The following is a 269,377-nucleotide window of genomic DNA, read 5'->3' on the forward strand; positions in this document are numbered from 1 at the left end:
CTTCATCACATTTTGAAAAAAGCAACCGAGCAACGTTGCTAAGTAATTAATTGATTAGCAAGCTAATTTTTTTAAACTTATAGCACAAGTTTGATTTGCAATTCACCATTCATCTACATTTAAAGTTAATAAGTAAGATCGTCTCCAAGACAATAATTTTAAATTACTTTGAATATAAAAATAATAATGTATCTAGAAGCAAAATAATGCCATCATTTCTTGTAGATGCTTAACCAAAATGACGTTATGTATTTTTAAACAACTTCATATTACTAGTAAATATGATTTGCAACATTACATTTTCATATATAAATTTATCAATTTTATTTTTTAATGTGTCTTTGTATTGTTCATATTTTGCGCAAATTTGTTTTACTATTCATAATTTTGTATTTTTAGTTTGACATTGATAGTTTTTTTTATTATTGATTCATGAGTCTATATTATTTTTAAATGCGCCACTAAGTTGTTAATTTTTCTAATTTATTGTGAATTAATGCCTTATATAACTGAATTTTTTTAGATTAAGTGGTAAAATATAAAAGGTAAGCTTATTGTAGTGAAAGGCCAAAAAATTATGTGAAAGCAAGAAAAGTGACATTTATTAAGTGTAAACACATGAAGAGGTGTGTGAGATATATTTTACTTGTTACTAATATAATTTTTAAATCTCAACAAGGTCAGCAAAAAATGAATCATCACTGCCAAATAATAAGAATAATTCAAAATATGGTTATTTGGCTATGCAACAATAATTGAATTTGATGAACTTGAGATTTAGAGAGGTTATGAATGAGGTGACTGGATTAAGAATCGAAGTAGCTAGTCTTCGATATGGGCCAGCTCATAAAGGTCCTAAGTGTAGAAGGTCTGCAAGATGAGCTATTTCACCTCAAGAGAAGTCTATAGCCAGAACACAAATAAGGCGGCCAAGGATTTTGACCATGAACATGGTGTTTGGCTCTAGAAGCCTAGAACCCACAAACATAAGAGGGTTTAGTTAAATGAATATTTAAGCCATATGAAAGTAGATATGGATAATGGTTTGGATAAAAATTTAGTGAGCGATGAGATGAAGATTCTTGTTTTTCAAGGTAGAAGTAATCCTGAAAAGCATATTTGAAATGAGAGAAGAAAATACAGTTGATTTTTATTGTCACCGTTACTATAACGAAAAGAATATAAAATTTATTGTTATTGAGTTTATTGACTATACTATTATTTAGTTGAATCAAATTATTTCAAGTAGGACAAGGAATGAAGAGAGACCCGTAGAGACTTGGGATAAGATGAAAGTAATTATAGAAAAGAATTTTGTTCCTGAACATTATTATAGATAATTATTTCAAAGGTTGCAAAGTTTGACTCAGGGGTTTAAAAACACGGAGGATTATCATAAGAAGATGGAGATTGTTGTTATTATAGCTAATATTGTGTATGATAAAGAGGTTACAATTACAAGATTTTTTTTTTAAAAAATAGCTTCAATAGAGAGATAACTAATGTGATTGAATTATAGTATTATGCTAAGCTAAAAGATATGGTTCATATGACTACCAAGGTAAAAAGATTGTTAAAAAGAAAAAGCAATACACACCAAAAAGATAATCCAGATTTTTTTTCAGTTTAAAGGTTGAATTATATGAGAAATAAGATTGTTTCATCAAAACTAAGCATAGTGGGGAACAAAGAAGATTCAACTACTATTGTCCAAGATAAAACTAAAACTAAAACTAATAATAATCACGATATTAAATGTTTAGGTGTTTGGATAATGGATATATAGTTTCACAATGTCCAAACAAAAAAGTCATGATTATAAAAGAACATAAAGAAATTAAATCTAAAAATGACAAATCCAAAAATGATGAGATGTCATAACTTAAAATTTGTAGCGATGTTGAGTATTTAGTTGATGGCGAAGCTTTAATTAATGGTTAGAAAATCTTTTAATATTAATGATTATGACGTGGAGTAACAAAGAGATAACATATTCCATACTAAATGTCATATAAATAACAAAACATGCAATATAATTACTGATAATGAGAATTGTGCTAATATTGTTAATGCTATACTTGTTAGAAAATTGAGTGAAAAATACTAATAAGCATGAAAGACCTTACGGACTTTAATCGCTAAATGAATATGGTGGAGTAAGAGTTACTAAATAGGTTTCGATTTCTTTTTTATTGGAAAGAATAAGGATAATATTTTTTGTGATGTGGTTCTTATGCATGCTACATATTTATTGTTGGGGTATCCTTGACAATTTGATAGGAAGACAAGGCATAATGGGATTAAGAATATATATTTCCTTGAAAAGGAAGGGAAGACTTTTGTGCTTGTATTATTCTTATCTAGACATGTTTATAAAGATTAATTGAAGTTGAAAAAAAATATAAAACTGAAAGTTCATAATAACCATAATGAATAAAATTATAAAGACAAAATGTATTTTTTTCAAAGACTTTTTTTATCCATGTAATTTTTTTGTTAAAAAGTATAAGGATAATGTTTTTTTTATTTTTTGTGATGTAGTTTTTATCCATGCTACATGTTCATTGTTGGGGTATTCTTGACAATTTGACGATAAGACAAGGCATGATGGATTCAAGAACATGTATTTCTTTTAAAAGGAAGGGAAGACTTTTGTGCTTGTAGTTATACTATTGTTACCTATATATGTTTATAAAAATTAATTGAAATTGAAAAAAAGATAAAACTGAAAGTTCAGAACAATCATAATGAATAAAATCATGAAGAAAAAATATATTTGCTAAAAGACTTTTTTTATTCATGTAATTTTTTGTTCATTTTTTTTTAATAAAAAGCATAGTTCATTGAATAAAAGGTAACGATAATTAAAAAAAAAAGAAGAAGAAGGTATTGGAGATAACTAAAAATGAATTGAACTTCAATTTCTTAGAATATTAATGACTACAAACATTAAAAAAAAAATTCATAGCAGGTTCACATGTAATAATCAAATAAAATGTTGCCAACATTCATGTCATTATAATTAGTTTTGATTAAACTTTCAAAAAGTAAAAAAAAAATCATGAAGAATTGTAAAAATAAGACTTGCTAATATTATAAAAAAAAATAGTATAATATTATTCAAAAAAAATTAAACAGTATTTAATGGAATAACACCCTAAATATAAATTTTAATTATTTTATTTTAAAGGATTTAAGTTTAAATTTAAGAAAAAAATAAAAACAAAACGGGACCTGAAAACCCATCATGGGTTGATATTGGGCCTCGAAAGCAGACTTGAAAATTGGATTGGGTCCAAACTTGGATTTATAAGATATAAGATCAGGAACTCGCCATGCAGGAATCCGACTGGAAAGCAAAGAATGAGATTTATCTATAAAAAATTTACTTCACGGGAAAGGAATGAGTCCCTCTTATGCCCACTTGCCCACCCTCCGAGCAAGAAGACGCGTCCTTCCTCTCCCTTATTTATTTATTTACTTTAAGTGGTTAAGAATATTTGTAATTTAAAATTTTAAAAAATATATATATATTAAAATAATATATTTTTTATTTTTAAAAAATTATTTTTAATACTAACATATTTAATATGAAATTAAAAGAGCTATTAATTTAAAATTAAAAAAATATTTTAAAAAAAAAACATTTTCAAAAAATATAAACAAACCAGCCTTTCATGTAATAATAATAAAACCCATGGTTGAATCTTTGACCTCGAAGGGTTGTACTTGTAGAGGGTGTTTAGAAGTGTAGTAACAGTTGTTTTTCAAATAGCTTTTCGTGCCGAAAAGCATGTCAAAAATATTTTTTTATTTTTTAAAAAATAGTTTTTGATATCAGCACATTAAAATGATCCAAAAAATACAAACTACACTTAATTTTAATAAAAAAAAAATTTGAAAATTTTTAAAAAATAGATTTGACCGCAATACCAAACAGACACGTAAACTTGTACCTAGCTGAGGTAAACTACATCAGCCACAATCAATAAAGTGAAGGCAGTTGGCTGATTTCTGCTCTAACCGTCACTTCAATAGACATAATCAACAGGCAAATCATTCGCATTTTCAAGGACAAAATTAATACGCAACCTTCAGGCTAATGACTTCATGATTCATTTGATGCATGACGTTCAAGACATAAAAAAAAAAGAAGTTTATTTAATTAATTAAGAATTTAGTTGATTTGATATTAGAATTAGAACGAGTTGAATAAAAAATAAAGAAAAAAAACTTAATATTATTCAGGTTGATTTGATAAAAAATCTGTTATAATTAATTAATTAAATAATTTTTTTTATTAAAATAATATTATTTTAATTTTAAAAAATAATTAATTCAAACAACTCAATAACTTGATCAAAATCCAAAATCATCTTCGACCGAGTCAGCCATCCAGGTCCGAAAACTATGGTTTTAGGTGACGAATTTGATTCCCTGGTTTCATCCAAGAACAAGCCGCAATCATTGTGACTTTAGCATTCATTGGATAATCACAGGCTATAGTTTTAGGCATTATGGAATTGTTTATATTGACTGGTTAAGGCATAAATTCAATTCTTGTTTTTTACAATATGTAAGAGAAGGGAAGCGAATCGTTCGTTGGCACGTAGAATATATCCGTGCTTGGCATTAGATAGAGTAAAAAGTTTTTGCAAGCCAAAAATAATATATATACACTAAAGGATTTTCTCAATGTGTTATTTGATATGAAAAAATCAGCTATAAATTAAAATTTCGATGTATGTATTTAATTGAGTGAAATAAAAATTATTTGTGTTAATAAATAATATAAAAAGTTGTTAACTACAACTAAAAATTAAAATTAAAAAATAATAAGATAGATGTAATTAAAAAAAAAATTGATCACGTAACATGGGTCATGTACCTGATTATATTTAATAATTTTATTTTTAAAAACTAATATTTTATTTAATAAAGGATAAAAAAAATACATGCTTAAGAAAGCGATTGAATCAAACTAAAGAAAAAAAAAATTAAGTAGGCTATACAAAAAGAATATTGTCTAATACATAAAAAAAAAAAAACATTGAAATCTTATTCTTAAACTAAATAAAAAATAAATTGTATTACATAAAAAAAAAACATCTTAAAAATTTGTTACAAATATGTTGAAATTGTTAAAAAAAAAAGCAAAAAAAATCAATAAAAAAAAGAAAAAATTGATAGAAAAAAAAATAAAATGACAAAAAAACACCAAAAAAGGCTTTGCCCTGGGTGACCCAACGTGATTAGGCGTACTCACTTTTAAAAAAAAAAAATCAAAGGGGCAACTGACCTTGCACCCATTCTTTTTTTTTTTTAGGTGACAAGTCAGTTGTTTTTAACCAGATTTTGACTTTATTATAGCTGAAAAATCAAGGGGGAAGAATTGTTTTATCTAGAAACTCATTTTCAATTTTTTTTTACCATAAATACTTATAAAGCACTTTATAAAACCTTGATAAACCAGTAAATGACCTTAAATAACCCAAGAACAAATCCACAAACCCAAAATCAACATGAAATTAAAAAATCTTCTAGAACTCAAATCTACCATTTTAAATGATGGGAAAGCCAAATAACACCTAGGCAAAACTTCCTTTATTGAAATCAAAATTGATATTTTTCGTGGCCTAAATCACTAATTTTTATGTCTACCATTAGAATCCAATGACACTCTTTCTTATCTCTCAAACCAGGGGCTCAAAACTAAGGAAAATAAAGTTATGAACCACAATTGATAATTCTAAAGATAAAAGGATTGAAAGGAAATAAATTGAAAATTATTAATACCAAAATGAACTTTTAATGCAAACTTTGAAGGAGCCACCATGTTTTCCTGCCTCTTACACCTTGGTCTTGCATTTTTTAATTTTTCTTTGATTCAACAAACCAGACCCAGTTTGCCATCAATTTGACAACACAAGAACTAAATCAAGGAGAAAAAACTTGGATGGCCAAAATGAAAAATAATTATCGTAGGAGTCCATAGTGAATTGTGAGAGAAGCTATAGGGCGTGGGGAACAATATTCAGCCTGTGTTTGATAGTGTTTTCTGCTATCTATTAATTTGACATGTTCTCTACGACGGGTTGAATACTTTTTTTCAATGTAAAAGAGTGAATATGTAAGCGTTTACAACGTGTTTTTGAACACAAATAAAAAATCATATACATATATTTAATTAAAAAAAATGAGAATTATTTTGCAATAATAAATGTAAAAAAAAGTTGTAAATAATAAATAACTACTGAATTGAAAAGTTGAGAGATAGAAAAATGTCAAGATATATTATACATGAACTATAAACTGGGTTGTGTTCACTAATTTTTTTTACTGAAATATTTTTTTTATTGAATCTGATAATTATAAAAAAATGAAAGAAAACGGGCAACATCAATCTTTTTTTTAGTGTAAAAAACAAATCCAATTAAGCATCATTAAATTATTGAGTCAATAATATATTATATTGACATGGCGTTTCTTATTTTATCTAAATTAATGAGAAATTAAATAAAGTAATTTATTCTCGCGCATTATATCGTTTAATGTATTCTGTTAGTCGTTGCCGTTATCATGTTATGACGACGGCTACCATCTGTCCATTATTTTATAATTTATTATTGTATAACCATCATTATTGCTATCTCAATTTATGTTGTTGCCATGGTGCTATCACTTCATTATCGATCGTGGATTAAATTATGTAATTATTATTATTCTTTATATTTCTATAACCAATTAACAGTATATTAATATATTTTTTAAAATTAAGTTTGTATACTTGTTTTCACACTCTTATGTTAAAAAATAAATAATTTTTCAAAAAATAATAAACTAGCAGGATAAAACAGTTTTTTCATTTTCTAAGAACAAAAAATAAAAAAACATGAAATGGCACTAGATGGGTCCTTAACTATGCTATATGTTTTTTTATATATATTATTATTATTAGAATGGTTAGAATTTTTTTTCAACCAACCAACTTACTTCTCAGTCAAAATAGTTATGTTGTAGAATTAAAATCTTAAATATACGCAATGGCTCTTAAATTATTTTCAGTTTTTCACCATATAATATTGCGGGGCTGTAAGAAAAAAGCTAGCCGATCCACTGAGCAGACTTTGCATTAACAACTTGTATATATATAAAAAATGCAAACAAATATATAGTCAAATTATTGGGCCATAGTTTCCAATTTGGAACACCGTACACTGCTAGGTTCTTTCCGACGAGAGGGTCTGCTTCTACAAAACTGCGTTGTGTTGATTACAATATTGTTTTTGAATTTGAATGAACTGATACGGCATCGTGTCATGTTTAGTTATCAATCACGCATGCAAAAGGATGCTTTGAATATCCAGATCTTGGGGTTAATTAGGAGCAAAAAATATTCAAAAAAAAGAGAGAAAGAAAAGAAAAGTAATCAACGGCCAAGTTACTTAAAAAAGGAGTGGCAACGAAAGCAACCCTTTCCCAGGTCAAACCTTATCCAGACATCTTGCTAATGGAAAGGGATGTCTAAGTATACATGCCACCGGCTTTTATTTCCCGTCTACTTTATTTTTTTCAAAGACCAAGTTTATAACACGTCAGCAGCGCTGCCCTTTTCTTTGAAGTGTTTTAGTCTTTCTTATATGATTAAGAAGGCGTTGAGATTCAGAATAGTCTAAAAAGGACAGTCCTAAATAATTACACACACTGTGTTTTGATCTTCTACCTAGACATTCTAGTGGCTGATCTTGTTTGTTTTTCCAATACTCGTACGTATTCTTCGATCTCTTTCAAGTTCTTTCACTGCTGATCAGAGGTTATTTGTGGAGATGAAGTGCACCTTACTAGTTCCACTTTCGTATCTCCGCCGTGGATCGATATCGGTGGCCATAGTTTGGTGTATATTGGGTGTATTCCACGATGATATACGGTGCCGAAACCCCAACATGTGCAGAAGCAGGACAGCATGGAGAGGAAAAGTGCTGCCGCCGAGCTTGGAGACATGCAATTGAAGATATAGCGGCTAGCGGCTAGCTAGCCATGCAGTAATCGTAAAACGTGTTCGATCCTGCAACGCCATCCAAACTTCCAAGTTGTAAAGAAAATAGTTTAGTTAAATTTGCTATTATATTTTAAGTTCAATTCTTAATATAATATTATTATAAACTTAATTACTTTCTAAGTATAAAATAATTTTTAATCATTAGATATTTGTATGCATGTAGATGAAAATGCACTCCATTTAACAACCACTTACGTGACTTTTTTTTTATTACTCATTTTTAATTAATCAATTTGAAGTTTTATAAGAATATACTTTCTTCAATTTAAATATAAATATTAACTAAAATGATGGATTAAATTGCCTGTTTGGAGTGTACTTTCTTTTCGTATTGAAATGTATTAAATGATATTTTTTTATTTTTTAAAAATTATTTTTAAAATTAATGCATCAAAACGATCAAAAATATACCAAAAAAATTAATTTTAATAAAAAAAATTAATTTTTTTTAAAAAACACAAATACAACCACGTTTCTTTAAAAATATCATCTAAACTATAAAATCAAGTTAAGTGTAATCAGGCTGGTAAAATAAATTAAAAATTGTTTCTAAAATACAATGATAAACTGAATTATTTTCGGGTTTCAGAATGAAAGCCAGCAAAGTAGAGTGGATGATAACTAGGATAGTACTAGCTAGTGCGCACCAAGAATGGATACTTGCCATCATGCAGGGCACAATAATATACGGAGGGTCCTGAGTTTGGACCTTATCTAAGACATAATAAAACTTAAGGCCCACACCAAGCCCATCATCAAAAAGCCTGTTTCAATTCAAAATCAAGGCACGCATGGAAAGGAAAAGCTTACTCCGACGCTTTTCAGAAGCGCGTGCTTTTCCTTACAAACCGACAAGCAGCCGTGTGATTCAAACCCGAGATGATTCCTCACCTGGATCGTGCCCGCATGAGAGGAGGACACCTAGATTAACTGATTTACTTGACGCACGCGCCACTGCGATTGAGCGTGTTTTCTCCACAATTCAGAAATACATGCTGGCATTGAAGAATTCTTCCATTTCCCATTGACAAGTCACCCAATTATTAATTGCAAAAGTAAGAGCGCGCCGAGACGGTAACAAAATTTTGAAGGCAACTGGCACTACTTCTTACATGTGAGTGGATAATTTTGATTTCAAACAAGGCAGCAAATCTTCAGTTGTAATAATAATTTAAACGCTACCCTGCCCAAGTAAGGAGTGGAGAACAGACTGCGCACCTCGGATTTATAGTAAAAGAATTCCCAAAATCCAATCCCTCAAAGTAATTGTGTCATTTATAGCAGCAAATTACAGCCTCATGCATGTATTTTGTACCTTACCTTGCTGATTTGGAAACTACGACACCGTTTGTCCATAGCCCTTTACAAAAAACAGATCTTGGTTTGCATTATAGCCAGGTTGTCTTCCATATTCGAACTTTAACACAAAATAAGATACCCCTCCCTCTCTCTCACACAGTATTATTGTATGGATTCTTGATTTTTCTCTCTCCAAATTTAATTTAGATAACAAGAACTTGCTCAAACCCACAAATGCTTCCACTCTTTTCCTCCCACATTATATAATCTCTTGGACACCAACTATGATACCTCATCTTTCTCTCTCTAAGCCTCACAACAAGACAAACCTTTCGCTTTGGTTTCCTCATCAGATCTCTTTATCTTACAGTACAGACACCACCCTACATGTATAAAAAAAACCCTCCGCAGATAAAATGCCACCGCTGACCACCACCGCCACCACCACCGCCACGTGAACATTCTTCACCCACAAACAAAACAACCCATAGCACGTGTACTCTCTTGTTGTTAGTTTTACTAAATGAGGTGCAAAAAACACCCGGGCGACCTCAGCAGCGGCGTGGGCGTATGCGCCTCTTGCCTCCGAGAACGCTTATTTGCATTAATCGCCGCCCAGGCTCAAATACAGCAGCAGCAGCAAATAACACAATTCGCAAAGTCACGTAACCATCACCATTCACGCGCCGCTGCGGTAGTAGATGAAAGCCGTAAATCAGATTCTAACTCTCAATATCTACAACAACCACCTCCACCTCTGATATTTCCTCGCTCTGTCTCTCCTTACGTTGCTCGCCGTAAATCCGACTCCTCCTCCTCCTGGTCCAACCACAACCACCACCATAACCTCCGTTTCTACAGCACTCCTCAGGTGGGCCCTACCTACACCACCCCTTCCTCAACCACAACAACCGCGGCGTACAAGAAGCAAAGCCAAAAATTCTCGCTTTTTTCTAATTTATTCAGCTCCAGATCCGACAAATTCAAAACAGACTCGACTGGCTGCCGTGATTCTATCGAGCCACCATCTTCTTCTTCGCCTTCCTGGTTCTCGATGGTCTTCTTCGGTCGTCGGAGAAAGCAATCAAGGCAAGTGCCCATGGAATATTCCGGCACGGTTAGCGGAGAGCCTCGCCAGAGGTTGGATCGAGGAATGTCGCCAGCGAGAGGTGCGGATTCCGACAAGGATTGCGAGAATTGCGACCGGTCACCGTCAGGGAGCGGCTGCTCGTCAGAGTCGTCGCCGGGGTGGAAAAGGACAGCAGTAGCGTCGGGTGTGATGCGGCGGGGGAAGGCGGGACACGCTAGGAACGTGTCTGGATTGGCGTTTTGTTTGAGTCCTCTTGTCAGGGCGAGCCCTAAACGGAATTGGAACCAGAAAGGAGGATTGCCGCCTGAATTGGGATATTCTGGTGAGGTTAGGGCTCCTGTGAGGCCGCATCTGTCCACCGCGGCGTCGTTTTGCGCGAACCGATCGAGGAAGCTTGCAGATTTTGGTAGAGTCAATCATAACCGTTGAGAGCGATGACTCGTTCGCCCGCTTGATTTGACCAGAGTGGTGATTTATTTCGAGTTACGGTTTTGCCCCCTCCAAATTTGCAGTTTATATATATGATTCTGCGTTTGCTCTATGTTGTATGATTGACAAGTTAAATTATAGTGTAAGGGGAAGGGAAAAACACAAAAGAAAAAAGAAAAAAATATCAAGAATATATCTGGTTCTTCGCATATATTACTGATGTTTATTATTATCATAAACAAGAAATATTTTTTGTTGTAGAGTTTGTGAATTTATTTTAATGTATAGTGAAATTAGACACATTCTTCTTCATTGGCTTTCTCACTTGATGATCTTTTTTTTGTGGATTAAGATTATACTTAGTGGATTATGAATTTCTCCTCTCGCTCATTTTCTGTGGACATGGTTGTTCTGTTTGGATGTGTTCACTTTTGTGCACTGGGATTTTGATGAAGTTGGGGATGATAGTTATGTCTCTTGTAAGCGTTGCTAATACACATCTAGTTTGTTTTGAAGCATAATTACAGTTGTTATTTTAAAATAATATATATTTTTTTATTTTTAAAAAAATATTTTTAATATCAATATATTAAAAATAATCTAAAAATATTAAAAAAAAATAATTTAGAGTAAAGAAAAAAATAAAAATAAAAATTAATTTTTTTTTAAAAGCATTTGTGAAATATAAAATTAAACAGGGTTATCAATGACATAATTTCCTTATTTTCCCTTTTTTACATAGCTGGGTAGAATTTTCTTTGTGGAGTTCTTTGGGTTAATAAGCAATTATATTTTAAAAAAAACTAATATGGTCTTTTTTATTATTTATTAGAAAAAAAATAGATATAATCCTAAACAAAAAAAATTTTGTTAATTAGATTTTAGAGGTGTTTTAAAAAAAAATGTTATTGTGATTGTAAGAAAAAATATTAAAATAATATATTTTTTATTTTTTTAATATTAACATAAAATATTAAACAAATATTAATTTAAAATAAAAAAATTTAAAATCTTTCAAAAATATTTTTAAAATACAAAATAAATAAACAGAGCATTCATCAAAGCTGGCGAACAATTTTTTTTACCATTTATGAGACATGATGCTTAGTACTTCAAAAATAAGCGCACCGTTTTATTCCTGCCATTTGATTTGACATTTCTTTTAATGGTCAGTTGAAGCATTTAATAAATATTGGCATGTAATAAATATGCTGTGGTAAGTTTTAATTCACATGCAAGTCAATTTCACGATGAAATATCTTAAATATTCAGATCGCTATCATTTTTAACTATCTTTTGATCACAAGATTTATCAAAGTAATCAACATTTAACCCCTACCTGTATTGTTTAATACCACTACACCAGCAGCAGCAACACTAGGTCTAAAAACATTTCAGGCCAAATGGGAAAGGCATCCATTTTTTCTTGACAGGCATATAAATTAGTGAGTGAGTGATGTTTCTGTTCCCCACTAGAAATACACGAAACATGCAGATCGGTGGGTAGTCTGAGTGGTTGAAAAGGTTGATGAAGAAGAAGAAATGGATTAAGAATGAGGTGTCAATGCATCCAATTTCATCCATCTTTGGTGGGTGGTAGAACCCACACGTTGCATGTATTACAGTCTACTAAAAGGATTCAATATTTCTGTTACTGTTTACATAAATACAAAGTATCGTGGATCTAAGCAGTTTAATGACAATTCAACCCTTGACACAAAGGGTTGTAATAGCAGCAAGGAGGGGATGGGGTTGTCTTTTTTTTTTTTTTTCTTTGCTAGGATGCATTTGATATTAAAAAAATGGTTGGAGAGAAAATTGTTAGCATAAATATTGGCGAGGCTGCAAGCCATGGGAAGAGGGCACCTAGCAAAAGGCCCGATTGGCTATGGCAACCCCGGTGTCACATGACGCTTGGGAAAACTTGAGCACCACCTGGTGCTTCAGCGGCTCTAATGCAAGGGGCAGACCCAAGCGCCACTTAGCGTGTAAGTATTGGCAAAAGGCCCAATTAGCTATGGCAGCCAACCGCCATGTGGCGCAAAAGCAAACCAAGCGTAGCATGGTGCTTTCCATTGTTATTGTAATATTATTACTTGTAATAAAAGTAGTATTATTTCTACCATAACTGATAATATTTTTAGTAGTCATACTATTAATTATAAATAAAATAATAATATTTATAGCACAAATACAACTACTTTTTATATGAATATTTTAAACTTTAATAACAATAATAATATTTTTTAACGCAAACACTACTCATTATACAAATAAAAATAGTTTTGATATTAATACTTTTAATTATAATAAAAATTAAAATATTTAAAATCCTTCATCAAGACCCCATAGAATTGGGTCAAATCAGACCTATTGAGCTGGGTATATGACGTCGGACCAAAAGACAATCAAGTCCTGCCTAGACTTGAGATAATCGGGCACTTTGCCATGATCCATGGGCCACGTGGTGCTAGGGCACAGCCGAGCGCTACCTGGTGCTTTGAGCGGCTTCAATGTGAGGAGTAGACCCAAGCGCCACCTGACACTTGGGTCTTGGCAAAAGGCCCGATTACCTATATCAACCCCAAGTTAGGTCATTGAAATTATTATTTGAAGTGTTCATATAAAAAATATTATTATTTATGTTATAAATATTATTATTTTTATTATAACTTGAAGTATTGATATAAAAAATATTATTACGTATTGCAATCATCCTTGAAATTCTTAATATAATTATTGATGTTATAAATATTATTATTTTTGTTATAGATGATATTATTAATAAAATAATTAATAAATTTGAAAAAAAATTATTATTAGTATTTAAAAAAATATTATTTGTGTTATAATTATTTTTATTTTATTATGATTAAAAGTATTAATATTAAAAATAATATTATTTGTGTTATAATTATTTTATTTTTATTACAATTAAAAGTCTGGGCGCGTCCACACCCAACCCGAGAGTGGGTCTGGACGCGTCCACGCACAACTCCAAGTTGGGTGTGGATGCATCCTTACCCAACTTTAAGGTGGCGTGGACATGGGCCACCCAGCTCGCCCAAACCCAAGTTTGGCGTGGAGTTGTTCATGCCCAACCCCAAGGTGGGGGAGGAGGCGTCCACGCCCAACGCCAAGTTGGGTTGGGACGTGTACACCACCAACCGGGGGATGGGTCGGGATGCATCCACGCCCACCCCCGAGTTTGGGTGGACGCGTCCGCGCCCACCCACATGTGTTATTATATGTGCCCACCCACATGTATTAATATAATATTTTGTGTTATTTTTTTTTTATATAATTAAAAGTGTTCATATCAAAAATAGTATTATTTGTGTTATAAATATTATTATTTTTATTATAACTCAAAGTATTGATTAAAAAATATTATTATGTGTTGTAATCATCTTAAAATTCTTAATATAATTATTTATGTTATAAATATTATTATTTTTATTATAATTAATATTATTAATAAATTTTAAAAATAATTAATATTAATATTAAAAAATATTATTTTTTATATTATAAATTTTTACAATAATTTTTATGAAAATAAAAAATAAAACAGTCGTGTGGTGCAGGCATCCAACTAGTAGATACTACTTTGGATATATAGCTCATTTAAGGCGAGCAAGAAATCCATTTATGCCTTCGATGGTGGTAACCGGTGGGTTGCTATACGTACGGGATAGCACCCAAGAGGCCAGAGGGAGCTGAACTCTAACTTATTAGTCTGTGGTTTATTAAGATAAGACTCGTTAACTAGTCCTTGACACAGGGACTTAGTTATAATTAAGCCCTCAACAGAGGGAGTCGCTCCCAATAGGGAGGGCGGCGGCGGCGGCGGTATTGTCTGCAGTTCATCACTGGTGGGACCGAAGGAGTTAAATGTCCTGACCAAATCTTGTTTATTAACGGTCAGAAAAGGTGGGGTCATATGATCTAGGAAAAGACCCTTCTTCTACACTCTCATGATGTGCGGTTCCCTAGAGAACAGAACACGATTAGAAACCATCAGCGCCTCTCTCTCTGTTTTTTTTTTCGTTTGCAACCGTTGGATCATAATTACAACCACCATCCTCTTTTTGCCGCCAGTTTTTGTTCATTTTAAAGCTTCCAAATTGAATTAAATCCTCAAATCCATCCCTAATTTAATTTCTTTGATGTGTTTCTTCAAGTCTAAAGCGTTTTAAACACAATAAATTTTAAACACATAAGAAGCAAAGCTTCTTTCTTTTAAAAGCTTTTTTTTTTTGATATTGTGAAAAACAATTTGAAAACAATATATATATATGAAAGAAAGAAAGAAAAGAATATATAAATAGTGGTTGGATGTCATTTTAACAGATGCTGTTAACGGTTTCAGTTTTTAACACCTCTTGTCTAAGGAGTTGGAGAGAAATGGAGAATTGAAGGCGGAGTTTGGACACTTTGAACTTTGAAGCTCCGAAATTTATTTGTCTTATTTATATTCTCTGACCTTTCCATGTGCCATTCATTGTTCACTCTTCGATCCAAGTTAATGGGAAATAGTAAGAACGGTTGACTTTTCTCTTCTCTTCTTTTCAATACAACTTTGTCCATTTTTCTGTGTTATGTGGCCCAAAATATCTTCTCTTACCAGTAACACTGAGGTGTTCTTCGGAAATGCATTTGAGTGTTTTTTTTTAAATAATTTTTTTATTTAAAATTGTTTTGATGTAATAATATTAAAAATAAAAAAAATATTATTTTAATATAATTCCAAAAAAAATATATTTAAAAAAAAATCCCTATGACACTATCAATTACTCTTATAATCCAATAAGATTTGCAAAATTCTTTTAATCCAAAATTAGAGTTTAAGTGAATTTGCAAGCAGGTAAATGTATATAGTCCCTTGATTTGAATTAATCTTTACAGTAAAACAAATTAAAATTTTGTAGTCTCTCATGCAGGATAGGTTGTGTTGCTAGTTAAAAATTAAATTGAAAACAGCCTGGTGCCTATTTGTAGTGTTTGAAAGAGAATAGAGGTTGTAACAGCCTGGTCTGATGGGCGGTTGATTCTGGTGTACTGGCTGTTGAAAGAGGTGTGGGAGTGAAGGGTAGCTGCCGATGTTGACGGTGGAGATGGTGTTGGTTATCCGGTTTTCCAGATAAAACTAAACTGAATTAATCATCCCTATTTGAAATTTGCAATATTTGAAAATTTAATTTATAAGGAGCAATATTTTTTAAACAAAATAAATAAAAAGATAATTTGTTTATAAAACTTAGTCATTAAATCATTTCTCTAAATATATTAATAATAAAAAAAATAATTAAACTAATCATATATAAAATAAAATATTTTTCACCAATAAAATTTTAAAGTCTAACATAGTTGGAAATACAAGATATAATTTTATCACGTATGCACATTATATGGTTATCATTCAATCCCCATTTTTTCATCATTAAATCCAATTTTTTTGAGAATATGATCAATTCTAATTTTTCTATATTAAGTATGTTTTAATTATTTTATTAATTTTTTAGATAACGATATTCTTTTTTTATAATGTTATAAAACTAACTCATTTTGGTAAAAAAAAAAAATCCTTCTTATACTTTTTAATAAAAATCACTCTTTGGTTAATCAATTTTATTAAATTCATAAGAAAATAATTTACTCTAATTCACTCGTTTTTTTAATTGTTACAGATAATTAATCATGTGAAATAATTTATTATTTAGTTTGAGGAATTTAATTTTCCATATTAATTTGATAAAATGAAAAAAATATCAATTTAGGTGTCTATGAGTGTTAAGAGCTTCAATGATAGCTATCTTTTTCGATAATTTGACCACCTATTCAAACATTTCCTCTCTTCTCTCTTTCTCTCTCCTGTCTATGTTTTTCCTATTTTGTATTTTCTAGTTTTCAAATTTAATATTAGGAATTAATTTAATTAAAATCAAGAGATATTAGATATTTCTGATAAAAAAAAACACTTAGTTTCGTCTGTCTCTTTTATCTCTTCTCTGTAGAGGACAAAATATTAACTAAAAAATCGTGTATGAGATTTTTGTCCTAATCTCCACACCACCATATACGTTTCTATCTTACTTATCTTCATTTCTTCTATTTAGAACTGTAGTCAAACACCACGTCAGAGTTAGTGAAACAACATGCAACATGATAGGTATTTAAAATTAGATTTATATATATAATTATTATTTCAAAATTATAAAATTAATTCAGTTATATGTAAACTAATTCAAATATATATATATATATATATATATAAACACAAATAACGCAAGACATACAATTTAAAAGGGAAAAGCTAATAAGCTCCAATACGGAATTTTTCAATTGTTGTGTGGCTTTCACGCTACACACCTTAGAATTTTAAATATATAAAAAATATTTCATAATTTCTTTATCACACATGTAATATAAAATAAGTTTTTCTTTTTTTTTTTACTATTTCAAAAGCGGAAGTAGTTTTGGCCGCAAATTTATCACCCATAAATACACATGTAATATAAAATAAGTGTTTTTTAATTATTTCAGTGCAAAAATTTTTACAGTGAACACACGTGTTTTTTTAAAAAATAACTCTTAATTCAACTTATAATAAAACACAGGTTAATTATCCAAGACACACCAAATCAATATAGGATTTTTCTCTATACTACAAGAAATAAATTTCTCATTGTATTATAATTAAAAAAAAAAAAAAGTTATAAGAAAAAATATTATAGTAGTTCACAATAAAAAGTTTATTTTTTTTTATCAAAATAAATTTGGATTATTTAGAGTTTTTTTTTTATTATTCTTTGTTAAAATTAGTTTTTTAAAAGATATTTTATTTTTTTAATTAAATATAAATATAAATACCCACTTCATTATATTTTATTTAGTTTGATTAAATATAAATAAGGAAATGGATCAAAGAAATTTCGGTATTTTATATATTGTTTTTCTTTCCTGGGGGAAATGGTAGGGCACTCAAGGGGGCATGAAATGTGTGGTAGTTCCATCTCTCTACCGTCTCCTTCCTTACCTAACTCACATACGTTCCATCAAAGAGGTCAATTTCAACGTTATATATCCAGACGTTTATGCTAGGGAATGTTTAGAAACATGCAATTTTTTTTTTTATATATAAATTTTGATATCCGGAAGTCCACTGTATATTGATTAATTTGGTTAAGCTGAGTTGGTTTATTAAAAAATAAAATTCTTTCGTTAATAATGTATTCTATACACAAAACTCACACTCAAAATCTTATTTTAAAAAAATAAACACCGAAGCATTTGGACCAACTACCTCTTGAAGTTTAGAAACACTCGAAATCTTATGTTATGTATGACAGCTATCTCCTTAGTTTCATGCATTTACAATAGTTCAAGGCTAAGTTTGTTATATGTTTTGCAAATTGTTCAAAGTTATTTTTTAACTTCTGACTCGAAAATATTTTATAAAATTGAGCCAAAGTTTGATTTAAGCAAGAATTAACTACATTTTTAACCCCAAAGCCTGAATTAATGGGTTATAAATTAATTTTACAAGCAAACACATTATTTTTATCAGATTTTTCCGAGGTGAGATATTTATCAATTACTTGTACACTTAAATCATATCAAGAGAATTCTAAGCTGAAATCGAGATCGAAATCTAGTAAAATTTAGAAATTATTAAATGTAATATTCAGCTAGATGGGCGGACCGAGTCGGGTGCAATTCACTCTATAAGATATCTCTTCCTCTCAATTTAATCTCGAATTCAAATCCGAACCGATAACCTAGGTAACATGCAAATTATAACACAAGAGTCAATGCGAGTACAAATATTTGCATGCCAGCAAGAAATATGCAAGCGCTAGGAAACAAATCATTCACTGAATGTGGATGATGAAATCCGTCGTCACGGGAGGAGGAGGAGGAGGACGGTAAAGCCATTAGCTTGCAGGAAAATAAAAAACTGTTTAAATGTAGGAGAACTCCATCGAGACGACCTGGCTGTCAAGAAAGTAATAAACTAATAACCATTAATAAAAGATTTGTATGAAAAATTGATGTTCAAGTTGTAATCAGTTAATATTTGAAATTTGTTTAATTACCGTGACTTAAATAAATTAATTATAAATTATAAAAAAATTTAAAAATTAATCTAAAAAAATCTTAATTTTTCTAGATATAATTCTTAATTTATGATCGTTAATTAAATGATAATAATAGTGAAAATTAATTATTATTAATTTTTTTACCATTTTAACTTTTAAAGTTTAGTGAAGGGAGAGTTTCAAATTTGATTTTTTTTTTAAAGATGTTTTCATGCTCTTTATCAAATATCTCAAAGTTAATTAACAAGTTTGACATAAAAAATTTAGGTGTTGCATATGTCATACCATGAATATAAATTTATAGAACATCCGATTAATTATTATTTTTTCAGTCTCATTAAATTGAGAAACTTCTCGTTAAATTTTCTAAATATGATAATAGTATTGTCAAGACACTTATTAATATAAGTCTGTTTAGAAATAGAGATAAGGGAACAAACTAATTGAAATATTCTCAAATAATTAAAAGCCTAATGTATATTATGAATTGTACAAGACCTAATATTGCTTACTCGACTAGTATATTGGGTAAATTTATAAGTGATCCAAGTATGGATAATTGAAATGAAATAAGAGGAATCAAATATTTAAGATACACCATGAACTATGGGCTACAATATACTGGTTACGTAGTGATACTAGAAGGTTATAGTGATAGTAATTGGATATACAATACTAAGGATTCAAAATCCATAATAAGATATGTCTTCAAACTTGGTAAGGGCAATTATGTCATTAAAATTTTTCAAATAAACATGTATCACTAAATTCATAATAGAATCAAAGTTTAATGTTCTTGATAAAGTAGAAAAGGAAGCCAAATAAATTTAGGAATTCTTATAGGATATTTCATATTGGTCAAAACCAATGTAAACTATTTGTGTCAATTGCAATGGTCAATCAGCAACTAAAAAGGCATAAAATAATATGTATTATGGTAAATATAGACACATAAGTCATAGACATAATAGCATTAAACACTATTTCTCGAATAAAATTATTTTCATTGACATGTAGAATCAAAGGAAAATATTATGGATCCACTAACTAAAGATTTATCAAGAGAGCTTTTGTATAATTCATCAATGATAATGAGCTTAGCCTCTAAAAGATAAAAGAGTGTAACGATGGTTACTATACCTAGTTGATTGAAGATTACAAAATCTGGGTTTAGGTAGAAAACTAAGTCATATAACATTATTAGTAACACTAGAAAAATATTTTTTCATGCTTATTCCTTTGATGAAATAAGTGTTGACTATAATGTTATAAAAGGTGAGTTGAGTTGTTAATGACTTTCATATATTGGTATACCAAGTGAAGTATAATAAAATATTTTTAATGAAAGATCACCTATTTTAATGAAAAAAATGGTAGTTTCTTTTAGAATTTTAATAAAACTTGCATTATCCAAAGCACTGATGAATTCAAAAATTGTTCAGGGTCAAAATAAATATAATAGTGAGAACTAAAAGAAATCTCTTGCTAGAAAACTATGTGAGTAATCTTGTCTTAGTTTATACAAAATGATGAATAATTAAAGACAATCTAATAGTATTTTACTAAGCAAGTTTCAAAGTTAAAAGCTATTTAACCTAATCTAGGCATTTATCAAATTAGTTTTTCTCAACAAATCTTATAGTTGTTTTCAAACTAGTCAAGCAATTTTCATTCATATAGGGGGTTGTTGAAAATTTTATTTAATTAATATGATTTGAATAAATTATAGGTGAATGAGAAATTAATTTCAAAGAACCTTTGATTTTTCTATTCAAAAAACTCTTGGTTTTTCAATATTTAATTATTGATTTACGGTGGTTAATCAAAGGTGGTAGTGTTGAGATCTTGGAAGGAATATTGCAAAAATTATATTTGCACAAGTAATGAGCAATAAAGCCTTAAGAAGAAGAAAATTATCTTTGACAACAACAGAAGTTTCATTCCTATGAAGTATCTCAACACATAAATACCTTTTTTATTTTCATTTAAGAATTGTTATTTTTATTATTAGTATGCATGTCAGGACTTTGATCTTATATATATTACAAGTTTAAATACATGTTTAATATGCACGTTTGTATTATTTTTATTATATTTGTGTTGAAAACATGTTTGTCTTGAAATTTATTTTAAATGTTTATAGATTTAAAATTATATGCACTCTAAGCTTCCCTCAAACAATTTATTATATTTTGTATGTTTTTATTATGATAAACTAAACATCCTTGTTCACTAGTCTAATATAATAAAACATATTTTGACAACAATATTTGAAACCAAAAAAAAAAAAAAAGATACATGTTCAAGTAAAGATTCTACAAGTCTTATTATGTTGTGATTGTAGAGTAAACATAGGTGAAACCATAGTCATTAAACATGACTTGATGTAGCAGGTTGACCCAAGAAATCCATGTTAAACTTAATTGCGTTGCCTTTCAATTTGAATAAAGAAATTTTTTAACCCCATCAAGCTTAATTGACTCAATAGGTTGACATATTATTATTTGACTTGATCAAACCCTACTAGATCAACAACTAGATTTTTTATTAAATAAATTAGAAAGTAAAGTCTTTTCAATAAAAATAATTATTCAACAACTTAATGATTTGAATCTATTTCTAAGTTAGATCTCGAGCTGGTTCTCACAACTGCGAGTAAAACCTATATAATTAATTACCAATTGAACAAGCATGAGTAAATTATTCTCTTGTTTGTGGTTTAATTATAATTTACTCCTTCATATTTAAAAACTAATAATTTAATTCCTAAACTTTTGCTATTCGCTGTCATTTTGAAAGTCAATTTGTTCTCCAAACTCTCACTAGGTTTTATTAAAAAAATGTAAATAATCAATTATACGTCCGAGATTAAGATAAAATTGAAAAGTGTTTAAAAAGACAATGATCAACTATGCTATTTTTAACATACTGTGCTATTTTTTTTATAAAAAAAAAACATTTTATCTCAAGCAAGCAAATATGGTCCATCAACGAACAGCAGCAGACTATCCTCCGACGAGGAAGAAAATGTCGATTGCTACCAAGAGCAACCATTGCCAGCGTTTGAGTTTGAACAACGGCCATTGTAGTGCTATGGTATTTTCAAAATTATCCAAGATTGGCTCTTCATCATCTGTAACAGGGAAGAAGTAGAGAAAATTTAAAGCAAAAGGATTTTTTAAAAAAAAAAAATTCATAAAAGATGCTACTTCCATACCAGAAGCGAGGACGTTTTGCAAAGAAATGATACTGAGCTAAACAAACACACACCCACACACAGTGCCCATGAATCATCATGGATTCAATTTTATTATACGCTGTTTGGTAACTAAGAAAAACAAAAGAAAACCCAGTAAAATCAATGAAATGTCAAATTTATGATTGAAACTAATTGGTATAGTCAAAGAACACTATTTAGAAGCCTAATCTCAGTTGTTTTCAATGCAGATGAAGGGAGAAACCCACACCCATTATCTTAATCTCATTCCCATTCAATCAATCACCAATTTTTATTTTTTATATATGAAAAACACAAGAATTTCGAGACATAACCATCACCATATAACATACGGACTGAAAAATAATCATATAAAAGTGTCCTGCCAACAGTTGAACAGTTACAGGAAAAAAAATGAGTTACATGACATGCTGATATTTATATATTTTTTTTAATGTTGTGATTGTTGTTGTTTTTTAAATATTTTTATTTTATAATTATATTAAAATATTATTTTTTATTTTAAAAAAATTTATTTTTGATATTCACAACTCAAAATAATCTAAAAATATTAATTTAAAATAAAAAAATAAAACAAATATAATTTTTGTAAAAATTACTTAAAAAAAAACATGGCAAAGCCGCAGGTTCGAAAGCTTTCTTTCTTTCTGCTGTTTAAGGAGACAACACTCTGACAACAGAGTCTTGATCGTCGATTCAATCGGTTGTTGTTGTTTTTTTGGTTCTCTCAATTTGTTGTCTTTTTTCGAAAAAGTTATTCATTGCTTTGAGGGTTCTACACTTCTACGGCTTCAGTACTTCAGTTATCCGATGGTGCCACGTGGATTATGTTGTACGGCTTGTGAGCAAGAGCGGCGGTGCTAATTAGTGGATGTGATAGTTATTATTATTTTTTTATTAAAATAATTTAAAAATATAAAAAAATCAAAATTTTAGAAAATATACCGTACCCTTGCTTGGGGCCTAAACCCCAAGGATAATAATAATAATAAAACAAAAAAAGCCAGAGTGGCGAAGACTGAATATATACCAATAAATGCTTATACAAGAATGACAGGAGCACCATAATCTACTTCATTCAGCGTTTCTAAAATATTTTTAAAAAAAATTTAAAATTTTTTTTATTAACTTTAAATTAATATATTTTTAATTTTTTTAAATTATTTTAATGTAATGATATAAAAAATAATTTTTTAAAAATAAAAAAATATTATTAACATAAATTTTAATATAAAAACTTATTTAAAAAACAATCACAGCCACTTTTAAATTTTTGAATAACAAGGGAATCAATTTCGAGGACTGCTCTCGTTCCAAATTCCCATGCCCATCTCCGAGCCTTATTTAAGAGCCCATTCTTCTGCTGTTAATGCATTGCCCCGCCCAACACTTGAATGCAGCAAAGCCTTCCAAATCCAAAAAGCGTTCCCTGGAATCTCTAAGCAAGCCTTCAGCTCCCGATAGCCCAGGATTCCCATCTTGACTCTTCGAGGTAAATATGAGCAGTGTATAAAATCCATCTTCTTCCGTACTACCACTTCTACCCTTGCCTTTTCTGACGTGGAATTTTCTAACTGGACTTGTGGCACAAACGCCGTCTACAGGAAGTGTTTTTTCCTCTTCGGAAAGGAGCATCGAGGGTTGATTTTGAATCCAGAATTAAGAAATCAATTTAAGCCTACAGCTCATCGACATGCAAAGCTGGGACAATACATTTTCAGATCATATATCCCTTGCACCCCACAAAGCAGACAGGGGTTCCCTTTAAAACAAGGGAGATGCCAATACATTTATGTCACAAGTTACAACTGTGTATGTAAGAATTATCAGATCAATTCATTCGAGAGTCTATTTTCAACAGTAAAGCAGAATCAAATATGAATTTTGATAAGAATATTTTTTTCGCACAATCTCTCTAGGTCCATAACAACCATACGTACATGACTTGTTAGGGCTAGCCTAACGACAACAAGTATCTCCTCTTTCAAGTATTGTCTTATAACAATGCACCAAAACCGAAACCAATACAGATGCTACAAAATAAGGGGAGGATAAAAACTCTACACGGACAGTGTGGGCTCATGGAAGCGTGCTCAGATCTCAATTTTTGTATACTAGCAGGCATATCGTCTCAATTTTAGTATATTAGCAGGCGCATCCGCCTGATTGTTGTTGGGACTGTGATGCGTTTGCATTGGAAGACTTCAGATTGACATCAACCATATCTTCTTGCTTACTTGAAGAGAGTGTTTCCATTCCCGGTAAGGCTGCTGCAATCTTCCGGAACAGTGCCTGATAATGGGGAAAAAGTATACTCAAATGTTCCCTTCGCACGCACATTAACCGTAAGTTCTTTACCATGCATAAGCAAATATGGCTCACCTTTATATTGAAGCCAGCCTTTGCACTAGTTTCAATAAACATGACGTTGAGGTCACGAGCTTTAGCTTCTCCTTCCTCTATTGATACCTGCCTGTCAAACCAGCCACAAGATCCCAAGGATGATATAAATAAACAAAAGATTACTTGTTTTGAAATAAATGAACAAAAGATTCAGCAGGTCCTTTCCTATTTTGTTGATAAAAAAAAATCTCTTGAAGAGCACCAACATTTAATTGAAGGCGTATAGTTCACCATTTCATAGTCTCGAATTTTAAAGATATACAAATTTGAATCAAGTTTAGACAGGAAATTGATGAGTTGTGAATGTAAACACTTAAAATATATATTTCATGACTTAAAATGTTGAATTTCCACTGTCTAGTTCCGAAAATAAGTTTTGCCGCATAATAGCCCCCCTTTTCATTTTCAGACAGTATAGAAATAGAACAAAGTGATTAATTGTCAAAAGATTTACACAGGTGCATAATTAGCAAATTGAAAACTAAATAGAGCATGCTAATCAACTTGTTTCGCATTGAACTCCAACCAAAAGCAAATTATCACCTTTTGTCCACAAGATCTGTTTTATTCCCAACAAGTACAATGATAACATCACTCCCCCGTTCAGAGCGAACTTCTTCAATCCACTTTGAAGTATTCAAGAAAGATTGCCTGCCTAAACCACAAGTACATGCTAGATGGTTAGTGAATTTCATAAGCATGTAGCATAATGTCAACTATTCATTTTAAAAAAACTAAATCCAAGCAAGGAGATTTTATGAAAAAGAAACAAGGATACAAAAGAGATGTTCAAGTTAGACTAAGAAGTTCAATATATGAAAAGCTGTACTAGTTCAAGTGGCTACCAGTAACCTATTTGTTTGACTTCGAAACCCATCAAATGAAATGTAAAGTAGGTGGCAGAAAAAGGAAACCAGAACTTCCCAAAGAAGAAGAAAATCACATACTTGCAACATCAAAAACAATGACTGCCACAGAGGAATCCCTAATATAACTTGGGATGAGACTCCTGAACCTTTCCTGTCCTGCAGTGTCCCTGCAATTGACTCCATGAGTTAGAACATGTAAACGCTGAACTATGTAGAGAGACCCAAGAACAATAATCCCATCAACAAGATTATGCTTATGAACGAAGGCAAATAAGAGCTGCTTGATATATTCATCTGCATCAGAAAAAGAACAGGGCCTAGAGTGTACAAACTTGAAATTTTGACAGCAAAACATTAACTAACAATTTTAAGTGCACAAATCAAATTGCTTCAATCATAAAGAGCTCTTCTAATCTAGCCAGAAGCAATAAACCCACGTTTAATATCCAAGCAAGAAATACATGAAAAGTTTTCCAATTACCATGTTTCAAATGAATTTGTATGACTTGCAAACCAGTTATACCCTGACTAAGCAAAGAAACAGAATGGCATCAATGAAAAGGGGAGGAATCAGAGGTTCAAATCCTATAGTTGTAAGTGACAGATAAAAGGAGACTGCCAACTCATGTAAGGCACACTTTGTAGTTGTACTGATTTTGCATATCCATTGTCCACTTATAAAAGTAAACATGAACAACATTATGCATTCACATTTCGAAAGCAGACAGTTATGAAGAAAAAATAGAAAAGGACAATACAGAACATACAGCTAATTAACTACATAATTAGGACGGAAACTTACCAGAGTTGCAGCCTAACAGTTCGATCTTCAAGGTACATCGTCTTTGATAAAAAATCAATACCAATGGTAGCCTGATTATTATCAATCGAAAAGAAACATAATCACTTAGCAGATCATCAACTTGACCATCAGAATATAAGCCAGACTAATGGTTAGTTAGGAAATCATTTCCATTTTCCAGCACCAAGAATCAAACATTTGATAAAAATAAATAACTATCCAGTATTACTACGTTTTTTATATATATTGAGACCCAGATCAGCTGAAAACACGAAAACAAGTCCATAAATCTCATCTCATAATCAGTAAAAATGGATCACGGTCGAAACTAGGCGAATCAAATGCGTAAAAAAGAGAAGAAAAACTTAGCTTGGCTTGTTAATGGAATGGGGCAAGGAAAGGAAATGCAAGCAGTACTCCTACCTGATAGGTATTGTCGAATTTGTCGTACATGAAGCGAGTGATAATACTGGTTTTTCCCACAGACTGATCCCCCAAGAACACCAACTTGTACTTGGCCAACGCCGATACCGGTGCCATTATTATATGTTGTTGTATTGATCAATCGGTTCTACCTCCCCACGAATATAAGAGGATCCAAGAATCAAGATCTCGCCTGAACGGATAGATGCGGATCAAGATCGAGATCTAGATCAAGGTCCTACTTCTTTTGTAAATTGTAATTGGAAGAGAGGGGGATCGATGGCAATGGGCTGGCACCTTTGTTTGGAGCGTCAACTCTTTTCAAAGAAACTTCCACGTCACCACTATATTTTTATATCTGATTTAACAAAGAAAGGCGGGCATTGTTTGTCATTCGTGCTTCCACTAGATTAGACCGCTTGAGTAAAAAACACAAACGACGTGTCACCATCTTTCTATTAATTACAATTAACAGAAACTGAAGATCCGTTTTTGCGATACAGCCAGTTTTTTAAAAGTGTTTATTTAAAAAAATATTAAATTAATTCTTTTGGTTATTTTTTTATGGTTTTAATGTTAAAAATTAAATACACACATATATATATATAATTTTTTAATATATTTTTAATTGAAGAATATTTTTATAAAAACACCAAAAATATCTTCAGCCATATTATTAACATGGATTTTGTATATTGTTCATGGCACTGCCCACTTTCGAATTTCCTTTTTTAATTCTTTAAATTTTATTTTTGTGACAGTTTTATCATTCATTTTTTTTTTTTTTATTTAATCCTCGTAGTTTTTATTTTAATTGTTATCCAAAAAAATTTTCTTTCTCTTTGGATTACATGTGTTAAAAGAGGACGAGGATTCACTGCACAACCCCTATTCATAGCATTGTTCACTGTGCGAATTTCCTTTTCCATCCCTTCAAGATTTATTTTTGTGATGGTTTACTCGTCCAACTTTGATTTCTTTAAATTCGGTCCGCCCAGTTTCTTTTTTTGTCGTCTTTGATTTTTCTTTATTCCTTTTGGATTGCAAGTTATTGCATACTTGGGGTGTTAAAATTTATTTCGGGATTGAATGGCATGTCCATTGTACATAGAATATTCTTTTAGAGATTGCAAAAAACAAAATTGAAAGAATAAGAATAAAAAATGATATTGATGAAAAGTGACATTCTTTTCTCCTTGTTTCCTATTCAAGATTCGAGTAAATCTACACTTCAATCTCTCAATTTAACATTTTTGTACATTTAGTCCCCTATGTTTTTTAATTTTTTATCAAGGTCTCAAACGTTTTTTATTTTACATTTCAATCTCACAAGAGGGGAAAGAAAATCACCGAAAAAATTAATGAATAGATAAAGCTTTCTGACGGCCAGAATTTGACCACTAAAAACTTTAATTTTATTTTTTATTAATTCATTTTTGATATCAATTCAAATAGTTTTCATTTTTAATGATGCTGAAAAAGGTAAATTGAAGTTTATAAAGTTTTTTTTTTTTATTTGATTTGATTTGAAGTTTTTAGATTGATTAAGATTTTTTATTTTTTTTTTGTTAGAATAAGAGTTCCAAAGATTGATGAGAATATATTTTTTCATGTGATTTAAATAAAAAAATAGTTCTATGATAAAAAAGAATGCAAACACAGACTCGTTGTCTATCTAAGCATGCAACATGTAGCTCACATGACCATGTAGCTCACTTGAGAATGGGGTAGACAAAGTGATGTTTGCCTTGTAAGAAGAAAAAAAAAATTAGATGCACCAGGGGTTTCATGCAGGTTAAGGGTGAATACTCAGCTCATTTGGACCAGGCTCTTCAATTTTTTTTTATCTCATTATTTTTTTGTCATTTTATAATTAGATTGTTTTTTAATAAATTTATTTAAATGATTTTTAGATAATTATCTAATTATGCCATTATTTCAAATAATACAAGCATTTTTCATGGCAATATTAACAATTATTTTTCAAATAATTATATACGGACATAACATGTATATTTTCTAAATGCTATGAAATATATATTATTGTTTTTTATTTTTTATTTTTTATTTTTTTATATATTTTTAATATGTTTGCATTAAAATTATCAAATTATTTTTTTTTATTAAAACTTACTTTTAAGATTATAATAAGTTTTTGTTTAAAAAGTAAGGTAAAAAATTGTTGAGAGAAAAGATTGACGAGGGAAAGATATTTTGATTAAAAATATATTGTTTTATTCTTATTCCAAATCATTAACGTTTTTTTGAATATTGATTTTAATTGCTTATAGTACACATGTATCATAGCTAAAGAAATATATATTGTTTACTAAAAATATATATTAATAATAAAAGGAGAATTTATACTAAAAATTATATTTTTCTACGTAATTTAAATTATTGCATTTCTTTTGATGAAATTGCATATATATATTTGAGCTTTTTATTTTAGTTTTAGCTAGTGATTAACCATTCTTTTTATGATTTATATGTTCATATAGTTTTTATTTATTTTATTAAATACATATATTAAATTTTTAATTCTCATTGAATTTTTTTATGATGTTAAAAAATATGTTTATATCCACGTATTCTTTTTTTATTATTAAAAAAAAACTTGAAATCTTGTCCCAAGCATTACACTGGTAAATGACTAGTTTTTTTTTTTTTTAATTATCAATGCAGATATACAAACCAGCTTCCATATACTTCAAAAAATAACCAGTTTTTTTAAAAGATATTTTCTTGAAAACAAACGTGAGAAATTTTAAAAATATTTGATCGTAAAATAGTTTACACTTTACACTGAACAAACGATCCAAGCACTATATTCTCATCAGTTGAGTCCAAAAACCCAAGTGAAATTGAAAGAGAGACTGAGGGGAAAATGGCATTGAGAGCAGCCGTGCTACACCACATTCGGGTGCCGGTGCAAACCCTAAGACTCAAGACAAATCCATGTGCTCCGTCCGGTTCAGTCCGGTTAATGTCGTCGCATGATGACCATCTGACTAAGGAAGAGGTCGTCGACAGAGTTGTCTCTGTTGTCAAGAGCTTCCCTAAAGTCGATCCTTCCAGGGTCAGACCGAACTCCCTTTCATTCCATTCCATTCCATTTCAATTTTATTTGCCTTTCAATTTCAATGTGCTTTAGATTCATTTGATTTCATCTTTTACCTTTTTGTTTTTCTAATTAATTTAATCATCTTTCAGAATCCTGGTTAGGTTTTGAATGTTATTTGGAAAAAAATATAGAATAAATCTGTGAAGAGACATTAACTGAGTTATTAGAAAATGTTTAGTATGAAGTTGATGATTATTCAATTTTCTGACCTTGATAAATAATATAAAATATGCAATCTAGGATTCTGAGGTCTTTTCTAACTGTCTCTTGCTTTCTTCTTGTTTATCTTTTTCCTTATTTCCTTGTGCTCTGTCTCTCTGTGAATGCTTAGAATTTAGTGGCTTTTGTTTTGTTTTTGTACTGGCTATATACAACATTAAGATCACATTGTTTGGGTGGCGCGGATATCCAATTTTTGATGCCTCAACCTAGAAGAAACCGATCGGTTTTTAAACTTCTAGATAGGCATATACTGCATCTCTGCAGGCCTTAATTCCATTTGGGTAGCATATCTTGTTCATTGCTATAGCTCACTCACAGGACATAACTCTTCATGGCTTTTATATCATTCTCATGTGAATGTTACCTGCGGCTAATCTCCTAGCTCACACACAAGGGGTAATTCTTGTTTCCATTATTGTTATTTTTTCCGAATAATTTAAATTTTTTTAATCAAAGGAGAAAGCAGGAGCCACTACCTTCTATGGAGCTTTAAATAAGCAAACAAATGGGAGCTAAACTCCCGATTGTAGAAAATAGAAAAGTAAGTAGGATTTATAATAGCAGCTTTTCAATTACAGAATTATGCAGTCTATTCTGTAGAGAGAAGAGAATCGGAAGGCAAAATAGAATAAGTTGTGGGCTACCCTGGCAGAGTAAATCTGGAGCTTCTTTTTATTCGTGAGATACAAACAAGCACACCAAGAGACATTTCTTCCATTATTGAGCCTCATGCTTGCTGCCTGGCCTCTCAATTACTATGTTAGCATATATTTTCATTTTCTATATCGAGCATAAAATCACCTATGCAACCACATCCATATGTCATGCCAAATTTTGCCTCTGTAGTTCCACTTATCTTTATTGTTTAAATCAAGCATCTTCATTTTCCAGACAGGGAAAAAATTAATGATGTTGGATTCCAAATGATTATCTGCAGGTGACTCCTGAAGTCCATTTCCAGAAAGATCTGGGCTTGGATAGCTTGGACAATGTGGAGATTGTAATGGCTCTAGAAGAGGAGTTCAAGCTTGAAATTCCAGACAAGGAAGCAGATAAGATTGACTCTTGTAACCTTGCTATTGAGTACATTCATAACCATCCGCTGGCTAGTTGATTTGAGCATATGGTTTCCCTCCCTGAATTTCGTGGAAGACAATGACGTTCTGTTTTGTTGTTTTCCTTGTTCAGTGTTTGTATGGATTTGATCCTCATGCTGGGATTGGAAATAATCTTAGTCTGTTTGATAAGAGTAGCATTGGCAGAACTGCCATTTGACTTCATTATGCTTCTAGTACCAAATGATCGCTAGTTTCCATTTGCGAGGAAGTACTCAATGGCAAAAAATTTCTTTTCACATTTAGGAAGCTCCAGTTTCCTGCCGCTGCTTTTGTTCATGGGTTTCATTGTGTGGTGCATTGTTACTTTGGTGGCTATTTGTCACTTGCAAGGGACTTCTCTGATGCATGCATCTTGTTTTCGAGATCAGCATGCTTTACTTTATGCTTCCTTGTGTGTGTAGGTTCAAGTGTTGGTCTTGGCGTACATTGTTCTCATGTTGCTGCTTTGATTGCCTGCCATTGCTATTCGAGTTTATGAACCCTAAGTTCTTTCCACTTCCTTGTATGATTGGGTTACAAGGATTGGTCTCGTGGTGCATTGTTCTTGAGGAGAAATGGTTTGAAAACATGGGTGCTATTGCTGTGCTGCTGCACACACTGTTGCAAGTTTCATATAGTAAAATTCTGGGCATTTTACTCTCATGTTGAAGTGGATAGAAAGAATGTATCGTCCCTTACTATGCAATGCCATTTTTATGGAATGCTGACTATACAGATCTTCATTTATGAGTAAAGGTGCTGCATCCTTGAGACTATAAGGCCATGTTTGTCAATTTTGCCCCCTCGAGTCAGGAGGAAGAGTCAGTTTGCCTAATAGATCACAAACAAAATTCAGTGCACTATATTTAAGTCGTGATTTTCTTTTGAATTTGACCTGTTACATTATATTGGAGAAATTCCATCATGACTTGGACTTGATCGTTGGTTTTTAACTTTTTATCCCATAGACCGTTGTGGTGACCGTCACTTTCCTTTTGAAGAAGGTTTTTTGTCGCAACATGACAAGCATTTCATGGATGAATTTTTTTACTACATCTACAATATCATATTTGGTGGAATGTGGTCTATCAAAATTTCCTCGTTTTTGTTCTTGAAGATGAATATAGCCATGGGCCCCGTGTAGAATGAAAGCCTCGTTCCAATCATCCGTAGCCTGGGAGGGAGCAGCTGTCACTGCCTACAAATGGTTTTCTCCCATGTTTCTTTACATTATGATTATTTTCCGGAAAATAATTTTTTTAAATTTTTTATATTTGTTTACCATTAAAAAAATTAATCAACAAAAAATATTTTTCAGTTAAAAAAAAATTTAGCTTAATTTTCAGGAAAGTGTTTTCTTATAAAATTTAGACGAAAAATACTTTCTGAAAGTTGTGACAAATTTAAAAATATCATATTATTTACTGATTATATTAAATTTTTCCTCAAATTTTTGATTGCTATACATATTTTGTTTTGAATATTTATTTTTTAATTTCATCTTTTAAAATTTAATTTTTATATTAACTTTGATCCTCATTTTTATAATTGTTCTTTGCTTTTCTTTATTATTTTTTATTGAAATTTTTTATCTATCAAATTTTATCCTCATTTTTTTTATTGTTACTTATTGTATTTGAAATAATTTATAAAATGTTAATTATTTTTATTTTTATTTTTTTATTTAGATTTGATCTCTATTGCTTTGAAGACTATAATATTTAAGTCAATTTTTAACTTTAATTGTTCAGAAAAACAAACAAGTAAAAATATCAAGAAGATAAAATAAGTGTTTTGTCATGTGTAATATAGAAATGAGTGTTTTTAGAAGCGGAGATGTCTCTAAAGTAGAGAGTTACTGCGAGTATAGTGAAGAGATGAGTGTTCTCTGTGTGTGTTCTGTCTCCTCTTTTATTTTGTTGGCGAGTGAAACCATTTTAAAAGATGAGGATTAGAGACGTCAGGGTAGCTGGTAGTGTCGTGTAGCTTACCCTTTCGGTGGTAGGGTGGCATTTTGTCTCTTGATTGTGAGATGAGATAGCGATGAAAAAATGCCTCATTGCGTTATTATCTGTGTAAAAAAATATTTTTTATTATAAAAATATTAAAAAATCACATAAAAAATAAATTTAAATAATATTAAAAAATATAACTCAATTATCAGGCTCTAAGTTTGTTCTCAAAAGATTATCAATTTGAGCCCCATAAATTTTAAAATCATTAAAAATTTATATAATTATTAATTTTAGAGTTTATAGAATTAATTAATTATAAAATTATGAGGAAACTCACCTGATACTAATATTAATAATAAAAAATAATCTCAAGCCAGGGCAGCCCTTACGGTGCGCTCCCCGCAGCCACAAGGAATAGCTGAGGGTGGCATAACACTATTCATAGACATTAGATATATTTTTTTATGTTGTGTATTCTTTTTATATATATTTTTTAAATTGGTACGAGCTGCAGAAAAGCGAGTATCAATCACTCTCATAAGTACCAAACAAAACTAATATCTCAGCCCATGTATCATATATTATCAAAATTAATATGATGGATGTACATGAACTTACAGGTTGATTAGATATTTGGATCAAATCCAAAGAAGATAAGCTACATGGCAGGCTTCGGGTCAAATCATCCGATCCCACCGCATCATGGAGGCGCCTCCCTTACATCAAATCAACAAGGACCCAAAAACAGTGAGATATCAAGAAAGTTTTCAACAATAACAGTATACGTTATAAAGGGATCTTTGAAATAAGATGGGAGGTTTTTTAATTTTTTTTAGAAATATATTAAAATATTTAAAAATAACAAAAAAAATACGTAAAAACAAACTAGTATTTAATTAGTTTTTCATGACAAATTTCCCATTCTCACCTCGAAACAAAATAAATGTATTAATCTGGACTTCTCCAATCCATGGATCGATGAATTTCAAAACCAAGAGGACTAGGTTGCAAAATCATCAAGACAGCCGGAACTAAATCATAATTTGCTATACGTAGATGCATGGTACTTTTTTAGCTCTAGTTTTCTTACTTTCTTTTCCCCTTAAAACGCATAACATAGCTGGACCCGAGCATCGGTCCCAAAACAAAACAAATCCTCAACTGATGAAGTGAATGGTTGTCCGGAGCTACTCAGTCGCGCTCGTTTCATCCTGGCAAATCCTAATGCATCAATGACTCAAGTGAACTATCCTATCAACTCTACCGGAAAGCTTGTGTTCTTGAGATTGCAATCGGCACTATAGCAGTTATGGACACAAGCTGATCCAAACCATGAAACATAAAACAAGGTTGGGTGGACAGATATAGCTCAAATCTTAACATCAGAAAACAGAAAAAGATTGCGGGTAGCCAGGAACAGCACCTCAAAACATTCTAAAACACATCAAAGGTTCATTTAGCAGTTATGGACACAAGCTGATCCAAACCAAGAAATTACTCGAGCTTAAACTATGAGTCCTGAATATGGAGGCAATCACTAACATCTCTACCTATCAATTTCCATGAATCATCTATCGTTATCAGTTTTGTACGAAAGGATATCAAAGTAACGGAAAAAAAGGGACTAGATTCTAAGTTCAAATCTGCCTTCCGAGTCTATCTGACCAAAAAGGCAGGACACAGCTTGCACCTGGACTTTACCACGGGTTCTCCTGAGTGCTTCAACATCATTACATGCCCTGTAAAACAAACATCACAGCCATCATTCGTGAGCTATTATTAGTCATGTAGCAATTTGAATGCTCTTCTCCCCACTCCAATAAGAAGAAGAAAATGAAGCAAACAAACAGAAGCATTTATAGAGTTATACGAGGACATAATAGAGACAGTTTCATGGGCTATGTGAATGTTTATGTGCTTGTGAAATATGATGCAGGCATGCATCTACTGAGTTTAATGCATAAGTTAAAGCAAGTAATCATCAGGAAAACTATGTTATGGTTGATGGAAACCTTTAATCATAGATGCGATGGAACATTTTGCACATACAAGTAGATGGCAACGATCTTTCCCATGACAAGTATCCATAGCACATTCATTACTCTGCTTTTGCAATAAAGTGATGAATTGTGTATGCTTTTGCAATAAAGGGATGAATTGTGAATGAAATAATGAAAATGATTACATCTGATTTAGGTTCTGTGAGAATGCTCCTTGATGCGACCGAAACCCCTTTGTTTCTGTCCCTCCTGTTTGCATCTATTTTCCGCATGATCCTGAAAGTCAACAACCAATTCAGCGATTGGCAACTCTAAAGTCAGTAATAGCAATTAAAATGAACAAAACTAGTTAAAGACGCAGCAAGCTGAGAGCAAGGAAAAAATGGCACCATCAATAAGTTGTTGCAGCCAAAAATTAAATGCATCAAACACAAACAACCACATTTTTATCAAGTTCGCGGCCAGGTGATAGTTTTTCTTTCTTGTCGAAAAAAAAGAAAAGGGTAAATCCAGTAAACTTGGATTCAAAGAATCATTTTCCTATTCCTCAATTTAAGTATCTAGCTTGGGCTTCCTCCATCTAAAACAAAGAACATTCATGAACACCTTAATAGGAGAGAAAAATCAAACTATAAGACAAGCAACAAATATTCATGATTAGTAGCATTTGCTAATTATACCTACCAAAATCAACATCCATCAATTAATAGCAATGAAAGTTCAACTAACAAGAAGAAGCATGTAGCTCTCTAACCTCAATGATCACATGTTGCAAGTCATAACAAATAGACATAAAGAGAATATGCAAGTGGATTGATGCTGTCAGTCACAGAATAATCTCAAAATGAAACATATAAAGCAAATATTTACGAATACAAACACAAATGCAAACAACCAACTTAACACAAACATGTCAACATATTATAGTGAAATTTATACTAAGAGAAGACATATACTGTTAGAGATAGTTTAAGAAACCTTTCAATACTCCTGGTCTCGAGTTCATCGTAGCGGTCAATCAACCTGCAATAAATAAAGCTTTTAATTAATCACCACTATAATCTATTAAATACCAACAATTAATACTTGATCGACTTAAGAACATGCTCAAAAAAAATTAGTTAAAAAAAGGAGAGAAGTTTAACAAACCAGTCAAAGGCCATTTTAGTGCCGCATACTACACCAGCAACTCCTCCTACAGTTCCAGCGGCAACACCCGCTGGCAAACAAACAAGAAGACCACCCGCAAATGTTAACAAAAGATAAAAAATTTAAAAGCAAGCGAAACTGGGGATTGGAAACATACCACCATAGGCAATCTTCTCTGATGTGCGATCCATTGACTGCATATGCTCCCTGTTTTTATTTTCATCATCATCATCATCAATATCAATCAAAATCATCATCATTTGTGAGAACCGGGAAAGCTAAATAAGAAAGAAAAATTCGAAAGCCCAACAATGTTTAAGATCATGAAGTTACCAGAGTTGTTTAAACCCCTCCATTCTGACTTGCCTAAACCCCAGTAATTCTCTGCAAAAACCCAACCCCCCCAATAAAAGGAAACGGTGTTTTGTTTCTTTCTGGAATCAGTTTTGTTTTATTTTGAAGACGATTATTTTCCCAAGAAAGCCCAAGTTCGAGAGCCCAGAGTGAATCTAACCCTTGGAAGTTGGAACTGTCGAACTATTTGAAGAAACTGAGGGTAATGGACCTTGAAAACTTGATCTCTCTCGATGGCCGTGATCCAGGACAAGGAGTCCGCGTGAAAACGGTAGGTAGGTCCCTCTTTAAAGGAGGTGCCTCAGTATCTGCGGTCAATTTTTCTTTAAGGATTAAAGGGTATTGGTAATTATGGTATTGATTATTTAAAAAAAAATTATTTTAAAATATATTAAAATAATATTTTATTTATTTTTTAAAATATATTTTTAATATTAACATAATAATACTAAAATAAATAAATAAAATATTTTTTTTATATGAAACTCTAGTCGAACAGCAGTCCGAAACGGAGCTGTCAGAAAGGAAAAGAGAACATGAAAAACAAAAATAATCCCAAAGCACAACAACGGCTACTCCTAGTCCTTAGGGACCACCATTCTCATTATTTGTCCTTAATATCTGCAAAACTTTTATCCCCATTATAAATAAACATACAATTTTCTTTCCCGGAAAATACAGACAATTTTCTTTTCCTTTAGAATGTTGGGAAAGAAGTGAGACCCCTTTTGTATTTCTTTCCTTTCCATTCTCTCTAGCAATGATGATGGTGATGAAGAAGAAGAAGCATTATTTTCGTTGCTGTGAATGGAAGTGGATTGTGCTTTGCCAGCTACTCCTAGCTAATGCTGTTTGCGCCAGCCAACAAGGTAATAATCTTTTGCTTTGCTTTATTTTTCACGTTCTCTCTGAGAATGCGATGCTACTGCAACCCCATGATTTTTCCCCTAATATGCCCATCAATTAGTTTTTATACAGTTTAATATATGGGTTATTGACTGATAATTTGCAATGGAAGGTCTTGCACTCTCTTTTTATTGATTTTGAGGTTTTTCATTCTCTGTTTGGTTGCAGGAAGTTTTCATAGTTTAATTATCTAATGCTGGGAAACTTTAGATCTTTGTGAGAATGGAAGTGTTGAAACAGAAAGGACAAGAATCTGAACTTAAAACTTAAAGATTATAAGTAATTGGCTTTCCTAAAAATGAAGTTTTAGGTAGCACTAGTTACTCAATAGACCCTCAATTGCTGGCATCTTCTTGCATTTTGTTACCAAGAAAGCTTAAAGTTCTATTTTTTAGTATATAGATTTTGTTTTGATTCTATTATCCCATTAAAAGAAAACCTGACTAATTGTATTGTTCTATCTCACAAGTAATCATACAATGCTGAGACTTTGTCAATGCTTAAGTGCAGAAAGTTGACATGAATGGCTCACCTCTATGCATTTTTTTTTAATTAATGTGGAGTCAGGTTGTGTATATCAATTAATTTTATAAATTTAAAGTTAATAATTATATAAATTTTTAATAATCCTAAAATTTATGGGCGTGACTGTTGTGGTGATTCCATATGTTTATCCATAGTTGACATAGCATGTACTTTGTTTTTTCCCAAAATCTCGAAGCGAGCCCCTACTGTTTGCACCACCTCCTTGTGTTGAAATATTTATAGCCCTCTTCTAATTGGTCTTTTCATATGGTTAAAGGCAGCTTATTCATCCCAAAAAATCCAAAAACGCGACCTGGATCCTAGAGCTAGATGTAATTATGCTTGTAAAGGGAAAAAAATGCATACAATACCTACTCAAATCAATTTTTAAATATATATCTGGAGGCATTAAGTATAGCTTCTGTCTGGACCTCCCGTGTTAGCTGCTATGATGAATGAAGAGAAGCATGTATCAACGAGCCGAGTCTTCTATCTGTCTTAATCCTGAAATTATGTTCTTGGCTGCATCCTTTAAAAGCTTTACCGTTTTATTTTTATGTTTTAAAAATATTTTTTAAAATATATATTTTTTATTTATTTTAAATTAATATTTTTTTTAGTGTTTTTAAATCATTTTAATGTGCTGATATCAAAATTAATTTTTAAAAAATAAAAAAATATATTATTTTGATACATTTCTAAGTAAAAAACACTTTAAAAAACAACCACAACCACACTCCCAAACGATAATCCGGACAAGGCAAGGCAAACTTTAGTTAGTCACTCAACATGGTTTTCATCCTAGTAGGAAACAATTAAACTTCCATATCTACCCTATTATATCATTTGACCATTTACACTAGGAATACTTGAAGAATTGTGAGACTACTTTTGTTTCCAGAGGACAAACTTAGCACCAGAATACAATTTTTCTCCATATAATGCAAACCCACCCGTGTACAGAGACATGCATATCATAAGAAGATTTAGGATACAGGATTCTTGAGCACTTGGGTTGAACTTGTCTTGCGCCTGCACAGATTTATGGTGAATTGTTACTTGCACATGTTGTTGCTCGATGAAAACGTTAAAGGATTTTTAAGCACTTGAAAAGTTGGAACGTATGCTTTAGATGTGGATAATTGAGAGATTTTGATAATAATAAATGCTGGTTGCTGTATTTGCCCATCAACATACTCCTTTTTTTATTTTACGGTGCATTTTTACATGCTGTTGATATCAGGGAACCCTGCAAATGATCTTGTTGATATCATCAATAAGAACCGAACAGCTCAGAAACTCCCAGAGCTGAATGACAGCCCCGGCCTTGGCTGCATGGCTCTGCAGTATGTTGAATTATGCAAGGATAACTGCACCAGCAATGGTGTTGTGAATTGCAAACCACCTGAAGATGACTTTACTGAGGTTTTTGGTCCGAACTGTGGTGTGGAGCTGCCCACTTTTGGCACCATAACTGGCCATGTCGTAGGTTGTCAGGCTAAGTACCTTGAGCCATCACTAGCCTTTTCCCATGTTCTTGTCAAGGACAGTAAAGCTTTATCCCTGATTAGAAATAAATCACACACAGAAGTGGGAGTAGGCTTGGTTGGGGCTCGTAAAGGTTCCTTCTTTTGGTGTATTTTATTCAGTGATGGCCAGACAAATTCCACTTTTGTTCTTGAAGATAACGGCGAAGGGATCAAGCAAAAGAATGGGTGCTTTAGTGGGAGCACTTTTCCATGCAGTAGCGGACAGAGGATCCCTGTGTTTCTCAACAATTTTATGACCTTGGTTCTTCTAAATATTTTTCTGCTACAACACTTGTATCAAACTTGGTTTGTAATGATGTGAATGATTTGCTGAGGCAGTCATGGAGATTTTGTTATATAGGTGGGAGGACATTATTTTTGGTTGTTGAAGATGAGTTGTAGTTTTTTTTTTCCTTCCACTTTTATCGATTTCTTTTACCATATTGATGTTCATGCGATCGTGACTCATTTGCAGACTAATGCTCTAAGTAGACTAGAAGGAACACTGATCTTGGTCTGAAAGTTATTTACCATGGGTATCATCAACAAATTACAGTTCCTATTAATTAATAATACAAGCTGAGTCCGTGGTGCTTTTTCCTGCAAAGGAGATGGAGGAGTGGAATGTGAATCTTGTATTTGCTAAAGGGTAAAAACCACAACAGTTAGATCCATATCTATCTCCCAGGAATGAGAGAAATTCGCAAAATTTTGCGTTCACTAAATTGGTAGCCAGCTTCATGCTTCATGCTTCAAGCTGGATTAAATTTGGCGATAGTAACGTTTTTAAAGCAAGAAAAAGTTTAGACTCGGTCCTGTACTTTACTTGATTTAATAATTTCAGTTAGTTTAATAATATAATATTAAAAAAATCAATGATATAAGATAAACTAAACAAAAAAATAGCAATCATTAAATACAAAAAATAAATGTCTGTTTATATCATGAATGATATAGTAATTTTAAAATGTTTAAATGATCTTATTTAATAACAAAACAAACATAGCAAAAAATAAATAAAAACAAAATACCCTCATATAAAATACACACACGTATATAAATCTCAGTTTCTGCAAATCAAATATTGAATGATAAATATATATAAAAAAATATTTTTAAAATAAATAGACTCAGTAGATCCAAGTTAGCCTGTCACATTTGCGATCTAGTCAGTAACGCCGTAGAAAGTAAATTGAATCGAATATAAAACTCAATCATTAAACCAATCCAATGTTAAAGAATGAGGATAAAATTTGATATAAAAATAAAATTAAATCAAATATTAAGTGATGAAATTTAAAAATAATTTTAATTAAGAAAAGATTCAAAATAAAACAAATAGCAATTTTTAAAAAGGTCAAGATTTCAAGGGCTTGAAAGGAAAAAAAAATAGTGTGGACAGTGACCAAAACAGCGGAATGAGAGAGATGGAATAATAAAAATTCCAAATCTTTTAGTCTCTTTTACTAGCTAATTATTTACACTACATTGTAGAAAATTAAGGACGGCAAAATAAAACTTCTAAATGTCAAATTAAAAGAAACAAAAACTTGATGACCAAAATGAATTAAAAGTAAAATGTGCGGGACCAAGAACGAAAAATTGCATAAAGAATAATGCTCATGGATAGTGATTCGTGAGATGATAAATAGAAACACTACAGGAAAACACTATCGTGTTTTAGTTTCTTTGTTGATTAATAATGTTGATATTAATAATTATTATAATTATAATTTATAATAAGGTGGCGTGTTTGTAAGAAAAAACCTATAACAGGGTTGAAATTTTCCAAGTTAAGTTCCATCAATGTTGGACATGTAGTGATAGAATCTCTCGGACAAGGTCCTTAAAAATTGGAGAAGTATCATTCTACATGCAAATAATCTCAAGCAGAAACAGATTCTTATGACAAGAAGGCACACAAGATCAACACTCACTTGGGATGGATGTCTCCGTGTTTTACTCTCCCAGCCACTGATAACAGAATCTAATTTTCCATTCAATACCAATAGCAAACAAACAATCAACGTGTACGCGAGCTGGGCACAGCTCTGTTCCCATCTGCTGTGTATGCCTCTCCTCCGCAGCCAGTCGTCTGCTTTATTACATTTAACTGTAGATAGCATATAAACCATAAAATTCAAAAGCTCTCCTATCTAACAATTCTAACTGGACCCATGGCAACTGAAGTTTTGCATGCAGAGAGCTTATGCCTGAAAAGCCACCACCACATACACAACCTCGTAACAAAAATCATAACCAAACTCATAAGACAGTTAATAGGCTCACAGTACAAAAGTATCGTAAAAATTCAAACCTTTGAGATGCAGGAAAAGAAAACATGTTGGCAGGAAATGAAGTTCTAAACTAAAGTTTATAATCAACAAGACAGCAATAATTACCACTCATCCTCCTCACAGCAATCACAGAAGCAGTCCAATATGCATGCAGTTAGATCCAACTGTGAGCAAAACAGTGCATATCAAAAGATGACAAACACATAGATTGCCTCTCTCAAACCATGGGTTCCAAAATTTTATGGCTGCAGGACTAGAATCTCTTCTTCCAGTTTTGTAAGTGAACGAGGAAGTTATTTATAGCCTCAATTGATAGCATATGAACGGCATAGTGCTCACAGAAGCCAAACAATAATTATGGAAATAAAGGTGCATGCAATATTGTGTGTATTCGCTCAAATCAGATTCCAGTACAAATGGCAACAAATTTATTGTTTTACAGAAGATCACAATTGGAAGATTGTAATCAAGCAAACTAAGAGCGAATGAAAATAAAAACTAAAACAATTTCCTATAATAATCCCAATCCATTGAACCACACATTTATGTGGTGAGAAAAGTGGACATAACTTGAGGACATTCATTCTCAAACACAAGATTGATATCGAAAATCATGGCTTCCAATATAATCATGTTTTCAGTAAGTTTTTTCATCATCAATAACCTTGTCCAAGGCTAATTGGCAAAGCATACTGACAACAATCTGCAAATATCAAGTGTGATGATAAAAATTCAACAAATGACAAGATAGGGGTATTCAGATCCTAGGCCACTTCTATTACTTGGATTCAACCACACTGACTGGATTAAATTTTAAAAATTGAATTGCACAGTCAAACTTCCTCCATACTAAACTATTGATGCGATCACATCCTTCTATCTCGCAATCTTAAGAAAAACAACCATCCATGCATAGCTCATATAACTTTCAGACAACAAAAAAGGGCAGAAAAGAGCTGCTTAGCTAAACAAAAAATGACATTTTCATCATTGATCAAAATCCTGTGCATTTGACATTTTTCAAACTGAAACAAATTGAAATTCCAAGTGCACAATTAATTGCGTCAGCACTAGCTAACCAAATCAGGTTTCCATAGGCACGTGTTGCATTCAGATATTTCACCTGCTTCAAGTGAAAAACAATAGCCATGAACCAGCAAGTGATAAAAGGAAGCAACTTAACATTTTCCTCGTATAGTTATCTAATATGTATAAATATTAATATAAATACATGCATGTATATGAATATTTCTGATTTTGTGTCTGTCATTATTTACCTGCTCCAAGGCCATTTTTTAATATTTAACATGAAGCTGCATTTATCAAATTCACTGCAACATATGCAAGGTTCAAAGTAGCTCAAAAGCTTTTTCAGACACTGGTCAGATCCTTGGTGCACTATATGAGCATAGTTTGGCACCGCAAGCAAATGAATGCCAAATATTTAGATCATATTTACAAGAATCACAGCAACATCCTAGAATCACAATCAGGGTTGTCATCCCAGATTTTGCATCCAAGTTTTGCAACAGCATGCAATCCAAGGTTGACAATCCACTGTGCAGCTAAGGTACTATATATATAATGATATAAGTGGTGAGACTTGGACATGGTAACAAAGGGAAACAGTAAGAAAAGATTTTATTAAAAGATTCAACATGGTATATTTCTCTTACTGGTATAAATCAAGTTTCTAAAAACTGATCAATTTGTTCACTAAAATTTAGAAAGTATCTTCAAAGAGTAAATAAAACAGCACAAGATAGTTTGGGTATTTACCTGTTTTCCAAGTAGTATCACTTGAAAAACTTTAAATAAACAACTGATATGCATTTTAAATCGTACTACCATAATATGAAATAGAGAACCAACTAAGTCTATCCCCCATGTACTAGATGCTAAACTAACTGGAGTACACTTTCCCAGCATCCGTACATGAACTGAAACATTCTGCATTAGGGAACTATGATCTTGATAGTATAGAAATATTTATGACAGCGATGAGCTAGTTAGCATGGACCATGGTAATTGCAACTCCATGATGACATAATATTTTTTGTACAATCCTACAATCTGGTCAAAACTGTAATATCTTAACCAATGAACTAAAGAATTCATCTCATAATTCTAGCAAATCCATCTTCTGCTCTTAGAAGACACATTTCCTGTTAAAGGCAACATCCTGAATCGATCATGCATGCTTCAAATGATGACACTAATGTGCATGGCTCATGCAACGTACAAATAACAACAACGAAGTGCATGGCTCACTCTTCAAAAGAGGAAAGGCAAGCATGAGAAAACTGCTCGATTCCTCAAAGTATCAGACTTTCCTTAAATCGATTAAAAGCTGTTAAAGTAACGGATTTTTGCACTAATAACAGGAATATTTGAAAAGGAAAGCAATGCAGAGACATGACGTGCAAGTCAATCACAACACCATACACCAACCAACTATTAGGCTTTAGGTTCCAAGAGATAATTCAAGTTTTGGGATGATAAGTTCTCAAAAACCAGCATGAAAAACAAAAGTTGGGGAAAGCATCTTGATTTCAAACTAACTGAAAATATTAACACCAATGTTATTCATATCTCTACTCACTAGACTAACTGTTCTTATGTACATCTGCAGCTACCCATGACAAAAACTATAACATTAACCCTTCCAACATTCCCAAAAGCTCCTCGGTGAACAGAAAAAGGCACAAAAACAAGATACATTTGTTACCCTTTCATCTTCACGGGATCATGTATATGCTAAATTGATTTCAGCTGATGTCAAAAGAGTTCGACAGTCATCACCTCCAACCTCCCAGTCAATTCTTTAACCCTGCAGAGCAGGAGAACTACATTCTCAACTGTATAGATCAAAGCATAAACGAATTAGCCCATTTTAAAAAAAAAAAATCAAATTCAATAATCACATGTTCTTTATATAAAAAATATTAATTAAAATATAACAAAACATCTCTTCTACATCATTTTCCACTTGCTATGACTCAAACTAAACCATATATTGACTACATGATTTTCCCCCCATTATCTTACTTAAAACAACAATAGCAAGCCACCAGTTCCTCTTCCTGTTTCATTGGTTCACAGAGCCAGCAACTAGGAAGTGAAAAGGGTAAAAAAGAACACTAAAACATTCAGAAGTATCAATACAAATCAGACCTTTGAAGGAGCTTCATGAACCTTGTAACATTCCGGGGTGATCGAAGCCAGCCACATACCAGGAAACAAGCACTGCAGAAACAGAACCAACAAAAGCACATATCAATTAGTCATCAAATCCATCAATTAACCAGAAAATAATAATAGATCAGAAAAAAAGAAATGATGATTCCATACATCAAGTTGTTTTTGCACATGCTTAGCTCTCTTCTTTGACCTTCTCGCGGGCTTTGACCCAGTCAAAGAATAAATATCTTCTTCAATTTCCTCTCTAGTAAGAGGAATCGAAAAGCTCAACTTCTTCTCCTTTTCCTTTTCCTTCTCTTTCTCTTTCTCCTTGTTGTTGTTGTAGTTGTTGTTGTCATAGTTATTAGCATCATTACCATTCCGGTTCGACCGAGTCCATTCACTCCGATTACTACTTGTCACCTGAGATTTGATCTCTTGCACCGCGCCTCCACCAAGCTTCACAGCACCTCCGCTCCCATTCAAACCCTTATTAACGGCTCTCCTCGGCCTCAGATTCCACGTCTTCGGTATCGACTCCTCCACATCCTCCACTACAGCAGCAGAGTCCAGATCCCCTGCATCCGCAGCCACATCATCAACCATGCACTTGCTGCTACTGCTACCGCTGCTATTTTTGTTGGTCCTCAGACGAATAAAGATCTTCGATTTCTTCTCCAAAGTCTCAGCATCATCAGATTTTTGCTTCGATAACTTCTCAGCCTTTACCCCGCCGTCTCCGTCCGAGTCAGCAGCAGCAGCATCCCGGTGAGGAGATTTGTTGGAGCGACAGCGGTGGTGGTTGGTGGCGTTGTTGGAAGGGTTCATTGACCATTTAAGGTCTTGTAGTGGAAAGTTATGGAGTGGCTGGTGTGGTTTGACAGTAGTAGAAGAAGCCATAACAATATTGGTTGTGTTTGGGTGGGTTGCAGATATGGAGCGAAACACCATTGAAGAGAAACAATCCGATTTTTTTTTCTCAGTGTTCAAATCGGCAGCTTAATTGAGTTTTTCTGGTAGGGAAGGAATCAGAGAGTGAATTTGCTTTGGTTGGATAAAAGAGGAGAATGGAAAGAAATTGATTACCTGGAAAGTCAAATCAGGTCAATCTAAATCTCAAGGAATTATATGGAGGCAGAGAGAATATTTTCTTCTGAGAAAAGATGGACAGGAAGCAGTGAATAGACACATACCCTTTGTTGAGGATGCTCTGAGGAAAGTGGAATGGATAAAGGAAGTTCTTATTAATTATTTTATTACCAATATTGTTCTCGATAATTTTGTGTATTTGCACTTTGCCCTTCGTAGATTTGTTTTTGTTTTTTTGTACTTCAATCTTACTGTGTAGGCGTTTTAGAAACTTGGCTGATAAGGCAGCTTTATTTTTATCTAGAATGGGTTTTTGGAATTTATTAGTTTATTGGCTCGTAATCTGTTATGGTTGGGTAAATTTTAAAAAATATAAAAAGTATAAAGAATTTTTTTTATTATGTTATTAAACTTGATTTAATGGATGAATCTTTAAATCTCATAATTTTTTTTATATATTTTAAAATTATTTTTTATATGATGATATTAAAAATAAAATTTTTTTAAAAATAATAAATATATTTTTAAGTAAAAAATATTTTAAAAAGCAATATATATCACGATAACAAAAAAATTATTTTGTAGCTAGTAATTTATTTGGCAGTATGGTTGTAGTTGCATTTTAAATAATTTTTTGTGTCAAAATACATGTTAATAATATTTTTTTAATTTTTTAAAAAATATTTTTGACATCAACTCATGAATTTGAAAACAATAAAAATATATTAATTTGAAGTTAATAAAAAAAATTAAATTTTTTCAAAAATATTTTTAAAATATAAAACAAACATAAATTATATGGAATTGAACTTCACTTGCAGATCAGTTGATGAAGGAAAGATATTCTTCATGTGTAATTTTAAGCACGATGTGATAATGTTTAAGAATGTGGTGTAAATTATATTTTTAAATAATTTAATTTTTTTTTTTAAATAATTTTTTTTATGTATTTTGAATTATTTTGATACGTTAATTTTAAAAATAATTTTTAAAAAATAAAAAAATATATTATTTTAATATATTTCAGCATAAAAAATATTTAAAAAATAAACAAATCCTATTTTGAAAAACATTCACCTCTTCTTGTATTACGTTTTTCTGTGGATCAATCGATAATTGATTAGGCCAATAAATATGATATTAAAAAAAATGGTTATAATTAGTATCGAGAATCCAAGATTGAGACGTGTATTAGACATCTGGGTTTTATATCCTCGATCGTTTCTTGCCAGATTTTAATCACTATTTCAAGAACGTTGATCTCTCAACTGCATCCAGAAAGTGGCTCCAACATTGGACCACGAGGATTCCTTCTTTTGGTGGGAAAAAGGTGTTGACCGGTGTTGCCAGTTAAATGCTAAGAAGGAAAAACTATTATCTTTTTATTTATTTATTCGTGTGACTTATTGGTTAAGGCTACGTTACGTGTTTTTTTTTTTAAAAATTTTAAAAGTTATTTTAGTTTTAAATTAGTTTTTTTAAAATTATTTTAATTTATTAATATAAAATAATTATTTTAATATATTTTCAATTACCATCGTGTTTCATAAATTGTCTTGTAACTTTCTTTCCTGATTCTTGCGGTCCCATTCGGGACACGTACACACCATGCCGATGGTGTCCAAGTGTGAGAGTCGTTATACATAATTGTGGTTTTTGTTTTACTCGTTGGCCAGACCTCAGCCATACAGTTTAACTCCCGATTCCCATCTGTCGATACCAGCCCCCTTCCATTTAAGTTATGGAACAGAACAAGGCAACATTTGCTAGTTTATTTATTTTTTTCCTTCATTTTTAGAATATTCCTAAACTGTTTCTTCGAACTAAAATTAAAAGCTATCAGAATTAATTAAATTATTTCTCAGTTCAATCAGAGTTTTGATAGTTACCTTATTTAAATTAATGCATTAAAAAAAATTCTTCAAAACTTCATCCTTTCTTAGATTCCAAAAATAACATGTGCATCTAACCCCATCTAAAGAAGTTTTTTTTTTTTAATTATTAAAAGAAGCTATGAAGCTCTGGGAAACACTCAAGAAGTGGACTTAAAAATATTATTAATTGGAATAATATAGTGGTGATTTTATCTTTTTATCTAAAAAACTTAACACTACTTATTAAAAGTATAAAAGTTTTCTCACTTGATTCATTTATCATTATTAAATTAAATAAAAATAAATAAGTCTTTTTTTCATTCTAATTACACAATAAAATGATTAAAATATTCTTTAAAATAAAAAAATAAAAATTAGCATCAATGAGTATTTTTATATTTACACAATGATTCTTTTATTATTATAATATCAGTGAGGTAATTTGGTATCTTCATAAATATAAAACAAATAAAAAATAAAAATGCATGGTGAAACAGCTAGAGTGCCTTAGCAAAAACTATGGAGTTAGGGGGCTTTTTTGGTATTTTCCACAATGAGTTTTACATTATTATTAAATTGGAACCGGGCATTAATTGCAAAGGAACAAAATAAACACGAAATAATTAGCTATAAATAAACCAAACAAGGCCTCACTATAGACACGCGGGCTCGAGTTGCGGATGGGCTCTAAATAAGGCCGAGAAAAGGGTACCAAAATGAACTGGAGAATCAACTTTTTCCAGGCTCATGTAGAATCTCTATGTTGACCTCGCTCAATTCCAAGCAGATGGGCAGGTTTCAGCAACAAATTACTTGCCTACATATCTTAACATCCATCCTATAAATTAAAGTCATAATCATCATCATCATCATGAAATCGAAAGAAAATTGTATTAAAAAATTATTTTTATATATATAAAAAATTAATATAAAATGATAAGACAATTAAAAAAAATAAACAAAAATAAAGATGTCAAATGATATTAATTTTCCAAACATGTGATTCCTGTTTATTAGGTCAGAAATACTAAAAATAAAAAAAAAATACGAAGATCAATTCGCAACAAATCAAATATTGAATGATGAAATCGAAAAAAATAAATTATATAAAATAATCTAAAAATATATAATTAAAATAATAAAGGTGAAAATCAAAATAAAAAATAAATTAGAGGGAAAATAGAAAACTTCAATTGGAGGGTTAAAGTAAATTGAAAAATAACTTTAACAAAAGAAAAAATAGATCAAAAGAATGAGGATCAAACTGGAAAAAAAAAACAAAATAACTTAAACTGAAAGCCAACAGAAATTTAACAAAGGGTCAAGGAAAAAAATAAAAAATTAAAATAATAAGGACCCAAATAAAAAAAATAGCATATGAGATAACTCAAAAAAAAATGAAAACTGAAATATCAAGAACAAAGAGGAAAATTGTGTATTTTTTATGGCAAAAAAAGAGAGAGAGAGAGATGACCAATGATAACAATCCAACAATCATACATCGTCACACGCCACATTAGGGAAAAAAAAAAAAAAAACATGGTGATGCTTTCAAAGAGATGGTGTAAGGCCAGGTTAGGCCTTTGGATTGTATCGCACGTGTCGCCTAAAAAGTACGAACACCACCCACTTGGTGGCGTGTAATGAGAATGCGCCAATAGCTTTCCTAAATAAAAAAAATAAAAAAAATTATGCATAAAAATATCAAAACACCCTTGATAACCCTTGAAATAATAATTTTATAAAAAAAAAACCTTACGTGGAAGGACAAAAGCATCCCCAAACGCATACCTTGTTTTTTTGTATTTTCTAAGGTCAAATATGTATTTCTATTGTATTATATCAAGAAGGAAAAAAAAACAAAAAAACCAAAAAACCTTAGCCAATGGCTCTACATTTTTTATTTATTTCAAGGGTAAATAAATATTTTTTACTATTTTAAAACTTGAGAAGAAGATAAAAAAAATAATCCTTGGTCAATAATTCTAAATTTTATTGACATGGAATAAAAATGTATTTTTACTTTACAAATTTTTTATAAAAGACTAACATACAGCTGAATAATATTTTAATAACCAATAAATCTTTGCAGAAAACTAAATTACCCTTCTATTTTTTTTTTCAAGGAAAAAAAAAATAATTTTACTACAGCAATTCATAATAAAATTATGTTTAGTGCTACATTATAAAACCCACACTCTATATTGCATGTTAATTTATTACATGTTAAAATAAGAATAACTAACTTTGTTTTTGTGATTTAATATTTTTTTGTATATCTATTATATTTTTTTCTAGTATGAAAATCTTAAAATTCATAAAAAAATAAAACTGATTTACAGATACCATGCTCCTTGTATCAAGCTACCTATCACATAACAAAAATATTTGATCAAATCTATTATCCAACCACTTCATTTGTAAGTATCTTAGATTCTATAACACCATCACGTGCTTGGCATGGAATTTATTGTAATCATGCGAACACCATAAAAATAGCTGCAAGCGCAGCTGCGCCCCAACAACAAGAAGAAACTGCCATGATTGGCCCATCAAGTCCCAATGATAATTTTATTTTTTAATCTGTGTATTCTGAAATTGTTTGGCATGAGGGTTGTTTGGTGATATTGACTCGCTAAAAGTGTAAATGATTGGATCAGATTGGGTGTCTGGTCAGCAAGGAACAAGACGACACGCGTGGCGCATTCAGATGTGGGCTCGCGTCCACGTGTCTAGAAGAAGTAAGACGTAAGCAAGAAGCATATGCTTGAACACGCGACCTCTGGACCTCCTTCCTCGTCTATCCTCGTCTACTCACGTGACTTCACTTGCATCCATGATCACCTTATAAATTCTAAAATAGAAACAATGGAGCTATGGCTACTAAATTATTAATGTTCGTGCTAAAGTAAACAATTTGTTTTATTACAATAATCAGACTAATCTCGTGTTATTGTGAATATTAAGTTCGAGTTTTATATATATATATATATATATATATATATATATATAAAGCATTAATAGCTAATAAAAATTAATAGCAAAATTATGACCATCATGAATATTTAAATTTATTCCAATCTATTAGAGAAAAATTATTTTCCCACTTCAAACTCAATTGATGTGAGAGGGGGGCATAGGAAGTGGTGAACATTTATTAATGGGAATCTTTAAATTCGTTCCAAACTGTGAATATTTGTACTTGTTAAAAAATCTCTAAAATTAAATGTTGTCGCATTCACACTAACACTTGTTTTGAAGTCATGACTTTAAGCATAAGTTGCATTGCATTCAGAGGTGTGGGTTCAAACATTATATATGGAAGAGTTTACTGGAAAAAAAATAAAAATAAAAATAAAAAATCGAAATTTTCCATACTTTCAGTGCTAAAATTTATTAAACAATAGAGTAATTAAAATGCAATGACTTTTGAAGTTAAAAAAAGCACCCAGACAGGCAATTATATAACAAACTTTTTATATAAAATTTTTATACAAACATACATGTTAATTATTTTTTTTAATATAAGATATTAATTAATCATTTATTATTCATGAAAATTGATATTTTACTGATTATCATTTTACACACACACACATATATAAAGATTTAATAGAGAACTTTGTTTATAAACTATTTTCTACTAATTAATTAACAAGCATGAAATATTAATAGAATGTTCGTTGAAAAGTTGGACATGGTCGAGTCTCGGATGCTAAATAATCCTGTTTTGATAAATCTTTTTTATCACAAAAATTAAACCTAAATGATATTGTTTATTGGCACAAGAACAACTTGGACAAGGAGCATTTGATTCATGAATATGCGTGGCTGGTTTGCAAAAAATGAAAAGAAGGCTAAAAAACTAAAAGCAGCAGCAGCAGCCAGAGAGCTAGAGACGAAGAGAGTGTATTGAAGAGAGAACCATGAATTTTCTATTTATATATACTTTGGTATAAGTAAAATTTTCAAACTTTAAAGTTATTACATAATTTGGGTCGGGTCTAACAGGATAATATCTATATTGTATCCAAACTTTATTTTTTTTTTAACTTTGAGTATTATTCAAACTCAAATAAATAAAAATATCCTTATTCATTCAAATAAATTTAAATTGAGATCTATTAAATTTAGATAAAATTATTATTATTATCTCGAACACGGTAAAAATTTCTATATGGGTCACAATACTAGTTTGTTTGAGTGAGCTATAATATAGTTTTGAAATCTGGCTCGATTGGTCAACCTGAGATCCGGTTGACCTGGAGTTGAAATTTGGTTGGGTTAGAGACAAAATAGAAAAAGTCATAACCCGGCATAACCCGACCAGTTGACTCAGAAAATCCAGTAACAAACCTGGCTATAACCAGTTGATTGTTTTTTTTACTAAAATAATGTCGTTTTGATTTATAAAAAATAAAATTAATTTAAATGACCTGGTTAAAACCTAATTACTTAAAAAAAACCTATAACTTAAGTTTTGATTCAGATTAATTACTGGCCGAATTTTAAAATTATGAGCTATATTAAACAAAGATTTAACCAGGGATTTTTTTTTATCTAAAAGTGGTACTAGGTGCGAGGAGCGTGCTCTGTAAGCGCCTTAATGGGAGCGTTTGCGGACCAAAGGAAGTTTAAAGCATGAATTAGGAGAGGAGAGAGAGCATCCAATGATTGTAGGGAAAGTTCGTGTCTGGACGTGAAGAGACAGAATGACACGCACGAGTTCAACATCGAACCACGTGTTGCACTTGACACACATCACATGCTTTTGCACGTGAATCATGCAGGGTCCCCACGTGACTCCACTCCACCTGTCCCTCCATTTGTTTCCCACACTATTTCTCGCCCACTCGGCTCAAGCCAGAGCTTATATACAATTTAAAACTGTTATTTTATTTTACCATATTACCATAGAACACGTGGTCGAAGAAACTATGCTTTATTGACTAACGAAAAACAAAACAAAACAAAAGTTTGCGTTCGGTGTGCCACCATTCACCTCAACCTTATGGCATGTATAGAGAGAGAGAGATAAGAAAACTGCATTCCCGATAATGATTATAGAAAAATTGCATTTGCTCTTCTTAAAATTCTATGTAATTTATACATATTATTAAAATTTTATATTAAATTATTTTTTAAAATTATTTTTGAGATCAGCACATTAAAACGATCCAAAACATATAAAAAAATTAATTTTTAACATAAAAAATTAATTTTTAAAAAAATATAAAATGATCGCGTTTTCAAACAGGTTTCTAAAAGCAATCCTTGATTATATTGAAATGGATTTGGAACAAGTAAAACTAGCTGTGGCATAAGATTCTTAAGATCATGACTGATATACCATCACAGAAAAAGATCAACACTACAAGAATATACAAGTGAATAAGTATATGAAGACCCATATTAAATATTGATCCAGGTGTGCATACATGCCTTGTAGTCGGTAATTTGCAGTCTTCGTTGCCAGCGAACATGACACACGTCTGATACAAATATATAGATTCTAAATATTGTTGATAAATATTATAACTTGAAAACTATAAAGATTCATATGTTAGGTATTAATTAAAGTAATATATATTCTTATTCACATATACAAAGACTCCAACTTCGCCCATAAATCAATGATAGTTTCCTCGACAAGAACCTCACGTGAAATTTCATCAAACAAACAAAGTTGTATAGTTTTCAAAGCCTTAATTTTCTTTTATTTCAGCCGTTTGATCCTCCATCAAAGTTGCGAGCATCTTATCCTTTTCCAACAATGCCTTTTCCACCCTTGGTTGCGTTAGAAAGGTTTGCATATTTAGTACTTGACATGGCCTAAAACTGTGGATAGATCAAACATCTTCAATGACATCATGAAAACTCCCATAAGAATAATCCAGATGCTCCACTACTAGTTTATTATAAGCATAATCCTATCGAATTTTATTAATGATTACAAAATTCCTTTAAATATATGAAGTTCTGTCTGAAAAATATTGAAGGAAAATATACAAGAAAGAATTATTAGTTTAATACTAGCTCTTATAAATCTAAAAATATAAAGAAAAAATTTTAAAAGATGTAACTCAACTGATCAAGTACTGAATTTATTTTTAGAAGTTATTAGTTTGAATTTCACAAATTTTAGGGTCATTGAAAGAATTATATAATTATTAATTTTAGAGTCATGAAATTAGTCGAGATACGCTCAAGTTAATGATCATGACAGTAATATTAATAATAAAAAAAAAAAAACACAAAGGAAGCCGACTTTGGTGCGAGTCAATGTTTTTGTTTCCTAAATATATAGTGGAACTCAAATTAACTAACAAAGAAAGGCACTTGTGTGTGAAGAAAGTGTAACATACTTTCATGTAACCTAATGCCAATTTCATCCACGTCATAATTACATACAATCAAAATTCTCTCGTTAACAAAAATAAAACATAATTAATTATAAAACCAGATATAAATAACACGATATCTATATATAATGTTTTTTTTTAATACTTGCTATAGTTTTGCATTTCAATTGAGTATGCATTACTGTTATTTTCAATAATAATGTTTTTTTCCTTACAATAGGAACTACTCTCCAAGCGAAACAGTGACCAAATTAAAAAAAAAAATCAACAAGAAATTAAGTGGTAAAAAATTACGGACAATGCGTGTATTATTCGTGGAATTAATAGTAAAAAGAGAACGTTCATTACAGTAATTTTCATCACAAGAAAAATATAGATAGATAATAAGTGAGCATTCTCAATTTACAAAGATATTAATAATAATAATTAAAAGTTGTGTTAAATTCTAGTAAACACGTGTCCTTACTTCACCCATTTAGTTATCTCGATGAGCACGTCTATTGTTAACAAGTAAAAATAATATTAAATGATCTCACTTTAATACTACTTCACCTTTGATATAAAAGACAACGTAATAAATATAATTTTTTTTTGGCATAATATCTAATAAAATTTATTAAATTCAAACAGAATTTGTTTGAATATAATTCTCTGCTGCCTTTTTTTTTTTTTCTTTTCAAATGAATTATTTAGGGTGGCGAGTGAAATCCCTGTAAAGATGTGTCAGACCACTTTTCTATCTTTTTATTTTTTTTTGAAACTATCATATCAAAATCATATAAAAATATAAAAAATATTTAAAAATGTTTTTTTTAAAAAATAATAAAAAATATGGTTATTGTTCATGGAAAGAGTTAAACCGACCCAGGTGTTTTAGTTTAATTTGTTTATTATAACAAGTCCCATCCTTTTACTGTCCTGAAAAAAGCAAGAAGCTGTGACACCTCTGGCTCCAAAAACCCAACCATTTTCTACCCTTCTTTTCCCATTATGCTTTCTCACAATCCTGAATAAAAACCCAGTTATCCCAGTTGAAAGGCAAAAGGGAGTGTTTATTTTGATCGGAAAGATTGAAACTTTAGTTTTGTTGTTTGAGAGGGAGAGAGAGAAGATGGATGATAAAAATGATGGCCTGGGCTTGAGTTTGAGCTTGGGATATGCTACACAACGGAATCATCATCAGCAGCCTCCTTTGAAGCTAAATCTCATGTCTTTGGCTTCACAAAACAAACATAAAAAAACTTCCTGGACTGACCTCTTTCAATCACCAGGTACCTGATTTGTTTCTTCTTGTTTTTGGGCTCTAAAAAAACAAGCTTTCAGTACTGTCTTTGATTCAGATCTGTGTTTTCGGTTAATTACAGGATTCCCATTATTGTTTTTGTTATTGCAGATAGAACATGTGATACGAGGTTGTTTCAACGAGGGATTGACATGAACAGGGTACCGGCTGCTGTGGCAGTTTGTGATGACGAAACTGGGGTTTCTTCACCAAACAGTGCACTATCCAGCTTGATCAGTGGTAAAAGAAGCGAAAGAGAACAGATTGGAGAAGAAACAGAAGCAGAGAGAGCCTCTTGCTCTCGCGGAAGTGATGATGAAGATGGTGGTGATGCTTCTAGGAAGAAGCTGAGACTGTCAAAGAAACAGTCTTCAGTGCTTGAAGAGAATTTCAAGGAACATACTACTCTCAATCCCGTGAGTAGTAGCCTTTGGCTTAATCTTTTTTATTTTTTATTTTTATGCAAGGATGGTTTTTGATTCTGGCTTTGGTGTCATTTGGTGAAGTACGTGGTGGTTTTGTGGTTGCAGAAGGAAAAGCTGGCTTTGGCAAAACAGTTGAATCTCAGGCCAAGGCAAGTGGAGGTGTGGTTTCAGAACAGAAGAGCAAGGTGAGATATTTCCCCACTTTGTCAGGGCTATATTTGGCATTGCAGGAGCGAATATCAAATGAATTGACAAGGATATAATTTTCTTCTTATTTTGGAGAAAATCTGCTGATGTGGTGAATGAATTTTGTTTTTTTTTTTAAAAAATTATTTTAATGTTTTTTAAATGAAATACTTTTTAAAAATAATTGTTACAATATTATGGAAAAAATTGTTTCCTCCAATTTTGAATGATCTAGAATTTAATGCCACTTAGGATGGACTATTAATTAATTAATTATAATTGCATCCAGGGTTTTCAACAACTGTTGTTCTTTGTAATAATGCATTACCATATTCATGCGTCGTCTACACTTTGAGCAGGCAAAAGAAATGGTAAATTCATCAGGACTGCTAAAGTTTAGTATCCATACTTAATGTTGAGTCAGTCTTCAATATGTACAAGCAGGGTGTTTGGTTGCCTGGTAAATGGATGACCGCTTTTACATTTTGGTGTTTTCAGAATTAGCGTGATTTTAATGGATTTTGAACTGTTTTTATGCTGAGGAAAATGGAGTGAATTAAAACTGAAAAGTGAACATTTCCTTGTCGAATTGATTCAGGACTAAGTTGAAGCAAACTGAAGTAGATTGCGAGTACCTAAAGAGGTGCTGTGAAAATCTAACAGAGGAGAACAGGAGGTTACTGAAGGAGGTGCAAGAGCTCAGAGCACTGAAACTCTCCCCACAGCTCTACATGCACGTGAACCCTCCCACCACCCTCACCATGTGTCCTTCATGCAAACGTGTTGTCTCATCGGCACCATCATCTTCTGCTGCTGTCGTGTCCTCTGCTGTTGCTCCAATTGCCACGACCCCCCAACCACAACGACCGGTGCCCATTAACCCTTGGGCAGCAATGCCTATCCACCATCGAACTTTTGATGCTCCCGCTTCTAGTTCATGATAGTTTGTTTGAAGTAGGGCTATTATTGTAAGAAGATAAAATGGATGGAAGTAATTAGGATAAAATATCCAGAGAAACGTGAGAGAATGTGGAACAGAGAGGAGTGCGAAAGAAGACACAATCAGTGGTGATGGTTAGGATGCGATTTTGGCGAGGTCCAGTTAGCTAAGAGTGGACTAGCTAGTTGCACAATTTAGTGCTTGCAAGTGGTAGGATGTTGGAAGGGACGACATCGGAATCCGAATTCTTTATCTTCATGCTTATTATTGTAGGATTGGTGGTGGACAAAGTGGCTCTACCATGTAAAGAGGATAGTATTTTAGTGATTCTAGTGAAGGAATGATTGGTCATCCTATATGTTAACTAGAAATGCTTCTCTTCATCCTTAGATTATTGGTGGCTTTTGTAATTGAATTGGTTGTCAGCTAGCGTTGTGAAGGATATCCAGGTTCTTCTTGTGATTCCTACGCATGTCTCCATGCCTTACTATACAAAAGAATACAAGGATGGCTAATAGTAGAAGAATTTCATGTCACATGGCTCATGATCTCTTTTATCCACTGTAGTATTACAATTAATTAATAGATATTAAACATGTCTGGCTCCGCTGCTCCCAAGCTTCCATGTCCATCCTTCTTTATTTGACCTGCAATATTCATCTTTTTAAGTGTCAAGTGTGTCAGCACATTCCTTGTCCACAATACTATAGCGTATGGCAGGTGAATCTTTTTAAAATGGTACGTTTCTTTTCTGCCTATGAAATCATTGTTGAATTTTACATATCTGGTACCAAAATTTTTTGTTTTTCGTTTTTTTTTTAAGAGGAACTCAAGTTCACATCCTTCAGGTGAGGATTAGATAATCCAGACAGACGTGTAGCCAACTCGATGTGATTGTCAGTGAAAACAGGACCCATGAGACTAGCTGATAATTCATAAAGATGGACGAAGGGGTTTTTTGCACATTATTGGGGGTGGAGTTTGAAACATGATCTCACAAGTTCTTATCATATCCGTCAAACATGATCTCATGAACCACCGTTATGGGTTGAGGCCCTCATATGAAGAGAAAGAGAGTTTAGCCGCCCTTTCAGCTGTTCAGGCCTTGAGCAAAACATAACGCATTAATTGAAAAGGATTCCTTCCAAGAACTTAACGTTCTCCCATCACAAAAATATATAAAAAAGAAAGAAATCTGAATTTGATGGGTGATATTGTGTCTTGGTCCCTGGACGCTATGCATTTATTGATACGTCTAAAAATGCAGGAAACATAAATACATGCAAATCCACAGGGCAAAAAAAATTAATGGCTGACCCTTTTATCTTACATGCAAACTAATTTCAGATCTCCTTTTACATTGGTTCACTGAAGAAGGTTCAGGAATCTATGTCTAATAGGTTGGCAGGTAGCTGGGCAGAAATTTAAGATCTGAGAAACAAATTAAACAACAACCTGCTTGAATAAAATATGAAACAATAAGATTCATGTCTTTATCACGAGCTTCAAGGCGAGGCAAAGGTTTTTGGAACAAAACCCTGATAGTTTCTACACATTATCATCCCTCGAAATTATATATACTACTACCGTAGAAGTTTTCGCATTGATCTGCTCCTGATGCAGTCAAACGGTAACAGTGTCTTCTTCAGAACGTAATATTGAACCATAGCCAGCTTTGTCTGTGGCCCGATCTCTAATAGCATAGCCAGCTTTCTCTGTGGCTCGATCTCTAATAAAGAATTTCATAACAGTGGTTGCGAATGCTTTTCCAAAGTAATCTTCAACGTGAAAAACCATCAGATCTATGCCTTGGGAATTAATGGGAGTTCGCGCAGTACACAAAAAACAGAAATCCATGTTCAAAGGAACATCAGACCCCGGGCATGATTTACATTTTCATATGATTATAAAGATAGCCTAACCCTTGTATTATTGGATTTTATTTATTAAATTTAATATAGTTACTAGTTGAATTTTTTATTTAATAGGCTATAAACACAATGTAGTTAAGGTTTTAATATTTATATTCTATTTTTAAATATTAAACAGTTATTGATGAATTGAATAAAAAGTACAAAATTTCAGACTTTTTCAACCTTTTCTGCTATTTTTTTTTGGCTTCCTCTTCTTGGTTCTTCGCTTTTCTTGTAAGTTTTTTTTATCCCGCATCAATTACATTACCATGACATGTGATCCAATTTCAGTTGCTCTTACACAATGATTCAGAGACGAAGTTAAAACAATCTTGTCTGATAGGTAGGTACGTAGCTGGCAGCTAATTTAAGACTCATCAATAGAATGACCTGCTCGAATAAAAATGAAACAAGAAACCAGGTACCAAATCACAAGCTTTAAGGCAAGGCAAAGCTTTTGGAACATAAAACCCTGACGGTTCCTGCACATTATCATCGTTCAAAATTATATATTACAGATGAATAAATTTGAACATCTGGTGTACACGATCCAGTCAAACGGTATTCACAGTGTCTGCAAGGGAACGCAATATGCAACCCATGCCAGCTTTCTCCGTCAATTTTTCATGTATCCGCAGGCATTGGTCGCATGTGGGCCGATCTCCAGTAGACAATCCCCTATACAAGTACCTGTGGAATATATGACATCACTGATTAATGTTCTATTGCAGATCGTTTCACAAAAACAATGAGAACGACAAATGAATAGACCACATGAAATGCTAGATGGAGATTCGATTCACCCATTCCTTTTCGGGCATTTGGGTGACGGGGTGCTGCTCTTAGTGTTCAACACAAACCGGTAAGGATTTGATAATCCCACAGCCAACTATGTCCACATTACTGCGCATGTGATTATTAGTATTAAAGCTCAGCCAAGAACAAGATTGAAGCACGTCAGCTTCATTTGTACCTTTGAAGTTCATGGTCAGCTTTTTTTTCCACATACAAGTAGAGATCCAAAATGTGCCAGGATGAAACAAATCCTTCTAGAGTAAACACAAGTTTAAAGCTAGTAAACAGAGAAGCTTTATGTTGAGGAGCTGTTTACTAACGATCAGCAACATGCAGGCGAAAAATATTCTCTACAACCAATAAAGACTAGCCAAGGGCTTCGTTAAGATAAAAACCCATTGGCAATAATAATTAGTTTTCATGAATGATCACACCAACAGAAATATCTTAACTCTCTGCTGGCTTCGTTCTTGTAGCAGAAAAATGGGTAGCTGCTACAAATTCCAAGTGATTTCAAGTTTAGAGCCGTGAATGCCAAGCTAGAAGTTTGAAATTGATCGAACATCAGTTCATGAATAAAAGATTACACCACAAGTAAGTTAAAAGTCGTGAAATGATGAAAATTCAATATATTTGGAGAGGAAGTGGTAAAATATCTAAACAGGCTGAAGGAACAATAAAGTTTAACCTTGAGATGAAGGCAGATTAAGCTAAGGAACGTTTGAGCAATGACTCAAAGCTTCCACTTAACAAAAAGCCTCAATAATAAATAATATATATATTTATCAATTATACTTTATAAAATAAAGATTGTCCTCGCTTAACAAAAGTTCTCAAATACGAATACGAAATGAAGATTGCTCAAGGTCTTACTTGTCAAACATACATACAAAAATAATAAAAAATATTTTTTAAATATTTTAAAAGACCCAATTTATAATTTTGCCAAGAATTCTTCTATGGATGAGAAAAGCCACAAAATTAAAAAAACTACCGTTGCTTGACATATCATTCACAATCATAGACCCTAGACATAAGGTGGCTTCACTAAATCCCGAAAAAGGGTCGACACCATCTCGAATTCTTAAGAGGCTGCAACTCTCTATTTGTTTTTCTTGAAAAAAAAAAAACACAACGTTAAAGGACAAGGTTCTCTGATTCGTCACTGAAACAAAATTGAAAAGAAAAATGTCATTAACAATGAGTGAGTCCTCATACGACAGTAATATCACGCACGCACAACTTAAAAATTATGATCAGTATTGAGGATACCCAAGAGATCGAATCGAGCCGAACTAAACTACAACTCTCTAACTGTAAATGTAAATTCAGGTGATGGGAAAGTTAAATAAAATAAAACTAGAAATGAAAATAAGGAAGAGAAAGAGAAGGACTGACTTCATCAGAATATCATAGTACTCGGGATCCAAAGCAGAGAACAATGCATCCACATCTTTTATTGCCATTATCGCTCTATGCACCACGATCCAATTCGCTGACTACGCATATAAAAAATATATATAAAAATCAAAACTTCCCTTTATTTTTCCAAAAAAAAAGAAAGAAAGACAAAACCTTGCATCGCTCGTCTCGAGTCTTGGGAGGCGAGCCTTCTAGTGCCGTTTTGAGAGCCTCGACAGGTCTACCCCTAAAAGAAACAAAGAATCACAAACAGAAACACCAAAATTGAGTTGCAAAATGATTGATAATTACTGACTGTTTGAGTAGGCTTTCGATCTTGCGAGATTTGTGTTCGATTCTTGTGATTATAGCCTCTGCCTCTGCATTCTCTGCTTTCACTGTTTCCCCTCTTCCTGCCATTCGCTCTCCTTGCAGTGAAACGATGGGGAAGTTAAGCGTTTAGCTACGGGGGGTGGCGGTTGAGCCTTGGGCGCCGTCTCCTGTTTTCGATACAGCTTCGTGATGCTTTGTGAATAAGGATCGTTCTTTATTGGGCTAAGGCCAGGGCCTGGTTCAAATCAATGCAGGCTAAGTTTCGCCTTTTCTTTTCATGGGCCTAGGTTTCGTCACCTTTTTTTTTATATATATAAATGAACAAAAAAAATTATTTTCTTTGTTTTTATTTATTTAATTTTAAAAACAACTTTTAGAAAAATAGCTTTTTTTGGTTTATTAGGAGGCTTGTTGGAATTTAAAATATATAATGGATTAGTTATCTCTCGTTGTATAATATCCAAATAAACTATAATTATCTGGGCTTAAACTTTTTTCAAAAAATGAAAATATCCAATGATTAAATTATATCTATTTATGCTGGAAAATATAATCTTTAAAACAATAATAGAATAACTAATCTTTTTTTAAAAAAATTAATTCAAACAAAATTTAGAAAAAAGAATCTTAATAGAAAATTGAATAATATAAAATCAAGTAAAGATGATAAAAGACCTAGTGTCATCATAATAAGAGTTTTGAGAATAATGTTTGAAGACAAAAAACAATAAACAAAAAAGACGTTGAGCGAAAAAACAATTAGAATTTAAAATATAGAATTATCAAATGAGATAAAATAAGATAATATCAATGACGTCCGAGTTTCCGTGTTTGACATGTTATATTTAGACGCCTTTACTTTTTTAATATTTTTATTTGATATATTAATATTAAAAATAATTTTTAAAAAAATTAAAAAAATATTATTGACACTATCAAACATGCTAATGGTCACAATAAATGATTTCTCCTATTCTGGCTCCTGTTTTTTCCTTCCTTCCCTTCGAAGTTCGAAGTCCTCCTACCTCCACCATCTCATTTCCTCATTCTCACACCCACCAAACAGCAGAACCTTAAAAAACCCCTTGTTTCTCCATCAATGGAAGATCCTGTCTCACATACCAAGCCCCCTTCGCCACTCAAGGAACTTGACAACTCAAAACCCATCACCAGAACCAATAAGTCATCATCTTTCACTAGTCACATACTCTGTAAGTCTCTCTTTTTTGTGCTCTTTCTTTTTCTTATTCCACTATTTCCTTCACAAGCTCCTGACTTTATCAGCCAGTCTACTATTCTCACCAAATTTTGGGACCTTGCACGCTTTCCTTTCATAGGCCTTGCTGTTTGTTTTGTCTTGTTTACTCTTAGAAATGTTGAAGATTTTGACTCCGAACCACCTCCCCAGTACTCTGATGATTCACAATCATCTTATGTGTCTAGGATTTTTCACGTTTCTCCAATTTCTTATGATGGGTCTGAAAATTTGTCTGGGTTTGATGACAAACATGTGTACCAAAATTGGAATTCACAGTATTATAGTGGTGAGTCTATGGTTAATGGCACTAATGGCCATGAACTGAACAAAACTGAATCGCAGTACTATAGGGATGATGAGTCTATGGTTGATGATACTAACGGTAATGAACAAAACAAGGGTGGATCTTTACATGCTGAAAATGGCTTTGAAAATTCATTTGAGAATAGTGATAGCGATGTGATTCAAGCTCGGAATTCTCAGTATTTTCAGAGTGAATCGATGGTTGAAGGGCCTCAACCGAACTATTCACTTGATGAATATGGTAATCTAGGACAAGTAAATGGTTACATGCCACTAGGGTTGCCAATTAGGAGTTTAAATTCGAGGATTAGGGTTCTGGATAGCTCTCTATTTAGTAATGAAAACGAGTCCGGTACAAGCTTCCCGGCCTCAGGCTCCACTGATGGTTCTGGAAGGAGTGCAAACGAGAATGATTTTGGTGATATGCCTCCTACGAACTTGGAGGAGAGTTTTAATGAAACTGTAGCCTTACCTTCCGAAATCCCATGGCATCCGAGATCTGAGAGGAAGGAAATTAGAGAGAAAGTAGGTTCTTTTGCTGGAGATTCTTCACATCTCAGGCCTCTCTCAGTCGATGAAACACAGTTCGAATCTCTCAAATCGCAGTCTTTCAGGTCCACAACATCTTTGTCATTTCAAAGGGGTCCAGGTCCACAACATCTTGGTCCTTCACATTTTAGACCTCTCTCAGTTGATGAAACTCAAATCGAGTCACAATCTTTCAGGTCCACGACATCTTTTTCATTCCAAGGGAGCTCAGCCTCGTATTCACCAACCACTCTCTCACCCTCACCTTCTATTTCTTCTGAATTGCCAAATTCTGAAACCGAAGAATTAGGGAAAAACAAGAGTTATCGTGCATCTTATCCTCCTTCTTCTCAATCACTAGCAACCAGGAAGGCGGATGCTCCACTGAATGCATTTCATTTGAGGAGATACAGTGGTGGGTCGTTGTTCCAAAAGGATTCACGGAGAAGCTTAAAGGATGAGTTGAAAGATTTGAGAGGGAAAAGGAATGAGCATACAGTGGGTAGTGGAGAGACCGGGCAGGGTTCTTTGAGATCAGATCAGAAACCTGCAGTACCTGTTAAAACTTCATCACTAAAGGGAAAATTTATTAGGACTAGTAAAGCTAGTGGATATGCTGCAGAGACAATAAAAGCTAAGGAGGCAGGTAGAAAACACATTGATGAGAAGGTTGGAAAAATTTGCGATGAAGCTCAAACAGTAAACGTGGGAAAGAATGAAATGAAAAGAGGACCTGATAGTATGTTACTTGGCTCTGATAAAAAGAACTCGGATACTCATCATCATATGCCAAAGCCAACCCTTTCAAAGTATATGAAGAAGGAAGAGGAAGTATTTTCAGAGAGTCTTACCGTGGAGTCCACAAAAGACTCAGAAAGTGGGACTGATAATTCTCGAGTGAGTTCAGATGAACATTCTGCGCCTGCCACTAACATTGATTCAGGAGATTACTCTAGCGAGGTTGATAAGAAAGCTGGTGAGTTCATAGCCAAGTTCAGGGAGCAGATTAGGCTTCAGAAAGCTGCATCTATTCAGAGATCAAAGGGAAAGCGCTTGAATGGTACTCATGTTAGGTGAAAGATAAGCCTATACTGCTCCTAGATAGCTAGGAACATGGAGACGAAGTTGATTATTATTCACTTTTTTTACTTGTTCACTCTTCAATTATCTATTTTAGATTGTATCTAAATCTACTATTGTAGATACTACATCCAGTTCTCGTGGAATTGTAAGTATGAGTATCCACCAACTTCGTCGCATAATTAAAGATTTTTTGTTATGATTTTTGATCTTTCATAGAATTGTTAAACCTTCAAACTATTCTGCATTACTCTGACATCATAAACTAAATATTATTGCCTTAATAAAATTAGTAAAAGCACGCCATCATCAATCTGCCTTTCTATTTGGTTTTGCGCATTGAAAAATAGGGAGAATGATCTTTCAGTGAGATCCTCAACAGATGGTGTTGTATCTGTTGCAGTTGCTGCATGTACATGTCGCGGTTATCTTGCCGAAAGGATGACTCAAGAAGGTTTATAATCATCTAGTGTTGTTCAATCATGGAATGGATGAATGAGACCCCTTGGAGGTGTTCTGTGAAGTTAAAAAAACCAGAACCTTATAGGCATTTCTTGTCTGACTGGGGACTGTTTCACCTCACGACTTGAGGCTTATCCTGGGAGAATCTCAAGGAAGAAATGTGACTGTTAATAATTTGCTGGATTCATCCTAAACTGAGTAAAGCTATGGAGGCTGCTGTTGACAAAGCCTTCTGTTTTTTAAATATTTAAGAAACGTGATTCCTTATCTGTTAAAACACGCGTTGGATGCTAATATATAGTTTTCTGCATCTGTGTGATATTAAACTTCCGTAATGTCCCTCCTCAAGATGCTCATGAATAAAAATCTGCTGCCATGTTTTCCAGTTAAAGGCTTGCTTGAGCAATGTTTGGTGTCGGAGTGGTTTGTCTAAAAACAATTTCTGCTGTCAATTAATAAGTTAACCATGTCAGTGCTGAAGATTTGAACCTTGTTCTGGACACTTACTCATCACTTTTGTTGCCGCCATTGCACGTAAAGCCCATTCAACGTCTCAACTAAAATAAGCAAAATGATGCGAGGATATTCTTTATCACCGAACCAAAATTTGAAAAAAAAAAAAAAAAAAAAAAAAAAAACTAACACGAGTAAATTTGTTCCCATCCTCGAGACTTTTCAAAATCTTGGTAGTTGGAGCGCGGTGAATCCTATGGCCCCGTGAGAAGCATATTCGTGCAGAGGATTCCTTGTCCCCTAACTACGTCCACGAGTCAGATTGTGATATGGATGGTGTGTGGTATCGTGGTTAAAATGTAATTTGCTTAAAATTTGAAAAAAACATTGTTTAAAATTAATTTTTTAGTTTATTTTAATATAAAAATAAAAAAATAATATTTTAATAACTGCTCAATACAAGACATGAAATAAAATAGGCAAAAAAGACCACGCCGTTTTAATGACTGCTCAAGACAGGAAACGCTGTCGTCATTACATTACCGTTTCCACTGTGGAACAGGCAAGTTCCAAATCCTTGCAGAAAACGGAGAGATGTAGCTCTGGTCTATCCTTAAAATGTTATTTAAAAAAAAAATTAATATTTTTTAATTATTTTAATATACTAATATTAAAATTTAAAAAATATTATTTTTAATACGAAAAAGGCAAAAAAACACGACCACATTTTCAAACTTTCGGAAACACCAGGCAGTCAACGGCGCTGTTACTATCCCTTTCCAGTGTTTGTTGAGAAAAAAAGAAACCCACAAAAAAAAAAAAAAAAAAAATACTCCTCTTCCTAATTTGTTCCATCCCTCTCCTCCTTAAACCTCCAATCGACCATGAAATAATCCATTCAATTCCCAGCTTCTTCTTCTTCTTGTAGTTGTAATCCATAGGAGGTTATTTCTACTTGTTTCTTTTCCTTTTCTTTGAGGGTTATGTGAAGAAGATGTATATTGAGGAAATAAAGGAAGGAGATCAGGATGAGAATTCATGTAGAAACGTTGTCGTTTTGGATGCAAAGAAAGTTTTGGTAGGAGCTGGAGCTCGTGCTCTGTTTTACCCTACTCTGCTGTACAATGTTTTGAGAAATAAAATAGAATCCGAGTTTCATTGGTGGGACAGAGTCGATCAGGTGCTTACTAATTATCTTCTTAGCTACTGATTTGTTTTATGGAAGTTCATTAGTAATGTTTGTTGAAAGTATGCATTAATATTATTATTTTTTTTATAAAATTTTTTAAGTGGTTGTTGATGAATATAGACTTGCTACCTACTTACTGACTGTCTAAATTGTTTTTCAGTTTATATTGCTGGGAGCTGTTCCGTTTCCGACGGATGTTCGACGATTGAAGAAACTTGGGGTGTCTGGTGTGGTTACACTGAATGAACCATACGAGACTTTGGTTCCCACATCACTATATCATGTGAGTTTGGTTTCCATGTCGTGTTTTTCCAGATATGATAAGTCTTGTTAATGTACAGGTGATTATCTTTAATTTAAAATCCATGCCCCATTAAGGCTTTGCAATTATCTCTTTTTGACAAATTGGTTAGATAATCTAGGAGAAATTATTTGCTTAAATGGCCAATACTGCCTTTAAAAGCCCACGTAAGTCACTGGTTGTTGTTGCTTGAATGTGAAAAAGGGGAAAGAATCTGGCTGTTTTTTCCACGTGATTATGCCTGAGTGCTGATACACATTTATGTTCATTGTTGATTTTTTTTGTAGGCTCATGATATAGATCATTTGGTCATTCCGACGAGAGACTATCTGTTTGCCCCTTCATTTACTGATATATGCCAAGCTGTAGACTTCATACATAGTAAGCATGTTGTAAACGTTCATTCCCTGGTATTGCAGTTGTATTTTTAATAGATTTTTGCTTCCCCCTCCTGAGGGAGTCATTTATAATTGTATTTTTTTGATATAGACTCTTTTTTTTGTGTTGAACTTTATGAAGAAAATGCCTCTCTTGGGAAGACAACATATGTTCACTGCAAGGCTGGTAGGGGGCGCAGTACAACCATTGTTCTCTGTTACCTAGTATGTATAAATTCAAATGTAACCTGTCGAGAAATTCAACTTACGTACCGACTCTCTACATTTTGTTGAGCATTCTTTTAACCTGTATGAGATTTTCTGTTTCTTGACAGGTGGAACACAGGCATATGTTGCCCAAGGCTGCATACGAGCATGTAAGATCTATCAGGCCCAGGGTACTTTTGGTCTCTTCGCAATGGCAGGTAAGGTTGATATAGCTTTCATGTACATCCTTCATTTTAATTCAATGTAACCTTTCTATAGATTGCATCACACACACACGTGTTACATTTATTCTCTGCCAAGGAATCTGGACAAAGAAGAGCTAGAAATTTCAAGCTTCACTCTAGATCAAATGACTTGGATTGAGAGCGGACTCACGCTTTACCGACTTGGATTTTGACCTTGTACCTTTTGTTCATGGAACTAGCTGTGATCTTTCAATCTGCCATTTTATTTTCATTGCTTTGAAGTACAGTTGTCGTTTTATTGGTTTGATGGTTCCTTTTATTGCCAATCTGTCATTCAATAACGCTTGGGTTTCTCCTAAAATCATTCCACGTTAATCGCTGTATACAGGCTGTTCAAGACTACTATCTTCTCAAGGTGAAAAAAACTAGTGTCCCTGGCTGTACGGTAACTCAAAAGGCTTTAGATCTTCCGACCAGAGGGGACGAGAAACAGGACACGGCATCCTTTGATGATGGATCTGCTGTGTTGGTAACAGAATCTGAACTTGATGGATATGATGCTAGCTGTGACTCGGGTTTAGTGGGTAATGATATGTTGGCAGAGCATGGCCTGGCTTGTAAGGTTCAGTTTGCTAGCCGGGCAGCTATTTCCAGACTTTCATGCTTGTGGCTTGGGGGCCACCCTGACCAGAAATCTTCAATGAAGAAGCCAGGAAGCTCCATCGGGGGTAATCAGTTGAGTAGCATCGCTGCAGACATCCAGGTTTATTGAGATGTCGAAATCTACCGGGAGTGTTAATTTAAGAGTTTCAGCGGGAGTGTAATTTGGGAGTTCCGTTTTTCTTTTCATAAAACACAACACAAGTGATAGTATCCTTCTCTGTTTCCCCAAGTGTTGTGATTTTTCCTAGTTTGAGGTCATGTGCAGAGTGGAGGACATGAAGAAGCATAGCATCCCTTTGTTCTTCTGCGAGGAAGGTGTGTTGTTTTTCAATTTTTTCAGAGTAGCAAAGAAATGGCGGGTACTGATGGTCACGGACTCACGGGTACTGTTTCTCTTATTAAAGTCTGTGACTCAAGTTCTGTCCTTTTGAAGGAAAGCTTTTCCAGATTGTAAACTTACATGATCAGATTTGCTTTTCGTTGGAACCTTTGAACGAATAGGATTCTCTTCCCCTCTTTTCGATCCGTGTCATAGCTTTTGTGCACGTGCGCAAATTTGTAAGACACTATTTGCTATGTAATTTTGGGGGTGATTTTTAAAATGCTTTGTCTCAAAAAGCATTATATCAATGTATTTTTAATTGATTTCTATGTTCCAGATCATTTCAAAAACATCCAAAATATATTTTTAAAGGAAATCACTTTTAATCTAAATATATTATTAAACATTAAAAAGACCTAATATAAAATATATTATCCTCGTTGATTTGTTTTTTGCAAGGTGTTGAATAAACTTAAATATTTATTTTTTTTTATTGAAAAAAGGTTTTTTTTTATTTCTCTTACCTGTAGCGAAGCACAAGTCACTCGCTAGTATATTAAATTTAATGTTTCTAAGCTTTGTAAACTCCTTTTAGGTTGTATTTATTAATGTTTCGGAATAGAAATGAAAGATATTTATTATAAAAAAGATATAATCATATTTAGCTAAAAAGGCTGAAAAGATAAATATTAAAAAAAAACTATTTTTATATCTATTTTAGAATGAATTTATATATTTTTAAAATATAAATATAAATATAAAAATATATATTTATGCTGCCGATGAGTTCCATTGGTAAAAATAGTTGGTGAAATAAGGAATGGTAAATACTTGGACAGTCCAATTCCTATGTTATATCATATTCAGACTTTAACATATAGAAGAGAAAAGTAATTATAGTGAGAAGAAATTCGTGGATGAATCAAACTCAATAGTTTAGCATCTGCGAACCTTTATTGTAATTCTCAGATCTGATTTGGAGTTTAACTGGATAAGAGACTTGGATCAATCCAATTTTTTTAATGAAAAACTAAAACAATGGTGTTTTGATTTTTTTTTTTTTTTAATTTCATCAAGAAAGTTAACAGAAGCAATCATGTAGGTATGGATGTTCTGTAGCGGTGAAAGTGAATACTTGCTAACATGGAGTGATCTATACCTTTCTGTTTGGACATGATTTGCTGAGAGAACTGATAAATTTGTGCCCTAGACAACGAGCATGTGTGGAAGCTAAGAAAGGTTACATTTTGCGGTAATTTGAGGCTACAATTTAAGAAGTTAGTTATATTATATTTTTTTTTTTTGCCCGGGGTGTCCGGGCCAGCTTACGCGTACCACGACAATTCCCGGGCCCACTGAACATCCTGCAAGCCCAGCAGGCAGGTAAGGCACCGCAGGGGTGACAGACTGATATTCTTGAGGATCGAACGCGGGACAGTCGTAAAGCAAGCCTTGCAGTTGACCACAAAGCTAGACTCTCGAGTGTAATTTCCTCCTTTTTATTGATTGTATGCAACTGGGTCATGTGGAAATATTTCCTGAGGGGTTTTAGGATAAAATAGAGAAAAAAGAAAGTAAGAAAAGAGAACCAATATGCTAGTTATTGCTTCGCAGTTCCAGGTATATATAGTGACACTTGTGATGCTTCTATTCTTTTTTCCTGCCTTTGAGGCTGAGGCCAAGACTCCCATAAAATGCCATCCATATCCCTTTTTACTCTTTCCATGGTTGCTTCATCTTCATGTGAACTGCCTGTGCAGTATGGTCAATAACAGTTGCGGGGAAGGCTCTACAAACTATTATTTTCCTGGATTTAAAACATTTCTCGGTAGACCAATAAAAAATTCAATCAAGTACCGTTCTTATCTTTCCTTCCCCAAAAAGGAAAGAATGGTCAATAAGTTTGAACTTATTGCCAACTGTCCAGATCATGGGTGCTTCACTGGTAAAAATCATTTTTGTCGAGTTCCAAATGTTCATGCTCTGATTCTTTATTTAATAGAATTTTCTACATTTTTCAGCTCAAAACAATTCGAAGTTTTTGATGTGGAACTCCTCAAATTTACGGACTGTCAAAGGAAGACTACAGGATTTTACTCTGATGTTGTGTGCGACTGACAGGCTTTTGTTAAGCCTTTACAAGGCAATTTTGTCGGAACATTATCACGCTAAGTTTGAATGTTGCTTGAGATCCGATCATGAGGTTCTAGTTTCAACGGGACAAAATTTGGCCCGATGATTTAGTGACTTACAAAATGTTTTCTTCAATAGTTTTTCTCCATCCTCAGTAGTCTTTCTACGTCAACTGCTGTCAGGAGTCGGTTTTGCCTGCTTTTATTAGGGTTGGCTGCTTATAAAACCAGCACTCTTTTCTTCAATAGAATTTGAAATCAGCAGGGGTTGGCCAGTGGAGGAAGATGCCACAGGCAGGGAGGAGGAGGACTTCAGCACCGGGCCACACTCTGTTCTAATGATGAGCGTGAGAGAAAACACCCAGGGGCTGATAAACTTGCGTAATATGAGGCAGCTTCTTGCACATGTGAGGGCATTCGATCTACTCTGCGACATGGTTTTGGAGAATGTTAGGGAGATGTGGACTGTGGAACGGAAAACTGGTAAAGGCAAGGAGAGCTCGAGCACTTAACAGAGAGATGCTCATCGGCAAGATGCTCCTCCTGGGGATTCTGTTATTTTCATCCTTCAATCCCGAGACTCGCGTGATATTTTTATGCATGGGATTTCTCTACATAAAGAAAATAAGGCTGATTGGGAAAAGGGGGAAAGAGGCAAAGAAAGCAAGAAGGAATAATATGTTCTGAAAATACAAGGGAGCCATGCCTGAAGGTCAGTACTCTCACTGAATCGATGAAATAAATCAATAAGATGCAGGTGAAAAATGTCAAGAAGTGTGATACTGCACTTTTATATTGCCATGTTCTGAAAAAATCTCAAGGGTTTTGATAAATAAAAGTGTCATTTGTATAAATAGCCATAGCTTAGTTACATTGGTAAATACAAGAGAATAGATGCTACAACAGACAACAAGGCATATTAAGATGGAACTATCTAGTTGCTTCTGTAGGAGCTCTCTGATAAATAATTGACTCATCCGAACCTGGTTTGGCATGATACTGCCCGTAGAATGCATATATTGCAACCATGATAATGCTCAGGACAACAAATCTCACCCAGGCTTCATGGTGCAACTGCATAAAGGAAAGTTGGCCATCATTAACTAGCTTTTCTATAAGAATATATTAATTTCAGAGGTTGGCAATTTGTAAGGAGACATTGCTTGTAAAAATGATTCTCTAAAAGTGCACCTGAGCAAACAGGAACATGTTGAAGAAGACGCAAACAGCTGGCACAATGGGAACCCCAGGACACGAAAACCCTGGAGGGTTGGTGTAAGTCTGTGAGAAAAATAAACGGAAGGCATTACAGGCCATTCAAAAATTCACAGGACTGGAGAAAATCATGAAGAAGATGGAAGCCAGCCTCACAAAACTGGTAAATACATAGCCTACATTAGACAGGAGAGGCCTTGCTGGCCCTTAAAAAAAAAAGTCGAGCAAACACCATTATATAACTCAACAGTTAGCCCTTTAAATAGATTAAAATCCCAACAAAAGAAAACTCAGCAGGAAAATCAAAAGAGGAATATTTGTTTGATGAGATGCAACTAGTGCTCCAGGAATATTACCAGGCATCAAGAAATTCATACTTCCAAAATGTCCTAATGCACAGTCTAGGTTACAGAAGGGCGTAATGAATCAACAAAAAAGATGCCCACATTCCAAAGCCAGCAGAGTTCTCAAGTATTTTTTGATTCGTTTCGCTAGTTACCTCTACAACTAAGAATCGGTGTTCCGTGTGTGTGAAAAGAAAAACAAATAAAGTTCTCATAAAAAAAAAAAATAAAAAATAAAAAAAAAACCACTGTTTAAAGACCACCCCCATAGACACCAGAACTCACCACCATCTAAATCATAGCATGTCCGTTGATAACAACATTTCATCAAGGTAGAACAGAAGAAACAAAAATTTAATCTCCACACATTAGGACAATATTATCAGATTTTTACCCTCATGATAACCACTTAATCATTATCATAAACTGTGGAATTAGTAAGAAGAAACATTCCACAAAAGGCACAATATAATACTCACCTGACGGCAACAAAGAGCAGCAGTAGCAAGTATAGCTATAACAACTGCCACGACTAGAAAAATAAATGAAGCACTAAAACGGTAGAAGAGTCCAGCAGCAAAACCACAGCAGGCAACTGTGACAATGCAAAGAACCCCTTCCCTCCATGCTGAAGTCCATCTTGAAGAAAATTGACTTGCTGTCTTATCCTTCCAGCGAAGGGCTAGGACGCATGCTGAAACAACAGAATAACCTGTCTGCAACCAGTCTAATACAATGTCAGGTGCGTATAACCCGCTAATAAAAATCAAAGCACTCAAGCACTACTGCTGACAAGAAGTGTGAAGCCTTGAAAATCAAAATGCTGAAGCACTACCAATGACAACAAGCATGGAATTTTAAGAATTCATTTCCTGCCTAAACACAAACACATCACAGCATGCCATGTCATTTGTGATTCGATTTGATATTGCAGGAACTGGCAGGCACACTGCAATGTGATTGGTAAGTGCAGGTGGCAGTTTTAGAAAATAGATAGCAACTGCATCTTAAACAGGTTGCAGGATTTTATTCACACCTGAATTCTAGTACAGAAGAAGATCAGAACAACATACCAATGCACCAACTGACAGAATGTGTGAGAGCACGTGCACATTAAACAACCCTCCCAGAGTGCCAGCAACAATACCAACCCAGACTTGAGAATGAATAGGAGTATGACGTGTTGGGTGCACTTTAGAAAATAAAGAAGGCAGAAAACCATCCCTTCCAAGACCCAGATATAATCGAGACTGTTTATGAGAAACAAGCTGTCACTCACAATTGCACAGCTATGAAAGCATGTAATTATATGCAAGGTCGATGTGTGTCACCTGAACGTAAAGACCAACTAAAAGGGTCGTTGTAAGTCCAGCAACAGCACCTATGCTGATTAAAATAGAAACATATTTCAAGCCCTTGGAGGTGAAAGCCTCAGCCAATGGAGCATCTTCCCCAAGGAGATAGTAAGGCACCATCCCAGTGAGCACCAAACAGACTCCAATATAAAGTGCAATGCATATGACAAGACTTCCAATGATGCCTAGCGGCAGGTCCCGCTGAAAACCAAACAAAACAGGAAAACAAAATTTACACAATCAGATTACATACACGATTCTTAAAATCATGATTGGATTTTTTTTCATAATCTAATATATTTAGCACCAAATCAACAGAACATGCCTGTGGTCTCCTAGATTCTTCAGCTGAATTTGCAACTGCATCAAACCCAACATATGCAAAGAACACTACAGTGGCTCCAGTTAATATTTCCTTAACACCATGTGGAGCAAAAGGTGACCAGTTCGAAACATCAACCTCAAAAGCACCCACAAAGATTACAATGATAACAATGATAACCTGTACCAAAGCCAAACCAAACTAAGTCATTACATCTATTCTAATCTCACATCTTTCATCAACATTTGCACACAATATTCAACAATAACTCTGTGTGCAAGTATACATACCTTTAATACAGTCATGAAAGAGTTCACAATCGAAGATTCTCCGACACCCAAGCACAAAATTACAGTCAAAAGAGCAAGTAAAAATGGCGCTAACAAATTTATGGAAAGAGTTCCTCCGAAGAACTCTTCACCACCATGTCCAATCCAACTCGGAATATTATCTTTAAAAACAGGGAACATCTCTAAAATCGTAACAACATAACTTGCTAAGCTTCTTGCTATACTAGCTGCCCCAATGTGATAATCAATCATCAACTGCCCAAAAACAAGAAAAGCAGTAAGCTCATTGAAAGCTGAGTATGCGTACAGGTATGCTCCTCCAACAACAGCAGGTAAACGTGAAGCCAACTCTGCGTAACACAGTGCATTCAACACACACGATAACCCAGCTAGTATAAAACTGAATGTTACCCCTGCATTGCAACATACCAAGAACACAATTAATAAGAACAGTTCAACAGAAGCATAAATCAAGCAATTCATATTGTTTATATCGATCAAGACAATCAATTTGGGTAGCATTTAGTACACAGATTTCTGTCCCCCCCCCCCCCCACGGCACATCCTTGTCATCTCCATCAGCTAAGTGCGTTTGGTGAAACAACGAACGAAACTAGAGTAGACATGACAAGATGGGACAGGACCTTATCAGAGAACAACGTATAAAATCTGGCACGGGGCCAAACACAAGTACAACTGTAATCGGCCTGCACAATCCTTTCCAATTTCACATACCAATGCTACCCATGTACTCAATCCATTGTAAGAGCATAAACTTTTAAATTTATCGGCTCAGCTTGTGAGTCAATCGGAATTAACTCCTCCCCCGGTCAAACTTAAGATGACTCCTCCCCAGGTCAAACTTAAGGTCTATCTATCTAAACACCAGACTAACTCAAGTTCTTCATCGATCAGACCTGAAGAAAATTATATATACGTATTGTATACACAAGAAAACTCATACTCGCTACTGTATAGCATTACTTATTTTGAATCGAATAAAAATCATGTGATACACGTGCTTAAAAGTATGATGTTAGATTGAAGTGGAGAATACAGACCGGGGCCAGCGTCGCGAGCGACGGTCCCGGTGACAACAAAGATGCCGGCGCCGATGGAGGCACCAACGCCAAGGAGGATGAGATCGAGGAGGCCGAGGCGACGGACGAGGGCATCAGTGGAATTACGAGAGACGAGGATGGTGTCAAGTGGAGAATTTATAGGTTTGGTCCTGAGAGCTGAGGAGCAGAAGTGAGAAAACCAGGACGGGGAGGAGGAGGAGGAGGAGGAGGGAGGAGGAGTTTTCTGGCCCCCCATTGATCACAGGATTTTTTTTATTTCTTTTTCCTCTATCAGGATCTCATAAATTATAGCGACTATCCGTTGATACGGTGCTGCGGATTGGATGTATGTTTGGTTTGTTAATGTTATTTTTTGTGCTATGCGTCATGGATGATGTTTTTTTTTTTCCCCATTTCAATTCATATTGCCAAATTTCTTTTCTTTACTGCTCTCTCTTTTTTTTTTCCTTTATCTGAAAAAAACTTCAGTCTTATTATTTTTCAGTTGGTGAGTTGATCTCTTTGCAACGTTGTTTTTTTTCATGTTGGTGTAAAACTGCCTTCTGAATATATATTAGTGTAAAAGTCTGGATGGTTTTCTTAAGAAAAAAAATAAACGAAAGGATAGAGAGCTCAAGTTAACTTGAGGACCACACCGTGGATATTTGATGGAAGAATATTCTGTGTTTCTTTATTTTAAAAATATTTAAAAAAAAATTTATTTTTTTTTTAGTTTTTTTGTTGTAAATTAATATTTTTTTGTATTTATTTTTTATTATGATATGCTGATGTTAAAAATATTTTTTAAAAAATAAAAATATATATATTATTTTGATATATTTTTTAATACAAAATATTTTAAAAAATAACTAATATTAAAAACTTAATTAAATTCCTAATAGGAGTCCTCTTGTCACATTCCCTTGCTTATTCATTAGTTGGTGTTTTTATGTTGCTGTTTTTAAAATATTTTATATTTGTAAATATATTAAAATAATATTTTTTATATTTTTTTAAAATTTATTTTTTACATCAATATATTAAAATAATTTAAAACTAAAAAAAAATAAATTTTTTAAAAAATAATTTTTAAACCAAAAAATAAACACAAGTATAGACATTTATACAAACCAACACATTTGAAAAAGAAAAAAAAAACAAAAAAGAAACTCATCATGTTGAACTCTTTCCTCGTTGAATAAAAAAATAAAAAAATAAATGAACGGATACGCAAAATCCAAACATCAAAACATTTTTAAGAATTTACAGTGTTGTCTAACTTGTTCCCACCATGGAGTGCTGGGATTAATAAAAGCTAAAGGTGAATTGAAAAATATTGTAGATCTACATTTATTGGCACTGTCAACGATATCTTTATTTCTCTCGTCAAAAAAATTTAAAACTAATTATTGGAGGTATTAAAATATTTTTACATCACACGTTAGTTATTATCAAATTAACCATGAACAAGTATGTTTTTTTTTTACATTTTAAAAAGCTGTTGAAAAAAATCAAATACTTTAAATAAAAATTTTCAATATTGGTATTGGGATGATTTGGCATTTTCAAAATAATTTTTTTTTTGTTATTATCATGTAAAATATTAGAAAAGGAATTTTATATTTTACCACATATTAAAAATAAAATAAAAATCAAAATCACAATTTTAAAGTATTCTTATCTTTTCATAGTAAAATGATTTAATTATACTTAAAAGTAATAAAAAAAAAAACCTTATGTGTGGGAGATTTTTTGTCCTTTCAATTTCTTAACATGATAAAATGACTTTAATATCCTTAAAATTAAAAAAAAAAAAGTTATTAAACTTACTTCCAGTGTTTTTTCTTGTAATTTTTGTCATGATTTTTTTTTTTATAATAAAGTTGGTTTAGGACAATTTAATATTTTAATAAATATAAAATATTCTAAAATCAATTGGCATATTGAGCGTCTTTGCACTTTTCAAGCAATGTGTGAGGTGCATTCATCATCTTAACACAATCATTTTATTAAAGAAGGTTCATAATATAATTTTAAAATCTAACGGGGCTTAACAAGTTGAATTAGGACTAGATTGACTCATGGTCAAAACTAGGCTGAATTTAAATAAAAATAAGAGGAAGTAAAAATTCTTTTAACTCGGTCAAAAGCTCTGATTAATTTAATAAAAAACTTGATTGTAGGCCATGAACTCTTTATTTTTTTAACAAAAATAATATTGTTTTGATTTGTTAGAAAAATTAGAACTAATTTAGAACGACTCGTTGACTTAAACAAAACTTTTAATTCAAATGATCAATCCATATCAGTCACCAGTAAAAACTCTAGTCCATAACTCTAGGGGTCATGGTTGTTTCAGGTCCTGTAAAAAAATCGTTGAATCCAGTCATCTATCCCATAAATTCAAGCCATTAATGAATACGCACAAATTTTTGAAAGCAACTTGTGAAAACGTTTTTAATAAAATTAACACATTAAAACAATTTAAAAATATAAAACAAAAATTTTAAAAATTATGATTTTAACCGCGTTTCCACTCATTGCATCAATAACAACGTTGAGAGATCAATAACAATTTTGCCACCTGTATATAAGTAAAAATCAGGTATTGCAGCCATATTCAATACAGTGATTGGTGTGAGAATTTTACAACGTGAATTGTAAGAGTAAACATTTTATACCTAATTCTATACTGATAAATTAAATATACAATTTCCTTTCTCCAATGAACTAGTTTTATGCGATATCAAGTGATCAAATAAATGATTGTGTCACTAGCATCCCAATTCAGCCTTGAATTTAAATTTAATAAAAAAAAATTGTATATTACACACACACGCACTCTTTCTCCATTCAATCAAGTAAATTTTTCATGCTAATTTTCATATATCATGTCTAAATCACTTTTGTTAATTTTATTCTATGATTTGAGATTCGCGGCCTGCTATTGATATAATTCAAATGTTTACTAATAACACATCCCTAACCAAAAATAAAAACCCAAGAGTGCATATCCTATTAGTTAATAATGAATATACATGTTGGTTTGCGCTAGGCCACAATCAAGATACTTTTTTTTTGTTAAAAAAAAAAAAAAATATTTGAGCAATACAGCATATAATTTTTTTTTTTTTTAAAGGGATGAAGCTAAGACTCTAGTCAATCAAATAAAAATTAAAAATAAAAATAAAACTAATAAACAAAGAAAAAAGAAATAGACATGAGCTAACAAAATAGAGTATGCCAATTATGAAAGTCGGGTCATGATATCATGATAAGCCAACATGAAGCAAGTAAAAAAAAAGTTGAAGTCTAATTCTAAACAAATCAAATGTAGATAAATGAAATTTAAAAAAAAAATCCAATAAACCAGGCAAGCCGACCAAACTTTGTTACCTAGAACATGTAATGAAATAGCTCAATAGAAAGCAAACTAGAAAGGATTACGAAGCTCAATTAAAAAAAAAACCAATATTGAAGGACAAAATCTAACAAACATTAAACAATCCTGAAAAAAAACCAATTTAACCTTAGACTAATTAACCAAACCTGTGGTCCAAGTGATGGGGCTCAGATAAACAAACAAGAAGGAAACTAAAAAAAATCATGAAACTTAATATGCAAAAACTCCAACCTTGATATATGGAATTGAAAATAAAATTAATTCTCAATCAATTTAGTGTTGGAAGATGAAATCGAAAAAAAAAAATTAAAGAATTTTCCAAAGTAAGTTCAACAAAGAACAATAAATAAAAAGAATCAAGATAACCCAAGTCATTTTAAAAATAAATAAAAAATATATAGAAAGCAAATAAATAAAAATAATGGAGTCTAAAATCCAATCAAGTAAATATTGAATTTTGAAACTGAAAAAAAAAAGCAAATCTGAATAAATCTTCTAAATTTAGGTTACTATTTAAGATTTACAACTTGTGAAATTCTAAACCCGAGTTCAATTAAAAAACTCAATCCCCAACCAATTTAATGTTGAATGATGAAATTAAGAAAAAAAATCAATTTTAAAAAATTATAAGAGTGAAAAAAATAGAAATCCATAGAATGAGAATCAAATTTGACCGATAAAAAAACTTTAAAATAATGAAATTAAAAAAAAACACACTTTTAAAAAATATCTTAATAAAAAAAATAACAATAAAAAAACGGGGACCAAACTTGCAAGATTAGAAGATCAAAGAATGATGAAATTGAAAAATAATTTAAAATAAAATAAATAATAATAAAAGGAATATGAATCAAATTTGAATGAATAAAAAATTAAAGGGCTGCTTTAAAATTTTAGAGGAACCATGAAAATTAAGAATAAAAAAAAAAAAAAGAGAGAAAAGAAGAAGCCATTGGTGTCCAACCGAACAACCGATGACAACATGCACTACCTCATTACACAAGGGATACCAAGATGATTTAAACACTTTTGTGGAATGCGGTGTTTGGTCATCAAACAACCTTAAACGCATCAATACAACTTTTTTTTTAATAATATTTGTATTTAACCATGTAAAAATACAAAAATATCCTTCACGTAAGCTTAAGGAAACTTAAGTAATTTAATTGTTGTTGAAAAAAATTAAAATACAAAAATCCCAAGCCTAAGATTATTAATTTTTTATTTACAAGAATAACCAAATAATTACATCAAAAGAAAAATAAAAAAAAATAACTCCAATCAAATCTAAAATGAACATAAGACCATTAAAAAAAAAAATACAATTATCTCTAATAAACAACTTATTTTTTTTAGAAGGAAAAAATAATAATTTTACTATTTTACTCCATAATAAATCAAGACATTTCTTTTTCCCATATATTTTAGATTTTCTCTTAAAATTTACATCCATCGGATTCAATTCTGGTAATTTTACCAAAAAAAGCTCAAAAATAACCCATGTAATAGAATGAATTCTGATAAACAGCCATTTAGAGAGAAAAAATAAAATAAGATGCAATGGCGGTGAATGAAGTCCAGGATGTGCACAAGTAGGTTAACTCCAATACCATCCTCCCTGTCTTACCTATCTCACCCTCATTACTGTGAAGTAATTCAATCCCAATCCCATTTTTGTTTATTTTTATCCCTCCACAAAACCACAAAAATAAACTCTCTCTCTCTCTCTCACACTGCTTAGTGCTTCCCCACAAAGTTAACAAAAAAAGAAAAAGAAAAAAGAAAACAATAGAAGGGTAGAGACTCACATGCCTTCTTCAGGGTTTCATCCCTCTTCTCTCATATTTGCCCACCCGAATTCTCTGCTTCTTTCCCTCAATTTTGTATCTCTTCTATAACATGTTGAAGCTTCATTGACCCTTTATTGAATGCAGTTACCTTATGAAAAGCTAACTGATTTAATCTACCAAAAAGCTTCAATCTTTCAGGGTTTACTCTTAAAAACTCAAATAAGTCCCAGCAACCCAGGTTTGATTAGCCATTGATTTTATTGCCTATAGTGCATTCATGACCTTAATGATTATTGGGTTCTCGGTCTTGCCGGTGTTGGGATATTGTAGATTACAATATTTCTATCTTTTCTGATTTGTATAAGCAATTCAGCATTATGCATTTACTTTTTTGTGGTCTAAATTTCCGAAGTGAGAAATTGGTGCTTTTGTGCTTTGAATTTCAAGTTTAAAGGATTTATATCAATGGGTTCTCGCCTGTTTCTTCAATACTTATAGGGTTGAGGTGTGTGACTTGATCGAGATATGAATCGTAGGGTGCGGCAGAAAGTGGCGAAGAAGAGTAAGGAACAGGTGGAATTACCTAGTAACCCTGAAATTGGAGATGCGGGTTTGTGTCCTGATAGTAACGAGGATGTTGATTGGACTAGCTTGCCAGATGATACTGTGATTCAGTTATTTTCCTGTTTGAATTATCGTGACCGTGCAAGCTTGTCATCGACGTGCAAGACATGGAGGGTTTTAGGTCTTTCTTCGTGCTTGTGGATTTCATTTGATCTTCGCGCCCACAAATGCGATCCTGGAATGGCGGTTTCACTTGCTTCTAGGTGTGTGAATCTTCAGAAGATTCGGTTTCGTGGAGCAGAGTCTGCTGATGCAATAATACATCTTCAAGCAAGGAATTTACGTGAAATAAGTGGTGATTACTGTAGGAAAATAACAGACGCAACTCTTTCTATGATTGTTGCTCGGCATGAGGCCCTTGAAACCCTCCAACTTGGACCAGACTTCTGTGAGAAGGTAAGTAGTGATGCTATTAAAGCAATAGCGTTTTGCTGTCCCAAACTAAAGAAACTTCGGCTCTCTGGATTAAGGGATGTCTCTGTTGATGTCATCAATGCTTTAGCTAAGCATTGTCCAAATCTGATTGATATTGGGTTCTTGGACTGTCTAAAGGTTGATGAGGTAGCATTGGGGAATGTAGTATCTGTTCATTTCCTCTCAGTTGCTGGGACATCAAATATGAAGTGGGGCGTGGTCTCACATCTTTGGCATAAGCTGCCTAAATTGATCGGGTTGGATGTTTCAAGAACTGATATTGAACCAAGTGCAGTTTCTAGACTATTATCATTATCACCTAGCTTGAAGGTTTTGTGTGCAATGAATTGCCCAGTTCTTGAAGAAGACAATACCTTTAGTGTGAATAAATACAAAGGAAAATTGTTACTTGCCCTTTTCAATGACATTTTTGAAGGACTAGCCTCTTTATTTGCCGATACTACAAAGATGGGGAAAAATGTTCTTTTGGAGTGGAGGAATTTAAAGACCAAGGACAAGAATGTCGATGAAATCATGAATTGGCTTGAATGGATTCTATCCCATACCCTTTTGCGTACTGCTGAGAGCAATCCACAAGGTTTGGATGTTTTCTGGCTCAAGCTAGGCGCACCAATATTACTCAGTTTAATGCAGAGCTCACAGGAAGAAGTTCAAGAAAGGGCGGCCACAGGACTTGCAACGTTTGTGGTCATTGATGATGAAAATGCTAGCATAGATTGTGGAAGGGCCGAGGCAGTTATGCGAGATGGTGGCATACGTCTTCTTCTAAACCTTGCAAAATCTTGGAGGGAAGGTCTTCAGTCAGAGGCTGCTAAGGTGAATTTATTTCATGGACGTGCAAGCAGCACTGATTATAGCCAAATTATTGCACTGTCTAAACATTTTAAAAATGTTTTCCCATAATCTAGTCTCCTAAATGGTCTAATTTTATCTATTAATGTCTGGTTTCTTATTCTACTTATATTTACTCTCTGCTGTGAAATTATTGATTAGATGTCTCAGTTTGCTCTTGATTCTGACATGAAAATATGGATTGGGGTAAATATTCTAAATTGTTAATGATATAGGCAATAGCAAACTTGTCCGTGAATGCAAATGTAGCAAAAGCTGTTGCAGAAGAAGGAGGAATTGAAATCCTTGCTGGACTGGCAAGGTCCATGAACAGGCTGGTTGCCGAAGAGGCTGCTGGAGGGCTATGGAATCTTTCGGTCGGAGAAGAGCACAAGGTTTAATATTTTGTTTTTCTTTATTTTAACATCACAAGATACATGTCCTAAACTTCTAATTTTGGTGATTTCAAAATTATTGATAGGGTGCCATTGCTGAGGCTGGTGGCGTCAAAGCTCTGGTTGACCTTATATTCAAATGGTCCTCTGGTAGTGATGGAGTTCTGGTGAAGTCTTTAAAATCCTGCTCTATGTTGTAATCATATAAAACGTTCCCTTAACTGTGCATTGCTTTTCTTGTGTTTGACTCAAGTAAATGTAGTATAAATTTTTGAGTTTGTTTCCAATCAGGAACGTGCAGCTGGTGCTTTGGCAAATTTGGCAGCTGATGACAAGTGTAGCATGGAGGTTGCACTGGCAGGTGGTGTGCATGCTTTGGTGATGCTTGCTCGAAATTGCAAGTTTGAGGGAGTACAAGAGCAGGTGTGCTATTATTTATTATTAGGAGATATATTATGTGAAAAGGTGCATACTAAGATCTCTACAAGAGACATTGATCAATTTACTGTTGTTTGCAGGCTAAATGCTAGAATCAGAATTTGTTTGCTCTTAATATATTCCTTTTCATTTTCTCCTTTCTTGTTCTGTTGTATTAAATGTGACAACTCAACAGAGTTATAATCTCAGCTACATATAATTTTAAATATTGTTGAACTTTTCAGAAAGAATGTGGCAAAGAGCCATCAATAGACCATGACGATGATGGTTTTGGGCTTTGAAAATAACCTCATCAAGGTTCTGTGGTGACTGGTGTATCCCCCATTTCTAAGCAATGCCCACCATTAATCATGGTGCTTGAAATCCTACTACTTGAAACTAAGGCTCACATGAACTCCATATCAAAATGCCTTCGCTATTCCTTAACACTCTGCAGTGCTATGACTGTAATGACTTAGATAAGGAGGTTCCTGATTTGAAATTTGTAATTTCAAGGGTCCTATTTATTTCTACCAATTATTTCTTTGAAAGATTTTTTCTGTGTGAAATTGATTTGTTGTAAATTATTAATGTATCTTCATAATGCTAGGCTGCTCGTGCGTTAGCTAACTTGGCTGCTCATGGAGATAGCAATTCTAACAATGCTGCTGTTGGACAAGAAGCAGGCGCTCTTGAAGCCCTTGTTCAACTCACACGTTCGCTCCATGAAGGTGTCAGGTAATTCCTTTGCAAATCTGTATATGTATCCCTTATCTAAGCTTTTCTTTTCCCCTTGTGTTTCATATTTGTCCAATATTTTTGATTATCTAATCAATCTTAGCTTCTTTCTTCCTGCTATTGAATTCTTTTATCTGCATTAAGTCTATGATATTAATTTTGTCCATTCAAATCGCAATTTCTTACATACCAGAGGGTGCAATTTCCCTTTATCTATATCTATACTTCTGACAAGAAAAAGATAATAATGGCCAAGAGATGAGTTTAGTTTCTTCATTATTTATTGCGTGGTCTTAATTATCCTTTTCTTCACTGAGATTTTGTCTTCAATTCCCACTATCATCCAAGGACCAAGGAGTCAATGAAAATCCATCTTGAAGGCAACTTAAAATTCTTTGATGCTGTTCTTACCTATTTTGTCCAATTGCTTGCTAACTTAACCTTGATGGTCCTCCCTTTCTTTTCATTTGATGTTGCTTACCTTTTTGTCCATTTTCCTTGTTTGGAAAGAAAGGAAAAAGGAAGTACCTGGTCTGCAATTGTTTCCATCCTTTTATAAACCAGTATAGAATCTCATGTATTATGTTTTTTTGATCTTTGGGTGTATTTTGGTGTTTGAAACCATGGTTGTTGGGTTATGTTTTAGTAAAAAGTTTGTGTTTGCTCAACTTATTTGAAAATTATAGTTAGTTCAACTCTGTAGCATCCTGTTCTTGCAGCCTAATCACCTTAAATTTACTGGGCTTTTGTATTTGGAATCATTGTTTCTAATGTTTCTCCTAGTGGCTGTGGTAAAAAGCTGTATTTTCTGACCAATTGTAGTTTAGAAATCTACAAACCAAGACTCTTTATATGCACATGCATATTACATAATTATCTTCAATATTTTATCTGATATGTAGTACTTTGATTGCTTGTTAAACAGGCAGGAAGCTGCTGGTGCATTATGGAACTTATCATTCGATGACAGAAACCGAGAAGCAATTGCAGTAGCTGGTGGTGTTGAGGCCTTGGTAATATATTTACTTGCTACCTCCACGTGTAGTTTGTTTATGAGATCCATTGTAGCATTGACACACAATAGGAGGTGCTGCAATGAAAGTACTTCATATAATGTGCGTGTTTGAGAGAACAAGGTGCCTCTTTGTTAGCATTTTAAAGACTAGCTAGATGATGGATTCTTCATCAATAGAAATATCAATTTAAAGATACAAAATTAATGGCTGGTGCATGATTTATTTCTTTTTCTTTGTTGAAGTCAATGCATTATAAATATGAAAGTGACAGAAAGTGAAGCAAGACTTGCAGGGTTAATATTTGACCATTCAAAGCTTTAGTTGGGTTTTTAGTAATTACTTAATATAGCTAGTACTTAAGTAGCTTTTTGTAATGAGCTGATTCTATTTCCTGTTTAGTTCACTCTCCTGTGCTTCACTATCCTAATTATTCGATTCAAATTTCATGTGGGACTAATAGCTCTAGTCCTTGTATAAAGCAACCTACATTAACATTGAAGACAGATTATTATTGTTGGTTCATCATATAAACTGATCTTGAGATCGATTCTTTATTTTGCTTTTCTTCATCCTTTGGTTTTACATCAAGTGATGTCATAGAGGGTTTCAAGATTACTGATTGGTTTCCTCGAATTTGTCCCTGTTTACATTTGTGATTTCGTCATGGATCTCTTCTTTTTAGTAACTTTCCAATTGTTGGTCAAGATCATTTGGTTGTTTATTGCTTGTGTTGTAAAAAAAGCCAAAAGAAGTCACAGAAAAGTTTTTGGCCTCACTGTGGGGTTAAAGTTTATATCACATCATTTAGAAAACTCAAGATACGATCTCACAAGATATTTCCGGTGCATATCTCGACTCCAATAAGTATTATCATGGGATATTACTGCTACATGTTGCAATTACTAGGTTACCATGAACTAGCGATAAATTGCTGGATTCTCTAAACAAATCAGATCTTAATGCCTACAGATGGTAACAGAAGGAAACGTCGCCAGGAGATCCCTGCATTTGGAACCTGCTTCTGCGACTAGCCAAAGACCATATTTGGAATAACATTGCAGCCTTTCTGGAATCCTGCATTCTAATCCAGGAGATCACTGGCACTGTGTTCCATAACTGGTGTTCTTGGTGCCACTGTTGGCATCCTGTCCGAGTTTTTGCTACTTCAACACTTGAGATTTTTTTTTCCAATTAGGGGAGAATGATGGAAAATGAAGCAAGATTTCTAGGATTAATATTTTATAATTTAAGTTTTTATTATTTAGGAATTCTACTGTGTCCTTTTTAGCAGATGGTGATTTTTATTGGGAATTTAGTCTATATGGTATTTATTAGGGTTTTCCTGGTTTTGTTTCTTCTGTCCTTGTTGGATTTAGTTTCGTATTTGGATTATGAGTTTATTCAATTTCATATTCATTAAGCTTTTCTGTGGTTTTGTTTTTTCTGTTCATATTAGGATTAAGTTTTCTCATTTGGAATATCTTTGCTGCCTATATAAAGCATCCTAGCTAGTTGATCGATTTAATAAATAAAGATTGCCTCTCTTTATTTTGTTTTTTAAATCACTTGCTTGTACATTAATTGAATACTCATCAACAGAAGGCTTGCTTTTGTGAGGCAATATGTTTTCCTCATTTTGAGGTGAAGTGTTTGGAAACTGAAAGCTACAATTATATAGAAAACATATTCACCTTCAGTGAGAGTAAAAAACACTTCTGAAAGGGAAGACTGTCTTTTTGAAGTCAAGGTGACGTTACAAACATAAGCATAGTAAACTTGCTTGCTGCTTAAAAATGGTAATTTAACATCTGGTGGTTCCTCTTTCAACAGTTTCTAAAAATCAAGCCAGATGTGTTTTATGTTTTTGATGCCTCTCATCTGCATTTAATATGTGTTAACTTTAATACAGAGGCATCCTTTATATTGACTCATGCTTAGTTCAAGTTTTAAGAGAAACATTTACTCACTGTTCAAGATTTTGCTTTCAGAGGTGCAAATTCCTCCAATTATTTAAGTTCTTGTTTGCTCTGTGTGCTAATGGCCAATGATTTAAGCAGCAGCAATTTTACTTTTGTTTCTTAGTTTTATGATTTTTTCCTGATTTCATTTGATGACAAATCATGTATTCTACGTGGTAGGAAATTTCACCATGTATATTCTTAAGGTTTCATCTCATGTGGTGTATTCAGGTCGCCCTTGCACAATCTTGTGCAAATGCCTCTCCAGGTCTTCAAGAGAGGGCTGCTGGAGCTCTCTGGGGATTGTCAGTGTCAGAAGCCAACAGGTAAATGTGCTGGTTCAAGTTTTGGATCTCATTTTATTTTGTGTATTATGGATTGATAGATATTACCTAATGTACCAAGGAAATATGTATATGTTTTTGTCTGCATGCTCCTCAACTGAAGCCTACCCATATGGAAGTTTCCTCGCACTTGTTGTATGGGGAATTCTTCAAACCAGATAATTCTCTCTTTTTTGAGCCGTGAAAGGTAGAGGGATATCAGCTGCATCCAGCTGGTGGTGCACTGCACATTGTTTGAGAAAATGCATTTGTGATTAGCCTCATGATGTGTGATGATTATTTGGAGGATAGGAGGTTTTGCACTAGTGACCAAGTAAGAATGTTGAAAAGTGTTGCTCCACACTAACACTAATTAGTCATTATAAAGATAGATATGCATGGCATCTCTGTATCAGCAAAATGATGCACATGTAGTTGTATAGCTGCAATCAAACTATTTTTGTATTTTATGCAGTTTGACTGTACAAAGTTTGTTTATCTTCATTTCTATGTTGCAATTTTATGTTGTCCTTTTGTTTTAAATTCGTACTTCTGTAGACTAATAAACCTATATATTCTCAAATAAATGAAAGTTTTTTATTCTTAATTTTAGCCTTTATATTAATGCTAAATATATTTGTTGGTTTATATTAGCATTGCTATTGGACAAGAAGGAGGTGTGGCGCCTCTGATTGCTCTGGCACGCTCCGAGGCTGAGGTCAGTTTTTCAATCTCTTAATAGCCAAATTTTGAAATTTCTTATCATTATCAAGCATTTCTCCGACTCTTTTGAAAATTGTTATCAATTTTTATGCAACTTTAGCATTGTTGGCATATATAATCAAGTTCTCTACAGTCTGCAACTGCCTCAAACTTGCAAATTTCCTTTTGTTAACAAAACCCGACAAAACTTTAATGCATGTTTTCTCTTCCAGGATGTTCATGAAACTGCTGCAGGAGCTCTCTGGAATCTTGCTTTTAATCCAGGTAATGCTCTTCGTATAGTGGAGGAAGGGGGGGTTCCTGCGCTTGTTGATCTATGTTCTTCATCAGTATCAAAAATGGCTCGCTTCATGGCTGCATTAGCATTGGCCTATATGTTTGATGGGAGGTACTTACACAATTTCCATTTTGGGTGCATGAACAAAATATAATCATGCTCAGTAAATATTCCTGCCTTTCAGTTACAATTTTATTTTGATGTTTTTTCTTTTATTTTCTTATGCAGAATGGATGAATTTGCATTAATAGGAACTTCAACAGAAAGCATTTCAAAGAGCGTGAATTTAGATGGAGCTAGAAGGATGGCTTTGAAGCACATTGAGGCCTTTGTCCTTACATTTACTGATCCGCAAGCATTTGCCACTGCTGCTGCATCATCAGCTCCAGCAGCATTAGCACAAGTAACGGAGAGAGCTCGTATTCAAGAAGCAGGACATCTGCGATGCAGGTGCCTCTCTGTCTCATGCACTAACATGTGCAGCTTACACACTCCTAGTTATTACTGTTCCAAAAAAAATCATCTGCCCTAATTTGCAGCCTATTGTTGCATGAAGTAAGAACTATATAGGCTGATATTTCAATTTGCAGTTAGCCGCTTTATGATTAAACTTGCTTGTTAATGTAATTCAATTATGATTGCTATTGAATGAATGTAGATAATGCTGATTTTGTTTGACATGTAAAATTCTATTCTTGAACTTGCATCCAATTTCATGGAGGTCTTCTCTCTTCAGCACCACTTGCATCCAATTTCCTGTAGGTCTTGTTTCTTCAGCACTAAGACCATATCTTGGGCCCACACTTTATTACCCTTCTCTTTTCTTAACGGGCTGGGCTGCTCAGATAGTGTCAATTGACCAGGCTACCCATCTCGTGTTACCCATAATTGTTCACCAGTGTCATGAATGATTTCAATTTTATAGCGCTGTCTGGTTCTTTAGTTTACCATAATACTCATGAATGTGGTTTCACACCATTTTGTACAATTTACCTGATCAAACTTTTTTCTTTCTTCTCCCTTTCTTCCTTTTGTGGCCTCAGTGGAGCTGAAATTGGAAGATTTGTTGCCATGCTACGGAATCCTTCTTCTATACTAAAGGCATGTGCTGCATTCGCTCTTCTCCAGGTAATCTTTCTCGCCGAGACTCTTGAAAATGCCAGTTCCAACTTGTTTGAGTTCATTATCATTTATATCTTTCTACTGAATATTTGTATGGGTGAGTTCTTGTTTTCATGAATTTAATCCATCAATTACAGTTTACCGTTCCTGGTGGACGGCATGCTTTGCACCATGCGAGTCTCATGCAGAGTGCTGGAGCTGCGCGGGTCCTGCGAGCTGCAGCTGCTGCAGCAACTGCACCACTTGAAGCCAAAATCTTTGCAAGAATTGTGCTGCGCAATCTTGAGTACCACCATATAGAATCTTCAAATATGAAAGCAGTCTTAGTTTAGCTGATGGAAGCTAACAGACATCGAGTTCCAAGCTTCCTTTCTTACCCAGTGGAATAGAATGCGGTCTGCGTAGAGTATAATTCTCTCTTTCCCTGCATTTTTTTTAGGTATTTAGAGGTGGTTTAGTTGAGTTTCAGTGATTTTTGACCCCCTATGTAACAATTCCTTGTAGTTATATTGTAAGCACTTTTGGCTGGGGTTTGATCTAGAAACAAGTACATAAACATTTTTTTCTCCCATAGTATTCATTGCGACATCTTTTTCATACATCGATATTTGAACAGTTTGAGACTTGATGAGGCTTTGGTCAATTCCCTTTCTTCTTGGGGTCGTGGAAAATAGCTGAGGAAAGTGCTATAATTGGATTTTGGTTTTCATGAACTCTTAAGAAAACTTATGCAAACAAGAATATCATTAAAATTAAATTAAAAGAAAACTAATTTGTGTGACGAAATCACTGCAGCGAGTGGTATGGGTTTCGATAGGGCCTTTTTTGGTTCGAGATTTTTTTCTTCTTCTGATTTTACCTTTTATATGCTGTTTAATTTTATTTGTATTATTTATTCTAATTGCTTTCAGTTTTAGTTTTTATTGAATAAACAACATAGCTCAAAAAATTATATTCTTTTTGTTACAAAAATATATTCATAACAAAAACAAGAATTATAGTAGAAAATTAATTTATTTTAATAATATTTAAATTATTATTTTTCTTGTAAAATATAATTTTACTGCCGTGTTTTTACATTGGGAGATCAGATATCTAAAAAAGTTTTCGAGATATTAAAAAACTCACTAACAACATCTGATTGCAAAAGATTGTGAAGTACTTAAACTATCCGCGTGCGCGTACTTGGACGAATTCTGCAAATAATAACGTGGAAACCAAGGAAGAGTTCAATAGAATGATACAAGAGAGTTTCAGGAACGGAAAAATGACCATAAATGGACAGATTTTGCGCGAAGAATGAATTTATAGTTCTAGTGTATGTTTTCCTTCTTCCTTTTGGCTTATTATCGTGGCAATAAGAGTTCTGAATCTACTGCCGAATATCAAGTAAATGTTGATCGTCAGTGCGTCCAACCAGCTCCATGAAGTTGTTCTTGATTGTTGAAAACCATCTATCAGATGAAGATCCTCTTACAATCTGCAGACCCGGGGATGGTGCTTGTTCCTCCAAGTAAGGCAATACGTATTTCTTCATGTCAGTTTGCGAGATATCAAGATGCCCCCCAGACACGTTAATGAATTTAACTTTTCCAGCTTCATCCAATGTTTTCAAACCGATCCAGTCTTCAGTGTAGAGCAGAGTCTGCAAGGCGTGGACCAAGTTAAGAAATTTAAAAGCTAAAAATGACCATAATTGAATCACATGAAAGCTTGACCTCAGATTATCGCAGCAAAATCCAGATAATTGAAGATGCCTAACTAGAATTAGAGTATGCTTGCAAATCATTACCTCTTGTGCAGGCAAAATAGTATCAAAGGACCCATCTGGATAATATCCAAACCAGGAGGTTTCCTTCGGTACCAAAACTGTATCTTGCTCAAACTGATATTGATCACCAAGTTACAGTGATTAGATTAAATCGAAAGAACGTTACAGAAGCACAGCAGAGGTCAACTCACCATGATAAGAACCAAGTTCTCTAAGCTAGCAAACCGTTCCTTGTATGTAGAATTTCTGGTGTTCTTGATCTCATTGTTAAGTTTGGGGAGGAATCTACATCCTTTTATATAGGCAGGAATGTCCTGCAAGAAACAGATTTATCTCGCTATGACAATTCATTTAAGGCAAATAAGAAGAATGAATGACTTGCATGGAAAATTGAATCTTGGCCTAGAAAAAACTTGATCATGTGACAATAGCACAAAACAAATTATTTGCAATTAGCTACTTCTTAATCCAATATAACTTTTCTTTTCTTTTCATACTGCTTCATATTTCTCTTAAATTTATTCACTAATTTATATCTTGCACCCCCACGAGGAGGAGCTGAGAACCTGTGTATATCACCATAGCTGAAGAACTAGACTCACTGTTGGGATCTTGATATAACCGCTGGGAGCCAAGTGTTCCTGCAATTTCATCAGAGATAAGTCAACATGCACTGAATGCCAAAAGATAGAATATATGAATGGGGGGCAACGAAATTATCTATCCTTCACAGGAATTGTCAGTTCCTAGGAAGTGATTTTACCAAGAAAACTGTTCGCTTAGTATAAATTGTTTGTTTGTCCCGTTGAACATGACTTTAAATTACCATCTCAAAATAAGACACTCAAACCTGAACATAACTGCTGTAGATCTCTGACTTGATCAAATCATCCAAAAGAACGCATACAATGGTGCACTGCAAAAGTCAGAGGCTCAGAGAATATCAAACTGAAGGCAACAGTAGCCCGTGATAACAAAAATCCACAACAATATCTCAAAGTACTACTACGGGTTTCGATTTCAGCACAATACACTGTCTTTAAAACCAGCAGGAATTGAAGCAATGAATTGAGTACGCTTAGGAAACAGCACTTACTCCACAGAAAGGAATCGAAGCGATACCAGCATGGATACCTGCCAGCGTAATCAAATTCTTCACCTGTCCCCCACATGGGCAAGGGATATTAAGCCAAGGCAACACAATAATAAGGGAATAAAAGGACATTGCGGTATAAGAAGGATATAGCAATCTTTTCAGTTTCTTACAGGAGGCCCTCCCTCACAAAATTCGATAACCCCTCGAGCAATCAAGCTACCCTGTGAAATAAAGGATTGCATAAAACATTAGTGTGCGTTTAGTATTGTGGTGAAAGTGTTTTTTAAAAGTGTTTTTCTCTTGAAAATACATCAAAATGAATTTTTTTCAGTTTTTTTTTTTTTTTTTTTGATATTAGTACATCAAAATCATCTGAAAACACAAAAATACCATTAATTTGATGCTTTTCCATGCCAAATGCACCCAAACACAATTTCAAATACGAAAACAAAAAAACAAACACAACCAAAACCACCAATGCAAATCAAAGAACAGAACAAGGAAGCTAGATGACAATCGAGATAGCCATCAAAGGCAAGGCTGACACATCGGAAAAGAAAAAACTCCAAAAATTTAACAGATGCAGATCTCCAAAACTCCATCACTCAACAAGTCAATCCTATATTGAATATAACTCCTGGGGAACTGAGAGCATTTTAAAAAAGGTATCTGTGAGGGATAAAGCAACTCATAAGAAGGCAAAACTGTACAAAAACGAGATCAACTTATAAAATAGTGAAGACCTGTTACCAGTGCAATAACTTGATCAGTTCATGCCTTCATTGAAACAAACACAAATAAATAGAAAAACTAGGATCATTCTCCATGTATGCTCTTAATGGACAAAAGAATAACTTAAAAAAAAATGTTATAATTCTAAAATTGCTAACAGATAACAACTTATTCTTCAAAATTTTAACTACCTGAGAAAGTCCAATTAAGTTGTAACCATCGCTTAGTTCACTCATACTCTTCACCTGCAAATTTCGTTGACAATCTAATTTTGAACAACTGAACTTCTAAGTGAAAAACCAATGACAAAAAGCAAGTAGCTTTTGCACCTTCTCACAAGCAATTTCCGTCTGCAACAAAAGTGAATATAAATTTAGTTTTGGGAAATGACACTGTCAACAGTAAACACTCCTCAAGCCATCAGTTCAGCCGTCACCTGATCTTGAAGGGGCATAGTCCAAGAATCCCAAGCTCCATCTCCAATTTCTCTGAAGAGAAGAAGGGGAATCAAATGATTACATACAGGCTGTTGATCAGACACAAAGTGATTTTGAGTGGAAGTAGATCACCAAATATATAGAGAAATGACCATTGCTGTTATGACTAGCAAAACAACCCACAAATTAAATCATACATGCAATGTCCTTGAATGCCTGACCACTTGCTTAAAAGCTCAGTGAACTGTTTGACTCCCTTATTACTGCATTTGTCACTAATACCTAACACAAAACACATACAAAAAATATCATCATTTTACGATAAGTCTGATGCACATGGCAACAAGAGTAAAATAAAAATATTTTTTTAGCTTCGTCTAACAATTTAAACTTTTAAATTATAATGATTATTTAACATGCTATTAAAGGCTTAACTAAATAATCATGAATTCATATTTCACCACCCCTTCTAACTAATAAAGTTAAGTACAAGCTAATAATGTATCTATACAAGTTTCAAGCTCAAAAATCTTCACTTTCAAAGAAAATGTGCAGAAAAAAAAAAACCGCAATTTTTGTAGAGAAGTCGATTTGATTAGAAATTGGGAAAAGTGCAGCTGGATATACTGAAAGAGAGCAATATTTTACAGGTCTAACAGTTAAACCAAATAGAAGTTTTGTATGAACTATGAAGGCACGTAGTCAACAAATTTTAGCTCTTAAAGACCAGATTATTAAATCATGTCATGTTTAACTTAATGAAAACCAATACAACCCCAAGTTTTCTCTCACTTGCAAAGAATTACTAAACGAATGCAATAAATTTATGAGCCTGTCTCTCCTTATCACTCAGTCTACTAATACACAAACACAAAGAAGCCAATATAACAGCAAACAATCAAAAAACCAAACATGCAGTAAATACTCAATTGAGTAAGGATTTTCCAGTTTCCTAAATCCCAAGAAAATGAAAATGAAAATCCAAGAATAACTAAAATGATAAGCATGGCCTTTATCAGTTGTTAGCCATAAGAAAATAAAAATGAATAACTGACTTTCATCAACAGAAACAAGAAAAACTACAGCTTTCAAAGAAAATGACCACCAGCCAAAAAAAAAGAAAAACTTACCATGAAAAACTACGAAGGGAATAGAGTGTGTAAAAGGGATAGAAGTAAACATCAATGTGATGATCATAAAGGCTGTTGCCTTGACGAATAGGGAAAAACCCATGATTGTAGTTTTCTTTTCCTAAGAGAAGAAAATAGAGGTGGCAAGAGAGGAGAGGTTGTGGGAGATAAAGGAAAGATACAACGCTCAACTACTTACAAATAATATACAGCACGCTTGGAAGAAAGGGCGACTGCTAGATATGGCTTCGGTTAGCATGGCAGAACGGGGACAAAGCGCCACCTACCTTTCTTATCTTAAGAGTTTGTTCAATGGTGCTGTTTTGAGTTTTAATTGCTTGCTCCGCTGCCCTTTGACCAGTAGCTAGAGACAAGGACTTTAGTTAGATACGATCGCAGTCTCTAGTCAATCTCAGAGATAGCTTTTGTGTAAGAAATAATAATAAAAAAAAACCGAGTAGGATTTTAGAGTCAATAATGTGATTTTTTAATAAAAATCTTTCAAAAAAACAAAAAATCAGAGAGAGAGAGAGAGAGAGAGATGAAAAGATTAAATTGAGTATTGAAAATCTAAGAAGATTATCTAAAACCACGACAGCTAATGAATTAGTTTCGTCAAACTATGAGATGTTGACTGCGTGTCGTTATGTCTGGTGAAGCATAGATTTGGCAGACAATAGTTCGCTGTCCCTAACTAGCCGCTACCCCTTACATTTGTCAGTCACATGAGCATAATAAATGGTCGTGACAAATTTTTCCATCAAGCAAGAACTAACACCGAACAGCAATTTTAGAGGTCAAAACCTAGTTTCAAAAGTAATTGAAACATCAACACTCCAACTACCCTTCAATTGTGGATTTAAATAAGGTATCTTTGTATTTTGATATATCCCTTTTCAACTCCTTTTTAACTATAAATATAGTGAAATCAGTTTTTCCACATCTCAATTAATTTTATAAAATTCTAAAATTAATTATCAGATAAATTTTTAATGATCCTAAAATTTATGATACTTAAATTGATAATTTTAAAAAAAATAAATTCAAGACCTGATGGATTAAATTAAATTTTTTTGTTTTTTATGTGCTGTAAAAAGTTTAAATTTTTTATTTTTAAACATAAATTTTAAAAAATTATTTTAATTTTAAAATATTTTAAAAATCAATCATACCAAATCTCAAGTCCTTGTAATGCTATCATTTTGCTGCAGAACTGTGTCTTCTACCAAATGTCTGCTCTTGGGATGTTGTACCACCCGGCAATGAGGAGCTGGATATCTCGAACCAGATGCTCCAAACAGGCCAAACTTGAGTTAATTACAGCTTCGTCACTATAGTTTATTGAGACTAATTAATTAATATACATAGTATCAGAAATAATTAAATTGTCCTTTAATTAGTGTTTAACTAAGGTTAATCATAGTAGTTTTTCTTCTTTTCACATCAAATCTCCACATCTTATCTAGTTCTAGCTGTTCCTTTTCTATTTCTTAAAAAAGGGAAAAATTGAAAGAGAACATGGGTTAATGAAACGACTAAATTATAAACATATTTGAAAATATAGGGATTGAATATATAACTCCTAGAACCATGAGCACTAATTAACTATTTTTCGTTAAACTTCAAGGACTAAGTTATAATTTACTCGGCAAAAATTGCTATTCCCATTCCCATCCCTAGTTTGCAGACTGCCTCGATAGCCTGAACATCTAACAAGGATACTAGGAGTTCCTTCTTTAATCAAAATAATTACACAAATGACAAGTAATATCACTGTAAATGCATGGTATAAACTAGAGAAGGAATTCCCAGTTTGACAGAGACTCTGGCCTTGATTTTTATTTGATAATAATATAAATTATATTTTAAAATATTATTTAATAATTTAAATTATTGAATTGAGATGATTTTTTAATATGATATCAAAACTTTAATAACTAAGCAGTTACGAATACGAATATTACCATCCCTATTTATTTGATAAAAAATTACATATAAAATAATATAAACCTGTATAAATTTCAAGTTTAAAAAGTTTTTATTTAAAGGGGTGTATTAAAGAATAATATAAATTATATTTAGAAATATCACCTAACAACTTAATTTATTGGATTAAGATGGTTGTTTAACATTTATAACCAGTCTTTCTGAACAGTCATGCCGTATCAAGAGACATCGTCTTCTTCTAATTCCAAACTCTGTACAGCTTCCATACATCCCCCAAACAGTGCACTGGTATACAATGGCACGGCTAAACGGAGAAATAGCAGCTGAAATGTCGCAATCTGCTCTCCATTGCAGACATGAGACACTGGTCTCATAAACGGTATTATCCTCCTACAGATTTGTTCAAAATGTTCCAAAGAACAAAATATGGACATAACAGGAGTTGATGACAGAGCCCTGTAATGAAAACAATCAGCCCATTACACACACTTAAATTGCCCGTTGGATTCTATGATCATGCTCAAAGCACGCGTACGTGTTCATGTTTACTACAAAAATGCATTTTTGTTGGTGCAACGAGCCATTCTTAAACAATCTAAATGTACAGTATCTCTATTTATTTATTTTATTTAGAGTTGGAGACGTCGTTTTTTTGCAAATTCTCAGAGGACGCTGATCTCCTTGGCCTGCACTTGAAAACGTAGAAAGTCACAGCTCCTGGAACTTGCTTCGGTTATGGAGTTTGAGTAACCACAGCACCCGTCATGTGGATACACAATTGCCCTATGACAGACTCTATAACATCCGATTGTGGGTGAGCTAAACCCTAGATATGAACTCTGAAACTCTATAGCACTGCTACCAACCTCCTCCTTCGCCCCACTTCTTCTCATCAGTCCCTTGATTTCATTCACATCTTTCTATCGTTCCCATTAGCTTCAAAGGCATATATACTTCTAATCAAATTCTCAGCTTCCTCCAAGCACCCTTCCTCCCTAATAAATAAACTAGGCATCCATAATGCTCACTTTTTGGGGTAAGCCCAAATTCGACCATGGCAGCAAGCAGAGAAAACAGTACCAATCATGGTTATGTCATAATTTGGCTTTTGCATCTCTGAAAATGCCTCCAGCGCTTCACAAGCATGCCCATTTATCAAAGCATTCCAAGTAGCCGTTTCCTTTTTAGGCGTCTCGCCAGAAGCTCTTCTTGCTTTTGATATTTCTCCACATTTTGCACGCACATCGACAAGTGACAGCTCTATCAAGTTTCTCCCTCCAAAAAAAACGATGTACCTCTTCATCCAATTCCAAAGCACCCAAACTCTTCTGGTTCATACACCGTGCTTGAATGCAACTCATGAAATAATTTTAAGGCTTCATGGAGCTGATTAATTGGACAATATCCACCAATCATCGCATTCCAAGAGACCAAGTTCTTCTCTGGCATATATAGCATCAAATTAACAAACCCTAGCAGATCAAATTAACATCACCATTATTGGAATACCCATAATTAAATCATACTAAATCACATTCCCTTCCGGCATCTCATCAAACAAACTTCTCGCAGAATCCATATCTCCTACTTCAACATATCCACCAATCACCAGATTATATGCCGCCGAATCTCTCTCGCGCATCGGCTTAAAATAACCCGTGCACTGTCAATTCACACATACCCACAAAAAAAAATTAACGTAAAAAGGCAAAAATAAAATAAAATAACGAGTCCATTTGGATTAGAATGTATATTTACGTACAGTCTAAATGTCTCATATAAAATTAAATTAAATTATAAAATATTATTATTTAGAATTAAAAAAAGTAAAGAAAAAAAATTTAAGCCAACCTGGTTAATCTATTAAGCTTACAATTAAGATAATCCCATGTAAAAAAGATTAAACAAATAGTAATTCTCAATAAATTAAATATTAAAAGATAAAAAAAAAAAAAAAACCGGAACTAACAGTGTTAATCTTCAAAATTTATGATCCTAATCATGAACCTGAAACTAACGCTATAGAAGGAAAAACCATATAAATAACAACACAAAATTCCAACTCTTCTTAATGAAAAAGAAAAAAAAAACAATTAAAAAATTAAAAAACTAAATTTGATATAAAAATAATCACAACCAGATCATTATGTCACTATCGACATGAGCAACACCATAAAAAAAGAATAGTGAGGCACTTCCAACACCACCTCAACAGACAACATTTGATGGTGGTGTGACGCTAAAAGCACTAGTAATTTTTTTAAAATATTTATCTTATTCAAAACATCAAATCACTCCTTTCAATTTATTAATTACCAGAAAAATTAAAAAGACCTTTTTTTTTATAAGTAGTGTAATCTTTACATTATGCTTTTAAAATGTAAAACACTTGAATTATCTGGTATAGAGGTTGTTTAAAAATATGATTACAATTATTTTTTAAAATATTTTTTTATTTAAAAATATATTAAAATAATATTTAATTTTAAAAATAATATTTTAAAAAATATGCTTCTTTTTTCAACATTCCAAACTCCAAAGGGCGTCTACACCAATCCTCCAAAACAAGATACATACTAATCTTGAAGTCACCCATGCCCAACGTTGGAGGCCATTTCTTCGTTTGTAATAAAAACATTCCTTTTTCCCTGCGATCAGTATTATACATATACTAATCAATTTTTTTCAATAGTTTTTCTATAAAAAAAAAGTGCTAATATTAAATATATTAAAATATAAATAGATTATTAAAATGATTTTTTCCAATAAAGTGCACATAAATAAAGAGTCATATTTATATTATGCAAAAAACACCTTGTCAATTACTTGACTCTTTTAAAAAGCTTTTATTATTTGGAGATGCTCTTACTATAAGCATGTCACCGTTTCTTTTACTATGCTCATAGGCTCATGCGCAAAAAACTTTTTAAACACAAGAAACACTTTTCTCCATAATTTACGTTTATTTTTAATATTATATATTTAAATAAAAAATTTAATTTCAAAAAACAAAATTATCAAAATCAATAAGACTCATCACTCTAGTTTAACCCGAGTAAAACTAGATGAATTCAAATTACAGTTGTTTAAAAAAAAATTAAAATCAATGTCATTTTGAATGTATTTTTAGAAGAAAAAAGTCTAACTGGATTTGTACCTAGTCAATCATATCATAGATACACTTTTCAAATTGCTTAGATCATTAGATTACATCGGGTAAATTTCGGCCTCATTTATTTTGAAAACTAACCGGGCTAGAGATCATGTCAATGGATCAACATGTTAATTCGCCGGGCTAGATGAGTTTTAGTAACACTATAAAAAATTTCTCCACGGAAACGCGTGAAGCAACTAACTAGTTATCATCTAATCCAACAAGTAGCAGTTTACAGTTTGCGGCAGTCATGGCGTCACCTAGAATATGCAGATTATGGAATATTCAACGGACATCCATATCTTCAATGATTTCAAAGTGCATTTGCAGACTAGGAGGCCTGTCACCAAAATAAAATTTCTCACTCACCTGCAATTTCCCGCCACTTCTGCGAGATTCAGATTCAAGCAGATGAACTAGTTTGTCCTTTTCATTACGTATCAAAACTCGGTTGCTATCACACCATTGCCTAGGAGTTCCATGGAGGACAAAACGAATTCCAGGAGCGCCTTGCATAAGACGTTTTGATATCCTCTCAATCACATCGTGATTGGTGATATAAGCACCAGCAGAGTTTAAACCAACATCCAGATAATGGATCTCCGAAATGCTGTTTAAAAGCCCTTCTTTAGTAGTCGGAATGATTTGAGTATCTTCTTCAACATTCGAAAATTCTCCACTGGCTGGCTGTGGTTTCATATGAGATTTTACTTCTAACGAGCCTAGCTCAGCAACTAGCTGGTTAAGCACGGTGCCACCCTTGCTAAATCCAAGGATGTATGTTTTCGGCTGATTAAATGATACGCTATCTGTCAACGATTCTTGCTCTCTTCTTGGAATCACTTTCTTAGCCTGCAAAAACACAAATTCAGGATATTGATTGACATCAATAATTATTACTCCCTTGCAAGAATACACTGCAAAACCAAAGCAACTATGGATTCTCAAAGCAGTAAACCAGGGAAAAGAAAGTAACAAGTTGATTTATGCCAGAATAATACAATAATTTACCACCATATCAGGTACACTTGTGAATTTCTAACAGACAGCAAAATCAACATATTATGGCATACAAGAAACTGCAAATAGGTGGGGGGAAAACAAGCTTTCGCGTCAGCTTCGTAGCTATCCTCAATACACCTTATGGAGCTTGAATTATTGATATGACAATAAAACATACCTCTTTCAGGCAATTCAGTAAGACCGAGACGGTTGAGTTGGAAGCCGGGAATCCGACTGGATTATAGGATTTTGGCTCCCCATATCGATTCACAGATGGAATAAAATCCTTATAAACGGCAAAAGGCCCGTTAAAAACAGGAGCCTCAATAACATATGCATTAACACAACCACCAAGTTTAGACACCAAAATTTGAGCTATTTTTTGCAAATCAGACAATCTCTCAATCACTGGATTCTTGGTCCCTTCAGCTCTATCTCCATTGAAAAAAATTGCATTTGCAGAAGGTACCTGGGTTTCAAATAAATTTAAATAATTCAATTTTTATTTTTTAAATTCTTCAAAGTGGAAATAGAAAAGGAACTTACAGCAAGGGTTTTGGAAGCAGTTGAGAGGCAGAGAGATACTGCAACTCTGCAGTAACTTGTGCTGCTAGGTGCCAATGGGACCTTCAAAACACCAGTCCAACAGTCCATTGATGATTCAACTGTTTAAGAGAAAACAAGAAACCACACACACCAAAAGAACGAAAAAGGTTTCAGCTGAGAATTTTAACAAACATGTGATGGGCACTACGATTATAGGAGCGACATTTGCCGTACAGAGGGTGGTTAAAAAAGAGAGGGTCATGGTCTTGAAAGGGTCTATTTCTTAATTAGGCCTGTGTGTTTTGTTTTACTTTCGGTCTAGGCAATTAAGTAGGCCCGTTGAGTTTATTTTGATGGGCTTGGGATCCCATAATTATAAGCGTTGGATCCAATAAGAAATTTAGGGTTGGATTTATTAATCTGGGCTTACCACACTTTATGGTCTTACCACAAAAAAACTGGAGGCCCTTTTCTAAATAAAGTTGGAATGCAACCAATAATTGTGTTGGAAAAAGATGAACTTTTACCGGCGAGAAGAAAAAACAAACTGCCCGCTACATGCAAATGTACTTGGCTTGATTAAAAGGAATTTTACATTGTTTCTTACATAACATATCTAGTATAGTTTAAAACTAGTTTATTGACGTTGAGGCTTGGGTACAAAAGGTAAAAAAAAAATATTTAGACTCGGTATAATAATTAAAAAGTAAAAAAATGACTCTTTATTTAGTCAAAGTTTTAAATTAAATCTAATAGAAGTTGTTTTGATATAACTTTGTTAACTAGGTAAGTCTAAAAAAAAAAACCAAAAAAAAAAAATAAACATGTTGGGTTCATCCTAATAAATTCATCAAGCTTCGTGAACTAGGTTATAGATTCTAATGGATTAAATTAAGTTTTTTATTTAATTATATGATAGTAAATTCAAAAAAAAATTCACAATAAACCTGATACTAAATAATAAAATTCAATAAAAAAACCCAATATTAAAAAAAAATTGAAAAAAAAAAACGAATAACCAATAAAATAAACAAACGGCCAATAGATAAAAGCCATGAGACTATTAAAAATGCCCAGACACGTGGGTCAGAGAGAAGCCCATGAATATGTTAACTAAACGACTAAAAAATATTACCTAAAGTATATAAATACCCTATCATATGTGTATCAAAGACGGATCACAAAAAAAAACCTTATTCTCTATAGCCTCTTACTTTAATTCTTTGTATTTATCTTATTTATCCTCTTCCATTATTACATTAATTCAAGCATTGAAAGGTCACAAAAAACACATAAAGAACTTGGTTTTTTAAGGTGAACCATATCTTATTTGTTCCAATCTTCCTGATCTATTTATCAATCTATTGTCATTATTAGTTGTGAGAAGCTTGGCTTTTTTTAAAGTTTCAACTTCTTCAATAACATTGTCTGTGAAACAACTGACAAAAAATAGTTCATTTTCTCATACATTTGTTCTAAGTTTTTTCATGACTTGCAATTTAGAAACTCTACAGGAACGAGTGATTAATCTCTTATCATTATCATTAGCTTTCATATATCCCTATTAGTAGCTCAACAAATGAGAGCTCCTACTGAAGTTGTTCATGCTACTCAGCTGCAATTCAAAGCTCTTACCCCACCACCACAAACCATAATACCACTTGTTCCACCACAAGTGCATATGCAAATTTATTTTCTAAAGCGGACTGAATAAAATAACGTGCAAGAGTAGATGAGAGTACCACCTCATCTCTATTATGCCAAGGATTTGGTCTCACCATCACGGTGAGCATTCACATATAGGATTCTCCAAATATAATCTTAATAAATAAAAACAAAAAGGTTATACCTAGTCATAGCTGCACGCAACACTATCTATGAATTTTCTCAAGTGGTCAATGAACATAAAAGACCATGATGAGAGGAGAACAAAAATAATGCTCACCAAATAGGAGATTTTTTATTTTGCCATAACGTATTAATCATTTGTCTTTCATAGGAAATTTTTGCCGTGAAGATGAACCTAGATAATTATAATATTTTCACTAACCTTAAAGAACATGTGCAGAATGTCAAAAGCAATCTAGAATTGGTGATACAAGTTAGCAACACAATGAGCAAAATCATCCCCATAATGTTTTTATGAATTTGAATAAGCCATATACCATAGTTTAGAACCCAATTCCATACTTAACTTATCTGACCTATGAAACGAGTTGATTGCTTATTTTAGCACGAACATACCTACTAGAAATAGCTCAACTAAACTCTTTATAATTACTCAAATAGAAGGAGAAAGTACTAGCGCATATCTAAAGATATTCAATGAAGAGATGCTCAAAGTAAAAGGCTTATTTGAGTTTGTGACTATAAAGTCCTTGATAAGTGGAGCTAATTCTAGTTTTAATGACTATATGCACTCACGAATAAAACTCTTCTCAAAGTCAAATAAGTCATGAAAAATCATATATGAGTACAGGAAGCAATTGTGGCAAGATATAAGCATCTATATTTTCATAAACATGGAGAATAATCTCCAAAACACATACAAACAACTTCTTGTGACTCTAATACATTCATGAAAAACCTTAATTTTAGGGGACCAAAACAAAACATATTAATATACCTTGAATTGATAACAACTTCTCTAAACACCATCAAGATTGAAGTGCAAACAACTATTAAAGGCAAAAAGTTTATATAGTATGTATTATTAATAAAAGGAGATGTTAGTAAACACAATCTACATAAAAAAAAAAAAAAACTTTCCATAAAGATAAGGATCATAATACGGAGGAATAAATCTCTAAACAACTCTAGATTCATCTAATGGGATCATAGGGACTCTTGAATAATTTTGTTTCTTAATTTATGTTAAATGTATGTATTCAGGAACCCAATAGAAGGTATAATGAAACGACCAAAATGCCCTCACAAGCATAAATTTAAAAACTACCATCAATAGGTTGTTTTATATTTTCACAATGATTTTTTTATTATTATTATGTCAGCTGAGGAGCAATTTGGTATTTAAATCAACATAAAAAATAAAAATAAAAATAAACACATAATAAAATGACCAAAATACCTTTGGAAGCATCGCTGTATTATCTTCCTGTTGATGCGACGCGTATAGATGGTGGTAGGGCAATTTGTCACTAGTAGGGCTTTCTTTCTTCTTTTTTCCTTTCTTTTCTTCTCTCCTTAAAATTACAATTTGATCCCTTTTTTGTTGGTTTTTCAACTTCAATCATTATTATTTTGATTTTTAATTTTTATTCTTGGTTATTTTGTAGAAGTTTTATTTGTTTTCAATTTTATCATTCAATCCCAAAGTGTCGTATATATTTTTTTCAATTTAGTCATCATTCTTTTGAAAAAAATTGTACCTTTTGTTAAATTGATTTTTCATTTCAATTTCACCTTCAATAAAAAAAAAAATTTGTATTTCTTATTTCAATTTTAATCCTCATTCTTTTGATTATTTGTTTGTTCCTTTTGTTAAATTGATTTTTATTTTCAATTTCATCCTTCAATCAAACATCAAATTTATTTTTTTCTTTTCATTTTCACCATTCAATAAAAAAACAAAACTTATTTTATGTTTCAATTTTGATCCTTATTTTTTTAATTGTTTTTTTTTAATCATTTTCTATAATTAAAACTTTTTTTTTTCTTTTTATATTTGATTGATTGAGAATTATACTTTATAGTTTTTCTAGATAAGATGCTTCTAATCTAATGACGTGGATAAAAAATTTGAATAGTTAACTCAGGTTAATATTTGTTTTTTTAGTGGGCTTTGTGATTTTCTTTTCTATCGGGTTATCATTATCTTATAACTTTAATTACTGATTTAGTAGGATAACTTGGGTTGGCTCGACCTTAATTACCAAGATCATAAATTTATCATGTTAACTTAGATCGATTCGGGCTAATTTTTAAATTCTTTTTTTTTTTTTATCTAATTTCACCCTTCAATATTTAATAAGTCAGGAATTGAGCTATATCATTATTTCTATTTGAAAATAATAAAATTTCAGGTTATTGTGATCTTTTTTATATATATAATTTGATCCATTTATTGTTGTTACCAAGTTTTTTATTATCTAGTTAAGATAAAACTAGATCATTTAACTCAATCAGATGTATAACCCAAGTACGAATTTTTCTTCTTTTTTTGAATCACATTTGCAACACCTGAGCTTATATTTTATGGAGAAAATAAAAAAGATCAAACCCGCTGCATAACACGGTAGACAACTAGTCTTAACCTAAATTGTAGGATTGCACAACAAATTAATCTCCACATAAAAAGGACAAGTTTCTGTTGCAACAAATATTCTTTTATAAATTATCGTACTATTATTCTCAATTATTTCATCCAAGTCGATGGGATGATAAACTATAATCATACTTCGACAATGAAGTGGAATACAGGATCCGAAGGAGAATTTTTTTACCGCAAAATGAGTCTTGCGGTTTCATAAAGGATGCAGCTAGACTATATAAGAGCAGATATTTTATCACTGATTGAAGAACTACGTCGAGAGGCAAGAAATCAGAACAACAATCCGACTTCATAAAGTTTTCCGCCGCACCAACAAATCTGGTTTTGTTCTTTACAACTCAATAGGAACAATAATAGGTTCAAAACGAGGTACAATCTTCAAATATCAGTCTAGAGTGGCAAAAACAAATTCACTGTCTGGTAATATCACCATCTCCAAAAGCTGCAATCAGTTGCTGTTGGTATGCCATGAACAATAATCAGGCAAGTCATGAGGACATGTATCCAATGAGTTCCATGATCTATATCTATATCTTCAAGACATTGGATGTCGTCTCCTGCAATTTCCGAATAACCAGTAAAACACTAGATCGAAGCCAGTCCCCGGTTGGACACTAAGACAAGCATTTATAATTCAGTATTCCCTAACTAATTTGATAATTGATATTCCCCAGACCATTAAGTGATATCAACAAGATGACAGTGCATGCATAGATTGAACCACAAGAATGGAAGTGAAAAAATACCTCTTGGGTCGGCTTCGGTCTTCCTCATAGTCCATCACTCCACCAGGTTCAGAGTAGATCTCCTCGTGCCCTCGGAAGTCAATGTCTGCCTGCTTACAGTTTGTAACTTCTGCCACAACGTAAGTAAGACACATCGACAAACATATCCAGTAACTGAATAAGACTCCTTGTCATGTACTAATTGAATTTGCTACCACAAGATTCCAACCGAGGAAAATAAAGATAAACCTCCTCATATTCCCAGATAAACAAAGATTTTTTGCATTTATCTAGTTGAAACATTGCTAGCAAAGATAAGCAAGTCATGTTAATCTAGTTGATAATAGCTCCAGCCTACATAAATTAAAAAATGATGCACAACCTACCTACATATGATTTGTGGTGGAATATCCAGTTATTTCTTTCAGATAACATGATGCTCCATGACACTACTTCATGTGCAAGGATGCATAATTATTTGTTTCAGATTTTTTATTCTTAAAAAGAATATCATATCATTCTCCATGGATAATGCTTGAATGTAAAACTGGATTCAACTGACCTTGAGGGAGAGTGACTTCTTTACTTCTTCCACCCTATCTTCTACATCCTTTCGGTGCTTCTTATCCAATTCACTCATAGAATCAGCCCATTTTATCTTCTCTTGAATTGAGACAAGTAAATTATCTGATGTAGCCAACCTAGACATCCATGGGTATAAAGTTAGATATGGAGCTCACCTAACAGATTTAAACACAAAGAATGAACATCATATTCAGAAAAACATGATGGGCAAGAAAACAAAACATTAAACGAGTTGGAAAGAAACTTTCATTATTATTTAAAGGCTAGTATCAAGAACTGTCATCTAACAGCAGAACGTACAAGGTCACACATGACAAATTAACTTGAAATTGAAAAACTAGTCAAAACAGACTGATAAATTGCCGAAGGAACATGTTAGAAAAACATTACCCAGGGGAGGTGAAGAATCAAGTAACTTTACCAGGCATCTATGGAATGCTCCAACATGTTCAAATATTAAGGTCTTCCATGCACAAAGGGTTTTAAAGCAGATTATTGTGTTTAATGAATAAAAATAGAGTAGCAGTTCCCAAATCCATATGGGTTGGGGCATTTTGCAGCCAGGCATACAACACAAAATAATCTAAGAGGATATGACAATGCTTGTCAACTAAAGACGATACCAGTTGGATAGTGTTTGTAACATATTCCCAAGTTGTCCAGGCCTCAGATCCCTACCGGCAGCGAATTGGACCTACACGTCAATTAATAAAGAAGACATCATATAAGCTTTAAAATGTTTGATAAGGGTAAAAAGATATAGTAGAATACAGCTGAAGGCAAGCTGATGGCACATTCATTCACAGACCTCAAAGCACCTTCGCAGCTGATCTAGCTTTCCTCGTACTATTCCCTGAACAGAGTTAGAAAAACAAAGAAAGAAAAGAAAATGAGCAGGATGACTAGCATAATCCTAATTCATGTATTACAATAGTCTAGAAAGAAAATAGGAAACTGAAAGAACTACAACACCATAAAAAAATTTATACATTTTGTTAGCCCAATCAACTCCATTTTCCCACAGAAAAAAAAAAGTGGGAAGAAAAAACAATCATGGTTGTAAAAGGAATGAAATGCAGCTGGCAGAAAACCTACCACATACATGCACTCATTGATAAGAAAATCTTCAAGTTCACGAACGTTTGTAACATCTAGCTCCTGCATTAGCTGATCATAGGGTAGCACCTAAAGGACAAACATCAGAACAATCTAAATGGTGAGGACCAAGAGGTCAGTAAATATTCTGATTCAAAAGAGCAGAAGAAACATGCAACAATCAGCTTTTAAACTAGTGGTACAGCATAAATTAAAAATAACAGTAATTGTCAACGTATGAAATCTACTTATTCCATATATTTATATGAATCAATAACATAGTTTAAGATTTTGAATTTTCAAACACTTAAGTCACATTCCAAGCTCAAAACCAATTCCAATTTTACTTCAGAGAAAATTACAGTAGCTTGACTGGATTTATTAAAACTGAATTTAGATTTTAGCTCCAACTAGAATGAGTAACTCCTCTAAATTATGTGATAATTTACTGCATGTTTCTTTCTTTCTTTCTTTTTTAAGATAACTGCTGACACATCTTGTGAGTTGCGTCATTAACTTTTTGGTCGCAAGATTCCATGAGCCAGTCCAGAAGGCAAATTAGCTACTCAAATAATAAAATTCATTTCTGTAGTTAGGGTTCATAATACAAGGAAATATACCTTGTTCATTTCAGCCAGGGTAAGCACAGTAAGTTGCTTTAGCTTGAGGACCTGATCAGGAACCAATTGTGGAAGACGACCAGCATTATCTATAAGCAAAAAAGTTTGTCCATTCCATTATAGTCTCAAAAACAAGAGAAATGGGAGAAAAAGAAAAACCAACAGCAAGGACCTTGTTATTGAAAAAATATGGCCAGAATACAAGAACATGTTATTATCTACACCATCGCATATTGTAGTAATGACAACACAAAATTTCTTTTCATTTCATGTACTCCATTAGAAAAACAACAGCTGTTGAGGTCCCGGCTCTTCAAGAATCTCATTTCAAGCTACCTGGTTACAGTTAAGAACCAGACTTTCAAGTACATGTCCACGTAAATGTTTATCACGAGGCATACCAAAAGCAAGAACAAGAACACGTAAAGAAGGAAAAGCAATAAATACAAATATTTAAGTACAGCAGTAGTTCAGCAAGTGCAGGGAAAAAACAAGTTAGTTGAACATAGAATATTTGATTTCCAGTTGCTCCTAGTAAGACCCATTCATCATTAGTATAACCAGTTCAAAAGCTAAGGAGTCCACGGCTGGAATGATCAAAGTTGCATTTGGTTAATCCGAACCAAGAAAAATCAAAGTCCATCTTCAAATGAAGCCCATTGGCTCGCATATTACCGATAACAAGAAAACCGAGTAACTACAGTCATTCAATAAACTTCCCCAAACAATGATTCACGAATCTCCTTCGGCAACAAAACTAGTTAACTCAAGTTCTCCATGTCAGATTATCAAGTGCACACACACACACACACACACACACACACACACACACACACACACACACACACACAGATATATAAAGAATTAATCAAGATTATTTTCTTCTGCAATTGGAAACCCAATATGAATTCACATACATAATTAAAATAGAACGGAAACTAATCGAAAACAAATAGAGGGAAAAGAAGAAGGAAAAGCTTGAATGCTTACTTTTGTAGTCAGTCCAGGTTCCGTGAGCAAACAACCGAAGAACATCGAGGTACAAAGAATTCTCCGTTCCTTGGAGCTGTCAGAAAATTTCAAAACTAAATTAAGACACCAAAAGTACCCTCCAACAACATGGAGAAGATATTAGCAGGAAAGTAATGGATAAACGAAAACACCTCGGAGACGGTGGGGACGGAAAGAATCTCAGAGAAGGCAAAGAGAGAAGGATGAGAAGTGGCTTCGATAATAAGAGGCCAAAGAGCGGAGGCTTTTAAAGTGGATGCTTGATTTACGAAGTGATCGATGAGTTCTGCTTGTTTTTGTTCGATGTCCATTCTCTCTAAAAAAAATCGGAAGGCGACCAGCCTTCTTCACAAGCCTTAGTCGGATGAATATAAGGAATTTGTGGATAGGATCAGGACATTGAGAGGGTCACGGAGTTTTCTGATTGGGATTGAGGGGGTTAGGGCTTGTGAGGAGGAATTGGAAGAGAGAGGAGTGGGAATTTAGCACTCTTGATGTGTGAACTGGAAGGAGAAAAGGCTGGTTTTTTGTTTATTTATTAATTTGTTTGCTTATGAAGGTGATTTTTTTTTTTTTTTGGTAAGCATTAACAGAACAGAATGCGATGTTTCCTTTGAAGACAAACGAGTTGTCGTTGCTGCTGTGGAATTAAAGGAGGATTTGTTAACTCCACTCTAACCTGATTATTTTTGTGTTTTAAAAATATTTTAAAAAAAATTAAAAATTAAAATATTTTATTTAAAATTAATATTTTATTAATATTTTCTAATCATTTTAATATGTTAATATTAAAAATTATTTTTAAAAAATAATAAAATATTATTTTGATACATTTCTAAATGAAAAGTATTTTAAAAAACAACCATAATCATACTTTCAAGCAGTGTTGTTTGGTAATGTAATTCTAATTTTTAAAAAAAAAATTATATACATATATATATTTTTTATTTAAAATTAATATTTTTATATTTCTAATTTTTTTTAATATGTTAATGTTAGAAATAATTTTTAAAAAATATGTTATTTTAAAGTAAAATATTTCCACAAAATATACAGTGTTAAAAACAGTTATATTTGATTGAAAATATAGATTCACATTGGAAATTTATAAAGAATATAAATAAATTTACTTTTGTATCTTTAAAATTTAAAATATCTAATTAATAGTAAGATATTTATGTGTCTACGGCAACTATTTACATTACTTTGTTTTTAAAAACTAGCATGCTGAAGTGAATCTAAATATCTAATAATAAGTTTAATTTCAAAAAATTATAATTATCAAGTAGAATAATATTATTAAAAAAAACTAAAAGGCATTGATCTTATATTGTGACTTTAGACTCATTGAATTGGAAAAATATTATAAGCTCTTCTTCACAAAACTAAGAAAGTATTATTTTTTAGGATGTTTTTATATTTTCATGAGGATTCAATTGATATCGTTGAATTTATTGAAGATAGATTGGTCTTCACATAAATTTTTAACATGATAGTAACTTTTTTACCCTTAAAATAAAATGATATATTCTATCATTTGGATATATTTTTAGTGTTTCAGATTTAATTGTATAATGAATTCACCATATTTCTAACAGAATAATAAATTTAATGTTTGATTGAAGGAGAATTTGACAAGTTTCTCCTATATTTTTCAGTGGAATATAAATTTCTCTTTAGAATAACTTTGAATATTATAAAATTAATTTTTGTATTGTATATAGATGCACAGTACAAAGCCACACAAAAAAATGTCATGTATAGTCCATTAATGCACAGCATACAAAACACTACTTTAGGGCTATTTTGCCCGTTTGTTCTGGCTTTCCACTGAACAAGAAGCAACATCAAGCGATTGTAATATCATGTTTATATAGCCGGGTTTTCCCATATTGTATGGGTTTTGGGTTGATTTATTAGGTCAATTAGATTTTATCAGGTTAATTTTTTAACGAGTTTTTATTTAGATTTAGATTGGTTTCAAGTTCAGATCAACTAGGTTTCAAATCAACCTGCTGGGCTGATCTAGATTTCAAAATTATGGTTTATTGACGGTGAATTGAATATTGATGGAATATGATACAAAGAAGCAGATTTTACGGCTCGCTTCCATAGGTTTATTGATATTTGCTTAAAATGATGGGATTATTATGTTTTATCAGTGCCACGAAGCTTTTTGCTCAGGTGGCTTCTGCTAGCAATAGCTTGCTTTTCTATGCGCAGTCCCGAATCCCATTTTCTCTAACCAAGTCAAATTCCATTAGCTTACGTAGTTCGGTGCTTTTTTGCGTTTGAGCTTGTTTAGAACCCTAACATGTTTAGTAGTCATTGTGATGATTTTAGCCATCTCATGCAGCTCAACTTGTCAAAGGGTGTTCTTTTCATGATTCATATCTGTAGGCAAGTAGCTTTTGAGGTTCCTTCTGACTTCTCAAACCACTTTGCTTTGGCCTTTCGACTGATTATGTTCATTGTTCTGCATGATGTTCTAGAAACTTGGCAATTTTACCTCAGAAAAGTTTCTCCTCGTATTCATTTTTCCAGATCATTTTCTTGTGGATTTTTATTATTTGTATTCATTCTGATACGTACTGGCAGGATCAGCATGCTATTTATGTGTTTGGCAGTAATGGGAAATGTTTGTTTTTTAAATAATTTTTCGTGCTGAAATATATTTTATTAATATTTTTTTATTTTTTAAAAATTATTTTTAAATTAGCAGCACATCAAAACGAATTCAAAACATACAAATCATATTAAATTTTTTAAAAAAAAATTAATTTTTTTTGGAAACCACGTTCCCAAACAGTTATACTAGCAGAACGCGTTTTCATGTATTTGGATCCAGATTCGACCCGTGCTACAGTCAGCTGGGCTTCAAAAACATTTTCAACAGCAGTGTTCTTCTACTGTGAGCAGTTCAAGCTAAGAATATTCCTCAGCATCCCAAACGAGGGATATTGCTAAATCCCTCGAGTAATTTTGAACCCTGTTTCTTTTACATGTGAAGTTCTTTGAATATGAAGAAGGATTTTATTTTTGGAAAATGGAACACATGCCCCCGCACAAAACTTTGGTGGTTTTGAACGTGAAAAAGGTTCAGTACAAGAACAAACAAGTGGGAAAATATAGTCATACCAATCCAGCTATCTCTTTCTCTTATTTTATTATCACTTGAATACGCCTGGATGAGCATATCAAGCTCCCATTACTTTTGCTGATGGATGCCATGTTTACTACTTGATTCGCCAGAAGGAATTAATTTATTTTTTTATATTAATATGTAATTATTTAAGTAGCTTACACGTATTTTTGATCAATTTCACGAGTTATAAAATTAACAATTATATAAATTTTTAATAATTTTGAGATTTATAAAATTTAAACTGGTAATTTTTTAAAAAACAAATTTAAAATCTGATCAGTTAAACTATACCATCAATTTACAAAAGGATTAATCTTAATATTCACAACCAAGAACCGGCTGCACGTGACCAACCCTTCCTCAGCAGTAGCATTGCCATGAAACTCGAGGCTACGCCAAACCATGCTGGTACCATTCCAACTTCGGTCGAACAAGTTGTATCAAAGAAGCACGTGCAACTGGCACGTGCCGGTCAACCACGTTGGATTTCTCAGGTAAAAGTCTTCAAAGAGTTTCTCAAGCCAGTAATCACTAATAAGTGTTTAGCTAAAAAGTCTCGTAAGGTATTTCGATGACTTCTTGTGATTCCACAAGACAGGTCCTTTTTTTTGTGCTAGCTGTTTGGCAAAAGAAATTGTTGTGGTGGGACCTCACCTCTCTTGTGGAAAATGTATGCCCTCTTGCAAATGGTTGGTTGCTTTTAAATGTATTTTCCCCCTACTTTTCCCCTTCTTTTCCCTCATCCTTTTGCTTGCCTTTCTTCGTGGACGATTAAGATTCTAGCTTCTGAATCATCCTTGAGAAAAAGAATGGGCGATAGAGATTAGTGGGTTTGAGTTAAGAGACGATACGCAAACTTAAGAGGTGTCTTCTTCATGGGGAGTATGCTTGGTGTTAGGTTTCCTGTTCTGGGGACAGAGGATGTTGGCGTTCAAGATAAAATCAAACGTTGTCGGAGAAGGATTTATCATATTACAAGCAAATTATATACCATTGATTCCAATTCAAACATACGACCCAAAGCTTGGGATTCCAAAACTTGGGATCCTTGAGCTCAAAACTTCGTAGAGGGGATATAGAGTGGGGATAGGGCTATCTTCGATGCGCAGCTCAACGCTCATCGAGTTTCCCATTGGACTCAGTGGGGAAGCCTGAAGAAACTATTAGCTCTTTCTTTTTTAAAAAATAAAATTAAAAAAAAATCAATTGGGCTGGGTAAAGAAAACGAAGATCAACTACAGATAGACAGTCTGGCAAAGCAGGATTTATCGCATAGATTGCCTTTGAGCTAAAAAACACATCAAGGCTCTCCCGAGGGAGGGAAAGTGAGGTGGCAAGTTTGTGTCTATCTTTCCTGATTACTGATTGAAGCCCCTGTTCATCATCTTGATGCGTCTTGCTTGCAGTTGGTCCCACAGACATAAGTGTGTACCCTGCTTGAGTCGGGTCTGGGAAAATGGCCCACCTTGGTTTGCTTTTTAAATGAAAACAGTAGTACTGCTCATCATTTTCTTTGGATTGCTGCTCGCCATGGATCTGCCTGCTTTCCACCTTTTGTAGTTCTGGTGGACGCTGTTAATCATCTAAGTTCAGGGGAAATTATTCATTTCTTGCAGCTTTTACACCTCCCTGTTTACAGTTAACGCAGCAAGTTTGGGCTCCCTGTGGACTGTTTTTAAGGTTTATAAAAACAGTAAATAAAAAGGCCCTTGAACTTGGTCGTCCCACAGGGCATTATTTTCAGGTGAAGAACAGTACCAATCGGTGGAAGTGGTAAGCTTTCCACAGCTACAAAGCTCAGTCACGGCGTGTAATTTCCCAGACCACCATTCTGGTTCGTATTCGATGACAGATAGAAGACAAGAAATTCAGGACCGGGAAGTTTGGCCACTATCCCCGCCGATCCCCATTAACAAAAAAAGAAGTAGAAAAACCCTTGGTCAGAAGATGCTCAAAGAAAATAAAGACAAGGAATATCTTGAAAGAAAGATCTGATCTCATCATAAGAATCGGATGCTGACCAAAAGTCCTAAGCTAAGCAGGTTGGGGTCTGAAAGGATTGGAAAAGGCCCAAAATACGAAGGCAAGATACTGTGAAAGAAAACCTTTCCCATCGTCAATTCATCTATGGAGTGCCTGCAACCCTAGGCAAGTGCAAGACACTGTATACAGATGAGGTCGCAGGATGAAAGTTTGAAAGCAAAAACTTTCCTTTGAAAAAGATAACAATGACAAAAGATGGGCTGAGCTGGCTGGGTCCAGCAGTAAAGTAGTGCAGAAGATTGTAGTAGTGTTGTTTTTTAAATATATTAAAATAATTTATTTTTTTTATTTATAATATTAAAAAAATAAAAATAAAGACAATTTTTAACACAAAAACAAACTTACTCATGACTAATTAGACCATGGAATAGAAAGGTGGAAGTGGGGATAAAGTAAAGTAAATAAAAAGGAGAAGCCTTTCACCGTTTTCAATCACTCACACAGTTCTCCCCCAAAGGATCCACTTATTGCGGAATATCTATGCATCTCTACCTTTCTATGCCCGCATTTGCTCTTAAACAATTATATATTATAAAAACTATTCAAGTCATAATTTAAATTCATTTTGATGGGCATAGCATTCTCCAACAAATTCATTTTTATATATCTCAATTAATTTTATAAAATTTAAAATTAATAACTAATAAACTTCTTATTAATATTATATTAACAAATACATGGTTTCAATTTAAGACCACGTGGATTTAGTGGCATTTATTTGAGCTCGAATGTGTAAGGGTAACGCTGATAAAAGAAAAAAAAGGAAAGAAAAAGAAGAGGAGGAGGAGGAGGGTTCTGCTCTGTTAACTTTATTCTGCACAACAATCAACTTGCTGTCCATGGTGATTGCTTGTGAAGAAATATGTACGTGCTGTCTACAGTGACGTTGCCTGTACAAATCTTTTTGTTGGATTTTTCCACCTTGTATAAATATTTTTTTCGTTTTTTGCTGTAACAATCAAAATTAATTACAGGAAAGAAAGAAATATAATCATGGTTTTGGTCGGGCGTTTATTGTAAGAGTGTTTGAGAGTAGTGTAATATATGTTTTTTAAAATATTTTTTATATTTAATATTTTTATTTTTAAAAAATTATTTTTAATATATATATTTAATCACAAATTCAAAGAAAAAAGAAACAGAGAAAATGTAGCAGACGGGGACTCAAACAGCCCAGTGAGCACCTGCTATAACATCTCACTATCCAGCACACCACTCTCTCTCTCTCTCTCTCTCTGAATTCAGGCGCCACCACCTGCTTAAGCTGTATTCTCTACTTACCTGTATAAACTACACTCTTTTTATTCTTTACGTTCCATTTCCCTTTGTTCTCTAGGAATGGGTTGCACGGCTTCCAAGCTAGACAACGAGGACACGGTACGGCGGTGCAAGGAGAGGCGCCGCCTAATGAAAGAGGCAGTCTACGCCCGCCACCAATTAGCTGCTGCCCACGCAGATTACTGTCATTCACTCCGAGTCACAGGCTCAGCTCTCTGCGCTTTCGCCGCCGGTGAATCCCTCTCTGTCTCCGAACAAACCCCCGCTGTCTTCCTCCACCCTGCCAAAACATCCACCCCACCTCCTCCCACCAATCTCATCCCTCCACGTGTCCCTCCTTCCCCTTCACCTTCCCTCCACTCGCCGCCACCCCCTCCTCCTCCATTTTCTCCTTCTCCTACGATAGCTAACGCTAAACTTCCTCATATTCTTTCTTCTTCTAAGTCTAATCGCCACCGCCGCAGCAAGCCTCCGAAGCTTCCTCATATTCTTTCAGAAACAAGCCCTTCAGTTTCTCCGAAATCGAATTTTGAATATCCAACTGCTTTTCAAAATCATTCAACTTATTCTACCACGCCTTCTCAAGCTTCTTCTGTATGGAATTGGGAAAATTTCTACCCTCCTTCGCCTCCAGACTCAGAATTCTTCGCTCGAAAAGCCAACCAAAACCACTACAACCAGCACCAACACCATTTAGATATTAATGATGGGTCGTCATCAGATGAAGATGAGGGTGTCGCTACAGAAACCGAAACGGAGAGATTGTCGGAGTATGATTTCTTTAAGAAAAAGCAATATCCGCAGCAACAACAAATTTATAGCGAGACGGAGCAAGAGGAAGTTCAATGCAGTGAATGGGGAGATCACGATAATTATAGCAAGACCACAACATCATCAGATGAAGAAGATAATGATACGGAGTTCAAATCCGAGATGGAAACCCGGTCAAATTTCGGATCGAAGCAGCAACCGCAGCCGCAACCACAACAATCTGATAATGGTTTTGGCAAGTCAGATAATAAGTCTGAGGCGGGATCGTCGACGACCAGTTATAGGACTGGAGAGGCATTTAATATGAAAATGGTGAGACATAAGGATTTGAAAGAGATTGTTGATGCCATTAAGGAGAATTTTGACAAGGCGGCCACAGCTGGAGATCAGGTTTCGCAGATGCTTGAGCTCGATAGAAATTTCCGGCAACTGAAGAGTGAGTAAAATCCCTTTTCTTTTTGAGGCGAGGCTTTGTTTATTGTTTAATTTTGATTAATTTATCAATTGTTGCAGAAACTGTGTATCATTCTAGTAGTGTTTTGAGTAACTTGAGCTCCAGTTGGACTTCGAAACCGCCTTTGGCCGTTAAGTATCGCCTCGATACCGGTTCACTGAATCAAACTGGTGGCCCAACGAGTCTTTGTTCTACAATGGAACGGTTGTTGGCTTGGGAGAAGAAACTCTATGAGGAAGTTAAGGTATGCTTTGCAAAAATTGTACTATGATATCATAATGCTAGCCTAGTTTTTTACCCAATTCATTTCCCCCCCTAAAAACCTCCTTTATCGTATAAGGTAGACTAGTTCCCACAAATTAATTGAACGGCTGTGATTTTTATTTTTTTTTGAGTTTTTGTAAAATTAGCATCACTCTTTTACCATTTTTGGTTTTCGTTTCCCTTCCCTCCCGTATCTTGGTTTACCGTGTGTAATTAATTGATGTTTTCAGGGGTATTAAAATATGCACTAGCGAGGTTAGCGTAAGTCTACCGCAGTTTTCTGGCCCTTTGTCGTTAGTAGTTTACCATGGGGACTCTTTTTTTGACGAGAATGCCCCCGTCCAATTTTGACGAGAATGCCCCCGTCCAATCTTATTAATTATGTGATGGGTTCTTCTTGCCTTCACTGTCTAAACGTGCCAATCAGGTTAAATCCCAGCTGATGTTAACAATTCTTTGTTAGGATGGCTTGCCACTGTCCTTGAATTATCTTTTAATGCAAAATATCTGTCTATTGCTTTCATTTACAATGACTAGGATGCCCTTGAAACCTGTCAGAAATACTAGGACTGCTTGTGTTTTTCTCTAGGAACATGTTTGTGGTCGGTCTAGCTAACCAGGGCACCTTTTCCCCATCAAGTTGATGCATTTTTTTTTGGTGCATAATTGCATCTGAATTTTAGCCTCCAGCTGTGTTTGGAATGTGTGTTGATCAGTGCTAATGCATAGAACAAATTGTTGGTGTGCCTTTTTAGGCTAGAGAAGGTGCTAAGATTGATCACGAGAAGAAGCTGTCAACACTACAAAGTCAGGAATACAAGGGGGATGAAGCAAAGCTGGACAAGACCAAAGCTGCAATAGCAAGACTGCAATCTCTGATTATTGTCACATCTCAGGCTGTTTCTACCACCTCAACTGCAATCATTGGTCTTAGAGACAGTGATCTTGTTCCTCAGCTGGTTGAACTCTGTCATGGGTATGCCATTTCATTTGTTTAGCTCTTATAAGAAAGTTATTCTTATACATAAAATATGAGATCTATTTGCATCAACAAATTCTGGTGGTTGTGAACCTTAATACAATGCAGTTTCTTATTTCTGTTGCCTTGGTCAAGTTCATAAGCTACTGATATAATCAAGAACTGTTTCTAGTAAAGCCACTAGTACATTCTTAAAAGAGGCATCTTCCACCTGTATTTTTCCACTCGGAGAGTGCCTTTTCGCATCCGTTATGGGTTCATATTGCTGACTGAATTAAATCCTGACTTTCATAATCTCATATCCTCACATGAGATGAGACCTTTGCGCTTGCCTTGGTGGGTGAAGCATTATAAGGGAATAGCACTGGAATGCCAGTTGCTTCATCCAGTCTGTATCCACATGTGCATTGCTGTCCGGTTTCCTTGACTATCCATTGCCAAACTACCTCTCAAAATCAGGCAGTTGCCCAACGCTGCACCTCCCGATGATTTTGTTTCATCTGATTTGTGGGACCTTTTCAGATTAAAGGTAATTGATGGGTGGAGAGTTGGGTGCAATGGACTTGAAGTATGATATGACCCACCATCGTAGATTACTGGATTGTTGGCCTCGTTTCTTAACGTGTTAAACTAAGTCAACAAGCATTTTACTGCTAGGTTGGTAATTTGATTTCATTAACTATCCAGAAACTATTAATTACTAGGCTGCTCTTTGGACACATGTCATAGCATTATCAGGGCTTTATTGCTCCCAACTGTGGTTATCGTGTTTGCAATATATTACCATTTGATAAGTAGTCCTGGAGAAGGCTAAAGTAGATTGCGTTCCATATTTACATCTGTTGGTTCATTTTACATATTTGTAGCTTCCAGCTACCTTACAAGGCTTTATGATCAACTATCAATTGTCTCCAGTTGGGTGATGCTAGTTTCTGGTGCTGGCGTTTGCCTGAAGTCAGAGAGAGATTGTTGCTTTGATTTTGAAAATGCAGTTCTTTTGACAGCATTTAAGACGAACCCCCCCCCCCCCAAAGTATGCAAGCACCGTGAACCCAGCAGCGACTTGACAATCATAATCTAATCAGATATATTTGAGTAACATTGTTTGCACCATGTCTCTATGGCAGCTTGTTGTCTTTGTATTTGAATGATGAAATTATGGGCTGCTAAAATGACATCCATGTGGACCATATATTATTTATGCATCTGATTTGAATGCAGGTTCATGCGCATGTGGAGGTCAATGCACCAGTACCATGAAGTTCAGCATCACATTGTGCAACAAGTTCGTGGTCTTGTGAACCAATCAGCCAAGGGTGACTCAACTTCTGAATTGCACAAGCAGGCTACTCGTGACCTTGAGTTAGCTGTTTCTGCCTGGCATTCAAGTTTCTGCCACCAAATAAAGTTCCAACGGGACTTTATTCAATCCATCCATGGCTGGTTCAAGCTCACCCTTATTCCTGTAAGCAGTGACAACATGAACGTCAACATGGAACCCTCTGATGTATATGCCTTCTTTGATGAGTGGAAGCTTGCCATGGACCGTGTCCCTGACACAGTTGCTTCCGAAGCCATCAAGAGCTTTATCAATGTTGTTCATGTGATATCTATGAAACAAGCAGAAGAGCTCAAGAGTAAAAAGCGAACTGATACTGCATCGAAGGAGCTGGAAAAGAAGGCTTCTTCTCTTCGTAGCATAGAAAGAAAGTTCTACAACTCATACTCCATGGTTGGTATTGGACTCCCTGATACTGGTGGATCCGATAATGGACAGGTATTGGATGCTCGTGATCCACTGGCTGAAAAGAAATCAGAGCTTGTATCTTGTCAAAGGCGCGTGGAAGATGAGATGCTGAGGCATGCGAAGGCAGTGGAGGTGACACGAGCAATGACACTGAATAATCTTCAGACAGGCCTTCCTGGAGTTTTTCAGGCATTGACCAGTTTTTCTTCCTTGTTTATGGAGGCACTTGAATTGGTATGCAGCCGTTCCCACACTATCAAATAGTTATACATAATTTACCTTTGTGGTGAGTTGGAAATTCATGAGGCCTGGGAATTTTTTGGCTGTGGGCTCTTATGTTTAGTCTTTTTTCTTTTCTTTTCTTTTTTGGTTTGGGGGGGGAGGGGGGCTTGACATGTAAATATAGGAAACGTTTTTTGCGGTTTTATCATCCTTCTAGTTTGAAGGGAGGGAGATGTCTCTGTACAGGAATTTGCCTGGATTGTTGTATCGGAGGTTCACAGTGTCAGCATGATTAATAAATTATACAACTTCTTTTTGCTCGTGATTTTTGCCTTTATTGCTTTAGCTCCGGGCATTTGTTACCTTGTAAAGTGGATTTTACAGCTCGAGAGCTTTGAGACCACTGCCCTCTCGGGGACCAGTTAACTCATCATCATGCGTGGGCTCGGTTTGGCTCCGCTAAAGTTCGGGATGCTTTTCGGATATGTGCACTCGCTTACCCTTCCCTCTCTTTTTCTAAAACTGAGTCGAACGAGACGACCAGCTCATGAGCACATTCTTTACTGAGCATCACGATCCCATGTGGATCCTGAATATTTATATGATCACGTCTCAGCCCGCAAAATCTGCGATGATTTTGACTATAAGATAATCTCAAGCACAATTACAGGGAGTTTATTATATATATATATATATATATAATAAAAACAAATTAAATCTTCTCGGTGTTTTACTACGGGAGCGGTAACTATCTCATAATTTATAGTAGATTTCAATGGTGTTTTTTTTTTTTTACCAATTGTTTTTTATTGGATCTTTTACTTGTACCGTTTGTGATGACTTGTGAATCAAGAGTTTTTTCTTGAAACATGATTACAGGCAAATTTAATTAAATATAATGTGAATTAATAGCATAGCGACTTAATTTAAAAAAAAAAATTGACAACCAAAAAAAAAAAATGTTCCAGTACATATATTTTTTTATTGAGTTTTTTTCTAATCTCTTTTTTAAAATTTTAAGTTTTGATCCTAAATTTTATTTTGTTTACCTTTGAGTCCCTGGGTTTGAAAAAAAAAAAGTTGTAATTGATCATAATCTAACAATAAAAAAAATAATTTTAATGTTAATGGGTTTTATTTAATAAGAGAAATGTCATTAAAACTTTATTAATCATTCATATTGTTAGAAAATATAGATTGAGACTTGAAATTTTTTTTTATTCAGATTATTTTTTTAATTTTCAATCTATCAAAGGCTTATTTAAGACTAGGAATGGGTTTATTAAATGTCTCTAGGTGTTTATTAAATCTTTTCAAGTAAAAAAAAATAGTTGAAAATTGTTTTTTTAGGTCCTAGAAGTCAAACCTCGACTCGCTGACTTTATAAGGTATAAAGGGTTGAACTAAGTAGATGATGCATTATCGTTTATTTATTTATTTTTAAAATAAGTTGGGATGACGTGTCGAAACCGTACTTTATAACCACTTGAGATGATCGGAGTTCAATCAATAAACGAAACATTATTTGATTTGTTTTTTAAAAAAGAAATAACGTGTCATTTGTCCAATTTAACAGGAAAAAAAAAAATCAAGGGCAACCGTGCTATGTTTTTTTGTTTTTAACTTGTGGTTTTGAATATTATATGTAAATAAAGTTCAAATAATTATAGTATTCACGAATAGCTTTTTTTTCTTTTTTACTTTTTAGTCAATGAATCATGCTTCTTTCTTTTTCTTCTTCTTCTTCTTCTTTTTTTATCAAAACAACGAAAAAATACATGAATAAAAAAGATAGTTTTCATGAAAGCAAATGTATTTTTTTTTCTTTATAATTTTATTCATTATCTTTCGGATGAATGTTTTTTTTTATTATTGTATAATTAATTAAAAAATAGATTTCAAAGAGTTTCCTAGGACAGCTCAGGAACAATATATTATTCTTAATTTTTTAATAGATTCACATCAAAATTATCGAAACATAATTTTTTTATTAAAACTTGCTTTTATAGTTCTAATAAGCTATTATTTAAAAAAAAATCATCTTGGTAAAAAAAATGTCAAAAAAAGAGAGCACATTAATAAGATGAAGGGTTTTTAATTAAAAAGATATAATTTTTTATCTTTATTTCAAATCGTTAAAATTATTTTGGATAATTGTTCTAATTGCTTTCAATATTTATTGAATAAACAACGTGTATCTTGGAAAGCTATATTTTTTTTTGTTAATTAAGATATTGATAGAAAAGAAGAAATTATACTAGAAAATTATTATTTTTCAATGAAATTTAAACTATTACTTATCTTATAAAAAATAGTTTTATTGTTATATAATTAAATAAAAAAACTGAAAACTAGATTTTTTTAATTTGCATTTATCTCTTAGCTTATCTATTTAGTTTTTAATTAGCATTAATAATTATTTTCAACATTTGTTGTTACATATATTTATAATTTTTTTTAATCAAACGGATATACATTTACAATTAAAATTTTGCTAATGCTTGAAAATGTGTTAACAGCTACTTACACATATTTTATTAAAAAAAAAATGATTTGACAGGTAGCAGAGCACAGATAAATAAATAAGGATGCTGCAGCTGAGCCAGTAATATTAGCTTTTTAATGGCAATGATTTTTTATTTCACCAGCAAGCAATAAACCTAAACAAAAACAATATAATGGAAGAGGCAGTTTAGCAAGACAGGCTCTCACTCTTTACTGAACAGGCTGCAGCATATATATTGGATCCGCACTGACAAATTGACAGCAGCGCTGTTGAAAGGCAAACTGCAGTCATCTTTTCAAACTACAATTATTTAGATTATTCAACCTAGAAAAAAAAAACTTCAGTTGCTTTTTGTATTTTTCTTGTCTTGGATCCGAAGCCTCTACTTGTCTTCTTTATATTGCGGTAATAAAAGGATTCTACCACAACACTTTTGATTTTTCAAGTCACTTTTTAAATTTTACATGATATAATTAAATTTCAAAAAATATTTTTTAATTTATTTTTTGTTATAATATCAAATATTAAAAAATAATTCACTTTTTTAAAATTTATTTAAAAAAAAAACTATTTTTCAACAAATAAACAATCTTTGTTTCCGGTAACTATCGGAGTTTTGTTGCGGGATCAAATGCTGCTAACTAGCTTGAGTTAAATAATCCTGTTACTGAACTAGAGAATCCGAAAATTTTATTAGCTATTCGAGGGTTTACCTGAAGAAAAAAACAGATACAAAGATGAAAAATAAGATAAAAACCATGACCCATAAAAAATAATAAAAATATTTATACCTAAGAATTCTCAATTCTGGTTATTTCTATTTTCTTTTTAGAATGCTACTAATTATTCCTACTCTATGAGCAGTCAAGGTATGGCAAGAAGGAAAAACCTGTCATATTTAAGCCAACTCATCCTACTTGGCCAATTATTATATCTAGTTTTCCGATGCATAGCAGTGAAAAGAACATGTTAGCTGGAAACAGCTGAGGAGATGTTCTGGGATCGCTGGGTGTGCTCGTAAGCAAATGGATGTCAATAAATGGCACCAGACAAAAAAACAGGAGGAGGAGGAGGAGGAGGAGGAGGAATTAGACTATGGAATTTCACGAAGCCTTCATGATCAGTAGAAGTTATCGAATCTATTTGAGCACGACAACACATCACAGGGCAAGTGTCAGATCAGATACAAGATGATTTTAGGTTTGATATAGGGCGTGTCAGACAAGCACCGGCTGGGCGATCACTTTCAAGAACCACGGCGACAGACTTGAAAAGAGGGAAGAAATTACTCAGCAAGAGCGAACCTGTGGTGTCCAGATGCATGCATCTGTAGCCTGTAACAACGGTAGGATAGCGTTGCAGAGAGGGGACCTAACTATTTGACCGACGGCAAAAGAAACTATGAACGCAGCAGCGGGCCTTCAATTTCTGAAACGAAATCACTTTGCCTCGACAGAGTAACCAGTTACCACTGTAACATAAAATTTTAAAATATAATTAATATATTTTTTCAAATAAAAACTTTTAAACTTAAAATTTATATTATTTTATATTAAATTCTTGATTATATCAAATAAAAAAAATTAATAAGCAATTATCAAAATTCTAATATCATCTTACAAAACCATATTAATCTAATAATTTAAATTATTAAATAAAATATTAAAATATAAAATTTATATTATTTTTTTAATATAGTGCTCGTTTTGACGTTAATCTACGTACACGCCTCCATTTCGAATGGAGTTGGTTTCCAGTGCTCCATATCTATCTTAATCGGATGTTACCCCCCCTGCATTCGATGCAGAACTTCTATAGAGGTCAACATTCTTTTTAAATTCTATTTAATACACTAAATAGCCTATTCAAAAGAATAAAATATTTTTAATATATCAAATAAAGTTATCTTGGTAATATGAGAACAAAAAGAGAATCCATGGTTTTTTTTAGATATATAACATACCCACCTGGCCACCTCCATGCCTGAACATGCAAGTATTTTTACTCTATCCACACCTCTATCACCATGGATAGACCAAGGGCATGCCCACCTCCATTCGAGGAAATGGATCGGACCTTCATAGAAACAGGCACAATCATCCTCCCTTTCACAAACTGGAATATTTTCACCGTTGCAGTTTTGAGATCACCAGCAAAACCCAACCCGTTCGATGAATGAGAATTTATGGTAAAATTAGCATTGCTAAGTAATATAATTGGTAAAAGGTAGCCATTGATGTCATTGACTTGATCGAAAGCACCAGTTCTTAAAACTGCTACTCAACTAAAATACGAGGTCTGTAATGATTCAAATTGATTATGATGTTCAACCGCTATAAAACCCAATGGACCTAAACTACTCTGTAAATTGAAGCTACTGGTTTCCAACAGAAGATTATCCTCTTAGGTTTCCAACTGATGATTTATCCTCTTATGAGGAAGGAGATTATCAGAGCAGGATGCTGCAGGCATGTTCTCATAACATTAACAAATGACACTTACAATACAGCACAACAGGTCTGTACTAAAAGAACTCGAAGTCTAGATATTTACCCCCAGACTTCATGTCTGTCCCTGCCATCCTTTTACTGCTGCTGCCTACAATGCCGACCCCAATTTTGTCAACTGCACCAAACTTGCCAGGCGAGGGCTCGGTCTCCACTGGCCTTGGCACTTCAGGTGGTGTGCTACACCTAATTAGAGCCCAATTCACACTTTCAAAGAAAGGATGCTGCTTGATCTCAGTCGCGCCCCTCTTCACCCCTAGCCTTTGCTGAGGTTCCTTCACCAGCAAGCCTCGGATCAAATCTTGGCTAGCATAAGCAGTAGCTGGTGAATCTGGGAATCTAAGCTGCTGCCCCACCACATTGAACAAGGTAGCTCGGTTTCCTGAGCCTTTGAACGGAGTCTTACCATATAATAGCTCGTGCAAGAAAATGCCAAATGTCCACCAATCAACTGCACTGCCATGGCCTTCTCCCTTGATAATTTCAGGGGCCAGGTATTCATGGGTTCCCACAAAGGACATGGACCGAGCAGCTGTTGGTTCTGCCACGAGCTCTGGAAGTGCAAAAGCTGGCAACCCAAGGTCATGGCGAGATTTTCTAGTCTTTTTCTTATTTTTCTGAGGGAAGATGCGAGGCAAAAAACACGCAGGTTGGATGCAAACTGATGAGGGCTCAATACAGGCAGGCTGAACACAAAATGCACCGCCAGCAGCTCGTTTTGAAGGGTCAGAATTAAATGACGTTCTTATCAGGGTGGGTGAAACAGCACATCTAAGGGAAAGGTCAAAATCTGAAAGCATTATGTGGCCGTCATCACGGACTAGGACATTTTCAGGTTTCAAGTCTCTGTAGACTACTCCAAGCATGTGCAGATATTCAAGTGCCAATAAAACCTCGGCCGCATAAAATCTGCACATTTGAAGAAAGCAATTATTATATAGCTGCTTGCTAAAAATTACTGATTCTGGCAAAAAGAAGACAGGGAGATCATATCAAAGAAGGGAGAGCTGGTGAGAAGGAAAGGACATTTTGCAGCACAAATAGTATTTGTCCATGATTAGGGACAAACTGTTTTGTTCCTCAAATGTCATGGCAGGAAATCCATCTGACTACAGCGGACTCCCCACATTTCATTTAATTAGGTGTTATTGTTGTTTCCTAGTTACCAAAAACCTAACATCAGGCTCTATTAGTTTGGGACATTATTTGAACATAGTAGTCGATAGGTAACAGTTTATGAAGGAAGCTTCATGTGCTCCATCAAGTTTCCAAATTCCAGTGCAAGAATGTTTAGTACACATAGGGACTACAATGAGGTAGAGATATGTGTCAGTTGTTGAATTGGATTTGGAATTGGAATATTGAAATAAGCCATATTTTGGTTTCAGAAGCATCCAGAATAGGTACTCTTGTGAACTAGCATCACTTATTGTGTGTGAGATCTTACACCAGTGACTAGAGCATTTTAGCATATAAATGAGGCAACATTCTCAAGATCCTGTCAGGTAGAAGACAACCAAAACACTATCGGGCTGGAGAGTTGTTTAGATTGTGGAAGAGGAGTTTGGTGATGCTTCCATCCCATGGGGATGGAACTTGCATGTTAAACTTCGACAGGGCAGGGAATTGGAAATTGATATTAAACAATATAGGGAGGTGAAACTCGTACATTTCCCATCCCTGCACCAGTAGATGGGCTAAAATATGACTGCATCAATCAATGGATGACATTTGCATTTAGTATTTTGAAAATAACTAGTATGGCAGCTACATAAGTCTGCTGAGTTTAGCATTTTAGAATTTAATCCAATTTTCTACAAGCTTAACCATCTCTTTTATGCTTACCACTTCCAACATTTGTTTAATATCCACTGGGTTTTCACCCCTGATACCTTGAAAAACACAGCACCTTGTACATGGAAATTTAATTTCATACTTCCATGAGGAAAGATAATGAATTGTCCACTAAAATACTATGACACTATGTTTCCATCTTCGCAATTTACTAGAGTCATTGCCTACAAGCAATCAAATTTGAACAGTGGAAAAAATCCATCTACATGTGCCTTTCTGTCATTCATTTTGCAACAGTTTAAGCATTAAGGATGGGTGAAAAAAATATCATGGAGTTGGTTTTCCTATGCGGTCTGCGATGATAGCATGAAGTGGAAAGTTTCTTGTGTTGACCTGGCATAGCAAGGAGAATTATTGTTGTTGGTATTGAAATGACCTCAGGAAAGGGCTCTGACCAATTAATTAGTTTATTATAATAACTATAACATGCAGGTACCATTTAGTGTTAAACTATTATAGAGTTGAAAACTATGTACCTTCAACAAAAGAGAAATAGTTAGTAGCACACAACTACTAACCTAATTGTTAATCACATGCTGCTAAACGAAGGCATATCAGGAAACAACATCAAGGAAAAAATACTTAAGACACCATGCTTTATTCATAACAGACAATGGCGAGAATGCTGCTAGACTAAAAAATACCTGGCAGCATGCTCGGAAAAATGTTTTCCAGGTTGTCGTTGCCTCAGAGTGTGAAGATCACCCCCTGGACAATATTCCATAACCAAACATGAGAATCTGTCTGTCTCAAAATGAGTATATAAAGTCGGCAGAAATGGATGATCCAACAACTGCAAAATCTCCCTTTCTGTCTGAGCTCTTGTCAACTTTTTCCTGCTTGCAAGGGATGCCTTGTCCATTACTTTCATTGCAAAAAAACACCTAGTTCCACTCAGCTCTGAGAGATACACGCTGCCAATGTCACCACACCCAAGGCGTTTGAATAATCTAAAGTGACTCATTCCCAAAATTCCATCTCGTGCTCGAATGGCAAGAATAGCATTCCACCTGGGATCATTTCCTTTATGAGGCTTATTTGCACTGCCAGTAATATTGCTCCAATTACTGTCATCACTAAGACCACTACTGTCACTTGCTCTACTAACACTAGTCTTTGCACTTTCAAGCGAATCCCCTCGAACACTAACACTCCCTTTTGTACTCTCACAGTTTCTATCTATAGTAAGCATGCCATCACTTGTAATAGCATCACTCCGATATGTACTGGCACAGCTATTGACAATGCTCATAGCTGTGACAACACCAGTACTGTCAATGCTACTATGTGGACTCACATTACCACTTGGAGGCAAAGAGGCATCCCAGACACATTCCTTCTCTTCTGAATCAGGTGGAAGGAGAGAGTTTTCTGTATTTTGTGATGCACGAGGAACAGTAAATGGAGAAGGCAATACAAGCAAGTCATTAGGTTCTTCAACCAAACTTTCTGCTGGAGAAAGAATCACTGGGCTTGGTTTTTTGGGCGAAACCCTGATTGAAAGATCTTCTAGAAAAGGCCCCTTCACAGACATACTCTTCACAAGGCATCCAGGCTCAGCTTTCTTTTGACTGATTGGTACATACACCGTTTTCATTATTAGATCTGTGTCAATAGGTTCAGGTGGATGACTAGCCCCAGAGAAAGAACTCGGTCCACCTTCATCAAAGGAATCACCACTGCCCTTAGAAGTCACAACAACATCAAGCATTAAGTCGTCTTCTATAGCTGCAGAGTCCTTTCCTTTCCACGGTCTAACAGGCACTGGAAAGTCCGTAATTTGAGATTGATGTGCATTAAATCGACCCGCAACATCTCTTACCAGACCTGTCTGCAGCTTTGGTGCCTGGCTCACTTCTCTCCCTGACACTACATATGCCCTTGACGATACCTGACTCAAAACAGGCAATTTAGCAGGAAGAGCCTTTGATTCTGCAATCCTTTCCATATTCCGTACAACGTAATGTTACATGGAAGGATCCTTCAGCCAATAGACCTGCAAATGGAGATCAAAGAGTCGATTAGGCACTTCAATCATAATAATAATATAAAAAAAAAAAGTAAAAATACAGATATCATCAATCAAAATTTTCTTCTCATAGTAATTCTTCACCCGCGACCCAATCTAATAGCTAATCTTCAATTCGGGGTCACTAAATCTCTTCCATTCATTTGATTTCCTAAATGTTAGATATTTGAACAATACATTCATGCATAATCTGAATTTTCTGGCCAAAAACGTCATAAACCAAAATAGATACACAATCACTAACCGTTTTGTACATGCAGCTGAACCAAAAAAAACAAGAGAAAATCGCAAAATCGGACTAGATCAAGCAACTAAAAACTCAATAATAATAAAAAAGAAACGGAAAATCTACAACTTCATTCACAATAAACTAGAATAAAAAAATGGGAAATTCGGTGAACTTGCTTTGCGATTATTCCCATTACCACCAGTAGCAGCAACGTCACAACACTCCTTACCTGAAAATCCTTCAATTCCACGCGGCAACAGAATCCAAAATTCTGAAGAAGCGAGACATCTCGAAATCCCAAAAAGGAATTTAACAAAGCAAAAGGAATGAACCCCGAACAGCATTTAAACAGAAACAGAGAGAACAAACAGAAAGAAACAAAATGGATAAATAAAACGCACCGTTTTTAAAAATAAAAAAAAAATAAAAAGCAAAGAAAGAATGAATAAGAATCTTGTACCGCGAAATCCTGTTGAGAGACAGACAGACAGCTGATACCCTTTCTTCTTGTTGTTTCTCTCTTTCTAGAAGCTTAGAAATGACATTAAAAAAAATGAAGGTTTCTGATTGATCAACAAAACCGAAGCTCCTCCTTAATTCCTCTCTCTAAATCTCTCCAAATTTTACTCGCTCGCTCTCTCTGGAATGTTGCTGTAGGTTGGCTCTGCTGCTGCAGCAGCAGCTGCAACAAAAGCTTTCGTTGATGGTTGCAGGGAGTAGTATTCGCTTTTGCTTTTCTTTCGCTTCTTTGTATGAATGGGCAGCAGAGCAGTACAGTCCTAGTGTTTGCTTTTCTTTTTTTCCTTTTTCTTTTCTCTCTCCCTTTTTTTTTTTTTTTCTTAATAGTTGAGGGAGAGAGGAGAGGAGAGGTTGTGGGGACCAGTGAGTGTTTGGTGTGGGATCCACTGCGTTTCTGCTTTAAGCTGCACTTCTTTTCAAATGAAGTGGGGACGCTCCTCCTCTCTCTCACTCTCGAACCGTTTTTGTTTTGCAGGATCGGGTTTGGATTCTCCATTTTCGTTTTATTTCTCACTCCCATGTTTAGCGCGTGTTAAATTTTTATTATTATTATTGTTATTGTTATTGTTACATCACTCAATATAACTCTTTTTGTGACAAAAGATTTAATCCTTGAAATAAATGAGAAAAGATGTTCTCTAATTTTTTCTCTTGAATATATATATATATATATATATATATATATATATATATATATATATAAAAATCAATTATAATTAACATCTCAAACCTTCTACCAATATCATAAAACTAAAATAATTCTATAAAAAAAAACATTGAAATAAACTATAAAATTTAATTGTTAATCAGCTTAATATTAAAAAAAAATTAAAAAATATAAAAAAATCATCTGAATAAATCCGTCAAATTTATAATACTAGAATAATGTTAAAATGATTTAACCTAGAATTAACCTGTCAATATGTGATTCTAACTATAAGACTAGAATAATCACATGAAAAGCAAATCAAAATAAATTATAAAATCAATTCCCAATCAACTTTATCTAATTTAATGTTAAACGATGAAATTTGTAAAAAATTTAATTAAAAAATAACACAAAACTTTAATATTATATTTGATTAAGAATTAAGTTTCATGATTTTTTTTTGTTTATAAGTTATCACAATCTCATGATTGAAGAATAATACTTCACGAATTATTATTCTAATGAACAGTGCTTTGTAAAGAGGGTTACAGTAAAAAAAAAATTAGGTTTTTTTAATCAGAAGTTAGAAATTGTATTTTTTTATTAAATTAAAATTTTGATTTAATTTTATAATAATCCTTTATTGGAGTTAAAAAGTTCTATAATCAGATTTTTTTTATTTAATTTTATAGTATTTTTTATGAGAGTTATAGAGTTGTTTATAACAAGATTTGTTTTATGATTTCTTTAAATAGAAGTTAAAAAAAAAAATTAAATCAATTGACAAAAGTCACACCAAAAATTTTTAATTCTGAATTCATGTCAAAAAATTAAATCTTTCTCTTGTCCAAACGACGAGCGAAAACAAGGGATAAATTACAATTTTACTATATTGTGAAATATGCAACGTGTCTCGAATTTTCTGGGCGTAAATTTGGAAAATATCTTCACGCTCCAGGAGCAAACCGTTCCACAGGTTCAAACGAAACCAGCAATGATTCAAGAAATATTTTTGGTTGCCAGTTACTGAAATTAAGATAAGAAAAGGATGCATGGTTTTACACAAAAATGAAATGATTATCGTGCTAAAACAAGAGTGGCTGTACAGAAAAAACCGATGATTCATCCCCTGAAATAAGAGGTTGCCATAATAATATAGGGCAGGGTCCACCACATAATTAGGCAAAAGCAGACCTGGATGATTTTTGGCTTTATCTTGCATCTTGACTTGCCACCGTAGGTCTTACATACGCCGCGTTGTTTTATTATAAGCATGCTGGTCAAGGTTAGAAAATACCCCTGAGGCCTTTTCAGTATTACAAAAACAAAAATACAAAAGATAACAAAAGGGGAGCCTGTCGTCGCCGGGCGGAGAAAATTGCTCGGCGGCGGGCACCTTAATTCCGTGAAAACATTTGATAGGTAGAGCATGAAGATGTTGAAATGACAGGTGGGGTAAGAGTCGTTGACAGTATAAATTCTCACTGTCTTATGTTTTGCCATTCCTATAAATCTTCAAAAGCTGTTCAATCAAGAAGACAGTCAAGAATGGATGTAAAGCATTTGATGTTGAGAAAGCTCAGGCGATTGGATGTATCACGGAAGTGGTGCTTCTGCAACACAAAGCATCGCCTTTCACCGGAACCTCGTCTAGCAATTGATAATCAAGAATTTATTGACAATACTCAGCCCTTTCAAACATTGATACTGGACAATCAGGAGGTTTCCGGTACAGTTTTCTAGCTTACCGTCCAGTAATGGAATGTTCCTAGCTCCCAGCTAGAGTTCATGTACCAAACTTTCAGACTGCAAAGATAGTAAAATACCCTCTCATTTTCAGAAATAATCCCGGCGATCTACGAGGTGGTGGATCAAACAATGAAGTGTATTTACTTAACAGTTCGGGTAAGAAATTCACTAAAAATAAATCTAGTCTCCGTATTCAAAAACATCTCAGTAAAAATTAAAATAAAAAAAGGGGGTCAATCTCAGTTTAGCTCATAACACATATACTTGTTTTTAATTAGATTTTAAATCTGTAATTTTTATCAATCGAGTGCTCGGTAACACGGGCTGATCACGTGTTTTCAAAAAAATTTATAAAAAAAATTATTTGATATTATTTTTTTATTATTTTGATATAAAAAAAATATTATTTAAATATATTTAAAAATATAATCACTATTATAATATCAAAAACAGAATCTAAATGTTTTCTAATTTTCAATTATTTGATGAAATTTTTGTTACAATGTTCCATTGACGTGAATATTTTATATAACAAAACGATGTGTTTTAAAAGAAACATTTTTCCTAGACGTATTCATTTGAATATGAACAATTGTATAAAAATTCACAGAAAAAAAAAAAGAAGTTAATCTCAGACAAAAACACAGCAATTGTTTAAAAATGAAAAAAAAAAAAAAAAAAGTTGAAGATTCTCAACGATGCACTATAGAGACAGGCCTGTGGTTCTATGCAGAGCTATGAGTCTGAGACCATGACAGTCCAGTCCAGTCCATTATCGGAACGTGTAAGCCACAGCTACAAGAGCGCGTTCTGATTGGACGGTGAGCATTAACACTGGCATTGTCCAAAGGGTCCCCGAACAAGGAGACGTGATCACAGCCAAGATAAGGATAGAACGAAGGCCAATTTGGACATTGTAAAGAAAAGGACTGGTTACGCGTGCATGGTCAATATATGACGTGGCAGTCAATAATTGACAAAAAGTGCGAGTAAAAATCGGTTTCGGGGATTACTGAGTAGGACCGCAATCAGATGGGGGCAAGTGATATAACAGGAGAAGTCAAAGTCAGTGAGTAGTCAGCTTCTTACTGTCCTTTGTTGGCCCAAGATGTAGCCACTTAAGACACTGTTTTTGCTGCAAAATTGCAAAATTTGCCTCATCTTCGGCTTGGAAGTTTTTGCAAGCATTATGTTTTATCTCCACGTATCACAGAGGCACTGTTCAAGATATACCATTTTCAGACAAACGTGGCGTGCAATAACCCTTCAGTGATCCAATGCTGAGGATTCATATCTACCATTGAATAATTGACACAACTAGAATGGTCCCCCCAATATACCTCGGGTCAGGCCAAGTGTTTTTTCGATATAAAAAAAAACACATGTTAAGACAAGTTAACCTTTAACCAAAAAAAAATTGAAAGTCGTGTCATTACTTGATTTAGCTTAATAAATGTAACAACGATAATATATAACCGAACTAAAATAATATAATAGTCAATTTAAAAATTGATCACTTGTCAATAACATAAAAACACATCATTTCAATATCAATATTGATAACAAAACACAAATGTTAAAGAATAAAACTAAAAAAAAAATCAAAAGTAAAAAAATAACAAAAAAAACCAAGTAAAACTAAATCAACTTACTAAGCCTACGACTCAAAACATGAGATCTAGATAACCTTTTAGAAAGGAAAATAAAAAAAAAATCACAAAACTCAATTTCCAACCAACCCTGAGTTGCAAGGTGAAATTAAAAGAAAAAATCAATTAAAAAAAACTAAAGTCAACTCAAGCTAATCTTTAAAGTTAGTGATTTGGATCATAAAATCAGGATTAACCTTGTAGAATGCAACCTGAAAAAAAATCACAAAGTAAAATCCTCAGTCAATTAAATACCGAGGAATGAATTGAAAATAAAACAATTAAAAAAAATAAATAGCTATTAAAAAAAAAAAATTAAATTTAAAATAAAAAAATCTATTAAAAATAGAAAAATAAATAAATAGCAATCAAAATAGTGAATACCAAATTTGATATAAAAATTAAATTAATCCAGATATTAAGGGAAAAGATTAAAAAAAAATCAATAAAAAAAGATTTGAAATGAAATAAATTGTAATCAAGATAATAAAAATCAAATTTAATACAAAAATCAAATGCAAGACACCTTTATATTTTGGTAAGCCAACACAACTCTCAAGGAGGTGAGAAAGAAACGAACAAGGAAAAAAAAAACCATGTCAGAGATAAACAATGGTGCTTCCATTGACACTTGTTGTACCACCATGAAGACAAGGCGTGAGGCTTTAAACGTCTTTATAAAAGTAATAGCTATGTTGTTGAAAAATGTTGCATACGCTATTTGAAGAACGTGGAGGTCTCTGACACGCTATCATGTGCGTTGCATGTGCCTACCTATTTTCCCTGCCCGTTCACCCCAATCCTCGCACTTGTCTCGATTTCAATTTTGATCCTTTAACGTTTAATTATTTTAAATTAGTCAGATTTTATTTTATTTTCAAAACCGAACACTAGAATTTTCCTTCAATGCTGCAAGATCCACATATCAAGGCAACCACAACAAAATATCAAGTCCCTATTAAAGCTAGTAAAAAAGGGTCAAGTTGAAAAAATAAAAGTGAGGGATCAAAATAAAAAAAGAGACATGAACTTCCCGATAAACTATGCAAATCAGTCTTTGAATTTGACAAAAAAAAAAAAAAAAGATTAAGCATTTTGCTAACCTTCAAATCCAATCAATGAAACTCTAATTTTTCTAAATCAAATAGATTGAATTTTATTTTATAAAATTAAGAGTTAACCGAGCAACGAAACATTTTTTTGACAATTTGAGATCCCTATACATACGCATGGAAAATAATTTAGCAAAACCAATTGTAAATCAAAGCAATGTCAAAGGACCAAATAAAAAGAAAAGGAAATTAAAGGTCCAGAGCATAAACAATCCCAGGGACAAAAAAAAATCATTGTTGTTGTCAAGGTCCCAATGTTTTTCATATGACTTTCAGTTTTTATTTGTATGATATTGATATATATATATATATATATATATCAATAAGTGTCATTACAAATATATATACACATATATTATTATTATCCCCTTGAAAGTTATTATTTTTTGGACTATTTCTTTGGATCACATGTACATGACCTGGTGAGGGAACCTTGTTGGACGACAAATTGTACATAGTTAGTATCTAGATCTGTGGCATACACTATGCGCAAACCAAATTAATTGTTTTTAACACAAAAATAACATAGACATTGCTAATATGTTTCACAATATAAAAAATAAATACGTGGGATATCCAATATAACTCAATTAAGTTAAATAGTCTAAAGTTAACTTGAATGGTAAAAATAAAAAAATAAACATTCACAAAACCTAGTAAATATTTTATCTGAAATTATGATAATTCAATTAAAAATTGAATAATTGAAGCTAAACCCGAGATATATATTACATTATATATGTGTGTGTTGGATAATAAATAATATTTATAAAATAGATATTCATATAACATCCAAAACCCAGTAAATAAAATATAAATAGTATTACACCAAATTCTTCAGTTAACTTGTAGATCAAATGAAGCTTAAATTCTTTATAAATTAAGGTTATGTTTAATATTGTGATAGTAGTTATTTTTAAAAATGTATTTTATTTGAAAATATATTAAAATAATATTTTATTATTTTTTTTAAAAAAATTATTTTTAACATTAGCATATTAAAACAATTTGAAAATATTACAAAAATAATAATTTAAAATAAAAAAATAATTATAAAAATAAATAAACTCTAAGATTCAAGTAGGTTATTCGCACTAAACTGATTCATTTTTTTAAACATCTATTTCTCTCCCAGTCTCCTACAAAAATTAGAACCATAACATCATAACATCATAAAACTCACTTGCTACCCAGGTTCAGTTTTTTCACTAATATATATATATATATATATATATATATCACTAGCTTTGTCCGGCTATTTCTTAAAAGTTTTTATTCATGCATGTTTCTGGTAAATAAGAAAATAAAAATTTCCTCTCATTACACTAAAAGCAAAACTAAAAGATTGGGGGCAAACTCACAGTGTCCTGTACTATTCACCAAAATACAAAATACCGTGGATTGTATTTTTTGTGAGTAAAATTTACTTTTGATCCCTGAAGATTTTTTACTTTTACATTATTTGGTTCCTGTGATTTTATGTTTTTACAACACAGTCTTCAAATTTTATCTTCATCATATTTTAATCAATCCCCCAGTTCTGAAATTAAAAAAAATATTTTGATTATATATATATATATATATATATATAATCCTTGAAGTTTTCGATTGGATCCTACAATTCCAGTAATCAACCAATAAAAATATTTTCTCTCTTCGATTTACAGTGTCTATAACTTTTGATCACCAAGATTTCTTAAAATATATCGAATGCTTGCGACTGAAGAAAATTGGTCAAAGGAACTGTTTCAAATTGGAATCCAGCAAAGCCTATTTCAGGGACCAATTCCAGTTCCCTTCACACTCACCCTTACGGAAAGAAGAATATATATTTTTAAATAGTAATATTAACCCAATAACTTATTTAAGCTCTAAAATAAAATTTCAAGATATAATTTATATTATTTTTTAACATACCCTCTCAAGTTGAAGTTTTTTGAACTTGAAACTTGAACAGACTCATATTATCTTTGTGCTTAATTTTTATTAAATAAATAAAGATGATGAGATTTGAATTCGTGATTATTTAATCATCAAGACTTTAATACTAAATAAAAAAATATTTCAACTCAATAATTTATATTATTTTATACCAGCCACGTACAATCAAGCCCTTTGCTCATGGCATTAATTTAGTACAGGATGCCGATAAAGTTAAGGAGAGTCCAAATAAAAAAAAAGTTGTGAAGTGGAAAAAAATGGAGGATGATGTTGATCATGATTGGGAAACTTTATTTCATTGATGGTCACGTTCAATTCTGGGCAAGTTGTCATGTGAGTCTCCAATCCCATGAAAGCTATATTTTTAGTGATCAGAATGATTGGCTGAATGTATATTCTACCACTGCTCAAACGCTAAAAACATTACACCCACATTTCCAGATAAAAAAGAGGCATTTTGTAGTAATCTATAATCTGTGGGCCTTGCATGCTGCTACCCTTGCTTTTTGAAAAAGGTGCAAATTAGAGGTTTCAAATCGTTGGGATCGGGAAAAGAAAGATCGAGGTGGGCTCTTCCATGATTCATTTCTCACTTGTGAGTTTGGTTCACCGATGACTTTTTCAGTGTGTCTTCTTTGTCTGTGGTGTTTTCCTTTGAATCCTTCACTGAATATGGGGCCTCAGTTTACTATTTTCCTGTTTTTGAAAGAGGGGGGATGATTAGGACTACTTGTACATGGTTCTTACAATATTCAAGTGCGTTCACTCTCTAAAAGACTGGCTGATTTGAAGTCGGTGAGTAAAATTAAAAACGAAAAAAAAAAAAAACTAATTCTTCTAACAAACAGGTAAAGAATAACAAATAGTAGGAGGTTACATTGATAATTTCATCTTTTTTTTTTAATATATAGAAAAATTATTAATTTTTCCTTGAATAAAATAATATAATGTTTGTTAGACCCATTATTTAGGGTTTTATATCGTGCCAAGTCCAAGCGTGTATCAACTTCATGATTATTATAGGCCTCATTAAACAATCTACTTTCCAAGCTCCATGAAAGATAATACTTGACTTAAATGTGTGATTACCTCTATTTAAATACTAAATAATCATTCCTTGAGTATATTGAATTTTGAAAATATTATTAATTACTTTTGATGTTTTTAAAAATAAAACAATATAATTCTCTTATTCGAGAGCCTTTTATTATTTTATTTTATTGTAAATTACAAGGAATACATAGAGGTGTTTTTATAAATTATATCTATTAAATATAATTAAAAAAAAAATTGTTGGTTGACCCTTGCATACAACACAAGCGTGTAGATGATCTCATGTAATTTAAGAGATGCAAGTGGAGCTGTTTATCCTTCAAATACTATCTTTTAGGGTGATGTTTAAAAGATCTCGAATGCTCTTCAACAAGTATTTTTTTTCTCTTTTCCATGTTGAATTTTGTGTTAGCGAATACAATTTATTTTCCATTCACATTTAATTTTTGTTTTTTTTTTAATTTTGAATAAGTTATAAATTACAACTTCTTTTCAATTTCACCTCTATTTTATATTTTAATCTTTGAGATTTGGTCCCTATTATTTTTATTACTGTTTTTTATTTTTAAAAAGCCATAAAATTATAGTTTTTTTTTTTTAATTTCACCCCCTTTTATTTTCCCATCTTTTAAATTTGATTTTTTTTATTGCTATTTATTTTGTTTGGGATCACTTTTTATATTTTTTTTTTCAATTTTATTCTTCATAATTTTTTTTTCTTTCAAATTTTATCCCCATTCAAAAAAATAACAGAGAAGACGTGGATATATCACGTGCTGTTAAAGTTTTCTACTCAAGGAACCTCTCGTAGAGACTGGAAACTCTCCTCCTGGACAACTAAAACACAGTTCATAGCTAAGTGCGCTCGAAAGAAATATTTATAATCATTTACTTTCCAGATCAACATTGTGATCCAGCATAAAAATATGATCACTCTGTACACTTGCATCTTAATTCCAAGTTGGCGCCTCAAGCTTCTCTGCAGGCCCGTCACCAAAGAAGAAGCAAAGTCCTGCATATTCGAGGCTCTTTCGAAAACTGCATTCCCTGTTTTAAAAAGAATATTCGTCACCTTTTAAACTAAAAAAAAATAGAGATTTAGCATAGCGTTTATAGATATATTGTTTTTATCAAACAATGAATTCCATTTATTTTACAATAAAAAAACCCAACACATGTAAGATATAACCCATAAAAAATGATAATTATACTACTACACTGTGGCAACTTGTTTTTTTTAATGGTGCTTCATTGTTTATTTAAATATATTTATTTAATCTAAAGGACAACAATTTAATTTTGTAACTTAATAGATTAGTATGTGTTTTTAAACCTAAAAGAGCTAAAGGAGCCAGTATTATCCTTAAGGAGTTTTTTTTTTTTTTTTTTATTATTATTATTTTCAAAGCAAGGCCCGTCAGGTGCAAAGGCCTGGCTCTTAGGCCCGTGCAAGTCTGACTTGCTCTAAAAAATATTTACTTAAATATGGTTTTTAAATATTATTATAAAGTTTTATTTGAATTTTAATAATTTTTTTTAGTTATTATGTATCTGTATGAAAATAATAATACTAGTAATATATTTTTCATGAAAATTCAATTCAAATTTTTTTATCTTTAAAGAGATTTTGAATGTAATTTTATCACATTTAAGATTTTTTTAGTTTTTAATTATATAAAATATCAACATATTATTTTGATATTTTTTTGTTAACTTGCTTTAATAATCATAAATTTAATTCAAAACCTCGTTAGTTTCTTTTTATTTTAGTCTTTTTTTTTTTTAATTTTTGTTAACACTGTAAATTAAATTTTATTTAATGAAATTGACTTTTAAGTTAATTTTGAATATTTGCCGATACATTAAATCGTTAAGAAAATACAAGAAAAAGAAAACACCCACACATACACGTATCATAAATATCATATTGTAATGTTAGACGGGGAATCTCTGAAATTAAGGAGTGAGGTATATTGAGAAAAAGTTAAAATTCTTCATCTAATAATTTAAAAAAATTAAAAATCTTAAAATATTTATTAATTCAAAAGATTCAAATACAAAATTGATTATATAAGAAAATAATGATATCACCCTTATAATATTTAAATATAGATCTTATTTTTGCATTATCATTTAATTGTGTTTTTGAAAATTTTTAAATTTAAAATTAATATTTTTTGAATTATTTTGACATGTTAATATTAAAAATAAATTTAAAAAATAAAAAATATTATTATAATATATTTTAAAATAAAAAATTCAAATTGAAACAGATAAGATTTCTCTTAAAAGTTACGACAAATAAAAGGACGGACTTAAACCGACGTCAACGTCTACCAGACTACCAATATTTGCCCGCTGTTAAAATAAAAAAAAGGGAAACAAGGAACACCTAACGACCTCACCACTAGTTTAGTTATTCGCGCTTGCTTTCCAGTCCAATTTCAACAATTCGTTTTTTGAATAAGTAATCGATCCCCCCCCTCTTCTATGGCAGCAGTTTTATAATCTAGTGGAGGAGAGAGGTTTGACACCTCACCGGCGATGAATTCTTCCGCCAACGATCACTCAAATGCTTCTCCCATTCCTAACCGTGAAATCGATTCTCAGGTATTTCTCCTCACTCGTACTTGATCAAGCGGCTCTGTTTTTCAGGATTTTACTGTTTACTTTATTTTACAGTCACCGGCAGCAGCGAGGAGTGAAGAGTATAGGCAACTGTTTCGTCTTCCCCCGGAAGAAGTAAGTCACTCTATGCTATGGATGTTCATATCTTTCAAATGTCTTTATATTTATTTTCGAAGAATTACTTAGCTGAAAAAAAGAGAATCAGGAACTCAGCTACTAGTTCCTAGGAGTTTCTTATGCTAATTTCAGTTTGCTCTTCGCTATCTGTAGTTGTTTTGGTTGTATTAAATTATGTTTCTTCAAAATTTGGTTTTGATAGGTCTTTATCAAGATGAAAATCTGTTAACTCTACGTGAGTTGAGATACAATAATTTGTAACATTTCAGAAATGCTCTCAATTCTGTTCGAGCTGGAGCTTCATAACATGTCAGAATTGACATATTTTATCCTTTTATGGTTAGGGCTGGACCCTGTTTGGAATTCATTAATCCTAGCCTTAAGTTCAAAATGCTTATTTTATCTTGCATTTGTAATTGTGCACCAGTTAAGCATGTCTGTGTGCATGTTTGTACATTGAATTAAATGTTTCTCATGTGAAATTTTCTGTAACGGTTCTTATTGTTAACTTTTGATATTGCCCCCTCTCTGTCACGCACACATCAGAGGATATTGTAGAGTTCTAAAGGACCTTTGTTTTCTCTGAAGTATGTTTCTAAAATTTTCGTTTCCCCCCCAATAGGTCCTTGTACAAGACTTTAATTGTGCATACCAAGGAAGTATTCTTCTTCAGGTAATCTCGACGCTGACCTTTATTGTGTACTTGGAGATGCATGCATTACTCAATAATTGCTATATTATGTGTTTACTCGGAGATGCATGCATCACTCAATAAGTGTTATAGTACACCACATTTCATCCTTTTGAGTTGGAATTTCATTTGGTAAATGATACCATGGATGAGTTATGTGATAATTTTGTTTATATAAGTTTTTTTAACTTACTTGGAGGTAAGATTATGTTTCCTACTATATTCATGTGTTGTTTACTGTTTACATGTTGCAGGGGCATATGTACCTTTTTGTACATTATATTTGCTTTTATTCAAAAATATTTGGATTTGAGACAAAGGTAATGTTTGAATATGGCCTAATTATTGTTATTGTGGTCAATGTCTTTTATAGTTCCCTTTCTCAATCTTGACTGTTTCCAGACATATTTGATGGGTTTTTATCCAGAAAATAATCCCTTTCCATGAAGTTACGAGTGTAAAAAGAGCAAAGACAGCTGGGATCTTCCCTAATGCAATAGAAGTTTTTACTGGAGGAAAGAAGGTAGTGCTAGAAATAGAGTATTGCTCCTCTCCTATTATGTTTTGGCATTTCTTGAAGTTGTCGCTCGGAATAGTGCTCTTTCACTTCTGAATTTCAGTAAAAATTGTGATATCTTAATCCAGTTATTATTCTGGCAGTACTTCTTTGCATCATTTCTCTCTCGTGATGAAGCTTTGAATCTCATCAAGGATGGATGGTTACAACATGGTAATGGTTCCAATTTGATCGCAGAACAACAGGTATTTTAAAGCTTTGGATACTCATTGCATGAATTTTTATTACTTCATCGTGAACTCTGGAATGGTAAATCTTCTTGCTGGTCTGTTTTCGTTGTTGCTATCTTATGTGATGATTTTATACCAGGATTTAATTTCTGTACCCAGTGGCCTAGATAATGGACTTGTTGTGATTGAAAAGGTGAATAGCTTCAAGCAAACCAGTGAATTAGATTCTCCTGAAAGGTACTTTCACAAGCCATACTGAGTTTATATGAGTTGTCTCTGTCCATGTCCTGGGTGATTGATCATAAATTGACTGCATATATGTGAATAGTAGACAAAAGGCTACTGCTCCTTTGCCTGATTCTGAATTTTCACCATCCGTTGAAAAGGGCAGTGTCTCCATAATACAAATTCAAGTAGCAGATGAATTGGAACAGGGTGTTGAACTAGTTAGAAACACTGACTCTTCATCTTCAGCAACTTTGGCATGGAATGTGGAAAATTTCAACGCACCTCAGAGTTAGTTATCTCTTGTGAATTACTTTAATTGTGATTTTGTTTTCTATATAACATGCAATGAATAGTTCATTTTCCTGTTAGATATAATATTTTCTCAACAATCAAGATTTTAAGGCGTATGGTTCCTCTTCACCTTCTATTTTAGTTTAGAGTCTTCGAATTGGAGAATGAAAAGATTTAGCAAATTTTAAATTAAGCAATTGGAGCTTTTCTATTAGATCTATCAGAAGAGTTATTTGTAATTCCTGGTGAAAATTTTTCATGAAGAGGATTGAATCCTTTGGATGTGGGCTATGGAGCTCATTTCTACTCAAAAGTAATGTTGTGGTTGTTGTTATTTGTCGTCAGCAAGATTTTGGGATGTGTTTGAGGTGGTCCTGCCCTTTATATTTTGCTGCACTCTTTTAATTGCACTGTTTCTTTCTGATATGCAGTACGTGAATCTTTTAAAGAAGTTGGACAGACAAAGTTTCCGGTAGTGTTCCCTTTTCTTTTATTGATTTGCTCCCCTATTGTTTTACCACATGTAGAATTCTATAAATATTATCGCATTAAAGAGTCTTTCTCTGATCTTCATTTATTTTAAGGAATGCAGATAAAGGTACAGGAGTTCTTTTATTTGTTCTTTTCAGATGATGCTGCTAAATTTGTTGAATCTTTTCATAGTAGATGTGGAGATAAAGGTAATTTTCTTTGAATTCACATGGAACCATACTAAAGTAAAACACGCTAGAGTTTTCAGATGTGGTTAAGTTTGATGAATATGTTGGATGATGTTAACCTTTATCTTTTGTTGGTTAACTTTTGTGCCTTTCAGATTTCAGGTGCTCTTTATGGTACATAGATGATAAATTTGGGCATGCTCGTGATGTCTCTTTTCAGCATCCTATCAAAATATATTTTGGTATGGAGATGTATTACGTGTGTATCTATGATTGCTTTTGTTTTTCAATTTCAGGGAATTTGTTTCCCTTTATGTTTGTTTCAATTTTTGTGTTTTTATCTAGGTGCAAAATTTGGCAGCTGCCAGGAGGTCCAGAAATTTCGAGTCTACAGAAACAGGTTCTTATAATCTGTAATTTGAGAGACATTTTAGATGTTTTGTTCTTTAATTGTTTTGAATATGACTTGGTGATGAGCTCAATAAGATGGTGTAGTAATTCGCTATCCATCAAAGCCTCTATTTCTCAGCACAAAAAGAAAAAAAAAAGCTTTTATTTCTTAGAGGGAAGAAAATTGGAAGGCCTTATTGGAAACAAAAGGAAGTTTCCTAGAGGATTTTTAAAGCAGTTCTATAATTTGACTGTTTTGTTATGATTTGGCTTTTTTTAAAGGTAAGTAAGGATTAAGTTTTGATGGATCAACACAATGTTTCACTCTGCCCCTGGGCAGAGTTACATAGAAGAGGGGCAGAGTTACATAGAAGAGAAGGGGGCAGCTTCCCCCCTTAAAATTTTCAAAATACTAACTTTAGTCCTCTCAAATTTATCATCTTCTTTTTAATTGTTTGTCCCCTCATTTCTTGGAAATCTTTTCTTTGCCCCCCTTTATCTTTCAATCCTAGCTCCGCCCCTAACTATGTTTAAGGAGTTGGATGTTTGAACGTATCCTTTTTGTTCCTCTTTTCTTTATTAGTAAAGATCTGAGGTATAAGTGCATGCATTAAAGTAAATGCTTAATTTGGTTCCGGTGGTGGTAGTACTTTTTCTCTTAAAAGATTCTGCTGATTCTGATCCTGCTTTCCCCTACTTCCTAAAAAGAGCTCTTGCTCGGGCACCTTCTTCTGAGTCTTACCTTACCCATACGCTCTATCACCTTATTCTATCCCTGGGGAATCATTCTTCTTTTTCTTTCATACCTGATTCTTTCTCTCCCCTGGTGACTGTGACTTACTAGCTTACGGGTTAGCTGTTTTGCCTCATACAGGGTAGGCCCGAAACAGGGGATTTTCGGGTTTCACTTAAGATCCCCTTCCCGCTGACTCGGAGCCCTTCTTTCCTTCTCTTCTATCACCAGCACCCTTTGAAAGTCGCCTTACAATCCTTCCTCAAGCAAAATCTCAGCTGGCTCTCTAACTTTCTTCACCAGAGAGTAAGAAACTGAATCGTGTCCCTGTGTCCTGGGATAAAAGCAAAGTAGTGATGATCATCCAAAGATTCTTAATAGGTATAATCATGTACGACTCAATTAAACCTTCTACACAACTACTTCGGGTCTATTACTGTTTTGCTACATCTAGAGCCAAAAACTTTGCAAGCTGTGTTGATGCTAAACTCCTTTTTATCATCTGTATCCATGATCTCTTTGGTCTCTCACCCCCTCCATCTTCTCTACTATGTACATAAACTTATGTTACAAGACCAGGCTATTTCAGACAAGTCTCTCTTGCATATCCTCAAATAGACTTTCTTGCAAGTGTACTCATTTCTTTCAAAGTTTTTGATCGAATCAGTTTAGTTTTTCGAGGGATTTAAAATAAATGTGTTGCAAATTCGTTGTGAAATTACATATAAAGCTCTTGATTGATAATGTTCTCAATGGATTAAATTTATTAGCTGTCTATATTGTCATTTATCTGCTAATTTACTTCCTATCCTTTCTTCTTTTTTGGATGCTGAGTGTAAATGATTTGACCAGTTGTTTGTTCTTCCTTGTGATTTCACTTTTGCTTTTACCAGTCATTTGATTATCGAGACATCACAGGAGATCAGTGACGTCCGTTTTGGAGATTGTTTTCGCGTTGAGGTACAAGCTGTTTCTGATCCATTTTATTGACACAGTGGATAAAAGGTTTTTATTTTATTTCTTTTCATATTTTTTACTAGGATCGTGTACTCGGCTTTTAAGAAACAGATTCTATAATGGCATTTTATATTGAATGATAATTAATTATTAAGAAGTCAGAAAACTTATTCCCTAATCTATTTAGGTGCACCTTTTGAGATGTGGTTCTTTTCTTGGGTTACATGAAGTTTTTGAAACTGTTTCAGGACCTTGGGAATTGTCATGTTATTTCTTTTCAAGCTTGTGCTCCATCATGGCTGCATTTTTTAAATTCCTGTATTGAATGGTTCTGGTTGGTCTTAGATAGATTTACTTCCAGATTGGGTGTGGCTTGTATTTGGGTTTGTTAGACATGTAGGACATGTATCCCTTAAGCCTGTGATTGTCAGACTTGGGCCAGTAGCTTCCTCCTAATACATTATTTAGATTTAGGAAACCTACAATAAGAGAGGATACGACCATTCTACTCCTAGGTATGGAATTGACTTTAGGAAAGGAGATGGATATACAAAGTGGAGAATTCTTATTGATTGAAGTAGAGATATTAAGTTAGATGATCTGTTGCCTATTAAAAACCTTTGATACTGAGCAGGAAAAGGGAATTTTATTTATTTGTTTATGATTTAGATAATCTTTCTTTCTGAAGTTTAATATCATCTAAGAATTTTCTTGGATTAACTATTTCATTTCAATTATCTTCTTTATATTTAAGTTACTAGGATTTTTTCAGTGTCTTTTCAAGTACAAACTACATGTATTCTGGGACACATTTATGGTGAACTGTTGCCTATTAAAAACCTTTGATACTGAGCAGGAAAAAGGAATTTTATTTGTTTGTTTATAATTTAGATAATCTTTCTTTCTGAAATTTAATATCATCTAAGAATTTTCTTGGATTAACCATTTCATTTTGATTATCTTCTTTGTATTTAAGTTAGTTACTAGGATTTTTTGAGTGTCTTTTTAAGTAACTACATGTATTCTGGGACACATTTATGGTGAATTAGACTGAGATGTGAGAATTGTTTCATGCTTCAGACTCGTATAAGGTTTTCCACTTTTATTCAATTTATTACTTCCTCTTTTGTAGGGAATTTTTCAATTTTTGACTTTGTTGGTATCCTTGTACTGCTTTACCTTTACACACAAATCGGTGAAAAGAGAAGCAATTTGGGAAGGGAGTGGAAAAGGAGGACAAAAACTTGGTGAAATGTTCCTCAAGATTCAGTTGTTATGATAATTTCACATGACAGATCAACAGGGAGGAGATGTTAAAGAAAAAAAGGAGGATTAGTTCATGAACTAAGAAATGAAATGCGCGGATAGAGATTCGGTGCAATGTTTGTTTAACATGAAAAAAAAAATTCTATAACAGACTTTTAAATACCAGTGGCAGCAAGTATTCCGTATAGTTCTTAGCATGAGCTTGTTTAAGACCGTGATCTCCACTGTTTAAACATACCCTGCCCCCCTTCTTCTCTTAATGGGTGCAATTATCAGGGACTATGGGATGTGACTAGAGATGGTGATGGATCGAATGAAGGATGCATTTTGCGGATATATGTGAACGTTGTATTCAGCAAGAAAACTATTTTTAAAGGTTTGCATTTTCGATTACATACAATTTCTTTATATGCTTCATGTTACATTATTTTTGTTCACAATTCACCTTAATTTCACCATATTGTTTTTTATTTTATTTTATTTTAATTTTGGGGGTAAAATTTGTGGCCAAAGACCTGAAAGAAAAACTATCTTGTATAAACTCTGGCCGCTGTAATATCAAGGAAATTAGCCTAGGGATTTGGCATAAACCAGGGGGAGGATCATTGAAATACACTGTTCTTTGGCTTTGTGAAATACTTCTTTAACCAATCTGCGGATGAATTGCACTCTCTGAACCTGTGGCAAATCCTGACCAGCCAACTCTTCCTCGACAGGATTCAATAATGTTGATCTTTATCCCTATATCTGATGGAACAGAAGTGTTTGCATAAAATATTTTTGTAGTGAGATCATTTCTGCTTCTACAGATATACACAGGTTTCATCATGGAAATGGTGCCACATAAGACTAACTCGTTCTAATTTCATTACTGAGCTTCTTGTATTGGAAAGAGCATCAACTTGGAAAGTGCCACGATAATTAGGAAAGACAAGTCTGAATGAACAGGAATTTTATTGAAGAATAAAATCTGACCAGATATGGTGATCATATTGGCATACACTGGAAGGATGTTCACTTCTCTCTAATGATCTTTTCTTTCTTTCTTTCCTTTTTTCTTATCTGAAATACAAATAAAATGAGCTACACTTCCTGAAATTCTTTGCCTCGCAGTGGCTTTACATACTTTTATAACTGGGGATTATGGTTAATTGCTTGAAATCAAGTCTCAGGATGTGCCTCATAAACTCTTATTATGCACTTACATTCATTTATACAACCTACATTTTCATAGATGCTTTTACAATCGTCAAAACAGCGCTGTACCTGTTTTCATAAATTTCGTTGACTGGATTCATGCCTAATGCCTTGCAATGTTGTAGGGAAGATTGTGCAGTCTACTGTAGAAGAATGTCAAGAAACTTCTGCAATATGGATAAACCATGTACTCATTCTTTTGTTGACACAAGTTATAAATTCTATGGTATATTTTGGATGGAATGTTTATTGACTGTATGTTTAATTAATTTTCCAGGCACATGAATTGTTGAAGTAGAAGAACTTGAAAAACCAGGAGGTTAATCATCATAAGAATTTAAGCCAGCTCCTTCCCTGCATGATGTGCTTTGCTTTGTGTGGTATTGCAGAAAATTGAATTACTAACTTTAGGTAACCATTTCCAATTTTCTTAAAGCAGAGGCAGAGCCTACTGTCAGCATGATTCAGAAGGGAGAAGTTCATTCTGAAAGAGAAGTGAAGACTGGAGAAGCTTCAGAAATCTCTTACAAGCAAAGTGACCACATAAGAATGCAGCAGATGTCTAGTTCTGTGGCCATTAGTCAACGGGGTGGCGATCTTGTGCAGGGAAAGTTCACAAATGCTACATCCATTGCATCTTCTAGCTCAATGAATTTCAACACTGGCATGTTCTATATTTTGTGGCTTTAACGCATAATCATCAGTATTTTCCTGAATTTCCTTTATATCAAGTATTAAAATTGCTTCACTAAAAAAAAAAAAGTATTAAAAATGAAATTGATTGCTTTAATTTACAGTTCAAACATGATAATTTCCATCTAAAAAACCACAAATTATAATTCCAATGTCTAAACAGAGTCATATATTTCACTTAAAGAAGGAAAACAATATGGTTTCTTATGCTATTTTTAAAAGTTTCCTATTCTAATATTTTTGGTGGTTTGCAAAATTGTTAAATTATTGAGGAACAAGATACGAACGAATCAAAATATTTTCATCATTTTCTCTTCTAGGAGCTCAAAATTCATGTATTCTTAATCTCTATTAGTGGTACAAGATCTCAAGATCTATTTTCTTAATATTGTGTTCTATTTATTTATGATTAACTGAATATTAATTTTAATTTTATTTTAATTTGCTGTTGATTTTGAATGTGAATAATTCTCTTGTTAATATTATTAATTTTAAGTGTCATATCGGAGTATAATTTTTTCATGGATGATGGTTACTAAGTGACCCTGCTGGGGAAAAAAAAAATCCTGGCTTCATCTTTAAACATGTATATGTTGTTAGATATATATAAAGCATGAATAAGAAATAGGAAAATGGCAAGTACACAATTATACAAGGTGAAGGTGTCAAGTTTAAGCCCCATTGCCATGGAATAACTACTTTTTCGCCAGACACTTTTTGGTCTTCATATTTGTTTTTCTCCACTCGCCACGTGACAATTGTCTTTTATTTTTTGGGGCTTGCAAAGAGGTATTATGTCAAGGATATTTAGAAAATGTACTAACAATCGTATGAGAAAGTATAATAAGATCCTTTTTAATTAGACAGTTCTTAATTCCGTAAACTTTTCATTATCCCTGATAATTTTCTTGTTTTTCAAACATTTTATGCAAGTCTTGTTTGTTTACCATCATGCAAGCAAATTTTAAGGATTTTCGAAAATGTGGTAACGATTATTTTTTAAAGTGTTTTTCATTCGAAAATAAATTAAAACAATATTTTTTTTAAAAAAATAATTTTAACATCGGTATATTAAGAGGCCGTTTGTTTACGCGGTTGTGGCTGCGTTTTAATTACAACGTAGTTTGTAGCCGTTTGGTAATGAAGAAAAAAAAGTGATTTACTGTTCATGAATCCCACATGTTTTTTGCATTGAAAATGCAGTTAAAGAAAAGTAAGGAATTCTTGCTTTTCTTGCACTGTTTATATTAATTGCACTGTTCAATGAACAGTGCAATTAACATGAACAGTATACATTGATACACTATTCATGTGAACAGTGCAAGAGAATTGCATTGTTCACTTAAAAACAATGAACAGTGCAATTCACTTGCGCTATTCACGAGTGAATTGCATTGCGTGAACATTTTTTTTTTTTAGTGTGTTAATTTTTTTAATAGTTTTTTTTAAAAAAAAATTCTCGAAAAATTAGTGTAGAGTGAATTAAATTTACCCACATTATAATATCAATTTTATACCTGATAATATTTTATCTAATTTTATTACACGCTCAAAAAATTATGGAAAACTGTAGTTCTTATCGGATGTATTTCATTCGTAATGGAAATTATAGATTGTTTCATGGAAAATAAAAAATATTTTATATAAAATATGATTTATTTTATGATGTAATAGCAATAGTTAAATTCAAAATATTTAAATTAAAAATTATTAATATTAATATATATATTTTTTAAAATTATTTTATAACCTCAATTTCAAAAGCATTCTTAACCAAACACATTAAACTACTTTTTTCTTCAATCCTTAATTTTAACCACAGTTTTAACCAAACACCTATTTGAAACCAACCTCAATCAAAAATACTTTTTATAAAAAACAATTTTTTTAAAACCACAACCACAACAGTTACCGCAATACCAAATATACTCTAAAATGATATAAAAAAATTAAAAAATATATTAATTTAATTTTAAAAAAAACAATTTTAAAACACAAAAACAAACATACCCAAATCATAAACTATCATCCTACACCAAGCTTATCATTTTCTTTCTGGTCACTGTATCTCAAGTACAAGAAAAAAATAAAACATAAGACAAGAAAAGGAACAAGAAACCTTTTTTAGAATATATGATTTATAGCTTCTGGACTATAATCAAAAGCCAAAACTACAACTTTCCCAAACTAAACGGATCCACGGAGTCTTTAATCCACTTGTATAATTACATGCGTGATAGCATGGCAACAATTTCTCATGAACACGAGTTTATCTAGAGGAATTGATTTCAATTTGAAAAACTAAATGAAGTAAATGGATTCATTTGACCAAACTTAAAATATAAGGATGATTTTGGTCCGATTTTTGTGAGATGCCGGTCTTATTTAATGTGTCATGCTGATCTTGTTTAATGACGGTTTGATTTGATAGTGGGGTAGAGTGCGATGCTGCGGCTCTTTTGTGACTGTTGATTTGTGTGAAGATAGCGTGATCTTTAGAAGCTGTTTGGTAACGGGGTGGAAACTTTGTTTTTTTAAAATTTAAAATCTGTTTTTTTTTTTATTAAAAATAAATTATTTTTATATGTTTTAAATTATTTTTATATATTAGTCTCTAAATTTTTTTTAATAAATAAATAAAATATTATTTTAATATATTTTAGTACAAAAAATAACTTTAAAAAATAAGCTCATGAACTTAAAATTACAGGAGTCGATTCACGGTCTATTATTTTTTGTCATTAGAAAGTAAATTTTATTAATTTTTATTTAAAAAAATTGTGGAAAAAAATAGAAGCTAAGCATAAATCCCAAATAAATATATCCAATTAAATGGTATTTATGTTTGTGTTTGCAATTGGAATAGAAAGTCAAGAAACTTGTATAAATTTTATATATGAGAATTGATTTTGTGGTTTAAAAATAACTTAAATAATAAATAAAAAATATAATTTAATTTTAAATATTTATTTTAAATTATTATTTTTATGTATAAATAACAAATCAGAAGCATAATAGATGGATTAGATAAACCCAAGTTAGTGGGCAATTGTTATCAATCCAAGTTGATAAAAAAAATTATCAAGTCAGAAACATGAATCTTTATCATTCTCTTGTCGTTGTTTTTCCCCCCGCCTTATCTACGGCGGTTACCAAAAAACCTTTTTGCCTTTTTACCAAGAAAGGACAAGAAGAGCTTACGAATCCATTCACCAAATGCAGGTAAGTCTTCAAATCATGACAAGTTGCTACGTTAACGCTGTTGAGATATGGAGAATCCTTGCTACTAAGTCTTAGCTCCCTCCCAACTTCTGCATAGACCCACTGTGTATCCTCCATCCGTTTTTGGATCCAGCTTGGAAAGCTTGCCATACCGAGGTCTCCTTTATCTGCCACATCATTCTGATCTCCATCGATAACAAATCCAGGTAATTTTGTTATCACATCATCGGAATTTACTATACGAAGGACTTTCGTTCCTTGTTTATCCAGGTGCTGTCTGAAACTCCGGTTACCGACACGTGGACCCCCGAAAGAAATGACAGTCACAAGTACTGGCACGCCGTTGAATGTAGTCTTGATGTCATAAGCGGCAAGAGTAGCAAGAGCAGCCCCGAGACTATGGCCTGCAATGGTTAAACTAAGAGGTTCATCTCCATAAGTTTGGAGTAGCCTTTTGCACTCTTCACGCACCATTTCTTGTAAGCTAGGGCGAATTGGAGTTCCTGAAGTGTAAAGGCTCAAGAATCCATGTTCTACCTTGGGCCCGCTTTCGTCAGAGCCCTTTTTACCACATTCTGTATTTGGGAGTTGGGTCAGGGTTGCCCTAAGATTCTCCAGCCATTCAAGGCAAGTGGCAGTGCCTCTAAAGGCAATCACCACGTCTCTGCGTCCTAGCCTCGCAATTTCTGCCTGATTTTGAGACACGGCTACGTATCCAATCCAACTCGACTGGGTAAACATCCAACGGGGTGCTTTTTCCATCCAACGTGGAAGTTGGATTCCTGATGTTGCACATAGATGTTTGGTTACCCGGTAACCAGTATCTCGTAAACCGGAACGTTCAAACAATGTGCGCTTTGGGAACCGGCTGTTTGCATAGGTGGGTGATGAAGGATTAAAGTCGAAGGATTTATACGCAGCATCGACAAAGTCTCCGTAACGAAGTATTTCTCCACGTAAATTATCATCGAGAGGGTCAAGCAAACCTTCCCAGTTTCGAATACCTTGATATTCCATCCATTTCCGTCTTAGTTTAACCGGCCGGCCGGACGCAGTGGAATCATTCCGAACGTCGCGCAAGCCTTGCCATTTTCTTAAGGATTGGTTTTGTATAAACTTTTTGTTGAGTCTTGTGGGTTGAGTGAGAATATTGCAGCACTCTAATGTCTCATGTCTCTAGTGGGTGGGATTGTGCATGGCTTTGCGAATCCAACAGTCTTCATTTTGGTTTTTCGTATATGGAGGAGAGGAGCTTGATGGGAACTTTCTTTCTTTCAGATGTGAAAAGGGTAAAGAAGAAAAGAGAAAGGCAAAGGATGGAACTGGAGGAATTAAGTTCTCGGTGTCGGTGATTGTTGGCTTCAAGGGGTTTTGGAGGGTCCTTTTTACAGGGAGAAAGAAAAACAACAGGAATTTATCGAAGAGAAATTAAAGTAAGACGAAGAAGAAAGAGAAGACATGGAGAGACGGGGCACGAATTGAATCGAGAGAGAAAATGTGATTATACTTCCATGATCGGAGAGAGTGTTTTGCTTTTAACCTTTCAACTTTATTTGTTTGGTAGAATGGGAGGGGAGAAAACTCCATTTACTTACAATGAATCTTACAAGCGACAGATTGTAATTACCATTTACATCAACTGAATATTTGGTAACTAGAATAGAGTTAGATTCTCGCGTCTCATCCTCGTTAGATGATAAATCCTCACATGCTTATCCCTAATATATAGATGATAAATGCGAATTTGTATTCTTTTTTTTTTTTCATTTTTTATTATATCCTTTCCATTTAAATTATTAAATCCAAAATAAATATAACATACACTAATCTAAAATAAACATATCATACATGATGATTTTAATGAGTAATAAAAATAATAACAGTTAACTATACGTATAGTGATGTATTAAAGAAAGAAGAGGATCAACGAGAGCTAGGATATAAAGAAGGTAGAGTGATTAAAAGACAGATAGTTGAAAGTTTTGATATGTTATTGTCCATTTTAAAAAAAGAAACAAATTTATAAAAAAAGAAAAATTATAATCTATATCTATTTTTTTTTATTTTTCTCATGTGCGGTGCGGTTGGTAGGTACAAGCGTCGTAACTGGAAAAAAAAAAAATGCATTATGGGACGAAGGAATGATGAGAGAGATGATTAGAAGATGTGGGGTCAAATCAAATCCAATGGGCCACCTTCAGTCAAGCTTAAAGTTTTGACCAGCAGAAATAGCATGACATGGTGGGTCAATGTTTGTTTCGTCCCTCTGTTTTTAGTTTTATGTTCTTTTGATCCCCCTTCTATTTCTTATCTTCGTATGACTCACCCATCCTTTATTTTGTACTACCAATCTGATGATTTTCCCAATAATTTTCTTTTGACATTTATGAAAAAAAAAACCATAATTTACTCCAAAATAACAATATAATTCTATATCATGTTGCTTTATTACCACCGTTTTATATTTTATTATTTTTTAATACAGTATTTATCTCAACCACTATTTATGATTATTTGATTTCATAGTAAAATCTGAGTTTAATTTAAAAGACTAGAACCTTAAAGTGGATGGTTCATTCTAAACTTTTTATACTCTTTTTTTTTGTGTGTTCATTATATATGTTATATTTCTCTAAAAGTGATTTTCTTAAAATTGGCTGAAAGGTTATAAGAAAAAAGAAGAAGAAGAAAGAAGAGTTAAGGGATGAAAATGTGACAAAACCTATTAAGTGGACGAAAACAACACATGAATGGAAATAGAAGGACCAAAATCACCATCAACCCATGGTATTCGAACTTAACTGGCCCCGTTTGATGGGACTCGGCTTTGCCTTTAGCCGTTTTGAAAGAAAGCGATGCATGGCTGATGCTCTAACGAAGGAGGGAGATAATGACGTGTTTGGCGTTAAGATATTGCGCGGACACTTTCCCACGTGATCACGACAGTTGTTCGGTGCAAACAAGGTAGCACCACGGTTCTCATCTTTAAAAACTGTTTTGTTAGTTTACGTTGAAAAAAAACGAAAAAAACCGAAAGATTATTGCCCGAGTTACAGTTTCACACGTTAATTCCATGTCTCAAATCTTGAATCTTCCTCGTGCACGTTGAGCTTTTTTTCCAAACGACAGTTTTTTTTTTTTTTTTTTGAGATCTTTCTGTAATTTCGTCTCGTATTTTTTTTTTTTGGAATCAATCTTATATATATATATATATATATATATATATATATATATATGGTAGGGCAACATTGGGTTTTGGGTATGATAGTTAAGAATCGTTGGTTAGCAAGATCTCGATCGAGGTCGGCTACTGTATCCCTTCCTGTATTTTCTTTCTTTCTCTCTGTATTCTTTCTTGCCAGTTAGCCTCCGATTCTGGTTCTAGCTTCTTTTTTATAAAATCCGATATGGAGAAAACTAACGTATTTAATTTATGTCTATGCTCTAGTTAAATAATAAATATAAATTTTTTATGGTAATGATATAGCAATGCTTTATTTGTATACCCGGTTAATATTATTGTTTAACGATTATTATATTTTGCTGTGCATATTTTATCAAATATTAAGCAAGTCATTAATTAATTTGTCGCACAACATACTACGACATCTACTATAAAGAAATATATGAAGCATTAAGTTGAACAAATGTCTTTTGAATCATATATATTAGACGAAATAAATAAATAAATGAAACATTGAATTTAACAAATGACTTATAATCTATTGGTTAAGTGCAAGAACGTTATTAATTTTTAAGGTTAAGGTTTCGAATTCTAATAATTTACATCAAATATTGAATTATTTATACAAAAGTAATACTACAATTTCATATAATTAAGAGGATGGAAAATTTAAAAAGCTAGTGAGGGTATTATTATATATTGAATCATTTTTAAATTTGTCTATAACTTAGTCTTTTTATCAAGTTTATTTTATTTTTCAATTTACTTATTTGATTTGATTATATACGTGTACAAAATTTGTGTATTGTACTTCAATTTTTGAACTACAAAAATACGTTGAAAAAATTTGCATACATTTTTTTTTATAGAAAATAAAAATACTCAACTAGGGTGATGAAGTGTGAGCCATATATCTAATTATATATGCTAAATAAACCACCAACAAAATTATTCACTTGATATCTCTGCTCTTCTCTTCTAGATTGTTGTTACGATGTCGCAGTCGTACAAATTAGTTACCCTAACTTCAAACATAACACGCAAGATAGTATAGAGTAAACAAGAGGTCGATCCCACGAGGAAAGTTCAAGTCAGATTTTTATGCTAGATGCTAAGCAATTTGGGGGGGGGTTGGACGTTATCTAGGCTAAAGCAAAAGAAAACAGAAAACTATCAAACAAAATTTTATAAAATCAGATAATTATCAAGAGAATAAACCTTGGTCGCAAGTATACATCCACCTAAAAAAATCAGAACTGATCATGGAAACGAAACATCAATTTATATTCTGAATATTTATCTCTTCTTAACATTGGTTAGTTAACGGATTCGCCGTATAACTAACCTTAACAATCAAACAACCACAATGTTCGCATTAATAATTTAATTCAATGGATGCCTTAAGAACTAAATAAGTTTATTAATCAAGAAAACATAACTGTTCGCAGTCTACATTTGATTTGATTGAATGTTCTTTCTAAGAATAATAACGTAGATCTACCACAATTATTAAACCCAGTTGCTTCACAAGTTCATATACCACAACTCTGGTTTTGATATCAAACTTAACAATAAATTGTCTACAATAATAACTTAGAGTCCGCTCTAGCAATTAAAATAAACAATCATAGAAAAAATAAGCATAGGAGAACAAACATATTCATTATATAAACTGAAAAGAAAAGGTAAAATAAATCTCACAATTCTTGAAATCTGAAGGTTTACGTGTCCTTGCAACCAAGAAAAAGTGTTTAACCTTGCATGTTTGTTGAACAACTAGTCAAAAAGAAGGAAGAATGCATAATTTTGAGTTTCTTAGAGGAAGGGGGGGCGTTTTTCTCCTCTTGGATGGCTGCCCCTGTTCTCTTTTTTCATTCTTTTTATATGCTAGGAAACCCTAGTCTCTATTTTACAAAGTAGTCATCCCTTAAGTAGATAGTTTACATTTAAGTAGTTCAATAACTATTTTTCTAAAAAAAGAGAAATAACCTTGATCTTCAAGCTTTGACTTAGAGGAGCTAAATTGCTGAAATAAAAACTTGAATGTCGGTTTAGATGCTTCGAAACGTAATTTGGACTCATTTCTTCACGAAACCTGTTTGCTGGCAGAATTCAGTTGTCATCTTTGAAAAATCATATCTTCCTCATATAACATCTTTTTTGGCTAAAATTTGGAGCGTTTATAGGTATTTTAGTCAGGAATCCAAAAAAATGAGTTTTCATCAATTGAAGTTCTGTAGCTCCAGATATTTAAGTCGGAATGGACGAAGGTCAAGATTGACAGATTACGAGATTTGAATTTGAAGGAAAAAATTTCCATGCTCTTCCTTATTTTATTTGCTTGCCTTAGATTTTCAGAAAGGTATGGATGCCAGCTTTTTAATGCCACTAGAATCACTTCATTTTGACCTCTAGAACTCACGCTCTGTACAAAACATCGAATGAAGGTCAAATATGTCAATTACCTTCAATTTACTCATTTTTATATCTTTCATCCAAAAGTGTATTCAAAACATAAAACAAAGAATATCAAGGTATTTTATATAAAAAAATATAGGCAAAACACTAGTTAAATGTAGGTAAAATTATCGAATAATATGGTTGCATCAGTTGCTCTTAGGTTTCTATTTATATTTCACTCATTATTTATTGAGTAAAAAATTTAAATATATTAAATTTTAGGTATTCATTATTCGAGTAATGTTTATTTTATACACACACACGAAGTATATATATTGGATATGTTTGATTCAAGAAAATATATTAATTATAATGTTAGATATACTATATATCTTGGGTTAGAAATCAACTCGTGCATTGATGGATTCATGAACCAAAACCTCTCACAGTTTCTCCATCCTTCAATTTCAAGATCCATAAAGAATTTTCATTGCAATTGCCTCCCTACGAGGATAACGTTGATGCTCTACGTGACTCATGCTCCACACATGCAAGATTACCAAACAGCGTCTCTCAAATGAACGAGAAGTTCGTAATTAAAGGGAAAGGGGAGTCGCGATGGCTTAAAACTAGCACTGTTGACCAAGAAAATTACAGTGCCATGTTCTTTTTTTACAAAGCCGACATTAATTTGTCCTGGGAGTAACCCTAGGGTTTCCACCTTACGCCCGCAGTACGAACGTTTATGATTTTCAGCTCATTGTTTGCAAGGAACAGAGCAATATTTTTTCTTAAAAAATTAAACGATACACCCACACACGCTAATTAATATATATATATATATATATATATATATATATATATATATGAACAATAAATAACCATTAAAAATCTCAGTTCTTTTAGAGTGTTAGTATAATACTAGACCTAGTGCCCGCGCTTCTTCGCTGCGGGTCAAATCAAAATCTAATTATTGAGTAAAACGAAATGTACGAGAGTTGTTATTTTTTTTCATATCATAAAACATTTAAAATAGATTAAAAGACTCAACTAGTGTATTACATCAAATTAATCGATCGCCATATGCATTAATAAATACATAGAAAAGTTGGTGTGGCTTGTTGAACGTAGCGGGTCAAGAGCGAACCAATAGCCTCATTCAAATGGCAACCTAGTTAAAAAAAATGAATACCGCCGTCTTTTGAACCTCCACCTAACCCGAGCTTAAATGTAAAACATATGACTGTTAAATGATTAAATTATATATATATAAAAAAAGATATAAGGAGTACAACGAAAAGATGACAATGTATTGTACTAACATAGGTTAAGACACAAAAATTTATGATCCAAATAATAAACACGTTAACCTTGGTTGGACAATTTTTTTTTCTTTTTTTTTTTCCGGTGGAATCTTAATTGAGTTTTAATTGACTTAAAGTTAGAATATAGAACTAAATTAAAGAATTGTAAAAAATTTAAAGATGAAATTTAATAAATAAATAAATATTAAATAATAAAATTAAAAAAATATAAACATAAATATAAAAAAACAATTAAGCTTGGACAAGTCTCTTAAACCTGAGCTAAACTTACTTTCACGCATAACAAGCTTATACTCGGGTGGTCTGCCTTACATGTCTAGGCTATTGAGCTACATGTGTATATGTATAATGATATTTTTAAAAAATCATAAGACGTAGTTTTAAAATAAGAGCAGAGCTTTTGTAATAATTTACATGTAGAATTGTTTTACGAATTTGTTTATGAATATTTAATAAGAATAAATATTTATTTTTTTATTTTAAATATTTATTTGATTTTCTCAAATTAATTGTTTTATATTTTTTTAAAATCATTTAAAACTTATCAATTCATGATTTTTTTTTATTATCATTGAAACTTGTTTTTCAGAGATCATGCTAAATTTTTAATTTAAAAACATACTTTTAATAATAAAAAAAAAGACATGTTTTTTTTTATCTAAATGCATGAATAATTAAGGAAAAGGATTTTTTATTATACAGATACTATTTTTTATTTTTTAACTCAAATCATTATAAATTTTTAGACTGTTTATTTAATTATCTTTAATTTTATTCAAAACAACATATGGTTAATTAAAAAGATATATATAAAAAAAAATATGAATAGAAAAAGGAAATCTCATCTAAAAATTAATAAACACTTTCCCTCCTGGATTTAAATTGCTGCCTTTTTCTGAATATCCATTTTAATTACTAAATAATTAAATAAAATTTGATCTCAAAAACTATCTCGTGGCATTGTGTAGATTTTTTTTCTTCTAAATAATAAAAAAATAAAAGAAAATCATAACAAACAAGCAAAGTTTTGGATTCATGGCCCTTTAAGTTTTAAAATCTGTTATATTTGCCCTTTTTAATTCAATTTTGGTCACATGAGATCCTATACTTTCGATTATTTAATTACAAAATAACATTTTTCGAGTCTTGAAAGTGAATCTGTTCAAGAATGCACCTAGTGTATATGTAAATATCTTTGCTAAGAAATGATCGAGAAGATATTTAATTTCAAGGTAATAAAATAAAAAGTTATTTAACTAAAATACAAAGTAGAATATTGATAAATAATGAGGAATTAAATTGTAATGTGTGGGTTTGGCTGGTTATCTCTAAAAAATTCTTCTTCTATGTGTTTTAACTTCTCATGTTACAAATCAAAATCAAATATTATTTTTCAATTGGTGTTTTTAACTTCTTATAGTTTGTAAAATAATAAAATTATTTGAATCATCCAGCAATTCTATAGTTTACTATGGAGAGATTTGCATTTTTATGTCAAGAATGTTTAAAAATATAATAGTTGTTACTTTTTAAAATATTTTTTGTTTGGAAATATATTAATATAAATTATTTTTATTTTTAAAAAATTATTTTTAATATAAACATATCGATCTAAAAATATTAAAAAATATTAATTTAAAATAAAAAAAAATATTTTTAAAATATAAAAAGAAATAGTACATAGTGCGTAATTTTGTCGCCAAAAAGCAGCCGTCTTGTAACTATGATGCTACAGAAAAATATCAGCCTGTCTGCGCTTGGGCTTGCTATAGACTTGGTCTATGATCATTTCGTCTGCCCTTTGTGGCTTGAAGATTAAGAATGGACTTAAAGTTTAATTTAATACCCATCAAGTTACCAAAAAGTAACTTTCAAGCTGAAATATATTTTGGTCCCAACACAGTACTGTTTTTTGTGAGAGCATAAAGTTGCGTTTGATTAGTTCTCATTATAAAAAGATAAAAATATATTTGATTTGATTGAAGAGACAAAGAACAGAAATGTAAAATAAATTTGTTTCTAAACCAATTTTATAATAAATTTATATCATTTTAAAATAGAAAGTATAGAAACAGATGTTTCCTTTAATTTTAATGCACCTCACAAGCTTGCGTCTCTCTCGCAAAGGCACATGTATGAACGTTTAATTCCATTGATATTTAGCATAAACCAGTTTAAAAAAGAAACCACAAAATTTATGCATTAATTAATCTGCAGTACCATTCTCTTTTCTGACCCACTGACTGACTGGTCTTCTTGAATTTCGCAATCCCTGCCTCCTGCCTGAGTTCCTGGATTCTCTGGGACGAGGTCTATTTAAAGAACTATCCAAATTTGTTTCCGTGGAGGGTCTGGCTTCTGTTCCTTGATGCTCAGCGGTTTCTTTGTTCACTGTCTGTGCAGCTGGTGTGGCTCGTTGCGGAAGATATATACCAGGCACAACCACTATATCTCTTTTTGGTTCAATTAAGCCGCTGTTTTCCTGCTGTAATTTCAATATGGCCTCAAATTTCTGTCTTCTGAAGTTCTCTGAATCAGAATGAAGGAGCTTCTCCTCGTATTTGATCTCTGCTTCAGAATCCTGAGATCAATGTGAATCAGCAATTAACATGAATCAGAATCCAACATTCAAACAACAGTTGAGGGTCTAACTAAGCTGAAATATATGTGAGGTTCTATTATTATTAACAAGTAATACCTGCACTGTATATTACTGAGTACTGACCTAGATGCCCTTCAAACACATATTACTGCTCGGTTAATTTTTTGCACTAAGTTGCCTTATCAGGCTCATATTTCAACTCCATAGGAATTGAGCAAACTGTGTTTTGGAATAGAAATTTTTCAAATGGAGGCAACTATTACCAATGCAAAGCATAGGTAAATACACTTCAAATCAATATCAATGATTTAGAGGGCATACCGATTGAGAAGCTTGAGTTCCAACCAGGTCAAGCACATGTTCAAAATCCTTGACATGGAAAACCTTTCTACAAACTGGACAGTCCCCCATTCTTTCTTCCACTATTTCATGCACATCTGATAACCCTAGATTGTTGTGAGAAAAATTAATAGCGTGATAGAAAAATAACCAATGGCTTCTTGATTAAACAAATATTAATAAAAACAAAGCACTGGGCAACATATGTTCTTCCTGTCAAATTATAAGAACATAGCCCCAACACAGGCTCACACAGGTAAAACAAAAAAAAACCACCTTCCAAGACATACCATTCTGATTCCCCATCTCTCTGATTTGCAGTAAAGTTGTGGAAGATGAGGTGCTAGTGTTGCTTTCTTTCTCCTTTTGGATCCAATTCCACCACCTTACAATGCATTCACTGCCATAATTTGAAGAAAATAGAAAGGATAACAGAGGGAATATTTAGCTATCAAAATCAAAACTAAACCTAGTATCATCCAGAAGAAAGAAATCAAAACTCTACCAGTGAAAACAATGGAAACAAGACATCAACTTCATAAATGGCAAGGCTTCATCCTGTTCATCTTCTGGGACAAAGGGGTACATACACAATGGACAATCACCATCCGGGTGATTCATAACAGTGAGCTTCTCCACCGCTTCCTACAAATGTAGGATCAATGAGTACTATATATGGCAATAAAAAGAACTACAAATACACAAATTCACTTCTATAGCTAAACATATTTTAGATTGGGCAATTTGTACATTCCTGCCAAGGAGTTCGAAATCTAGTAGATAGACACTCACTATTTTTCTTAGTGCAACATCAAGTAAAACACAATACTCAGTAAAATAGCATTCGGAAAATGTGTTTTCATCCTAGTAAATGTGCATATATATTCTTCCCAAATGCATTAAGTTATAATACATGATCTTTCATTACCTTGGTGATTCTACACCAAGCACCTATCTTAGCACTCACAGACAATTCAAAAGTACGCTCATATCCTGAAAATAACAGCGACTTTGAATCTGTGATATCAACTCCTCTACTGAGATGCCATCCCTAGAGAGTATACAAACCCCAGAAAACTAAACAGAAAAAATAAGATGCGTTAAAGCATCATCTTAATGCTAATTGGCACAAGCCACATATTACAGCACATGCATCTACTTCACAAAGCAGCCAATAAATTGAAGAAGACTCCCACAAATATATGACAACTCGAAAAAAGAAAATCAATTTAAGGCAAGGATTGTCTGTAGTTTATCATATGAGGCAACTGATATGGTTTCCTCAATTCATTAACACAATATGAAATTACAATACCAAGGCATAAAAAACTCTTGTTAAATGAAAAAAGCAGCAATTACCTCACAAAGTGCTACAAGCATTAGACAAGAGGACAGTTCACATGCTTTCTCTTGTATGCCAGTTATCAATTGCTTTTGCCTTTCTCCATCAAGACCCTTGGATTCTATGAGATCAATGCATGGTGGTTTGCTTGGGTACTACCACGGAAAGTAGACAAAAGTCAGTACAAAACAAATAAAATTGCACCTATTAAGTGGGAAATGTATAAATTGACAACTTGTTGACGTCATAAAATACCTGAGGACCTGCTCGTATCCCAATTACTGCTTCCACGAACTTCAGAAGAAAAACAAAAAGAAAACAATAAAGTCGCCTAGAGCAGTCATATATGTGTCAAAAGAAATACAAAACAGTCATCACCCATCGATCCCAGTAAAGAAAGTTACAAGCAGTGTGGAAAAAACGATGCATATCCTTGAATGCAATGATAGGTAACAAAAGATGAAACTTTTTTTCAATAGAATTCACACTAGGACAGCTGGATGCATCAGAATCCTTATGCTGGTTTTAATCTCATGAAGATTGGTATCGATAAAAAGAAGTGCAACGTTCCCTTCCAATTCATGGTATCAATACCTCGTTTATATCTTTACTAAAAAATAATCTACGAAAATTAGGTTTGATCCGAAAAATACAATAAGTATTAGGCACATTGCAATCTTTATATTCTAAATGGGTTTGCTCAAAAGAATCAGCACTGTCAACTTTTTTTAAATATTGCCCACAATTTTAGAAACTTTTTACACAATTTCTCGATACAGTAGAGAGATACTGATGCTACAATAAACATATTTAATCCCCGTACGCTTTTTTCACGAATTCTGTGCTTCGAAACGAAAAATAATCAAACCTCGGAAGCAAAAGAAGAGGAGAGAGTGTGTGGGGGACCTGTTGGGAGGAGATATCGGCGGTTCTGGGCTTGATGTGGAGGTGAAGATGAGGAGGGAAAGAATCAAGAATCACACAATCGTCCCCATACACGGCTAGCACCGCTTCTACTTCTATTAAAACTTCTTCTTCGGCCATTCCTTTTTCTTTAACAGCTGGCTATGCTAAGCTTCCTTCTTGTTCTGCACACTAATGTTTAAGTGGTGTCCGGCGATGGAGGAGGAGCATCAATTTAATTCCTCTTTTCTTTTCCTTCTTTTTTTTCCCTAGACACGAGCATGCGTGAATGTTGCATTTTGTTGTAGGCCTGAGTGTAAGCCCAAATCGTTATAAAAACCCGACTCAAAAGGCCCTCTACAAATTTTTCTATTTGAATGAATACCGATTGCTTTTAAAAAAATATTTTAATATCAACATAATTTAAAAATATAAAAAATAATGTTTCAAACATGTTACCAAACCGGGGCTGAACACCGTGCTTTGAGCAGACAAGAAAATAAGAGCAAAAATCATTTTATTGACATAGTTAATATACTTGGTATGCCCACGATGCGGGTACACAAATGTTTTTAAATATAACATAAGTTTTTAGTTCTTAGAAAATTTTGTATAATTATTATTGAATTTTAAAATACAATTATTTTGATTTTTTTATATAAAAGTAAAATTTTCTATTAATTTATTTTTTCTTTATCTTAGTCAACATAGTATTTTTAATAACTGAAAACATTTTTTTTTAAATATAATTGTTAAAGCATGTTTAAAAAAATATGTCCATATTTAGTATGATTGAAAGATTTAAAATTTATAAATGTGATGAAATCATGTTTCAAATATATTTAAATATTTTAATAATAAACAACCGATTTCAATTGAATTTTCAAAAAAATAAATAAAGAGTAAGTGAATACAATAATATTTATTTTTGAAAAAAAACCAAAAAAATAAAAAAAAACCTACCAAAGGGCAAGGCCCAACGCTCGACCCACTTGCACTTTAAAGTCTAGGTTTATGTGGGCTTGAGACGAGATCCACATGCCCAACCATGTTTTATTTTTTTTATTAAAGATGTTGCATATCTCTTTTTTTAAAAAAAAGAAAAAAAGTGTCATCCATCACAATTTTCAAAAAAAGGTGTTTCATTTGATGCCAGAACCCACAATCCATCCTTGTTATATATGTCTGTAAACCTCTAGTTAAAAAAATTAATTAATTAAAATTGACTTGATAATAAACTAGATTAATTTGAAAAAAAAATAAATATGACAATTGTAAATATTTAGAAATAAAGTTTTAAGGACTAAAACTTCTAGACACAATTTATTTTAGAAGTTTGACAAGACTGGAAAATCAGTTAAACGAAAAACACCCAAATTATAAGGAGTGGCGTTATAATGATTTATGGCAAATTGACTAATATAAATACACACTTGGTTTCCTTAAGAAAAAGTGTGGTGTGGCCAGTCAATGAAAAAAAAAAAAGAAGAGAAAGTTTCTCTAATTTTCTTAAAAATCTCTTCAAAAACCTCATTTAAACAATTGAATTAAAGGATCAAAAAGGGTTGGAAGGATATATAAGCTAGGAAATTGAATAAATTCTTAGGTAATTGTAGATTTTCTTTAAAAATCTCATATAAACACTTGAATTAAAGGATTAAAAAAGGCTAAAAGAATATCTAAGCTATGAAATTGAAGAAATTCTAGGGTGATTGTAGCTTGAGAGGGGCAATTTTAAAAGGAGAAGGAGAAGGGGAAAGTTGTTTTTCTTTTCATTTTCTTCCTAATTTTTTGTGTTTAAGAGGTGAGGAAACCTAATCCAAACTTAATTTAAAGTTTTAGCATGGATTAGAATTGATTGTGTGTTTGTTATGTATTATGAAAGATTGGGATTTTAATTATTTAAATGGGTAGTGTGATGCTAGAAACAAGTTTTCTTAGAGTAATTAAACAATATATCAAGTGTCAATTTGAGATGAAGTGAAGAAAAATCTTGCTTTTCATTTTGTACACAGGTTCGGCCAAATAAACATCAAAAGGAAGAGTAGTAATTTCTTTCATTGGCATATAAAAATTATATCATAGGTTGTTCTAATAGCTATTTTGTTATTATTATTTTTTTAATTTTATACAATTGAAAAAAGAATAACAAAATTGATTTAATCTTGAATAAGGTTGTGTTAAGCTTGAGTAAGTGAGCTTACATGAAATGATTTAGTGGTGTAGAAATTGAAGGAAACTCATGGTTTTCTTCATGCATGGTTTAGCCAAATTGGCCAAAAAAAAAGGGGAGGATAATTTATGCAAATGGTGTATGTAATCATCACGGAGATGTGTTTTTTAATTTAATTGTGTCGAGTTAATATTGAATTACAAGGAAAGAATAAAATTTAGAGATATATACATACACACATAGAGAAAATAATTGAAAGGTATTACTTTGAAATTAAGTATGGGTTCAAAGATTATGAGAAATAATGATGTTGAAATTATCTTGTGTTGATCAGGGAATATTACTATAAATAAACCATATTTCAAAATAGGAGCTGGAATATTATGTATGGAAGGTAGATGTCTAACACCTATCCAAGTTAATTAATGCACCAGTAGAATTGCTAATTTATTTTCCTTACATCTTTCTAAAGTGATATTAAGAAATAAACAATTTGGTGGATAAAGAAAGGAAAAAAGAAAAAGAAAAATTGAGAATCTAATCAATCATTCCTAGTATAGGAGACTAATGATATCAATGATTACCATTGGTATCAGTATTTTCTTGAACCTGATTAGTTGTTCTTGGTATGGGAGGTTAATGATACCAATAAGAATCATTTGTATTGACGTTTACTTAAATCTAATTAGTCATTCTCGATATGAAAGATTAATTATACCAATGTGGATTATTGGTATCGACATTTACTTGGACTTGATTAGTCTTTCCTAGCACAGGTAACTAATGATACCAATGAGATTCATTACTATCGATATGAACATGAAATAAATCCATGGAAATGAACTTGATTAGTTGTTCCTGAAATACAAGGAAGAATAATGATGTCAATGCGAATACATTAACATCAACATGTACTTAAAACTTGATTAGCCATCCAATGGACTAAAAGCTAATAATACCAAGCAGATTGTTATCAACATACCCTTGATTAACAATTTGAAAAAATAACATTGAATTAAGATTAAAAAAAAAAGGAGTGAAACTTGAATTGAAGAAATTATATAAGGTTAGCGTTTGAATTGAAGAAGAAAAAGAAGCAATGAGAGGAATTGAGAATTGTCGAATTTTAATTCTTTTTAAAATTTTCAGCAAAAATTTCTTTATTCATTTCATTAATAATATGACATGTTAGAAATGCTAGTGAAATTTTTTAATTTCTTATTCCATCAACCTTTCTGTTCGAAATTACTGATAAAAAATTTCTATTATAATTTTCATCGGTAAACAACAATAAAATATTTTCCATCGGTAATTTCATTGTTTTTATTATTTTGAATTTCTAGTAGTGTATTGTATAATTTAAAGTTAATTTATCTTTATATTTAAATTGAAATCATATACATTGAATTAATATTTTAGGTTACACACATACACAATCCTAGAACGAAACATCAAAATTGATATTGGGATGGTATGAAAATCCAATAACAAAGGTTACTCACACAAAAAAATATGTTTTTTGCCCACCACTCTAAGGTTTCAAACTGAAAATATAAAAATACAAACAACTCGTCACTCCAAGGATATATATCAAATCACCACTTTAAAAATACAGAGTCAAATGAATACGTTCATCATCACTCACAAATGAGTCACAAGTGAGATACATAACTTAATATTATTACATATTTAGTGAGATATTGCTTTCATCTACAGAGTCGAAAACGAATGATGAATTTAGGTGTTGGGGACATAGCTTGGGGTTTGAATGCATGAAGCATAATGTAAGTTAAAGTTTTATGTCAAATGGTTTGATTGCACTTTTATCCCGAATTAGTGATGAAAATAAAGTGGCCTGTTGTCATGGAAAATAGCACTTGTAATAGCTTTCCAATTTGTTTTAGTTAGATAAATTTTGGCTTTATTGACTAAGTGTAATTATAGCTTGGTCATTTCTTATTGCACCAGCCATCAAGGTTCCAACTTCATTTCCTCTGTAATATGGACAAAAAACGGGTTTGAATTTGGAAGAGATGTGCTATTCAACATAATGACTTTCGCTGAGTTTGGATTCTCTTCATCTTCTATAACCAGTTGGTCCCTTCACTAATGAAAAATGGAGTAAGTATTTTCCCTGTAAACAGATGGCATAAGTGATACACAGATGCTCCAAACTCATTTTTTTTCTCGCTAGATTTGGCACAAAACCATTTATGCAGGTCATGCAAAAGCACCAAAAGGTATTTTGCCATAATTGATGACAGTGGAAGGCTGCTGCCATACTTCATTGCGGTAAGACGTGCTTACCAGTCGTGCATCCTTTTGACTTAATTGCTTCTTAGGAATCATCAGATGACACGTCTTTCTTTAAGGTAGAAAATGGAGCAATCAACGAGACAATGGTGAAGAAAGGGAATGAAGTTGTGCTTAGGTAGGCAGTGATCTTTATTAGTTCCGGTCATTTGTTGTCACAGGAGGAAGAGGAACACCCTGATAGATTTTTCACGTTCTGTTACAGGAGATGTTGTGCAGCACATCCTGGGTTTGCTTCAAGAATTACCAATTTGAGTTCTATAAACCTCAATGTCACTGAAAACTTATATAATCACTAACTTCAAGACTCATAGAATTAATTGAGGTGTGTGTAAGCAAGACCGGACATCCATATTAATAATAAAAAAAAAAGTAAAAATGGAAACAAAATCAAATAACATTGAACTCTAGTCCTGTTAAATATTAGCTAGGGAGTTATACCCCTTATACAATTCGCCAACTTTTGGCTGTACTGATAGAATGCACTGCACAAGGAAGCCTCAATACTTGGACTGGGGGTGGAGAGCGCCTCCTACCCATGCATCACCACCTACCACACCACCAGTGTCCATACACTAAATTTATATTCAAGTCCAAATATCTTGGACACGAAGAATAATTTTATAGTGATAATTGTGATAGATATATCTACCAGCATTTAATGTAAAAACATTTTTTAACTGTCATTGAATTCTAATGTTATTTAAGATTAACAAATGTCTTCGGATCTAATGTCCTAAAGTTCTATCTTAAGTATTAATAAGAGTGATATAATTACTTTTAAAGTTAAATATGCAAATGCCGCTAAACATGAACTTGCAATGACATTTCACTTAAAATACTCTGACAAAGCAGTCCATAACTGCTGCTATCAAAATCCCATTTCGTAGAATTTGTAATTTTGAGTTTCGTTATTTGTTTTTTTTATAAGAAAAAAGTTGATAGAGAATTTCCCACCAAAACAAAAAGGCGTTATCAAACAAATAATAATTTCCAACATGAACGTGTATAATGGGCCCCATCACATATACAATACTCCCTGGAGCCACACAATTTGGAATTTAATTTAATTTAATTTTCTCCCGGCGTTGTCCTCTCAATTTTCTGTCCTGAGTCTTTTAGTCTTCGTCACTCATTGATAAATGAACGATACCTCGGAGCCACAGATATGTAAATTCTCCATTAACCTTCAAGTCCTGTTTCACATCTGATTGCTGAGCCTGCACATTATGCATGAAAAGACTCGAAGATCTGTGAGTTTACAAAATATTGCAGCTTTGTGTTGTGTATCAGTACTTGTTTCTCTCCGGCCTTTCTTGGATTTAAACTCTGGTTCCCTTGGTTTCTTGTTCTTAAATGTAGAAGGCAAGAAGAAAAGTGCAGCAGATCAGAGAATGGCGCTGGAGTCAGCTGTAGGAACCGCCGATGCAGGAGGATTTGCAACTAGGTATAGCAGCTTGCTTATTAGATAAATTTATTAGATATTATTAGGTATAATAATATCTAATAAATTTATTATTAGGTATAATAATCGTGTGTTAAAATCTTTACAGATACAGTTGAGACAGCTTGTTTTATTCGTTCAACTTTCTTAATTTAAATTTACTAAATTTATTAGATAAATAAGTTACACATACAATTATATGCACTATAGTAATTTTATTTCCTCCAAGTCTTCGTCAATAATTAATGCTAGAATAAACTAGGTCAACGGGGTCATAAGAAGATTTTTAATTGGTTGGATCACATAGTCATGTTAGTGTGAATGCTGCTAGCCTGTTATTGAATAATACTTACTTATGTTGCCTTTTAAAAGTGTAAGAGTTTATTTCCAGGTTGCCTTGAAATTAAAATTTCAACTTTATAATGATTTTTTTTTTTCGATGACAGAGTTTTTTAGATTAATTTATAAATCAAGTAAAACTTAATTCTTTGTCTAGGTGATCTTTGCACGACTAAGGAAAAGAAAATATTACTGGAAATTTGTCTCCAATTTGGAGATTAGGACCACACAAAAAACACATGGGACCCAATCATCGTCCGATGAAAACCTAAATTTAACAATTCTTTTATTATAAATCTTTTTGTTCTTATATTTTAAAAATATTTTAAAAAAAAATATTTTTTTCTTTTTTTCTTTAAATTATTTTTTTAATATTTTTTAATTATTTTAATACGTTAATGTCAAAAATAATTTTAAAAAATAAAAAAATATATATTATTTTAATAAATTTTCAAATAAAAAACACTTTATATAAAAAGCAACCATACCCTACTCTAGAAACACCGTTTACAATTACATGTTCAAGTGTTCAAATCTCCAAATTACCCCTTGAGTTGAAATGAAAAGTGGGAGGGATCATGTCGTGATATTTCGCTCGAATTCACGCGAAAACGTCTTCCCGTTGCTAATTCCATTAAGTGAAGGTATTATATACACATCTCTCCAACAAGTCCTTTCTACTCAGCTTTCTCTCACATGGCAGCCGATTCAGAGAAGGATGCTTCCGAAGGGCTTGGAGGTATGTATTACCCCTTAATCTATGATCAGTATGTTTTTAGTTCCGACTAAAAAGGCACATATTTCTGTACATGTTTATCATTTCTAATCCCAATCTAATTATCTATCATAAGAATATCTGAATTAACCATAAATAATCATATCAGAAGAAACTAACACTGAGAATTTATAACTTCGGTTTCAAGCTCATCGTTTTTTTTCCCTCACTAGAAGTCATTAACTAATTAATTCTAATATTAGAAGCATCCAACATCTAGCGCGCGCGCGCAGATTTTATTGTATTATGAATTATTTGAGCATTTAATTCATTGGTACGAGGTGATTAATTAATTATTACAGAACTATTTGCCACTATTTTTCTTATGGGAACCATATATACAAGTTATTGGAAAATACAGTGGATTGCGCTTGACTTTTTTCCTTTTATAAATGCCGCTGGAAGAGCCACGTTTCCTTTACAGATTGGTGTGGCATATATATAGATCATGGATATTGGGGAATTAATAATCAAAATATTCACAGGCTCACAGAAGCTTTTAAGACCATTATATATGAAGTAGGAAAAACTTCAAAGTAGATTTGGTCACTGAGATTAATAGATTGATTGGAGTTACCATTATGACACCTCAATTGTAAAAGAACACGAGGTGAATAATCCATGAGAACAAAAGATGTAGAAAGAGTACATGTAGGAGAGGAAGAGTGTGTAGAGCAGGGGAAGAGTATGTCATATTGTTGTTCTGTAATCTTTGGATTAGCATCTCCAAATAACTAAAAACAGAAAGCTTGCTAGTCCGGACTACAAATTGGGCATGGCGAACATTTTTTTTGTCCATTCAACGGACAGCCTGCTTTTTATATATATATAAAAAAAACAGTATCATCACTGTGTATATACACACATAACGCACTTTTTCTTAAGTAGCTCATGCAAACACTTGTACACGTTTCCTTGAAAACTATAGGTGCTCAGAACACAGGCGAGGAAGATCATGAACCTGGAAGTTCTAGGAAATTAACTAAAGCTGAGAGAATAAGGAAACAAGAATGCCAGAGGGAATCTAATGCTAGAAAGAAGGTGCGTAGTGTGCAGATAGTATCTACCTTCACTCTTTAATTTGTGTTCTTTTTCTCCTAGTTAACTCATTTATCCTTTTTATTATTTCTATACATGCACCGTGGTGCGCAGCAAAGGATTGAAAGCAACGTGAAAGAGGCGGAAACTCTCAAAGAAACGTGTGCCTACCTCAAAGGACAGGTAGATCTGCTTGAAAAACAAACGAAGGAAGCTAGAGATCGAACTAGTTTGAAACAAGCACAGGAGTTGGAATCCATTCCGGAGGAACTTGAAAAAGCTGGAAACAGCATTGAAAAACAAACTGCTCAAATGTTCGAGCTTTACGAGCTAATCAAAGGGGTGCATTTTCCTTCCTCGTACCACTTTTTTTTTTTTTTTTTGTCTTCAGAAAAACACTACATATGTCTTCTATATTCTCATCAAAAGGAAAGATTTCGATACACACACGTACACTATTGTTGATTTGGTGAACAGGTTATTATGTACTAAAGGTTATAACTTTTGGCAATTTACTTCTTTATTACTTCTCCTCCAAAAGAGCCAGTTAGATAAACTGTTATTCTTTATTTTCACACCATACCTTCACTTTTATTGAATCTTATCCCTTTTACTTCTATCAACATTATAAATCACAATCAACGTAATAATATCCCATACACAAATTTTGTGGCAGCTGAAACACTCTGCAGGTAGAAGGGAGTGTTGGGGAAGCACGTCCTCCAACACAGAGGTGCTAGAAGAGGTTCCTAACCCAATGGCATCGGCCATGAGGTGGAATGGCCCGGTAATGTCAGGCTCATTTAAACCATGTCAATCACTCCCTGATGAGTGCAACCAGCTGGTATGTATGTATTCATTTTCTTTACTTGCTTCCTCTTTCTAATTTTGTGCGCTAATTTATTACTCAATGTGTTATTTTGATTCGGTTTAAGGCCTACAACCAGCTCAAGGAGCTCTACATTGCCTCTGAAGTACGTCACGCGCAGGAGAAAGCTGCCTTAATTGAACGCCACGCAAAGGAGATGGCTGCCACAGAAGCACGTCATTCTCATCATCTGGAGATGGCTGCCACAGAAGCACGCCATGCTCATCCTCTGGAGATGGCTGCCACAGAAGCACGCCATGCTCATCATCTGGAGATGGCTGCCACAGAAGCACGCCATTCTCATCATCTGGAGATGGCTGCCACAGAAGCACGCCATGCTCATCCTCTGGAGATGGCTGCCACAGAAGCACGCCATTCTCATCATCTGGAGATGGCTGCCACAGAAGCACGCCATGCTCATCATCTGGAGATGGCTGCCACAGAAGCACGCCATGCTCATCCTCTGGAGATGGCTGCAGTCAGGACAGAGTACGGCCAACAGGTGGTAACCCCCCCCCCCCCCCTCTTCTTCTTTTACTTAAAAGTATCGCATTAACTATATAGCTATATATTTTTGTACAGTAACTGCATAATCAATGAATCTCTTTCACTCACGCACAGTAGAGAGACTTTCAAAATCTGTTTTTTTTTTTTTATTATTAGTTCTCACACACACTTGCATAGACTAACTTTTATATAGAATTTAAGTGAGATATTTAGTATTGTCTCTTACTAAATAATCTCAATAAAATATATATCCTAACTTCATGGTACTGGTACTTGCTCTTTCACAAAACACGTATAATGTTGAACATTTTTCCCTTTTAAACTTGTTTTATCAAGCATCATAACAAAATAGAGCAGAAAATCAGCTGTGCTCTTTCTGTCTTCTAGATTTCCAGCTCAATAACTTTCATGATAACTAGTGATCTTGAAATCTTGTGATGATGAATAGAATAAACCATAACTTGAGGATCCTTTGACAAAACAAAGAATCTTTTTAGCTGTCTTCAAAAATGAATTCCTTGGATGTTCTGTATCCTTGTTGACCAAACCAACTCCAAATATAATATCAAGAGTAGGACATGTTAAATGCTTTTATAATTTATTGGGTTTACCAGTGCTCTTTCTCATTCTTTTGTTAGCTTGATTCTATATTCAACTGATGTATCTACAAGTTGACAATCTTCCATGGAAAATTTCTTGAAGATTTTCACAATATACTTAGCTTGTGAATTAAAAATGCTATTACATTGTTTCATTTCAATTCCCAAGAAGTGCGCTATAAGATATAAGTAGTAAAGTAAGTAGTATAGGCCACTTAAACTCTTCAATCATGATGAAATCATCACCTGTAAAAATTAAGTAATCACATATAAACAAGTAAACATCACACTGCCTTGTGAGTTTTTCTTCACATATAAGCATGCTCATGTGAGTATTTGACAAAACCATTTTGTATAAGATAGCTATCAATTTAATTTGGAATTTCATGATCTTATTGCTTGTTTAAGTCCATAAAGAGTTTTTTCATCTTGATTATTTCCTAATTGATAAAAAAAATCAAGGAATTAAAAAACTCAAAACAATTAACACAAAAAAAATTAGAACAAAAGAAAGAAATATTATTCGATAATTTGATTATATGTTTTACATTCAACTCATTTAGAGTATATATAGTCATACAACAAGACATATAAAAAAATAAAATAAAGCAAATTATACAAAATGCTTAATCATATCTCATTTGATTAGATGACATAAATAATTTTCTAATTGTGTTGATTTGTTCCTTTTATATATTAGAAAATAATTAAGAATATTTATCTTAATTGTTTCCTTCACACGCCGCTTAAACACATAATAATTTTTATTTTCATGAATTTAACATATATTAACACTATTTTTATTGCTATTGTAGCTTTATATTCTTATTAAAGTGATCACCATCAATAAATGATTTTAATTGATCAATAATTAGATTGAGTGTATCGCATGCTTGCAACTATAAAAACATCACGGGAAATAATCATGCTTCTTGAATCAAATCCCAAGTCAAACTTTCATGTGTTCTAATTGGATATAACAATAAATAAGGAGTAATTAAATACTCCAAATAAAAAAAATACCACAAAAAGCACAATGATGGTTTTCATAACCATATCATTGAGAGTTTAAACTCGTCACCTTTTGTTCTTTTTCCTCATAAAAAAATTTAGGTGGTTACTCTTTATAGACTTTCTCTTCAAGATTGTCGTTAAGAAAGGTAGACTTGACATTCATCTAGCATAATCTTTATTTTTTGTGCTGAAAAAAAAAAAACCATGCCAAAATATGCATTTGACTTGACAAAATATATATTTATTTCTCTCCATTTTTTCTTTTGTATTTTTTTCGGTTTTAAAGATCCATTTGACTCTTGCTATTTTATGTCCTTTAAAAAGTGATGTTAACTTCTATGTACTATTTTTTATATATAGTCAATTGTGTTTAGTCTTCAATATTCTAGTCTCACACTTGGTCTTCCTCAAACTGCATATCTCTTGACATTACAACATTTTTAGTGATTGTATTATACAATTTGTAGCCACATAAATTATCACCATACCATAGCAAAATATGCTTTTGACTTTTATCTTCAATTTGGTTCTCTTCTTTTCTTGAATTCTAGCATAAGCTACATTATCAAGAATCCTCGTATGATCAACTTTTGATTTCTTATGCTTCTTCTAATGTGATCTTTAAAAGCTTTTTTTTTATATAGGAAACTTGTTCAACAAGTAAACACACAAATTATTGCATCTTTCCAAAATTATTTACGACACTTTCTCTCTTTTAACATACATCTAATAACCATATTAATAATGATTGTATTCTTCATTTTAGACACCTTATCATGTTGAGGTGTCTAAGGCATAGTTAAATGATGTACTATGTTATTTTCTTTCCAATAACCCATCAAGCTTATATGATGTGTACTCCACACCCCTAACTATTCTTAAACATTTCAACTTGCTTTTATTTTACTTTTCTATTAATTTTTGAACTCTTTAAATCTAATCATTAATTTTTTTCTTTTCTTTTAATACATACACTCATGTTCTGTCACTATAATCATTTATAAAAGTAAAAAAATACGTGTTGTCGTCAATTAAAGTAGATTTGATAGGAACATGTATACATTTAAGTGAACCAAATCAAGGGGTTGAGATGCTCTTAGACTCCTCTTTAGTAAAAGCTTTCCTATGACACATGTTTCACATAATCTGTATGTGTGATCTAACTTTAGCATTCTAGTAATCATCTTGTTCTTTTTTAGCATCATCAAGGCTTCATGATTTAAGGGCTAAAGAGTTTAAACATCATTGATTTTTTTTCTTAAAACACTTTAATTGTAAGATGTTTAGATTTAGTGGGAACATTATATTCTTTGATATTTTCATAGAAGCAATCATCATTCTTGATTCATCAAATATGTTGAGGTTTTTGTCTTTCATTTGTGCTACAACTCCCTTCTTAAGAAATTATCCCAAACTCAAAATATTATTCTTCATGTATGATGCATAATAGACTTCTAAAATAAATTTTTTTTCTTACCATCTTTTAGTTTAATAAGAACTATATATCTACCTTTAACATGTCTCTAACAAAAATCACTTAAAATTATGCTACTAGTGTATTCCTTATGGAGTTCAAAGAACATTTTTTTCATTTCTTACATATGATTAGAAGCTTTTGCGTCTAGATATTAGGTGCTGAAATTACTATAATCAATTTTTTCACATACCAGCAGCAAGGTTGGTTTTTCGGAGTCATGATCCTTTTAGCAAAATTAATTCTTTTATCTTTAGACTTGTTTTAAGAGCAATATGATGCACATTAACCATACTCTTTGCAATTAAAGCATTGAATATCTATATCTAACATTATTCCTCCGGTTTAAATATCCACCATGACTTCTTTCTCTATTTCTACATTTCCCGTGGAAGAAAAATTTTAATTTCTTGCTCCATAAGTTTCTTGACTCCTAAATGATCTTCCTCATTTTCTTCTTCTATGAAGAGATTCGCCTATTTGAAATGATCCCTAATTGGACTCAAAATTATTTTTTGTTAATAACACTTAGCTCCTTATTTATTGTCTTATTATGTTTACCTTCATGAAAAGCTTCTTAAAATGTAATAGGATCATCACCTATATAAAAAAAATCATGTTAGTATTATCAAGATTAATTCTTTATATGGCATATGTAGGCTTTTTGGAATTGAACTTGCGGATCCAATTGGACTATCAACCGGAAAAGGTGAAGACGGAATTCTTACGTTCTTGTTTCTCTCCTAAAGTCAATTGTTGTGGTTGGTCTTCAATGTTCTAATCTCACACATGTTCTTCCTCAAACTGCATATCTCTTGACATAAAAACATTTTTAGTGATTGTATTATACAATCTATGGCCACATGAACTATGACAATACCTAGCAACATATGCTTTTGACTTTTATCTTCAAGTTTGATTCTTTTCTCATCTTGAATTCTAGCATAAGCTACATTATCAAGAATCCTCGTATGATCAACTTTTGATTTCTTTAGACTCTATGCTTCTTCTAACATGATCTTTTAAAGTTTTTTTTTATAGGAAACTTGTTCAACAAGTAAACACAAATTATTGCATCTTTTCAAAATTCTTGGCAACACCTTTTCTCTTCTAACATACATCTAACCATATTAAAAATGATTGTATTCTTCATTTTAGACACCTTATCATGTTAAGGTGTTTAAGGCATAGTTAAATGATGTATTATGTCATTTTCTTTATAATACTCATGAACTTATATGATGTGTACTCCACGTCCCTATCTATTCTTAAACATTTCAACTTACTTTCATTTTACTTTTCTATTAAATTGTTGAACTCTTTAAATCTATTCATTAATTTTTTTTTCTTTTTTATTTATTACATACACCCATGTTTTGTCACTGTAATCATCTATAAAAATAAAAAAATACATGTTGCCATCGATTAAAGTAGATTTGATAGGAGCATACATTTAAGTGAACCGAATCAAGGGGTTTAGATGCTCTTAGACTTCTTTTTAGAAAAAGCTTTTTATGCTGCTTTCCTATGACACATGTTTCACAAAATCTGTAAATGTGATCTAACTTTAGCATTCTAGTAATCATCTTGTTCTCTTTTAGCATCAACAAGGCTTCATGATTTAAGTGCTAAAGAGTTGAAACATCATTGATTTTTTTTCTTAAAACACTTTAATTGTAAGATGTTTAGATTTAGTGGGAACATTATATTCTTTGATATTTTCATAGAAGCAATCATCATTCCTGATTCATCAAATATGTTGAGGTTTTTGTCTTTCATTTGTGCTACAACTCCCTTCTTAAGAAATTATCTCAAACTCAAAATATTATTCTTCATGTATGATGCATAATAGACTTCTAAAATAAATTTTTTTCTTACCATTTTTTAGTTCAATAAGAACTATACATCTACCTTTAACATGTCTCTAACAAAAATCACTTAAAATTATGCTACTAGTGTATTCCTTATGGAGTTCAAAGAACATTTTTTTCATTTCTTACATATGATTAGAAGCTTTTGCGTCTAGATATTAGGTGCTGAAATTACTATAATCAATTTTTTCACATGCCAGCAGCAAGGTTGGTTCTTCGGAGTCATGATCCTTTCAGCAAAATTAATTCTTTTATCTTTAGACTTGTTTTAAGAGCAATATGATGCACATTAACCATACTCCTTGCAATTAAAGCATTGAATATCTATATCTAACATTATTCCTCCGATTTAAATATCCACCATGACTTCTTCCTCTATTTCTGCATTTCCCGTGGAAGAAAAATTTTGATTCCTTGCTCCATAAGTTTCTTGACTCCTAAATGATCTTCCTCATTTTCTTCCTCTATGAAGAGATTTGCCTCTTTGAAATGATCCCTAATTGGACTCCGCATTACTTTTCATATTCAACTTTCTTTGTAAAGCTTGTTCTGATGATGATGATCTTTCTGTTCTTTTTTTTTTTTTCAATTTTCTGCTCATAGGCTTGCAGAGATCCCGTAAGTTCTTTCTTTATTAGTTCCTCCAGATCTTTTGATTTTTTTATTTTTGCCACAACATGATCAAGTTTTGAGTCCAAAGATCTTAAAATCTTCTCCATTACACAAACATCATCAATGTTTTCTCCATTTCTTCTCGTTTGATGTACCAAATACTCTTGTAAAGGAATATGAAATTGTCTTATTATTCTCTTTGTTTAGTTTCTCAAAATCTCCTCATAGTCGTAACCTCTTTGCTTTTACAACGCCACTATAAGTCTTGTTCAAAATTGTCCATGCATCTCCTTAGAAGTTTTTGCGGATGCCATCATTTCAAGTGTTGCTTCATCAAGGGCTTAATAAATTGTGAATATGGATTTATTATCTTTCTTTCTAGATTCACTTAGAACCTGTTTTTCTGCATACTCAAGGCTACCTCTTCTCTTGTTAACTCTGGTTCAATATCCTTCTTCCACTAAAACCCATAATTCCTAAGACTTCAAAAGAGCCCTGTATTGTATGCATCATAAATCATAGTTTTGTTTTGTGAGGCCAGGAATTTGTAATTGCATTTGAGTACTATTGTTTTTGGAGGCCATTGCTACACTCAAACTCTGATACCAGTTCTGTTGGAAGCAGAAACAGCACAGAAATTGCAAGATCAATGAATCTCTTGCACTGATCACTCACACTTACACAGTATAGAGACTTTCAAAATCTTTATTTTATTTTTATATATTAGCAGTGCTCACGCGCACTTGTAAAAAAACTAGACACTAGCTTTTATATAGAATTTAAGTGAGACAATCAGTATTGTCTCATACTAATCTCAATAAAACATGAATACTATTCTTGACTGAATTATTATAGTTGAGTCTACACTACTTCACGGTGCTACTAATTAACTTGATGATACTTGGTTTTTCACAAAACAAGTTCTACATTCAAACATGTTTTTCTATCTAAGCTCTAATAATCTGAAATTGTCTATAGGAGAACGAGGGGCAGGCGCTTGCAGGAGCCTCACCAGGCTCGGATTATGTTGATCAGTTCTTGAATTATAATTAGATTTATTATCGTTTACGGTGTTCCGTAATATTTCTTGTTTGTGCTAATTTCTCAATGTTGATACTGGAAGATCTCCGATACTTTTATGTGTGCTTAAACTGAAGCTTTTGGACCTAAAATTAATTGTCTCGCATACCATTATAATACTCTCGATGATAATGTTGTTGACAACATGAAAAGTTTTGTCTATAAGGGGATTGACCCGAATGTGCCTGGGGCTCGGCCCGGTCTCAGTTTTTTTTCTGTTTTTCTGTTTTTCTGTTTTCTCGACTGGGTCCAGCTCAGCCCGTACAACTGGTCTGAACCCAACTGACCCGGCTGGGCAGCAGCCACGCAGCGTGCGACCTTCGCATTGTGTTGAGAATTAGAACTGCAGAACGGGGCAAGAGAAAGAAGAGCGTTCCTGGAGCTTTTGCTTGAAGATGAAGATGATGGTGATGGAGAACTGGTTAACCAATGTTGCTTTTCTTCCCCTCTGCATCTGTTTTTCCTTCCCTTCTTCTCTGATTTCTGGTTTCTTTTTTTTTTTTGCTTTATCTTACTCTCTCTGTTCTTCCCTCTTTATGTTTTTCTTTCTGCCAGTTTTCGTTTTCGTCTCTCGTTCTTGGTGTTTCTGTTTTTCTCTCTTTTGTTTTTGTTCTTCTCGTCTGTCTTTTTCTGGGTTCCCTGCTGTATGTGCTCTCTCGTCTCCTCTGTCCCCTCTGGTTTTTCCCCTTCCTTTCCTGTGGAGTCGCCATTCTAAGATATGCAGTAACTAGTTCACCATCCATGATTAAAAAATAATGTTTCAAACATGTTACCAAACCGGGGCTGAACACCGTGCTTTGAGCAGACAAGAAAATAAGAGCAAAAATCATTTTATTGACATAGTTAATATACTTGGTATGTCCACGATGCGGATAAACAAATGTTTTTAAATATAACATAAGTTTTTAGTTCTTAGAAAATTTTGTATAATTATTATTGAATTTTAAAATACAATTATTTTGATTTTTTATATAAAAGTAAAATTTTCTATTAATTTATTTTTTATTTATCTTAGTCAACATAATATTTTTAACATTCTTAACCGGAAACATTTTTTTTAAATATAATTGTTAAAGCATGTTTAAAAAAAATATTAAAAAAATATGTCCATATTTAGTATGATTGAAAGCTTTAAAAATTATAAATGTGATGAAATCATGTTTCAAATATATTTAAATATTTTAATAATAAACAACCGATTTCAATTGAATTTTCAAAAAAATAAATAAAGAGTAAGTGAATACAATAATATTTTAAAAAAACTTCTAGACACGATTTATTTTAGAAATTTGACGAGACTGAAAAATCAGTTAAACAAAAAACACTAAAATTAAAAGGAGTGGCGTTATAATGATTTGTGGCGAATTGACTAGTATAAATACACACTTGGTTTCGTTAAGAAAAAGTGTGGCCAGTCAATGAGGAAAAAAAAGAAGGAAGAAGGTTTTTTAAATTTTCTTAAAAATCTCTTCAAATACCTCACTTAAACAATTGAATTAAAGGATAAAAAAGGGTTGGAATATATAAGCTAGGAAATTGAAAAAATTCTCGGGTAATTGTATAATTTCTTTAAAAATCTCATATAAACACTTGAATTAAAGGATAAAAAAGGGCTAGAAGAAGATCTAAGCTATGAAATTGAAGAAATTCTAGGGTAATTGTAGCTTGAGAGGGGCAATTTTGAAAGGAGATGGAGAGAGAGAGGAGAAGGGGAAAGTTGCTTTTCTTTCCATTTTCTTCCTAAGTTTTTGTGTTTTAGAGGTGAGAAACCTGATCCAAACTTAATTTAAAGTTTTAACATGGATTAGAATTGATTGTGTGTTTGTTATGTATTATGAAAGATTGGGTTAGGGAATTTAATTATTTAAATGGGTGGTGTGATGCTAGAAACAAGTTTTCTTAGAGTAATTAAACAATGTGTCAAGTGTCAATTTGAGATAAAGTGAAGAAAAATCTTGCCTTTTATTTTGTACACAAGTTCGGCCAAATAGACATCATAAGGAAGAGGAGTAATTTCCTTCATTGGCATATAAAAATTATATCATAGGTTGTTCTAATAGCTATTTTGTTATTCTTTTTCCAATTTTATACAATTGGAAAAAGAATAACAAAATTGATTTAATCTTGAATAAGGTTGTGTTAAGCTTGTGTAAGTGAGTTTAAATGAAATGATTTAGTGGTGTAGAAATTGAAGGAAACTCATGGTTTTGCTTCATGCATGGTTCAACCAAATTGGCCATAAAAAGAGGGGAGGATAATTTATGCAAATGGTGTATGTAATTATCATAGGGATATGTTTTTTAATTTAATTGTGTCGACTTAATATTGAATTACAAGGAAAGAATAAAATTTGGAGATATATACATACACACATAGAGCAAATAATTAAAAAGTATTACTTTGAAATTAAGTATGGGTTTAAAGATTATGAGAAATAATGATATTGAAATTATTTTGTGTTGATCGGGAATACTACTATAAATAAACCATATTTCAAAGCAGGAACTAGAACATCATGTGTGGAAGGTAGATGTCTAACACCTATCCAAGTTAATTATGCACTAGTAGAATTGCTAATTTATTTTCCTTACATCTTTCTAAAGTGATATTAAGAAATAAACATTTTGGTGGATAAAGAAAGGGGGAAAAAAATTGAGAATCTAATCAGTCATTCCTGGTATAATAGACTAATAATATCAATGATTACCATTGATATCAGTATTTTCTTGAACCTGATTAGTTGTTCTTGGTATAGGAGGTTAATGATACCAATAAGGATCATTTGTATTGACATTTACTTGAATCTAATTAGTCATTCTCGATATGAAAGATTAATGATACCAATGTAGATTGTTGGTATCGACATTTACTTGGACTTGATTAGTCTTTCCTGGCGTGGGTGACTAATGATACCAATGAGATTCATTACTATCAATATGAACATGAAAGAAATCCATGGAAATAAACTTGATTAGTTGTTCCTGAAATACGAGGAAGAATAATGATGTCAATGCGAATCTATGGACATCAACATGTACTTGAAACTTGATTAGCCATCCAATGGACTAAAAGCTAATAATACCAAGCAGATTGGTATTGACATACCCTTGATTAACAATTTGAAAAAAATAACATTAAATTATGATTAAAAAAAGGAGTGAAACTTGAATTGAAGAAGAAAAAAAAAAAAGAAATGAGAGGAATAGAGAACTATCGGGTTTTAATTCTTTTTAAAATTTTCAGCAAAAATTTCTTTATTAATTTCATCAACAATATGACATGTTAGAAATGCTAGTGAAATTTTTTAATTTCTTATTCCATCAACATTTCTATTCGAAATTACTGATAAAAAATTTTCATTGCAATTTTCATCGGTAAACAACAATGAAATATTTTCCATTGGTAATTTCATTGTTTTTGTTCTTTTCAATTTCTAGTAGTGTATTGTATAATTTAAAGTTAATTTATCTTTATATTTGAATTGAAATCATATACATTGAATTAATATTTTAGGTTACACACACATACACAATCCTGGAACGAAACGTCAAAATTGATATTGGGATGGTATGAAAATCCAATAACAAAGGTTACTCACACAAAAGAAGGTGTTTTTTGCCCACCACTCTAAGGTTTCAAACCGAAAATATAAAAATGCAAACAACTCGTCACTCTAAGGATATATATCAAATCACTACTTTAGAGATACAGAGTCAAAGGAATAAGTTCATCACCACTCACAAATGAGATACAGAAATTGATATTATTACATATTTAGTGAGATGCTTTCATCTACAGAGTCGAAAACGAATGATGAATTCAGGTGTTGGGGACATAACTTGGAGTCTGAATGCATGAAGCATAATGTAAGTTAAGGTTTTATGTCAAATGATTTAATTGCACTTTTATCTCGAACTAGTGATGAAAATAAAGTGGCCTGCTGTCATGGAAACTAGCACTTGTAATAGCTTTCCAATTTGTATTAGTTAGATAAATTTTGGCTTCATTGGCTAAGTGTAATAGCTTGGTCATTTCTTCTTACATCAGTCATCAAGGTTCCAACTTCATTTCCTCTGTAATATGGACAAAAAAAAGGGTTTGAATTTGGAAGCGATGTTCTATTCAACATAATAAATTTCGTTGAGTTTGGATTCTCTTAATCTTCTATAACCAGTTGGTCCCTTCACTAATAAAAAATGAAGTAAGTATTTTCCATGTAAAAACATGGCATAAGTGATACACAGATGCTCAAAACTCATTTTTTTTCTTGCTAGATTTTGGCACAGAACCATTTATGCAGGTCATGCATAAGCACCAAAAGGTATTTTGTCATAACTGATGACAGTGGAAGGCTGTTGCCATCAGGGACGTAGCTATAATTATTTGTTAGGGAGGGCCAAAATTAATATAATAAAATATAATATTTATTTTAATTTATTGTACATGAATTATAAATCAAAACCTGCATAATTTAGTTTTATTTAAATAATTTACTACAAACACATATAATGATCTTTGTATAAGATAAAATGTTTGGAGCAATATCAAATTGAGTCAAAGCAATGAAGTTAATTTCATCTTCATAATGCATTCATCACTTTAATGTTGTTGGTCATTATACCTATTAAATATAAGCATACAAAGTATATAAGAAACATTAGTTAAAGCGAAGCATTATTTATGTTTGATAAACTTTGAAATAAAAAAAATAATAAAGAATGATTCTTACATATTTATTTTAAGTGTACTCGTCGTTCTTTTATAAAATAGAAATAATCGATTATCATATCAATTTTTCTTATTTTGTTCATGGTTCAACCTAAAATCAAAACATATATCGTAAGAAAAAAATTGATAATTTTAGTGGCTCTTCTAAAAACAACATAAAAAAAATTCAATCATAATCAAAACAAACCAATAAAATATATCTAATTAATTAGAAAAAAAAATCACTATAACAATAATTCAAAAAACAATTGGTAGAATTAGCATATCTGAGAGAGAAAAAAGAGCAAAAATGGTAGAATTATAAAAAAAAAAATCTCATCAAATTATTAACAAACATCTCAAAACAAAACAAAAATAGATTTAAAATTTAAATTACCTTATTTTGTTTTATGAAAGATAAATTAATTGATGGCTTTGTTTTAATATTTTTATAGAAAAATTTTGTTTATAATTTGTTTTTTTATCATTGCATGATTTATATTAGATTAAATTGATGATTTTTTTTTTATTTCACAAAATAAACTCAAGAATAAACTGGGAATTCTCAAGAATAAACTCAATTACCTAGTAAAATAATTTCTTTTCATCGTACATCAAGAATAAACTCAAAGAAAGGCTCATTTTTTTACAATAGTAACTCTTCCTCTTATTTAATTATATTTAATTACCTAGTAATAAAAAATATATATCTTGTAGGGGGCTGGATCTTGCTTGCCGCCCCTTATTTCCGCCCCTAGCTGCCGTACTTCATTGCGGTAAGACGTGCTTACCAGTAGTGCATCTTTTTTGACTTAATTACTTCTTAGGAATCATCAGATGACACAGCTTTTTTTAAGGTAGAAAACGGAGCAATCAACGAGACAATGGTAAAGAAAGGGAATGAAGTTGTGCTTAGGTAGGCAGTGACCTTTATAGTGATAATTGTGACACACACACACACACACACCAACATTTAATGTAAAAACATTTTTTTAACTGTCATTGAATTCTAATGCCATTTAAGAAGAACAAATGTCTTCGGATCTAATGTCCTAAAGAACCAAGTATTAATAAGAGTGATATAATTACTTTTAAAGTTAAATATGCAAACGCTGCTAAACATGAACTTGCAATGACATTTCACTTAAAATACTGATAAAGTAATCAATAATTGCTATCAAAATCCCATTTCGAAGTCTTTGTACTTTTGAGTTTCGTTATTTTTTTTTTTTTTTTTTTCAAGTTGATAGAGAATTTCCCACCAAAACAAAAAGGCGTTATCAAACAAATAGTAATTTTCAACGTGAACGTGTATAATGGGCCCCATCACATGTTACAATACTCCCTGGAGCCACACAATTTGGAATTTAATCTATTTTTCTCCAGCGTTGTCCTCTAAATCTTCTGTCCCGAGCCTTCGTCCCTCGTTGATAAATGAACGCTACCTCGAAGCCACAGATATGTAAATTCTCCATTAATCTTCGAGTCCTGATTCATATCTGATTGCCGAGCCTGCACATTAGGCATGAAAGACTCGAAGATCTGTGAGTGTACAAAATATTGCAGTTTTGTGTTGTGTATCAGTGCTTGTTTCTCTCCGGCCTTTCTTGGATTTAAACTCTGGTTCCCTTGGTTTCTTGTTCTTAAATGTGGAAGGCAAGAAAAAAAGTGCAGCAGATCAGAGAATGGCGGTCGAGTTTGCTGTAGGAAATGAATGTTTCCGCCGATGCTGGAGGAGTTGCAGCCAGGTATAGCAGCTCAATTATAATAATCGTGTTTTAAAATCTTACAGATAAAGTTGAGAAAGCTTGTTTTCTTCGTTTAACTTTCTTAATTTAAATCTAAAAAATTATTTATAGGCAAATTTATTTTCTAAATAAAGTGAACAATTTTGTTATTATAAATGTATTTATTTTTGTGTTTAAATTTAAAAAAAAAAATTTAAATTAATATATATTTTTAAAGCATTTTAATACCTATCAAAAATAACTTTTTTAAAAATATATATTATTTTAATTATTTTCAAATAAAAAATACATTAAAAACAACCCAACCGCACTTCAAAAAATCCTTTACGTTTTCAAGTGTCCAAATCTCTAAATTACCCCCCTCGAGCTGAAAATGAAAACGGGGAGAGACCATGTCGTGATTTTTCGTTCGAATTCACGCGATGCCGTCTCCCCGTCGCTAATTCCATAAAGTGAAGGTATATATATACACGTCTCTCTCATTCGATCAAATAAAGAAAGGTATACCAATCAGTACTACAGTCCTTTCTACTCGGCTTCTGTTCTTTCACATGGCGGCCGATTCAGAGAAGGACGCTTCCGAAGGGCTTGGAGGTATGTCTTACCCCTTAATCTATGATCAGTATGTTTTTTTCCGACTAAAAAGGCACATATTCCTCTCCATGTTTATCATTTCTAATCCCAATCTAATTATCTATCATAAGAATATCTGAATTAACCATAAATAATCATATCAGAAGAAACTAACACTGAGAATTTATAACTTCGGTTTCAAGCTCATCGTTTTTCTTTCCCTCACTAGAAGTCATTAACTAATTAATTCTAATATTAGAAGCATCCAACATCTAGCAGATATCTAATGGAAGAGCCAAGTTTCCTTTTCAGATTGGCGTGGCATGTAGATCATGGATATTGGGGAATTAATAATCAAAATATTCACAGGCTCCTAGAAAGCTTTTGAGACCATTATATTCAAAATAGATTTGGTCACTGAGATTAATAGATTGATTGGAGTTAACCATTATGATACTTCAACTGTACAAGAACACGAGGTGAATAATCTATGTAGGAGAGGAAGAGTGTGTGGAGGAGGCCCAGCAGGGGAAGAGTATGTCATGTTGTTGTGTAATCTTGTGCGACCTCTTCTGCCATCTTTTGTGTGGACAACTCGGGGTTTTTACACTCCTGCCCCTATGACCACATGGTTTCCTATTTAAGAGTGGAGGAGAAAAATTATCTTTTCATGCATATAACCCATAAAAGGAGTTGTTGAATGCAGGGCCGCACAAGATAGGGTGGGTGTTGTTCTTATGATTGAAGGTAACTATTGATGAAACAGGTAGGCAAGCAATGTAGGTGCCACTTTATCAATTTATGTGTTCGTAATCGTAGGAGGTCAGGCGCCGCCGATGGAGAATCAGGTGTAACAACGGTGGATGATGTGCGGTGCCGTTCTAGCCTTTTAGAGTTCATAATATTGCATTGTAATGTGTTTCAGGGCTGAATTCCTTTGGATCGAGCCTAAGAACATAGCGGACAGCCTAGTGAACTAGGTCCTATCTTAGAAACTGAAAGCTTGCCGGTCCGGCATGACGGGCAAATTTTCTGTCCATTTAACGGACAGCTAGCTTTTTTTTTATAAAAAAAATGGTATCATCACTGTGTACATACTCACATAACGCACTCTTTCTGAAGTAGCTCATGCAAACACTTTCACACGTTTCCCTGAAAACTATAGGTGCTCCGAACACAGGCGAGAAAGATCATAAACCTGCATGTTCTACGAAATTAACTGAAGCTCAGAGAAAAAGGAAACAAGAATGCCAGAGGAATTCTTATGCTAGAAATAAGGTACGTAGTGTGTAGATAGTATCTTAGTTAACTCATCTATCCTCTTTATTTCTGTACATATATACACTGTGGTGCAGCAAAAGTCTAAAGACCAAGACGAAGAGGTGGAAGCTCTCAGAAATGAGTGTGCCTACTACCAAGGGCAGGCAGATGCCTACAAAAAAGGCATTCAGGAGGAACTTGCAAAAGTTGTTCACAGCGTTGGAGAAGTTGTAAACAAACAAACTGCTCAAATTGACAAGCTTTGCGAGCCATTTATCAAAGAGGTGCATTTTCCTTTCTCGTACCTCTTTTTTTTTCTTTTTTTCTTTTTTTGCCATCAGAAAATTAAAACACTACATATGTCTTCTATATTCTCATCAAAAGGAAAGATTTTGATACACACACGTACACTATTGTTGATTTGGTGAACAGGTTATGGTGTATTAAAGGTTATAACTTTTGGCAATTTACTTCTCTGTTACTTCTCCTCCAAAAGAGCCAGTTAGATAAATTCTTGTTCTTTATTTTCACACCATACCTTCACTTTTATAGAATCTTATCCCTTTTACTTCTATCAATATTATAAATCACAATCAACGTAATAATATCCCATACACGAATTTTGTTGCAGAAACACTCTGCAGGTACAAGGGGAAGCACGTCTTCCAGCACAGAGATGCTAGAAGGGGCTCCTAACCAGCTGGTATCTATCTATTCATTTTCTTTACGTGCTTCCTTTTTCTAATTTTGTGCGCTAATTTATTACTCAATGTGTTATTTTGATTTGGTTTAAGGCCTTCAACAGTCTCATGGAGCTTTACATTGCCTCTGAAACACATCACGCACAGGAGAAAGTTGCCACAGAAGCACGCCATGCTCAGGAGATGGCAGCCATAATAGCACACCATGCTCAGGAGATGGCTAACACAGAAGCACGCCATGCTCAGGAGATGGATGAAGTCAGGAAAGAGTACGGCCTAGACTTGGTAACCCCCCCCCCCTCTTGTTTTACTAGAAAGGATCGCATTAACTATATAGCTATTTTTGTACAGTAACTGCAAAATCAACGAATCTCTTTCACCCTCACGCACAGTAGAGAGACTTTTATTAGTTCTCGCACACACTCACATAGACTAGCTTTTATATAGAATTTAAGTGAGATATTTAGTATTGTCTCCTACTAATCTCAATAAAATATAAATGCTAACTTCATGGTACATTTTTCCCTTTTAAACCTGTTCTATCAAGCATCGTAACATTTTATCCTTTCAAAATCTCCTCTTGCTTTTTCACAGAACAAGTTTAATGTCCAACATTTTTCCCTTCAAACTTGTTTTATCAAGCCTCATAACACCAAGCTTCTTTTGCAAATAACAAAACTCGTTTGCATGTACTGCTACTTATTCACTTGTTCTAACATGCACTAGCTCTATTTTTTTTTTTTTCACATGCTCTCTTATTCACTTGTTCTAACATGTACTAGATTTTTTGTTGATGCAATTTCGGGCTTGTTATCAACATAAATTCTTGTTGCTTCCTTTTGCCCCTGTTATAATTCTTCTTGTAGTTCTCTCATCCACATTGCATGACATTCACCAGAAGTTGTAATATTGTACTCTGCTTCATATATTGATATTGCTTTCTTGGAAGACTAAGTAAAAATGGCTTCTCTTAAATAGAACACATCAGTTGTGCTATTCCTATCTTCTAGATTTCGAGCCCAATAACTTTCACAATAACTAGGGTCTTGAAATCTTGTGATGATTAATAGAATAAACCATAACTTAAGGATCCTTTGACAGAACAAAGAATCTTTTTAGATGTCTTCAAATGTGAATTCCTTGGATGTTTTGTGTACTTGATGACCAAACCAAATTCAAATAAAATATCAAGTATAATACATGTTAAATATGTCTTCAAATGCTTTTATAATTTATTGGGTTTACCGGTGCTCTTTCTCCTTCTTTTGTTAGCTTGATTCCATATTCAACTTGTGTATCTACATGTTGACAATCTTCCATGGAAAATTTCTTAAGGATTTTTACAGCATACTCCACTATTACATTGTTTCACTTCAATTCCGCCATAAGATCTAAGCCTGCCAATTCAAACTACTTAAACATACGCTATTTAAACTCTTCAATCATGATGGAATCATCATCTGCAAAAATTAAATCATTCATATATAAATAAGTAAACATCACACCACTTTTATTTATCTTGATTGTTTCCTTAACACACCCCTTCAAACATATAATAATTTTTATTTTCATGAGTTTGACATACATTAGCACCACTTTTATTGCCATTATAGCCTCATATTCTTATTAAAATGATCATCATCAAAAAATGATCTTAATTGATCAATAATTAAGATGAGTTTATCATGTGTTTGCAACCATAAAAACATCACGGGAAATAATAATACATTACGAATCAAATTCCAAGTCAAACTTTCATGTTTTCTAATTGGATATAACAATAAATAAAGAGTAAATACTCTAAATAGAACAGAAATGCCTCAAAAAACACAATGATGATTTTGATAACAATAATAGTGAGAGTTTAAACTTGTCATCTTTTGTTTTTTTTTCTTCAACAACAAATTTAGATGGTTACTCTTCATGGATTTTATCTTCAAGATTGCCTTTAAAAACATAATCTAATTTATTTTTTTGTGTTTCAAAAATAAAAAAAATCAATATCATAGTTTCTATTCTTGCAAATACAGTAAAAACATCTTCATAATCAAATTCATACTACTATTTGTATATTTTTACCACCAATCTGATTTTGTAGTCTCCATTTCTTCCTTTGTATTTTTTTTTGTTTTAAAGATCTATTTGACTCTTATTGTTTGATGTCTTTTAGGAAGTGATGTTAGCTTCCATGAATTATTATTTGTTAATAACACTCAGCTCCTTATTCATTGTCTTATTATGTTTACCTTTATGAGAAGCTTTTTAAAATGTAATAGGATCATCACCTATAAAAAAAATCATGTTAGTATTATCAAGATTAATTCTTTATATGGCATCATATATCTCATGTAGGATTTTTGGAATTGAACTTGCGGATCCAATTGGACCATCAGCCATAAAAGGTAAAGATGGTATAACTTGAAATTCTTATGTTCTTGTGTGTTTGGGAGTGTGGTAGCTGTTGCTTTTCAAATAGCTTTTCGTGCCGAAAAGCATGCCAATAATGTTTTTTTATTTTTTAAAAATCATTTTTGATATCAGCACATCAAAACGATCCAGAAAGTATAAACCGAACTCAATTTTAGCAAAAAAAAAAAAAAAAAGTTTGAATTTTTTCGAAAAGCAGGTTACACCTCAATCCCAAACGGCAAAGTCAATTGTTGTGGTTGGTCTTCAATATTCTAATCTCACACATGTTCTTCCTCAAACTGCATATCTCTTGACATTACAACATTTTTAGTGATTGTATTATACAATTTATGGCCACATGAACTATGACAATACCCTAGCAGCATATGCTTTTGACTTTTATCTTCAAGTTTGGTTCTTTTATCTTCTTGAACTCTAGCATAAGCTACATTATCAAGAATCCTTGTATGATCAACTTTTGATTTCTTTAGACTCTATGCTTCTTCTAATATGATCTTTTAAAGTTTTTTCTTTATAGGAAACTGTTCAACAAGTAAACACACAAATTATTGCATCTTTTCAAAATTCTTGACGACACTTTCTCTATTCTAACATACATCTAACCATATTAAAAATGATTGTATTCTTCATTTTGACACCTTATCATGTTGAGGTGTTTAAGGCATAGTTAAATGATGTATTATGTCATTTTCTTTATAATACTCATGAAGCTTATATGATGTGCACTCCACGCCCCTATCTTTTCTTAAACATTTCAACTTACTTTCATTTTACTTTTCTATTCAATTTTTGAACTCTTTAAATCTATTCATTATTTTTTATTATTATTATTACATACACCCATGTTTTGTCACTGTAATCATCTATAAAAATAAGAAAATACATGTTGCCATCAATTAAAGTAGATTTGATAGGAACGTACATTTAAGTGAACTAGATCAAGGGGTTTAAATGCTCTTAGACTTCTTTTTAGAAAAAGCTTTTTATGCTGCTTTCCTATGACACATGTTTCACACAAATTGTATATGTGATCTAACTTTAGCATTCTAGTAATATTCTTGTTCTATTTTAGCATCATCAAGGCTTCATGATTTTAAGTGCTAAAGAGTTGAAACATCATTGATTTTTTTTCTTAAAACACTTTAATTGTAAGATGTTCAGATTTAGTGGGAACATTATATTCTTTGATATTTTCAAAGAAGCAATCATCATTCTTGATTCATCAAATATGTTGAGGTTTTTGTCTTTCATTTGTGCTACAACTCCCTTCTTAAGAAATTATCCCAAACTCAAAATAGTATTCTTCATATATGATGCATAATAGACTTCTAAAATAAATTTTTTCTTACCATTTTTTAGTTTAATAAGAACTATACATCTACCTTTAACATGTCTCTAAGAAAAATCACTTAAAATTATGTTACTAGTGTATTCCTTATGGAATTCAAAGAACATTTTTTTTCATTTCTTACATATGATTAGAAGCTTTTGCGTCTAGATATGAGGTGCTGAAATTACTATAATCAATTTTTTCACATGCCAGCAGCAAGGTTGGTTCTTCGGAGTCATGATCCTTTCAGCAAAATTAATTATTTTGTCTTTAGACTTGTTTTAAGAGCAATATGATGCACATTAACCATACTCCTTGCAATTAAAGCATTAAATATCTATATATAACATTATTCCTCCAGTTTAAATATCCACCATGACTTCTTCCTCTATTTCTGCATTTCCCGTGGAAGAAAAATTTTGATTCCTTGCTCCATAAGTTTCTTGACTCCTAAATGATCTTCCTCATTTTCTTCTTCTATGAAGAGATTTGCCTCTTTGAAATGATCCCTAATTGGACTCCGCATTACTTTTCATATTCAACTTTCTTTGTAAAGCTTGTTCTGATGATGATGATCTTTCCGTTCTTTTTTTTTTTTTTTCAATTTTCTGCTCATAGGCTTGCAGAGATCCTGTAAGTTCTTTCATTATTAGTTCCTCCAGATCTTTTGATTTTCTTTATTTTTGCCACAACATGATCAAGTTTTGAGTCCAAAGATCTTAAAATCTTCTCCATTACACAAACATCATCAATGTTTTCTCCATTTCTTCTCGTTTGATGTACCAAAGAAATTACTCTTGTAAAGTAATATGAAATTGTCTTATTATGCTCTTTGTTTAGTTTCTCAAGATCTCCTCATCGTCGCAACCTCTTTGCTTTTACAACGCCACTGTAAGTCTTGTTCAAAATTGTCCGCATCTCCTCAGAAGTTTTTGTGGAAGCCATCATTTCAAGTGTTGCTTCATCAAGGGCTTAATAAATTGTGAATATGGATTTATTATCTTTCTTTCTAGATTCACTTAGAACCTGTTTTTCTGCATACTCAAGGCTACCTCTTCTCTTGTTAACTCTGGTTCAATATCCTTCTTCCACTAAAACCCATAATTCCTAAGACTTCAAAAGAGCCCTGTATTATATGCATCATAAATCATAGTTTTGTTTTGTGAGGCCAGGAATTTGTAATTGCATTTGAGTACTGTTGTTTTTGGTGGCCATTGCTGCACTCAAACTCTGATAACAGTTCTGTTGGAAGCAGAAACAGCACAGAAATTGCAAGATCAATGAATCTCTTGCACTGATCACTCACACTTACACAGTATAGAGACTTTCAAAATCTTTATTTTATTTTTATTAGCAGTGCTCACGCGCACTTGTAAAAAAACTAGACACTAGCTTTTATATAGAATTTAAGTGAGACAATCAGTGTTGTCTCATATATACTAATCTCAATAAAACATGAATACTATTCTTCACTGATTTATTATAGTTGAGTCTACACTAACTTCACGATGCTACTAATTAACTTGATGATACTTGGTTTTTCACAAAACAAGTTTAACATTCAAACATGTTTTTCTATCTAAGCTCTAATAATCTGAAATTGTCTATAGGAGAACGAGGGGCAGGCGCTTGCAGGAGCCTCACCAGGCTCGGATTATGGTGATCAGTTCTTGAATTATAATTAGATTTATTATCGTTTACGGTGTTCCGTAATATTTCTTGTTTGTGCTAATTTCTCAATGTTGATACTGGAAGATCTCCGATACTTTTATGTGTGCTTAAACTGAAGCTTTTGGACCTAAAATTAATTGTCTCACATATCATTATAATACTCTCGATGATAATGTTGTTGACAACATGAAAATTTTTGTCTATAAGGGGATTGACCCGGATGTGCCTGGGGCTTGGCCCGGTCCCAGTTTTTTTTCTGTTCTTCTGTTTTCTGGACTGGGTCCAGCTCAGCCCGTACAACTGGTCTGAACCCAACTGACCCGGCTGGGCAGCAGCCACGCAGCGTGCGACCTTCGCATTGTGTTGAGAATTAGAACTGCAGAACGGGGCAAGAGAAAGAAGAACGTTCCTGGAGCTTTTGCTTGAAGATGAAGATGATGGTGATGGAGAACTGGTTAACCAATGTTGCTTTTCTTCCCCTCTGCATCTGTTTTTCCTTCCCTTCTTCTCTGATTTCTGGTTTCTTCTTTTTTTTTGCTTTATCTTACTCTCTCTGTTCTTCCCTCTTTATGTTTTTCTTTCTGCCAGTTTTCGTTTTCGTCTCTCGTTCTTGGTGTTTCTGTTTTTCTCTCTTTTGTTTTTATACTTCTCGTCTGTCTTTTTCCGGGTTCCCTGCTGTATGTGTTCTCTCGTCTCCTCTGCCCCTCTGGTTTTTCCCCTTCCTTTCCTGTGGAGTCGCCATTCTAAGATACGCAGTAACTAGTTCACCATCCATGGTTATAACCTCAATAGTGGCATCTCGAGGAGCTAAATTTTTCCAATTGTCTACATCCTCTGATCCTCTACCATTTATAGCTTCGAAACCACAATGAGCTGCCTCTCGTCCTCCTTAAAGTCATTTCCCAATATATTTGACAACCAAAACCTCACCTCCTTTGACACGGACTTGTCTCTGTCACTGTAGGTTTCTGAGACCTAGGTGTCACTGCGCTTCCTCGCTCTTGAAGATCAGATACACACCATTTTATTTTGCGTTGTTCTTCTTGCGTCTCTGTGGTTGTCTCTAAAATGGTTGAACTTCAACATATTTATATATTTTATTGAGCGCCAGTCAGTGCTAGAAAATCTTCTTAGAATGTTACGATATTATTTATCTGGTGGATGAGGCGGCAATTGAAACAGATGAAGAGAGAGGAGCACTTTCTTGTCCACAAAAGGCAAAATTTATCCTGCTACTTGATTCTTTCGTCATGAGATGGCCACTCTCTTGGAATCGAGTTCACTTTTTTCCCATGGGACATGCTGCTTTTTGGATTTGAAATATATATTTGGCAATTTGCTTTGATTTGTGTTGGTAGACTATGACATTTATATGACTGATCCATCTTACAGGCATTGGGATTGACGAGTCTGTTGAAACATCACCAGGGCTTCTCCAACCACTCGAGGATTTCTTCAATAATGTTTCTACAGTACTTGATTATTTATTCCATTAATGCCTACCTTCGTTGTTGGAAAGTGCGCACTTCAGAGTTCATACAAAAGAGAGAAATCTCCGCGCCCTCTCTTGAACAGAAAATAATCAATATAGAAAAGAAAGTATTGGAATCGTCTCTGTATTTCTCGAAGCGAACGAAAATAAAACTATAGGTTAATATATATCATGGATCTATTAAGCCATCCTCCTTCACGTTCGGGTCGTGGTTAAAATGGCTTCACCCCGTATATTTTCCCCCCATATTTTTTTTCAATACATTGTCTATATAGTTCATAACTACTCCTCGCTAGATAAACGAGGTCATGATTTTCGGAGAGCCTTGTTTCAAAGAACTTGATTTTTTAGATATAACAAGGTTCATACACTAAATTTATATTCAAGCCCAAATATCTCGGACACGAAGAATAATTTCCATGTGCAGTTTCATCACTTATAATGGTGGTTAAAGAATTCCCATATTGTGTAACATTACTTTTGTCTGCGTGCAGGAAGATGAGAGAAAAAGGGAGAACAGGCTTGCTCTGCTAAATAAAATCGCAGACCTCCCAAGAGGCATAGCCAGATCTTTCAGTTTTGCCAGGATTTTAGATTTTGCCAACCGTTCATTCTGTAATATCATCAGGAGAAGAGGAAGAAAGGGTGAGATAAGCAGAAAAGAGATGAAGATGATTCAGAGCAGGTTACCGTTTCTGGGATCAGCCAGTGCATCAAACCTCGTATCATGTCGAGGCTTGTCACAATTTGTTGTCGGGGATGGTTTAAATTATTTGAATATATTAAGGCACGAGGAAAATACTTGGAGCCACTGGATGTATCTGTACGTTATTCACATTGCCTGCAGTTCAATTTGAGCATGTTGAAGATGATCGGTGTCTGAATTCTGTATTTGATCTAAATGTTCTGGCCAAAGAAATGCAATAAATTTAATCAGCGACCATGGAATTTAATAAAATCAAGCTGGATCAATGATTAATTATCGGATCTTAATCTATTTTTTCCAGGCCCAGCACATCTAGCCCGTTAAAAATAAGCTCAGGCTCGTTCACCTAGAGCCTTTTAATTTATCCTTCAAATTGAATGAACAACATGTCGTTCTTTATTTTAAAAGAAGAAGAAGAGGAAGTGGAAGTTGAAGTAGGAGACGTGTAGTTTGTATCCTCAATTTTTTATCACTTAAGAGGTAATTAGAAAATCGAGATTGAGATTTTTTTTATTCAAAAACCTAAATTTGAACCTATTTTAACACAAAAAATTCTAAAAACACACTTTTATAACTTCAAACAACTAATTTCTCAACTCAAGAATATTAAATATGTTACAAAATATAACATCAAATCAAGAAAAAAACATCTCTCTATATCTTTTTTCTCCCAATAATATAAAAACTCTAAAATACCTCATTAACACTTATCTCTCTAAGAGAAACACTTTGACATTAAATTTGAATATTTATTTATTTTAATGAAATATAATTAACAAGTCTCGTTCTTTTTTATTTTTTGTTTTCTAGTAACTCTCTTTCTTATTTCAAACTTAAAAACTAAAATATATATAAAAAAATAAAATTTTGATTTGAAAATTCAATTGTCAAACCAAAGGAATCAAAACTTTTTTGGAAAAAGGCAAATTCCTCCCAAAAATAAAGTGTTGCCACCACAGTGCTTTTTTTAAAATTTAAAAAAAAAAGGTTCTTGTGTCTGTCCCTCATTTGAAATATTTTATAAACAATAAAATTAATTTTTATTTCATAAAATCAAATATCAATTTAATATCGAGATATTTTTTAAAACCATGATAATAATATAAAAATAAATTATCAACCCAAAATCCCAACTAACATAATATTAAAAGATAAAATAAAAAAAATCAAAGCAAAAAAAAAAAAGAAAAAATACAATTTAAATCCACAGTGTTATGTTATGTGAGGAGGGTAACAAGTTTCCTTGATCCCTTTTAGTTTATTTTTTTTTTAATTTAATACTAAGACACAAAACCACGAGAGCAAAATATGAAACAGTGCACTTGAGAAGAAATTAAATACAATTACCAAACTGCAAGGAAGGAAAATTTTCAGAGACCAATGAGGAAAAAATGGATATAAACAATGACATAAAACTATAAATGATAAAGTGTCAGAGAAGCTACATGCTATCAAAAATGAAATGGCCATCCTTTTCAGCTTGGTTAATTAATGTTAATTATTTAATATTTAATTAGTGTGTTCGTAACAAAAAATAGTGACATAAATAATAAAATTTAATATTTTTTAATTAATTTGAATGATGTCTTCTTAAATAAGTTTGGTCATTGTCTAATCAAACTATCCATTTCCTATACTAGTTCAATGCTCATTTATAAATCCCAAAAGCATATGTAAACCTACCATAAGTTTGGAAATATTTTTGTTTTTGGCACAAACCATGTTTTATAAAATTTTAATTTTTTTTACTTAAAATTAATTTTTTGTGGTGTTTTTAAATTATTTTAATGTGTTACTATCAAAAATAAATTTTAATATATATATATATATATATTATTTTCATATATTTTTAAACAAAAAATATTTTATAAAGCAACTACTAACATGATATTAAACATTACCTATTAAAGAATCATTCCTGCAATCTTCTAGCTTTGTAAATGTGATTTATAAATGTTAGTAGCTATTAATATTTATTTAATAAAAGATAAATAAACAGGGTAATAAGGAAAGAAAAACACAAGAGAGGGGATTAAATAAAAAGAAACTGGATAGATAAAAATATATTTTTTTTACTTTGGATAAGATATAAATATGATTTTATCTGTTTTTTTATTTTTTTCTATTGAATAAATATTAATAATTACAACGGTTTCAAATTCAAAGATGCCAAATTGGCTGCGTAAAAAACCTGTTCAGAGAGATACGTCATCCATCCATGCTGGGCTAATTAATAGGCCTGATGATCCTTACAAGTCCAGAACCTCATAAACCCAAAAAGAAGAAACCTCACTGTCACTAGGCACCGCTCAGCGGTGGCAATCCCCTCTTTCTTATCTCAAGAATGGCATAGCCGTAAATCTCTCCACTAAACTATAAATAATATATATTATTTATTTATATTCCCTAGACTACACTAAACAGTAAATACAAACACTAAAACAGCGACAGCAAGTATCTAAAAACATCAACATTTCAGATTAGGTTCTTTCTCTCTCTTGCGGCTAGGGTTTTTCTCTCCTCTCTCTAACTTACTGCATTATTTCTTTCTACTTTTACGTTTACAGATCTAGGTTTGTTATAGAGAAAATAAACGATTAATATGGAGGTTTTGACACGCTAGTTTTTCTTTGCGGAGGCGTTTTCTGTGGTGTGTTGTTTGATCTGTGGTGAGTTTTTTGTTTATCGGAAATGGCGACGATCAATCCTTTTGATTTACTGGATGATGACGCTGAGGATCCATCCCTCATCGCTGCTCAGAAGCCGGTGGTTTCTCCTCCCGCCGCCGCCGCCGCCAAGAAAGGTTCAGCTCAGACTCAAGCCAAACCGGCGGCTCCTGCTGCTAAGCTGCCTTCCAAGCCTCTTCCTCCTTCACAAGCTGGTCAGTTATTATTATTTAGTTGTTTGTTTGTCGATTTTTTTTTTATATTCTATTATATGTGAATTTTGAGATTTTCTTAAATATATTAGAAATTTTCAATTTGCTATTATTGAAAGCTAACTGCCTGAAGTCATTTTTGGATGCTTAGTAGTAAAATGATCTTGAACAAAATGAATATATATATATATATATATAAATCTGGCTGTGCTAATTCGTTTGTTTCCATTTTTGTAGTGAGGGAGGCAAAGAATGAAGGTGGGAGAGGAGGTCGTGGTGGTGGACGAGGATATGGCCGTGGTCGTGGGGGTTATAATAGGGACTTCAATAATATTGATAGTTCATTTGGTAACACTGGAGCACCAGCTGCGCAAGGGCCTTCTGAAGATGGAGATGCTGGGAAAAGTTCTGAAAGGAGGGGATATGGTGGACCTCGTGCTGCCAGTGGTTTCCGTGGTGGCCGTCATGGGGGTTTTGCCAATGGAGAAGATGGCGAAGGAGAGCGGCCTCGTCGGATATATGAACGTCGGAGTGGGACTGGACGTGGGTGGGTGTTTCTTGACGATCATATTTTTTTCATTATGTGCTCATGCATCTAAGTTGACTTGCGTATGAGTGCAGAAACGAGATGAAGCGGGAAGGGGCTGGTCGTGGGAACTGGGGAACTCAGACTGATGAACTTGCTGAGTAAGTACAGTTCTGTAAGATGAATTTTTTTTATATCCATGTGTGAGTTTCTCATTTCCCACTGTCATAATCTTCGGTGTGTGTTTTTTATCCTGATATGCTTGTGAAGATCTACTTCATTTCAAGAATAGCTCGGCATTTATTATTTCCTTTTATTTTAGGATAACTGAGGAAGTTGGCAGTGAAGGTGACAAGAAGTTGGGTGATGAGAAACCTGTGACGGAAGCAGCAGCAGATGGGAACAAGGAGAACCTTGATAATGAACCTGGAGAAAAAGAACCAGAGGAAAAGGTGAATATTTTAGTAGTTATTAGGTGTTTTGTCATCTCCATATCACATTATCTGATTTTGTTTTGTTCTGCTCAGTAGTGTTTGCGTGACACCCATAGTTTAATTATTGATATCAGAATGTATGTTAAAATATTAACAAGTAGGGGCTTGCAAATATTGATGTTGTTATCTGCAAGGTCTGTCCCTTAGCACGTGTTACAATTTTGGATTTTGGAAATTTTGTGATTGGCTGGACCTGGTGTTTCCATTTCTGGTTCATCTAGTTCAAGGGAAAATTTGTTGTTTCAATTCTGGTGTTTTGTACGAGTGTTGAACTTATTTGTCTAGATTGCGAGCTCGGGGACATTAAAAGACCAGCTTCTATATAAACTTAATAAAGTAATTCACAGTTTTAGCATTGATCATTCAATTAATGATTATAAGAAATTTTGTACATTTTAAAGGTATAGTTACGGTACTTGTTTTTTTCTTTTCAGGAGATGACTCTTGAAGAGTATGAGAAGGTGCTGGAAGAGAAGAGGAAGGCCCTGCTGGCACTCAAGACAGAGGAAAGAAAGGTGGATGCCAAAGAGTTTCAATCCATGCAGCAGATTTCAAGCAAGAAGGAAAACAATGATGTCTTTATTAAATTGGTAAAGACTACTGTGCGTTGTTGAAGCTTTTAATTTTTCCCTTTTGTTTTATAAACCATTATCAGTTCTTTGAATATTTTTGCAACAATTTTCTATATTCAAGGGCTCTGACAAGGATAAGCGAAAAGAGGCATCTGAGAAAGCTAAAAAGGTACCCATGTTTGCCTATATTTCTTTTCCTATTTCGCATAAGTTCTAGCATATAAGCTTTGGGGAACACCCTTATCAATTATCTTTGTTCTCCTAGACATCTCTTTTTAGTTTGTCATCCTTTTAGTTTTTTGTTCAAGCTTATTCGTTTCACCTGTTCATTATACACTTCTTGTCTTCGCTGATGATTTGATGATGTCTGTGAAAGAAGCTGGTCAGCAATGAACTTGTGCTACTTTTATGTCGTAACAGGCTCTTCTATACATTACTTTTCAGCTCATGTGGACAAATATGAACATTTATACATCCTTGTTTGAACCACTGGGGAGTTACTTTTGATATCTATTTCTGAACTGGATTACATCAGTGAGATTTTTTTTGTAGAAATTGGAATTGTTTTATTTTTTGCCTTTTTAAACCTTGTTGTCTCTACTATTGGGATGAGAACATTGCTTTTGTGTATCTTATCATTGTGACCACTGGGGATTTACTATTGATATTTATGAACTGTGTTTAATGAGTGGATTTTTCTATGATCTGGAATTTTTTTTTTAATCTTTCTGTGTTTGATCCAATCTTCGCGCACACGCCATTTAATTTGTAGTCTTGCTAACCATCGTATGCTAACTGCCGTGATGATTGTAGTCTGTCAGCATTAACGAGTTCTTGAAGCCTGCTGAAGGGGAAAGGTACTCTGGGTCAGGTGGCCGTGGTCGGGGACGTGGCCGTGGAGCAAGAGGGTTTGGCAATAGAGATGGAATCAGCAACGTGCCAGCCCCTTCCATTGAAGATCCCGGGCAATTCCCTACCTTGGGTGGCAAATGAGATCTCTCCAGAACCGATGTCCATCCAATTTTGGGTTGCTTTAATCATGCACAGGAAATGATTAGAATAACGTGGTTTCCTGTATCAAAAGATCTGCTTAAATTTATGCTTTACTATGTATATTTCAGGCGTTTCATCGGTTCCCCTGTAGTCTCATGATGGTATGCAATCATCTCATCGAGAACATGGGGAACTTGAAACGAGTTATTTATGACTAGAAATTGCTGCTCAGTTTTGTTTTGAAATAGATGAACCCTTCTTTTCAAGAGAAAAAAAATATGAAGTTTTGCATCTTTCTAAATGCTATGCTGTACACGTTATTTTATCGAGTTCGTGGACAGGTCCGTGGTGAAACACCAATACATGCGCCATATCTGGACATGATTCGATCTTATTTGTTTTTGTTTTTGGGAATTAAAAAGATTTTAAATATTTTTTATATTTTTAAAAAATTATTATGTTATTGATATTTTAATGTATTTTGATGAATTGGTATTAAAAATAATTTTTAAAAAATAAAAAAAATTATTTTAATATATTTATAAATAAAAAATATTTTGAAAATTACTTTTAAATCGGCTGAGTTGTGGATCCGAGATTTCAGGGCAGTCATCACTGAACCGCCATTATTGTGGAAGGTTATTGATGGTTAAAAAATGTTTGCTCTTTGTATTGGGTTTTGTATGTAATTAGGTATTTTATTCATATGAAAACTACTTTTTTATTATTTTATATGTCAAAATCTATTTTGTATAAGTTTAATCAAGTATAACTTTTAAAAACATTATTTAAAAATGTTATTTATTTATTTATTTTTTAAATTACCAAACATGTTTATTCAACTCATGTTCTGCCGCTAGTTGAACTGAAGCAAGATGTTTTTTTACGTTGAAAAGATGTTTTCTAATAGTAAAAATATTAATTGTGAAATCAAAATTTAATGTGTGGGGAGCTCTTTAATTTATTTTATTTAATTATATGATACTATTTTTTCATACGAAGAATAATAATTTAAATTTTATTAAAATAAACTAATTTGATAGTACAAGTGTTATTTTTAATATTTTTCTTATTACTATCTTTAATCTCACAAAAATCTAAAATCATGCTCTACGTGATTTATTTAATAAAAACCAAAAGCTATAAGAAAATATGCCAGAACAATTTGAATGATTTAGAATAAGGATGAAAACAATATATTTCTGACTTTTTTTTCATCACCGTGTTAAATTTATTTTGAAAATAAGATAACACGAAGCGTGTTTTAATTGACAAAAAATAACATCCTGATAATTTTGATATGATTGTATTTAAAACTATAAAAATAATACAAGGCTCAAACTTTTATAGAGGAAACTCTTTTGTATAATCATTTGACTTGGTTTCCATATTAATTTTAAAACCTCTCGATTGATGTTTTTATCTAATCCAAATTTAAAATTAAATCATAAAATAGTTGATTTGATATAACTTAATTATCTTTAAGGGTTTAAAAGCAACTTATACAACTTGTAAAAACATAGTTTGACTAAAAAAAATTTAAATGATATATTTTTTAATATTAAAATAAAAACATATTAGATTGACTTAAGTCAATCTGGGTTAACATGTCAAATTTATGACTTGGGTTACGAGACTATAATAACCTCACTCCAAAACAAAATAAATTATAAAGTCTGATTCTTAATTAGCCCAGCATTTAATGATGAAATTGAAAAAAAAAATAATTAAAAATGATCTGGAAAAATGGCGCGAGTTAGCCTATTAAACTTGTGATCCGAGTCATAGGACAAAGATAACCCCGTGGAAAATAAATTATGAATTTAAATCATCAACAAGGACAATGTCGAAGGATGAGAATTAAAAAAATCAATTAAAAAAACATGAAAAACAACCCAAGTCAATCCGTCAAACCCATAAATCGAATTATCAGACCGAGATAATCTCATAGAAAAAAATAACTTGATTTAATCCGGGTTAATCCTTCAAATCTTCGACTTTGATCATGAGATCAAGATAACCTGGGAATAAATAAAAACAAATCATGAAACTCAATTTCTTGTCATCTTTACCAAACTCGATGTAAAATGATAAAATCTATAAAAACTAGAATTAAAAAAATACACAAAAAATAAGTCAAGCCAATCTGAGTTAACCCGACAAAAACTTATATGTGGGTCATGAGGTTAGGATCACATAATTAAAAAAAAATCAAAACAAATCATGAGGACCAATTCTCAATCAAACACAATATTAAATAATGAAATTGTGTGGGAGTCAATTAAAAAACAAATGAATTAACTAGGTTAATCCGTCAAATTAACCCAATAGAAAGCAAATCCAAAATTGAAGGACTTGTAACCCGAGTTATGAGACTAAGATAACTTCTTATAAATAAAACAAAAAAACAACCCGATTTGATCAGAGTTAAAATGCCAAAACCTCTGATCTTTATCGTGAGAACAAAATATTCTCATAAAAAACAAATAAAAAATTATAAAGCTCAATTACTAACCAATTTAGTGTTGAATGATAAAATTAAAAAAAAAAATTAAAAATCCATCACAAAAAAAACTACTTTTGGAAATTTAGATTAACAACATTAAGCATTATTTTTCAAATTATGAGGCTGAAATTACATGATAAAAAGTAAAGAAAATAATAATTATGAAGCAATCATTTATATATATATATATATATTTGAGATAAATTATTTCAATATTTTTTTCTTTTGAGATTTCTGGGTAAACAATAGCACCTGTGATGCTAATTTCTTAAAGTAACTGATTAGATGTTTCAAGAAAATACGTTTAAGTTTTAAAAACATTAAAATTAATTATTAATTTTAAAGTAATTTTAGATGATTTTAATGTAATAAAACCAAAGTCATTAATTTTTTTTTAAGAATATCAAATTAATAACTTTTTCATCAATAATTATTTTTTAAAAAGAGATATCTATATTATATCATCAAATTTTATGGTATTTATGAATAGCTAATGATATATTATTAGGTATTTTCTGGATCCACTTTAAAAAAAAAATAGACATATATACGAGATATAAATTATAATATTGAGGAATTAACGTGAAATGTCAATAAATTGACATTTAACGTATTACTTTATTATATGATTCTATTTGTTTATGTATTTCAAAAATACTTTTTAAAAAATTTAATTTTTTTATTTTTGATTTACTTCAAACTAATATATTTTTAGTGTTTTTAAATCATTTTGATGTACTAATGTTAAAAATAATTTTTTTTTTAAAAATCATTTACATGTATTTTTGTATAAAACATTATTTAAAAAATAATCACAACCACACTGCCAAATAAATTAATTAAATTCCATAAGATGATCATCTCGAATCACAATAGTTTTCTTTATAATTTATTATTTTTCTATTAAGCATTACATTTTCAACATTGATTTATCAACCTTTAAGCCAGGTGTTTATATAAATTATAATTGAATTTGTTTTTATTATTTCTCGTTGGTTATTGATTTTATTTTCTCTCCTTTTATTATTAATAATTTTTTAAAATAAACCCAATAAATAACTAATAGATATTATTATTTCTCCTTGGTCACCATGAGATTTTCAACTAGACATGAGTAACTTCATGTTTAGGTTATATCTGCTGAATTCCGCAAAGACTTATTTTGATAGCATTTGATATTATAATAATGATTGTGTTTTTTACTTGAAAATATATTAATATTAATATATATATATATATATATATATATTTTAAAGATTAATTTTAATATCAACACATTATAATAATTTAAAAATATCTAAATAAAACTTAAAATAAAAAAAATATTTTTTTAAAAACAACAACAATCATTGTAACAAACACTCCCTTGATACTGTAGATGGAGCGGTTCGGCTGTGTCCAAAGGATTATACAGTCCTGAAAGGTCCGCATATATCTTGGTCGTCGTCGTCGTCTCACACGCACACTCTCACACACACACACACACACACACACTAAGAGGCTTTGTTTAAAATCCAATAAAGTTTTGATATTTGGCCCACTAATTTTAAAAACATTAAAGCTCAAGGCCTATCCAAGCCTTCTGTCTAATGCTATTTATATTTGTTTTTGCTTCCTCCTTCCAAGTCTACCTTACCGCTCTCCTATTGTTTTTTTCTCGCGCTAACAGTCACCGACGAAAAATCCTGTCAAGAGACATCTCAACTGTGAATCGCGATTACCTCGACGGGGAATCATCGGAATCTGGAAGCCTTTCCTTCTATAAACAATACATCACGACCTGACCATGAATCCAGAGTAGTAAGTTACTTTTCTAACAATAATCAATTACATCAAACACTTGTTAGGGTTTTTATTATGGACTGTTCAGGGTTTTTATTTAATTTCATTATATTTTTTTGGATTGGATGCTGAAATTCGGTTTCCAAACCCTAGAATCACAAGCTCTCGCTGTAGATCCATGGATTTTAATGAAATTTTATGTGTTATGATCAACTAGTCGGCCCGATAAAGATCAATTAATTGGACATAATTGAATATAGGCTCGATACATTGTGTGTAGCTTGATTGATTTGCATGTGTTTTTCCAATCATAAATTTGAGCCATGATGAAGGTTTTGGGCTACAGGGAAAGGCGCGAAAGCATTCAGGTTGGAAATTTTGTAGTGTTTATGTTTTAGATGCGTGCAAGATTGCATAGTTGTGGCCAACGTTGTGTGACTGGAAAGGAGGAAGGGCTCTTCTTATAAATATATTTAGAATTTTGCATGATTGTTGTAGATGAATTTTTCGATCTTAATATGTCAACATGGGATGGGATGAAACGACATTGATTTTATTTATTTATTTTTGACGTTTCTCATTGACTTAGTCTGTAATTGTCGTCAGCAACAGTGGTGATGGTTCTTGTTGGGGGCTCCTGGTTCTTGGGCTATTTCACCTGTGTAACCTACATTTTGATGGAGCTCTAATTTTTCTTCTATTCTTTTGCAGTGATTATTTGTTCAAGCTCCTTCTCATTGGTGATTCTGGTGTTGGCAAATCCTGTCTTCTTCTAAGATTTGCTGTAGGTCTAAAACTGTTTTCATAGTGAATATTTGTATTGTGTGTTTATTTGGTTTATTATTGCTTATTTCTGTGATTTTTATTGGACAAAAAGTTTACGCACTGATCATAAGAAATTGAAATGTTACCGCCATGGAGGAAATAATATGCCCACACATTGTTTTATTCTCTGTGGACACATGCACTTGATTTTTGTTGAGTTGTTCTTTGTGGTTGTGTCTCTTACATTTGAGAAATCTATAATTTCTATTATGCAGGATGATTCATATATTGAGAGTTATATAAGCACCATTGGGGTCGACTTTGTAAGTTAACAGTACAATGCACTCCATAATGATTCTCATTGACAAAGTGATGACAGTTGTACCATATCACTGATTTCATTTCTTCTTCCTTTGCAAGAAAATACGTACCGTGGAGCAAGATGGGAAAACCATAAAACTCCAAATTGTATGTGCTTTGTTTTTGTGAACATCCATTTTTAAGACTGCCATATTCTTTATTTATCACAATATATGTTGCTGATGGAGCCTTGGACTTTTTTGATTTTTTAGCACTTGGTGTGACCTTGTCATAGTTTCTCAGCGACTTATTTAATAGTTTGATTGCATTTTGTTTGACATTTAGTGGGATACTGCTGGGCAAGAAAGATTTAGAACAATTACCAGCAGCTACTACCGTGGGGCACATGGTATCATAGTGGGTGATCTTTCTCATCTATTCTTTGTACTTTGATTTCACCTAGTATTTATCCTTTTAACATTTCTCTTCATGGGTGGCTGTTGTAGGTTGTTTATGACGTGACAGACCAAGAGAGCTTCAACAATGTCAAGCAGTGGCTCAATGAAATTGATCGATATGCTAGTGATAATGTGAACAAACTTCTGGTTGGAAACAAGTCTGATCTCACTGCAAATAAAGTAGTGTCATACGAGACAGCAAAGGTAGATCTATTTTATCTCCATGTAATGAACTGTTATCAGCTGGGTATTGACATGTGTATATTTGTGCTGATCAAAATTTAGTTATTGAACTAAACTCCATTTTCTTTGTCATTTTTAGGCTTTTGCTGATGAGATTGGCATACCTTTCATGGAAACTAGTGCAAAAGATGCCACTAATGTGGAACAAGCTTTCATGGCCATGGCTGCTGCAATCAAGGATAGGTGCTGATCTGTTATTTTTTGTGTTCACATTGAACCCCTCTTCTCTCCAAAAAGAGAAGTCATGTCAGACGAGTCTAGACGTAGAAGTTCTTATTTGCCTCTCTAGTTTTTCTTGCATTTAACTCATAGATTAAAGAAGTATTTTGGTGGCAAATGTTGCACAAGCTGAAGTAATTACAATGGTCAGATTTGCTTGCTTATTGGACAAGTCTGTAAATGGCTTATTTGCAAGTGTGAGCTGTGATTTGGTTTGGTGAACCTTTTTAAATCAAACCCTCGTTAGGTGATTAAATGGAGATTAAATGCAAGATTGTATTTAAATGAACTCTAAATACATTCAGTTTGATCCAAAATACCAGAAAAAATGAGCAGTAAATTAGATTTTCTGGTTAATAGATATTTGCTGTACTGGGTGTGTTTCTTCTATTGTTCATTGGTGCTCCAGTTTGAGTAGGATTAAGCTAATTGTCATATCTGAAATCAGTGCGAAGATGTTCTAGAATGTAGTAAATTTCTTAATTTCGTCTTTGCTTGCCTATTTGTGCACTTGCTTGCATCTTTGTGTAACACACCTCATACTTTACGTTTCCTATCAATCCAGAATGGCGAGCCAACCAGCCATGAACAATGCAAAACCTTCAACTGTGCAGCTCAGAGGACAGCCTGTTGAACAAAAGGGAGGCTGCTGCTCGTCTTGAGCCAGTGGAAGTATTGATGAGTTCTCTGTGCCTTGTCCATTGACTCAACCATTACCTGTAAGAGACCTTTCCTTCTTTATTCTCATGCACTTAAAACCTGATTTGAAGCCGAACAATGTTATTAATTTCCCTCCTTTTAAGTTTCTGTACACTGTTTCAAGGTCGGTTATTTAAACACATTTGGGCTTGTACAAAGTAGTAATAGTATTCAACATTGTTCCTCATGTGACCCATTCTTTTAAACCACGTGTCTTTACTGTATGTTTTCAGTTCTGTGGTTAATTGTGCGTTTATTCAAGTGTGGATTCATGCACATGAATAAATGAGCATGTTTCTGGCCATGATATGGGCTAGTTCAACTATTGGGATGGATGGAGTTTATGCAAATGGCCGCTGTCCAATTTTATTTCCAAACAACCGAGTCAGAAATGAGGATGGAGGAGGGATTCTAAAGTAGAGGGGAATCTGTAGGATGAAGCAGAACTTGTATACAAGATTGGGAACTCTGGTATAAATTGCACATAGGTTCAAAATGAAAATACTATCCGAGGTGATTTTCTCCCTCAGGAAAAGGGAAACTGGATCCTTGTATATCTCTGGCAGAGTGGTACTATCTTCCTCGTGTCGTCATGGAGCTAACTTTAAATATAGGGGTAGCTACTTACTGGCATGAGCCAGGTGAAGCTGCCGATGTTTGGCGATTTGGGTACAGCTCGATGACAACCTAGTCCCCAAAGTTAAAATGAACAAAGAGGTAAATGACGTGAAAAATGTAGATATGGTTCTTGGGCTCGGTAACGATAAAAGCTAGGATGGGGAGTTTCGGTTTTATGCCGACATTGTTTTCGACACGCAGATTCAGTGGTTAATTCTTAAGGATTAGGAGGAGAGGGGAACTGAACTTAATGTCCGTCATAGCGTGGATTAATAATTTGATAGTCTGAAGAGCTAACTTGGTCAGTCAGTAAACTTCAATTTCAGTCGATTTAGGAATTGAACCTGTTACTAAGAGGCCACTACTAAGGCCCCAAAGATATTATTAGCCAATAATAGATTGATTTTCTTATACAACTTCAACTTAACCCTAATTGAGAGGGGCGGAAATCTTAGCTTAAATCATGACCCCGTCCACCCAACCCCACCAAAGCTCGTCTTGGAGGGCCTGGGATCGCACTACAAAGTTCATGTTACGGCAAGAACCCTGTCCCCTGTAAGTTACTTTCCTATTCATCCAGAACCTAAGCAGCTTTTTATTTTTTCACGAATCCCAAACTGAATAATCGCATACCAGGTGTGAGAAGCGTGCGACAGACCCCACATAAAAATACAAAGCAAATTACCCTTGGACCATGCTCTGCACCAACATGGACTACATCAAAGCTCAAAAATTAAAATACAACAGCTGTTTTCTTAGGTAAAATTATAATCCACTCCATCGACTCCATCCGACTTGTCGCCTATCGCACCTTTATCTCAAGTCTTTAATGTATTAAAAAAACATATTTTTTCTATAAATACCATCCAAAAAAAGAAAAAGGTAAACCTTGTAATGAAATGAAAAGCAAAAACCTTCCAGGGGAAAAAACACAACCAACATTTCAGTTTTACTCATCAAGGCCAGATGATGCCATGCCCAATAAGCAAGAGACTTGGGCTGAACCCATTAAAGTCAGTAAGCTTTGGGCTTTAAGAGTCGGTTCCCGTGACCCATCGCAGAGAAAACCCTGCAGCCCTTTGTTCCGATTTTTAATCCTTTTTCCTTGCAAATAAATGTAAGCGAAAGAAAAGAGGAAGATAAAAAGAAGGAAAAAAGCCATGGCAGCGAAGGAGGGAGATAACGGAGAGTTCTACCTTCGTTACTACGTAGGTCACAGAGGTAAATTCGGTCACGAATTCCTGGAGTTCGAGTTCCGTCCAGATGGCAAGCTCCGATACGCCAACAACTCTAACTACAAAAACGACACCATGATTCGCAAAGAAGTCTTCCTTACCCCCGCCGTCCTGAAAGAGTGCCGCCGCATAATTTCCGATAGCGAAGTACTCGTCTTCCTCCCTCGCTTTTTCTATATGGATGCTATCTCTTGTTTCGCTTAGGGTTTAGTTTATTTTTTCGGTCTCATTAATTAAATGAAAATAACAACCATGCCTTTTTTTTGTAATTTGTTTGTTAGATGTTTTTGTATTTCCGAATGCAGATTATGTACCTATACGTGATTGAATTGGATGCTGTTGAAGATGTGATTAGTTCTATAATGGTGTAAAATTTATAGTAAAAATGCAACACCCTTTTAAGTAGATTTGTCATCCAAACAATTGTTTTCAATTCTTCGGAGCTGTTTCGAAGCTGTATGCAAATTCTGATAGAGCTTAGGGTGTTTGGTTTTCTTGATTTGTAATTAAATAAGCTACGCTTTCGGTCATGATAAAAATCTATTCTCTTTTTTGCTTTCATTTTATGTAAGCTAGAAAATTACTTTCTGAATTCTGATTCGTTTTTTTGGTTTGGGAATGGGGCATTTTTATTCTGGATTTTGGTAGTTGCTCTGTGTAGCTTTTATTGTTTTTTGGTCCTTTTCATATATTTGAAATCATTGGTTTCTTTAGATTATGAAGGAAGATGACAACAACTGGCCAGAGCCAGACCGGGTTGGGAAACAGGAGCTGGAGATTGTGATGGGGAATGAGCATATTTCTTTTACTACATCAAAGATTGGATCACTTGTTGATGTTCACAGTAGCCAGGATCCTGAAGGGCTTCGCATCTTTTATTATCTTGTCCAGGTGATTATCTTGGTTATGAACATGAATATCTCTTTAAATGTAGAAGTTAGAGTTTGTTTTTGTGCGTAAATACTATCTTTGTACATTGCATTCCCTTTGAAAGAATTCTGATTTTGTGCTACTTTTGAATGCACTCGTTCTTGAATTGCAAGTTATCCTTGTTAACATGCTGATATGTGGTTGATAATTTGGGGCAATACTGAGAAAGTAGGTAATATTGCTTCCCTGAAGAAAAACTATACATTTTTATCATGAGCAATGTGTGTCATAATGAATTCAAACAACCTTTTTTTTGTTAAAAAAAAATGAAAACCTGAGTATTTTAGGAGTTATGGTTTTATGTGCTTATGGTATTGTGGTATAGAATGACTTGTATGATTATCCATTAAACCTTTCTTGAGAAAAAAATACATTCTCTAATTTTTTGGGGAAGGTTGACAGGGTTCGTTTGAACACTACAGGATGTTAATGGCAAAGCAATCTTCTCTTGTTCAAAATTCAAAACACCTTTTTATGTTTATATGTACTTGTTAATATTGGCATTAGTGTTTCATTGCTAGTCTTTTTTAATTTTTTCTGGGACTTATTTGTGTTTATGTGGTTTCAGGACTTGAAGTGCTTTGTTTTCTCTCTCATCTCTCTCCACTTCAAAATCAAGCCCATATAACAACCATCGTCTCAACCATTCATTGCATGCTTCAAGGGGCTGTTTTTGCGGATGTTTGAATTGTATACTTTGCAGTAGGGTTTGTCATTTGCTTTTCTTTTTTTTCTTTTAGTTTTATCAGAAGCTGTCCAAGGTTTTATCAATGCTTGGATTAATGAATATTTCGCGGACTGGAATGGTAGTGTTATGAAACCTTAATGTGTCCTGGACGCCTCTCCTGCGGTGTCTGAAATCTTTGGATATGTTAACTACTAAGATTTTAATCTAAAGAAGTTTCAGCTGTGTTCCAAATGTACAATATTGGCTATTTAATGAAGCTGGTGACTTGGCTTAATTCGTTCCAAGGAACCATGACGGAATGAGCTGGACCCTTGAATAAAACATCAGATTGCAGCAATACTTTTGTTGACCACCAGGAAATAGGAGTCACCAGGTATGATCACGGTTAGAAACATTTTGACTATAATGCCTGATTTAGAGCACTGCTGAAACTAAACAGAGATCATCGGCGGCTGTTAGAAAGGTTGATGCTATAGAGAGCATGAAATGCAGGAGCATTATATTTGGATGAATGAAGTTCAAGCTTCCAGGACATGATTTTTGACCCAAAAAAGAAAGAAAAAAAGAATTGTGCTGAGTGGGTAAGGCCAGCTTCTCCATTGACCCCATAATTTCTTTCCATGACATGGTTGATTCCTTCACTCTAGTACCATCCTCCTACGCGACGGATGCCATCTTTGTGGACCGTTATCGTGATAGCACTCACGACTTACCTCAAACGCCTTCGTAGACCCCGCGAGCTCTGACGGTGGGTGCATTTTCACTGCAAATGGCTTCAATCAAAACCCTAGTTGAACCCCAGATCACTGCTAACATTGAAGAAGGCGTGAAATTAGTTTCACCCCACATCATCACGAGAAGAAAATTTTTCAACTCGTTTTCAAGGTGCTCAAGTATTGCATGTGTTGTTTATCCCACCCATGTTTTATCGAAGAGTTTCCAACATTCTTTCTGAAACCACCATGCCTGAAATAGGAACGACAAAAGGAACTTGACGATTTAAAGGGGTAGTCAGCAAGATAATGATATTGGAGACGTCATATTTCCTTACCTCTGAGCTTCTAAGGGAGGAGGCTGTCTTCAGGCTGGGGTTATACCGGGGAATTTTATCGACAGTTATAACCACTCTAAACTCGGTTGCATCCTTTCAAAGTTCATCTAAGAACTTGTTGATCTTTTTTAACTTTTAGAGCCATATTAAGAGGAAATAAGAAAGGGCTGGAGAGAAAGAAGTTGCGCACCTTCCCCTTGAGATTGTTTTGAATCTCCAACCAAACTCGTCTAATACATCTTCAGCATATTGAGCTGCATTTTAGGCTTTTCCAATCAATGCCTCACAGATTCTTCTGCCTCTGGACTTTGCTCAGCGTCATGTAGAACAGCTTTTATAATGGTCAAGACCTCCTTCAGCTTTTCAAGCTTTCCCATAAATCCCCATGCAAGACTTGGCCATTCAATAGCAAGTGAACCCCCCCCTATTCAACATCTCCTCCATAGCAGATTGGAGAAATTAGCTGCCATGTTTTTCTATGTTAACTATTAATGACGAGAGAATTGCCTTGAAAGTTTTGGAAATAGAGGTGGAAAAGGGGGAAAAAAAACATAGCATGTTGTTACTTTTGTGCTTATAAATCAGTGAAAGATGAGGTCTATTTCACTGAACCAAGAGTACCAATGAAATCAAACATTGTGCACTGGGCAACTGAGGTCTCTTTCTTTCTTTCTCCTTTTCTGTTCAAACGGTTCATGATTAATGAATATGGAGTGGAAACAAAAAAAAAAAACCAACTCCGCAAGGCCAAGGCCACTCGATTTGGAAGAACGCACATTCAAGCTTCAATGACATGAATCTCGAAATCATTAAACTCTTAGACTGGACTGAACTTGATTTGTCCTTTTACAATCAATCCCATCTCTGGTTTTCTAACCCTAAGCAAACTGTATTTGGCTCAAAATATAACACCCTCGGACTCCCGAGAGTATCAGGACTTGTATGCCAGAGCTTATTGATCTAAAAAAGATACAAACATGATATTTTATATTTGACATACCAGTCATCAAGAGAGAATTTATACAGGGAGTGGATCAGGCCACCTTCGCTTTACCTCAGATTTCCACCTGACCTCCCTTAATTTCCCATTTAACCCATAATCCCTTTCCATAACAAGATTGATTCCCTCATCTGAATACCACCCAACTCCAATGCAAAGGATGCCATCTTTGCTGACATCAACATAACCAGTTACCCCTCCAGGCAGCCAAAGGACAGTTACATCCTGCATGTCTATTATCTCTTCCTCTCCAAAGTAAACTGGATTATCGGGCAGGCTTCTCTTTTTCAAGGTCTCTGTACAGAGATAGACATATGGGGTACCATTGCTTTCCTCTATAGCTATATCATCCCCAAATATTGGAGTGGCGCTCATCTCAAATACTTTCCAGGGCCCTGTGAGCTCTGATGGCTGGGTTCGTTTCCGCTGAGAAAATGGCTTCACATCAAACTCCAGATCACTGTTTTAAGTTAAAGCATAAAATTAGTTTCACCACAAAAGGAGATATATAAACTGTTCATGCTTGTAGCTCTATTCATAAGAACAGAGCAAATGAATGCACAAAAACGAAAGAGGGGGGTTTTGTACCCTGCTCGATAAGGTTGAACTAAAACTTGCACTGACCCATATTACCTCACTAATTCACCACTTGATCCAACATCCAAGGACTGTATATCTTAAAAATTACCTTTGAAACTTAAAGGATACAAATTATGAACATTTATCATTCAAAGCCGCAGTACCATATGGTACTGAATTGTAAATACCTTTCTGCATGAAGATTTGCAGGACTGACCCACTCTTCCTCGTAAACAGCAACTCTCATGATTTGTATATCTGAACCCCCATTGTTGAATTCTATGGTATGAACAATACGAAGTCTTTTGTGACAACCTTTAACCAAACACTAAGCACAAAAAAACATCAACAAACAGAAGCACTGTTTTTCTCACTGTAAAATAAGAAATCGAAAAGCTCATGTATCATTAAAAAGCTCCATGGCACTACCAAAGCATGCTAAACTTACTTGTTCAAATTTAAAAGTCGGAGAAAGGTAATAGTTTGAATCATCAACTTCACCAACTGGAATATCAACTGGTCCCCTGGAATATGATCCGTCCTGAAAATTCATCGTGTAGACTATTATATCATTGACCTTACTGATCAGGTATGCAGAGGAATGGATGTACAAATGCATGTGTGCACGGACGCACACGTAGATATATAAGCAGTTTCCAGTTAAACAATTGATTGAAACTACAATTATGAGACTCCTTGAAACAACTACTCTAATAGCTCTGATGAAAGTGACAGCAATTAATCGGGTACACTGAATGTTAACATAAAGCAAACAAAGCACCACAGCATCAAAAACCCTAGTATAAAAATATGTGTCACTGCTTTCAATCCTCAAAAAAGTAGCCTGTGCATCACATGCTAGAACAGACATAACTTCCATCCAGTTTTATATCAATAACTAATTGCAGCTGGGGTTAATCATACCTCAAAGAAAACTAGTCCTGGTTCATTACCCATAACATCTTCATCCATTAAATCACTAGTTTCAAAGTTAAAAGATTCAAAACCAGGCAGAACATGATTCCTGATAGCAGGGCCAGCCATTTTTTCAGCAGGTAAAGATGCATCCCCTTCTTTATGATCATCTTTACTTCTATTGGTGCCCCCTATGTACTGTGGCACTTCACCATAAGGATTTAAAGTCACCCAATTAATCTTTCTTTGAATTTGAGATCTCTGTTCTCCAGATGGAAACGGCACTGCTTCAATGCGAGCAAGAGTGTAGCAATCATATAGGTTTTCATTCTTGCTTCCAACATCAATGGGCTCCATTTCAGCAGTAATTGGTGAAAATACAGCCCCCACCCCCTTCCATATCCCACTGAGACTACTGGTAAATGTATTCCATACTGGTCTTATCACAGGTTCCTGAAAGGGAAAAAAACACGACTTCTCATCACTTTAAACTCCAAAACACCAAAAAGTAATTTAGCAATCAAAGTTTGAAACCTGTATTCTACGTGCAACTAAAATGAAAGAAAACATCCTTTAAGACTGATAACAATTCCCAAAATTCAAGCAATTCTATTTACCACTTATTGCAAATTCAAATACAAAAGCAATCATCACAAAACATACTGAGAAAGTGAAAGAAGAAGATGAAGAAGAAGCAGTATCGAAGTTTAAAACTTTGAAGCCTAATTATATGGGAATCTAAAATGGCAGAAAAGAGAATCCAAGCCACGTAACAAAATATCCCCAAATTCAAGCATTTCCATTCCAAATTCAATTACAAGAACGATCCACATAACAAAAAACACAAAATCAAAAGAAAGCAATAATGTTTTATAACTACCTGCGTTTGAAGAATAGTTTCAACCTCCATTAACATGGTACCAGACACCATAATTCTTCCAGCTTTATTCCTCTCCCCCCTGACAACTCTCCTTCCTTTCCTCCTCTTTTGTTTCCCTCTCTCCTTTTCCTTATCTGATGTGGCTTTTTCCATGTCATTGTCCATGCTCCATACATTTTCCTTCCTGCCCCTTGCTTTCACCCTCGCTTTACTCTGGTCTTGCCGAGGTTTGTTGTGGCACTGTGTTATCATGTTGAGTTTTTTGGGTTTGGGAAAACCGGAGGGGTTTTGTGTGGTTTTGAGTGTGTGGTAGTAGAACCCTGAGTGAGGCTTGGATGAGAAAACCTTGCAGAGGTGAAGACATGGCGATTGCATTCTCAGACAGAAGAGGAAGAGGATAGAGGAGATAGACTCGGTAGTGTTCGACTTTGAACTTTGAAGGGGATAGAGATGGGTTACTATTTCAATTTTTGTGTCCTCGAGGATATGGAGTGAGCCCAAACTAGCGGGTAACTAGCTCGTTAATGAGAAGAATATATGGCGGGGAATGATGAACCAAGCCTCAGATACTAACCCCTTAGCCCAGCAAGCAAGGAACTAAAAGCCTATTTGTATCACGCGTCAGTTTGAATTCAATTTTAGATATGATTTAAATTAAATTAATAATTTTTTATAATTTTTTTATTTATAATAAAATGCTAGACCACATAATTGAATTGAATTATATTGTTTGGAATATTTATGGAAATTAAGTGAAGTACTTTTTTCCCTCAATTCGTAAATCATTCTCTTTTGTTACAAAAAAAATATTTATTTTTATTGCGAAGATCCTTGTTTTTATTTCTATCATAATTATTTATTAAATATTGGTGCTTGAATTCATCTATATATTAGCAATACATCAAATCTCCATTACGGAGTTAAAGGGAAGATGTGTAGCGCTAGCCATGAACAAGATTGTGGATTTTGATGTTTGGGGGTATGGATCAGCGTCTTTTTTTGCTCTGTGTATTTTCAGGTTTTTCCCAAACATAAACAAAAAAGACTTTGATTTTTTTTTTATTGAAAGAAAAATAGAACAGAACAAATAAATATTTTCATATCTTTTTAAAATATTGATAATCATTATGAGCAATATGGAATTGTAGATAGGAAAGCTCGATTGAGGGTGATATCTTCTCTATATTATTATGGATAATTCAAATCAAGTGATGACAAAAATAATTATTATATTTGTAGAGTTGAGGAAGATGAGGATGTTGAGTTCATTGAAGTCACTAAATCAATACAGGACACCTCATGCTTTTAAGTTTGAGTATGTGAGTGGGTATGCCCAACAAACATGCAATGATTGGGCTTTTAGTATAGGTCTTATTACGTGATAAATTAGAGATTCGACAAAAATTCAAAACATAATTAATTTTATCATATCGCGTGTTATATTAGTATCGATGATATTTTTCAAAAATTAAAAAAATATAGTTAATCTCAGGCAAGACCGCACATGTTAGTGTAGATGATGTTTTCCAAAATAAACTTTTAAACAAAATTTCTTTTTATAGTTCATTCTTTTTTTTTTCTTTTTTTATGTTATTCGTAAATTTTATCCTTACACATGAAATCTCTTCATTACTCTACAGGCACCCCAATCTCTTTTTATTTTTTCAATATTAGGTCAGGAGTCAGAAGGTTTCCATATAATTTTAAATTTATTAAATTATACCGTGACCTACTTTTTTTTTTTGTCTTAAATTTTAAAAGTGTCCAGGAATATTATGTTACCATAACGAGAAGTAATGTAATAAAAGCAGCGCATTAATAAAAATTGACCCGACAGAGGTCTTGGTAAAAGTAGAAAGTCCACGCAGGATTGAATCGGTATGGAATAGACTACTTTATTCTGTTGCTTGCCAGGCGCAAAGGGACAGTCCACATCTGCATTTAGAATTATAATATAATAATAATTTAAAATATTTTTTATTTAAAAATATAAAAATATATTTTTAAATTATTTTTAATTCCAGCACATTAAAATATATATATATATATATAAAATTATTTTTAATAAAAAACATTTAAATTTTTTACGAAAACAACGACGCCTGTTCAAGTACCAATAAATTGTCCAGTACCATTGCCCTCTCGTCAAGCAACCTCAGGAGGAGGAACAAGAAACGTTTCAAGCACTTATAATTTGATCATGGTAATGATATTTGATGTCACCAATCCCAACACATGGGATTTTGTGCGGAAAAATGTGGTGAACCATCCAACGCCCCTGGCTCGTACTTCCGGCCGGCCATCTGGGAGCCCGGGGTTCGAATCTCCACGTGGAGATTTGGCTTGAAAGTGATCTCATGTGTCGAGGTGGCTCCATGGTCCCAAGACTTTCTGTGGTGGGCTGAGTTGGTCTCTAACGGCTAGCATGTAACAGTTCCGTTGCTTTCTCTAATAATCCACGGAGGGAAAACAATTATTGTGGTGTGTCCGTTGAAGATGAACTTCTGTCAAGTCCCGCAACAGTGTACAGCATTAGATTAATAATCTTGATTTTTTTTTAAAATTCAGAAATAGTCTCTCTTTGTCATGAAAAGGCTTTTTTTTTAGTTTATTACAAGAAGTCTTATATTTATTTTGCCCTTAATTCTTTATCAAGAGTTGCCTTCAGTGCCTCGAAGTCCTAATTGGATGGAGAATCCAACGAGTCCTGGTCCACGCTGAAAGAAAGGTCGTTTGCTTGGGAAAGGCGGTTTTCGAGATGGGATATCTTGGGTTTAACAGGTATAGGTTACATGCTAAATTCTTTATTAACTTATCATATTAAAATTTTAAATATAGTTTTAAATTTTTTTCAGATGAATACAGTAACCCGTGTGATCCGGCTCCTAAACCGAGTTATACATCAGTTTGGTGGGAAGGCCCTGCGTGGGGACCATGCCCCTAATTTGGAGGTATACACCGGTCACTGTGGTGTGTGGGCAAAGTACGAATACGAATGATGTTTTAGCGGAGTCCCTGCGCACTTAAATGAACTCCATCCATCGTGCCCTTGGTCCACGTTTGGCGACATCCCATGTGACCTTTTTCACTTTTCTCAAGGGCATTTCCGTCTGCTTCTCATCTTATATCGCGCAAATAGTATTTTCCTTTCTCCTTTTGCAAATCTTCCCCCCTTTTTCCCCCCTTCTATTTATTCAAAAGCCAAATGCTTTTAGAAACTAAAAAGTAAATTGACAATACCATCCAGCATGTTCTTAGTTTATCTTTGATGATTACATGGAATTCATATTTTTAGGATGTTTGTAAACACGAGCTAATCTGTGTTTTATATATTTTTTTTTATATTTTGAATCATTTTAATACACTAATTTTAAAATGATAAATTAAAATGATCATTTTAATACATTTCAAAATAATAAATACTTTTTAAAATAACTATAACTATATTTTTAAACAGGTTTTTAATATGCAAAACTAGTATAAAAGCTAACTCTGTCAAAACGTTTCACATTTTTCCTTGAAATAGTCCCATCGATACAACCTCGTGGGATAACATTTATGCGGTAATGACCTGTACTTAATTTCCAACGTAGCCCATCGAGCTGCCCGTTGAAGTAGTTAATTTCTTTCTCCAATCTCTTTTCTTTTTTAGATTTAGAGAATGATTCGGATTTTATCGTGTAAAAAGTGAAGCTAAAAATAAAAACATTTAAGTGGCAACTCTTGGGAAAGAAGAAACATTAAAAGCAAGCAAATTACCTAACTATCCTATCTTAACCAGCTAACCTTCTTCTCAGGAGCCCTCTTTTTTCCCGCTCGACACCCTTTCCTCCCGTTTAAAGCCCCCACCAATCAGCGTGAACATCAACTTCCCCGATCCGTTACCCGCCGTAACCACACGCAGAGTCACACCACCGCCCACGCGTACAGGATCAAACACCATTTAAGACGCCGCGGCATTGAAGCTGAAACTAAATTCGAGATTGTTTTTGGTTAGCAATTGCGTGAAGGTTATGTTTTCATCTCTATCCCGCAAGCGTAACATTATTATTAACTGGCGTATTAATTAAATCCCCATTATATTCGTCACTCTCTAAAAAGATCACCTGTCCCTCTCCCCAAATAAACAAAATGCCTCCAAAAATCCAGAGAGACTGAAACAGAAAAGAATACAACGAAAAACTCACACCGCTCTCTCAGATCTCAAAACAAACCCTAGCTTACCTTTACTTTTTCACCCTCTCATTCAAAACAGATTCTCTTCTTTTTTCTCTGACAATTTCTCTAACATTTCCTTCCTCCTTTGCTAATTCAACGAACAAATAGAATCGCTCGTTCTCCGTTCTTCGTTTTCTATAATCTGTTACCGTTTGTTGCTGACTCCGATCCGGTTGACAGCTGATCCGGCCGGCATTTCCGATTCCGCCGTGGTTCGGTACTTTTTTCACTCATATTTCAATCCGTTTACGTTATATATATATATATATATATATATATATATATATATTTGTCAATTTTGTGATGTTTAGGTTTTTGTCTGGTTTTCTCAGTTGGGAGATGTTGGAGTGAATATAGAGAGAGAGGAGAGATGGATGATAGAGGAGGATCATTTGTAGCTGTGAGGAGGATTTCTCAAGGTCTCGAGCGAGGAAATAATACTTGCAATTCAACTTCTGGTAATCTTGTTTTAATTCCTTTTCTTTCTATGTTAATGTGCTGTCGTTACTGTATATATATATATTTTTTAATATTGGATCTGTGGCTTGAATTGAATCAATTTATTTACTATTAATTAGGTTCTGAGTAACACGAAATTCTTCATGTCACCTTTATGTTTTCTGGTATTCAATTTTTTTTTTTTTTAAATTGTCTGCATATGTAGTCTATTTATGATTATTCATGAAGTTAGATATCTGTACATGGTTTTTTTTTTTCTTTTGCTTTTAATACACTTTAATCTGAAGTCGACAAGTCAACTTTTTTGGATGTTTATTTTGCACCACCATCACATTTTGCCTTGGTTTGGCTGTCAATAATTTGGACCTAAATTTTTTTGTGAAGCTTATTTCTGTTACTGCGGTTTAGAAGAAAAGATTGTTGGATATTGAGCATGAAGCATGCTCGTTAAGAATGATGTTTTTTCCTGCTTGTATTGGGGATTAGCAATAAAGCATGTCGATTGTTTTCTGCTTGTTGTTCTTGGAATGTTGCTGCATTGCATTGTTATGCTTTGCTGTTGAAGTTGTAGAAATTGAAATTTTCATCTAGAAGTTTTTATTGTATTACAGCTGAGGCTGTGGCAGGATCAGCAGCGTGGCTTGGCCGTGGTCTTTCTTGTGTTTGTGCACAAAGAAGAGAGAGTGATGCTCGTCCATCATTTGATTTAACCCCTGTGCAGGTATGTTTTTTTGTTCCTGATCGATCTAAAGCTAGTTTTCTTTCCTTGTATCTCTTTTTCAAAGGGAAAACAAGCTTACTAGGAAGAAGTTTTCATCGACAATGTTTTCTGCATCTCCTGGTGCCTTCTTTTGTTGTTTTTTCCACGTGTGTTTTATTTGTAATGTAAATCCAACATTTGTTCTGTTTGTGGTGGACTATAACAGAACACTGAATATTTTTTCCTCCTCCTTTTTAATAGTTTCTGTACTCATCTGTTGCTTTCAAAGTACATGTACCCTGTTAATATTCATCCTCTGTTGTCATTAATGTTAAAATCTGCTGCACCAGCAATGCCAAATGAGAATTATCAAAGACACTGACCTCCATTTTTTAACTACTCTTTGGCTTTTCTTTAGTGACTTACTATCCTCGCCAATTAAATTATTATCTTCTCCTTGATGCATTCAGGAGGAATGCTTGCAGAGGTTGCAGAGCCGTATAGATGTTCCCTATGATAGTTCAGTTCTTGATCACCAGGTACCCATTCTTCTGAAGGTTCCATTGATGATATGAACATGACAGATGTAGAATCAGTACAGCCAATTTAAAATATGAATTGCTTATTTGCTAGATTTGCCATTTTTATGAGTCAATTATTCAATTCACATGTTTCATGCATATTACCAGGCTATAAAATTTTTGAAATGTGAAGGCTCCCTGATTATGTTATCATGTCTTATTGCTGCTTTCGTGTAGGAAGCTTTGAAGGCCTTATGGAATGCTGCTTTTCCTGAAGAAGAACTTCATGGTTTGATATCTGAGCAGTGGAAGGAAATGGGTTGGCAAGGAAAGGATCCATCAACAGATTTTAGGTAGACCATCGGTTCCTTTGTTAATCCCTTGATGTTGTTCTCAGCAATTCCCACCATCATTGCCTTGTTATGCTTATGATACTCGCATTTATTTTTCTAGGGGTGGTGGTTTTATATCATTGGAGAATTTGTTGTTCTTTGCTAGGAATTTTCCGGTACGTATTGTTTAGAAACCTTAGTCAACTTAATTTCCTCTGTGGCTTCCTCGGTCTTTTTTGAATGTTTTTTAGGTGACACTTTGGAAACCTAGACCATTGCATTACATTTTTGTTTAATGGAAACCACAATATTCAGGTTCAGACTTGTTGAATTTCTCTATCTCATGGCATTTGAGCTAATCTGTGCACTTGCATGTGTGCCACTAACAATAGTTATTGCATTTTTATGCATGTTACCCAATGGTTTATAAGCTTTAAGATTAGTAAACCTGTGTAAGAGTTAAGTGTCATAATTTTTTTTTGTGGAAGTATAATAATTTTAAAACGAGAACTATTTAAATTCTGCTATCTATATCATCTTTTTTCCTCTGAAAGTAACCAAACCTGTCCATGGCTACATGCAGAAGTCCTTTCAGGATCTTCTTCAAAAGAGGGAAGGTGATAGATCAGTATGGGAATACCCATTTGCTGTAGCTGGTGTGAACATCACGTTTATGCTTATTCAGATGCTTGATCTTGAAGCAGGTATTTTCAGGGAAAAGTTCTTTAATTTTGTTTGGTAATCCGTAACACTCTTATCTGGAGGAGTGTACTGATCTCCAAAGTTTCCTTTCTATGGTTATTAGTCTTTGGTTTCTGTTGAATAGTAAGAATATCTTGAAGTTTGATGTCCCATGGATATGGTTTACATGTCATTCTGAAATTGTGTTTTTTCTCATTCTTTTGAGATTTTCTTGAAACTTGTTTCTACAGCTTCTTGTAGGGTCTTGTGAATGCTCTTTTGCCTTTTATGGACAATTATGGTTGTCCTTTTGTTTTATTTATGCAAAGCTCAATAGAATTCATTTATATCCAAGCTGCATGCAAACAAAGTATATTTGCAATTTTGAATTGGAATATATCTGGAGTAACTGTATAAAACTCAATGTAATTGATTAATATCTATGGCACATCCAAATTGCAGTCTTCGAAACTAGATTTTTGGAATTGGAACTTGATTTTCTGGAAATGTAAACTATGTGCTTCAATTCTACAGTCAAACCACGAACACTGGTGGGAGCAACTTTCTTGAAGTTTCTTGCAGGTAATATTAAGCTTCTGAGGTGTTAGATTTTTTGGTTTATAAATGTTTTTGATGGAATATTGTTGAAACAGCATGCATGGAAGCATTTCTTGCTCTTTCTGCATATTTCTCCAGTATATTGGTGTAGAAAAGAAAATCATGAAGTTTCTTTTTCCCCAGTATATTGGTGTAGAAAAGAAAATCATGAAGTTCCTTTTTCCCCAGTATTCTAGTCTAGAAAATCTGCTCTTGAGTCTCTGATTTAACTAATATTAACACCAAAAGTATCTATCCTGGTTATTTTTTTTAACTAATCTTTGCCTTTTGCCTTGGCAGAGAATGACTCGGCATTTGACCTTCTCTATTGCATAACATTCAAGCTTATGGATCATGAATGGCTTACCATGCGCGCCTCCTATATGGACTTCAATGTATGTTTTCTTGCATCATAAAATTCCTTGTAGAGATAGGGAAAGACTTGAACACTACCATGTTGCATGATTTACCGTTGGATCTTGCATACTATCATGAAAGTGTAACTTTTGGGGCAATTTTAAGGTCTTGCATAAATGCTATGAATGCTGTGCTTGAAAGTGTTCAGGATGCACCGAGGCTCTTTAAGATATCTATCAAATTGATTCTCTGATATCTGCGTAGACCTTAATTTAATTTGCTTTCTATGATATTTTCACCAGGCGGTTATGAAATGTACACGACGTCAACTAGAGAGGGAGCTTCTGTCCGAAGACATAATGCGGCTAGAAGACTTGCCCTCTTACACCCTCCTTACACGATAGGATAGTAGTTGTAGAGTTAATTTTCCTGCAAAAGAAGAACCACTGCCAGCATTTGGCACATTTGGGTTCCTGCCACGTTCTTCTCCTTGTTCCTTTTAGTTGGATGGTGTTTTGTACATGATATGTTGCTTCTCATTAAAACTTTAGCATAAGCTATGTAGTGAATCCCCCATTTAATCTCAAAAAAAGGTTTTGTTGAGTTTGTCAATTTTCTTGTAGCGGAAAAAGGGAAGAAACTTGATGTGTTTTTAAGGATGATGACAGGTGTGGTTCCTTCTAGGTTCCGAACGCGGTGGTTCATTTCTAGCATCCCACGCAAAACAGTAGAGCCTCCCATTTTACTCTAGGTAGGTTTGAATTGTTCATTACCTATTGTAAGAAATTGAGCGGGAATTCTGATCCAGCTCTTTTGGTTCTTGCCCATCCTTACTCTCTTTTATAATTCCAGGTTCTCTTCCAGGGAACGGATTGGCCACGCCGGGCTGCTTGAATTTCTAAAATAGGGGGGTGAAAGTCGCCAACCATTTTGATGCTCACAGTTCAAGCAGCGGGCATCCTTTCCCTCAGTCTGAACCAACGTTAGGTTTGGATACTTTCGCTCAGTCTGAACTCGATGATGGGCGTGGATTAGTCTTCTGGATAATACACTGTTGCTGATTGATATCTGAAATTTCTGGTTCATTTGGATCGGAGATCCAGTACTGACAACTGCTTTCATCAAGTCTGATTGATATCTTTGACTTTTGAGAGCTCGTTTAGTAGTTGTTAGCATGTTCTAGCCCTCACGATTTTCTCTCAAAACGGCTACATAATGATAAAAGGGCTACTTGTGCACAAATGAACGCGGAACGATGTGAACAATTTTCAGAAAGATTACTTGGAATCAGACCTTTGAAATATGCTACTTTCACTGTTGCTTTCCATCCTAACCTAAGATATGGCATAATCCAAGGATTTTTCACCTCGAAAAAAAGCATTTGATGTTGGGAAAAACATGCTTCCTACGCTTAAACAATGGCCTTAAACAATCGGTCGGCGGTTAAAATCCATTTGTGTAACATGATGATAACATATTAACGTATAAACATTTGTTAAAACAAACATGCTATGCATGCAAGCTAACATTTGTCTTTCAATATTCACTCCATATAAAATAGAACTCAAGATTAACTCAATTAAACTGTTACCGATGATGATTGTTGATAAGAATGCTGATTAACTTAAGCAAGCAGAGTACAGACTTGAACACACTAGAAGTCACCATTTATTGTTCACTGATGGAACAAACATGAGAAGCTAAATAAGAAGGAAGGCCGATGGCCAACGACTTCCAAACCGGCACAAGTTTTACTCATAGATCCATGGGTGCAGGCTGCTCTGCCAGTTAGTAGGGCCATCAGGGAACCACAGTCCAATTTCCTTAGTAGCACTCTCAACAGAGTCGCTTCCATGAATAACATTCCTGCAACGCAGCAGTAATGTTTCTATGTTAGATATTTAGATATCACTGATTTGAAGATGCAACCATGCATATTTTAATAGGGTATGCCAGATGAAACTTGATGTTAGAGATATATGGGTTATGGTTTGCAAATAGTGATCAGTATGCTACAGCCATAGTTATTTCAAAATTAAAATGCCGAGTCAATTCTAACATGAATGATTTATTGCCACGTTCTTTACCAAGAACCGATCTTTGTCACAGAAGACACACTATCACGAATCATCGATAGGAAAATTCGAATTCGAAAAATAACTAACCTCCCAACATCAATAGCAAAATCACCACGGATAGTTCCAGGTTCAGAAGCTGCAGGATTTGTGGCTCCGATAATCTTACGGCCAGTGGCAACAACACCTTTTCCCTCCCAAATCATAGCAACAACTGGGCCAGAAATAATATACTGAACAAGACCGGCAAAGAATGGCTTCTTGGCCAGGTCCTCGTAGTGTTTCTCAGCAAAAGATTGCTCAACAGTCTGTAGCTTCAAACCTAAACCCAAACAGTTCATAATAAATGTAACGACCATGATATTTTAATCATTACTCAGATATAACTAAAAAATGATAATTTTCTGTTTATCACTACATACACAAAAGTTTACAGCATTTTAAACAAATCAATAGCAAATTGATTACCTTTGAGAGTGAATCCCTTCTTCTCAAATCTTGAAATAATCTCACCAACCTGAGAAGCACGGAAATCTATTGATATTTCTAGAAAACTTAAACCAATTATCATACACTTGAAACACAAAAAATCTCGTTTGGGCTTAAAAGCTCATTATATAGTAAAATAATTCAAACCCATGATGAATCTAATCATTCTCTTTCTTCCCAACAAATTAAGAGGCACTAAATCTATAACTTATTATAAAGAAGTCAGTCAAGAAATTGATAGCACGAAGAAACCCAGTTCAAGGAAATAAAGAAGAGAAACTTACGAGTCCTCTCTGGACGCCATCGGGCTTGATCATAATGAAGGTTTGCTCCATTTCCTCTTCTGTTGCAGTGAAAGAGCAAAAACAATGAGTGACGGAGAAAGAGAGGTATAGCGGGCTTTTATACGTAGCAAAAGAAAAGCAAACCCTAGTTGGTAGAGAATATTCGGTCAAAAATATATTTTCTTTCTTTGTTATAGAACTGGTCTAATTATTACACGATGTACCAAATATATGCTAAAACAATTCTAGAAGGAGCGGGTTTTTTTTTTTTGAAAATATATTTACACCCACAATAAAATTAATGGATTCAAGATTTTAACATACAGAACCCATTCACTTGATTTTGCTCCTCTTTTTTTGGTTAGTATGTTCAGAAATCTATAAAAGACATCAATTTTAATGTTTTTCTAGAGCTAATCACATTGTGGATGCCATATGACCTGTTAAGTTACACCAATGCATACTGTTGAAGTGTTAGATTAATGTGAAAAATGATATCATTTCCGGGCTTTTCTCCTTATAGACAATAAATGAAACTAATGTACAAGACGCATTTTAAAGTATTTCTTACTGTTTAGTAAAAAACTAGTACATTTACCTATAAGTTGGGAAAAAAAAATTCTTGAAGAGTTGAAAAATATTAAGAGTGCAATTTTTTTTTGAGAATATTATTAAATATGATTGATCAGGTTAATTTTTTTTTTAAAAAAACAAAATCAAACCTTCCAAAATTAAGAACCGAGTGAACCCCCATACCTACAAACATGTGTATGAATTTTTTAAAGTTCAATAACATGATTTTTTTTTAAATAATTTTTTTAACCACATGATAACAAAAAATAAACGATCGAAATCGAGTTTGATTTTTTTAAAAAAAGTATGACGCCAAACCCATAAGCCGAGAAACATGATTGACCACACAAAACTTATAAATCTGGTCATTGACTCCATAAAGTATAATAACTTGAATTTTTTGAGAAAAACAATTGTTTAACTAAATGTCAAAAAATAAAAGATATCAAGATGCCAGGATATTTTTTAAATATGAATTTGATGGCGTTATATTTTACAAAAAAAAAAACTATGGATCACAATTGATTTTTTTATATTTTTAATTCAATATGTTCGTTATGATTTAAAGTTGATAATTTAAATTGCTTGAAATGGTGATAATCCTATATAAAGTAGAAAAAATAATTTATTTCTTAATCAATCTAATATTTAAGTATGAAATAAGAAAAAATAATTTTTTTTAAAAAAATATTATTGATACAAATTAAAAGATCGAATAGCCACATACCAAATGATTAAAATGAAAAAAACCAATATAAGATTACAAAAAAAACCCTAAAGCCATGCTTTATAATTTATTATTTTAAGGGCAATATAACAATAACATTGTGCTTTGAAGAGTGAATTTTTTTTTTTAAAAAAATAAACCCCTAGACCCAAGTTAAGCGTTGTTTTACTTTTAAGGGTGTTTTTTTTAGCTACAATAAAATAAAACTTGGATTAATTCTTTTAATTCATTTCCTGTGAAATTGCATACACATATTCAATTAAAAAATTTAATCTTCAATCAATTTAATATTAAAACATAAAATTAAAAATAGATTTTCAAATAAAAAAACTTACAACCATAGTTTTTTTTAAATAGCAATGAAAAGAAATAACATTAAATTTGAAAAAAAAAACAAATTAAAAAGATTGAAATTAAAAAAAAATCAAAATTATCTAATAAAACCTGAAATGTTATTAATGATGCCTAGAGCTAAAAACTATTAAGTACTTATGATTATACAATTCAGTATCATTCGGACAAGGTGAATGTTGTTAATAATGCCTTGAGCAAAAAATCAATGGGTAGTTTGGCTCATATTCACAAGGTAAGGAAACCTTTGACTAGAAAGTTACATGAATTAATTTAGATTTAAAATCTTTTATTTTAATTTTAGCCCTCAATTTTTTTATTTATTCAATTAATTCCTCAATTAAATTTTGATTTTTAGAATCAATTTAATTTCACCCCTGTCAAATCTTAAAATGACCTTACGAGTTTAGTGTGTGTGTTTTTTTTTTAATTTGATCCTTAATTAATTTTGGATCTTTTTGATTTAATCCCTGATTGACCTTCAATTTTTTTTTTTTTTTAATTTTAACCTTGATTTTACTTAATTGGGTTTCTAAATTCACGCTACTTTTTTCAAAAAGGTTCTTAGTCTTGAATTTCTTTAATTTGGACCTTAATTGACCCCCAAGCTTTGATTTTTCTTGCAATTTTAACCCCCTGATTTCACTTAATTGGATCCCTAAATTCACGCTTCTTTTTCAAAAAGGTTCATTGTCTTGAATTTTTTCAATTTGGACCTTAATTAATTCAAAACTTTGATATTTGTTTTTGCAGTTTTGACCATGATTTCACTTAACTGGGTTTGGAAAAATGAAATTTGATCCTTTAAAATTTTAATTTTTTTTTTTAATTAAATCCAAATTAGACTTTCAAACTTAATGTTTTACCCTCTAACTCCCTTATAAATTTAATTTTAACCTATTAAAAGCCTAATTAAGTCCTTCTACTTAATTAATTATTTTAATTTGACCCAAATTACTTCAAAATTTACTTCAAAATTTAATTAGACCCATGATTAAAATAAATTGGCCTACAAAGCCTAATTAATCGCAAAAAAAAGTATCAAATGGATAGAAATGGTTGCAGACTTTGCCATGATTGATAACTTTAAGTGGCAACGAACGCAGGGAGTACGTAGCAAGCACATAAACAATGGAATGATATTGTGCGAAGGCTCCCAACTGGGGTCGTCTGGGTTTGACAATCTTCATCGTTGCCGGAATTGCAGTGGCTGGTGAAATGCTAACGATGCTAGCTCTAAATAACGATACTGGCATATGTTAAATAAATATTTATGCAGTTCAAAACCCGCCAGAACCTCAAATAAAAAAAAAAGGCTGATTTCTTGACAATCAATTTGAATCTAGAACACCTAAAGCTCAAGCATCTGCTATGAGCTCCCTTGCCATCTGGCTAGAATGATTTTTTGACACTGACTTCTTTTTCTTCCATATTTAGCTTAATCGTACAAGAAATTAAAGGGCGTGTAACAGACTTAGTGACTATTTTACAAAGCTGTCATAATCTCTGGTGAATTAATGACGACTGAGAGACTGATAGCAAAGTTTGGTGAAGATATCGAAGGCTCACCTGCAAGAACACCCCCCTCAGGCCCTCAGAGTTGCAACCAATCTATGAAATTAGCTAAATAAAAAGGAAAAATCGAATAGAACGGACAAGGTTTGAGAGGCAGTGGGATCCACCAAATATCTGATGCCTTACTCTGTCATCATGAAACTTGGAAGACTTTAGGAATCGATTGAAAGACCAGTGGCGGAGCCACATGGTATATTAGGGGGCAATTGCCCCCTTAATTGTTTTTAATAATAGTTATTAATTTAATTGTTTTTAATTAATTAAAAGTTACGTTATTAATCCATTTTTATTTAATTATTATCATCAATTTTTAATTGAATTAATAAAGATATGAATTAAATTTTTTCATGAGATCGATGAATAAGCAAACATTTTAATTATTGTCAGTGAATAAAAATTGATATTTACAAAATTAAAAGTTGGTTTTAAAAAAAAAAAACTATTTTTTTGTTTTTAAAAATGATTTATCATGATAAATTTAAACTATTAATGTTAATTCATATTCATGCATTATATACAGCATGTTATATGGTAATGGGTGTGTGAAATGAGTTGTAATGAATTAATGTGTATTTTATCATGCATTTTATATGGAAGATTTATAATTATTATGTAACTGAACTTAATTTTATTATTATGAAAACTTAAAGAAAATGATTATAATGTAAGTTTTTTTATGTTAAAAATATTTTTAAATTAATTTTACTTTATATGAGTTGGTATATTTATTTCGAATTAATTTTTAATGTATATCCATATAATATATTTGTTCCCTCATTTAAAATATTCTGCTCCGTCACTGTGAAAGACCATGATGATTGCATGGAATTCAGCATATGCAACCTTTGCCTACCCTCTCGATCTTTTATTGAGCACGCTTTTGAACTTGAATTCTAGCAATGATATCTTGTCGGATCCGTACCTTTCCCCTTTCTCTTGAGTTTTTCCCGTAGCAAAAGCGTTATTCAAGAGATTGTTATTTTTCTCATTCAACTTGTTTTTTTTTAGTTTTTTTTTATCTAAATAAATATTTTTTAGATTTTTTTATGATGCTAATGTAATAATAATAATATAAAAAATTTTATTTTTATATATTTTTAATTAATTAAAAAAATAGTGCATTATCAAATAACAAGTCCTTGTTTGCATATTGATAAAATTAAAGAAACTAAACGAGGTCTTACTTTCAGTATATATATATATATATATATATATATATATATATATATATATATATATATAAAAGGTAAAGAAAGAGTATTCTTCGAGCTGTGAAACTATCTCTTCACTGTTGAATCTTGAAAATTGATAGAGGTTATTAACCAGTTTTTATTTTATTATGATAAAAATATCATATCCTTATAAACTCGCAAGAATCTATTTTAAAAAAATAATCATAATCTTAATAGTTAAAAAGTTTTAAATAAATTAAATTCTTTTTATCTCTAGATCATGTCGAACATTTAATATCCTAAACAAGGGTGGAGGCATGTATGAGCTTGGGTGAACTCTGACACATGTCAAGATTTTATTAATATTTTTTAATTAGTTTTATGTAAAGAAAATTTGTAATTCTCAATTGAGGTATTAAAAAATTATAAATGTGGAATCTTTTAATATAATGCTTTGACTTGAGATTAAAATTTTAAAATTTTTAAAAACATTTAAAAATTTAATAAAAAATCATAATTTAACCAGTTTTTCTTGAAAATTTAATCTTGTTCACAACATAGTTAAATAACTTGGTAGTTAATTTCTTAAAAGAAACTCTATTTTACCTTCTTCACCTCCAGTTTCCACGCTTGGATCATCGCACCTTCCATAGAATATTTCTTGAACTCCATTGATGATGACAAGTTTGGAAATTGAGGTACCCTCGGGGGTCTCATTTTCCTCCCGTCGGCGGAGAGTCTCACAAGCAGCTAATCTTAATTTGAATTCTTATTGACTTTGCCGAAGACAGGTCTCATTTGAATTCTTATTCTTAGTTTTTCGATCTAATTTCGAGATTTGCAGGTAGCAGCCACTCTTTACTTATTCGGTGACCTCTTTTAACTCGAGCAATATGTTCGGCATGGAGACAGGGGGGAACTACAAGGAAAATTCTTAAAACCCTGTACTTGTTTTGGGTACACAAGTACAGGGTTTTACTTTTTGGGAAGGAGAATATGGATTTTTTTTGTTGGGTGTTTATTTCTGTGCTTTCCCTCTATTTTTAAAATCTACTATTAATTAATTTATTTTTCAAACTTCTCATTTTAACCACGTTGAATATTACTTAAATTTTTATTTAATTTAAAAATTAATTTAATTTATATTGAGATATCTTTATTTATTTCGGACCTAGTTTGTTTTTATGAAGAGTATTTTCTGAAAATTATTTTTTAAATTTTTCATATGTTTGTTTACCTTTACAAAAACTGATCAATGAAAAAAAATTTTAGAAAATTAAACTTGGTTTTTAGAAAAAAAAATTTCTTGATTTTGTGTACATCTCAGTTTATGAAAAAATATTTTTCAGTCAAAGAAAAATTAAGCTTGATTTTTTAGAAAAAGATTTTTTCTTTTATTTTAGGCAGAAAATATTTTTCAGGAGTTGTTACAAATTTAAAAATATTTTTTAATTTTTTAATTATATCAAATTTCATCCTCAATTTTTTTATTGTTATATATTTTGTTTTAAATATTTTTTTTATTTTCTTTTCAATTTTATCTCTTGAAATTTGATTTTTATATCAACTTTGATCTTTCTTCTTTCAATTGTTATTTGTTTTTCTTTTATCATTTTCTTAATTGAAATTTAAGCTAAGAAACATACGCAAATATATTAAGATATTTAATCTTAATATCCGTAATTTGTGAAGTAACTAAGAATTAGTGATTTATAATGTTGTAAATTATTAAATCTTAAGAAGATTATTCGACTAAATTAAACGTAATTACTTGTGATTCTGTTATTTAGTTTTATTGATCTCTCTAATTTTTAAGGTTACAACTAGATTACACTTTCAACATTTGTCTTGGGTTATATATTTAGTAGTTAGGATTAATTAGATTGCTTATTTCTAATTAAATGCAATTAAAAAGAGATGTGAAAATAGTTCCATTGGTGAAAACTCAAAGTGTAAATCAATATATACTTGCATTGAAGATCAATTATAAAATTTTAATGGTGGATGTTGACTTAGACCAATGGTTGTTCTTCTAGTTAATTTCAATCGTTTAATTAGAATTATTTCCTATTTTTTTTTTTTTAAATTGTTTTTGTTATACTTGAACCCCCCTTATCCTTGTTCACGTAGACTATGCTAGATACTTTACTTGAAAATAATTTTTACTCGTGTATTTTTAAAAGTTTAGGTTTTTATATTTGGTTGCTTGTAGCACCAGCACAAACGTAATTCATATTGAAGGAGGGTTTTCTCATTATGGCTTTGAATGTGTTATATAAGTGGTGTATGCCTTAAATGATAACTCTTTTAAAAAAGATTTATGAAATCATTTTGTGAAAGTTAAAGCTAATATTACTAAGCCATGATGTCTTACGGGAGATTTTAATAAAACTATATTTCCTTCTAATATAAAGGTGGGATTACTATCACATGTTACATGGAAGCATTTGGGGATTGTATAAATGCTTGTGATTTGTTTGAATTATCTTTAATGGGTAAAAAGTTGATATGGTCTAAGGGTAACTCAGCTAGTCATATTGATTTTTCTTCTAAATGGTTGAAAAAATTCCCTTCCTCCTTTTTGTGTGGTTTTTCTAAGTCTATTTCTGATCGTAGACTTATTCATTTGGTGTTGGATACTCAAACCTGATGATATCTAATTTTAGAAGAATGGTTCAGGGCTTCTAGAGGTTTTCTATGAATTCTATCTGTGGTTGTGAAAAAGTTATAAAGTCCTTGAACAAGCTCTGAGAACATGGTGGAATAGAGATATTGTCGGCAACACTGGTGAAAAAACTTAAAGCTTTAGAGAAAGAAGTTAAGACTTTAGAGAGTATTAAAGAAAGAAGGGACCTGCCTTTTGAAAAATAGGAGAGGCCATCTTGCTCAAAACTGAAATTCTAGAAACTTTTGTCATCTTTTGTCTATTTCTCTAGAGGTACCATTCACATTGGATGAGGTTAAAGAAATTATTTGGGACTGTGATAGTAACAGAGCACCTGAACTTGATGGTGTTAACATAAAAAAAGCTCGCCTGGTCACATTTCACATACACTTTTGTCTGTGCTGTTGTTGTTGGGGCGTTGAAATAGCAGGGAGATTCTAGTTGTTGCTGATGTAGGTATTGCGGGGGAAGTTGGGAGGGACTTTTCATAGATAGAGAGAGCGAGAGCGAGAGAGAGACTGTGGATGTGGTAACATGTGAGATCGTGAGTGGAAGGGACGGCGGCCATGATAGTTTTTCGTTTCTCTCGTTTTTTGCAGGTTAGGTAAGGGTGGCCGGAGTGGACAGATATACTTACTGTATACACACAGATACAGACATAGCTTATACTGGAGCTTGATTTGGCTGGATTCCGGAGGCTATTATCCTTTTCATTCTTTCAACCGCCGTATACATATGTTGACATTGATGGAAGTTTTCATGTACCCCACCACCACTCATTGCTCCCGAAGACTTCCTCTTCTCAACCCACCACACCTCTCTCTCTTTTGTTTCTTATGAGAACGGACATGATCAATACCAGCTACTCAAGAATCGATTTGAGCTGCAGACACTCCCTTTCTCTCACATATTTGATTAATATAATATTCGTTTGACGTAACCCTTTTTCTTTTCTCTTTGTTTTGGCGACTTAACGTTCTTCACCAAAAGAGGCGGAACTAGACGCCGCCGCCTCAGCCCTCCAGAAGTTCAAAGCAATCTTTATTTCAAGTCTTAAAATGCGTATGTAAAACACCCTTTTAGAAGGAAAAAACAAAGATATTCTCTGGTCTCTAATTCATAACTTTTTAATCTCATTGTTTATATTTATGAAATGATTGTTTCATCTTCATAGATCTATCGGCTCTTCAATATATGTAAAACTAATGTCTTGCTCCGTACGTCATTGTTTATCGAAATTTAAACATGGTAGACATATATACTCCCCGTTGGGCTTGAATTGAAGGCTTTGGTACGTGCTTCTTCACAAGAAGAGAGATGATATTTTGAAAAGAAAAGAGAAAGGAAATGCTGTATTAATCTACAGAAATCAACAACTAGAAAAATGAGTTTCTAAGTTTGCATCGTTATTAAAGATGAATTTTAAATACAAACTAAATTTTAAATTCATTTTCCATTAATGTAATGCCATTTCTGTTAGAGAATAATATAAATTATATCTTGAACTTTATTTAATAGTTTAAATTATTGGGTTGAAATAATTCTTTGACATGGTATCAAAGTTTTAATGACTAAGCGGTCACGAGTTCAAATTTTATCATCCTCATTTATTTAATAAAAATTAAGTATAAGGTAATGTAAATCCTGTGCAAGTTTTAAGTCCAAAGAGTTTTTCACTTGAAGGGATGTGTTAAAATAATATAAATTATATTTTAAATCTTACCTAATAGCTTAAGTTATTAGGTTGAGATGTTTCTTTTGACAGTTTTTTTATAATGAAAAAGAAAATGTTTATCCATTCAAATATTCTACTCTTGAAGGAATTTCTTTTAATGATTCTTAGTTAAATAAATGAAAAAAAAAAATTAAACTTATCATAGCTTGATTGGTATTATCAAAAGGACAACATAGCCAGTACCGTGACCACTTTCTTTGATATTGTTTTATATGCCCATAGCTCCACATCTCCATTATATAATTAAGCAAACTGAGAATTGCAGCATCATGGAGTCTGAACGACGCAAGGAACATAGCCAAAGCACATCAAAAACCTTATTTCATGGCAACCCAGAAAAACACTATCAATTTTAATCATGCACAATCAGAATTGCTTTGTTTTTATTTCCATATTTAATTTTGATTTAATTACAGTGCTAGGTCGTGATTCAAAATGTAGAACTTCAGAGGTTTTAGAAGCAGTGGAATATATTCATGCAAATATTCCTACCAGCTACAAATAACATTGGATCAGGCTAAATATGCCTGGTATATATAATGTGGATCCACCCTTTTGGTTTCGAACAGTTAGTCCATTTAAGTTGCTAATATCTAACACAAAAGAATAAATTTTACTTAAGGGATAATTAAGATATAGGATAATTAAGAGGCTCCCTTCCCTTTTTTATTCCACATTCAGTTCATAATAGTAATTACTAGTTAATTAGCTTTTGAAACTTGATTGATTGCTATTGATTATTATCAAGATTAAAACCTAACTAATAATTAATTAATAAGAATATATCACTAAATTTAATGTGAGAAACGTGCATTAGATAAATAGTCAGGCAAATACATTATTATTTCAGAACTTTTCTAGCAACACCGAACAAAATGCAAAAATGCATACTTTCACAAAAACACACACATATACACATATATGTGGTAATTTGCATCAATTTTCTATACGAATTATTATTTCACACCCCGAATAAAAAAACTTAATTACTAAATATTTTTCAATTTAGTAAATATTTTTCAATTTTTAATTGCTAAATATTTTTTAATAGCCTTAATATACAAACAAAAACTCAATTAAAAAGGAAGAATAGAGAACGCACATCTTAAATTAATAATAAAAAAAAAACAAAGATTTTGATACTAGATTAAATCTCATTTGTGATTCTAACAAGATATATGCTAGCGTAAGTTAATATAAGGTTTTATTTTCTTTGTAGTCTCTAAATTATTAATCAATTACTAATAAATCCATTATTACTTATAATACCCTTAATTAATAAAAAGGGGCATAAGAAAAATCATAATTAATTATATTATTTTTATTTATGTTTACTTTTTTTTCCCGGCTTTCACAATTAGAATATATATCCTCTGATGAGCTTCCACACAAAGGTATTTAATTCCTCTCATGTACAGTTTCAGACAGTTATATATCCATTTCCAAACTAGTGTTGTATATATATAGTAAGATTCACATTATTAGAAAGAAAATAAAAATACCTATACCTTTATATATATATATGGTAGGGTTAGGTTTACTTATTATAGCCCTCTCCCACTTACACAGGGTGAAAAAGATTAGCCCTCAGTGTTATTAATTTATTCAATTCATCTATTGACCTAAAAAAACCTAATAATCTTATTTGATAGACAGCTCAGATATTCCCTTAATTAGTGGTCCGTACAGTTGATTTAGTGTATAAGAGGGAGATAAGCTGTGACTGTTCAAGTCTTTTACTTCTGTAAACTCTATTGGTACAACCTTAAAGATGGAAAGGAATAATTTCCAGGAAACATTCCTTTCGGCCCGTACTTGTTGACCGGACTAGTACATGGTGTGAAACGTACACAGAAGGAGCAAGGCCAATTTCTGCTTGTGTTAGCTTGACACATGCACCAAATAAGCCAATAAGAAGAGGAGGAGGAGGAGGAGGAGGAGGAGGAGGAGGAGCAAAGCTTCTTGATTAGAATGGATCAAGGAGAAAGAGAAGTTCCAAATTACGGGCTACAAGTCTCTTTCTCTACACCACAAGCAATCCATGAGATGGGTTTTGTTCAATTTGAAGAAAACCAGGTCTTGAGCTTCTTGGCCCCTTCACAATCTTCTCAGATATCTCAACCGCTCAATACTAATACAACCACCAATATTCACACGGGGTTTAGTCATAATGATGAGCAGGTATGTATTTTTTACTATTCTGTAATGGAAAATCTTGTACAAAAAAGACTAGGGTTGTTAGATCTTTAATACTATTTATGTATCTTTCTTCTTTTTCTTTTTGAAAAAAACTTGGATACCATTTCTCATCATATATATTACTCAATTAGTGTCAGTGATCCTAATTTTATCAGATATCTTCTTCTGTAATATTAGTATATGGAGTACAGCTTGGTCGGTTGATTTCGTACTATATTATTGTTATGGAAAATTTAGGTGGGGGCATTGGATCCAAAGCCTTCCAGTGATGAGAACTGCACTGGTAATGCTAACAACGACGGCAACAATTCATGGTAATGGTATCCTTCTCTCTATGGCGTGTTTCTTTTCTACTGTTCTGTTTCAAAGAGCTATAGGCACTTTATTTTGTCTCTCTCCACAACAAGGGCAAACATGCACGCACACAACATATACATGGAAGAAAATATTCTTTAGGAGGTTAAATTTCAGCAGAGTCCAAAGAGATCTACGCATCATATATGTGGAAGAGATAAATGGTTTTCCTATACAATAGTACATAACCTCTCTTTTGTTCTGTTGAGTCACAGAAGTCTTGCTACCGTTTGATTCTTAGATCTTCCTGTCCATCAATGGATCCCTTGTCTTTTTACATATATTTAGATAAATACTTGTTCATTTTTTCTTCAATCTGAATCCCCCCAAGACAAAAAGGTTGAGCTAGCTAGGATTTGAAATGATATTTTTGCAGGTGGAGGAGCTCGCCCTCAGAGAAAAACAGGTTGAAAGTGAGGAGAAAGCTTAGAGAACCAAGGTTTTGTTTTCAGACAAGGAGCGATGTGGATGTTCTTGATGATGGCTATAAGTGGAGAAAATATGGCCAAAAAGTTGTCAAAAACAGCCTTCATCCAAGGTAAATATGTCAATAATTAATCCCTGTCATTTTTCCAAGGTTAATGCTTACAATCTCAGACAGGTTCCATGCGCACCTGAACCAATATTAGCTATGGTTGTTGCAATTTGAACCTTTACTTCAAGCAACGCTTTCAAGTTTCAATATATTCAACATAACGTTTATTAAAAGTATTAATTTAACTTCAAACTTTCTCATATTCTATAAAATAACCAGCATATATATATAATCTTCATTAATACCCTTTCGACCTAATAATTCTATAAATAATTAATTAAATACAGTTATTTTAGTGAGTGACATCGTGTATAATGTATTATTTTTAAGAAAGTTATGCGTAACTGTTTGATTTATTAGCCTAGGTTAATTCTTTTGGAAACAATGATAATGGCATTATTGTAGTAAATCATAGCAAAATTCACAAACACCTTGAAGCAGTGATCGCCAATAATTTCATTCAAAGTCATCCACAAGTAGAGAAGAAAGAGTAATAGTACTACGGTGTGTCAGCCGTTTCTTTCAATCATTTGTCGGGGATGCTAAGAGAATATATAACCAAAAATTAATAACTATTATTGGATTGCCTTTTAGTTTATTCAAATTTTATGTATATAAAAAAATAATCTTAGATCTTAAAATTTTCTGATATTATTAAATTATGCTATAAAAAAAATTTTAATCTTAGTTTTATTTTTTTTTCTATTTTTTTTTTCTATCATGTCCTGTATTTTACTTTTTTAATATACTTTTTTTAATCTTTTTATTTTTGTTGTAGTAAATCAATTTTTTTTTTCTTTAATCTTTTTTTGTTTATCATGTTCCTGTATTTTACTTTGACTATTAATTTTATGTTTTTTTTTTAATATACTCTTGATAATTAAAAAAAAAAAAAAAACCAAGCAAGCAACTGATTGAGGATTGATGGTACTTCACTTGTTCTTTGAACCACTAATTAATTTTATTAAAGATTTATATTTAATTAATATATTGCACAATTGTAACCAAAAATTAATAATTATAATGCAAGATGTTTTTACCACTATTTTAACTAGAAACCATCCTAACTTTTCCATCTTCCAAACATTACTTTGCAACCATTTCTATACTCTTCAATAATATTTTCAAGGAAAAAAGAAATGCTCTTATATTTTATTTTATTTTTTTATAAAAATAAACAGCTTCTTTCAAGCTTTTGGAAGTAGAGTTAGCTACTAGCTACATTTTGATAAATCAGTCCAAACACACTCACGCACAAATTAAGACAGAGACATTGCCATCCGAAAAATACTTGAAATTCTATAGTTTAATACTTGCTAGAGAATCGATCGGAGCAACAAAATTGTACAAGATAATAGTATCCTAATTCTTAATCATTTAATTGTACAAGAACGTGGCAAGTGTTAATTTAGGCTGAGTAACACATGTGTTGCTGCCTGTGATATATAGGCAGACTTGAGCTATCACATGGAGCAAAGTGTTTAATCAGATCTTGCAATGGTAAATGCTTCCATTGAAAGAGGCGAAAGAGAGCAGGCAAAGCTTCCTCTCTCTCTCTGTATATATATATTTTCAGAGGGGAGTAGCTGGGCGGGCTAAACCTAGTGATACCTCACGTTATCATGCATTTAGGAGACAGGAAAGTACTTATGATGAATTACGATTTTCTTTTTTTTTTCTTCTCATTTTCTGTTTGTAATAACGTGCTGGCCGCAGAAGCTACTATCGCTGTACTCACAACAACTGTCGAGTGAAGAAGAGGGTTGAAAGATTATCGGAGGATTGTCGAATGGTGATAACAACCTATGAAGGTAGACACAATCACTCTCCATGCGACGACTCAAATTCATCAGAACATGAATGCTTTACCTCTTTCTAATACATGCTTTAGTACTAAAGTACTAAGAGAGACCATTGTTGTAATATTAGAATCATATTGTATAACGTCGTGTCATCAGCTTAATTGTGACAATATTTGCTAGTACATGATTTTGAGGGGTTTTCATCGTCCCAAGATCAACAAATTCTGACAATTCTTGAAATTCATTTATTCTGATATCGATCTGAGAAAGATGTGTTCTCTTTATGGACTTCATTTAAACGACTCGAATTAATCATGGATTATGGAGGAAACTATATTTCAGGAGTCCAAAGAATTTTAGGTAAAACTGGTATTGTCATTTCAATCTTGTAAGTTCGAGGTTAGTCTCGATGTAATGAGACTCGCAAATGCTGCATACAAATTTAGATCCTATACGTACCTCGTGTTGTATGGATAAATGGATGACACGTGTACAATTCTGTGAGGCAAACCAGTGAGGCAAGGCCACGGGGAATAGATTCTTTTTTAATTTTATAAGCTCCACGATACCACCGAACTATATATATAGACACACTCTTAATTCATTTATTGACCAGATTTAACCATTTACTAATTTTTTATAATTCTCAAACTATTTTTTTAATTGTATCTTTTTACAATCTAATTATATAAAATTAGATTCTAAATTATAGTGAAAATACAAAAATAAAAGATGAGGATTAAAATGTAAAACACTGAGAAAAAACATAACTCACCTTAAAATCATGACAGAAGTAGTTTTTCACATATTATTATTCATGAATAGTAGTTTTCTCTAGATTTTTTTTTCTGCATATTTTTCTAGATTTTTTCCAATGCTATATATTCTTGAGTTTTGAGAAAGAAAAAATGATGTTTTTTTAACAATTTTATAGCATATTTTCACTGCACAAAAAGCACACTCAACAAGACAAAGAACATCTCGTTTTTCATGATGGACTTATTTAATAGGTACAACTAACATCTATAACTCATCGGACAGAAGCTTTTTATGACTTCCTCACTGCAACAACTAGGAATTGAAGAGATTACCATATGATAAATAAACTAATTAAGTTCTTAAATCAATCGATCCCCCTGAGTCCTGCTTGTTGATTACTTCCCATAAAGCTTCTTGGCGTTTCCTTCTCCTCCAGCACCCATGACAGCACCTCGTGGCTCATTTTCTTCGAATAAGATCGAATAAGGCATGGCCTGAGCCCTCGCAAGCTCCTCCTTCAAATTTGTCTGTATAAAATTATGATATTATTATATATAATATAGGTTTTTTCTTATTTCACATTAAAAAACATTGAGTATATATACTAAAAAGCTTTAAGTTATACATTAAAAACATAAAATATTTTTTTAATATTTATATAATAAACTTTGAAACTGGTTAATAACCAACTAAAAAATATATAAAAAATAAAGTCTCATGAAGAGAAAAAACATATTTGTAAAAAAAATAAAAAAATTTTGTAGAGTGTTGCTGAGTCACTTGAATTCTATGTTTACCCAGCAGGTGGAATGGTTTTTTCCAGGCCAACTACTTACTTGGGCTTTAATGAAACAGACTTTTGAAGGTTTTAAATCACTCGAATCCCGAATTAATATATTACCAGCTCTTGGTCACGGCCTGCTATCTCCCGTGCATGGCGTGCTGTTGTGGCCGTGTAATGCTCCCTGAGCCCAAAAAAGGCCCGTATCAGCCGCTCTTGTCCCCCCGTTGCCTGAAACCATATAAAATTACGAGCAATTAATTTTAAGATCTCGTTAAAAATTTAGAGAAGAAATATTAAGATCTCGTTAAGGATGGAAAATATCTTTGAAGAGGTGAGGAGTTAAAAATGTTTGATAGAAATTGAAAAAAAATATATAATAATTGTTTGTGAATCCTATAATAAATCAAATCAAATTAAATTTATGTAATTATAAAATATTAAATAATTTATATGCGTGAATCAAAAGGTGGGATCTGGAATAAAAAAAAAGTTAAATTTTAAAAAAGGAAAAAAACACATTTGTCTCCCTTAAAAACCCTTTCCCCTCCATTTCCAAGATTAACATTTAAATGTTAACTCTTTTAAAATCTACCCCTCTCTCAAAAACTTTACCAAAAATTAGTAAAGAAGATGAAAAATCACAACCTGTTTACCCCCTTGCCAAATATATCTTTAGTGAACAGAGAGAGGGAAAGAAAAGAAAATGGAGAAGTACCTGCAGCCGCGTCCACTCCTCGGGGAGTGATTGGCATGGTTTGAATGACTCTGTCGTTACTGATCCATCTGAGTTAATGGCTGCAACAGCTAGCTCTAGTGGTGGGTAAGCATCCTTGTCTGTGGAGGCAGATACGCTGCCGCAAGTCCTTCCACCAGGGAGTGGCTGCATAATTTTCTTGCCCTACAAAAGTTATTAGATGAAATCTGATGTACAATCAATTAAGGGAGAAGTAAAAAAATTACTAATACTTTGTAAACGGTGTTTTCCTGATCTGTATGATCGATTAAGTGTATGGGAGCCATGTGTATGCTCATGACATTCAAAATTAAGGATCTCTTGACTCTCTTGAAAGAGAAGAAAGCTGTCCATGCATGCATCTCTGAGAATTTATTTACCATTTTAATCAATAAGAATAACCTTCTACCCTGAGGTATTATCCGTTGACATATGTGATGTTGATGGAGGATTGTATTTGTAACTGCATCCATGTATGAGTGTGTGCATGCCTGCAATAACATATCTTCATTCAAACGAACTCGCATGTTTCCTGAAGTTGCAGGGTGCACAGTCCCACCACTATAGCCCATTTAATGAAAGGGTGTATGCATCGTATAGCCTGTGATCTTGATAGATGCACATGAGGCTTCCATTAGGAAGTCTCAAGCGAGGATTCGAAATCACAGATTGAGCTTTTACAGATCTCCTCAAGAACATAAAGAGGGAGCTGGAAGCAAATGCATGGGATAAAACAAATGAAATGGGGCATGCGCCTATATATGCATTGTACCCGTGATATCAGTACTCGGTGATATAAAGAAACAAGGTTGAGAGCTTCTCCCAGAATGCACTGGATATTGCTTGTAATCGATAGTGAATGTTTTTTTCACTCTTTGCCTCGTAAACTTCCGCCAGACCAAAATCGCCAAGGTTAAGGCTAAATTGTTCAGAATTATCCTGAATTTTGTATCAAATTGAACTTGGCCGTTAAATTGTTCAGAGCCACGAAAATGTTGTTTGTTCTTTATTTCCTTTGCACTTATACTTCAGTATCTGGTTAATTATAATTTAAATACAACTGCATGCATATATCACCAATATATGGTTTATTTTGTCGTGGAGATTCAATAATTTACAGGAACGTTTTACTTTGATTTGTGCGTTAATTAGTTTTGTGCAAAAAATAACAGGAATAGAGAAAAAGAAGTACCTTTATTATATCCCAACACTCATTCACCATATCAGTTTGTTTCTCGACAGTGTCTCTGGTGTGCCCTCCACTTTCTCCAAGCTCCTGAACAAATTTTCCGAAAGGTTCCATCAGTGACTTACAAAGATCTAATTGTCCTTTGTAGGAGCTGCACTCATCTTGAAGAGTTTTCAACTGCTTCACATTGTTTTCCTGCTTTTTCTGCATTAGAGATATAGATTAGCAAATAAAGGGTAAATTACTTATGCAGGGGGGGGGGGGGGGGAATGCACTGAACGAGTTTGAGATAGTAATTTTCTTTTCCAGCAGCTAGGTATAAGCTGTTAGGAATCTCACAACCTATATATTAGGAGGCAAATTCAATTCTCTCTTCATATTTACATAAGCCAGTGATTGATTAAAAGACAAGGAGGCAAAGCACAAATTAACTTGGAGAGGACATATATATACAAGTATAAAAGCAAAGATGTTTTGTAGGTACAAGAGATTTACAGCAAAGATTTAATAAATTTTGATTTTGAAAAACTGGAAGATCACGTTACAAAGAAAAAGGTAACAAGGAAAGAAGGGATAGAAAGTTTTTGAGGGATTCATTGCATATCAATTCCTCAAGATATACCCTTTTCTTTTCACGAGACTTCTTGTCGATTTCCTGTTTCCTTTTCCTTTTTGCGTCTGCAGCTAGCATGAGAGAAATAAAAGATCAAAATCTGATCAAGAACAATCCCATGAATTACTCGACACAGAAGTTAAGCAACTTCTTAGTTTGGTGGAGAATAAGAAATGATGAGCATAGTCAAGTACAACCATGTATCCTAATTAATTTTTTAGTCAAAAGACTCAAAACTAAAACCTGCAGACGATGGATCTCTAAATTATACCTTCGAGTCGTTGATGATCAGATGGGTTCTCGTTTGGATCGGTTGCCATCTATAGAATGGGAAATCAAGTATCGGAGACGACTACTTGAACACTCCAAATTAATGGCGAACCAGTATTAAGAGAAAAGAAACAAGAAATACTTTGGATAGAGGGACTGGTGAGAGGGTGAGAGAGTGAGAGAGAAAGAAAGAGGGAGATAAACATGTTATGGATAATAAAGATGACAGCATAGAGTAGACATCTTCAGATATCGTTCGAGATCGGACCCTAAGGCAGCGAAATATATATTTAGAACATGCAGCAGCAAGGAAGCAATTTTTTTCTTTTTTAAAAAAGATGAAAATCTTCAACATAGTGTTTTGATTGGGTTAATTTTATGATTTTGAATTGATTCTAATTTTTTTATATAAAAACAAAATAATGTTATTTTTATTACAAAAATAAATAGTTAATAAATTATAACTGCATTTTGACTTGGTCAACTAGAGTTAACTAGATATCTCGGATGGATGTTTTAAAGCCAGACATTTATGTATTGCTATTAACATAAAACCAAACTTCGTTGTCTAGTTGGGGAATGAGGTGAAAATCTTCAACACAATCTACATTAACAAATTCAAATTACAAGATTCTATGCTTCAGTTTGAGTTGAGGGAAAGCTGGTTTTGGTAAGCAAATGATCTTTCACAATTATTCTTTACGACCAGTTTTCTTCAGCCTTCAGGTTTTAAACTTCATGCAAGGAAAATTTAATCCCTCAACTCTAATTTAGAAAAAAAAAATGATTATTAGAGATAAATGGGCTTTCTTTTTTTCTTTAATTCCACTTTTTTTCAAGTTTAATTCCACTCGTTTAGCTATGACCTTAATTTATTACTTAGAGATAGAAATAGTAGAGATAGAGTATATAATTTTTTTTTATTATGAAAGTATAAAAAATTATTTTAAAATAAAAATAAAGGAAAAAAAAACTCACAACACAACTCTCCGAAAGCTTATTTTATTTTATTTTATTAAAGAAAATAGCCTTTTCACTTTTGAAAGGCAAACGAAATACTAGGATAAATTAACTTCCTCATTTCACCGCTACCTAGCCAGAAACTTCCCTTTGAAAACCTTGAACAACAATGTTTTTTTCTTCAGTACCTGTAGGATAAACTTCCCGTACCTTAATTATAATTACCAGATGGAGTGTTGTCCGGAACCTTGTCTATTTTCTTGCAGCTTGCCATCGTAATCGACGTAATTATTAATCACCGATCATATAAGCAACCTTGAAGCATAACTTGCTATCGTTTCCAAGCCTGGATATTGCGTTTTAAACCGCCACAAATTAAGCTTCTCCTCCAAAATCTGCAGGATCTTTCGCTGCTCTCTTGTTTTCTTGCCCTTACTGCGTACATGCTAATCAAGGGGAAGGACAGAAAGTTAAGAGGAACAAAAATTGAACATGTGAAAAGGTTGAACTACGTGCAGCTCCTATAGATTACCTTCTCATTCTCAAGGAGGTCACTTTCCTGCCTGCCAAAATTATCCACCATTAGCACCAGCAGCAGAGACCTGAATATACGAGCTTGTGATACAATAGAAGAGAAGTCAACCATAAACTGGTGGTGGATGCATAAATGGCGGGGAAGAGATTAATATCTCGGGTTGCGTAAGGATAAATAAAACGTTGACGAAGACTTGCAAATTGTTCGTGGACTTTTCTTTGGTGGGGTATTATATATCAATCTTTGGGAACTTTGCTTATAGTTAAGTCCAGAATTCAAAGTGTTCCTGATGTGGTTAGATTATCAGAAAAATCTCTTTTTCTTTAAAAAAAAAAAAAAAAAGGACCCTGAATTTAAGAAAATAAATGAATATGAAAAAAAAACATCGGGAATGATTTAGAATTTCACTCGTGTTGCTGGACCCAATTCAATGAAAACTGGAGGTAATACGAACCGAGCCCAAAGAGTTTTTAGGCCTTTCGGTAACACAGGCAGGGGTGCTGGTTTAAAAGCCCAAACCCTCAAGACATCCCGGTTCATTTGCGCGGCGCAAGAAAGACTCTCACCTCTCTCGACTGAGAATGGCGTCAAAATCCCCTCAATTCCTGCGTTCTCATGGTAACCCAAAAAAGATACACAGAGACGCTTCGTTTTTTGTATCGATGATTACCGATATTGAAATTATCGCTGCTTCTGTTGCTGCTGCTGTTGTTGTTGCAGGCTACGATCTACTCTTAGGATCAATAGCTGCTTTTTACGTCTTCGCTGTACCCTACACTAAAGTCGAGGAAAGCTTCAACATTCAGGTTCTCCAATTGTTCCATAAAACAATCTTAGAACTTTTGAAATGAGCTTGTTTTTTATTTTGATTTTATGAATTTTTTTTATCGGTCAAGGCAATGCACGATATTCTTTACCATAGGCATCGCCTAGAAAATGTAAGTTTATTTACCTTCTCCGCTGTGTTCTAATTTGATTTTTTTTCCTGTAATTTAATTATTAATACCCTTTTTGTTTGTTGTTATTGTTATTAGTATGATCATTTGGAGTTCCCGGGGGTCGTGCCTCGCACTTTCATTGGTAATTTAATTCTCCGCGCCATCTGGGAAAGCTTTTATATGCTATTCTAGACATTTAGTTACTGTTTAGCTTTTCATGAAAACTGAAAATGAGGATTGTTAGGGTGTGATGTGACATGTGAAGGGAGTGATGAACTGTGCATCTTGCTCTGAGAAGGCATGTTACTCATTATTGTTTTCTCATAGGAGCGTTGATTGTCTCGATTTTGACGTCGCCAATTGTGGTGGTAATCAACTTGCTGCAGTTGTCGAAGATCTACACTCTCATTGCAGGTAGGATATTTGGATGGTTTGTGGGGCTCTATTTTATTTTAACAGCAATTTTGTCTAGGTTTTAACAATGGCTCACTTAATTTAGTTGCTTTTGGTTAGTGCGATTGGTGTTGGGTTGTGTGGTATTATCTACACTGAGGTTTTTCCGGATTCAGGTATGTACTCGTTTTTTTTTTTTCAATCAAGATTAATTAATTTGCTTGTCCAAGGGAATGATGAGTTGTGGTGGGAAGTTGAATACATGCAATTTTTCTTTTGAGCAGGTTAGACATAAGTTTGGTCATCAAGTAGAAGCTTTCTTTGTACTATTAACAGCACTTCAATTTCACATGCTGTTCTATTGCACACGTGCTCTTCCCAATATACTAGCTTTGGCTGTAGGTGATCACTTCTCGCGGTTTTATTTTGTCTCTGCTCCTTTTGTATATATGCCTTAGTGAATATATAAGGTTCTTTTCCATTTTGATTTCTCTTGATGGTTTCTGATATTTTGATCAATTTTGGTATGGTAATATAAGTAAATTTTGTCAAGGAAGTACTTTATTGAGCTGTTTGTTTTTTTCCCATTATATCTATTAGTTTGTATATTTTAAATGAACACATGCATTTGGTAGAAGGAGATGAGTGAAATACCTGGCTCTGGTGAATATGTGACAAAATTTGAAAAAGCACCCAGCTAGTTTGAATTATAGCTCGTAAATTCTTATGTTGCAAGTGTTAAGCAGCTGAATCAACTAGGTGAGTTTTTGAGGGGATCCTTAACCATGTTATGCAAAACAACTGTCAACTAGCCAATCTTCAATTAAAGGGTCCAGGTGAAGATCGATTAGAATGTGCACACCTCACTGAACAGGAAGTTTATGGATACCTTATATTTCAATGACATGTGTACGAATGCACCACTTCAAATGCTATAATGTTCTTCATCTGGTTGTGAGACCAAGCATCATCATCCTCGAATCCTCCACCACCACCAGAACCACCATGAACCCCATCTTATCATTTCAATTCCCAACCTCGCTCTACTCCCTCACAAACTTTAGATTATTTTCTGTATCTGCTTTTAGACAGCTTTTATTATACCATAGTATACCTCTAATTTGACTTCTTTTACAGAGTTTTCTGCATTTCTGTGTTCTTATTTTACATGTGTGATGGTTCATTGTTGATCCAATAACATATATTTTATAATAAGTTATCTAGCATATATTTCAATATCTGGAAGTAATGCTACTTTCCTCAACCTTATGCAGTTAACATGGGATATGCATTTTGGTTCAGAGGGAACTTCTACACAGCATTAAACTGTCTGGTATGACTGCTCATATTTCAAAAATTACAATATGCAATATGAATTACACTCAATGTAGCAAGCTCCTATATGCTGAGCTTATTCATGCTACGAAAACTAATGTCATCTGTGTCTCCATTTTATTGGAGATAAGTGCAAGTCAATATTCTCAACTTTTTCCTATGAAAAATACTTGTCTTGATACTTGAATGCACAACAAGGTTTTCCTTGTGTTGGTATGCACAATGTCTTCTCACAGCTGTTTTGTTTTATAATGGCTAGGTTTTCGCCACAGTTGTATTTAGATGCGATATGCTGTTACTTCTTTGCCCTCTTGCTCTGGAGCTTTTGTTGGTAGGTTCCTCTTTGATCTTGGCCCTTTTTTCATTAGTAACGTTTTAACTCGTTTCCTACCCCAGAATCCAATATTATTAGTGATGCTTTCTTGGAAATGTATCTTGACAATCTTATTTTCAGTTACCTTGATGATATTTATGCCCCATTGTAATAACTTGAGTTTAATGATACAGACCAAATCTATTTCATTGTGGGGAGCTATTAAATACTGCATTGGACCTGCGCTTTTGTCCATAGGTTGGTCAATTCTTTTATTTACATTTATGTTAATTACATGTAATTATCTTGAATTGTTTATGTCAGCTAATTTAGTATGACTTTTATGTGAAATCCTCCTCAACACAGGTTTTACCATAATGGTTGATTCAATAATGTGGAACAGGATATTGTGGCCTGAATTTGAAGTTTTCTGGTTCAACTCTGTTCTCAATCGGAGTTCTGAGTGGGGTGTATCCTCTTCTAGAACTTTTCTGTTGCATCTTTTAATGTGTTTTGAAAATTTGAAAAATTCCTATACATTGTCTTTTTAGGAAGTTATCTACCTGGAATTTTTTTCTTCATGTGGGTATAAAGGTGCAGCTACATCTAGCTATATAATTATCTATGGCCTGGTATTTGTGTATTTTCTAGCTTGCATAGCTAGCTTCTCTCACTAACATTGTGGAATGATTAGTAATTACTAGTGCTAGTAAGGACTCAAATATAGTTGTTTTTGAGTTGGGGTGATCTTGGGAAACTTATTTTTCTCTGATGATTATGTGACTTGCCTGGATTTCTTAGCACTTGGTCGATAATATTACTATAACTGATATGAAGGCAAGATTGTTGCTTGTTGGTAGGTAAAATGTGGACTTTAATATGGGTATGTTATTATTAATGGCATATGGATTTACCATCAAATTTCTAGTTTTTTCTAGTCACATTGAGATTTTCGATGCTTCTTTACCTTTTGTTGTGCATTGATATATTTTTCTAGTTTTTTTCTAGTCACATTGATTTCTGATTAATTATCTTCACTTGCTCTGGATAATGATCTGAAATACTACGTTCTTTAACGCTTACTTTTCCTCTCTAGACACATTCCTTTCACTGGTATTTCACTTCAGCTCTCCCCCGGTCATTGCTTGCTGCATATCCTCTTTGCCTAGTAAGTCTTGGAAGGGTGGTAAGAAGACAATATTTTATGTCACTAATCAAACCTCAAGTATCTGTACCTTTTGACCAATGGGAGTTTACAAGTCCTGCTATTGCTGTCAAAAGAAAAGGAAGAAGAAGAAGAAGCTGTAGCTTTTGCTGTGTTCTACGTTTTTGCTGCCCAGTGTGTTACATACCTAGCCAAATGTGTCTGTGTTACCAACTGATGTGCAACTTATAACTTAAGAATGTTTTTTCCTCAAGTAAAATACTTTGGTACAATGTACATTCAATAAATATTATTACTCCGTAAACTGTATTTTAGGTATTCTGAATATGATTAGTTAGATTTTTTGTTTTTCTAGTGTTATAATTCCATGAATTTCTTGACAATTTTTTATATTTCGAGTTTTTTTTTTTTTTTTTCTGGAATAGTCAATTTATGTTGAAAATTAGGAATAGCTATTTCTTATGAAAAAAGAACAAAAATAAAGAGAAAAGCTTGAATTAGTCATTGCAGAACTTGGAGAGAAAATGGCTGGGATCATAATAAAAGCAAATGCAGAGATATAATGCTAACATCATAAAGAATGCCATAGCATTAAGGCCTTTAGTTGCATGTGATTGTTCTTGCTCCATTGTGATTCTTAACTTGATGTTTTTCCTTCTTGCAGCTTGGGGTTTTGATTGACAGGAGGGTTCTAATCTTTGTGCTTCCAGTTTTTTCCTTCATTTTGCTTTACTCTAAGCTTCCACATAAGGTAAGTCATGTCAAATGTAAAGTTCAGCAGCTTAGTTCATTTAAACATTGCTTTTGGATGAATCATACTTGTGGATGAAGCAGGAACTCCGGTTTATCATCAGCTCAGTTCCAATGCTGAACTTATCTGCAGCAGTTGCAGCTAACAGAATGTATGTAGCTTCTTTTTTTTTGCATTTATTTGTTGAGTATATTCAGAAAATAATCGTGAGCTTGAGTTTTTAATAGCATTTATCTTGTCCACCATTTGAGATGGATAAGATTTTTCTCTGGAAATAATACAAGCCTGTCTTAAAAATTATAACACCACTGGTTCACAAGGAGAATCGTAAAATTTTCTGGTATTAAATACATGTACTTCTAACGGAACTTATGTTGTTTATTTTGTTGTTTTATGTAACTAATGTCTTTGTCTAAATTTCTGATAGCCCGTCAATATGCTTGCTAAACCTTTCCGTACTTTGAATGGTCAACTGATCTGTGATTTTTCTTGGATCATTGATTTATGGTTTCTCTTCTTTACTTTTTGCAGCTACAATAATAGGAAGAAGACACTATGGAAATTTCTGAATTTATTTATGCTGGGATTATTTTTTATCAGGTTGGATGGACATTTTATTTGTTGCCACAAATATGTTTAGCATCCTAATGTACTCTTTTGCCTCTGTAGTCTAGGTTGCACTATAGTGTTTTTCTTGGCATCCTATGACAATTATCCCAGTGGTAATGCATTAAAAGATTTGCACCAGATTGGTGAGTCCTCTTTCTCTTTCTTTTTCTCATGCAGACACATGCATTAGCATGTGCATGCTCATATTGGGTTGGTATAAAGCTTATTAGTTGCTTTGAGTTGCACATCCTTGTTGAACTTGAACCGTGCAGGCAAGCTTTCTGTCTGCTTAGTGTCCCTTTTCTTTTATTTTCTTTCTCTTTTTCCCCTTTCTTTCTTCCCTTTTTTTTCTTTTTGGTGTGTGTGTGGGGCAAGGTTTGTTGTGTACATGGGGACTGGTATGATTGTCTTTGCACGCCAATGATCCTTCAGTCAGTGATTTTATCTCTATGAGTGGAGAGTATAGTTACCAAATCAAATATGCAGGAGATTGTATTTTTGTTATTTGGACCTTCTTCTTTGTGTGAGTTTTGTCATTTGATATTAAAAAAAGCTAAATTTCAGCTGTTCTGACAGGCCATCTTAATAACACCAATGAACTGTGGGTTCACATTGATACTTTTTCAGCCATGAATGGAATATCAAGGTTTTGTGAAAATGATTCACCATGGAGGTAATACTTGGTCTTCTTGTGATTCTTTCAGGCAATTATTTTTAATTTTCTGTTACAAGTAACTAGTTGTGGTGATTTCTAACATGAAGGTTTAATATCACTTGATGAGGATCTATCATATAAAATGTAGGTATTCCAAAGAAGAGGGGATTCCTCTGGAAGAATTTTGCACGAGGAATTTTACTTATCTTGTGAGGTGAGTTTTTCTGTCAATAATGTTTCTTGCACAAGAAGCAGGATTTTTCTAAAACATGCTATGTGAATTTAGTGAAGGGTACTGCATTTTTACTTGAATGAGTCACTGGTGTTTGAAAGATGCCTTGAAACTGAAGAGCTTTTGTTTGCATTCTTCACCAAGAGAGATTTGTGCCTTAGATGTACACCAACATCATCATGCCTGTTTCACTGCCTGATCCTTATATTCACACATGGACTTTGTAGAATATGGATTTGATGAATTGTTATGACTTTAGATCATTATATTTCTAGACAGAAGGCCACTTTTCTGTTTGACATTTGAAGAAAGCGAGATGTTCACTGGATGATTACAGCTCTTTAATATTATTATGTATCAATGAGCTTTTTTTTTTTTTTTCCAACTCTATTTAACAGTGAACAGCTTGCCGTTGATGGATTCAAGTGCTTGCATTATGTAAGTGGCTTCTCACGGGTTCGTCTTCAAAGTAGTCTTCCACCTATTATCCTGGTAGAAAATCAACACCATTCTCCTTGACTAGTTGCATTTTCTCATTATAGGGTTTAACTTTCAATACTTTTTTCAGGTCAAGGAACCCAAGTTATATATTCATGGAAATACAAAAATCAAGGATATAATGCAAATAAATTGGGCAGGGTGCTCTTGAGTCTTTCACACGATGCTTGGTTCTTGTTTCTATGGGGAACACTGTAGCATGACATGAATCCTACCTGCACATTCTCTTGTTCATGCAATGCCTGGTCATGAATAGTAGTACCTTTCCACTGGTGGATGGCTTTGCTTATCCAGCTTTAATAGCAATGCTAACCATGTTTGAGGTTGATAGGATTTGTGTTAAATAGGAGCGACGTTGACAAATACTCCATTTTTTTTGTCCTGAATGATTTGTAACTAGAACCTCAAACCACTTGTTTAAAGCTCTTTCACCTTCAGCTTAGTTTTCTACTCATCATCCTGGTCTCCATTTTTCTTTTCATCGTGCTTGAGTTTTGCTCATCTCATTCCATAAGCCAGCAAACAGCATGCCTCCAAGAAATGTAACAACTTTATTTCGCGTACAAATATTATAGCATTGGTAGTTTTTGCTTGTTATGAAAATGCCAGATTTCTGCAATCTGGCTGTAAGTGATGCGCTGCTTTTTCAGTTCAATCCAATATCCTTTCATATCATCCATAATTCCATCTGTGCAGAATGTCTTTGGTTGTCAGCTTGTTGGCCACGGGACATTGGTCAAATTTAGAACCCGTCTCCTGGTTACAGAGGTTTTGTGAGGGCTGCTGCATTGTGATTGGCTGTATTGACAGGTTCGATTCTCGTAAAAAAATAGCGTTTTGTCAAATGCCAAGTTGTACTGTTTTCTCTTACGGGAGACAATGTACTGGTTACGGGTTCTCTCATCATCTTTTTCATGACAGTTATTTCTCTGAAGCACCAACTGGAATGTGTTCAATTTTAAGAAAGCACGAAGGATCCGAGATTCAAATTATTGATTTGATGGGTTTAATAAGTCTGGTTAATTTAACAATGTAATTAAAAAGGAAAGATATCAATGGTAAATAAAGGAAGAAAAAAAAAGGGGGCAATAATTAACCACAAAAACAAAAAGAAATCAACATTATTCTCAAGAGGAGATGAAAGGAAGGTTCGTGATAGACTGTCACTTTGCAAAGGACACAAGCCTTTTACCATTAAGTGCTCGCTCAAATGGTTCTAATATCATTATAAAAGGCTCTAAGACGACATCAAGAGAGGTCATAAGCATAGTCAAAACAACCAAGAAAATAAATCAAACAAACTATTATGAAGTTAATATTTTATGTTTATATTTAATCAATTAATTTAATCTATTTAAAAAATTAAAAAGCTAAATTTAAAACATATAAAAAAACCTGAGATAATTCGAGTTATTTTCAAGATTAGTAAAAATATTTAAAAAATATAAAATAAAAATTGGAGTTCAATCTTCAATCAAATAAATATCAAGAGATGAAACCAAAAAATATATGAGCTTAAAAAAAAAAACAATCGAATCTCCTAAACGTTGGTTAATATCTCAAACTCACAACCTATGAAACTATGACCTGGTTCATTTAATAAGTTCAATTCTCAACAAATTGATGTTAAAGTATGAAATTAAAAAGAAAATATCAATGTTAAAAAATTTCCAAGCAAAAAATAAAAACGATCAAAAGAATAAAAATCGAATTTAATATAAAAAAATAAAGAGGGATGAAATCACTATAAAAATTCAGCTTTAAAATCATTCCACGTAAAAAAATAATAATAATTAAAATAATAGATATCAAATTTTTATCAGAAAAAAAATAAAAAGGAGATAAAATTAAAAATAAATTTTAATGACATAATTCAATCAAAATTAAAAAAAACTAATTAAAAAAAACCAAGTAAGAAGGAAAAATCAATTAATTGGAAGACAAACTCAAAAATCAAGTGGAGAGAGGAAGAATATGGTAGGAAATGTGTTTGTGAATCTGTTTTGGAGAAAGCAATGGCTTTGGCTTTTAACCGGTCACTGTAGAAATGCCTTATAACAGAGACCACCATTTTTTTTTGTTGGTGGTTAAGAATCCATTGATTGGATTCTTGAACAGAATCGAAAGTGATGTTCGGTTATGGAAAAAGAAAGAAGAAAACAAAATCCTATGTTCCAACACAAATATCGAAATGATAGTAGGGGATTTGGTATTGTGGTCAAAAATTATTTTTTAAAAAAATTTAAATTTAAATTTTTATTTTAAATTAATATGTTTTTGATATTTTTAAATTATTTTAATATACTAATTTTTTAAAATAAAAAAATATTATTAATATATTTTTTAAAATAAAAAATATTTTAAAATATAATAATAACTACACTTTTAAACACGGAGCAAAGATTCGCATTTTTTTTTTTTTTGGTAAAAGGGTGTGTGTTTGGAAGGCAATGCAAAGATCCGCAACCACGGACTTTCAGGTAATTTCACCAACTTTATCTTTAAAAATCAAAATCCAAAACGACGGAATCTCAGAAGACCAAAACCTCTCTGCTTGACACCCCACCCTGCTGCAATCTCCCAAAACCCTAAGCAAAAATGCTCCTCCAGCCTTCCCTTCACCACCACAAGGTCTCCCTCTCATCCACAATCTCCTACTCTCACCCTCTTCCGTTGAAAAATCCCAACTTTACCCTGCACCAGACAGTAAACTACAAGAAACTCCCAGTGATCACCTGCTCGATATCACAAATCCACAACTATGGAACAGTGGACTATGAGAGAAGACCAATGATGAAATGGAATGCTATATACAGGAGGATTTCATTGATGGAGAATCCTGAATTGGGTTCTGGTAGTGTGTTGAATCAGTGGGAAAATGAAGGAAAAAGGCTTACAAAATGGGAACTTTGTAGGGTTGTTAAGGAGTTGAGGAAGTATAAGAGGTACCAACAAGCTCTTGAGGTAATAAAAACATAGCTCGTTTGGGTGTATTTTTTGAGCTTAAGTTTGTTGCTTTTGTAGATGGGTTTAAAAATTATGAGTTCTTAAACTTTCGAGCTGGCTCCTTTTTGTATTGTTTGAATTTGGTTTCTTTTTTAATTTATTTTGTTAAATGAGCAGTTCATGTACCAGTGTTAATTGGGTTGGCATTCAGTTTCTATTTTGAGTTTATTTTAGATGATTGAGTTCTTACGTTGTTTTTCGAATCTTTCGAATCTGGTATGTTTGGTATTGCTTATGCTGAAAAAATAAAATTCAACGGTTTGCCATTTTACAATTTTGCCTGTAAGTGAGATGGATTTTAGATTTCATTGAGAATGTAGACTAGAGTGTATCGATATTTACTCTTTAAACCTGCAGGTCTATGATTGGATGAACAATAGACAAGAGAGGTTTGGATTATCACCTAGTGATGCTGCGATTCAATTAGACCTTATTGCCAAAGTGCGTGGAGTTTCTAGCGCTGAAGAGTTTTTCCAAAGGCTTCCCAACACTTTCAAGGATAGGAGGATATACGGAGCTTTGCTGAATGCCTATGTGCGAAACAGAATGAGAGAAAAAACAGAATCTTTGATTGATGAAATGAGAGGTAAAGATTATGTCACGCATGCGCTTCCCTATAATGTGATGATGACTCTCTACATGAACATCAACGAGTACGATAAAGTTGACTTGATGATTTCAGAAATGAATGAGAAAAACATCAAGCTTGATATATATTCATATAATATCTGGTTATCATCTTGTGGATTACAAGGATCAGCTGATAAGATGGAACAGGTATTTGAGCAAATGAAATCGGATGGATCCATCAATCCCAACTGGACAACTTTTAGCACGATGGCTACCATGTACATTAAGATGGGAAAGTTTGAAAAAGCTGAAGACTGCTTGAGGAGGGTTGAGAGTAGAATCACAGGTCGGGATCGGATACCTTATCACTATCTCCTTTCTCTATATGGTAATGTTGGTAACAAAGAAGAGGTTTATCGTGTATGGAATATTTACAAATCTATTTTTCCCAGTATTCCAAATTTGGGTTACCATGCTATGATCTCATCTCTGGTTCGGATGGATGACATTGAAGGGGCAGAAAAGATTTATGAGGAATGGCTATCAATTAAGACATCTTATGACCCCAGAATAGCAAATCTTTTTATGGCTGCTTTTGTTTATCAGGGAAATTTGGATAAAGCTGAGAGGTTTTTTGACCATATGCTTGAAGAAGGAGGAAAGCCAAATTCACATACATGGGAAATTCTTGCTCAAGGGCATATTTCAGAAAGGAGAACGTCTGAGGCTTTGTCTTGCTTGAAAGAAGCTTTTGCTACTCCAGGATCAAAGAGCTGGAAGCCAAACCCTGCAAATGTATCCTCCTTCTTTAAGCTCTGTGAGGAAGAAGTTGACATGGCAAGCAAGGAAGCTTTAGAGAGTTTTTTGAGGCAGTCAGGACATCTAAAAGATAAAGCATATGCATTACTCCTAGGCATGCCTGTTACTGGTGATGAGCTATCAAGAAAGGAAGAGAGAACTGAAGACCAGATTGACAATGAGGAAAATGATGGTGACAACGGGCCTGAAATGCTTGTCAGCCAATTGCAGGGTAGTCTGTGACAACTCCATTGGAGTGCTTCTATATGCAGGAAGTTTGTTGTGGACCTTGAGTTGTGGAGGAGGTTTTATCAGAACTTAGGTCACAAGATGCTTTTCTTCGTGGCAATCATCTCCTGCCAAGTTTGTGAGTCCTGCTAAATGCCAATGGTGGCTGGGATTTTGAAATTTTGAAAGTTCTGGTGTGGCATGATATGTATTCATACAGATGTTTGTCCTTAAAGACATGCTCAGCAAAGGAATTATGCCCTTGACTCTTCCTAATTCATGACTGTAACCCATCTCCCGTTCTGCTGTTTTAAATTTTTTGTTGCAGTTTGTCGTCAAGGCACAAAAGCAATTTAATTTACGTAGTCAAGCGACTCAAGTCGTCCTGTATAACATCAAAATGAATGTCAATTCAGTCCCTATGCTTTCGATTCGAGCACAATTTCATCCCTAATTTGTTGGAGTCAATCCCACAACAGGGAGGATCAGTCTCTAGGTCCATCCCAGAAGTTCAACACACTGCTGCCCACCACACCCAAAATAGAGAATAAGCCGCTACTGATTTGGTGGTTTGGTAGATAAGCAACGCGCAATTAATTACCTATTTTCCTGTTTAATTAAGATTTTAGCAAATTGTATCAATTTAAAAAATGCTTAATCAATTTTGTTTCCAGAAATCAAACCCGAAAAGTAATGTTTTCAAGAACTTCTGGCTAGAATCATCAGGCTATGAAACACAAATGAATATTTTCAAGAGCAATCATTTGTCAATAATATATATATTAAAATGCCATGCCATTAAAATTATGGATATTTTTTATAAATCTAGAAAATAATTAAAAAAAAATTATAATCTCTGAAAATATTTGAGAAATTTAAATAGTAATTCATGAAAGTTGTAGACTTGTAGTTGCATCACATGAAATTAAATTATCGGAGGTAGGTTCTAGCGTATCCTCATTATTTAATGACATCTAGAGCTAGCACCAATGAAGTATACATTGGGTTAAAGGCTTACTATTATCGTTTTAAGAAAGAAAAAAAAAAGATTATAATTAACCATCACATGCTTAATTTTGTTCAAAATTAGAACCAACAAAAAAAATGAAATTTAGAGCCAAGATTTTGTTAATATATTTTATAACAAAAAAGTGTTTGATTAAATGAAAATGTATACAAAATAAATATATTTTTGTAATAATTTTGAATAAATTTATGTTATTTTAAAATAGAAAATGCAAGGTATATGTTTTTTTTTTAATCTTTATTATCTATATCTCAAGAAAATAACTAAAAACTATATAAAATATTAAAATTAGAAGAAAAAAACTGATAATTATTTGGAAGTCGTGGTAGATTTATTATCAATTGGCTATGGCCATGCGCATTGGCGCTTTCCCTACAAAGGATTAATTTCCAAAATTAGAATCCAAACAACTCACAATAAACAGATCACCTCCACCGAAAAAAAGGAAAGAAAAGGAAGAAAGAATCCGGGAATCGGATTCTTTTCAAAAAAAAAAAAAAAAGTTGCTATTATCTCCCCGATAAAACTTCAAAAGCTGCCCACTACTGGTAAACGCCACCTCATCGCCCGCACCTACTTCCTCAATCAAACCAAAGACCACAATCCACAAAAAAAACACCACTAAAAAGTGACTGCTGCTCGATAATAATGCCAACCCAAATAACCTCCCGAGTCATTGAACCACCCACCACCCTAGACGGTGGGTTACTATTCCCCAAATAGATGATGATGATCTTAATCATCTATGATCATCACAGCCACCATCATGGCCAAAGTCAGAAAGTGGACCTCTCTTTTGACCCTAGACTAAGGGTGTGCACAACCCACATCCTACGGCGCACGTTAGCCCTCCCCTCCCCGCCCACTCACTCACCCAAGCGGTGGCCTCATCCGCACACCCCTCCCTCCCTCCCTCCATTATTGAATATGCCACCAAACCCCAATTTCCCCCTTCCACCACCACATCCACATCCACCACAACCACAACCGCTTTTCTTTTTCTCTCTTATCCTCCCTCGCTCTTCAACCTCAAGTATCCCCCCTAACGTTCGCCGCCTCTCTTTTCTCTCTTATCTGTCGCTACCACCACCAGAACCACCGCACTCAGTTTTCTTTCTCTCTTATTCTCCATCCCCAAGATCCCTGCTTGGCTAACTTGCCCAACCTCGTCAATCTCTCTTAGCTGCCACGTCCACGACAAACACAATAAACCCACTATTCCATTTTCTCCCTAATCTTCCCCACTTTCAAAATCCTTCCCTTGCTAACGTGAGCCGATTTTCACCACGAAAGCCCTTAATCCACACCCGCACCCATGGCCGCACCAATCAAAACCGGATCTCCATCATCACCACAAGACCTGACCCCCCTCCAAACAACCGCTCAACAAACTCTCCCTGCACCGCCAACGCATCCATCCACCAACCCACGGCGTCTGCCACCACCATGTTGGACCCCAGATGAAACCGTGGCCTTAATTGACGCTTACCGTGACAAATGGTACACGCTCCGCCGCGGTAATCTCAAAGCGAACCACTGGCAAGAAGTAGCTGATGCTGTAGCTCGCCGGTGTCCAGCTGCTTCGCCACCAAAAACAGCTGTGCAGTGCCGCCACAAGATGGAAAAGCTCCGGAAACGGTACCGGACCGAGATCCAAAGGGCTCGATCCATGCCGGTCTCGAGGTTTACGTCATCTTGGGTCCATTTTAAGAGAATGGATGCGATGGAAAAAGGGCCTCAAGCTAAGGCTGATGATAATAATTCAGAGAGCGAAGGCGATGATAATGACGATGATAACGAGGATGATGGTGATATTCGTGAATCTTATTTAGAGAATTATAGGAATGCTAAAAATTTTATGAATACGCGAAGTATACAAAAGCTTTATGGAAATGGGATTGGGAATTCGGGTAATGGTGGCGATAATAATGGCCTGAGTGGCGGAAATTCTAGTTTGGGTTCGGGTAATGCTGGTGGATTTCGAATTAGAATACCGACAGGAGTTAGCATAGCGCAGCCGGGACCTAAATTCTATGCCAAAGCAGAGCAGAAGCATGGTGGGAGTCCTAATATGGGTGTTAATGCGAGCCCAGACCCCTACCCGAAGCTTAAATATGGAGGTGGGGTGGGGACTAGTAGTAGGGTTATGAGGGGGAGTGAGGAAATGGGGAAGAAAAGGGAAAGGGAGCCGATGGAGGAGTTGGTTGCGGCGGTAAAGGTATTGGGAGATGGGTTTGTTAGAATGGAGCAAATGAAGATGGAAATGGCTAGAGAGATGGAGACAATGAGGATGGAAATGGAAATGAAGCGAACGGAGATGATTCTGGATTCACAACAGAGGATTGTTGAAGCTTTTGCTAAAGCTTTATCAGAGAAGAAGAAGAGGCCTAAGAGGATGCCTTCACCTGAGTCATAGGCGGCGGGTGAATGCGACTGTCTTCTGTTTTTGTTTTTGGTGTTTGACTATTGTTTGTGGTAGGGATCGAGTGGTGCGGTCAGATTTCATTCATCTTTGGATGAATAGATGGAGATGAGCAAGTCAAGGGTTGCATCTTCATGTTTAGATCAGTGTTAATCCACTCGTTTTGCGATTGTTTATTTAGCAACTTGGGAAGATGTGGAACTTTGTTAGTCTTTTCAACTTAACTTTTGAATCAATGTAGACTTAAATTAGTGAGATTAGATGCGTGTGTCCAAGATGCTCGATATGGTTTTTGTGTTTGTAGTGTTTTTATTGAATGGATATTCGAAAGTGGTGGTAGAACCAAATGATTTGCTAAGTAGGGCATCAAAACATTGGGCATTCCCTTAGCATCAAGTGACTATGTGAGATGGTTACTTTTTTTTGTATGATTAGTTTTAGGATTTTTGCTACACTTTTCCTTTCAAGCACGTCTGAAGTAGTGCACTTTTACTTGGTGGATAGAACTCAGAAGCTAGATGTGCAAAAGGGATCGCGTCTTGAAGTTGCAGAGGTTTCCCCTGACTTGTTTACACGGTTCGAGAGGGTTATTTGCTTTTTCTTTGAAACTGAGGTTTCAGTTTTTCAGATGATCATGTTACTTGTACATTTGAAGGAATGCGACTTGTTTGTATGGCATCTTACTCATAAAAAGGTGATGCTCACAGTGTCACTGTCAGCTCAAAAACCGAGTCAGGTGGGCTTTTGGGCCCCCGTGCATCTGTTGTCAAAACTGATCCCGACGTGAATCGTTAGTTGTCATAAATATAGAGAAAAAAAAATAATGGATCTATCTTGGGAATTGAACCCGACGTGAATCGAACACGCAACCTTCTGATCTGGAGTCAGACGCGCTACCATTGCGCCACGGATCCTTACTGACAATTTATGTTGTAAATACGTATTTAATCATTGTTAATTAGACCATGACTTGAACGACATCAAACCACACTCGATGTGTGAACTTTGAATGCTGTATCAGAACCTTGAGTTTAGGATTCTGACATTGATATATCACTAGGATAGAGGCTAAGTTCGAATTGGAACATGACTCTCGTCTGATGGTAACGAGAAGGAAGGGTGTGTGTAAATACAAAACAGCATTGCTCGACATGAAACCATGTGAAGCTGTCTTAAAGATACAGAACAAGCAGCCAAAAACACAGGCATTTAAACAGGCTGAAGTAAACCACCAACAACCCTCATGGGACGAGTAAAACATTCTCCATCTATCTCTGGATGAAGTTTCAAGATGGGGATAACATAAAAACTGTTTTGCAGCACGGTTGAATATAGATTTCTTCCTTCATTTCTCGTATTTCTCTCCTTTTTTTTATTTCTTTTTTTAATCTACAAAATAGATCAACTACAAGGAGGAGCTACCAAAAATTGGGGTCCAAATCATCCCTTTAGTCCAATTGTGAAAATCTAAAATATATCAAAGAAGTGCATGACAATAAACACCTAAAAACTAAGACCCGCTTGAGCTGGTGCCTCTGTTCGCATTTAAGGTTTTAAGTTTCCGACACTTCTCTTGATTCTTCGGACATGTAATGGGAAAGGATTTTCCAAGACAGCAACATTAATATTACTCCACACTTCTGGCTTGGCTGGGAGCTGTGCAATCCTCTCTATGATCTCCATATCTTCAGGAAGAACGAAACCAAACACTGTATATGCCTTATTCCACTCATTGTGGTTAGCTAAACTGAGGAAGAATTCTGGACCAGAATCAACCCATGCAACCGAACCTCTTCTAATGGTAGGGCAAGCCTCTGTTGGAATATCCTTAAATACTGTCCCATAGGATCCAAGAGTCCCTTGAATTAGTGCAAATGGAGGGCCGTATGGAGCCTGCAGGAGATTTATAGTTAGAAAATTCAAAATCCGGAAAAACACATTACCTTGCATGTTATGTTATATGAGGTTTTGTTAGACTACTATGTGAGAAGAGCACTCCAACGCAATTTGTGTCAAGATCACTCCTGTTCTAAGTAAATCTGTCGGAAATTATGGCAATCCCAAGCCAAACATGGAACTTTATCAATTGGCAGGCAGGCAGGCTCTTCAATGGGCCTACTTAAAACTTGGTATTTAGATCTTACATGTTCAATATGATTTCCTTCTGGATCCCAAGACTTTCCCCTGCTTTCTGCACGGTAAAAGTGGCAACCCACACAATGGCGTGATGCCAACAACTCAAGAATGTACGAAATAGAATGTGGGGCACAATCAGGTAATAGCTGCACATAGCATCACAATAAAGCTTGGTTAGAGCTAATACTAGAGTTAAAAAAAACACCATTTAGTAGTCTGCAACGTGCAAACATCAAATGATAGTTGACTACTTGACTTGATGATTTCCAGTATACTCAACTAGTTACTTAGATGGCAATAAGAACCCAAAGAAAACATGCAGAGCAATAGGAGATTTTTTTGTTCTTTTTACTTTTATCTCTCCCGCTTCTAGGAGTGTAGATGAGCCTACTGCCACACAAGTTTGAGATAGGCATGCCTGGTGCATTTTATGTTAGGTCAGATATCCAGTATTTCTCAAACCAGTATATATCATTACCATGCACTTTAATTGAACATCAACAGCCATAGATAGCAAGCACCACACAGGTGTCCGTAAGTGTGTTGCTGCAATCAGCTGCCCTAACACTGAGGGTCTTCGCTATGTTAATGCTTTAGAGGGCAGTTATCAGCTGGAGTTTATGAGATGATGAGACAGTATAACTGTTGTGCATTTTTTACAGAACGAACTTCAATTTCCTATGTTGGATATGCTGCCATTCATTCTAACTTGTAACAATAACGGAGAACATTTATAAACCATTGCAACAAATCTTGCAAGGGGTTGATCACCAAATTTAGTAGACAACATAAAAGCATATCTTTTTATGTTTGAATTATTCATAGGATCGTGCAGGTTGGAATCATAAGCATATGTTATAAAGTATGAAGAGTGTTGTGTTCAAAACTCATACCAGCGACTACCATACAAGGAAAGGTCAGGCATACAGGAATTTTGTGAACACTTACTTTTACATGAAATGTCCCATATTGCGTTTCAAATCCAACAATGCCCTAATAAGGAAAAGGAAAAATGAAAGATGATCAACAAATCAGCAACTGAGAACTCAAGGTAGATATGTTAATGCTCACAGCTGTGGAAACCAGCAAAATGAATTAACAGATATGTTTCAGAATTTCACCCATGTGTTGATGATTAAGAAATGGAGGTCCTTCATGTGACCAACTAATAGTTATATTGGTGGATTATTATCCAAAGGAAAAATCAAATAAGGCCCAAAGAATTTTCTTGAGGAAACCAACATGGATGATAATTCGATCCTCCTACACTTTTAGAAATAAAACAAAAGGAGTTGCCATTCAAACACAGCTACTATCATATCTGAGAATATTGATCGTCAATGTTTTCCACTTTATTTTTAATACACGATGTGTACTTAGCCGTTGCCTTTGGATAACTGTGAAAATGCACACGCATCGATGTTAGGTGCTACTGTACTCAACGAGAAGCTAGGCGAACATTGCAACATCCATAAGACCTTCACTAAGTAATATACCTCTCCTCTCCCAAAAACAACTCCAGAAGTCCACATAACATGATCTCCTGAGTCTCGCTTTTCAGGCTCCAAGGTATCCTTCTGTTTCTTCAGCCAACACTAAAAGCAAGAAAAGGAAAAATTGTCTCAGAATCATGCACATGCACACGACTCTAAACACAAATTATACCAAAAAAAAACATTTTTAACCCATTCTCAATCAGACCAAGTCACTTTCTGCATGGCTTTTCTGTTCATTTAAAATTCTGCCTAGCACACAAGAGGCGATGTCTGCTAGTGTTTAAAATTCACTTTGATGGCAAAATATCATAAAATTGCATAAATGAATCAGCATTTCATTCTAATTACAAAAAAAAAAAGGACAGAGAAAGCAATAACAAATTCATTAAAAATACTATAACTTGAAACTCAAAATGAAATTAGAAAGGACCATACCTCACCAAATTGATCACCACAAGCCAGTTTATCTCCACAAAACACCCAAGAATCACACAAACAAGGCCCACTATCATCACTGCACATTCCTTTACAAGCCAAGCAACAATCTTTAGAAGAATTGACTTTAAATTCAGAACCCCATTTAACAGCATCACCCCATAGCTCCAAATGTTCAATCCCTCTACAACAATCTCCATTTGTATCTTCACGCTTCAAATCATCGCTAACTCTTGAGTCCAAAAACTTTGTACTACTAATAGGTGGTCTAAACAGTGCTGAGAAACATAGGTAGACCATGCAACAGGAGATTGCACCCATCGAGAAAAGAACCAGAAATCCATAACGACTGATTTCTAGATAGGTTTGCTTGCTACCCATTTAAAATTTTAAAGAGACCCGAATGGGGTTCCGGTTAAATTTGATTCTTGATTAGTTTCTTGATTTATTGGAATTTGGTGAGAATGGAAACAGGGGACTCTGTTTTTTCTGGTTGTCGTGAAATTGTCAGGGAAGTTTGGAGCAGAAATCGAACGATACGCTTGCTTATTGTGGACACGTTTACCCTTAAGAAAGAAAGAAAGACTTTTCTATTAAAAATGTTCATGGCATGAAAATCTCTGGTATTTTTTTCTTTTTAACACGTATTTAAAAAGGTTTTTGAAATAGCAGAATATTTGGCAAAATAGAGAGTATTTTTGTTTATTAGCAGTGTTTTAAAGAAAAATTAGTAAGATAGCACAGTTAAAAAAATGATGAAATAATACAGTTTGGTACGTATAAAATGAAATGCGACATTTAAAATTGTAGCATGTGGAAAACATAATACTTTAAAGAAATTGTTAAATGGATTGCATGAACTACAATGAAAAAAAAAAATAGAAAAAAAAAAACCTGAAAGCATATTAAAGTTTGATTACAACATCATTAGTATAATAAAAAAAATAAAAAAATCTTAAGACGAATCCAACAAAGCTAGAAAATGTCACTAGCAATATCTAGAGTGGACCACACTTTTTATTCAAAGACAAATAAGTAACTATAATGAGAAAAGAGAAGAGAAAAAAATAAAAGAAAAAAGATATAGACTTCGAAAATAAATCAAATATTTAATTATGACATCACCGGTAAAATTAAAAAGATCTCAACTAAACAAATCCATTAACAAGAATGAAAGTAACCAACGGTAATTATAGTGAGTCATGCTCTACATCGAAAGGTAAGTGAATCATTTGTTACATCTAACTCACTTCGATCACAATTGGTGATCTTTCTTGTTATCATTAAATTTTTCTCGTCAATATCTTTTTTCTAGTACTGGTGGTGTTATAATTGAAACTTTGACGTGTCTTTGAAGTCTCTTTCTTTCTTTTTTTTTATTTATTTTTTTTCTCTCTCTCAAATCTACTCATTGTAATTATTTACTTGCCGTTGAATGGAAAGTGTGCCCCACTCCGATAACCATTGATGACCTTTTTTATTGTCATTAAATTCATCTCATCAATAATATTTTGGTTGGTACCACTAGTGTCATAACCAAAGTTTCAACGTGCTTTCAAGATTTTTTTTTTTCACTATCCTCTTCTTTCATTGTATTTTGTGCAATCCATTTAACAATTTTTTTTGAAATGGTGCATTCCTCACTGGTTGTAACTTTGAATGTCGCGTTTTCTAATCACATTTACCACAATGTGTTATTTTGTTATTTTAAAAAATCAAAATAGCATGGTTTGGTATGTGTTGCGGTTAGAAATAAAAACTTTTTAGCACTTGGTTCTAAAGAAATTGTTAAAACAAGGTGACACAAATTTGAAGGAAGAGAGCATAGAAAAGAAAAGAAAAAAAATAATGAGACTCAGAGACATGCAAAAACTCTGATATTAACAATCTCAATATTTTTAGAAAAATCTCTATAAAATAAATTCAATAACACACAAAAAAATAAATAAATCATGGTAATCAAAGGGAAACATGCATCACTTAAAAAAAAATTAACAATTAAAACAAGAGAAAAAAATTAAAAATTATAATCTCATAACACATCAAAACATTAATTACAACACCATCTCAATGAAAAGATTCGATATCACTACTAATGATCAGAGTGAACCATGCACCAGTTGTCCTTGGTCAACGCGTGTAGGCACGCACTATCACTGGATTTTAATATTTATTTCGGCTGAAACGAGATGCATTATTATTCAATATCACGTAGAAGCAAAGATAGTTCGTGCTTTTAGAAACCACTTAATTGTTCACAAACTATCATGCAATCTTAAGGGGCAAATAAATAGCAAGGAAAATTTACTCTGATGACTGATTGAATTCGAAACCTAGTAATCACTTGAGAAACTCATTCTTCATAGATGTAGAGAATACGTCCAAATATTATTAATCTTGGATGAAGTTTAAATTAACATTAAAATCTCTTTTTCAGCGAATAGATAGAAGGAAAAACAAAAAACTAAACTCTCTATTGAGCTAGATCATCCATTTAATTTTAATCGTGAATTGTTCACGAGCAAAGAATCGTTATTTGTGG

General features: G+C 33.2%; 32 protein-coding genes and 1 non-coding gene across 64 annotated transcripts; 18 read left to right on the forward strand and 15 right to left on the reverse strand.

The window, feature by feature from the left end:
* The first annotated feature begins 9,460 nt into the window (after positions 1–9,460).
* On the forward strand, positions 9,461–11,137 carry LOC118042275 (uncharacterized). Its single transcript, XM_035049900.2, has one exon. It carries the CDS (start codon positions 9,882–9,884, stop codon positions 10,875–10,877), a length of 996 nt encoding a protein of 331 aa, XP_034905791.1. The 5' UTR covers positions 9,461–9,881; the 3' UTR covers positions 10,878–11,137.
* Positions 11,138–24,068: 12,931 nt separating this feature from the next.
* On the reverse strand, positions 24,069–27,037 carry LOC118042283 (ras-related protein RABH1b). The gene is made up of 6 exons (XM_035049909.2): positions 26,715–27,037; positions 26,292–26,362; positions 25,568–25,656; positions 25,164–25,275; positions 24,600–24,690; positions 24,069–24,509 (listed from the first exon to the last, which is right to left on the reverse strand). The coding sequence occupies exons 1-6, from the start codon at positions 26,829–26,831 to the stop codon at positions 24,363–24,365; spliced, it is 627 nt and encodes a 208-aa protein (XP_034905800.1). The 5' UTR covers positions 26,832–27,037; the 3' UTR covers positions 24,069–24,362.
* A 2,489-nt stretch (positions 27,038–29,526) lies between these two features.
* LOC118042306 (acyl carrier protein 1, mitochondrial) lies at positions 29,527–31,416 on the forward strand. The gene is made up of 2 exons (XM_035049948.2): positions 29,527–29,793; positions 30,998–31,416. The coding sequence occupies exons 1-2, from the start codon at positions 29,602–29,604 to the stop codon at positions 31,172–31,174; spliced, it is 369 nt and encodes a 122-aa protein (XP_034905839.1). The 5' UTR covers positions 29,527–29,601; the 3' UTR covers positions 31,175–31,416.
* Positions 31,417–37,252: 5,836 nt separating this feature from the next.
* Positions 37,253–39,987, forward strand: LOC118042139 (uncharacterized). Its single transcript, XM_035049717.2, has 2 exons — positions 37,253–37,484; positions 39,290–39,987. The coding sequence occupies exons 1-2, from the start codon at positions 37,376–37,378 to the stop codon at positions 39,895–39,897; spliced, it is 717 nt and encodes a 238-aa protein (XP_034905608.1). The 5' UTR covers positions 37,253–37,375; the 3' UTR covers positions 39,898–39,987.
* A 4,404-nt stretch (positions 39,988–44,391) lies between these two features.
* LOC118042141 (uncharacterized) lies at positions 44,392–46,278 on the reverse strand. Of its 2 annotated transcripts, none has more exons than XM_035049719.2 (3): positions 45,224–46,278; positions 45,047–45,118; positions 44,392–44,702 (listed from the first exon to the last, which is right to left on the reverse strand). In XM_035049719.2, exons 1-3 carry the CDS (start codon positions 46,001–46,003, stop codon positions 44,697–44,699), a joined length of 858 nt encoding a protein of 285 aa, XP_034905610.1. In that variant the 5' UTR covers positions 46,004–46,278; the 3' UTR covers positions 44,392–44,696. The 2 variants fall into 2 exon arrangements, with proteins under 2 accessions (XP_034905610.1, XP_034905609.1); XM_035049718.2 differs by having other exon boundaries at positions 44,392–44,730; positions 45,224–46,277.
* Positions 46,279–55,281: 9,003 nt separating this feature from the next.
* Positions 55,282–57,806, forward strand: LOC118042142 (homeobox-leucine zipper protein HAT3). 2 transcript variants are annotated; one of them, XM_035049720.2, is made up of 4 exons: positions 55,282–55,648; positions 55,771–56,075; positions 56,166–56,269; positions 56,869–57,806. In XM_035049720.2, the coding sequence occupies exons 1-4, from the start codon at positions 55,489–55,491 to the stop codon at positions 57,209–57,211; spliced, it is 912 nt and encodes a 303-aa protein (XP_034905611.1). In that variant the 5' UTR covers positions 55,282–55,488; the 3' UTR covers positions 57,212–57,806. The 2 variants fall into 2 exon arrangements, with proteins under 2 accessions (XP_034905611.1, XP_034905612.1); XM_035049721.2 differs by having other exon boundaries at positions 55,284–55,648; positions 56,190–56,269.
* A 1,683-nt stretch (positions 57,807–59,489) lies between these two features.
* On the reverse strand, positions 59,490–61,851 carry LOC118042144 (actin-related protein 2/3 complex subunit 5A). 2 transcript variants are annotated; one of them, XR_012169269.1, is made up of 5 exons: positions 61,636–61,851; positions 61,494–61,566; positions 61,317–61,417; positions 60,097–60,457; positions 59,663–59,813 (listed from the first exon to the last, which is right to left on the reverse strand). XR_012169269.1 is itself a non-coding variant. In XM_035049724.2 (4 exons), exons 1-4 carry the CDS (start codon positions 61,737–61,739, stop codon positions 59,678–59,680), a joined length of 414 nt encoding a protein of 137 aa, XP_034905615.1. In that variant the 5' UTR covers positions 61,740–61,849; the 3' UTR covers positions 59,490–59,677. The 2 variants fall into 2 exon arrangements, 1 of the variants encoding a protein (XP_034905615.1); XM_035049724.2 differs by lacking the exon at positions 60,097–60,457 and having other exon boundaries at positions 59,490–59,813; positions 61,636–61,849.
* Positions 61,852–66,390: 4,539 nt separating this feature from the next.
* LOC118042143 (phosphatidylglycerophosphate phosphatase PTPMT2) lies at positions 66,391–69,281 on the forward strand. Of its 3 annotated transcripts, none has more exons than XM_073407749.1 (6): positions 66,391–66,814; positions 67,086–67,208; positions 67,514–67,607; positions 67,716–67,828; positions 67,939–68,028; positions 68,405–69,281. In XM_073407749.1, the coding sequence occupies exons 1-6, from the start codon at positions 66,731–66,733 to the stop codon at positions 68,786–68,788; spliced, it is 888 nt and encodes a 295-aa protein (XP_073263850.1). In that variant the 5' UTR covers positions 66,391–66,730; the 3' UTR covers positions 68,789–69,281. The 3 variants fall into 3 exon arrangements, with proteins under 3 accessions (XP_073263850.1, XP_073263849.1, XP_034905614.1); XM_073407748.1 differs by having other exon boundaries at positions 66,403–66,916; XM_035049723.2 differs by having other exon boundaries at positions 66,416–66,916; positions 67,746–67,828.
* Positions 69,282–71,146: 1,865 nt separating this feature from the next.
* Positions 71,147–76,100, reverse strand: LOC118042145 (cationic amino acid transporter 9, chloroplastic). Of its 5 annotated transcripts, none has more exons than XR_004686418.2 (10): positions 75,721–76,100; positions 74,660–75,072; positions 74,373–74,549; positions 74,024–74,248; positions 73,766–73,942; positions 73,172–73,408; positions 72,325–72,414; positions 72,117–72,207; positions 71,647–71,744; positions 71,148–71,555 (listed from the first exon to the last, which is right to left on the reverse strand). XR_004686418.2 is itself a non-coding variant. In XM_035049726.2 (9 exons), exons 1-9 carry the CDS (start codon positions 75,974–75,976, stop codon positions 71,728–71,730), a joined length of 1,683 nt encoding a protein of 560 aa, XP_034905617.1. In that variant the 5' UTR covers positions 75,977–76,100; the 3' UTR covers positions 71,147–71,727. The 5 variants fall into 5 exon arrangements, 3 of the variants coding, with proteins under 3 accessions (XP_034905617.1, XP_034905616.1, XP_073263812.1); XR_004686417.2 differs by having other exon boundaries at positions 71,148–71,560; XM_035049726.2 differs by having other exon boundaries at positions 71,147–71,744.
* Positions 76,101–80,685: 4,585 nt separating this feature from the next.
* On the forward strand, positions 80,686–90,338 carry LOC118042146 (protein ARABIDILLO 1). 2 transcript variants are annotated; one of them, XM_035049728.2, is made up of 13 exons: positions 80,686–81,151; positions 81,412–82,788; positions 83,040–83,198; positions 83,285–83,365; positions 83,490–83,621; positions 84,226–84,353; positions 85,279–85,366; positions 87,559–87,653; positions 88,305–88,368; positions 88,586–88,761; positions 88,879–89,100; positions 89,694–89,778; positions 89,910–90,338. In XM_035049728.2, the coding sequence occupies exons 2-13, from the start codon at positions 81,439–81,441 to the stop codon at positions 90,102–90,104; spliced, it is 2,775 nt and encodes a 924-aa protein (XP_034905619.1). In that variant the 5' UTR covers positions 80,686–81,151; positions 81,412–81,438; the 3' UTR covers positions 90,105–90,338. The 2 variants fall into 2 exon arrangements, with proteins under 2 accessions (XP_034905619.1, XP_034905618.1); XM_035049727.2 differs by having other exon boundaries at positions 80,686–82,788.
* Positions 90,339–90,983: 645 nt separating this feature from the next.
* LOC118042147 (uncharacterized) lies at positions 90,984–95,276 on the reverse strand. 5 transcript variants are annotated; one of them, XM_035049730.2, is made up of 12 exons: positions 95,138–95,276; positions 94,006–94,090; positions 93,808–93,859; positions 93,701–93,721; positions 93,563–93,616; positions 92,810–92,860; positions 92,640–92,702; positions 92,394–92,459; positions 92,146–92,184; positions 91,735–91,857; positions 91,565–91,657; positions 90,984–91,417 (listed from the first exon to the last, which is right to left on the reverse strand). In XM_035049730.2, the coding sequence occupies exons 3-12, from the start codon at positions 93,823–93,825 to the stop codon at positions 91,145–91,147; spliced, it is 801 nt and encodes a 266-aa protein (XP_034905621.1). In that variant the 5' UTR covers positions 93,826–93,859; positions 94,006–94,090; positions 95,138–95,276; the 3' UTR covers positions 90,984–91,144. The 5 variants fall into 5 exon arrangements, with proteins under 5 accessions (XP_034905621.1, XP_073263829.1, XP_034905620.1 ...); XM_073407728.1 differs by having other exon boundaries at positions 93,808–93,897; positions 95,138–95,271; XM_035049729.2 differs by lacking the exon at positions 95,138–95,276 and adding an exon at positions 94,939–95,130.
* Positions 95,277–100,008: 4,732 nt separating this feature from the next.
* LOC118042149 (uncharacterized) lies at positions 100,009–101,874 on the reverse strand. The gene is made up of 3 exons (XM_035049732.2): positions 101,588–101,874; positions 101,220–101,510; positions 100,009–100,891 (listed from the first exon to the last, which is right to left on the reverse strand). The coding sequence occupies exons 1-3, from the start codon at positions 101,693–101,695 to the stop codon at positions 100,325–100,327; spliced, it is 966 nt and encodes a 321-aa protein (XP_034905623.1). The 5' UTR covers positions 101,696–101,874; the 3' UTR covers positions 100,009–100,324.
* Positions 101,875–106,148: 4,274 nt separating this feature from the next.
* Positions 106,149–110,444, reverse strand: LOC118042150 (COP9 signalosome complex subunit 7). 3 transcript variants are annotated; one of them, XM_073407777.1, is made up of 9 exons: positions 110,067–110,444; positions 109,894–109,969; positions 108,904–108,992; positions 108,284–108,373; positions 107,997–108,041; positions 107,812–107,882; positions 107,166–107,304; positions 106,625–106,730; positions 106,149–106,435 (listed from the first exon to the last, which is right to left on the reverse strand). In XM_073407777.1, the coding sequence occupies exons 1-8, from the start codon at positions 110,223–110,225 to the stop codon at positions 106,659–106,661; spliced, it is 741 nt and encodes a 246-aa protein (XP_073263878.1). In that variant the 5' UTR covers positions 110,226–110,444; the 3' UTR covers positions 106,149–106,435; positions 106,625–106,658. The 3 variants fall into 3 exon arrangements, with proteins under 3 accessions (XP_073263878.1, XP_034905624.1, XP_034905626.1); XM_035049733.2 differs by having other exon boundaries at positions 106,625–106,713; positions 110,067–110,443; XM_035049735.2 differs by having other exon boundaries at positions 106,625–106,733; positions 110,067–110,442.
* A 5,791-nt stretch (positions 110,445–116,235) lies between these two features.
* On the forward strand, positions 116,236–121,137 carry LOC118042151 (nitrate regulatory gene2 protein). Of its 2 annotated transcripts, XM_035049737.2 has the most exons (5): positions 116,236–116,368; positions 116,439–117,587; positions 117,665–117,849; positions 118,625–118,845; positions 120,070–121,137. In XM_035049737.2, the coding sequence occupies exons 2-5, from the start codon at positions 116,441–116,443 to the stop codon at positions 120,857–120,859; spliced, it is 2,343 nt and encodes a 780-aa protein (XP_034905628.1). In that variant the 5' UTR covers positions 116,236–116,368; positions 116,439–116,440; the 3' UTR covers positions 120,860–121,137. The 2 variants fall into 2 exon arrangements, with proteins under 2 accessions (XP_034905628.1, XP_034905627.1); XM_035049736.2 differs by having other exon boundaries at positions 116,257–117,587.
* Positions 121,138–125,536: 4,399 nt separating this feature from the next.
* On the reverse strand, positions 125,537–130,770 carry LOC118042152 (serine/threonine-protein kinase D6PKL1). Of its 3 annotated transcripts, none has more exons than XM_035049740.2 (4): positions 130,403–130,770; positions 130,172–130,213; positions 128,329–129,680; positions 125,537–126,739 (listed from the first exon to the last, which is right to left on the reverse strand). In XM_035049740.2, the coding sequence occupies exons 3-4, from the start codon at positions 129,630–129,632 to the stop codon at positions 125,848–125,850; spliced, it is 2,196 nt and encodes a 731-aa protein (XP_034905631.1). In that variant the 5' UTR covers positions 129,633–129,680; positions 130,172–130,213; positions 130,403–130,770; the 3' UTR covers positions 125,537–125,847. The 3 variants fall into 3 exon arrangements, with proteins under 3 accessions (XP_034905631.1, XP_034905630.1, XP_034905629.1); XM_035049739.2 differs by having other exon boundaries at positions 130,172–130,230; XM_035049738.2 differs by lacking the exon at positions 130,172–130,213.
* Positions 130,771–140,961: 10,191 nt separating this feature from the next.
* On the forward strand, positions 140,962–149,243 carry LOC118042153 (protein VASCULAR ASSOCIATED DEATH 1, chloroplastic). 7 transcript variants are annotated; one of them, XM_035049741.2, is made up of 17 exons: positions 140,962–141,224; positions 141,297–141,356; positions 141,982–142,032; positions 142,305–142,370; positions 142,478–142,573; positions 142,711–142,812; positions 142,937–143,034; positions 143,126–143,313; positions 143,748–143,788; positions 143,909–143,996; positions 144,131–144,217; positions 144,321–144,375; positions 145,992–146,058; positions 147,598–147,697; positions 148,644–148,705; positions 148,796–148,837; positions 148,958–149,097. In XM_035049741.2, exons 1-16 carry the CDS (start codon positions 141,159–141,161, stop codon positions 148,814–148,816), a joined length of 1,248 nt encoding a protein of 415 aa, XP_034905632.1. In that variant the 5' UTR covers positions 140,962–141,158; the 3' UTR covers positions 148,817–148,837; positions 148,958–149,097. The 7 variants fall into 7 exon arrangements, 6 of the variants coding, with proteins under 6 accessions (XP_034905632.1, XP_034905633.1, XP_073263616.1 ...); XM_035049742.2 differs by having other exon boundaries at positions 148,955–149,094; XR_012169213.1 differs by lacking the exons at positions 148,644–148,705; positions 148,796–148,837; positions 148,958–149,097 and adding an exon at positions 145,240–145,479 and having other exon boundaries at positions 147,598–147,668.
* A 3,073-nt stretch (positions 149,244–152,316) lies between these two features.
* On the reverse strand, positions 152,317–153,468 carry LOC118042250 (phospholipase A(1) DAD1, chloroplastic). The gene has a single exon (XM_035049866.1). The coding sequence runs from the start codon at positions 153,448–153,450 to the stop codon at positions 152,317–152,319; it is 1,134 nt and encodes a 377-aa protein (XP_034905757.1). The 5' UTR covers positions 153,451–153,468.
* Positions 153,469–161,474: 8,006 nt separating this feature from the next.
* LOC118042154 (uncharacterized) lies at positions 161,475–164,799 on the reverse strand. Its single transcript, XM_035049747.2, has 7 exons — positions 164,532–164,799; positions 163,881–163,919; positions 163,643–163,780; positions 162,789–162,928; positions 162,574–162,683; positions 162,266–162,390; positions 161,475–161,923 (listed from the first exon to the last, which is right to left on the reverse strand). Exons 1-7 carry the CDS (start codon positions 164,667–164,669, stop codon positions 161,549–161,551), a joined length of 1,065 nt encoding a protein of 354 aa, XP_034905638.1. The 5' UTR covers positions 164,670–164,799; the 3' UTR covers positions 161,475–161,548.
* Positions 164,800–170,991: 6,192 nt separating this feature from the next.
* Positions 170,992–180,755, forward strand: LOC118042155 (uncharacterized). Of its 2 annotated transcripts, XM_035049748.2 has the most exons (7): positions 171,108–171,536; positions 172,501–172,613; positions 172,725–172,952; positions 173,287–173,454; positions 173,546–173,980; positions 177,732–177,781; positions 180,534–180,755. In XM_035049748.2, exons 1-6 carry the CDS (start codon positions 171,494–171,496, stop codon positions 177,744–177,746), a joined length of 1,002 nt encoding a protein of 333 aa, XP_034905639.1. In that variant the 5' UTR covers positions 171,108–171,493; the 3' UTR covers positions 177,747–177,781; positions 180,534–180,755. The 2 variants fall into 2 exon arrangements, with proteins under 2 accessions (XP_073263537.1, XP_034905639.1); XM_073407436.1 differs by lacking the exon at positions 177,732–177,781 and having other exon boundaries at positions 170,992–171,536.
* A 5,982-nt stretch (positions 180,756–186,737) lies between these two features.
* LOC118042156 (uncharacterized) lies at positions 186,738–195,248 on the forward strand. Of its 2 annotated transcripts, none has more exons than XM_073407519.1 (7): positions 186,738–186,886; positions 186,999–187,684; positions 188,829–188,941; positions 189,019–189,207; positions 189,555–189,626; positions 189,718–189,909; positions 194,995–195,248. In XM_073407519.1, exons 2-7 carry the CDS (start codon positions 187,642–187,644, stop codon positions 195,067–195,069), a joined length of 684 nt encoding a protein of 227 aa, XP_073263620.1. In that variant the 5' UTR covers positions 186,738–186,886; positions 186,999–187,641; the 3' UTR covers positions 195,070–195,248. The 2 variants fall into 2 exon arrangements, with proteins under 2 accessions (XP_073263620.1, XP_034905641.1); XM_035049750.2 differs by lacking the exon at positions 186,738–186,886 and adding an exon at positions 191,977–192,026 and having other exon boundaries at positions 187,280–187,684.
* Positions 195,249–199,678: 4,430 nt separating this feature from the next.
* On the forward strand, positions 199,679–203,017 carry LOC118042157 (RGG repeats nuclear RNA binding protein A). 2 transcript variants are annotated; one of them, XM_073407669.1, is made up of 7 exons: positions 199,679–200,134; positions 200,369–200,678; positions 200,753–200,818; positions 200,980–201,109; positions 201,586–201,741; positions 201,845–201,916; positions 202,489–202,533. In XM_073407669.1, the coding sequence occupies exons 1-7, from the start codon at positions 199,945–199,947 to the stop codon at positions 202,516–202,518; spliced, it is 954 nt and encodes a 317-aa protein (XP_073263770.1). In that variant the 5' UTR covers positions 199,679–199,944; the 3' UTR covers positions 202,519–202,533. The 2 variants fall into 2 exon arrangements, with proteins under 2 accessions (XP_073263770.1, XP_034905642.1); XM_035049751.2 differs by lacking the exon at positions 202,489–202,533 and adding an exon at positions 202,537–203,017 and having other exon boundaries at positions 199,681–200,134; positions 201,845–201,892.
* A 3,814-nt stretch (positions 203,018–206,831) lies between these two features.
* LOC118042159 (GTP-binding protein YPTM2) lies at positions 206,832–209,894 on the forward strand. Its single transcript, XM_035049754.2, has 8 exons — positions 206,832–207,022; positions 207,716–207,788; positions 208,045–208,092; positions 208,190–208,237; positions 208,415–208,486; positions 208,576–208,731; positions 208,850–208,953; positions 209,555–209,894. The coding sequence occupies exons 1-8, from the start codon at positions 207,009–207,011 to the stop codon at positions 209,649–209,651; spliced, it is 612 nt and encodes a 203-aa protein (XP_034905645.1). The 5' UTR covers positions 206,832–207,008; the 3' UTR covers positions 209,652–209,894.
* Positions 209,895–211,413: 1,519 nt separating this feature from the next.
* Positions 211,414–213,397, forward strand: LOC118042160 (protein mago nashi homolog). The gene is made up of 3 exons (XM_035049755.2): positions 211,414–211,688; positions 212,256–212,432; positions 213,040–213,397. Exons 1-3 carry the CDS (start codon positions 211,467–211,469, stop codon positions 213,097–213,099), a joined length of 459 nt encoding a protein of 152 aa, XP_034905646.1. The 5' UTR covers positions 211,414–211,466; the 3' UTR covers positions 213,100–213,397.
* Positions 213,398–214,999: 1,602 nt separating this feature from the next.
* Positions 215,000–218,099, reverse strand: LOC118042158 (uncharacterized). Its single transcript, XM_035049753.2, has 5 exons — positions 217,585–218,099; positions 216,714–217,157; positions 216,238–216,330; positions 215,978–216,117; positions 215,000–215,670 (listed from the first exon to the last, which is right to left on the reverse strand). Exons 1-5 carry the CDS (start codon positions 217,957–217,959, stop codon positions 215,229–215,231), a joined length of 1,494 nt encoding a protein of 497 aa, XP_034905644.1. The 5' UTR covers positions 217,960–218,099; the 3' UTR covers positions 215,000–215,228.
* A 3,277-nt stretch (positions 218,100–221,376) lies between these two features.
* LOC118042161 (uncharacterized) lies at positions 221,377–226,052 on the forward strand. Of its 2 annotated transcripts, none has more exons than XM_035049757.2 (10): positions 221,377–222,014; positions 222,135–222,260; positions 222,873–222,982; positions 223,432–223,500; positions 223,720–223,835; positions 223,936–223,990; positions 224,398–224,518; positions 225,030–225,077; positions 225,393–225,487; positions 225,752–226,052. In XM_035049757.2, exons 2-10 carry the CDS (start codon positions 222,173–222,175, stop codon positions 225,851–225,853), a joined length of 804 nt encoding a protein of 267 aa, XP_034905648.1. In that variant the 5' UTR covers positions 221,377–222,014; positions 222,135–222,172; the 3' UTR covers positions 225,854–226,052. The 2 variants fall into 2 exon arrangements, with proteins under 2 accessions (XP_034905648.1, XP_034905647.1); XM_035049756.2 differs by having other exon boundaries at positions 221,379–222,019.
* A 950-nt stretch (positions 226,053–227,002) lies between these two features.
* On the reverse strand, positions 227,003–228,442 carry LOC118042162 (nucleoside diphosphate kinase 1). The gene is made up of 4 exons (XM_035049758.2): positions 228,298–228,442; positions 227,993–228,041; positions 227,615–227,846; positions 227,003–227,315 (listed from the first exon to the last, which is right to left on the reverse strand). Exons 1-4 carry the CDS (start codon positions 228,346–228,348, stop codon positions 227,201–227,203), a joined length of 447 nt encoding a protein of 148 aa, XP_034905649.1. The 5' UTR covers positions 228,349–228,442; the 3' UTR covers positions 227,003–227,200.
* Positions 228,443–238,807: 10,365 nt separating this feature from the next.
* On the forward strand, positions 238,808–242,176 carry LOC118042163 (probable WRKY transcription factor 12). The gene is made up of 4 exons (XM_035049759.2): positions 238,808–239,276; positions 239,532–239,608; positions 240,025–240,186; positions 241,900–242,176. The coding sequence occupies exons 1-4, from the start codon at positions 239,067–239,069 to the stop codon at positions 242,060–242,062; spliced, it is 612 nt and encodes a 203-aa protein (XP_034905650.1). The 5' UTR covers positions 238,808–239,066; the 3' UTR covers positions 242,063–242,176.
* A 776-nt stretch (positions 242,177–242,952) lies between these two features.
* On the reverse strand, positions 242,953–246,698 carry LOC118042167 (uncharacterized). Of its 2 annotated transcripts, none has more exons than XM_035049763.2 (6): positions 246,335–246,698; positions 246,073–246,128; positions 245,454–245,654; positions 244,244–244,426; positions 243,646–243,756; positions 242,953–243,271 (listed from the first exon to the last, which is right to left on the reverse strand). In XM_035049763.2, exons 1-6 carry the CDS (start codon positions 246,381–246,383, stop codon positions 243,140–243,142), a joined length of 732 nt encoding a protein of 243 aa, XP_034905654.1. In that variant the 5' UTR covers positions 246,384–246,698; the 3' UTR covers positions 242,953–243,139. The 2 variants fall into 2 exon arrangements, with proteins under 2 accessions (XP_034905654.1, XP_034905653.1); XM_035049762.2 differs by having other exon boundaries at positions 246,073–246,134.
* A 1,532-nt stretch (positions 246,699–248,230) lies between these two features.
* Positions 248,231–255,174, forward strand: LOC118042166 (dol-P-Man:Man(7)GlcNAc(2)-PP-Dol alpha-1,6-mannosyltransferase). 2 transcript variants are annotated; one of them, XM_035049760.2, is made up of 20 exons: positions 248,231–248,446; positions 248,549–248,634; positions 248,725–248,766; positions 248,863–248,908; positions 249,094–249,180; positions 249,280–249,335; positions 249,444–249,561; positions 250,434–250,492; positions 250,754–250,825; positions 251,002–251,065; positions 251,174–251,277; positions 251,904–251,975; positions 252,637–252,723; positions 252,807–252,874; positions 253,255–253,323; positions 253,393–253,475; positions 253,897–254,005; positions 254,136–254,201; positions 254,618–254,711; positions 254,788–255,174. In XM_035049760.2, the coding sequence occupies exons 1-20, from the start codon at positions 248,410–248,412 to the stop codon at positions 254,866–254,868; spliced, it is 1,500 nt and encodes a 499-aa protein (XP_034905651.1). In that variant the 5' UTR covers positions 248,231–248,409; the 3' UTR covers positions 254,869–255,174. The 2 variants fall into 2 exon arrangements, with proteins under 2 accessions (XP_034905651.1, XP_034905652.1); XM_035049761.2 differs by having other exon boundaries at positions 248,233–248,446; positions 253,909–254,005.
* A 2,018-nt stretch (positions 255,175–257,192) lies between these two features.
* On the forward strand, positions 257,193–259,753 carry LOC118042168 (pentatricopeptide repeat-containing protein At1g02150). The gene is made up of 2 exons (XM_035049766.2): positions 257,193–257,681; positions 258,081–259,753. The coding sequence occupies exons 1-2, from the start codon at positions 257,316–257,318 to the stop codon at positions 259,332–259,334; spliced, it is 1,620 nt and encodes a 539-aa protein (XP_034905657.1). The 5' UTR covers positions 257,193–257,315; the 3' UTR covers positions 259,335–259,753.
* Positions 259,754–260,754: 1,001 nt separating this feature from the next.
* Positions 260,755–263,028, forward strand: LOC118042169 (uncharacterized). The gene has a single exon (XM_035049767.2). It carries the CDS (start codon positions 261,662–261,664, stop codon positions 262,760–262,762), a length of 1,101 nt encoding a protein of 366 aa, XP_034905658.1. The 5' UTR covers positions 260,755–261,661; the 3' UTR covers positions 262,763–263,028.
* A 582-nt stretch (positions 263,029–263,610) lies between these two features.
* TRNAW-CCA (transfer RNA tryptophan (anticodon CCA)) lies at positions 263,611–263,682 on the reverse strand. Its single transcript has one exon. It is a non-coding gene; the product is annotated as a tRNA-Trp (tRNA).
* Positions 263,683–264,066: 384 nt separating this feature from the next.
* LOC118042170 (uncharacterized) lies at positions 264,067–267,599 on the reverse strand. The gene is made up of 5 exons (XM_035049768.2): positions 266,836–267,599; positions 266,401–266,499; positions 265,853–265,897; positions 264,913–265,050; positions 264,067–264,661 (listed from the first exon to the last, which is right to left on the reverse strand). The coding sequence occupies exons 1-5, from the start codon at positions 267,214–267,216 to the stop codon at positions 264,314–264,316; spliced, it is 1,011 nt and encodes a 336-aa protein (XP_034905659.1). The 5' UTR covers positions 267,217–267,599; the 3' UTR covers positions 264,067–264,313.
* Between the last annotated feature and the right edge of the window lie 1,778 nt (positions 267,600–269,377).

This window comes from Populus alba, chromosome 2 (assembly GCF_005239225.2).
Source record: "Populus alba chromosome 2, ASM523922v2, whole genome shotgun sequence".
NCBI lineage: Eukaryota > Viridiplantae > Streptophyta > Magnoliopsida > Malpighiales > Salicaceae > Populus > Populus alba.

Excerpts from the sequence above, each read along its gene's own strand:
- LOC118042275 (XM_035049900.2), top strand. The coding sequence starts at position 9,882 with ATGAGGTGCAAAAAACACCCGGGCGACCTCAGCAGCGGCGTGGGCGTA.
- LOC118042283 (XM_035049909.2), bottom strand. The coding sequence starts at position 26,831 with ATGGCACCGGTATCGGCGTTGGCCAAGTACAAGTTGGTGTTCTTGGGG. Across the intron at positions 25,657-26,291 it reads ACTGTTAGGCTGCAACTCTG|GGACACTGCAGGACAGGAAA; the intron begins GTAAGTTTCCGT and ends AGTCAATTGCAG. Across the intron at positions 24,510-24,599 it reads AGGCTGGCTTCAATATAAAG|GCACTGTTCCGGAAGATTGC; the intron begins GTGAGCCATATT and ends CCCCATTATCAG.
- LOC118042306 (XM_035049948.2), top strand. The coding sequence starts at position 29,602 with ATGGCATTGAGAGCAGCCGTGCTACACCACATTCGGGTGCCGGTGCAA. Across the intron at positions 29,794-30,997 it reads CTAAAGTCGATCCTTCCAGG|GTGACTCCTGAAGTCCATTT; the intron begins GTCAGACCGAAC and ends GATTATCTGCAG.
- LOC118042139 (XM_035049717.2), top strand. The coding sequence starts at position 37,376 with ATGATGATGGTGATGAAGAAGAAGAAGCATTATTTTCGTTGCTGTGAA. Across the intron at positions 37,485-39,289 it reads TGTTTGCGCCAGCCAACAAG|GGAACCCTGCAAATGATCTT; the intron begins GTAATAATCTTT and ends TGTTGATATCAG.
- LOC118042141 (XM_035049718.2), bottom strand. The coding sequence starts at position 46,003 with ATGGTGTTTCGCTCCATATCTGCAACCCACCCAAACACAACCAATATT. Across the intron at positions 45,119-45,223 it reads ATGTGCAAAAACAACTTGAT|TGCTTGTTTCCTGGTATGTG; the intron begins GTATGGAATCAT and ends CTGTTTCTGCAG.
- LOC118042142 (XM_035049720.2), top strand. The coding sequence starts at position 55,489 with ATGGATGATAAAAATGATGGCCTGGGCTTGAGTTTGAGCTTGGGATAT. Across the intron at positions 55,649-55,770 it reads TGACCTCTTTCAATCACCAG|ATAGAACATGTGATACGAGG; the intron begins GTACCTGATTTG and ends TTGTTATTGCAG. Across the intron at positions 56,076-56,165 it reads AACATACTACTCTCAATCCC|TACGTGGTGGTTTTGTGGTT; the intron begins GTGAGTAGTAGC and ends CATTTGGTGAAG.
- LOC118042144 (XM_035049724.2), bottom strand. The coding sequence starts at position 61,739 with ATGGCAGGAAGAGGGGAAACAGTGAAAGCAGAGAATGCAGAGGCAGAG. Across the intron at positions 61,567-61,635 it reads ATCGAAAGCCTACTCAAACA|GGGTAGACCTGTCGAGGCTC; the intron begins GTCAGTAATTAT and ends TGTTTCTTTTAG. Across the intron at positions 59,814-61,316 it reads TACTATGATATTCTGATGAA|GTACTTGTATAGGGGATTGT; the intron begins GTCAGTCCTTCT and ends TATATTCCACAG.
- LOC118042143 (XM_073407748.1), top strand. The coding sequence starts at position 66,731 with ATGTATATTGAGGAAATAAAGGAAGGAGATCAGGATGAGAATTCATGT. Across the intron at positions 66,917-67,085 it reads GGTGGGACAGAGTCGATCAG|TTTATATTGCTGGGAGCTGT; the intron begins GTGCTTACTAAT and ends ATTGTTTTTCAG. Across the intron at positions 67,209-67,513 it reads TTCCCACATCACTATATCAT|GCTCATGATATAGATCATTT; the intron begins GTGAGTTTGGTT and ends TTTTTTTTGTAG.
- LOC118042145 (XM_035049725.2), bottom strand. The coding sequence starts at position 75,976 with ATGGGGGGCCAGAAAACTCCTCCTCCCTCCTCCTCCTCCTCCTCCTCC. Across the intron at positions 75,073-75,720 it reads CGCTCGCGACGCTGGCCCCG|GGGTAACATTCAGTTTTATA; the intron begins GTCTGTATTCTC and ends GTTGCAATGCAG. Across the intron at positions 72,208-72,324 it reads ACATGTTCCTGTTTGCTCAG|TTGCACCATGAAGCCTGGGT; the intron begins GTGCACTTTTAG and ends TCCTTTATGCAG.
- LOC118042146 (XM_035049727.2), top strand. The coding sequence starts at position 81,439 with ATGAATCGTAGGGTGCGGCAGAAAGTGGCGAAGAAGAGTAAGGAACAG. Across the intron at positions 82,789-83,039 it reads TTCAGTCAGAGGCTGCTAAG|GCAATAGCAAACTTGTCCGT; the intron begins GTGAATTTATTT and ends TTAATGATATAG. Across the intron at positions 85,367-87,558 it reads CTGGTGGTGTTGAGGCCTTG|GTCGCCCTTGCACAATCTTG; the intron begins GTAATATATTTA and ends TGGTGTATTCAG.
- LOC118042147 (XM_035049729.2), bottom strand. The coding sequence starts at position 95,041 with ATGGGTTTTTCCCTATTCGTCAAGGCAACAGCCTTTATGATCATCACA. Across the intron at positions 93,860-94,005 it reads GGCATTCAAGGACATTGCAT|AGAAATTGGAGATGGAGCTT; the intron begins GTATGATTTAAT and ends TCTTCTCTTCAG. Across the intron at positions 92,185-92,393 it reads TCTACAGCAGTTATGTTCAG|GAACACTTGGCTCCCAGCGG; the intron begins GTTTGAGTGTCT and ends ATGAAATTGCAG.
- LOC118042149 (XM_035049732.2), bottom strand. The coding sequence starts at position 101,695 with ATGGACTGTTGGACTGGTGTTTTGAAGGTCCCATTGGCACCTAGCAGC. Across the intron at positions 101,511-101,587 it reads CTGCTTCCAAAACCCTTGCT|GTACCTTCTGCAAATGCAAT; the intron begins GTAAGTTCCTTT and ends TTTGAAACCCAG. Across the intron at positions 100,892-101,219 it reads TACTGAATTGCCTGAAAGAG|GCTAAGAAAGTGATTCCAAG; the intron begins GTATGTTTTATT and ends GTGTTTTTGCAG.
- LOC118042150 (XM_035049733.2), bottom strand. The coding sequence starts at position 110,225 with ATGGACATCGAACAAAAACAAGCAGAACTCATCGATCACTTCGTAAAT. Across the intron at positions 107,883-107,996 it reads AGCTGCGAAGGTGCTTTGAG|GTCCAATTCGCTGCCGGTAG; the intron begins GTCTGTGAATGA and ends ATTGACGTGTAG. Across the intron at positions 107,305-107,811 it reads TTACAAACACTATCCAACTG|GTTGGCTACATCAGATAATT; the intron begins GTATCGTCTTTA and ends ATGGATGTCTAG.
- LOC118042151 (XM_035049737.2), top strand. The coding sequence starts at position 116,441 with ATGGGTTGCACGGCTTCCAAGCTAGACAACGAGGACACGGTACGGCGG. Across the intron at positions 117,850-118,624 it reads AACTCTATGAGGAAGTTAAG|GCTAGAGAAGGTGCTAAGAT; the intron begins GTATGCTTTGCA and ends GTGCCTTTTTAG. Across the intron at positions 118,846-120,069 it reads CTGGTTGAACTCTGTCATGG|GTTCATGCGCATGTGGAGGT; the intron begins GTATGCCATTTC and ends ATTTGAATGCAG.
- LOC118042152 (XM_035049738.2), bottom strand. The coding sequence starts at position 129,632 with ATGGAAAGGATTGCAGAATCAAAGGCTCTTCCTGCTAAATTGCCTGTT. Across the intron at positions 126,740-128,328 it reads TTTTCCGAGCATGCTGCCAG|ATTTTATGCGGCCGAGGTTT; the intron begins GTATTTTTTAGT and ends TCAAATGTGCAG.
- LOC118042153 (XM_073407515.1), top strand. The coding sequence starts at position 141,159 with ATGAATTCTTCCGCCAACGATCACTCAAATGCTTCTCCCATTCCTAAC. Across the intron at positions 142,371-142,477 it reads TATTTGGATTTGAGACAAAG|AAAATAATCCCTTTCCATGA; the intron begins GTAATGTTTGAA and ends GTTTTTATCCAG. Across the intron at positions 143,035-143,125 it reads GAATTAGATTCTCCTGAAAG|TAGACAAAAGGCTACTGCTC; the intron begins GTACTTTCACAA and ends ATATGTGAATAG.
- LOC118042250 (XM_035049866.1), bottom strand. The coding sequence starts at position 153,450 with ATGGAATATCAAGGTATTCGAAACTGGGAAGGTTTGCTTGACCCTCTC.
- LOC118042154 (XM_035049747.2), bottom strand. The coding sequence starts at position 164,669 with ATGGCCGAAGAAGAAGTTTTAATAGAAGTAGAAGCGGTGCTAGCCGTG. Across the intron at positions 162,929-163,642 it reads TGCTTGTAGCACTTTGTGAG|GAAGCGGTGGAGAAGCTCAC; the intron begins GTAATTGCTGCT and ends CTACATTTGTAG. Across the intron at positions 162,684-162,788 it reads TGTTTCCATTGTTTTCACTG|TGAATGCATTGTAAGGTGGT; the intron begins GTAGAGTTTTGA and ends AAATTATGGCAG.
- LOC118042155 (XM_073407436.1), top strand. The coding sequence starts at position 171,494 with ATGGCAGCCGATTCAGAGAAGGATGCTTCCGAAGGGCTTGGAG. Across the intron at positions 171,537-172,500 it reads TGCTTCCGAAGGGCTTGGAG|GTGCTCAGAACACAGGCGAG; the intron begins GTATGTATTACC and ends TGAAAACTATAG. Across the intron at positions 172,953-173,286 it reads TTTACGAGCTAATCAAAGGG|CTGAAACACTCTGCAGGTAG; the intron begins GTGCATTTTCCT and ends ATTTTGTGGCAG.
- LOC118042156 (XM_073407519.1), top strand. The coding sequence starts at position 187,642 with ATGGCGGCCGATTCAGAGAAGGACGCTTCCGAAGGGCTTGGAG. Across the intron at positions 188,942-189,018 it reads ATTCTTATGCTAGAAATAAG|CAAAAGTCTAAAGACCAAGA; the intron begins GTACGTAGTGTG and ends ACTGTGGTGCAG. Across the intron at positions 189,627-189,717 it reads AAGGGGCTCCTAACCAGCTG|GCCTTCAACAGTCTCATGGA; the intron begins GTATCTATCTAT and ends ATTTGGTTTAAG.
- LOC118042157 (XM_035049751.2), top strand. The coding sequence starts at position 199,945 with ATGGCGACGATCAATCCTTTTGATTTACTGGATGATGACGCTGAGGAT. Across the intron at positions 201,110-201,585 it reads AAAAAGAACCAGAGGAAAAG|GAGATGACTCTTGAAGAGTA; the intron begins GTGAATATTTTA and ends TTTTCTTTTCAG. Across the intron at positions 201,893-202,536 it reads CATCTGAGAAAGCTAAAAAG|TCTGTCAGCATTAACGAGTT; the intron begins GTACCCATGTTT and ends TGATGATTGTAG.
- LOC118042159 (XM_035049754.2), top strand. Across the intron at positions 208,732-208,849 it reads TGTCATACGAGACAGCAAAG|GCTTTTGCTGATGAGATTGG; the intron begins GTAGATCTATTT and ends TGTCATTTTTAG. Across the intron at positions 208,954-209,554 it reads GCTGCTGCAATCAAGGATAG|AATGGCGAGCCAACCAGCCA; the intron begins GTGCTGATCTGT and ends CTATCAATCCAG.
- LOC118042160 (XM_035049755.2), top strand. The coding sequence starts at position 211,467 with ATGGCAGCGAAGGAGGGAGATAACGGAGAGTTCTACCTTCGTTACTAC. Across the intron at positions 211,689-212,255 it reads GCATAATTTCCGATAGCGAA|ATTATGAAGGAAGATGACAA; the intron begins GTACTCGTCTTC and ends TGGTTTCTTTAG. Across the intron at positions 212,433-213,039 it reads TCTTTTATTATCTTGTCCAG|GACTTGAAGTGCTTTGTTTT; the intron begins GTGATTATCTTG and ends ATGTGGTTTCAG.
- LOC118042158 (XM_035049753.2), bottom strand. The coding sequence starts at position 217,959 with ATGCAATCGCCATGTCTTCACCTCTGCAAGGTTTTCTCATCCAAGCCT. Across the intron at positions 217,158-217,584 it reads AAACTATTCTTCAAACGCAG|GAACCTGTGATAAGACCAGT; the intron begins GTAGTTATAAAA and ends TTTCCCTTTCAG. Across the intron at positions 215,671-215,977 it reads GCAAATCTTCATGCAGAAAG|TGATCTGGAGTTTGATGTGA; the intron begins GTATTTACAATT and ends AACTTAAAACAG.
- LOC118042161 (XM_035049757.2), top strand. The coding sequence starts at position 222,173 with ATGGATGATAGAGGAGGATCATTTGTAGCTGTGAGGAGGATTTCTCAA. Across the intron at positions 223,501-223,719 it reads GTTCAGTTCTTGATCACCAG|GAAGCTTTGAAGGCCTTATG; the intron begins GTACCCATTCTT and ends GCTTTCGTGTAG. Across the intron at positions 223,991-224,397 it reads TCTTTGCTAGGAATTTTCCG|AAGTCCTTTCAGGATCTTCT; the intron begins GTACGTATTGTT and ends GGCTACATGCAG.
- LOC118042162 (XM_035049758.2), bottom strand. The coding sequence starts at position 228,348 with ATGGAGCAAACCTTCATTATGATCAAGCCCGATGGCGTCCAGAGAGGA. Across the intron at positions 227,847-227,992 it reads GAAGGGATTCACTCTCAAAG|GTTTGAAGCTACAGACTGTT; the intron begins GTAATCAATTTG and ends GTTTGGGTTTAG. Across the intron at positions 227,316-227,614 it reads TTTGCTATTGATGTTGGGAG|GAATGTTATTCATGGAAGCG; the intron begins GTTAGTTATTTT and ends GCTGCGTTGCAG.
- LOC118042163 (XM_035049759.2), top strand. The coding sequence starts at position 239,067 with ATGGATCAAGGAGAAAGAGAAGTTCCAAATTACGGGCTACAAGTCTCT. Across the intron at positions 239,277-239,531 it reads TTAGTCATAATGATGAGCAG|GTGGGGGCATTGGATCCAAA; the intron begins GTATGTATTTTT and ends TGGAAAATTTAG. Across the intron at positions 240,187-241,899 it reads AAAAACAGCCTTCATCCAAG|AAGCTACTATCGCTGTACTC; the intron begins GTAAATATGTCA and ends TGCTGGCCGCAG.
- LOC118042167 (XM_035049762.2), bottom strand. The coding sequence starts at position 246,383 with ATGGCAACCGATCCAAACGAGAACCCATCTGATCATCAACGACTCGAA. Across the intron at positions 245,655-246,072 it reads AGTCTCGTGAAAAGAAAAGG|AAAAAGCAGGAAAACAATGT; the intron begins GTATATCTTGAG and ends TCTCTAATGCAG. Across the intron at positions 243,757-244,243 it reads AGGAGTGGACGCGGCTGCAG|GCAACGGGGGGACAAGAGCG; the intron begins GTACTTCTCCAT and ends ATATGGTTTCAG.
- LOC118042166 (XM_035049760.2), top strand. The coding sequence starts at position 248,410 with ATGGCGTCAAAATCCCCTCAATTCCTGCGTTCTCATG. Across the intron at positions 251,976-252,636 it reads CTGCATATCCTCTTTGCCTA|CTTGGGGTTTTGATTGACAG; the intron begins GTAAGTCTTGGA and ends TCCTTCTTGCAG. Across the intron at positions 252,724-252,806 it reads ACTCTAAGCTTCCACATAAG|GAACTCCGGTTTATCATCAG; the intron begins GTAAGTCATGTC and ends TGGATGAAGCAG.
- LOC118042168 (XM_035049766.2), top strand. The coding sequence starts at position 257,316 with ATGCTCCTCCAGCCTTCCCTTCACCACCACAAGGTCTCCCTCTCATCC. Across the intron at positions 257,682-258,080 it reads GGTACCAACAAGCTCTTGAG|GTCTATGATTGGATGAACAA; the intron begins GTAATAAAAACA and ends TTAAACCTGCAG.
- LOC118042169 (XM_035049767.2), top strand. The coding sequence starts at position 261,662 with ATGGCCGCACCAATCAAAACCGGATCTCCATCATCACCACAAGACCTG.
- LOC118042170 (XM_035049768.2), bottom strand. The coding sequence starts at position 267,216 with ATGGGTAGCAAGCAAACCTATCTAGAAATCAGTCGTTATGGATTTCTG. Across the intron at positions 265,898-266,400 it reads TTGTTTTTGGGAGAGGAGAG|GGCATTGTTGGATTTGAAAC; the intron begins GTATATTACTTA and ends TTTCCTTATTAG. Across the intron at positions 264,662-264,912 it reads AAGGAAATCATATTGAACAT|GCTCCATACGGCCCTCCATT; the intron begins GTAAGATCTAAA and ends AATCTCCTGCAG.